Below are 210,736 nucleotides of genomic sequence, written 5' to 3'. Positions count from 1 at the left end.
TCTCCTCTGCACCGTCGCGGCTGCGTTTCGCATGTAGATGACCGCTTACGCGGGCCGCGTGCTTCGGCCCGCGCACGCATCGGACGGCGGAGCACGCGGTCGCCGCCGATACGACCGATCCATTGCATTTTAATATAGGAAGGCCTTAACGACTTTACGTAATGATGCAATTTGTTTCCTCTCTTCCTCGCGAATACCCACCGAGAAGAAGCGTTCTCGCGCAACGGAATTAGAAAGTATACGTATTATACGTGCCGAGATGGCATCCGCGATATCAACCGACCCGCGCAATCTATGTAACACTCTGGACGCGACGCGCGGCTGCATCTTCAAGCGGCGTGCTATTCCCGCGCGGCGATTATATTGCGGCCCGAATGATAAGGCGAATGGACGCCCTTTTATTATTGTTCTCTTACCTATTCTGGCATTTTCATTTTGTCGGGAAAGAACTTTCATATTTTTCACAGTCTAGCCGCGCGAATATCATTTCCATTTAGAAATTCCATTTTATTTAATATTTTAAAGCTTCGAGGAGGGAAGAAAAAAAAAAGAAGAAAAAAAATTATCAGCTCTATTTTAATTCAAATTTTCTTTCCAATTTTCTGCCCAGCTTGGCTCGCGTGTTGGTGTTGCTTATTTTTTACGAATGTCGGGTTTAACCAGACGAATATTAATCGTCGTTTACGCAAGTCTGCGCTAATCGCGAATGCGTATACACGGACTTCCGGTTTCCGACGATGAAAGAACGAACGCGGAGAGAGAAGCAGAAGGGGAAACAAGTAAACGGAATCAAATGTCTCGCTCTTGCGTCGGGACGGAAGTCGAACCGCTTCGACAAGTTCAGGACTGTCCGCTAACTCGATTCTTGTACGATTCTTACGCGGCACGTCCGGTTTCCGGCTCGTTAGACAGTCCACGACCGTTCACCTCGCATTCCGTTCATACTCGACGTCTTCTGTACGTACTCTTAGCTTCTTCTTTTTTTTTTTCTTTTTTTTTCAGTTAAATACAAGAGACGGAATACATTCGAGCGCGCACCTGTGCGATATACTTCCGGAATTCTTTCCCTCTCTCGTGAACGAAACATGACTTGTCAATTTAACTTTTTGCAAGTTGTTAAGTTAAAGAATAATTTACGACTATTAGGGAAGAAGAAAAAAAAAATTGCCCTCCCACTGTTTATTTTACTCCAATTTTAAACCGCACGTGCCATTTAGTTCGTATATTACACTCGATCTAATTTCGCGCGCGTACGACCTGGCGGAACTTGGACTCTATACTGCTAATAATAAAGCGTTATTCTATTCTATTCTATTTCCGCGCGCCGCTTTGACTTTTAGCGCGGCGTGCATAAATCTATGTATAGATTCTACAAAATTGTTGCTCCCTCGGGGATACATCCGCGATAAAATCGTCCTTCTCAATAGCGCTTACGCGTGTAACGACTGCGCCCCGCGAGATTTTACGAGGTAGGGTCGATAAAAAAAAATAAAAAAATAAAAAAAAAAAGAAGAAGAAGAAGAAGCTTTTCTTGTTTCACGATTTTTGCGCCGTAATGATATTCCGAAGGTCCCTTATGTCAGACGTTTATCTTGCCGACCATGTGAATATCAGCGAACTGAAGAAATAAAACGTCGCGTTACCTTCTCGCGGTCTGATATAACGAAGGCTGCTAGTATTATTTATCGGGCTTTGTACTTCATAAAATTCGTAATACTGCGCCGTGCACTGAAAAGTAAAGTTACTTTTCGCGCCGTAACTTGACGGAATGTTGGAAACGCGCTCTGAGAAATTAAATTAAATAAATCGTACTAATAAAGTATAAAAAAAAAAAAATAAAAAAGAAACTGGTCGCATTGTGCGATTGTCTTATACATAACGACGGATATCTATCGGGATTTATGTATTTTTAGAAAATAAGAAAACCTACGCATCCCCAAGATTTCGAGAGCTCGTAACGGCGGCGTATAAATTTTAATAATACAAAATAAGAGAATCAATCAATTATTAAATATGTATGTAAAAATTCTATTATAAAAAGCTTTGATCGCGCGGCTTAAGCAATTTAGGTCAACATGACATTTGAAAGGCTTTCCTCGTAACTTCGACTATTCATTTCCTTCAATAATTTATAGCGGCATATATCTACTTCGCATGTCGATACCTTATATATCACGCAAGATTGGACGAAAATTATTCGTGCGGCACTAACGACACCGCGGTGAGAAAACACACAAAATATGTTTGAAGGCCGGGCAAACGAGAGAGGGAAATCCCGAAGGAAAATAGCTTGTAATTTGGAATATATGATTTTGACTGATAAATCGTACGGATGAAAAGCGATTCGTCGATCACAAAGACATTAAGCAACGTCAGCTGTTCGGGGCAGATAGGAGTAACTATCGCGGCTTACTGATTCATTAGTTAAATAATGCAGTTGCCCGAGAAAACCGCTGTCGGCCAGCTATCGCGAGATAAGGCAAATAAAACGTAATGGGGTCCTTTAGTCAAACCTGACCGGTGTTCGGCTGGAGATTAAACAAAAGTTACGATCTCATTCGGAGATCACGGCCGGTTATTATTCGCTCGCGTAAAGGAGTTTGCCCGTTTCCATCCCGTGAGTTTGAATCACGGCGTTGTTGCACATATACGAAAGTAGGTTGCGCATTGTCAGATTAAAATCCTGTTTCGCGATAACCTACATCGGCCGTTAGACGGGCCTTCCCTCGGCCGTGCTGCATAGCCACGGAAACAATGGACGGCTAAACGAGGACGTAAATACCGGCTTTTCGAAGAGATCAAACGCAGCCCCGGCCAGGCTGCTCCGCGATAAGGGATTTTTCGATCGCGATAAAGTCTCGTGGTGTAACAGCAGTCACTTCTTTCGCGTATCTCTCTTCCATCCGCTGTGTAATCACAACAGCGTGTTACTTCGACGAACGTAAATTCATATATAAAATTATAATATTTTAATTAAAAATTTTAATGTTCTTTTTTTTTTCCTTTTTTTGTTGAATTTTCAGTAGAACGCAAAATAAAGCTCGATGCGATTGCCCTAAATTTATCTCTGCCTGGTTCAACAGCCGAGGGATGACCGGGCGCGTTCGTTAACCAGACTTAAATCGGGTCCCCCGATAATTCGCGTCAGACAGGTCTGGCCGGAGCTGCCGGCGCGCGAGACGAACAATGGGAAAGGGCTGAATGAGCGTATGAACGCCTCGATTCTGATCGGACTCCGACCGAGAGGGACGAGAGGAAGTTTTTGACTGAGCGGCAGACTGAGTCCGGAGGCTGGCCGATCTAAATACCACGGTAGATACGATCGCACGTCCCGTGGAGATCCCCCGCGCGTCCACGTATCTATCTCCGGTTGCATGCACGCGCCACTTCCGACGATAACTCCGGCGATAGCTAACGATACCGCTTAGGATCAACCGATCGGTCGGGGAGATTGCCGCAGAGCCGTGTAATTGATGTAGCGCAATTTTAATATCTTTTATCTCGCCGCAAATTTTTTTCTTTTTTTATTTTTTCTTTCTTTTTTTTTTATTTATTTTAACGGGCACTCGATCGAAGGCCGCGGCGCAGTCCTTCGCGGTTCTATGCCGAGACGGATTAACGGGTCGACCAGTTACCTCTCATCCGGTCAGCCGTCTCTTTTCGCCGTTACCGAAAGGGTTGGGCGCGTCTGAGCGAGTTAACGATGGTTTCGACGCCCGAAGTCCGGGGTCCGACAAAAAACCGCCGAGTCCAAGTCCGATGACTCGGCGCGCAAGAAGCCCGTTTCTCCCGTTAAACGCGCTCCACGGTTTATTACCGCGCCGTTCTATTTACGGCAGTTGCAGTATCACGCGTGGTGCCGCACCGTAGATACATTCGAAAAAGCGGATATAGCCAGGAGCGTAATCGCCGAGTCAAGAATAAAAGCAGGAAGTGCTTCATTCCTATGTAAATCCGTAGACGGCGCCGCGGCACACACCTTCCAGACTTCCTTTCACCGGGTAGACAATGCGGATGGGTAGCTTGGGAGAAGCGGCCGCGGCGTGCGCGCTCGCGATTTAACATTCGAGACCGACTCGGTCCGGCGCTCTCATCCTCTTTTGATTTCCGAGCGAGTCGATGAGTCGGAGAAATAAAAAAAAAAAAAAGCGACACTAAGCGGTTAAAAAGGATCCTCGCACTTGGCAACCTACACGGCGTTTCTCCCCCGAGAATAAATATGATCGACGATGGCTCGTGGGTGACTTTCTCGAAGCTTTCTCGATGCCGGTCGAAATGACGGGCGGCCGTGTCGACGCCGGGGAAAGATTACCGAGGAAAGTACTCGCAGGCTTGTGCTAAGGTCATTTACGCGCGGACGATAAAATACGCGCGTGTACGCGTGCGGCCGCGAAGTCACCTCGCCTTCCCTCGAAAGGTGAACGTGACTTTCACGAGGAGGATCTCGAAAGCTCAAAGGCAACGAACGATTTTTAAGACCATACGAAAATGATAATCGCTTCCTCTCCAGCTACGAAATTTCTATGTCTAATACTTTGTCTCTATTTAAAAAAAGCGATGTATTTATTTTATATTTGTCATTTGGTTGCCCGTTGCAACACTAGCCATTGCTTATTTAATTATTTACGAAGCTCCCTAGTAACGGAATTAATAATTAAGACGTTGCAATCGAGAAGAAATATATCAACGTAATGATATATAGAGAGAAATGTTTTGGCTGTTAAAGACTGTTTAAGAACGCAGAGATTAATCGCCGTATGTGACACTTGAGACTCTCTCGTACAAAACTTCGATAAATCTCACGAGATTTTCGTATGCCACTATCCGAGAGTCCGTGATAAAATTATTCAAACGTTGTTAATGGTCGTACGCCGCTAAAGACGCTGCTTTAACAATTATTATTGGCTAATGCTCGAGTCAAGTTATTTATTGTCTTGAATTTTTTTTATTTTAATAGAAGAAACCATACGCGCGCTATTTTTTTAAGAAACTCCAATTCTAAACAATGAAAAAAAAAAAAACATGCGACTTACCAATCTGCATTCAGCGGAGTTGTAGATTTCTGCAGTTGGCTGTAACATAAAATAAAATATATTATTGTAGACATGTAAATTGGTTCATAAAATTAATTAAAAAAAAAAAGGTAAAAGTTTTTATTTAATATTTTATTTTTAAAAAATGTATATTCACCTAAGAGTTGCTCCGCCGATGCAGGATGCCCGTCCCGGGCCTGCTCCTCCTCTCAGATGGGACGTGTCGAGTCATCCTTCCGCGCACTGGAAACTCGCGAACACCCCGACCGTGATTCTACAATTCGCGAAAATTATTGATCACTTCTAAACGCGCGTTACTGTCCGGTACTCGCGTTTAAAATAAAGCTGTGTCAAAAAATTACGACCGAATACTGTTCGGAATTTCCGTAACGACCGACGAACCGCCGGCGGTTCGTATATTTAATGATATCGGCGGTGACGACACTTTTGTAGACGACGGTGGGTGCAGCTGCGTCGATCTGTAACAAAAAAAGAATTTAATTTAATTGTAGAGATGCTATTTAATCTTTAAAAAAAAATGCACGCGCTTCTGAACGGCATATGTATTAAATAATTAAAAATAAATCTTTCCATTACGATAAGCTATTAGATTTGTATTAAAAAAAAAATGATTCTTACCTCTGGGGTTGCTCCGTCGAAGCACGATGCCTTTCCGAGGCCTCCTCCTCCTCTCAGACATCAGGCCTCCCGTCGGAGTGCTTCCTCTCACAATCAGACCGTCAGACTCCGTCCTCGCACTGGTCCCTGCGAACAAAAAGCACAGATAATTAGTTAAAACATCACGAGCCTACGCAACACGCGTAAGGATATTACGTACTGTAAGGAAAGAAGACGTAATCGCACGTGCTCTCCTCGCACGGAGAGTCACACGTGCTCTCCTCACACGAAGTATCGCACGTACTATTCTCACGCGAAAAAATAGGGAGGAGAAGATAGTTCTCGTATTCGCGAGGTTTTCGTTTAACGCGAAATACGTATTAATTCCGGTACGGACACACGTGGCTGCTGTGCAGAGCGTAGTACGTGTGTGCTTGCGCGACCGCTGGAGAAGGACAAAGCGAGAGTGGGAGTAGTGGGGGAATATACATAGCGCGCGGCACGTAGGCTCGCGCTCGCTCTCGCTCCCTCGCCCCCTCGCCTCCCCGCGCCTTCCCTGCGCCTATCTATTCGTTATTCTTGTTCGATTTAATTGTAATATTTAATTGGTACGTCCAGACAAAGACGGTACTTCCGCCAAGTCGTTCTCGATCTCGAAAATCGCTAAGACCGTCTTTGCCTGGACATATTAATTAAATATTAAAATTAAGTCAAACCACAAAATCGCGTCGGTTTTAAGCGGTAACGATTAACAGCTAATTTACGCGTTAATTACCAATTTTTTTAAGATAGGATGTTATAGCCTGCGACGCGGCTCTTCTCGGCAGTATAAAATGGGAATTTACAACTGCGATTCGCAATTTAAACGCGCGACCATGGCTCTCCGTGTAGATATTAAAGTAGCACCCGGTAAAGAAAAAGAAAAAAAAAAACGGCAAGTCGGCAGACATCTTTTGTGTTTTATCGCGCCTCCTTCCTCACCTCGTTCATCATTCTGCCGTGTTCAGCGATAACGCATGATTTTGTGGCACGTGTTGCATTCCGGCGAGGGTCGTCAAACTCGGCGACACTTTATCGAAAACGATAATCGAAGGAATTCGCGGGGATTTCATACAAGACGTTTTATTATCGTCGAAAGGTCCATACGTACTTTCGCGCGGTCGTTAATCCTATACCTCGAAAGCTATTCGTTTATCTCCAGCGGTTACAGCCGAATGCTAAAGGGTAGCATAAAAGTTAACAATTTTATTTTTTCAAATCACTTTCCGAAGTTAGAAATAAAAGGAAATACGATCCTGCCGCGGCGTTATTATTTTATATTACGTACTCTCAGTTTTATATCTTATCCTATTCGTTCGTTATCTACGTTTATTCATAAGCCGCTTGCATATTTAACGTCAGAGTTCATTCCGGCGTGGCGATACAAAGGTACGCTTAAAAGCAGCGCTCCTTTAAAAGTGCGCCAAACACCCGGGATGTTAATCGCCACCGCGATAGCGGTAGATCTACCTGCGCGGGAGGAAGTCACGTTGGCAGTTCGCGATAAGAGCCGCGCGCCGTAAGAGGCAGCCGCGTTATAATAGAAAGCACACAGTCGGCCACCGTGTAATGGAGCATAAAGCTGGCTTACGTGCACGATTTGTGCGAAACTCGATAGGAGGCGGTTCGCACGATCCACGAAACTGGATCGGATGTGTATCGAGGCGCGAGGAAACAACGCCGGCCGGCCGTTTACTGGTCGCACGGAAAGAGGCAAGAAAGGAGACGATCTTATCGGAGCCGATACGGATCGCGAATCCGTATTGATCGACGGATAATTGGATCGTGCCGCTCGCGGATGACCAATCACCGGTCGGCGAAAGTGGATGAATCGACAAACATCGGCTTCCTTTGAGCGCGGTATTATTTCGCTCGGCCGTTTCGCTATATTATTCTCTTGTAAAAAAAGAAACGAGCCCGGCGCGACTCGCGCGGCTCTCAACGCCAGTCGAAATTACCTGACGGATCTTATCAACGAGAGCGTTACTCGAGACGACGCTATTAAAATCGGTAATTGACACGTGTCACTTCTCGCGCGGCTAGACATCTAATATTATACAAGATTTTCAATTAATTAATTTTTGTATGTAAATAAACTCTTTATTTTTGTAAAATTTTTTTTCTTTTTTTCTTTTTTTTTATTCTTGGAAAGAAGAATAAAAATTTTCTTTTTCTCCTACGTACGTTTAGCTGGTCGAAATTAATCTTAACTTGCGACGTTGAATAATTCCGTAACTATCTGTGCTTCGGTATTGGAACAAGTCTCATTTTTCTTAATTTGCTCTCTTATCGATGGTCCCAGGATACCCAATATGTACTTTAGACCGTGTCTCGTAACCTATCCCGGCTCCCAGCTCGTGGTTCTTAATTACGAGGCACACGGTAAGCGTCGACCGTCTCGTCCCGTATCCGAAAGCTGAGGCAAGCGCGGTCATCCCCGATATCTTAATTCACTTCCGTCGATTGGATCAAGCGCGGTCCTTGGGTTCCCGGGGCGACCATCAAAGAACCGGCAGGCGGCCCGCACGAAATTCCCCGTCTCTCTTTCTCCCTCTACCTCTCCGTGATCCGTTAATCGGTGACGCATGGGTTCTACACAACGAAATCCGGTATGATTCACGGAATCATCCCCCGCGTGTATGATCACGCTACAGTTCGACGACCTCACAGCGGCAATCACCTGTCTAATTACCCCGGAATTGCGAATTTTATTTCTCTAAATCTTCCCTTTTTTTTTTTTTTTTTCTTTCTCTATGATTAGAAAATACGGAAATCTTAGCTACTTATTTGTTATTAATTAAAATTAAAATGCCGAGATGTTATAACATCGCTCGAAATCTCGGATTACCGTGAACGAGATAGTGCGAATGAACGGAATGCAGATGGGACTCTACCGGCGGTCGTTTCAATTTTAATGCCAGGGTCGAAATCCAACGACCGACTATTATTACTAGGTATAGCGTGCTGATGCTCTAGCGACTGGACCCACCGACCGTGTCGTTTGAGAGCACGTATGGTATTAGTATAGTGTCATAACTATAGCGTACGTGAGTTATAGTTTCCTTTTGTTCCGCTCTGTGTCGATCCTTTATTCCGTTAATTCTTTCCATTAATTCTTCCTGCCTTCCGCGACACTTGGCGAATTGTCGAAATTACTTTTTAGATCCGTGGGGGATCCACCGGAAGCTAATTCCGCGGGCAATTTTCGCGCTCGACGATGACGTATTTATTCCGCTCGCGTTAACCGACGCCGTTCGCCGCCATGTGCTTAATTAATTTGCGCTTTCAATTCACGCACGCGAAGGATCGCCCGAGTTCAGTTCATAATTAGCGCGGCACGAGTGTAATTAACGCGTGCGCGAATGTAATTTTGCATACGGTAAGCTGCACTTAACCTTTATCGAGTCCTTATCGCGTTGTCTATGACACGCTAATTGCTCTTAGTTAAATTAAGCTTCGCTGTGTACAAAATTAAGTATAAAATATTGCACCGCGTATTTTCGTGACCCACGTAAACAAGTAACGGCCTATTTTTGCTCGCCGAGATAACGCCGCATTATTATTCTTACTAATTGCTTTACGCATTTATTCAAGATATCTTTCCCCGCGAAGATTATTTATAATATTCTATTTTCGTGCTTCTTATCGGTGCGCGCGCTTCCTATATTTCTTTTCGCTTTATTTATGCGCAAAAATATTTCTGTAATAGTTAGCGATACGATTGAAGCGTCAAGTCGAAGTTAAATTACGAATTAATTACGAGCGAGAGACGCGTGCCTTTCCTTAACGCGACGGCGAGCTAATCGAACACGAGTCCCGGCGACCAGTCCTCGACTCGGTGTCCATGTAAAGCTAGATACCGGGCCGCAGAGGTAGAAGAAGAAGGTGAAGAAAGAAGCCTCTGACCGACCGGTGCACCTTGCATCCGGATACTCGGGCGCAGGTGCATCCTCCTCCGGCATTTACTTATTCGCTCGCGGTCGTATCTCCGTGAAGTGGAGTTCAGGCCGTGGCAAGCCTCGAGGTCAGTTCACACGTGTATATATATATATATATATATATATATATATATATATATATATATATATATATATATATATATATATATATGTTATATATATATGTGTATCGAGTACACGACGACCGGCTGCAGTTCAATGTAGGTACATAGACGATCTGATGCTGCGCGCCGCGAAAAACGGAGAAAGACCGGACGATCGCGGGGAAAAGGAAGAAGAGAGAGAGGCATCGAGAGGGAAACGGAGAGGGAAAGAGCAAGGTGCGACAGAGAACGCGCGTCGTGCAGGATGCTAAAGAAGGTTAGCTCGAGCTAGCGACCTTCTAAGGCCGCGTCGAGCAAATGCTCGCCGCTCTCCTCACCTTTTTCCACTCACTTCTGCTCCTATCTGCGATCTATCTATCTCTCCCTCCCCTTACCCCTCCCGTCGCACCTTTCCCCGACCGTCGTCGCCGTTTCGATCTCCTCGCCTCTCGCAACGCCAGATACTTCTTACCTCGTTGGCGATGAAAGGTATCGTCGCGCTCTTGTGCGAAGCGCTCGGCAAAGGAGGGGACGGATAGGGCGCGAAGGAGGATGGAACTGCATCTTCCGCGATAGTTTTTCGCGAGTGAGCGAGCGAGTTCAAAGAGACACTCCTGATCGTTCTCGAGAGAGATGGATCTTCGCTTAAGGTGCACCATCCGTCAGCAGGCCCGGCACGTTTATGGCCTTTCGCTACTCTTTTTATGAGTGACACCGCGAGATGGTAGAAGGATTCTATATTTAGCCGACGATGATTCGACAAATTCCGCGAGCGAACGTCGTTCTCCCGCGAAACGGAGCGAGCGTAAGGAGACATACTTCGTCGTCCCCGTCCTCGTCCTCGTCGCCGGCGAGCTCGCGCGCGGCTCGGTTTCTCTTCCTGCGACCGACGGAAAGTAAAAGTAAGCGAGCGCGAACCATAGCGTACGCTTAATCGGAATTTATGCGCCTGTTATCAAGGATTGCGCCGCGCGCGCGCGCGCGAGTATAGGAAACGCATTCTAGAAATGATTGTTTAATAATATTCCGCTGTGCATTCCCCGTGGACGTACATACAAGGTGAGCCGGTGTGAAAGGTGATTGCAACGCGGATACATTTTTTTTTCTTTCTTTTTTCTTATTTTTATCTGCTCGCTTCCAGCGCTCTCGAGCGATACGCTCGCGTTCGTTGCTGATAACGCGGGCTAAATTCTTGTCAGATTCTTGTCATGCACAGCTGTCTGCCGCTTTCTATCCGCCGGTTCCCACATGGAGCCAACATAACTCGGAATCTTCGCGGATACTTTAATCGGTTCTTATCGTTCCCGCTGCGGGCAAGATTTATATATTTTTCCACCCGATAGATTTTCAATGAACTCTAGCCGCGAGGCGATCTTTATTCCACGAGAATCATGGATTAACGGTATTTAATTGTCATTTAATATATTTTTTTTTATTAATAATTTATTACTTATGATCACCGAGCGCCATGCCAGCAGTAAAGCAACCTTGTCGTTTTGTATTAAAAGTCGCGAAAAATATTCTCGTCGCCGGGGATTATGCTCCTCATTGCGGTGGAATTGCACGCGATGATCCGACGAAACTTTGGTATTATTGCTCGAGGGTGCGTCAAAGATCGGGGGGCCTTTACTTTGCGCGACCGGGAGGAAATTCCCCGTGTGTCAAACTTTGCGCCACAAAGTTTAATTTCTCGCGCGATCTCTCGCGGAACGTTTGCGCCATCCTCGGAGCGAATCCTCGGACGCGTCAGAACGTGCTATCGACAGCCACGTTATTGTTAAACTCCAGTTTCGCCGATGTCGATTAATTCAAACTTAATTAAATTACGGCCTCGAATTTGTAGTTGGACTGATTGCGAGTGCGGTCGAGGTTTAACCGATCTCGCCGCCTTTTTCACGTCGAAACTTGAGAGAGAAAAAAAAAAAAGAAAGAAAAACGCTCGACTTGATAACGATAATCCCCCGTGATAATCGTTGTCTCGGACTTTAACGCTACTGTTATCCCTCGCTATGTGCCGATAGGTTGACGGGGATCGTCGATACGTAATTTAATATTAGATCGCCCGACGCGCCACTTAACCGTCTTGAACTTGAGGAGGATTCTACGGAGCTTTATCACTATCATTACGGATCAGATCGATCAGCCGATCGGATACCGCATCCTCGCCTCGTTGCCTACTACGCGGGTGAAAGGCTTTGCTTTTCGACGGGGCGCTTAATTTTCTGCGAAATTTACCTGGCGCCTCCATCTTCTGGTCCCGTAGACTCAAAGCCGAGCGACTAACCCGGCAATTTCCTTTACCACCGCTATATATCAATGCGCGAAATTTCGTGGAAACCGTGGAATCTACACTTCGCGAGATTGTGGACGCTCGCTGATCAAAGGGTGCCCCGCGAAAGTACGCAACGATCTCCCGTGCAATCCCGCTCCACAGATCGGTCCCCCATCGCTAGGCGCACGGTTAGGCCAGTCTAGCGGCTTTATTACTATCATCAACTATCAATATATAAATTGCTGGATATTGTGCATCCGTAATAGCCGGCGATACCGACGAGCCAACGGGTCTGGCGAGGGCGTTTTAAACCATTTTGTTCGCCCGATCATAAACTCGGCAGAAAGCGTTTTTAACGGCGTTATTACTATCATCATCGATTAATAGCTCAATTGATGAGCGCCGCGGTGAATCTGGCACGCAGCTTTTTTTTTTATTTCTTTTTTTTTTTTCTCTCCCTCCCCGGAGCTCCCAATCGACGACTTTCACAGGAAAGCCAGTAATAATAAGCTCTCCCAGCCGCTAATTGATAACTCACGACGGAGTCTCGTCAAGTCGATTAGCGTTCTGTTGCCGTGTTTTGCACGCGGCCGCAAAAATCACCGAGTTGCGGCGCGAAGTTTCGCTCGCGAGCGTAAGTGCGCTTAACGACTTCGCCGTCGTTAAAGGTGTCGGGGTCGCGAGGAACGAAGACGACCCACGCTGATCAAAGACCGAAGTCGAACGACTTCGCGGGGACTCTCGAGATATTATAAAAAGGTTTATCACTCCTGAGGTACACCTGGGTCATGCACGGAGACATTTATAAAAGGGCGAGGTAATAAAATCTATTATAAACCGAACAGACGCTCCGCGGATTTCGTGTATTTCCGATTAGCGGTTCGGCTCCCGTTGAATTCTCGCGAGTATCTGCCTGCACACGTGATCGTTTGACGAGATTTGCAACGCGTCATTATCCTTTAAGTAGTTTAACGGTACGGATCAGATACGCGAAACGGCAGAGATAACATTTCGAAACATCAAACGCCAGTCGCGCAATAACCGCGAATGACGTGGCGTTACTATAATGAATGTCGGGATAGGCGAAATTGTTGGCGTATAATAACAACAATTAGATGCGTTACGGGCTCGTTACACGCCGGCAAAGGAGATTAAACTAAATCGCGGGTCCTCTCGACGCTGAAGAGAGAGGAGGCGGGCGAACGCAGCGCGGTTGTTCGCGCGCACAGAGGCATCCACATGCCGGTGCTCGTTACCTAAGCACTAGCAAATGGTTGCTTCCTTCCTTCGGCCCAAGGCTGTTCCAGGTCGGCGCGGCCCGCGTGTTCAACACGGTGCGAAAGAGCAACGCACGTTCTTTCTTCGTTTACACGGGCTTTCGTTCTTCTTCAGGGACAATAGCCATTCAGAGGCATGGAAAGTCACTGGTCACGGCAGGACGAGCCGCAGCGTAAATATTTTTCAACATTCCTTCGCGAACGCTTTCTAAAGCTTTCATGCCGCCGGCGGACCGTGAAAACTTCCCCGAGCTAAACGCTACTACGCGATATCTGGCCAGCGGCGACGTCTCGCACGTTATCGCGCGCCGACGCTCGTCATTTAGTACCCGAAGGGCTTTCACCGCGGACAATAGCAATATAAATTATTTATCGTCGAAAATTATACCGTCCCGATATCGAGATTTAAATAGACTGTAAAATAAGACGAAAAATTCGTGCGGCTGAAGTATATCTATTTCTGTGCGTGAGTAATAAGAAATAAAAGGTTGTTATGCAAAGCAGGATTGACCTTACAAATTTCAGTGGTCTGGTTATGCATATTTAGTAAGGCTATTGAAATCTTTCAGATCTCCAATGCATAACTACAAATAAAATTTTCTTCGCGCGAAAGAAAAGGAAAAGGCTGACTTATTAAAAAAAAGAAAAAAAAAAAAGAAAAAATAAGTCGTAGAAAATACGTGGACCTTGATGTATTATGTATAACCAGCCGTAGAATAGCAATAATAGATCGTCGATGTCGTAGACGCGTGGCATTCAATCCTTCATGACGAAACGAAAAATGATTTCCCTCGCGTGATGTGGAGTTCCTGTCGCCGCACGGGGAGATCAGAGGTCCGCGCAGGTGACACTAAAAAATTAAATCTACTCTCCCCCGAGGCGGATGTAACAAATTAAAAACGATAACGAGAAATGGGAAAATTCGGCCGGGATAAACTTTTGACGGCCGGCACAAAAGAAAAGGAATAAATAAAATCCTTGCTTCGCGTTAACGTTTCGTCGGCGCATGCCGTCGTTAAACTTAGTATTATTTTTTTTTTAATTTTATTTTGAGGGAAAGCGATCTTATTTTATTTTACGAAATTTTATTTTCATCTAACGACCGACCGGTATCTTTCGGATTTTGATTTTAATCCTGATCCGATCTCGTCGGGTTATCTCTTCGGATTTCGCGGGGTATCGGGCGGGCTAAGCGGAGAGTGCTATGTAAATCGAAAGAAAAATATTGCTCGCACACTTTCTTGCGAAATGAGCTACGTCACGAACGGCGCGGACAGCCACCTCTTTTGTGTCTGCAACGGAGTTGGCACTTTCCTCGTTGCGACTTCTCGGAACGCGCGGACGAGGGTCCAGCGGGAACCTGGGTCCGACTGGGCCGGTTGGCCGGCCGGTATCAAGGTACACGTATTCTCTTTCTCTCTATTTCTCTCTCTCGCCCTTTCTCGTTCTTCTCCATCGATGTATTCGTACATACGTATGACCCGCCGCGGGGCCGGGGGTGACGCGGGAAGGATGGGGATCAGTATAGGGTGAGACAAGAGGGGCCTACGGAGGCGAGACAGGCCTTATACGAGCGTGGTGGCCATCGGGGGTCCCCCCCCCCTCTAATGTTTGATAGTTGTGTGTGGGCCGCTGGCCCTGGCCGGTCGCCGCCGCAGCGTGAGAGAGGAATGCGAGGATGCATAGTCGACTCGTGTTGCCGTTCCTCGAGTGCAACGCGCTCGGGCGCGATGTCGTCGCTCACCATTTCGGACAATCGACAGTACTCTACCAGAGCATCGGGAGTCGCGGCACCCGAAGGCGCGTGCTCATGAGACACACGCGTGCACGCGTGAGTCACTTCTCTGTTGTTGACCTCGGGCCGGTCATCGATTTCGTAATCCGGCGCGAATAAAGGATGGCCGTTCCTTCTTCCTTTCTTTCTTTTTTTTTTTTTTCTATTTTTTTTTCTTTTTGCGTATAAAAATCACCCGCACGTGCGCGTAAAATTTTTTTTTATCGCCATTTCTCACAGCTGAGGGAAAGAGAGAAACAGGCCTTGAGCGACGAGACGAATTGATTTTTGATACCATAAAAGAAAGAGCCGTAATAGCGCGCCGTTTATTCCTCAAAGACGTTCGTTTGCGCGTGAACGGTAATATACGATCCGCGGTTTATTCGGCGGAGGGGAAAACAACGCGCGATTTATCTTTCGATCGCACTCGTTAGCACGCCGATGATTTATTCGGACAATAGAGAAGGGAGTCTAACGGAGCGTTCGCGATCGTGAAGAATACATTTGGACCCTCTCTCGGTCGATGACCGATATTTGGAAAGGGTATGATCGATCTCGCACCTTGAAGGCAAACGAAACGGGCTTCACGTTTCTGCTTCCTTACGTTATCGATGCTTGTTTCCTACTGGCCGCATTCAGGTTTTTTTTTTCTTCCTTCGCTTAACGAGCGATAAGATTATAAAGGCCGTTAAAGCCGTTCGATATGGCGTACGCTGTATCAAAGTGGCCTAACTGAACGAGATGCTTGAGAAAGAAAAAAAAAAGCGAAAGAAAAAAAATTGAGGTTACTCATTCAATAACTTAGATGGTGAGTCGAGTAAAATTCATTGCTTGCAGATTTTTCGGTCGACGTAAATTTATACTTTGTGCGCAACGACAAGGGCTATTAATTTGCAAATAAGCTAATTTAGTACATTGGCAAAAAAAATTTCCGGCAAGGACGACATACGTATCCCGATGCTGCATAAATCTGTTTTTCATTAGATAAGCTCGTTTTTTTTTTTCTTTTATTTTTTATCAGAGCTGATTACCATATAAAACACCGTATTCTATAACATATCTTACTTGCAAGTTAATTAATTGTTTTATTTGTTTTGCAAAATATTCACATAGTATCTGGCTCGAACACGTTTACTATCAAGGTCGATGGAAAATCGACTTTGATAGATCGCAAATTTTTTCTTTTTTCTTTTTTTTTCCTTCCCCCTTGAAGCGTCGTACGTAACTCTGATTTATTGAATGGGAAGTCTACGCCGCATGTATGAGACAGTTTAGCGAATGTGTTAATCAAAGTGCATGGAAATCCAATGATAATTAAGTACAATCGACGAGAGGGGGTGGGAAGGAGGGGGAGGGGAAAAAATCCTATTGCGGACGATCGCGGTTTTTACATACCGTCGATTTCACCAAGGTAAATGAGATAAGCGAGCCGTGGATACCGCGACACGGCGACGTTTAACTCCCGGCGGTTATCATTGATCGGAAACGCGAAATTGATATACGGCCGCCCCTTCCGCATTCGTTAATAGCCCGATTAGCATAACCGCGTAACGCAATTGAATTAGTTTGCGGCGACTGTTTACTCCGGAGCTCCCGGTATCCGCATTCCCGATCGAGCCAAACGGGAATACCTGATGTCTCCCGCGGCCGTGCCAAGAGCGTTTTTTCTCTTTCCTTGCACCGGATGTATTATTGCGTCCGAGGGAGCCGGCTCCTTTCCATGGAGAGTAGCAATCTTGAAACGCTAGGAATTATGATACCGCCTCTCTCTTTCTTACGCTCTGTGTCTCTCTTTCTTTCTTTTTTTTTCTCTTTTTTTTGTCTTTTTTCTTTCTCCGCCGCGAGAAGAGTATGATATCTTCCTGTTTCTTGAGCCCCATACGACTCGGACTCTGCCAACTTGGCTTATCGGCACTCGGCTTTTTACTCTCGCGCCACGACACCTTTGTGCACTGGTCCAAGATCCATAATTCTTCCTCATTCGCCAGAGGCGTTCGCGTTTTTTTTTTTCCTTTTAGATTTTACGTAACCGATGCGCGACGTTGCGGCGACGACGGCGGTTTTATTGCCAATTCCATTATCGGTAAATGTGCATATTTTAATTATTGTCCCCGCTTTCGAAGATAAAATTTTGACACTCTCGAGTCTATTACGCTTCTTCGCCGGGCGAGGAACATTCCCGGTTATAGGCGATATTCATCTTAATTCTCTGTTTTGAAAGTCGTGATTAAGAATTTGAAGGCACCTCGCTCCGTCGAGACAGTTACTTGTCACATTTTAGTACAAAGTTATTGCACTCGCGTTAATTAAATCTAGATTATTAATCGGCATTAGATTGGAAGATTAATTACCGAGAAAGCGACGAGGAATACAACCCGAGCGGTTTAATAAGTAAAATCTTCGCCTGGCAAAACCGTTCCTATTAGCTTTTATTTACTCGTTTAATAACGAAATCGGAGAATTCCCGATCGATTAATTGCCCGAACGGCCATCGAGATCGAACAAGTAAATAGACCTCGATCGGTGATTTTGATATCTCCGTGGATAGAAAGCGTGATAGAAAGCTACGCCGCAAGCATAATAGGCGGTGCTAAGCGTCTCTTTATCAGGCTGTCATTATAATTAGTTGAGACTGCGAGATGCAGGTGACTATCGCCGACGCGACCGTACGGAGATGCACGGGATCGCTCGTAGCCCGTGGGGTAACTCGACAGAAAGGATTATCGCGATCGATGTAATTGCCAGCCACTTTTAGCGTAACGCGATATCCGCGCTAATGCGACGGAAATTAATTCGGATCCGTTTGTAAACGTCGAAGTTAACTTTCGCGCGGGCGATAATTATTTACGATGCGCGGGTGGGATCTCGAAACGTAGGACTTTTGCTAGACCGATGATGCCGCTAAATATCCGCAAGGCGGACAGGTCGGAATCACTTTCGGCTCGCTTTGATATCCCTCGTCCCTGGTATTGGGCGAGATCAAGGATACGGAGATCCGCTAACCCGACTTGGTAACATGCTACGCGGCCGCGATGCTTTTGAAGTTGTCCTTGGCGCGCGGCATAATAACACGTGTCTTCGTTCATTAATAAAGTTGACTAAATGCCATCGAATTAACGGCGATACTCATCCGCCTGTACACGGATTCCGCCGGATTTCGACGTATACATAATCATCGTCGTGCAATCGCCGGTAAAATAAATTATTCAAACTGACGCATTTCGGGAATGTCGTACCCGGCTCCCATCGTCGGCGCTGCCGCGTTTCGTCCTTCCTCGTTCGCATTAAGCTCTCGAAAACCCGCGAGCGTAAACTACCTGGAGAACGCGGGCAAACGATCGGTCCGCAGGAATTCGGAACGATCTCAGGCTTCCATCGGCGCGACAACTGGTTCCGTACATAATTATCGTGGGATAAACAGCGCGAGATTAATGCGAGAGAAACTAATTTCGCGACACACAAAATCTTCACGTGCTACAAATGAGTTATTCGCGCCGGTGTGAGATTCCGGCAAAATTCCTAGGAATAGAATACGCGACTTTAATCGCAAAAGAAAAAAAAAAAAAAAAAAAGAAAAAATTACGAAATGTTTTTTTCTTCTATTATTTCACGCGAATCTGCATGATCTACGAATGTTCAAGTTTCCATTTAAAAATAAAGAAATAAAATAAAATTAAAAAAAAAATTTAGATTCGCTAATTATATTTCTCCGTACGTCTTCATTCGCGCATCGCCTGCGAATATCGCGCGTTTCGATACTGATAAATTCGCGGTGGTATCCTAATAATCCGCTTAGCTATTAGCTCCGCTAACGAACCGCTGCTGGAGATCAAGGCTGCCGGCGGTAACCAAGGCTGGATGCCTCCTCATGGCGATGCACTCGCGGTACCTATATGCGCGCTCGAACACGCGCGTGTACGTCGTTCTACGCGCGGCGGGATTCGCGTACGTAGGTGGCACGTGAAATATTTCAAGGCCAAGGTGGTATTTTTAGGCGGTGGCGTTTTTTCTAAGCCATCGGTCGGTCTTCGGCCGAGCCTGCGAGAGATTAGCGGGTAATAACTTAATTTCACTTCGGCCAACGTTGCCGGTATTGTTTATCTCGCGCGGTGCACCGGGCTTCTCCTTTGCGAGACGACTGCCGAGGCCGCCGGCTAATTAGGAAATTCCCTGAACTATTTTTAAGACCCGCGGCGCTAATTCCAAGCAGCCTTGAAGCGACGTTTCTCGTCTCTTCCCTCGCCGGCTTGCGAAAGCTCCCCGTGCATCCGTATCTTAATATATGCGGTTTAAAAACAAATTGAAAAATTTTACAACTTCCTCGTTTCGACCGCGCGGAATTGGCCGGACGAATATAAATGTAAACGGCCGCCTGTTTTAACCACCTGTCGCTCAGGGAAATTTGTTTATTCCGATTTCGCTTACGTAAATAAAAAAAAAAGAAAAAAACAAATGTCTTTATCTACTTCCCCTGATATCGTTCGTGACGCGCGCGCGTAAAACGTACGACTTTGAAAATGCATCGATAAGCGCTTCCTCCGCGGCTCTTGTCCACCGGCGAGCGATATGTGTGCCATTATCGTTATCGCACGTCGATTATGACACGTCGACGTATGTGCCTGCGTATACGCGACCAAGGAAACTATTGACGTAAATGAAGATCGACAAGAATGGAATTCCTATTGGTTATCGCTGCCACGTTTCGACTATTGACTCGTTCATTTACGTCACAATAGACACCACTTTATGCTAAATTTTCGTGTTAAAAATAAGCCGCGCGCTTTTACGCTATAAATTATTAATGCGAGATGATATTCGAAAAGCGTTGGAATTTAATGACATTCGGTTTAAAAATCGGGACTTGGTACGTCACGAACGTACATTATTCGTTCCGTTGTACGTACTAACGTTCGGGACAAGTAAATCTTCCTTTTTCAATAATGCATTAAAATTGTGTAAGAGAAGAAAAAGAAAAAAAAAAAAAAAAGAAAAAGAAAAATTGAATTCTTAGAACTTGGCATTAAAATTAAATAAGCATTGAGGTAATTCAATCTCGAATTAATAGTCATTAATCTTCCGGATTGATAGTTAATTAAGATGTTAATCTAGTAGACTGAACGATTAGCAATCTAGAGTTAATTACCATTTAAACGTTCGGTGGCTAAAGAGGAATTCGCTTTCAACGACTCGTAACTCGTGTATTATTTGCGTACCGCGCCGAGAGGAACATCCGCGCGAAATTACTCTGAGAATCTGTCGGCGAAAATGTTTGAAAGATATACTTGAAAACTGATGCGCCTCGGCGCAAGGAGACAGTTTTACGGGCTTGTCCAAGCGGAGAGGAGCGAATTCACGACGCTTCATTGCTTCATGAAGTCAATGCACTTCTTTCTCCCTTTCTTTTCGTTTTTCTTATTTTATCGCAACTCGACGCTGCTGACGCCGCAGGCACAATCCGCACGTAGAGATAGCTCCGGTGTAGTACGATTCGCGACGCGGTAACAATACTCCGAGGGATAAGGTACGTCCTACCCGTTTGCACGTGCACACGCACGCAGACACATTCGCGTCTACGAAGCAACTCGCGGCACCGCGGCTGCGACACGTGTCGCCGACATGATAAAGTTCCATCGACTTTTCGACGAAGTCGCGGGTGAACATTTCGCGATTGAGAATAACTTTAGATTATGTAAAAAAAAAAAAAGAAGAAGAAGAAGAAGAAGCAAGAAAAAAAAGAAATAACTGGTTAGAATCGACAAAGTTTCAATTAATAGTTAACCAGTAAGAAATTTTCAAGTTAAAGTACTTAGAATGATTACATTTGATTGTAAATTTTTTTTTTTGAAGTATCCTCAAATGCAATTTTATTTTCGTAGACTTGTAAAGGATTGAAATTGTTAAAAATCTTGTGTATAATTTTAGTATTTAATTCTTAATAATTTAATCGCTATGTTAATTAAAAACCGTTGTAATATCTGTATATTACGTCAACGTATTGCGTATATTTAGCTTGCGAATTTTCGAAGGCACGCGAGCAATGCGCGCCGAAAGAATGGCAATGCATAAACGAATTACGGCGGTACTCGTGAAAACTCGCGTCGGACCAATGACCGGGAATGACGTCGCATACCCGAAAGACGACGCGTCTGGATCGTCGAGGTGGTCCCGCGAAGCGAAGCGAAGCCGATGACCGGCGGAGGCAAGCAAGCAAGCAAGCAAGCAAGCAAGCAAGTAAGCAAGCAAGCAAGCAAACAGGCAGGTAGGCAGGCAAGTAGACCGGCGGGTAGGCAGGCAACGTGCGGATGTCGCGAAGAAGAAGCAATAGGGACCCCGTAGACCGTAGTGGATCCTTGGATTAATGGCCAAGGATCGTCTAAACTCTAGGTGAAAGATGCTGCGTATCTTCGCGAAAGGAACGCGAAGAAGAGAGAGAACGGAGAAGAAGGAGAGAGAGAAACGCGAAGCAAAACGGCGAGACGGAGAGAAAAGAAGGCAGACGGAGAGAAAGAGAGAGGGATGAGAAAGAGGAAGATGGTTGGAGTGGGCAAGACAGGAGAGCGAACGGAGGACATCGAACTGAAATGGCCTCTGGGAGCGCATTCCAGTATTCCACTCTCGCTACCTTAGGCCATCCCACCTCCTCCGTCCTCTCCTCTTCTCTCTTCTTGTTCTTCAGCATCCTCGGCGTTTCTCTCCTTCTCGTGCCGGCACCTCATCCTTTCGCGCTCTCTCATCTCTCTTTCTTTCTTTCATTCTTTCCGTCTGTCTACCTTTCTCCTTCTGTCTTTCCGCCTCTCCCGCGTGGCTCTTCTTCTTCCCGTCCTGGTCTTCGTCTTCCTTCTCCAGCGCGATCTCATCCCTCTCGGACTGAAGCTCAGCATCCTCCTTTGGACTTAGAGTCCTTTTATTTCGCTCCTCTGCATTCTTGAGTTTCCGCTCGCTCACCGACTCGAGCGACGAACTTTCCTCCTTACGGCGACACTGCGGACGAATCCATTCCGCGGACTTTATCGAACGTATCTCTCTCTCTCTCTTTCTATCTCTCGTCTTTCTCGCGGATTCTTTCGCGTCCTCTTATGGATCTCTCGATCTTACGCTTACTTTTCGATTAAAACCGGAGGTTAAATCTCCCGAGGAAAATCTTTTATAAATTTCATGTCGCGAGCGATAGAAACCGGACGCTGAGCATCGTAACGAGATCCGCGGCCAGCGGTGTCTTGGAGAATCTCCGTTGAATAACTCGCTTTAAATCAGACTATTGTTTAAATTTTTTTCCTCTTCTTCTTCTTTTTTTTTTTCACAGCTTCTTACACCACCCGTCTTCAAAGAATTCGCTCTTTGTCAGCCGCGATACGTTTTTAATTCGCGGCATTGTGGACTCTCTCCGCGCACGATTGTCTCACTCTGTTTGCGTGGATTACTCTCTTTCGCTACCCGCGGATTCTTCAGGACGCGGCTTAACGCCATTTGATAAGCTCAGAGAAATCTTTTGTCTGTGACTTTGCGTTCTCCGAGCTTCCCTTTGTACGCGCGAATGTTATTTAGCTATCAACGTATTTCGAACTCGCGCAGCTATCAAATAACGCCTGCATAAGTTCTCAAACATACTTTTTCTCTCGCCAAGAGAAACGTAAATTATAATTACAATTAGCATTCAAGAATATTATTTTTCTTTTTCTTCTTCCTTTCTTATTACGATTTGCTTTGTCGCCAAAAAATAAAATTTTCCCTCCCGATATCGCGAGCACTCGAACCTACCTATATATTACTTTTATCAAATAGAGCCTCACGTTGCTCCCACGCTCTCTGTCTCCTACTTGACAATTCTAAATTTTCATTTTCGATTTTATTCCTCGCTCTCTCATTTCATGCAGTTCAGCGGTATTATGTCCCTTTGACGTCGAAATCGCCTTATTTCGTTTCCACGTACTCCAGTGTCCTATCGCGCTGACGCCGACAATTCCCGCTCTTCGCGGTCTCCTTTTCTACGGCGATTTTCCTTGACTGCGTAATCCGCCGCTATCCTTTACGGATTTCAAGTATTTCAACAAGATGCGATCCGCAAAAATTTCTTGCGATACGTTACGAATTTTTTTTTCTTTTCTTTTTTTCTCTCTTTCTCGCTCGCCTCGCGTCGACGTTCGCGCGCGCGCGAGTACTTTGAATAATTCTCTCTTCCCTCGGACTTCGCTTCGGTGATTTATAAGAAATCCGTACTAGTCGGAATAATCTCGTTTTAAAAAGAAGACGCGGATATCTAATTGTCGCTTTTTCCACGAAGGTAATTTGTTTTCTCGGCTGGCTCACTTCGGAGCTCCGCTATCTGCGTGCGTACTGTATACTCGACCTTCGGTTGAGAAATGTTGGACTCGTGACGTTGAAGTAGCACGAATGTGCTCGCGACTTGTTTGTGTGCACTGAAAAGCAGATATGACGTTTTCCGCGGGGACGACGCAACGGATACGTTGTGGCATTTGTCAATTGAATTAATGTGCCAATTAATATGCGGATTTATATAAAAATTATTATATTAAAAAAAACGATAAGCGTTTAAACTAATATAATATATGTACGCAAGTACTTTCATAGTTAATTACTGAAAATTATTAAAAGTAAAACAATTCTTTTATTTAACGTAGAAGAATCGAGAGTAAATGATACGCGCAAAGTAAGCGCTCTGTAATATCTAGTATCTTTCAAAATGCAGGCATTCCTTCAGCTTTGAAAACGAGAACTGACATTTGTTTTAGAACGGCAGTTTCCTACCGCGTATAAGAAAAAAAAAAGAAAAAAAAAGGGGGGGGAATTGATTTTCAATCAGCGGATAAATATTCATACTATTTTCTTGGTGCCGGCATTAATTTATTAATGAGATTTCTGATTACGGATAATTATTCTACGGCACAATGTGTGATCGGTTATTTATCTCAAGGAGCCACATATCTCGTGGTTAATTAAATAGGGAACTTAATAAAAATGTGCGGACGGCTGATAGAATTATTTAACAATCAGAATGGCCAAATCGCTCGCTCTGATATCAAGATATGCGCGTCGCCGATAACGTTCTAGCGACTCGCGGCTGACATAAAATAACTTTTATTACTTCGCCGTAAGTTACCGGCAACCTTGGCACGTGGAAACAACTCCCATGTGGAGCGAGGTACTCCGAATCACGTTTCCGTGCAGCGAAATTGAACTCGACGTTTCCGACCTGGCTAGTTGCGTGTCCACTTCGCTCTCGAAAACGTTCGCGCCGAACCTTAGCGAAACGGCGTCCCCCGCGTTAACCATTCAATACAATCGAATGATTAAGTGGTTATTCCAGCCCGAGATTATTATTCGGAACTTCCGAACTCGCTCAACGATGAATTGAAAGCACATTTCACGGTGAAATCCGTTAGAAATACTGCCCGGCCTCGGATCGAACTTAACGCGCTGCCCGAAGCGATATTTCAAGCATCGTAAATTTGATTTAGGGGAATAACCGAGAACAATGTCGATCGGGATCGTCGATTAACAATAAAATATCATCCCTCTCCACGCGCATCAAAACGAAGATTCCGCGGCGGCGGGTTGTTCCCCGAGCTAATATCTTTACCGAGGGTGTGCGCGCGGAATTTAATGGTCCCGCCAGAAGTTCTCTCTTCGGCGGGATCCTCGAGCGACTTCGCCGGAAGATAAATCGAAGTCGGGACGCTTTTGTCCCCCTCCCCTCGTGCCCCCTCCCCCCTTTGCAACTTTCAACGGCAATGCCGCCTGAGCGTGGCTCTCTGGCTTCGGGTGGCGTTATAAGCCGCGTATTGGCCTGCGTAAAAATCCCTCGGCAAAAATCACCAAGCAGGTAACACCTTCAAAGCCGAACCGGCGGCACACCTAATCGGACGCGATCTCGTTATAATACCGTAAATTAAGTTCGAAAAGAAATCAAAGATCGAGGCTTATTAAAATAAATACTTCGTGCACGGCTGTATTTCGTCTGTATCTCGCTTCGTGGATCGCTTTTATCTCAAATTTTGCCCGGAATATATATCTTCGTCATCTCTTAGATAAATATTGAGCCAACAATGTACAAACAAAACAAGGCTCGAGCGCAATTCGCCGGTTGGTTTTCGTTGGAAAAGCTCCGCCGCGCAACGTGACATCATTCATGCGACTATTGTTGACTCACGCATCACCGCGAGCTCTCCTACGTTCTAATAATTCAATTAATTTTATTTTACTTTCTTATAAGCGACAGGCAGAATTTGTATCGCCCACCCGTAAGTAAAATGAACGTACGCTGGCTTTTGTACAATGTAGCGACTTGAGCCCGAGTTCGACCGCGCGTTTTGACCCGCAGCAGGAATTTCCGAAAGAATACTCGAAGTAACACGCGATTGACGGTCCGACGCACGTCATTTCGTGGGAAGTCGAGGAACGTCACGAACCCTTTTTCCGTCTCTCCCGTGAAAAGGGGCTCGTTTCGTGCGACTTTTGCGATACGTTCGAGAAGGAGCGGCATCTCTGCCGAGCCGGCGGCCGTGCACTTCGAGGAATTCCACCGTTAGTTCAGCCATTACCATTCGCTACATGTCGACGGCGGTCAGTCCGCGAGCGCATTTTAGCGTGTTTACGGCACTTTTCGAGGAAACGGTTAGCCTGTTCTGTCCCTCGCCAGGCCCGATCGGGAACGGCAACGTGCAACATCGTTTCATTATTGCGATTACTTTACGAGAGCGGGAAGACACGGCCGAGGATTGCCGCCGACGCGACACACGGGGACGAAATACCGTTTGATTCGAAGGTGAATAATCTGTTAATCGTCGGAAACGCGATCGATATGCGTTACGTATATATATTTTTTTTTTTTTAATTTTCTTTTTTTAGCAAGCAATATTTAGCAAACATAATTTATATAAGTAATTAAAATAATAATATGCAGATAAGTATTTAGATAATTATAAGACGCTTAATCATTATAAATTCAACGTGTAATAAATTATTAATGGCTTCCAGCCAGAGTACAAAGTGGAAAATAATATTGACTCGATATTAATCCTTTATGTCGAGATCAAGTATCGTTTGAAACATGATTTCTTGCTACGGGTCCGAGACATGTAAGCGATATTTACTTGAATGCACCGTATTGACTTGACAAGAGTGAAAGCGTCAAGTCCGCGAGAACGTTTCATGCTCTCTCTCGTGGAGCTGATATTAACGGGAAGTCGTGAGAATAGAAGCGCCAGACCGTTTTGCTTTTAAGCGAAGCTGTAATTAGCAGCCGGTGACCTAATCGTAATCGATACCTCTAATCGATAATTGCATCTCTCGCCGTTTTGCCGAAAAGAAAATGTACATTTTGTGGCTGGGAACAAACGCTCCGATGGTCTCCGATAAATCAAGTATAATTCTAACCGTAGTTCAACTTACTCTGCGTATTTTCTCCTCGCAATCCGGATGAATCAGATTAAATGCGGTTACTGTCGGCAAAAGTGGTTTCCAACATTCCACGCGTTGCGATAAAAAGAGAAAAAGGGAAAAAAAAGAAAAAAAGAAAAATACGGCGCACAGTTATTGCACCAGTCCAGCCAGCACAGTTTCCCGTAAGATAATACGATGATCGCGCGCGTCAAGTCGCGCCGGCGATATCAAATTTCTCCGACGTGTGTCGTTATCGAAAAATTTCAATTCGAGAAGCTAAAAACACCGGGTTACGTTGCGAAACGGCCAGGAAATTCCGATTGCGAATCGCGACGCGATGCGTCAATGGTCCCCAGCGATCGAGAACCACTCTCGAGGAGCCCTTCCCGTCGAAACACGTGGCCGCGCCGTCGGCCATCGAGAAATTTATAACGAGCTCATTCGTATACATCTCGCGATGTGGAGTAAATAAGGAGACGGGGAACGTCGGGCCGGGTTTCTCGAAAACACTCCGAGAGATCAACATCGACTCGCGGCTCCAATCGAGCGCGGCGCGAAGACGAGATCCCGATAATCCGACGGGGCCGGTGATGATGGGTTCGCATTCCTGATGCCGATCTCCGAGTCAATTTGATAGCGACGGCGATGTTTTCGAGGCGATTCTATTGATGGGTCTCTCGAGGATACCACCGCAAACTTCTGTCGGCGAGACGATACCTTCCCTCCCCCCCCCTCTCGTTTGATAAAATTCAACGCGGTATCGAAAGCGCTGACAAAACGCAACGCGACATGCAAAATATTCAACAGGTTATACAACTCCGGTGAAAAAAATTTGGACTTTCGGAGAGAATCTCTCGATAAAGGGACCCTTTGAGATATATGACGGCCGGCAAATGGATCGCGCGTATGCGATCCACGGCCCCGCGTCAATCCTTTTATGCTAAGTGACGTTGCCAAGTCACTGTGAGGTTAATTATCATAACACGTTCCGTGCGATGTGAAACCGCGATTTTTCAATTCAACCCTTCGAACCCGGTAGTGTACCCGGCTGAGACCGCGCGGAGCATAAAGTGCTAACAGTCACGGTCCTGTCTTGCTTCTAAAAGGTCAATCTCGCGCCTCGAATCGTCTAACGCTGAACTATAAAATCTATGAAAAACTAACGAGAACTAAAAATTCTATTTCGCGTAAAAAAAAAAGAGAAAGAAAGAAAGCGTCGAGCCTCTTCGCGGATCGTTTTCAGAGTCGTAAAATCAAGCTCTTCGACGAATTCGAAAAGAAACGCGAGCGGAATGTCGCGGCGACAGCTGCGACTGGACGAGTGACAATCACGCGGCGGTGACGTTGTGCGAAAGGCCCTTAGCTCGACGATCAAGAGAAGCGAATTGCGCGCAATAAGGCCCCGCGTTTCGTGGCAGACGCCGCGGTTAACGGATGTGCCGTTACGGGGCCGCATTCCACAGAGCCACGCATGCGCGACGCGACACATTCCATTGTCTTTTACGTTCTTCCTGGCCGTTTCTCTTCTTCGTTCGGTATTCCTAACACGCCCGCAGCCGCCAGCCACCCCTAAGAGGCAGAGGCGTAAAGCGGGCAGGTCTCTAGCCCTCCCCTGCCTTCCCTCATTTAGCTTTTATCAGAGCACCGAACTTGAATCGTCCGTTTTTCGCGAGATTCGAAAATTATCCTCCCCTTGTTAATTTTTTTTTCTTTTTTTTTTCTAAATCCCTTGAAAGAGTGAACGGAACGATGTCCGTGACCGCGCGTAGACGAGGACAGTCTAAGACGTGTTCTTCGAGAATTTTAGAAGAATTCCGTTCTGCTACATCGTACGCGATTTGCAACGGCGCGCGAGTCTTTCGCGTTGCATGCCTTCACGGTTATACAATGCATCCGGGATATACGTAAACTTATATATGTGTAATACAATAATATACGTTCGTAATAGTCGCAATAAATGTGTAATACACGCGGTATTATAAAATGGGAAAGGTGCTGAGAAAAATACGGACGGAGCCAGTGCTCACAATATACAATCTTTGCGTAACTCGTCGGCGCTTTGATTGCCCATCGAAATAATCGGCTCGCCGAGAACCAGGATATGCTAATAGTCAACAGCGTGCGTGTGCCCGTAAATATACGTGCGAGCGTCTCTTTCTTTCTCTCTCTCTTTCTCGCATAACCGATACCGGCGGATACGCGCGGCAAAAACCGGAAATGACTGAGATAACTCGTAACGCCGAGCCGCGAAATCAAGAGATCCGCTCCGACGACCTTAACGAAGCGAAGCGCGGGCTGCCCGCAATTTTCATTCCCTTCGCTCCTCCGACGAGAGAAGAACGCGTGTACGCGGGAGGGCCGGGAATTGGTCGAGTCTTTGACCTGCCAAACGAGGCTCTTAGGTTTTTAGTGCCCCGGGAGAATCGGGCAGTTCGCGAAATAACGCGAGCCGTTTCTTCCTTCTCTCCCGGTGATTTCCCGATATTCCGAGCGAGCGGACGGGAGGATGGCTTCCGCGTCGCTAAACGTACGCGGGGGCGGAGAGACGAAGAGGACACGCTATTAACGGCAAATACGCCCTTATATCAGGGACACGGCGCGCGGTAAAGTCCAAGATTATTCCCCGGCTCGCTGCGTCGAATCGACTTCGGTTTATATAACGGCGAGTTCGTTTATGTAACGCAAGTTGGACAGGAAGATACGCGGCTGGGCGAAGTTAATAACAAGAAAAAGTAATCCCGCGCGAAACACCCGGGGACCGACAGCGGCAAGGTGGTTTTCCCACGAAGTGGACCGCTCCTCCCGACGATCTTTATCTCTTTTCGCACTCGCGCGGCGACCTTCGTTGTTCTCACGTTGCGCTGTCCACGTCGACATTTGGCGCCTCGATGGTTGATTTATAAGGGAAGATGTGTCAGAAGCCGAGGGACGAGTTTTGACAACGTTGGCCTTCTACGGCGACGATCGACCTCTTCTCTCCCTTTCCCCCTCCCCCCTCGCGCCTCCCTCGAGATCCCTCGAATCGCGAGACAAGGATTCGGCAATTTCCCCACGCCGGGCATGCGGGTCATCGTATGTGTCCGCCGTTTAAAAGCCCGCTTTATTAGGCAAGCGCATTTAAAAGACAGCCTCTCTCCCGGGGCCCCGCTTCTGATATGTGAGTCAGCGTGATCTCGATTAGCCGAGCGATTGCGGGCGCGCGGCGCGCTTTACTTTACTTCGGGCACGGCGCACCACGTCCGGGGGCACCGTGCGGTGACTCACGTCGGAATCCTGGAGTGGCACAATGGCCTTTGACTACGTAGCACGCGCCCGTACCGTGCCGGGACAGAGCCAGCGCGCACCGAGAGACTACGTCCGAGACACGCCGTCCTGCGCGGGAACGGGGATTTCTCCTCGAAAGTGCGGATAATATATCTCCTTACGTAACGGATTTCGTTAAATATGCCAGTAATTTGCCGCGACGGTGCACGTGGCCGCCTCATACTTTGACCGTCGAGAGTTTCTCAGGCGCATTGTTTCGCGGCGGGCCCTGCACATTGTTGCGAACGCGAATTTTCGCGAAGCGGGGTGATCCGCGTTCACCTAGACGAAATACCGCGATCCCCGCGCCGTGATCCCGTCCATCGAACGCGGCCTGGTACGCGGGCTGCAGGTCCACGGGATCTCCGCTCTCCGGAACGAGAAACTCGGAGCGCGCGAGCGGCGCGGCGGTGAAATGTTTTTGTTTTCTGCGTGCGAGTCGTGTCGCGGCCGCATAAGCGGCGTGCTCCTTTCTAGAGAAACGGCTGGCTGGCCCGAATACCACCGTTGAAACGGCCTTGCGCGACTCGCGGTAAGAGCTCGGCAAGGCTCTCCGGATTTCTGCAAAGGCAGCGCGCCGCCGCCGCTACTATCTCCCCGCGCGAATTTCAGAGCCGAATACCGATCCGCTAGGAATTGCGCCGCGCACAGCCTCGGGACGCGATCGTTTCACTTCGCCGGCGAAGCGTTATTGAAAGTAGAAACAATCCATCTGCAGCTCGAATTAATAGCAGTGGTTTTCTTTTCCTATTTTACGTGCAAATATATTCTTATGTCATTATTTATTTTCGATATGGGATATTAAAGCTCACATAGATCATTTACTTTCTTAAATTAAATATTAATTTAAAATTCGCATGATTAATATGAATTTCTTTTATATAAATTTTTCTTTCTTTCTTTTTCTTTTTTTTTTTCTCTTACGTCTCGTAGTTAATTCACACTTTTCTTTTATATTTTCTCGGTTTGGTTAGCAAAGAAAGTTTCAAATATTAAATATTCATATTTTTTTTAGTAATTATTTCCTCAACCTAACAGTATTATAGGATTATTAATATATGACTATAACATGTACGTTGATCAATAAAGAAAGTGATCGCTGCTTTAAAATAGTTAGCTCTAGTTCTTTTCCAATAATGGAATAAATGGGACGGAAACTTAAACTATTAGCGGTCCGTTCCACTTTTGGCAGATCAAATTTCATAATGCTCCCCGAAGAGTCCATTAAAGTAACTAATTCCCATGCCTATTTGCGGACAATTTGAATTTTACATAACGTATCTACGTCGATCTTAATACTATCTATCAATTCCGCAGTTGCGGCGCAAACGAAAGAACGTGATTCCACCAAAAGTTTCGTCATTGTCGCGTCGATCGTTATCTAATCTCGAGATACGGACCGTAGTCCGTCGTTTCGTAAAATTCCGGGAATTAAAGGCGACATTTTTCGTCCGGCTAAAGGGTCCCCGCTTGAGAAATTTGACGGAAAATTCGCGATCGCGTAGAGGGGCCATTTGGCTGTCGCGCCCCGGCGAGCACGAGAGCTCGCTGGGAATTCAGAAACGTCAGGGGATTACGACGACTAGCGGGGATCCCACGCGATTTTCCTTCTCTCTGCCGTAAGCACAATTATCTTCGGATATTAGATGCCATATCCGTGCAATATGGAGATCTGGGTCACCTCGGGCAAACGTGCGCGACTCGGATCAGTTTTCAGGACGAGCGACCGGCTCGGATTGCGATGTCTTTCATGTTTCGAAGTTGCAAGAAAACTCGCTGGGAGGATTTCCGGGGAAGCCAGGCGGAATATTCGTGTGAATAATCGATAGAGAAAAGACATCTCGATGGCGTGGAGGGCGGCGTTGAAATTTAGGTCAGCCGAAATGCGCGATCTCGTCCCGCGTTGAAATATTTTCGCGAAGCGAGGCTCCCCGAATTTATCGTCGCAAAACAAAGCGGCGGACTCGCCGAATTCCTTCGAGCCGGAGACACGCACACGTCGTGGAACCGATTCGCAAAAACAAACTCGTTTAAATTACAGCGCCGATCGAACGATATAATTTGTTTGCCGCCGCCTTAATTGCTCTTTCGCGCCTACGGCCGCTACGGCCGGAGTCTATCTTTATCTCTGTTGCAGCCAATATTATTATCTTCCGTTTATTAAATTACGAGATTAAGAGCCACCTGTCCCGCATTTCGCGCGCACGGATTTTTTAACTCTTTCCGATCCAATAATCTCAATTGATCTGGAACAACATTTGAGAACGTATCCGCCTACGCGAAAGATCTAAAAAGTCAGCTTCAGTTGTCGTAGGACGTGATCTTAAACCTTTCGTAACAGAATTTCTTTTGTTTCTTTCTCTCGTGCGAGTGTAATGCTGAATTAATTTTTTTTTTTTTAACGAACTAGAACAACGCTTCGCGTGCGCTATTTTTCGACGGGTCCTAATTCGTGCCCGTCATTATAATTAAGTAATTAATGATCGACGACGTATTGCCGGTTCAAGAGACCCAACACCAAATTACGAAAATAAAGTCATGCGACTTACCAATCTGCATGAGCTTCAGCGGAGTTGAAGAATTCTGCCGGTGGCTGTAACATAAAATTAAACACATTAATGTAGACGTGCTGACAATTGTTAATGTTTAAATAAAAAAAAATTACGCGTATGTATTTAATTCTTTAATAAAAATAAATAAAAATAAAAGTTAATAAAATTACGAATTAAAAAAAATAATTTATTCTCACCTAAGAGTTGCTCCGCCGATGCAGGATGCCCGTCCTGAGCCTGCTCCTCCTCTCAGATGGGACGTGACGAGCCATCCTTCCGCGCACGAGTCACTCGCGAGATAATCCATGACTTTCCCGTTAAATCCTCGATCGTAAAAATTAAATCTGAAACATCAATAAAAGACGCAAGAGTTAAGAAAAATATTTCAATAATTTTTTTATTTTTTTATATTTTTTTAATGAATGTATCGCGCTTTTAGTCGAACGTGTCGGCCGGAAGGGAATCGAGATGCAATTATCGTGGAATCGGCGGGTTGCAGTGGCGCATTTAAAATCCGGCGGTGCAATTACGCGCGAGATATTTATCTCGCTTAGAGAAGAAAGTGTACCATATTCCGCGCAACGCGCGGCGGCGAATAGATTTCTGTAGTTTCATAACTTAGCGGCCGACATTCCGCGGAATTGCACCACTAATAATGGCTATGACATCATCGCGCCGGCCCTCTCTCCCCTTCCCCGTAATTGGCTTCATAAATTAGAAATATTAGATTTCCCTGCGAGCATAGATCCCCTTTGTCATCCGCTGATCTAACGGCCCGTCGATTTACGTCGGCCGGTGTGCTTTCTAAATTGCGTAAAAACCCGCCAAACGGTATCATTACGGCCCGCGAATTTATTACGAGCGCAGGAATTCTCGCGAGAGTTTCTGTCGCGCGGAAGATCTATTCGCCGAGATTCACCTCGCAGACACTCCGCCGGTGAGCGCGGTAGGATTTATCCCGTATCCAGCACATAAGATTGCGCAGTGGCTTGAATTTATTTATCTCTAGCCGAAGAAATTGCAGCGGACCCTCGGTACATCGCCGCCGCGGTCCATCGTTCATCAGATATAATATATATAAGCGCATTATTCCGATATGCGTTAACTTTGCTTTTTGTCGCTTTAAAATAATTTATCATATAATCATTCACTTCCCTAACCGGATTCCATCTCTCGTCCCGTCTTGTCTCCGCTAACGTTTTTTATTTTTGTTTTTTTTTTTTTCTTTTTATTAATATCTCTGATATTATAATTGAATTTTATTACAGGCGTTGTGTTACACATATATAACGTGGCATGCTATTATGCGAATAGATTCGGATGGTAATATTAATAGCACGGCTCGCTTCTCCTAGGAGCGATTAATTCACGTATCGCACGGGAAGCGATCACGACGTGATGGACAGGTACCGTTAGAATTTCGAGGGTAATGAGCGCAATAGATACAAATCTAACCGCGATGGACCAATCTGTATTATTAAAGACCGCCTAATGGTCTTTCTTCTTCTAATCCGCGACTCGCCGATTAAAAAAAGAAAGAAAGATAAATATTTAAAAAAAAAGAAGAAGGAAAAAAAACAGAAAAAAGCGGCGCACATCGAAGACGTTTGATCAACGCGACGTGAAACGGTTTCGGTGCCCCCGGGGCTGATTTCTTTCGACAATGCCGCGCAATAAATCGCGTAAACGCACGCACGTGCGTGTACGAGAGGCACAAGGTGAGCTGTCACTCTTTTGAAAGTCGAAACCGAGACGGAATTCACTTTCGCTTCGCCGGTTCGCACGCTCGTCGCCCTCTTTTTGTCAACCGCGTTGTATCTCGCTCTCGAAACTCGTACGAGCCTCAACGCGGCCTCCGGCGTTTTGAATTCTGCTAATACGGCGTGCTGGCTCGGAAAATCGAGAATACTCCGGCCTTACGATCGTCGCGAGGCTTAAATGAAACGTCGCCCGTTAAGAGCAAGCGTGGGATTAAGCTGTGCTCCTCCTGTCTTTAAACTTACGCCCGGGTGTTTACAACGCGTTTCTATATGCGGCGACCCTCACGAACGGTTTTACTCCGCCTGGAAGTCGACCTACTCGTTTCGGGATCGGGACGTGTCCCCTTGACCCGCGGCACTCTCTCGCCGCGAGAACGTGAGTAAATTAGGAAAGCTCGAAATAGAGCCGCGCAGCGTGAATATCTATGTACCCTTCCACACCCCCCGCTGAATATTTAAAATTAACGTCCTCGCTCATGAGTATTATTCAACAATATGCTGTTACTTTGTTCCTTTCCGCATTACAGTAAACGTTAAAACAAGAACGTCGATCATCTGTTTTGCAGTTACGACGGCGTGTTTACCGAAAGCGTTATTATTGGTTCGGAAATTTATTTCGCGGCGCAAAAAGAAACGGAGATATTTCCGTAATTCTTAAAACAATCCGGCAAACAGCGGATTTATCAATTATTTAATAATCGCTTATTGAAGCGATTTCTACGAAACGAATCAGGCAGCGTCAATGGATTTTCGCTGTTGCATTTTTCAAGAAAATTAAAGCTCCGTCGACGATGAAAAGGGGAAATGGAAACTTTATGACTCTCGCGGATCGAAGCTGGCCCTTTAATTTTGACGCAGAGTATATTTGTGCAAACGACAAATATATTACGCGATACCTCAAACTTGTCACGACAGTCTAGACGCGAGACGGTCACTCCCGTGTCTGTTTCCTTAAGAATTAGCGCGTGTCCATAAATAAGTCGGAGTTTCCTGTTATTTGAGTCTTGTTATTCACATATAAGTATGCCGGCGCCAGTGACTCTCAATATTCGACGCGATACTCTCTTGAAATTTTTCTTTTTTTTTTTAATTCTTTTTTTCTTTTCTTTTTGTTTTTCTTTGCCAGCTCTTTAATCGCGAATAATTTTCTACGGTACTCCGGAATAATGCGTTCGTTCCACCGGAATCTTCAGTCAATCCGCGAGACACTTAATCACACGACCGAGAATTCGGACGAGCATCGTCCCGGCAGGTTTCTTTTGCGGCGCGTTTCCGTAAAATAGCGGCGACGCGAATCCGCCGCCACCGTCGGGGATTTCGACGGCGATCGTAAATCTCGATATCATTGCGGGCGCGAACGACACGTGGTCCCGCATGAGAGACGACGAAACATGCACTTTCCCGGGGCGCAAGGTTCGCGTGAGGGCTTGGGCCGATGCGACGGCGCTACCAAGCAGCCTCTTGGCAAGATTAATGATCCAATATGGGTACCGCGGCGGTTACAGGCGGCGCACGGCGCGGCCGTTCGTGGAAGAGATGAGCCTCGGCCTTGCATCTTGCGCGAAGATCTGCCTCCGCTAATTGACTGCGACCTCTTTCACCGCGCCTCTACCCGCCGAATGGGCCGCGGTACCCGTGGCGTGACGTCCGTAATCGCAGGAATTTCGCGCGCACGCGAAGCCCGATCGACGACGGCGGAAGAGCCGATCCTCGGCGACGCGTACGGAAACGTATGTCCGCACCGCGGTATCGAAGCCCCGGAATCGAAAAGTTGCGGAACTTACATACTTCCACCGCCGCTAACCGCAAAACTTTGTCGCACTATCACGAGCCGGCCGATCGTATAATCTGAAAAAGATCGCAATCTGCAATCTGTTCGTGGTCCGGGATCCGAAAAAGGGGAAAGATTAACGATAAGATGGCCTCGGATAAATTTAAGAGATTACTTTTACATTAGTTCATTCTGGTTGAGTAATATTCGCGTGACTGGTGCTATTATTGAACGGTGGGCTCGCAAAAATAACTCAACATTTCGCCGCGACATTATTTTCGGTCGTTCTTTACTTCACGCCAACTGTCTAAAATTACTATTACCCTGTTTTCTTGATTTATTAATAAATTTAATATAGAATATATGTAACACGGAGAGACGCTGCGGCGATTTAACGAAATCGAGATAACCCTTACTCTCAAGAAAATCACGTCGATTAAAAGAAATTCTGTATTTAACAGCTAATAAAAAAACGTACATAACAATGCTGTATTTAATTGTCCCTATTTATAAATCATTTAAATCAAAATCATTAAATCATTAAAGAAAAAGAAATTACGCACGATCGAGGTCCGTCTCTTAATTTTCTGAAACGACGATGATCGACTGCTTTCGCAAAAACAACGAACACGATGGGGAGAAATTAAACTTTCTCAAATTGTCACATTTTCCCGTCCAAGAGCCGGTCATTATTCACGATTTTTCATGTTATTACGGCACGATTAGGAACGGATATTTACGCATTCGTTATAAATGTTTTCTCGTCATCGCGATGCCGACACGCACGTGAGTCATCGTTACTGACACATTGACTGACTAGATTGTTATTCGCTGTTTACCACGTGTTTCCGTGGAACACGAAGAGCATGACGCTCTCGCGGAGATCATTCTCCACAGATACCATCGCGATGAGTCGTCAATTTATTTAAATTGTCGGAGATGACGATACGCTCGCACGGGAAAAGAAAACACGTTCAAAGCGATTAATAACGAATCGACAGGTCCGATTAAGTTTTCCAAGAAGGCGACTGTGTCCGGGGACGATGTGTGGAAAAAGAAGAAAAAAAACTCGCGCGCGGCCGCGCAATTTGTCGCGAGTCGCGTCTCGAGGCGCACCTGCGTCCTAATTAGGATATTTCGGAAGTCGCGGTCGGCTGACGCGTAAAAGGGAGGCCTCGAGGCAGTACCTACCGCAGGATTGCCAGAAGACAAATGGCTCGTTCATTAGTGCGTGCCTGCAATAACGATAAACGGGACGCGTACGGTGAACCTTTGACTCCGGCGTAGCGAGCGAAGTCCGTGGAATGCTTCCCGGACTGACTCTCGTTGGCGAGAACGCGCGTTCGCCAAGTATTTCCAAGTATCCGCAGGTACTGCTGCTTGACCGAGTGCACGCGCGTGCAGAACACCCGTAATATTCCCGTCCCCCTCCCCCCCGTCCCCACGAGAGGAATTACTTTATTCGCATGCCGACTGCGAGCGATTGGTACACGCGGTTATCTCATATTCACGTCGAAGCTCTCATTAAAAACAAAGAGCATTAATTAAAAAAGAAAAAAAAGAAAAGAAAAAAAAACTAACCGCGCAGGGGAAAAATTAAGAGATTAATCTTAGTTCAATTTCAGCGATTAAAAACTCGTAGGCCAGGCTTAAAAAGTCGTCTCTTTCTCGCGGTGTGTAATTAAAGGTAAAAATATGAATCTATTTCTCTGCCGGATCTCACGGGCGTGAGAGGAAGCTCATTAAGGAATTCATTAACATAATTCAGCGGCGGTGCACGCAAAAGCGCGGTTCCTGTGGCCTTACACGTTACGTCGGGAAGAAAAACGCGAGCGTGGCACTCACCGCCCGTTATCGGCGGCGCAGTATCGAACCCCTCGTATCAAAAACTAGAAACACACACACGCTGCCCCGCGATACGGCCCGCCGTCCCGATGAATGAAACGCGGATACGCGGCTCACCCGCACGCCCGCACACGCACAGACCCTTATCATTCGCAACGAATTCGCGCGACGTGACGACGCGGTTATCGCTGCGACGTCGCGCCCTCGACACCGCTCGGGCTCAGTTTTACAGCGTGTCCCCGGCACTCCCCCACAGTTTTGCCCTTATTTCACCCGAAGGGAGCCCCCACGGTCCCGTGCGTGTTCGCGCAAATTAGATTGCTCTCCCGGCGCGCCACGTGCAGAGAGAAGGAGACGCGCGGCGAGATCGAAGGCGGCGGGCCTTATAAATTCTAATAAAATAAAAATAAACAGAAGGGGAGAATGTAATTCTTGCCCCGGGAAGATGGTCGGCGAGGGGGTCAAAAATTTATACGCAATTCCGAAAACGGAAGTCGGACCTCGGCCTCGGTTTCTCGCGCAGAGCGACGGCGCCGACGCTTCGCGTAAGCGTCTTGTTCCCGAGTTCCCGCGGCGTTTGTTACGGCGAAAGGGATTACAAGGGTTACATCGCCGGCGTCGTTACCCGGTCTCGTGTTACACAACGGGCGGGAATGCTGAAAACGGCTTCCCCGGTACGACCGCCGCGCGGAAAGAAGATCTATTAAAAGCGGGCGTGACTGGAGGGCGCGATATATTTTTGGCGGGCAACCCATTGACGGACGCGCGCGTGCCTCAGTCACACGACTTGGTACGCTGCCCGCGGGCGCATACTTGCGCAATAATGTATCACCGAATCGTGAAATGTCAGAGTGCCACTGCTCTGTCTTCTTCCCAACCGGCGTCGTAAAAATCTCGCACCCACGCTTTTGTTCGCGGAATTTCGAAGTCAAGGTCGCGCTGGGACAATCACGCCACGTGGATTCCGATCGTGGGCAGACTTAAATTTCGCCCAGCAGAATTCTCTCTCTCTTTCTCTCTCTTTATCTCTTTCTCACCTATTTTCTATAATTGTTAGCACGAACCTTTCGCAGAGAAGGACGAATAATACGGCGTAGGGATTCAAGCGTCACCGAAATGTGATGTTTAATTGGAAATGAGTTACGTGGAATGAATATACCACGAGATGCCGCGAAACAGAAAGGACTCGAGAATAATGGTACGATCTCCCAGTGGGTGGACTCGGCTAATCTTTCCCGCCGCAAAACGGTCGATATCTCCTGACTTCGTTCCCGGAAGGCTATCGGCGTACGTGCGTAACGTGCGAAACGAGTTTGCACCTTTCGCACGCATCTTCGCGTTTATCGATTCCAGGTATATATCCGTTCGGCCGTGGCCCGTGTAAATCGCGGCGCGGATACGTAGAAGTTGGCGCGTAAAGCGCCTCTTTCGCTCCCTTTTTCTTTTTTTTTTTTCCTTTTCTTTTTTTTTTACCTTCTTTTTTCTTCTCTGTCTCCCTCGCGAAGCGCAACGCTATCGATTCCGCTCCCGTTTCCGGGAAGCGTTTGCACAGCCTCGATCAATATTTACAACGAGACTCCGAGTTCCGATTGCACGCCCTTTCCGATTTGGCCGGAGTCTCTCGCGAGCGCGCCCGTGATTCTTGGCCGACTTCCGGCGATATTCACAAAGCGCGGACATTGAGCGAGCATCCGGATGTGCAGAGTCGCGTTTATGGCCCCAATGTACTTTATGAAGTAGTTGTTAATGCGATCTCGTCCGTTATCCTACCCGTCTGAAGACACCGAGTATTTGCATCTCGACATTTTATACGCGCTACACACGCAACTCCGACGTATGACAATTAAGTAGAAATTTAAGCAAATATATTATTACGTATAAAATAAAATCATGTAATTAAAAAAAAATTGTCTATGTACCTAATTAAATAAATTAGACTATAACTACAATTAATCGCTAGCCGCTTCTATGAACCCGCGATATACGTATCACTCTTTCTCAATATTGTTTAACGGATCAGGACTCTTTTTCTGTGTTTACAGATCGACGGTACGTGGCACGATAAAAACGAGGAGGCGAGCGCCTTCTTCGCCGTCTTTTTCCACCGACTTGTCTTCGCATTCGCCTTTATCCGATGTCTGTTATACTCGGTTGCTACGGCACGTCAATATTGGCGGGAAGTGAGTATCCGTTTTTATCGAGCGCACTCCGGTCTCGCTCGTCGTCGATAAGATGTCAGTTTCCTTTCGCGGGGAATTCCCTGGCACGGAGGCTTGTCTCGCTACGTAAAAAAAGGAAAAAAAAAAAAAACGATGGCCTCGCCACGTGCGTTAATTACTGGCACGTGGTGCGCGCGCGAGCGCGGCTCAACGTAATGGCAAACGGTAATAATAGCAAGCGGCGCCGATAATTAGATGCACGCGCGTATACTGCGCAGGCAAGGTAAGGAGAGGAAAAAAAAAAAAAAGGGCAAGGCCGCAACTACGACGTTATGACATCGCGCGATTAGAGAATTGGGAGAGTCATGCTCCCCTTTTCTTCCGCGGATTCGTTTCGGAAATGCGCCGCACGACGCCGACTGTTAATAGCCTCGACATAAATCAACCGGCCGACGAGGCACTCGTTATTGAATACAGTCATTAAAACGCTATTATACCGACTCCTTTATTTAAATGTCACCTCGACGAAATCTAATTAATCACGCGCGTCCCGGCTCGCGCGAGAGGCAATTGCACGCCGCGATCGCGGTTAGGAACACCGATCGTGGCGCGAGATTAGCGAGATAAAAGGGTAAAGATTCCTCTTCGCGAGGCACTTACTTTCTCCTAAATCGCGCGGGCGTCGATATTCACATCCAGCGCGTAGGCCTGACCCGTGATAATATTAAAGATAATTGCGTTTTAACTTCGGAAATGTCTTAGAAGGTCACGGTGAATGGTCGACGTTGTCGACGACGGAGAATAGAAAACTCGGATAGAAAACGCATCGTGTTTGACATTAATCATTTACGGGGTGACTATATAAAGCGGGGCTGAGTGCGAAATAAAGATACGAACGGAATCTCTTGCCCTCGATAACGTCTGCGTTTAAGCGAAGAGCTACAATTTAGGGATAACAGGAAGAAAGTGTGGGCTAAGATGCGCGCGTAGTGGTAACCGGAGCCCACTAATCAGACTATATAAATTTCTCCTAATTGCACTTAATTAAACAATCTGATTGATGGGGTCCGTTTTACACCGCGCGCATCTGGGATCATCCCCGGGTCGTAAAAAAAAAAAAAATACACGCGCGGAAACGCGATACTCTCGCCGCCGCGGAGGAGAATTGATTGTTACACTTGCATAAAATCTGGCGCACCGCTCGTTAGCTGATGACCTAGACGGTGGCCTCGCGAGCATGGAATGTGAATCAGCTGTGCCCGGTACTCCCACGGGCGTTGTTTACAATGCGCCGCGACGGCTGAAATGCACGTAGACGCGCGTGTGCACGCACTCATTATCGGAGCGCGGTCAGGTGGACGTGCGTGCGTTGTCAGCGGCCACTTGCACGCGGAAAAGTAAATATAGAAAAGTTGTTTACGCCGGACGGATTGGCAATTGACAATGGTAGATAATAAAAAGAGATATTAATAGACGCGCGTCGAACGCACGAGCCCACGTAAGCGCGGCGAATGTACGTCGATTGCCGATGCATTTGCGTTGCATGAACTCGATGAAATTCGAGAAGATAAAGCGGTGAATTAATATCAATTAATACACTAATGCGTTGTACTCGAAAATATCTCACCGTTCAGTAAAGCATATTAAATATTTTTATAACGTAGAACCTCGATACGGCTAACTTCTTAATATTATTTTGTCCCATCTTTGTTTCACAAGACACTGACTCTTTTTAATTAAAATCCCCGCGGACAAATTTTGTAAAATTTCTTTTAATTAAGAGAGAGGATAAGACTGGAAGATTGTAGGAGGCTCGGTATTCTCGAATTAAACGTTGCCACGCGGAAAGATAAAATCCAAGACAACGCGGCATTATGAATATCAAATAAATCGATATATGCAAATGTGACATTTATAGGTGTGCGCGCGAGTGATCTTCAGGCACCGCCGATAATATTAATCGGATGCAAGCGCGATGAGGCATTACATTGTTATTTATGTACGGCCGCCGTTATTCTCGCCGGACCTCCGCAATATCTCACGGTTTTTCAAGCGGAAAAGATTACGTCTCGGGGTCTAGCGCGGTTTACGGTTGACCCAGGCCAAGGCGAGGACGTCTATTGTCGCGACGGAGGTCGCGAGGCGCACCGGAAGTATCTGTCGAGCGCGGGCAGCTCTGCAAATATCGGGGGACCGTGAGAAACGCGCGGAGCACACGAAACGACCAGGTGCGACGTCACCTTACGTCGGTGCGATCTACCCGATTTTTCGCCGAGCCGCGAATCTACCCTTTCTTACGCAATTGCACGACGCGCAAATTTTATTCTTTTTTCTCTTTTTCTTTTTTTTTTTTTTTTTTTTTTTTTCTTTATACAAGGACTTCTCCGAAGCGCGAGAAAACAGGACGCGAGTTTCTTCCCCGTATCGCATGTGTGCTTTCGTGATTATCGGATTCTTCCGTTTCCCTTGCAACGTGAGAACTCGTCACGCGGATAAGCGGGATTCGTTTCGCTGATAGAGCGAACGTTCCGCGAAACGGACGCGAGAAATCAGCAGTTTACTTTGGCACGATCGGTGGGACCGGTCTACCCGCGTGATGCGCAATCGAACAGCTACCAAGTAGGCTCCGGATCGTAGTTACAAAGGCGTGACACGATTCCACCCACAGATTCTGAGAATGTTATTATCGGCGCGTTCGGCGTCTGCACGTAAGTTACGTCGAGTTGTCTAGACCGTTCATGTCGCACACATCATCCGGATAGGTGACTCACTTGTTGTGAAACGTCCGCGCAATTTTAAATGTCTCTACAATTCCTCTATGACCGAACGGAAAATGGCGGTACCGCCCACGTACGCGGAACAGGCGATCCAGGCGGATCCAGATGTTACGTCACTCGAAATAACCGAGTTAATTAGGGATCAAAACCGGGGGTTTAAGCGTGCACCTCTGGGTATACGCGACACGCCGAGATATGCATCGTTGATTACACCGCAGAATGCGATCCGATCGGAGCAATTCCACGTGGCGACGCTTAAGGGCAGTAGGTCAGCCCCCGAAATGGTCAGACCGTCCTATCGATCCCGGGCGAGCGGGTGCCGCGTTCGAGTACTACGAATTACTATTATTTAAATAGCCGGGATCGTTCGCGGCGCGATCGCGGAGGAATGGCGACGGTTAACACGCTCGCCGCTGAGTAAATTATCGCGCGACTTATCGCATAGAATATTTCAGGATTGTATCTGGGCAACGTTAATACGTGCAGCACGCTATTAGGCGAGCCGCTAGTTGATTTATACCGCGACATTTGTCAAAGGGAGGTAAACATATCTCGCGTAATAATAATCCCGGGACGCGTGCAATATTCATGAAAGCAAGGCGACGCGCGCGAGGGAGAGAGAGAGAGAGAGAAAGAAACGTATCTGCGTAAAACAGAGCCGTTAAACATTCGCGTATGCAGCCCGACGTTCGCGTGTTCGCGCGGTCGTATTTAATTGCCGAAACCGCGAGTTAGCGAGACCGCGCTCGTATTTATCTATGACGGCTCGGCGTCACGGTACATGATCGTAAGTAAAATCACACGGTGCACGCGCCGAGAGGGAATTACAGACCGAGGTATCGAGCGCGGCCTGCGGAAAGAAGAGGAAGGAAAGAAAAAAAAAAAAAAAAGGGAAAAAAAAAGAAAAAATTGTTTCAAGACCGCGGCGCGTACTGGCGCCGCTCAATTAACGACGCGCGACCTCGCAATTATCCCCGCGGCGCTTTTCCGCCGCTCGGATGACAGGCGAGCCGCGCGTGCCTCGCGTCAATAATTACTAGTTAGCAATATCGCGCGCAATATTACCCCTAATAACACACCGCTCTAGCCCGATAGCGCACCGATTTTCGTAACGATCGCGCGATATGTACGTTCAGCAGCGCGCGGACACTTTCCATCGCGCGGCTGTTGCTGAAGGTTGACGCTAGCTGATGCGGCTTCATCGGGAATATCTCGTGAGTCGCGGTGACTACGACCGGGGTCTATTTGCGGAGCGCGGCATCGGACCGGACGCGACTCATTCCCTCGTGTCTGGGTCGAGTGCAGACGTTCGACGGCGACCGGGCCGTCCGAAGGCTTGACGAGCCAGCCGCGACGGCGTTCGTCGAGTAGGTCAGTCCGGAAATAGTCGGACAATCGAGTTTTCCTATTAGTCAAGTCGTCCTTCCTCGAGACGTAAAAGAAAAGCGTGACTGGGCTTTTACTAATGATCGCCGTTGCGCCCGATAGCGCCATTATAATTGTGACGCGCGTTTATCAACCGCGAGAGGCCGGCGGGTATTATATTATATCGCGCCGCTATGAGTTCCCGTTAAGCACATTCGTTTACGGTACGACGAGATTCGTTCCGGCCTCTCGGTAAGTCGAGCGCGGTCAGTCGTTTCAAAGCGGTCATCGGTTTGTTCTAACGGATGATAGATTATCGTCAAGTAAAAATAGCGCAGTCTTTTGCATGATACATTTCGACATAATGTACCTTTGATATCTTCATACGATTTTTATATCGCAGTCCCTAGGCATTGCGAAGCGGTAAGCGAAGCGCGCGCTATTCGGCTTTACATCTTTTACGTTAAAAAAAAAAAAAAAAAAAAAAAAAATACTTTACATTTAATAATTTTCAACCGTAAACTACAGATGTATGTTACATGGCATTTTAAACGTAATTTATTTATTCAGACGCGGATTATATAATTTTTATATATTTTTTTTTTTTTAGATTTAATTAGGTAAACTACAAATGACTGGTTTAATCGACGAATATTAAAACATAATTTTTGCCGACCTACATTCATCGCCATTTCCCGTGTATTAAACTCGGAAGAGTCTCTCTAAATAAATTATCGCAGCAGCCACGCGTTTTAAATGTCACCGTGCGATTATCGCGTATATCTCGGGCTCCGGCGGCGAAATACGTTAAGATCAGACGAGAACAAGCGCGGATTTCGTCGGTATTTCGCCGGGCGACCTAGTCCTTAATAGCGAATTAGCGAAACGAACGCGCGACATTTCGGTGCCGAGCCGAGCGAGTCGAGTGCACACGCGCGGCGTTAGATACCGAGGCTGCCGGCGAAGGCGACCTGGTGCCGCATCGCGGCTTAGGGACAGTGGGTCAAGTAGGTCGTTCCCGCAACGCTCAGACGGCCGACAAGCGCGCAAGCGGAGATTACGTAACACTCGGAGGGAGAAAGTCTGCGGCTCCCTCTCCTCTCTTTTACCACCGGCACCGGTGCCGTCGCTATCGCGCGATCTCCCTCTTTCCTTCCTCCTTCGCCGCCACCTTGCACCTTCACCAACGATCGCCTCCTCGCCTCGGCCGCGGATTGTTTACAAACAAATCCTCCCGCCACCCGTAGCGGCTTTGACAGATCGCGTACGCCGCAGCCTGGGCCGCCTTTATCCCCGACGCGACCCGGTTGAACGAAGGGCCGAAGAGCCAACGTAGCCGCAAGGAGCCCACCGGGTGGACTGCATTGCGCAAAATTGTGGGGACCCGGCCAGAAGAAAATTACTCTCGCGTATACCGAACGCGTCCTTAAGAAACTGTTCGACCTCCTCCTGCCCACTTCCGCCACGTTCAAGCGCGAGATCCCGTTCCATTCCGCGTTACGTAGCTCCTTTTCCTCGCTACCTCGCCGCCGTTACTTTTCACCGGCGTTACCTCGTCTCTCTCGCGTCCAGCGTTAGCGCGAACGCTGTCATTTCAGCGTCGAATCAACTGCGAAGCCTCACCGTGAGATAGAACGAAATGGAACGAGAGGCAAGTCGGAGAAGAGATCGGGACGAGCGAACGCGCAATACCGCTTACTTTGCTTTTTACAGTCGCGTTCCAGATTCTCCGGAATCCGGTGCGCGCTCATAACTGTAGTTAATTGTTGTTTAGGTCGCGATGCCTCACCGCGGCAATGAGCGCCGGATGAACACGGAACCGCCGGCCGTTTCCGTATCGACGGTCTCTCGCGATCGACTTTGACGGAGTAATAAAACATATGACTCGAAAAACTTTCAAATAAAATTTCTCTTAAAATTTAATTTTACACTATTTTAAATTTCGATGTTAAAACCTTCCCTCGGCAAATTTCTCGTTTAATTTAAACTTTCACGTGTGTTGAAAGTCGCGACGCGAAGTAACGCGAAACTCACTTTATTCTTCTAATTTCTCGAATCAATCGAGGCAGCTAACAGTCTCTTCCGTTCGGATTAGACGCCCGTCCGTTCTCACAGCGAGAGAGAGAGAAGCCCGCGATCGATCGTTGCATAATTTACTGCGCCGCGAGCGTATAGACGATTGCGTCGCAAGGAAAGCATAGTTAGCTTCGGAAGAAGCGGAGAGGAATGACAAAAAGATGGAAGAGAAAGAGCCGCGATCGATATTCGATTACGAGGGCGGTTCACGAGCGTTGCACATTGGGCTCGGTCAGTCCTCGTTCGCGTCGCAATTATTCGCCGCGTCCGTTCTATTGAGGACCCGCCGACACCTCGGGATCTCGTCCCGCGCGAAAGTCGACTCTGTGCGTTGCTCGGAGGCCGATTGCGCGAGATTTCGCAGGAGCGCGAATTCACGCCGAGCGAATGAACGAACGGTCGGACGGGAATTTCGCACAAAACATAACCCGCATATAGAAACGCAGACACAGTGGCCTAGACAAGTAGGTCGCGGCGCAGTTCTCGGGGCTCGCGTGCGCGGGTTACATCCACGTGTGCGCGCACACGTCTGCTGCGAGGCGCTTACAGAATGCTCGCGTGGAGAGAGAGAGAGAAAAAAAGAGAGAGAGAGAGAAAAAGAGAGAGTGAGAGAGAGCGAGGAAGAAAGACAGCTGTATGAGCGTACGTATCTACATGCACATATACACGTTAGAGCGACATACCTGCTATTACGTAAACTAGGTGCCCACTGCTGCATCATACGTTGCATACGTGGACGCGTACGGGAAGCAGAGCGAGGGGTTGAAGCCAATGTGGGACGACAATGGTGCAATTTTTTTTTCCTTCTTTTTTTTTTTTGAATGACATCCGGTGCGAGTTTTCTTTGAGCGCGCGCTATCGATTCTCCGGTGAAACCTGGAAAAAAAAAAAAGAAACTTTGATTATTACCAAGCATTATTATATCATATTAAAATTAAAATCCAACAGAAATAATCTTATTCTAGATTTATTTATAGCAGTTTTTATCGATTGTTGAAAAGTGTCTTGATTTAAATTAAGTGAAAGGTTACGGAAAGGAATACGGAAATTTCTGAAAAAAGTCGGCTGTATGTATAAATGAAAATTCCAAAAGGTGGATATTTTTACAGCACTTGAAAATTTGTGATTCAGTAATGGCATTACGAAGAGCGAAATAGATTAAAGCCGATTAATCGTTCCATATCTCGATTGATTAAATTCAATCACCTGGATATCATTGTTATACCGTTCGTGTGTATTAATTATTACCAATTGCATGCATTATTTATAGGAAAGCGATACGTTGCATCAATGACAATTAATAACCGCGCAATATCGGCGTTCGGCGAATCTAGCTCCATTCTATCATAACGCAACGAATTACGACAGCATCGCTAAGTTCAGTGTTAGAGATTTTCGCTGTACGAGTAACGGCAATCGGAATTGCCGCAACAGCGAAGTTAATGTTGATGTATACTTCGCCGTGCCGCACGTGTGTGACGTATTAACGTAACTTCACCGTTGCGGCAATTGAAAATTCCCCGTTTGCGCAACAGGGTAGTTCCGGCGTAAAGTCCGTCGCGGTCTCGCACGCGGAGACGGCGATGCCGCGACGTAGTCGAACCCGATTCTTTTCTCCCCAGAGCGCCGAGAGGAGGAGCGCCTCTTACCGGAACGAAAGTTCCGTTCAAGCGTGCTCTCGCGTTCGAGGATGGCGTCGATCCCGTCGCTCGCTCCACACGTATTGCGCATAAGTGCGGCATTGTTGCGTAGAGGATCACGCGCGTATACGGTCGGGCAGAGAAAGAGAAAGATAAAACGAAGAAGATGCGTACGACGCGGTGCCGCGCGCGAGGAAGGCAGCCGATTAGTCGGCCGATCGTTCGGCCGCGCAAATTGTCCATGTGTGTCGAAAGCTTATGGTGAATTATTGCGTCGCAATATCTATGGACGGGGGGGGTCTCCCCTCCCTCCCCTTCCCTTCTAGTTCGCTGACTATCTGGCCTACTTCCATGTTTTTACCCGCGCCGATTCGCGAGCGAGCGCGCGCGTATACTCGCGCGTAAATAGCTCCGCTCGCGCGTACAGGTGCGCTCCTCATTTTACGGCGCCGTTAGGCCAATGAGAGCACGCCGGCCGTATTGAAATGCAGGTGAGGCCTTCGCGGGAGACTCCGCGTGCTTTTCTCGGTCGTAGCGATCCTACAGTCGCGGACCCGACGATGACAGATGACGGTTAATCCTTTAAAATATCGCCGATTTCACCCCGGTCGTAAACCTATTGATGGCGGCCATTAATCAGGCTTTAAACTGGTCTCTAATATTTTAAAATATATATTTCTAGAAAAAAAAAAAAAAGAAAAAGAAAGAAAGAAAGAAAAAAAAAAAAGTTGACGCGAAGTAACCGGGGAACGTTACAATAGGCGCCGTAAGTAGGTTGCTTTATAAATTTCCAATTTAAAAAAGAATTAAGTTCTACGAGTTCTTTTTATTTTTTACGACTCGTAGAGCACGCGCTGTTTACTCTTGCCTCTTCTACGTTAAAGAAAACTTTTACATTTAATAATTTAAGACCAACGAACTATACCTGCGCCTACGTATCTTACACGGTACTTGAAACGTTTCTCCTCTAACGTAATTTATGTAATGCATTCGAACGTTAATTGTATCATTAGGATAATTACGAGAACTACGAACGATTGATCTAATCGACGAATACCGCGACGTGTCCAATTGTTACGAATTTATGATTCATCGAAATGAATACGTGATATAATATTCGTCGTATAAATTCGTTTATCACGCATTGAATTGCGTAGGGGCGCATGAGACGAACGGAGGGGTGCGTCGGGGTGGAAATGAGTGCGTGACGCGCGAGATACGTTAACTCCCACTCCGTGGGGTTTTCTTCCCCAGCGGTCGAGTACGCAACACGTATAGAGAAAATCGAGATAAATTGCTACGAATATTCCAAGTGCGAAGAAGATAAATTCGATTTGATCCAACGCAGCCTTTTTAAGATAGGAAACGGTGCCGCTTAAGGATCAAAGTAATACGCGGCGACAACGTAGCTCAAGTGCGCTTCGTGTTATCATTTAACACTGGCCGATACTAATAATAAAGCGTGGAAAAATTGTATCGGCGTAATGGTTTCTGGAACGGCGGGACGTATATAAAGACGTAAGCGATGACCTTTTCAACGATTCGTTAGAATTTAGAGAATCGACAGGCGAGAAAAAGAGGATAAAAACCTGGCGGGTATAACGTTTTTATAATATCTCTAGATATTGTAAAAGGGTTTATAATTCTCCAGATATGTGTACGATATATTAATTTTTCGCCGGCAATGCGTAATAAAGTATTGAGTCACTCGAACATTTTTTCAGATATATTTGCATCGACTGTAGCGGAAAATTATTTTTTTACGTAACAAGTTAATGGTCGTAATTTTTTTTCTTTTTTTTTATTTAACCGCGTAATATGTAAACAGTATTTTTTTATATTAAAACTTCGAGATTAACTCTCGAGGCAGCTCCGATCGAATCAGTCAAATTACAAATGAGCTACGTCTCGGAGATCTTTAAAAAAAAAAAAAAAATATTTATTCGTTAAAAATCGTCCGTAACTAATGAAACGAGATTCATCTACGCGCGTCCATCGATCGCAGCCGTCTCCGACGTGATTCTCGCACGCTCTTCTCAGCTTTTGACAAATTTCTTCGCTCCGAGATAACCTCGAGGCACCTCAAGGTCCCACGAGGCGACGCTATCTCTGGGAATAAAACGTGACCGTTCACCGATCGTCGAGGGTATCGCGGTCTCAAATCGGGATTTCTTTTCGAATCCCCCTCGACTTATCGACGTCCATCTCCATCCGCTCGCCCGGCCGAACGTCTGGAAACTCGGGATGCATTGTGGTCTATCTCCATTCAATGGAACGCGCAATACAGTCCGCGTTTTCCCCCCGTCCCGCAGCTATCAGACTCGAAATGGAAAACGGTACACAACGGGACGAGAAGTTTCCTTGCGACCGTTCGCGTTGATCGCTTTTAGAATGTCGCCAATCGCCGGATACGAGCGCGCACGCTGCACGCCGCGCGCGTTCAAGTAGCCTTTCGGTAATAGCGAATTTCACAGTTCGCAAATACGGTTATTAAATTGGAATAAAAAAGGTAAATACCCGTTATCGTTAAAATTAAAATATGCAACATCGATTTCTCGCTCATGATAATTCGCTGGAATTTCCTTTTTTTTTCTTTTCTTTTTCCTGTTAGGAGAAAATACTTTAACGCTTTTAAGGGGAGCTTTATACCCACAGCGAACCGTGAAACTCGGTCACGCCGCGTTAACAGATCGGTATGACGACAAGATCATTATCGCCCGGCGTCGTCGGTCCAGTCACGGTCCGCCTCAATTCGGATCGACGTATGCTGTCGTCCATCTTTTCCTAAGCCCAAAAGACCCCTCGTTTATCGAGGAAATAATAGGCCATTCACCGTGATGCAGCCAGCGGACGGCACAGCCATCTCTGAATCAACACTCCGCGATTTTCATCTGAATTGTATCGACGAATACGCGAGCCAACTGCCACCCTCGTTCGCCTTTAGCTCCCGGGGATCACGAAACGTTTTCTTTTTTTTTTTCCCCCCGTTTTCTTTTTGCCTCGTTTCTTATTTTCCCGCCCCAAAGACTTCCGGCTAGAAATACTGCGCTAAGACGCGGCACGACACGGACCCTGGACGTTAATGGAAAGCGGTCGGACCGTGCCGGTAATCCAACGGGAAAGAGCCTATCCGTCTCACAGTGCTGAACCGTGGAAACTCGAATCCTCAAAGTTACCTCGTCCGGCACGCGTTAAACTCCTCCCCGGTCTCATCTTTATCCGACTTCCTCCCGCGGTAGCGAAACTGTCGGAACATGGCGTGGAAATAAGGCACAATGAGAAGCAACGACGCGTATTTTCGTTGAAATTTCCGGGAGGAAGTACACGCACCGTTTTTATCAGATATATGTATCCATACGAATTAGAAAATATATTTTATACATGATACCGCATACTGTTGTAAGACACGCGTAACGTTAAAAGCCATGACTAATATTTCGAGAAATGCTGTTATTATTAATAATTACAAAATTAATTATCGCAACATAATTAATAACCCTTTTTCCTTTTTTTTTTTTTTTTTTTCTTAAAATTAAAAGCACGGTATCTAGAATTTTAATACGGTGATAATTTCTACGCGGTATGTAGAACAGTTTCTCGATACAAAAAATAAATCTTTTTAATACGCGCGCACGTTTGCGTCGTTCAAGTATTTCTCTTTACAAAGCGGCGGAAATCTCTTCGAAATATAATATCAAAATAACGCGCCTGAGTAAAGGACGGGTACATTTCTCGTTTCGTATGTATATATAGTTGTTGCGTTAAAGCACTTGTACAGGTTTGCTAGAGAATTATTCACCGCGCGGAGGCTCCATGTCTTCCTCCGCCAGCCGGAGTGCAATCTCCCTGTAACCCCTGCTTGTACCCGTGGCCCGGCTACACTCCCTCGTCTACATCTCCCTCCGGACGCCACCGTTTGGCTTCTATCGTAACGAGCTTTGATCTCGCAGTTCCCGTATAGGCCACTCGACACCTTTGTGTACCCCGCGACATCGGTAAATGCGCAAACAGCTTCGGCTGAAGTGGAGCGACACAAATCTCGCGGTCGCAGTCAGGAATCCCCCCGTCATGCGATCCCATGTTTGCGCACGGGAAAAAGACTTAAGGGCCGGAAATGGGGCAACGTCATGTGGACACAAGACTCGCGTTATTTCACGCGGAAATGGATAAAGCTATTCAGTGATCCTTCGAGGGGATATTCCGAACCTCGATTAAGCGACGGAAATTATCGGAGCGTCGCATATTTGCAGTAAAAGGGGAGTATGTACTTAACGTTTACCATCTCTTATCGATATATATATATTTTTTTTTTTAATTATTTTTTTTAATTGCCTTAACGTATCAGCGATGAAACATATATCTTTAAAACCTCGCAAAGCGATTGTAAAAGCATATTTTAAAAGTCATATCTCTTGAGCTCTGAAACCTCTTAATTCGTCAAAGCTCTTTAATCCTAACTGGGCGGGCCAACCGTCTAACGCCGACGGTTAAAGGCTTGAGTTTCCTTTAAGGGCCCTGTTCACTGAACGCATTTCGCTCTTTCTCTCTTTCTACTCTTCTCGTACCGTCTCCCTTCTCAAGCTTTCTCTTCCCTCCTCCCTTCTCTCTCTCTCTCTTTCTTTCTTTCTCTGGTGTCCCTAATTGAAACATTGCCCGGGCCCCGTGGGGTCCGGTGCGAACCAGCTTGTTCCAGGAATCGAAAGAGATGAACAAAAACGCCTTTGGGTAGGACCTTCCATCTCGTTCTTTCTTTCTCTCTCTTTCGCTTCCTCGCGCTCTCCCGGCTCTTCTATCTATCCTTTTCTTTGAAAGAAAAGAGATTGGGCCGTCGGTTATGTCCGAATCAACAGAGAAAGGCAAGGAAAGAGAGAGAAAGAGAAGACGACGGGAGAGAATGCGGACAGGAATGCGTCGCACCACACACGGCGTTGCGTCCGAGGCTCGCATAAAGCTCCATTCACAACCAGTTGCCTCCGAACGAACTCTCGCCTGTTAAGTAATTACGGGCGCGCTGCTAACCCGAGGAGCTCGAATGCGACTGTGCGAAAATGTTGCACTTTTATACCCGAGTACTCTCAATGTTAAAATAAAAAAAAAAAATTATTCTCTCTGCAAACGATCCTATCCTGTTTCAGGTACATTTCTGCTTGAAAACATTTGAGACCCACCCGTAGAAATTGCCGATTTTTTACATTCGGCGGTTTGAATTTATAAACGCGACAGAACTCGGTATTTTCAAACATACTTATGAATCACGCAATGTATTTTATTATATGTATAAGGAATTATTTTGTAGGGGTTTTTTTAATCTAGAATGATAAGAAGAATTTAATTTTTCTCATTAAGTTCGGTGACGAATAATTGTAAATTTAAATATGCTCGAATCGCCAGCAAACACCCCGTTTACGTCATTCGTCTGGAAATGGTGCAGCCTGAGTTTCTCGTGCGTGGGCACGGGAAAAGCTAGAAGTAACGATTCGCGATTATGAATTCTAACCGGACCGGTATCGGTTTTTCGCGCTTTAATATCACCCGCACCTACGGGGGATTTAGCAAAGGTGAGCCTCCGACAAACGAGAACCGCCGCCTACGCCGTCTCGCGGTGCTGCATTCCGCACCGTTTTTCTACGACCTGAGACCCCCGGGAGACCGGGATTCACACGTATATCCCGTGCACATACGTGCACATAGGTGTACGTACTTTTCGCGTGCGGCCCGGCGATTGCGTGCGCGCCCTTCCGAAGGATTTCGCAGAAGCTCATTTAGTCGAGCCCGCTCGCTGATGAACTCTTATTTATTTTTGGATCGAGTTCCATCAAAGTTGCGCGGAGGCGCCCGAGGTCCGGCTTTCCTCTCCCGAATCGCTCACCGCCGGAACTCGCCACTTTCGGCGATCGTTTCTCGTATTTCCATCGCGTGCTTTCGAGGGCCCGCCGAGGCCCGCGGCGTTATTACTTCGCTTTAATCCCACATTAGCGAGGACTGAAGCCACCGGGGGTATATACGCGAGAGTCCAGTGCATTCTTTTCGCAATTTCCGTAATTACCCCGCGAACAAAGTATCGTGTCCCACACGAATGCCGACTCGCCACGCCACATTGTTGCGGCCGGGTTACGTAGCCTCCGAGACGCGTAAAAAAAAAAAAGAAACGATTTCTTTTTCGCCGCCTCGCCGTTTAAGAGCCGTCGCGCGGTGGACGGCGACGATTGAGAACCGTCGGCGCGCAATATGACGAAAAGAAGTTCCTCGCATTGTCCGTACTTCCTTATTATGACCTGACCGGTAGTCCAGGCTCGCGCGCGGTCGCCTTTGTGTGTCACTTTAGGTGGCACGCCGGCTCTGAATAGACACCGGCGGCGTACTCCGATACCCGCCCGCGTTGCTCCGCGACCGATACACCTCGAGGACGAAGATCTCGAAGGGGCGCGCGCGACTCTCGAGTTTTCGCTAAATAAAAAAAAAAAGCAAAAGTAGCGCGGTCACCCACACGGAAGTTTTGCTACGCCGTCTCGGTTCGGTGGACGGTTCGGCCGAACGGCAAACGTATCCGGATGCGTCCGTTGCGTCGGCAGCGCGCAACCACGCCAATTTCACCAGCTTACTTGGTCGTTAGGCGCATTACGCCTTCGCCGGCCGGTCGACCGGATCGTGAATCGATCGTTCTTAATCCCACGCGAACGAGTTTCGATCGCCGACGCTGCTGACTCCCGAGTTTGGCCTCTTCCAAGTTTCATCGCGCTCGAATGCCGCACGAATAATCACCCGTAATGATGTCGCAAGGTTAACGAGCCTCGCTACCGGACTATTAATTAATTCCAGAGACCACAGCTGTCCCTTCGTTACTTCTCTACGTTTCTTTTTCAACCCGAGCCCCGTGTAAATTAACATAGTTTCGTCAAACGCAGGTAACCAGCTGTGTTAATTAACACGCCGCGCCTTTACGTGTGCCGTTTCTTTCTTACGCTTTTACGCAATAGCGATTTTCTAATGAGACGGGGACGAGGCACATTCGTCTACGTTTGTTCGATTTTTCTTGCCCGCCCTTTGGTGATTTATAGATTCGTAATGCGTTATAATATTTCCGACGGTACTTATTTCGCCGCCGCGTCTTTGTAACGTATATCTGGCGTCTGTTTCTTTTTTTTTTCTTTTTCTTTTTTTTTTTTTTCCTAAAAAGAAAATTCCCGGAAGGAGGAAGAAAATTTCCAAGCAAATGGAATATTACTTTTCCGAAGTCTCGTTACAGCGCGGAGGATGACGCTAATGTACAATGACATAATCGCGCGGAAATAAAACGCGGCGGAATCTCCGACTTGGAGACGCGACCGAAATCTTCTTTCCTGCCGCCGCGATCGATCGGTCCCATTACCGCGGTCTCCTCTTTTTCCCTTTCTCTCTGTCTCTCCTAAACCCGTTCTCTATCTCTCCCTCGCGTGCTTGAATGGGTGCGACCGGCCGCGAGTGTGTGGCTCCACCTAACTCGTACGACGTGTAGACCAGAGCTCGCCATTCAGGTTTTTAAAGGCCATTACAAAAGTGACAAGCCGGACGGAGTCATTCCTAGCGGGGAAGCGGAAGTCCGCCATTATGCAATGGAAACGTCAATTTCCGGTGGCATTGTCGCGACGATCTGTTTCTCTCTTTCTGCGCGTCTCCCCCTCGACGGCGAAGCGACGCGACGGCGGGAACGGGGCCGGTGGCCGCAATTTTTTTTTTTTCCTCTTTTTTTCTTCTTTTTTTTCTTTTTTTTTACGTTGGAAAACTCCGGAGATTCCGGATACTCCCACGTTTTAATGCTCATCAGTCCCACTCGACGCATTCCGCAGTAATTTGCGTATCGGCGATACGACACCCTCCCGTCGTCGCGCGCTCGATCGACATCCGCAAAACCGACGACGCAGTTGAAGCCGCCGTCCGATGAATGAATACAAATTGCTACGGTAACTTCGCGTCTACCGGCGGACGTCTACGTGTAGGCAACGACGGTCTACACGTAGCCTATCTAAATCATCACTTTATATGCGCAAACCAAGTAGACAAACAATAAGTAGTCGTTGCTTCTCATTGCTTTGTTTACTTAAACTTGCCCGGCAAAGCGATGGCTCAGATATTCCTTGCGTATATTACGGGCGGATACTTGGCGCCGCTAGCTGCAGTCGATCGCAATCTGGTCCATCGCGTTTTTTTTTTTTTTCCTCTTATTTTTTTTTTTTTTTTTATTTTTCTTTGCACGCAAAAATTGGGCAAGACAGTGGGACCGAGTCAGAGCGGAACGAGATCCTCGCGCGTAATCGGAATTCCTGCTAATTATTTCACGCAACTGTGAAGAAAATACGGTCGAATCCGCACGAGATATACAATATACCCCCTCGCGAAGCCGGCGAAACGCGGCCGTCGCTGTAACGAACGGTAAAAAGTAAGATTATTTCTCAAGCTGGCATTCTAGACTAATCAGAAGCAATCCACGGCGCCGTTTCCGCCTTTCTTATTTCCCCGGCGAGTTTTTGCATCCGTGTCATTCCGCGGCTACGGCCAACGCGTGTCGCACGAAGCTGTGAGAGAGCTTCCCGTGGAAAGCCTCTGGCCTACCGGCGGGCGAACATCGACGTCGCAGCCAGGCGTTCACGACAATAATGGCACCCCTCGCCCGCCCCCGCGCGTCCCCGGCGACTCAGCAAGACAGTTTATCATCCTCAGCGCTAGCTGGCCCATCTCCCTCTTTCACCGTGGCGTAGGATCGCGCCGGCGAGACCCCGGGTGTTTGCGTAGGATCCCGCGACGAAATCTTCGAATATACACTCAACCTGGATTAAGGATCAACGCCCTGCCGCCTTCGACGACGCGCAGCTGTCGCGCGTCCTCCTCTCGCCTTTCCTCCGCGCCCCCGTCTTTTCTTTTCTTTCGTTTTTTTTTTTTCTTTTCTTTCCCTCCCCCGTTTTCCTTTCCTTCCTTTTTTTTTCCCCTCTCCGTTCCGCTCCTTTCCGCGTTTTTGACGTTTCTTATCCGGTGATAAATCTTCGTAGTCACAGCCCGTTCGAGATTTGACGCGCGGAGCCGTGTGAACTCGCTGACGACGACGTTCTTGGGGTCCATTAAAGCGATCTTGTTGAATTTTATTAATAGAAATCAGATACCGAAACGTTTTCCCGTGTACCTACCTAACCGAAGTTCATGAGAAGGCACTTTACAGTATCTTCGTATTTTTTAGAAAAATCTATAGAAGTTTATCTATGAGAGTACCTAATTGTTTTTTTTTTTATAATTATTCTACTGTTAAATTATATTTATTGAAATAAATCGCGCGTTTTAATTTGTCATTTCTCTATATAGCAACGCGTTTAACTTACAAAACGCAGTTTCGTCACAATACCGTAACGGTAACGTATTCTTTCCCGATGAATCGTTCGGGAAGCGCGCCCACGATTGAGAACCTCCCGCGGCTGCGTTATCTTGCGGCACGGCACGGTACATCCGACCATATAAAGTATTTTCAGGGGGCCTCCTCGCGGGCTTAGATCCTCACGAATACCGCGGGTGGCTATAAAAAGACTTGGGGTCTCACTGAAGATTACCTTAGGCCACTTGGCCTAGGAACGGCGCCTAGACTTTCTCTCTCTCTCTCTCTCGCTCTCTCGATCGTGTCGCAGGGTCGCGGATCGCGGGCATCGACGGTCCCATTTATCATGTCACGTCATTCCCATGAAATGACAAGCGATGTGCGTGCCGCGCTCGGTTCCCATTAAGGCGCTCTTCGCGTACAAGCGCACGATAGAGGAAGAAGTCGCGGTGCCCCCGCATCGGACAACGCGTTACACGTGTGCCGTAAGGCGAATACCAGGTAGAAAGTACGTTAATGTGGCGACAAATGGCACCGCGTGTCTCCGGATGACCAGGCGCGGATATATCAACCGCTATTAATAGCGCTCTGTCCGTAGGAAATTATCATCGACGTCATTAGAAGGCACAATGCGGCCCGACGCATGTGCAAATACGTAATTCGATTCATGCATTCGTAAGGCGCGTTACCAGGAAAAGGATATGTCCCCCCCCTTCTCGCGTAACATTTAAGGGGGAAATAATTGTAATCTTCGGGATCGCCGACGTGTTATTTGTAAAACGCTCGTGCGGCTTTAATTCACGTACTTGGAGAGAGTCTAAGGTCTGTTTTGACGTCAATAGCTCCGCGATAACCCGTGTCGTTTGCATAAGTAATTCGCCAATAGGCTGGAATAAGCCTAATTGATTCCGTTGCGACAGCTCGCTTTATTATTCTGCCTAGGATGGTAGCGTACACGCAATTTCCATTGCCGGGCCGTTGAACGCGCCGTTGTCATGTATCGTTAATTTATCGCCCGGACATCATCGCGTTCACGACGCTCTGCGTACGACGTGCTCAGGTCGCCGGCACTGCGCGAGTAATCGAGGCCGGCATCAATATTTAAGGAGCCTGTCGATACGCGGAGTGAATTTCCATCGATGCGACGTCGACGCCGATCGCCGGATCGCGGCGCTCATTTTATCCCGAAAATCGTATATCGGACGCCGTGCACGCGGACAATACCCGCCGACTTTATTTATGGCCCTCGTTTACTCTTCTCGTGCGATTTGACCGCCGCCCGCATACACGGCGGAACGCACACCGGCGGGGGAAAACGCGAGAAAGAAGAGAGGAAAGAGAGACGACGCGCAGGTGTGAGTTAGAGTCGGGTTCGCGGTGGCCGCTGTGAGAAACGTCGAAACCATAAATTCCCTCGGGAGTAGCCACTTCTCTCGAATATGCCATACACGCGCTTATATTCGCTGCGGGCTTATAAACCGCGCGGGCGTTTTAATCCCCGTCGCGCATTTGGCCCCGCGCGCGTGAAACGCGCCTCTCTTCCCGCAGCACTTTGCGAGAATAAAATTTGAGAATCGCCGGACGTGCCCCGCCGTTTTCCGACCGCGCGCGAGATCGTGGAAAATATCTTGCGCGAACTCGTCGAGTTTCAATTAACGTCCGCCTTCTCCCTCCCCCTCCAATTGTATGTACTTCACCGCCTTTTATATAAATAATATATTGAAATGCAATTAAGCCGCGTTAAATTTTATGTGCAAAAAAGAAAAAAAAAATAAATCTCCGCTTCTATCGGAGGAGCCGGGTTCAAAGAATACCTGGGCGTTTCGTAATTAAGAGATTGTAATAACTGGAGACGTACAGTAAAATTAATGTAAATTCAGTCGGACGATGTTATCGGAAATCAAATATCGCGCACAATTATCTAAAGCAGGACGGGACGGGACGCGGCGAGGGGGGTGGGAGGGGGGAAGGAGCCAGGCGCCGGAATAATGCATATTAAACGTGCAACCGATGATGAAGTGATATAAGAACCGCGGCACGCCACTACTGCACGAACTTTATTTATTTCGCGTTCGGGAGCACGATCTAGGCGATTTTCGCACGTCCCCGAGAAAGTCTTTCCCAGGGCGACGGGCGCTCTCCCTTCGGGGCCGTGTAACAACGCACGCACGCACGCACGCATGGTCGCGCAACGCCGAGGTCGTAACCCGGCATGGGATCTTCTCTCCATCCTGGCGAATCGCTCGTGAGAGAAAAAAGAAAAAAAAAGAAAAAAGATACCGAAGCGGAGGAGGTTAGATACGAGTAACGCCGGTCTCGGTGTAATTTCGCGCATAAGAATCGGTCGCGTCGCGGTCGTCGCAACGCGTCGCGGCGAGAGCGATCGCGTGAGAGCGCGAGCATGCACGCGGGAGGATCGGGTGGAGGAAGTGACGGGGGAGAAGGGGGAAGGAGAGGAGAAAAGAGGGCCCCGTCGAGTGCGTGTGGGTAGCGCAGCCAGCGTGCGGCCCATTGATAGCCCACGGACCATTCATGGATTCGCGGATCCGTGAGAGGAAGTCGACATCGGTGTGTAGTTTCGTTCTACACGCCGCGCCGACGTATGTAGGAGCCCGTCGTGTGTAGGTATGCACGCTGCCTTATTTGTACCGAGCGCGCGGCCGCTTTTTCGCATTTCCGATCCCGCATTAGGGACTTTACCGGGCGGATTAGATCGCGGCCTTGGGGACCGTGGTAGAACGAAAAAGAGAAGGGAACGCTTTATGCAACGGGGGGAGAAGGAGGGAGAAAAAGGTATTAAAGAAGATAATAGAAAGTAAGATAGGAAAGATGTAATTAGATAGGGGTAATTAGAGCTAAACAAACAAACTCGTAGGTACTGCGACGGGACGTGTACGGAAAAAGTGATCAAAAGAAAATTGACTCCATGCGTGCTAAATAAGAGGAGAAATGAAGAGAGAGAGAGAGAGGAGAGAGTCGCATTGTCTTAGAGAAATGGTCTCGCGAGCGGGTGTCGGGAAGAATTTTCCACGTAGAGTTGCAGATGAGGTCGTGGGAGTAACAGCGGAACGGCATAAAGCTTGCTAACAAGAATGACGTTTATCACGTCTGCTCGCGCGAGTGCCTCGCAGCCAATTCATCGCTTAGCTATCAAGTCCAAGTTTCTATGCGATTGCGAGACAAACTCCGACGTAAGGAACAACTTTCCTCGCGCTGCGGCCTACGCGAAATCTTGCGGCCGCCGCTTACTTGCGCCGACTCGTTGCTTTCTCCGCCGCGAAATTCATAGCTGACGGAAGCACAAAAGCACAAAGAGACGTTCGTGTATGCATGTAATTCGGGGGGGAGAGGGAAATAAAGGACGAATGTACTTACGCGATTGCTCACGCTACAACGTGTACGAAAGCGCGATACGTCAGCCGAGAAACTGGCATTTTCACGGCAAGCAGCACTTGTGCTTTCGTAATTGAAGTTTGCGAATGGTAATGTTCCGCGGGTAACAGTAAAAGTTTTTCGGTATACGAAATAAATGTCTAAGATTTTTTTCTTCTCTTTCGTACAGGAGTATTAAATAAATACTTTAACATATTAATCTAGCATTATAAAAATTTGTGTATAGTAACGTATAAATTAAAAGCAGATTAATTATTATTAAATATCCTTAGAGATGCTGTAATTGATTTGTAGTCTGAAAATATCCCGACGATAAAGCGGCGCGTAGACTAAATAAGTACAGATCTCGCGTACGACGTCGCGATAAATATGTAAAATATTTATCATTTTAACAGAATTAAACGGCGAGAGCAGCGTATCGTAAAGCGTATCCATCAGCATACTGCTTACCTTTACGACATCGAGCGTATACATGGCTGTGCACATACAAAGTGAAGAAAATCGAGATATCGAATCGCGAGGAAGACGTAACACACACATCAGAGGGGTGGGAGGGGAAGGAAAAAAAAAACTCTTCTCGTGATATTTCGTTCCGAGTCGTAACCAGCAGACGCGTTATCCGTAAAGCCGTAAAATCGAATGACTCGTCATTTTCTACTCCCTGCCCCTCGCGCACCACGAAAGGTTTAGGCCTCTCACGAAGGCGTTCCGCCAACCCCCTAAGATCCGGCGACATGTACGGTTTCCCGTAAGGGGTCGCGGCCGATTTTTTATATTAGGTATCTCGGTCTACAGGCGTCGGAAAAATATCTTCAACCACGCGTTTTGAAGGGCTTAAAAACTCGCGTCGAATGCCGCAAACAAAAATAATCTATCTCTTTTAGAACTGGGAATGCAAATTTTCAGGTTCCGATCGAAGCGAAATCGTGGCGTTTTAACAAAGATATGTTTACAAGTTTCCAGATGTTACGTGACTCATGCTCTCTCTATGCAACGACATAATGATGCTTTTGACCTCGTGCACGCGTTCCCGCGTTTATTACGTAAGGAATTACCGCGGGAGAGAGCGCGGGCTGCGAGCGTCGCGTCTTATTCGCCGCGAAAATGAGGCAGGAACTGGCGGAGGACAAAGACGTGAACGGATCGAGTTAGGCCCGGCTTTAATTGCTCTTAATTCGCCCCGTGGATTCTGTGAGATTTATTCTGGTAGCGGCGCTATCTAAAAATAACGCGTGAGGCGACGGGCACGCAATCGTTTCATTAAAAGTGCATTAATTGGCTGGTGGCAGCGCGGCAGCCGACCCTTGATGCAATCCAAGGCGAACTTAGCGGTTACTCAACCGCGCCGAAGATGAGAACTGCATTACGCGACGGTCTCAAGAGTCGCAGTCGCGAACTTCGAGCTAGGTTTTTTTCTATTTTTCTCCCTCCCGAAGTCGTATTTTAAGCGCCTGTCTCGCTCTTGACAGGATTACTAGTATGCAGGTATTTTAATTTTTTATTAATATACGGTCACGGGACTGTTGCGTAACATAGTTGTATTACATGCTCCAGATAACTGTGCTAATTATATTTTTTTAGAGATATAAATATATATATGTATGCATAAGTCATTAATTAATGACTTTAAAAATCCCTATCTGTAGCAAGGCGTTCATAATTTTCGCGCGGTATGTCACTTTAAAAATAATTAGAGAAATTACATAAGAAATTACATTGATACTTCGGAATAATTATACGCACGTTATATATGAATTACTTGAAATTAATGTGCCTTTTAATGGCACAGCAAAATACACATTTGCGCATTGATTCTTTTACACGCGCAAAATATTTTATAACAATCACGTTCGTTTCCCCTTCTCGCAAATTGAAGCAATTTGTTCCTCGTAAAAATGTAAACGGTCCATTTTCGCGGTTTTAGTATTAAGCGCTTTTTTTTTTCTCCTTCCCTCCCCCTTTTTTTTCTTCGCGATTAAATGCCGAGGTAGTATTTTTAAAAGATAGGGTTTTAGCTTCAGCATCCCCAATGTACGGGCGCAAAGAGTGCTTTGTGCAAGTTCTGCTCCACGAAGTGAACGACGCGGACAATTACGCGCTTCTTGTGATGTTTAATAGGGAGGAAGATACGCCGTGCTTCAATGGGAGGCGAATAAAGACACTCGGGCGGCGGTGGTTACCGTTTCTTTAACTCGATACTTCCTCCGGAGGGTCGAATTCTAAAACACGACCGCGAATTCCCGCGTTCGCGCTCATTGTCGGCTGTTTAAGGCCTGCATTCCCAGAGCGTGAGTCTCGCTCTCTTTTTCTCCGTTTGTTGCTGTTATCCCCCACCGGCTCCCCCGTACGGTACGTGCATTATCTTACGTAATCGTGTGACGCCCGCCGCTGTCGCCGCCACCAACTCTCTCGCGCCCAGACATGAATGAATGACTCACTACGCCGCACCTCGATACGTCCACGCACACCACGCACGTGTGTACGCGTGATCGTTTTTCGAGTACCGCTCGGTCGTCGGCGGCGTCAGGAAACGCTCCTGCTCTCTCGACGACGGCACTTCCGCGCGCGCCAGCGCGGCTTGAATATTATTTTCAATTATTCAAACAATCGTAGCGCCGAATAATTACCCGCGGTGGGAGAAAACGGGAGAGAAAGAGAGAGAGAGAGAGAAGAGAGAAAGAGGCAACTTTCTCAGAGACACGCGGGATACAAAGTATACGTATTTCTGGCTGATTATTAATCACAGTCGAGACGACGAGATAACGAAGCGGAAATTGCTCGAGGAAATCGATAACCGGTCAATAATCGGCGTGCGTGCCGCGAGAAGGCTGTACGGAAGAGAAAAATTACACGCGTATCTCCGTCGGTCGACACACACACACACGTACGCAGCGCACACGCAAGAGATACGCGTCGCTCGGTAAATATTTACGATGAAGCATTTCTCTTAATTCCGGAAATATGACGTATGGAATACTGACTCTTACGACTTGGATAGTTTACAGGATTGTAGCGACAGAAAATTTGAAACTCGCCGAAATGATAGCGATGCATCATCAGGCGGTGGTCAACACGTTTGTAATATACCCGCAAAGACATATGGAACTATTTATCGGCGCCGATTAACGAAGAGCTATCTCTCTGTTCTATTTATCGTTTCTGCGCCCAGATTAATGGGCGCAACTAGTTTGCAGCTCGAAGGCTGCGTCTATTTAAACAAACTGAGAATTATAACGCGCACCCCGACACGTGCACGGTTATTAATAATTCGCAGAATCAAAAGCGGAGATTTTCAGAAAGCATTTTTGAAAAAAAAAAAAAAAATTAAATAAAATAATAATAAAATAAAAATACGCCGATAAATTACGAATCGGGAACGTGCGATCGTCCCACGTTTTTTCGTTATTAATGTAATATTTATTTATTTCTCTTTTTTCTTTTTTTTGCACCGCGCTATCTACGCTGATCTTCAAACGCGACGAGTCATTCCGAAGTCCCGTTTCGCGGCCACGCGTGTACGCTGTATTATCGAAAGCATCTGACAATAATTGCTATTCGAGAACATTTTGCGCCGCACGTTAATCGTCGCATTAATCTGAAAACCCGTTTACAAAACGCAACTATGTCGACGATAAAATATAGGATCGACCGGGCGTGTGTCGACTCGCGTCGCGGCGTCAACGGTGAATAAATGATTTTATCAGTTAATGAAGGTACACCCGCGCGGCGCTCGCCCCGTGCGGATTTCTCAAATCCCCGCGAAAATAGAATCGCAAAAATAGAGCGCGATGTAAACAAGCCGTCGGGGCCACGCGGACTTTGGATACCGCCGCGGGAGGATCTCCGCGCGTTGGCGTAAGCCGGATTTAACGAGCACTTAATGTCGCGAATTGAAATAGATATACGTGTGCGCGTAGCGCCGCGAGTAACCGCGCGTCTCGAACGGGTCTATCGGCGATGGGAGAAAAATCGTCGGGCCGGCCCGAGCGGCATAGTCGGGTACGTTCCCATTGCATAGCGGATAGAGTCATTGTGGGCTATTTATGGTCTCGGCACCGATGCATTTAGAAAGTGGCTTATCTGCGACGATGAGGGCATGACTCAACCGTTCGTGTAAACGGTATTAATATCTTCGCGCGGTCCGAACCCGATGACGAAAGCGCGGAGCCTCGGCGCTTCGTTATGGGCATCTTCGGGGTTGCGTCACTTGACCAAAAGAGAACGAGAGCGCGGATGTCGAATAAGGCGTAAAGTAACGCGATTACTAACACCGAACGGTGACGGTCTTCATTTAATACGAATATCATTATTTTATTAGAGATATATTGTGTCTAAATATCTTTGTCTATATGCTCGTAGGAAAGCGATATTCATGTACGGTAACAAAGTTCACCGGGGGAGACATTAGAATTCATATTCCGACGATTATGGTAATAAAAAGTTGTCTCTTTCTCTCATCATTATGTCAGGAAGTTCGAAATCAACATCTGCATAAACGCATAGTGATAGCCAGGATATTCTTCCAGGTCGCGAGCCGCGTTAGCGCGATTTATCGAGCGAGTTGTCAGTGTTCATTAAACAGCGCGATACGTATGTTTATTAGGCGGACTAATCGGATTCCCAGGTATATATGGGTGTTCAGCATAAGAGTGATAACCGCCGCGTTCGCGCGACGTTACAGCGCGCATTTGTGAAAATTATGTATCATGAATTCATTATCGCCAGCACTATGCTAATTTCGGAGCGGGAAGCCACTCGTCTCGGATACGCCGCCGGTGATAGGTGTTAAGCGAAATCGCGAGAGCGTCCGTGACTTCGTTCGGGCTATCAACTCGCACCGTGATAACGTGACTGGTTCGGGTCGTGAAATTGAACGAGACGGATAGGAATACGTTTCTCACGTCTAAACGATGCTAATTCGATTCACGACTAGCGCACTAAAGTATTCGTATATTTCAACCGCACGAGATTCATTTATAGAAATCATAACGGCAGCGATCACATTAAATCTAAATTTTTTATTATTATTATTTTTATTATAATTTTGATTCTTGACCGTATAGCGATTATCTATCATCGCGAATGTGTTATAAAAATTATTTTTATTCGTGTTATTTCATCCGCGCTTTAGTTATCACTTTTTTGATACTGTATTCTGACATATTATGCATATTTTACTACTTTTGACTCGACTCCGAAGGCAGAATTAAATCCAACGGATAGCGACGTGTAGCTAGGAAATGCGCGCGAGGAGAAACGTTTGCCTAATGACACTTTTTGAAAGACAGCGCGAGAGAATTCCAAGAATGCTTCTAAAATATTAGTATAAAGCGCGATAAAAATATTGCCCTCCCGCATATGCCGTACGTCAACGTCGCGCGACAAAAGAGATTACGTATCGGATATTATTTTTTTTTTTTTAAGTACGCTCCTCGCCTCTCGCTTACTTCATCCTTTCTCTTCTTTTTTTTTTATTTTTTTTTCTCTCTCTTCACTTTCTCGCGAGCGTACAAGAAAATTTACTTCGGCAGACGGACCGGGGGCGGATTCTTTTCCCGGCTGTTCGGCGATCATTTTTCAATTTGTCAGTGTCTGTCCGCGCGAGAGCGCGCGGGCGTTATTTTTATGAGAACGTCCACACCGACCGACGTCTGCACATCGTGTGGACATTACATTAATACCTGTCCCGCCGTGAGTTTGTGGGTGGTCCGAGACATAATTTCGGACACTGTCCGCTACGGTCAGCACGGAGTTACCGAGCACCACGGAAAAGCCGGGGAGTAAACGCGATAGAAGAAATTCTAGCGATGCCTTTGGGCGCTCCCGAAATTGCCCGAAATGAACCGAATTTATTCTCATTAGGCGCAATCAAGGGAATTTCGCGCTGGGAAAACTTTTCGAAATAATCCCTCATCCCGGTATAAAGAAACCCGTAACGTTACGGAGATACATATTCTGATCAGTAGTTTATTGTCCGACGGCGCAGAATAAAATACGTACTCGCGTATTCATTAAACATTTCCAAAGTCTTATAGGATAATAATTTAACGAGCATGTACTTACATAAATAAATGTAGAAAATTTGCATAGAGAATGATAAAATTTGACTCGCAAATTGATTTCAATTTTCTGAATTATATGCGTATGTTTCTTTAATGGTAATGTTGCGCGTGGTAATTTCCTTATTACATATATATTAATTAATTAACCAGTAATATGCGTTTGTGCTTGAAATAATTATTTTCGAGTTGAATTTACTGCCGTTTCTTTCGCGATGCAAATTTATTTCTTCCCTTGACACCCTTTTTCGTGTCACGAAAGTAAATGTCAGGTCAAATTTTATCATTTCGTTAATTTGAATTATTTTTTACAATTGTAATAACTACTTTTTTTTTTATAAATAATATATTATTCCCCAAAACATATTGTAAAAAAAATCATGCGACTCACCGATCGATGCGCAGCAGCGGAGTTCACGATGCACCAGATGACTGTAACATAAAAAAAATATCTTCTTAATATTCGGCTTATATTTTCGTTATTTTTAAAAACATTATAATACATTCTAATTCTATCGAATCAAAATTCAACGTATTGATAATCCTCCGAAATGTCTCCTTAAATTAACGCACGTAACATTGCATTCGCGTTATGCCGAGTTAATTAAAATTAACGACCGTCGGAGTTAATGTGCAACATAGTTTAAGCCAGAATTAGCCGCGTGAAATCAGGTTTCACATATGAGTAATCGTTCCGCTACCTAGCTGAATGCAGTCTCGGTTTAATCTCTAATTGAAATGTGACTATTGAACTGTGTCCCAAGATATGACACTCCGTTCTCGGCCTGATATGCCTCTCTCAGAGATGCCAGCCAACGATTGCGAGCGCGGTCTAAGTAATGGATGCAACCTTCGATTCCGACGATGTTTACAACCGAGGTTTCACTGAACTAGTTTCCCGCCGTTGAGCGTGGTGCAAGGATATGGCACACATACCGGGCGCACGGAAAGGTGTATCGCCTCTAAGTCACGGTGTGCATATCTACGTAAATTAAAGGGGTTGCGAAAACAACGGTTTAACATAGATAACTGTCAGCCAATTTGCCTTAAATCGAGGTCGGGGCGAAATTACCGTCGAGAAAAATAACCGCTCTCGTTTTATCTCCTCAATTTGACGATTTCTCGAATTAGTATACAATAGATTTAGCGATGGAAATGTACGCCGCGGAGTACGGCGTAAAAGCCCGGGAATATATTCAGATATACTGTTTAGTCGCCGGTCCCGACACTCGTTTATTCAATGATTTTCCATTTGCCTAGATGTCATTTTCTTCCCCGGCGAATTTAGCCGCTGACATTTAGCCGTTCGGAAAAAGCAATTGACGTACGAATTATAGATTAATTATGCTCAATCCGTTCGGTAAATGAGAAGCACCGCGGATCATATGATATATATCCCTTTCTCTCTCTATCTCTTTATTCTCTTTTTCCTCCGCTGTTGCGCCGTGCGAATCGTGAGCGCACGGTACACCAATAATACACCGGCAACTGCTAAATCAGTGCCACCTGGCCTGAATAATGCTTCTAAAAATAACGTGAACCCGCCTTTAAAAAGAGTCTCGGAAGCCCGACCGGCCGGCCTCGCCGCCGATCCCGAGCGCATGCCGATGATGTCAGAGATTCTGCGTCGCGCTTTTCGTGTCTTATGCGCCGCTTCAATATTTTTAGAAAGACAAGGAGAGAGGAGGGCCCGTCTTCCGTGCAAACCGCAAGATGAAGGAGCCTCGAATCACGTGCGCGCGCCCGAAAAGATCGCGTGAAGCCCGGCGCGTTCCCCGCGTACGTTTTCCTCGCGAAAAGCTGCCGTCCCGTAAGGAATCGTGATTCGTCGCGTGACGACGCGGCCGCTCGGCGACCGGGGAGGAAATAATAAAGCGAGGGAAAACGGCACTGATCCCTCGTGGAAATTGAAAATTGATTATTGTGCCAAGTGGACGTCATTACGGTAATGAGTTTCCCTTACGTGCTGTCCCCTCCGTTGTGGCGTCCTCTCTTTATTCGCTGGGGGAGAGAAAGAAAGAGGGGACGCCCACCGGTGGCCAGCAACGAAATTTCCGTCGGCGGCTACTTCGCCTGTGTGTATACCGTGCGATAATAATAGACCCCCGAGTACCGAAATAATTATACATAGGCCTTTTCTATGTGTGACGGTCTGGTGGACGAGGGTCAGGATTAAGTTCTGCCGCACGGCGTGGCGATCTGAACCGAGAAGGAGGTCGCGCGAATAAAAGCGCCGAACGTTACAAGAAGGGAAAAGTAATTTTCCGAGGTTATAACTGCGGGGAAAATTTTTCTTTGGGATTCTTTCCGCTCTCGCTTCCCTCTTCCGTCTGCCTTCTTTTTTTTTTTTTTTTATTTTTCTTCCCTTTCTTTATCTCCCCGTAAGTTCGACGTGTTTGCCTCGGACGGTGCTTTACGCGGGTCCGGAGTAAAGTGATTTTATTACTCGCGTGTCTCGCGCGATGCATAAAATTAAGCCGGCAGTCTTTGCGCGACTCATTCCCAGAAAATTGTCGAATCAGACGCGAGGGCGTTAGCGTCTCGCGATTAATCAGCGCGATAGCGGCCGATGAAAAATGGGAATTATCCGTGCGTTCTCGTAATTTTGCAGCCATTGATCGGGGGTGTCCATTAGCCACCCTTTTCGCGTTACCGTCGCAATAGTCGGGAAAGCAGCTCGGCCCGATGGTTCCCGGTGGTTGATTAATCGATTAATAAAACGTGCTTTCGCTACCGGCCTTGGGATACCTAACGACGACGCTCCGCTGGCCTACAACAGTCTGCTAATAGACTAATAACCTTCGTCACGAGTGAAGCGTTATCTAAATACGCTTAGCGGTTATTACGCCGTTTGCTCGCGCTGGAAAAGTGGAGCGATCGATCGTCCACTTGATCTAGTTTCTTGCGCGGAATTGCAGGCGATGAGCGCCAGGGCAATCGAATACTTTCAGATAATTGTTGCCATGTTTTATTTGCGAGCCTTGTAATCAATAGTCCGACGTGTAACAAGCCTCTTGACCTGTAATTACATGAGAAGCAACCTGGCTCCGACGCCGATACCGCGAAAGAAAGAAATTCGTAAAGTTTAACGCTGGTGTATTATTTCTGTAAAATTAATTATTACGTTGATAGTTCTTCCGTTAATTTTTTTTTTCTTTTTTTTTTTTTTAATTTATTTTAGCAACGCAAAGCAAATAATTTGTATTATTATATTTTATTAGTTGGGGACTAATTTTATCGTTATCCAAATTAATATCAGATAAGATTTAATACAGTATAAAACGGCGCGCATAATTTATTTACGCTTGTTCGTATGCGCTAGGCTGTTTAATCATTTATACCCGCCGATTTTAATAGAAACTCTCTCGGCTGTGAAATACGTGATATAGGAGTTATTTACGATCAATAATCATTATTATTATCTGTATCGGCGATATCGCCAGTAATTTAAAATGTTTCTATATTATCATAACTAGAAATTATTGCACGATGTTTGGATAGCGCGAAAGTGGCACACCGGCTCTCCACGTGTGTTTTTACTCCGCCTCGGAATAAGGCTAAAACGATTAGGGCGTACGGCGAGCGATCTCCGAGGATCGTCCTGTATACCGCGGACGACAATCGCAGCCAGACACTGGCTGGTAATCGATTCGGTCTGGCCAGATCCATTGTGCGTAGCGCGGTCCTTGGCTGGTTCCCCCTAACGCGCCGGCCGGGCTCGTTCGAGTAAGTTACGAGGGCAAGGATCGGGCCCGGTCGTCGTCTTATTCCACCACCCTGTTCTCCCGGGGTGCGAGAGCACGCGACTACCAGACGGCAGGTGTTCGAGATTGTTGCACCCGGCAGATGTTGCCCCGTCGCCGTCCCAACCTCCTTTCCCGCGCGCGCTCCACACACTTTCTTTTCTTCTTGTACGTTCGCGTCGCGACGTGCCCTTACGCCTCGTTCCCTTTTACCGGTCCCTTCCCGACGCCCGTCCCTTTTCGTGACCGAGCCACCGCAAGTCAGATGAAGAAATAAATTCATCGTGCCTGCGATATGTTGCTCCAGCATCCCGCCGGGTCATCTTTTCGTGAAGCATCTCTCCCATCTGCCTCCCGTTTTTAATCTCCTTTTCATTTTAATCGCATTGATTTTATTTTTCCGAGCATCTCGGTACTTATTAATGTATTTTTTTTATTTTTTTATTTTTTTAAATATTATTTTAATAAATAATTCTTCTTTAAAAAGAGTTGTCGTTGATAATTTACAAATGTGAAATTATTATATGGTACAAAGTTTTTAATAATAAAGTTTTATATTTATATATAAGCTCTTGCGAATCGACATTGTAATTTTATCGAAATAATACTTTTATCATGTACTTTGCGTCGCATTATATCTTTTAATAAAATATGCATCAGAAATATACATTACAGAACAATTTGGCAAATTACATTTCTCTCTTTCGTAGTCGAGTTGCTTCTGGAATCGATCTAGACGCCTGTAACGACTTAATTTAGTTACCTAACGTTTTATCAACGAGATAGACTTTCGTGAAAGTGAAAGGCATTTTCCGCGTGATATTGTTGCTTTTATCCGGATAAAGCGCGTTGATTTTTACTGCGAATTATCGTCTCGGCACTGTGCCGCCATGCCAAAGCTAATGATACGATCGATTGAATCGGGAGCACGAGCCAAGGATGACGACGCGGCCGCCAGCCGCAAGGGAGCCTTGACGTATCTCGAATTCGTGCTCGATGATTCGGGCAGAATCGAGTATAGGATCTCTCTCTCTCTCTCCCCCCTTGCCCCCTCGTTCCGGGAACGATCTATAGCCCCGCGCGGTGGATCCCTCCCCTTTGATAGATACACGAATTCACCTCGTTAGTTTTCTTTCAGCGAAGTGGCCCGAGGATCCCCGGTTCCCCCCGGCTTGGAAGTTTTCTAAACGATTCAACTCCGCGCTATTTGTCCAAGTTCCTATCTTTCTACTCTCTTCTTAACCTGGGAGAAAAGCCGAATGCACCAACGGAGGGAACAAAGGGGAAGAAGGCCTCCACTCGCGGCCGTGACGCGCCGCGGCGGAGAAAGGGAGGAGATAAATGCCGACTGTTATTCGAGAAACCTCATGCACTCGCACCTGCCCGGCACGTGGCCGGCGCTTGTGTGTGCGAGAGCTTCGTAGTCTCTTCTTATTCCCTTTGTCGAAATGGCCGAGGATATTCCGGCTCGCTTCGCTCGTTGGATTTCACGAATCCTCCTGCCGGGCTATGAAGAAGCGTCTCCCCTCGCCCCTTTTCGACCTTCTCGCTTGCTAAAGCCCGGCGCGTTCAGGCCCGAACTGCTTTTTACGGCGCGTCTCCTCGCCGGTGGAGATTTTAATGATTTCTCATTAGGCCTTTCACTTCGGTACAAGATCAAATTAACTAGCGGATTTTTTTTCTTTTCTTAAAAAATTTTTTTCTAATTTTTTTGGGGGTTTTTTTTTTGCGATTGTCGAACTGATTGAACAATCACGGTACGAACCGTCGTCTGAATAATTTATATCGCGGTATCATCGTCGTTTCGTTTCCCTCGGCGGCGAGGCGCTTTTCTATGTGCGTGACCGCCGCGACTCGCATTGTCTCGGACACGACAAGCGGGATGAGGAACTCTCGATCGATCCCTCTTCCTTCGATCACGCTCTATTAATCCAGACGGCCTTTCTCGCGAGCGAGATTGGAAAGTGGTTCCGCGATCTCGAAATATCTCCTAGCCGGCCGAGTGAATCGCGAGCGAACTGCAGAGAGATGGTACCGTACTAACCATAGAATGTACAAGTATTCCACACGTTTTACGGAATCGATTGCCAATTAAACTGATAAAAGCTCCTTTAAATTAAACATTTCTTCTACAGACGAAAGATTCTTAAGATCGTATATTAATATTTAAATTCGGATATATTTTTTCTTTTATTTCCCAAAGATTTCCGTACGTCTATCTAAGTAAATTCTTGTAAATGTTTCTTTCTCGAATTCATGTACATGAGTTATTAATCGACGGATGTATTTTTGTAATTGCAAACCTGACAACCAATGCAATTTAAAGAGGCAGAGAGAGAGAAAGAGAGAGAGAGAGGCGAAAGGACGCAGAAATAACAAATATATATGCCAGAGAGGTGGGCACTTCCGACCGGTGAAAGTCTAAATAATACCTAGGTTTCAGACTAGACGGCGAAGAGACTGCGTCGTATACCCGGTGAATCTCGGCCGAGAAGGGGCAGGGAAGGGGGGGACAGACAAAGAGAGCGGGGGAATGGAAAACGCAGCGGAGGAGGCTGCTGTAAGAGAAAGTGAAAGTATAACGGAGAGGAAAAGATCTCGTTCCTTGTCTCTTCCAGACGTTTCCTACCATCGGCGAAGCGAAATGCGATTCCGAGGTATACGCGCTTTTAAACGCGGCTATCACAGCGAGCATCGTACAGCTCCGTAATTGGTCGTCTAGGAAATTGCACCAATAAACGTTACTAAATCAGATATCAGCTTGACCACGAAATGGGGGACTTTAGATTAGATTAGTTGGCGTCTCGTGAAGATGCTTCCACGTGGGAGACGTAAACATTTGAAAGTATATTACCGATATTTTTTTATTATTTTATTTTTTTATTTTTTTTTGCGAGCTTGAGAGATGGACTTTGTGGAATATTAAAAACTTGATTTCTTTTTTTTTTTCTTATGTTTTTAATTTTAGAATAAACGCGAATCCTAGATTTATTTGTCGAGGGAAAATTTAGCGAGTGAAATTCTTTTAGACAAAATTCGCAATTTGTCGGGCAGTTTATCGTCGCGACGTTCTCGTTTCGGGCGCGGGCAAGAAATGAGGATATACGGCGCGTCGATACGTCTTCGTCAACGTTGTCAATCTCGCCGAGCGGCAGGACGAAGGACAGCTGTCGCACACCGGAAACGGTGGCATCTTGCGAACGACTCGCGGTCGTTCCGGGCGAAAGAAGGAAAGAAAGCCGAACGTAACGTAGTAAGCGCACGTCGCGTGACTCGCGTCATTTTCCAATGTTGTTGTCCTGTCCTCCTCGCGTTTACCGACCCTCTTCCGTCGTCGGGGATTCGTTTGAGCGAGAGGGAATTGCAAAGATCCGCGATACTAATTCGCAAAGAAATAATTTGTTGTTTTCCTGAAAGGGGAGGGGAAAAAAAAAAAAAGAAGAAGAAGCGAGAGAGGAGGGAGAAAGCGGACGCGCTGAAATTCGTTCAATGACACCTCGCGGAACGTAAAGAGGGAGGGTACTGTCGTCGCGAAAAGAAGAGAGAGAGGATCGCCCGTCGCGTGACTCGAGGTCCTTTCCACGCAGGTCTGCAGATGTTGACGACTGCCATTTTTTTCAAGCACGCAATATTTAATTTAGAGCGGCTCGCTCCTCGCGCACAGAAATCCACCTACGGGTCACACTCGGGGGATCTGCGAACCGCCGCGGCGAAGGCGAATGCGGGCGTCACGCGATGGCCCTGGTAAACACAAAGGCTGCCGGCGTCACCGCGTACCCTAGGTTATTTTCTCCTCCGTTTGCCCACTTAAGCTCGACTGTCCTTGCTCCGCGTTTCCTCCGCGCGACCTCCGTATCTTAGCTCCATTGTTTTTCCAATAATTAACCCGACCTCTGACCGTTTCGCGGAAAAATAATTAGATGTTTATTGCACCGAGATACTTGACATCCGCGCCGAGTGACCGAACGGAAAAACGCGGTACGGCCACGAAGAAGACTATCCTCCGGTACGTTCGGTGACAAAGTTGATTCTCGACCCGTGGGTTAATTTGAAATTAAATTCTCGAGTACTTTTTATTAATTCTGCCCCCGATGATGTACGATCTCCGAAATTAGAGGGCCCGAAAGTGCGCTCGCGCCCGAGCGTTTTTCTCGGAACGCTTCTTGTACTCGAAGAAAACACAGCGGTCCAGAGGAGGTCGACAGGCAGGTGGAGAGTACTGGATGCGACGCACATAAGGCGTAGCGGCGGACAAAGGTTCTGGTGCGGAGAATCGGTCCCGACACGTCGGGAGCGGTAAGAAGCGGAGAGGAGCACAGAGAGAGAGAAAAAGAGAAGCTCCAGGTAGAACGAGGGGGGAGGGGGGAAAGGAGAGCGGGCCCCGGTTCGAGGGTAGCAGCGCCAGGGTCTCGGCCGCTAGACTTAACATCTGTCGGCAGGTGGCCCGTTTCGGACATGCTCCGTGGCTTGAGCTCTTTGTGCATCCGCGTGCATCGCCCTAGCCCGACCGGCGCGCACGCAACGCACGTGACCCCCCCCGAATGCAGCCGCCGCTGATTGCTGCAACCATCTTTCTGCCGGCTGGTTCCTTAACCCGAGATCATCCGATAAAGGTACGAGAGCTAAGCCCGCCGCGCTTCTCCCGAAATTATCGTCGCAACTTGTTCGCGCGGCTTGCAAAGGCCTCGCATGAGCGCCCTTCCCCCGGTTCGGCCGATGCATTTTCTCGCGCAATCGCGAGGAGCCCCGCGTGTGAAAGGGCCGCGCGTGTACGTCGCTCGTAAGTCAGCCCGTCGTTAAAATCCCGCGGTATTATCGCTCCCTAACGGAACGCCGTTTCCCTCTTTAATTGCGACGCCGTTAGTCACGTCGCGTACTCTCCCGGGGAAGAAACCGCGGTCTAATCTTCGCGGTTAGGCGACGTACGCTAACTCGCGCGTATGCACCCCGGCTTTTGCCGCGCGGCATGGCATTAACCACTTTGCCTCGTTTATATATTACCGGCTCCGGCGTTGATTATTACGTTATAAACGTGTTACGACGAAGACGCCGCTGAGACCGCAATTGGCACTGCCTCGGCTGCAGTTTATTCCGCCCGGTTCAAAGTATTTTGTCAAGTATTTTGAGAGGGATACAATTTACGCGCGTCATTATATTTAGAGACATTAATTAATGTGACGATTACAATTGATTATGCAATTACAATTCAGTGATCTGCGGCGCGTTGCCAGTTCACTTACCTTGTATCGTCCGGTCCGGTTAGGTTAGGGCAGGTTGTTGTCTGTCCTTCCTTCCTTCCTTCCTTCCTTCCTTCTGTGGCAGGCTCTGGATTATCTCGGCGTGTTGTAGCACTTCACTTTTCTTCATAATCACTAACACTCGCGAGACGAACGACCGAGAGAACGACGGCGGATTTTCGCGGCGATTTTTTTACGATCGAATTAAAAATCGCGACGGACGGACATACGTTGTATTAATTTGCACTTGCAATATTCGCGGCGTTACTTACTTCCACCGGGTCCGTCCTAGAACACGACGCGAGAAGCCGACTGCGACGTAAAGCGAGGTCGCCTTTTGATTCTCGTCGGCGGAATGAGCGCGACCGAAGACTCGGTGCCGAGCAGCGAACGAGACGGGCCGCGACGCGAAATGTCCCCCGTGTTCACTTTATGTTCCTTGAGTTTCTCAACACTCACTTGCGCGAACCTGGTTGAGAGCCTTGGCCGCGACGAAGAAGACGGGCGAGTTCATTTTTTGATCCTCGTCGGGCAGAATGGACTCGTCCGAGAACTTGGTGCCGAGCAGCGAACGAGACGGGCCGCGACGTGGAATGTTCCCCGTGCTCACTTTATGTTCCTTGAGTTCCTCAGCACTCACTTGCGCGAACCTGGGTGAGAGCCTTGGCCGCGACGAAGAAGGCGGGCGAGGTTACCTTTTGATTCTCGTCGACGGAACGAACACGACCGAAAACTTGATGCCGAGCAGCGAACAAGACGGGCCGCGACGCGAAATGTCCCCCGTGTTCACTTTATGTTCTTTGAGTTCCTCAACACTCACTTGCACGAACCTGGGTGAGAGTCTTGGCCGCGACGAAGAAGGCGGGCGAGGTCCGGGTCTCTTGCTCTTAAAATGGCGGTTCCCTGAATCCGCTGAACATCGTCGAAGGAGATGACGATGAGGGCGTCGATGCTGCCGGACGCGCGATGCAATTCACACCGAACGCCTCGTGGCGCTGCGTAACCTTGAGGTTCCGAGCACTGTTTTCATGCACGAAACGGAGCACAGGACGACAAGTGGAGTAACCGAGAAGCACAGAATATGATCGTACGTATCTAAATCGACGACGCAGGCACTTATTCGTTCGCGAGATTGTCCTTCCTGCGGTCGGAAATACGCGATAATTGCGGAGTAATTAACGATTGTCCTCGCGCACGTGTCTCCGCAACTAGATTGATCGTACGAGGTTTTGGCCTTTAGATGGAGAGAGGCAGCCGCGTAAAAGAGTGAGAGAGCTTCGGTGCTTACGTGTCGTCGCCCGACTACAGGTCAGCGTATTAATTACGACGGAGTAATGAACGAATTAATTCACCTTTATTTGCCCGGTTGTACGTAGGTGTATGGACGACGACGGAGTCCTGTGCATGATATTACGGTACAGGAGGCTTCAGAGCAAGGCGGGACGTACGTATATGACGATACATCGTGTGAGAATATACGCAGAAGCCTCGGAAACCGATCCATGTGCACGTGATCAACGTATCTTTGCAAGTGCGCCGTGAGTCACGTACGTACGCCGTGAGCCACGTACGCCGTTCTAGATCAGACGATCGATAGAGCGCTGTGATTGGTCGGCGCGATCGATAGAGCGCTGTGATTGGTCGGCGCCGCTAGGGTATTCTAGTTCCTTTATATCACCGCCGTGCACCGTGGCCGTACGATCGCTGATAATCGCGGATGAGACGTAAATGAGGCAAGATGAGGTGCGGCGGGGTGAGGTAAGGGGGGGCGGGGGAAGGTAAAATTGCGAACACCGTCTGTGCTTGGACACGTTAATTAAATACTACGATTAAATCACACCTCAAAATCGGTTTTAAGTGCGAGCAATAGAATCTTTTGGAGCTGGATCGAACGAAGGAGCTTTAAATGACGACGATCTGAGAACTCGAAGAGTGACGGTGGATCTCTCGGTCGCGAAAATAACGCTGTAATTTTTTCGCTTGGATGAACACGCCTCGACGTCGCCAAGTGCGTCGAAAAAAACGTAAACAAACGGATTATCTCGGCGCCGAGCTCGGCGAGCTCGGCGCTTCCGAGAATTTTGCGCGAGCTCGGCGATTCTCAGAATTCCGCGCGAGGACAGCGTTCAGTTGACGATCGGGCCTATTGCTCTCTCACTCTTTTTACGCGGTTGCCTCCTTCTATCCAAGGGCCGAAATCTCTAGCGGTCAGTCTAGTTGCGGACACACGGGCGCGAGGACGTGTTGATAATCAGTCCGCAATCTCGCGTACTTTCGACTGCAGGAAGGACAGTCTCGCGAACGAAACAGTATTTACGTCGTTGATCTATATACGAATAATCATTTTCTGTGCCTCTCGGTTACTCCATTTGTTGTTCTGTACTTTATTTCGTGCCTTAAAACAGTGCTTCGGAACGACAAGGTTACACGACGAGCGCAGCGCCACGAAGCGTCCGGCGTGAATTGCGTCGCGCGTCCGGCAGCACCGCCGCCTTCGCTCGCCATCTCCTTCGACGATGTTCAGCGGATTCCGGCAACCGCCATTTTAAGAGCAAGAGACTCGGACCTCGCCCGCCTTCTTCGTCGCGGCCCAAGACTCTCACCCACGTTCGTGCAAGTGAGTGTTGAGGAACTCAAAGAATATAAAGTGAACACGGGGGACATTTCGCGTCGCGGCCCGTCTTGTTCGCTGCTCGGCATCAAGTTTTCGGTCGTGTTCGTTCCGCCGACGAGAATCAAAAGGTAACCTCGCCCGCCTTCTTCGTCGCGGCGAAGGCTCTCACCCAGGTTCGCGCAAGTGAGTGCTGAGAAACTCAAGGAACATAAAGTGAGCACGGGGAACATTCCGCGTCGCGGCCCGTGTCGTTCGCTGCTCGGCACCAAGTTCTCGGACGAGTCCATTCTGCCCGACGAGAATCAGAAGGTGACCTCACCCGTCTTCTTCGTCGCGGCCAAGGCTCTCACCCAGGTTCGTTCAAGTGAGTGCTGAGGAACTCAAGGAACATAAAGTGAGCACGGGGAACATTTCGCGTCGCGGCCCGTGTCGTTCGCTGCTCGGTACCAAGTTTTTGGACGAGTCCATTCTGCCCGACGAGGATCAAAAAATGAACTCGCCCGTCTTCTTCGTCGCGGCCAAGACTCTCGACCAGGTTCGCGCAAGTGAGTGTTCAGGAACTCAAGGAACATAAAGTGAACACGGGGGACATTCCGCGTCGCGGCCCGTGTCGTTCGCTGCTCGGCACCGAGCCTTCGGTCGCGCTCATTCCGCCGACGAGAATCAAAAGGTGACCTCGCTTTACGTCGCAGTCGGCTTCTCGCGTCGTGTTCAAGGACGGACCCGGTGGAAGTACGCATCGCCACGAATATCGCGAATGTAAATTAATACAATGAATATTCGTTCGTCGCGATTCTTAATTTCGATCATAAAAAATCGCCGCGATAATCCACCGTCGTTCGGTCGTCCGTCTCACGAACAATAGTGTTAGTGATTATGAAGAAAAGTGAAGTGCTACAACACGCTGAGATAATCCACAGCCTGCCAGAGAAGGAAGGAAGGAAGGAAGGAAGGAAGGAAGGACGGACAGACTACAACCTGCCCTAACCTAACCGGAATATATATAAGGTAAGTGAACCAGCGACACGCCATTAAGCGCATATTACTCAATTGTAGTAATTAAAAAATATAATAATGAAGTTGTCGCGTCAACCAATTTTTTTTTTTTTTTTTTTTTTTTTTCGTTTTTTTGAAAGACTATGAGACTCGTCTCGACGCGGTTAAAACAAGGCTGCGAGAATTACTTTCTTTTTTACCGTACACTGCTCCTCACGTCGTTTCTCTATTAATCTATCACTTTGACCGTAAGTTTCCACGTAACTTTTTCAATTTGGCAGCAAGCCATCTCTTACCAGACGTGGTACAAAATAGTCCGGCAATCTATCCCGGAAGTCGAGCGACTCGCGGATGAAAGGGTTAAACGATCGGCCTGGAATCAGGCATTTATGGGCGGGTGGAAAATTGAAGGGGGGTGTCAAAGCGCCTCGGCGTATCGAATATTAATTAAGCCTCTTTTATCTAATAAATCCCACCGATATCATTAACATTTGCGATGATGCACCTGTGCGAGCGGTAGACTTGTAACTTCCAGTTTTAACGCGCGATATCTCGGCGATCGATAACGTGGGGCCAATACCGATACCTTTGTTAACCAAGTTATTAAACTTCCGCCTGGCTGGCCGACGCCCTCGAGAGTTAACGGATAAACGCACGTAAGATAAGTTTTACGCCCAATTTAGTGCTCGTTATTTACTTTGGCCGCGATTTAACCGAGGGGTTTCACTTTGATCCTCGCAGTAAAAATGAAGGTACATAAGTTATTGTACTTTTATTGGTCCTTACCTACCCACCGGGGGCATCAGCGGCGCGAGAGGGTTGAACGACCACCGTTTCCACCCCGGGGTGGAGACGAGGGGGGAAGGGGGGTAAAGCAGGAAGTGTGGCAGCGGCGACTTTACTGTTGATCGACCTGATAGACTTCCGCGAGCGAAAAAGGGCAACTCTGTCGTTTGATGTGCATCGGCGGAATATTCACGTGTAGCGAAACAAAAATCTTTGTTCGTTTTTCTCCTTTTCCTCCCTCCTCCCTGCCTCCCCCCGATGAATATTCCGCGCCGAAGTCCGCGTACGAGAAGCTTAATTTTTTATGTCGAGCTCGGAGCTCGGGGGGGTACGAATATTCAACGCGTAGATTTATAGACCTCCGTCGTCTTTGTCAACGGGTAGTATGAATATCGCGATCTCCCGCGCGATACCGTTTCCCGGATCGATCCCTCGTGCAACTGAATCCTGTCGCGGGACTCTGCGCCGGTAACGACGACGCGGACGCGCGTTTTGTCCGCACGCGGTGGGCCTGAAAATTGCGCGTAAGTATCGGTTGCGCGGTCATTCGCTAGCGAGGAGCGACGGTCCGGTCTCCGCAGGGCATTCGCGTACGTGCGTACCGGTGGTCGCGAGATAATGAAGGAGGAGAAAAAAGAGGGACGAAAGTAGGAAGGATAAAAAAAGAACACGTAGTTAGACACCGGCCGCCTGCTGCTCTCGCCTGCAGCGGCTCGCACCGGGTTGCTTTCGGCAGGTGGCACTTTGTAACCTTTGTGCATCCGGGCGCGTTGCATTTACCTGCATACTCCGCGGAGCGGAGTGAGCAACCTGCCGGCCGCACCGGGATCGTGCCACGCACAGGTGCGAGAGTTGATTTCGGAGGTCCGCCGCCCGCCGACTCCGCTCGGCACTCCGCATCTGGCGACGCACGATAAAACAACGGACGCTTTCTATAAATTCGTACACGTCGTTAAGCTAACAATTACGCGCGTGCATTCGTAGGACGACGGGAGGGGAAAAAGAAATTTTTTTTCCGGGACTACCTCACTAATTTATTCAACGGGAAAGTTACTTTAAAATAATTTACCGGGAGCGCTGTAACTTTTGACTTTTACATCCATCGCCTATGCAAATCCGCCGATAAACCACGGGCGTAAAAAGTGTCACGGGCACGCGAGTCTTGTGATTTTAGAAGAAATTAGTTTAGGATTAAGGATGTAGTTGTGCGGAGGACACCGGCAGCTGGTGGTCGTCGCACCTGCCGGCTGCGGTCGCTGATCCTTTAAAGAACCGCATTTGACAGCTTTCCAGACATCTGTTCTCCGTCTGAGGCGGAATATTAGAGTGGCGTAGTAGCGAAAAGGGTCGTTGACCAGGCGGGGTATAATAATAATATATTTATTATTATTTTAGACACCTCTCGCGTTTGTGTTCCGAAATTTTATTAAGCCGAGCCGGCGTTTTACGAGAATCTGATGGCCCCCGGAAATAACACGACAATCGTAATCGCAGTATATCAAACTTTACTGTCGCAGCGTAGCAATATTTATTCAAGATCTTTCGAATACGGCGCGCACTCACCGAAAGCTATAACGTTCCGTCTTTAAAAGCTCCCCAAGTCTGACAGCGGAGAGAATTACATTCGATACGACGCGCGTGATGCACCATCTGTTTCGATTCCAGTTAACTGCCTGTTTAATCTGAGCATTTCGGAATAAAAAGGGAACGTTACGAGAAAAATAAAATATTAACGTCGCGTGTATGACTCAACTAATAAAATTTAACTGCAATAAAATATTTGATAGAAAACGAATAATTTTATATAAAAAAAAAAGAAAAAAAAGAAAAAGAGATCAGTATGTTTTTACTTCGACAACAATTTTAAATGCCATGAAACGTAGTTTCTATATTCGTACGCAAATTGCTATCGGTATTAAAATATTTCTTGCAACGGTAAAGAGATTATTAGTACAATCGGATGAAATATATCGTATTGTCGGAGTTTTCGAGTTTGTTGCGCCCTCGCGTCTGGGTAACGTTTCAAATATATTCAATGGACAATGCACAATGTCAAGTCTTTTTGCGCAATCGTGTTTCGGCCCCGGGGGCCTCCTCCTCGCCCGGTACTTCCATCACCGAGCAGGTGCAAACGTTGATTCCGCAGCTGCGGCCGCGTGCATCGGAGAATTTCGTACGCGCGTTCTCTGCCCGTCTTCCCTTTTCTTTATAATCTCGGCGAGCCAATCTGGAAAGTCCTCCGTAGCTGGGACTTTCAATCCCCGTTCCTTACGCTCTTGAACCCCGTTTGCTCCGGCCCCGCCGCCCGAGACTTTTTTTTTTTCCTCCCGACTGGCGCGAAATAATCTGAAATTACTCGGCGCAATTTTTATTCACTCGCGACACTTCTTAACGCGCGCATAAAAGTCTGTTATTGCAAAAAATGAAATCTTTCGCGACCGCGCCGCGCAGCGCGGCTCAGGCCGTCTCCCGGCCCGCTCGAAACTTTCCTCCGCAAAGTGCGAAACTTTTAAACTAACAATATTAAATATAGCTAGCCGTTACCCCTCGCCGAGGGAGATCGTTACATACAAAAGTTAATTTGCGCGCCTGCAACTTCAAACATTGTTATCCTAATTATGAAGCCCGACTAAATTTCACCTGGTACTTTGTACGTAGAGATTTTCACACAATTTCAGAGATGCGGCGGTACCAAACGTGCCGAGTGATATTAGCGTTTCCGAATTATTATACATTTATTTTAATATTAAAATATTAATAAAGGCTGCAGACAGATAGGACGGTATCTCGAATAAATACGGGCCTTTCTTTACCGAAGATATGTTTTAAGGATAACCGTCTAAGCGAACGTTACGCCACTAATTCGAAGATTAAAGCTATCAGCAACGGGAAACGGTACAATGCAAATTTGAACAAGATAGCGTTAGAGATTCGACTGGAATGCTGGGATAACATTTCCCGAAGCATCAAACGCGCAAAGCTTCTTGAGTCACGTGTTCGTTGCACGCTTGATGCCGAATTACCGGTAATTTCTCTTATCGAACCATTCGTGCGTCCCGTCGACGTAGAGGCTTATCGATGACGATAAGAGCGGAAACGAACCCCAGGAGGTGTCCCCTCGGAGAAGCGACTTTAATGAGCCGTCGGTAGATATACTCGAGCGATTCGTACATGTCTCGGCTTAGATTTTTTTTTTCTCTTTTTTTTTTTTTTTTTTTTTTTTGAAAAGAGAAACTGCCTTGTTGATTTAAACCCGTGGCTCGTCCGATTTTATCGCGCCCGATTATCAGACGTGCCTAAATCGTTCGGCGTCCCCAGATTATTCTTTAAAGTTTGCGTGGCCATATGGCGGGGACCCTAAAGAAAACGCGTCCCTTCGTCGGAATAACGACTCCTCCCACGAGCATCAGATAAAACCCGATACATCGATCACCGACGGAAACAGAGGATTCTGTACGGTCGACGTCACTTTCAGTCCGACTCTCGCCCCGTTGCCGCACGTGTTATCGTATTTATACGCGTATCGCGTTACACGAATTATTTTTATCCACTATCGGCTAATTCTAAATATAGCCCGAACCCTTTTCTTCGGCATTACTCGTGCAGAATTAACCGGCTCTTCCCCCGGTATCGGTATATGGAACGTTGTTAAAGAAATTACCGTGTCAATAAATAACAACACTTTATTCCTGCTTAATTTCACACGGGCCACCGCTGTCGTGGAAGTTTAATTTTCGGGCTCTCGATCGCGGAGACGGTTCCCCTAACACCGACGAATAGGGTAATAAATAAAACACGGAAGTTCCTTTTTAATTATTAAAACTTACGTAATGAGAAATAAAACCGCTTCTCTTCCGTTTTCTTTTCTGTTTTATTTAAACTGCTTATACCTCATATGGTTTTATAAAGGATTTAATTAAAAAATTGCTTGGGTATGGCCGCTCCGAGAGAGAGAGAGAAAGAGAGAAAAGAAAAAGAAAAACGTCAGCGTTCTAATTAGTTACTTTCCCGATAAGATGAAAAGAAGAGCGAAAAGTCCGAAGGCGCAGAGAGCGCTGCTTAGACGCCGCCTTGCTCTCCGTCCTTGAAAAAAATCGAACAAGTTGCGTAACCTAAATGTTCCTCCATCCGTTCGATCGGTCCATTATCTTCGGCCCGGCGAGCCGTGCGATAAACAAAGCCTCGTGGAATCGGCGCGGCGCCGCCGACGACACGGTCGCTTGAGGTAACATACACGCGATACCTCGCCGCCGCTGTATCCGCGTAGATACGTGCGGGCATACACGTGGCTGCTAATAAGCCTGTCACATGTATGCCTAGCATTGTGCTGGAAAATTGTGAACGATGTACAAGGGAAGCGAATGCGGGCGCCTCGCCTGCTTTACGTCGCGTGTATCTTCGAGTAATTAACTTTCCCGTTATTAAGCACCTTCCGATTGGCTCGGTATCGTCCCCCGAATCCACGTGCGAAATTACTTACAAGATACTTGAAATTATCGTGAGGTTTATTTATTAATCGTTAATTTAAGAAATTAAATTTTTGATAAGCTCGACTTTGAGTTACAAAAAAAAAAGCGTATAACACGTGGATCGTTCACGTATTTTATCAGTCGTAGGATTTTTGCGAACGTTTGAATGTTTAATTGGAGTGGAGTAGAAAAGTAAAAATAGGCCGCTCGGGAGGAGCGGAGAAACTTCATTAGACATTTACGGCGGTATATTCTTTCCTTCGCGTTGCGTACATTCGTCCATTTCGAGTTCTTCCGGGTTTAACAAGAGATCTTTTCTTACATCGTGCCAGATAGGCGAGTTAAATTTTCATGGGGATTAAATTTATAATAACGCCACCGTGGCGCATCTGCCCCTCTTCTTTCTTTAAAATGCACCGCTTTCTTGCATGCGAGATTAAGAGTGTTCTAGATTCGCTGCATATTTTTCTGAATAATTAATGGATCTTGAAAAATTGCGCCTGGGCAATATAAATAAATAACATCGATTTTAAGAATGTCATAAATAAATAGTACCGTACGGTGTCCCAAACTTTCGATTTTAATTGGAGAAGCGTGTAGGGAAATAGGCGTTATCGGAAACTCAGAAGCTGCGATGAGGTGAGAAAACTTATGAATTTCTCGACGAGAAAAAAATATATAAAAAAAGAAAATAAAGGAAAAAATAGATTCAACCGACTGCCAGGCAATACGTTCGTCGAAAGCAATAGATCTTGAAAATTTTATACATACACGTGCGGGATTTCCCTTGGAAAAATTATGCGAGTGGAACAAGGTTTCGCTGATTCTAATTGCGCCCGACTAACGTAACCGACCCCTTGCCCGTTTTAATTATAATTCCGACAATCCCCGCGAAACTTTACCCCCGAAGTTTCGGGATAACGTTAGGGAATGATCGTGGCCTCTTTCGCCGCAATCATAAAATTTAATGGAAATTAAATTATGGCGCGCCGTAGTGAAATATTTCGCGCCAATCTTCCTCGCGAATGAGAGCGGGGCGGAGAGGAGGGTAGAGTTATGAGGAATAAGGAGGACGGGGAAAAGCAGGAAGGGCGGGGAAGGGGGAGGGAGAGTCAAGGAGAAAACCGGGGGAATAAAAAAAAAGCGCAAGTCGCTATTACGAAACGTCGAGAAACAATTATTATCGCGCTATAACGCGGAGTAGGCACGCCAATTAGGAGGCGCCAGTCGTTGCGATTGCGCCCAGTTTTTACGGCGCTACCACAGCCTTACATAATCTCCCTGCGCTCAAAGAGCTTCCGTAATTCTTGGTCTAATCAAGCCGCGCCACTTCTTCTTTTCTACCTGTTTGCTTCGCGTTTCTTTTTCATTGTTCCTCCACCCTTCTCCCCCCTCCCCCTCTTACCCCTTTTCTCGTTCCTCCAATTTCTCACCTTCTCGACGTTTTCTCCGTTTTTATTCTCCAGAGGAAACGCCATTAACATCCGACGTTGACGAGCGTTCCTTTAAAGATTTCTTATCGCGCGATCTTTTCGACAAATGATAATACCTCCGTTCGAAAGCGCGCAGTTTATGAAAATCGCGAGATAATCGCTCGCCCGGCTCTCCGTTTCATCGGGGGGCTTAATAACGCGTCGCGATCGCGCCGATTAATCTGAAATATTCGGTGACATTAATTGCGACGCAGAACGCGAGGACGGCGGCGGCAATAACGCGCGGTGAAATCGTATAACGTCGCACAACAATCGCGCTTTGAGAATTCTACGGCCGGAGTGGAAAGTTTTCTCGTCGCCAGCCAGGTCGCCCTTCTTTCTCTAGCCGCGCGCAATTCTATGACGTCGCGACAATTCCGTTGCCGTAGATGGTGCAATCGGTAAGCTGCTGCGCAATTTGCACGACGGTACGAGCGCGGGCCGCGTACGTGCACGTAGGCTCGCGGAAACCTGTGTGCGTGCGTGCACGCGTAAATGCGAGTGTGTGTCGCAGCCAGTGGCAAAGATTGATGTCACGGGCCAGCCAACCGATGATCTTGGCCCGGTTCCCACTGCCAATATATCGACGGCTTCGAGTGGTTCCACGTACGAACAAGCGTTCTCCACTAGACGCGCATACTAATCCGAAATGTAAAAAAAACCTTTCGCATGCGGGCGTAATGCACGAGTCGCGTCGCGGCGCAGACCCGGCGAATTAATATGTGACGCAAAAGGCGACGAATGAAAAATTGCCGGTGGCTAAAGCGCGCTTTTACGTTCCACCGCTCGAATTTAGCCTTCTAATGGCCGGGCAATTAATTAGCATTCTAAATTACACCGCGCGCGTATAATATTCTCGTAAGGCACCAAACAGGCACATCGGCGGGTTAATAGTCAAGAGTCGATGCCTCGTGTAAGATCCGCAAGTGTTTCCCAGACTTTACAACGTAATTTCGAAACGACGTGGCTGGGATTCCGTCGAGCGCAACCGGCACGCGGAGGATATTACCGATGAAAAGAGGGGTCTAATCGGCCTTAGGCGCCAATAGAGGAAAGTCGGCAGCTTGCCATTCGCACGGCAACATTACGACGGTGCATCTCCTCGCCTCGTTTCTGCGCGCGTGCGAACGCGCGGAAATTCGCGCCGGCGGATTTTCGCGGCCGGCTACCGGAATCGCGTCGCGCGGATCTCGCGAATGCCCGACGCCGGTTGTCGCCCATCCTCGAGCACGGCGAGGTGCAAGATCCGCGGCGCACAGGTGCGCCCGTTGTTAATTAATGCTAATACGGCTAACGAGCGCCGGTTACTTTGTAATTCGACGATGGTTTAGCGGTGTGAAAACCGTTATCCGGAATTATCCGGGGATCTCTATGTTCTTTCTCCTCGCGCCGCGCTCCCGTCCCCGCGTTTCTCCCTTTCCGTCCCGCGGCATGCCGACGGTATTGCGTAGAGAGGTGCGCCGAAAGACAAACAACCGCTACAAAGAGCGTCTTTAAAGAGTAATCGTTACGTGAGCTGAAAGGCGTTCACTTCATTCCGACTTTCGTTGTTACGGAGCTCTCTAGTCCTCCCTCTTCTGCGCTAGTAAATATAATTAAATTACTTACGGTGAATTGCCGTGACCGCCGTGTAATTTTAATGATTCGAGCCCGATTGAAAATCGATATTCGGCCGCCAGTCAAAGAATCGCGACCCTAATGACGGCTATAAGTACTATCCGACCTTGATATCATATATTAGAAAGAGGATTGAAGTCCAACGTTTGATGGCGTCACTCAACACCGAGCCATTCACAGGTGTCCGTAATTCCAACGCGCGGTCGTCATCTTCATTTGTCGGAATATTGACACAAGAATTTCATAAGCTATAATCGGCTTTGGATTAACAACATTTCGATCGCTTCGTAACCGAAATCCGATTTCACGACAACCGTTGCGTCGGTTTTCCAATCGTTAACGTGGAGGTCGCTTCAAATTCCATCGTGTGCCGATTAAAATTTTTTTTTTTTTTTTTAATAAACCCGAAAGAAACATTTTTAAACTTAAGATACCCGGTGGATGAAATGACAGTTTCTTCAACGAAGAATTAAAGTGACAGAAAGAAAAAGAGAGATAGAGGAGAACAGCTCGAGTAAGATTGTATTATACGAAATAATTAGGAAGATAAAAAACCCTCGGTAGATTAAATCATAAAGTTCATTTAAAATATTCTGAATAAAAAAAAAAAATAAAAGAAATTGACGTTTGTAAGTGAGGCAACCTTATTTGATAATTACTTGGGTTGATTACGTAAAGGAAATAAAATCACGTTAATCAATAATATAAATTTCCTTTTTGCGTCGGTGACGGGTTTCGTTTCATTTTTACAACCTTGAGGTTCAAATAAAATAGCGGTTGGTAAAAGCCATTAACGAAGAAACGTAGTTGTCGGTGACTCGCGCCGATTGACGATCGTAATAAAAACGTCGTTGGATTTGTAATCGATTTGCGGTAAAACCGGAAGCGGGCGGGCTCTTGCGAGCGCGATAGTCCGGAGGGGGCTTTTTAGATTCCTTGCAGTCGCACGTCAGACCTCGCGGTTTCACGCGCGTCTCGTCCCGTCCTGACGCCGCGCTTTTGTTCCTTCTAGTATTTAATCGGATCAAATTGACATTCCGTGCCGCGATGACCGCACCGTCGGAGGCGCAGCGTTCCCTACCGCCATCCCGCGTACTGCTTGACACCCGACTAGGCGTTATCGCGGGAACGCTGAAGCACGCGAAATAAACGTAACGCGGAAGGAGACCACACGGCGATCGCGTATCATAAATACGATCGGCGGTGGCAATTTTATTCGTATTCGTTTGCAGAAAAGCTGGACGACGCCTCGCGCGGCGCTTATCGCGGTTACAATTTAATCCACTCCGTATATCGTCGTAATGCGCAATTCAAAGGGGTTTCACTCAATAAAGTTGTCAAGGGAGAAGGTAAAGTGAGTTTACGCGTCGAGTTGCCAGTTCGAGTGTGCGAGAAGAAAAAAAAGGAAGGAGATGAGAGGGGGAGGGAGAAAAAGAAAAAAAAAAAGAGAAATTGCACCGGCGATGCACGCGGACGCGCGCGTATATGCGGGCTCACAGGTCCGCAATAATAATTTACCACCTCTAATTACATCCACGGTACTTTCCCCCGAAGTGCACTAATAACCCCGGTCGGCGGCAGGGGCAGCTGCGGCGTTTTACAAATCTCGCATTTACATTTACGACTCGTAACTTACGAGGTAGCGGCTCGTAAAGGAGCAGAGCGTTAACGATAATTGCAACCTGGGCTACGCGCTCGGCTACGTATATCGTTTCTGATAAATTCTGTCTTTAATTAATCCGCCGAGTCGTCTTCGCGATTTTTTTTCTTACGTCTCATCCGTCGCGATACTCCGTTTTCACAATACGATTTGCGATGTACCGCCGATAGGAACGAGCCGCGATTACCGTTTCGCGGCGGCGTCGACGATGTCGGAAGCGAAGGCGATCGGAGTTTTATCTGGCTCGAGAGAGCATAGTTTATCAATTACATTTGTACCCTGAAGCGAGATTATAAGACTGCTTTTTTTTTTCTTTTTCTTTTTTTCTTTCCTTTTCTTAATGAGATACCGGTGAATTTTTAAACGGGGTAAGATGCAAAAAGAGATCCGGAAGGAACAGGCCAGGAAGGAAAGATCATGTCGGTTTCTCGTCTGCCCTTGAATCGATATCCTAATGATAAAAAAAGCCGCGGACACCGCGTGTCGCGTGGTGTGGCGTCTAGACGAGATTGTAAAGAAGCTGCGGTCGCCAAGGCTTTAATGCGATTCCATCCTGGCGGCTGCAGATGCACCGTTCGCGCTCCTCGCGAAACGTCTACTTCTCGGATTCTCTCGTTCTCGGCGCTTTGCAGTCTCTCGGATGACACCGCCGTCTGGTTGTCAAGCTTCATCGTCGGGCCATAACTGTTAGGGAAACGGCGTAGTTTTTCTCTCATCTCTCTCTCTCCCTTTCTCGATCTCTACCACGTCCGGCATAATTTAAACCCCGGTCTTTAAAACTGTTTAAAACTGCGGGCACATCTTTCACCTCGCATATAATCACGATCAAACCGCATCTTTGAAAGTAAGCGTATCGAACAACCGACGTCTTTAATATAAAATAAGTTTCGAACGCGCGGGTGGATATTTAAAATTTTCAGTCCTTAAAGCCGTGATGTTATAAATTAATTTTTAATTATAAATAAATAATTATAAATATAAAATAATTATAAATAAATTTTTAGATCAGTTGCATATTAATGTTTTAACGTAATTATTAAAATATATAAACTTAATATATTCTCCTACGTATACTTTGGGTGGGATGTCTTTTGTCGCTTTATCGGCAACGTCTGACACCTTTACGGCAACGTTATTATAGAATCACATAAATCTTTACCTCCACGCACGACGATTAAATCAAAGTAGACGAGCCGAAAAACGGACGCTCGCGCCATAATTCGATAGCTCCGAGGGTGTCGGCGCCTAAATTTCTGAAGGGCGTCCCCGACGCGATGAACCTAGCCGGCCGTGAAGATAGGCTCACACATAAATAACGTCCGCGTAGCGAAATCGCGTTGGAATGCGCGCGGTCCAACGATCACACGAAACGCGTGCCCGTGTATATGTGAAAGAAATAGTAACACATGAATAGAGGAGTACGATTTTCCGCCCTAGGACTCTAGTCACGTATCTGGTACCTGACTTCCGGGAACCGCTGGTCGGAGTCAGTCGGGTTTTTTTTTTTTTTTTTCTTTCTCTCTCTTTTTTCCCTCTCGCGGGGTACACCCGAGTGGTGCGTGTGTCTTAATGGGATTTCGGATGTGCATACGATCTGCGTCAGAAGGCGCGCGACAGGTGGTGGGCTGCGCTCGCTCAAACAACGCACCATCAGGTGGTGCCGGGGCTCGGGGATCCTTAAACGACGCCCGCGAATTCAATCTCGCCGATCGGCAACCGGCCTCGTAAAATTCGATAGCACGGAACGGGGGGAACCGCAACTCCGTGGATGATCGCGGTCCTGAGATATTCATACCGCGAGATACATAGCACGCCGGCCGGGGAAGATCGGCTCCTTTGAGTCGTAACCTTCTCCCGTTCCGGGCCATCGAATCGCGCTTTCGAGATGTAATAACGTACACGTACAACGGCCACTAACGGCCGCCACTCTTCTCAGCTAATGCGTGCGATGTGTACCAATGGCGCTCAGCGGCTTAATGGAATTCCATGTTCCATAAAACCGTGAAATTGATACTAAAAGGCAAATATGTACATACTGTAAACGCTTTCGACTGGAAGACGAGTATCGTATTATGTATATTGCGTGGCGGCGGCTGGCCTCACGCCGGGAATCACCTGGAGCGCATCGTGGACCGCGCGTGTATCCTTAAATATCTTTGTACACCGCGCCCCCCGAGAGATTTTAATGGGACTTTATGCGTCGTAAAACGACGCAATCGACGTTACGCCGGAACGTGCTCTTAAAAATGGGACGAATCGCGTCGCTGCTTCCCAGATTTTGTCCGACGATGAGCTTCGCATTCTGCCAGGCGCAATTTTTTTTTTTTTTTTTTTTTTTGAGGCACTGCAGCTGATATATATATATATATTTTTTTTTTTTTCCTATTTCTTTTTAAGAAAAATTTTACGACGCAAGTACTTGTCGGGACCTTTGATGATTTCGACGCGAAATATTAAATTAATAAAAATATAAGAACACAAATATGCATAATATAAATTATATAAAAAAAAATTCTAAGAAAACGTAAATCTTTTCATTGTTACGTACGCGCAAATGGCATTTTGAAGCTTGTCCAGCATGGTTGGAAGCACCAGGGACGATTATTACTTTTCACCTAGATTATGTATGGACGCGCGTGCCGCTTAATGGAATGTCATGTACCATAAAGCGACAAAGTCGATACTAATAGGTAAATGCGTACACTCCCCGGGGGATCTCGTGAACAAACGTCGGAAGCGCGCTCCCTCAGAGGGACTCCGCTCTCGCAAGCCGTGAATCCTTCGAGTACTTGTATCGTGCAATTACGCGGAATATATCGCTTCGCGGCCCAGCGAAACGAGTGTAATGGTCGCGAGATACGATAAGTGCGACGTATTCGACATCTGTAGGTCAAGTTTCGCTTAAACTCGCGATTTAATGGCATTCTATCACCCGCGGATCGCTTTTAAATACCGCGGAAGCGCCGAATCGGTCGTTACTTTGCCGCGCGGGTCTCGACATAAATCGACGTGACGTTGCGGCATGTCATTTTTATCGGGCGGCGGCGGGAGCGCCTCTTACCGCATAAAACAAAGCGAAATAACGTGCGAGCCAAGGCGCATTATCGAGACGGATGCCAGAGATTCCGCTGTACAATTCGCGAGCCAGAGGGGGCAACATCGATATTCTCAACAGTAAAGCAGAGAGAGAGAGAGAGAAAGAGAAAGAGAAAGCGAACGAGCTGCGCGTAGGTAACCGTAAACACTGTAGACGAGAGATGCATCTTCGGGTGAGAAGAAAGGGGGAGCTAGAGGTGAGGGACGGAGAGAGAGAGAGAGAGAGGAAGAAAGATAGAGTAGGTAGACTGCGTTAAGAGAGGGAAGAGGGAATGGCGCGAGAGGCCCCTGAAATTCCGACGTCGTCGGCCGCTTCTCGGATTCCTTTGTTTGGTCTACGCTTCGCAAGGGAGAGACGGATAAGAAACGACGTGCTGGAAGGCCGGGAGAGTTTCTCGACTCGTTGTCGGTTGGTGGTCCCCGCCGCGGAGACGAGTGGTATGCGAGAACCGGTGGTCTTGGACGGTCCCGAGGAGTGGGACCCGCCGCGGGCTCCGCGTCGGCGAGAAAGGGTAAAACGGGATCCGACGGGGCCCCATCGTCGGGGATATTGTACGTGTAGTGGGGCATCGCGTTAAAACCGTGGGGGTCTTGTGAATGAATCTACCTGACCCCTTTCTCACATCTCTTTCCCTCCCCTCCGATCGCAACGAGACGACGCGGCGCTTTTGGTGAGCACTCCGATTTCAAACTGGAATTCTTTCGCTTCTCCTCTCTCGGCCCCCCCTCTCTCCCTTTCCCTCTTGGTCTAACGTTCTCCTCTTCATCGCGGCTTTCTTTCCGTCCGGCGCTCCTTTTTCTCCCTTTCCTTCATTCCATCGCCTCCTCGGGCGCTTCTCGGTTTTGCGTTCGTAGGATGATCGAAGATGGGTCACGAAGATGAGACAAACCGTCCGCGTGGGAAGACCGTGTGAATCTTCGGCAAACGCTACACGTTTTTATATCCGGCGTAAACGATATTCTCTCGTCTCCCGCGACCGCCCGTTTACGATCGATTGTACGACAAATCGCCGACGAATACTTTACGCACCGCCGCAGCGCTCTGTTTTTTATCCGATTGCGCGACTATCGATCACCGCCGACTAATTTGCGAACTGTTAAAGTTCGAGATACTTACCCCTTTCACCGCGCGCTGCGCTCATTTGCGAATTATACTACTTTGCATCGCGAGAACCAATTCGATGCCGTATTTCTGCGTATTATACCCAACCGCGATTCTCACGCGAGGCATTATTGACTTTTTGCTCGTGCTGTGAAACGGTCCTCTCTTCCTAACTAAAAAGGTGAAGTTGAGTAGGAGTGCCCTCCTCGGGTTTAATGCGGCGATCTTCTGAATGAATATACCTGCCTATGCGCCCTCCATGCGTTTCTCGTCTCCTTCCTTTTTGCCCTGTCGGTCCTCGCGGCGCGGCGGCTCTTTTGGTGCACGCTCCTATTTCAGACGCCGGCATCTCCTTTTCTATTCGCTTTGCTTTTCCTCCTGTCCGGGAGTTTTTTTTTTTTTTTTTTTCTCTCTCTCTAGCAAGTATCGGACTTCTCGGTATTCCGTTGTAGAAGCGATCAAGGGCAAGGGTCCTGGTCGAGAAGTCCGCACAGATAGGGTCAGTATGAACGTGTGAACGCAGCCAGAGGCAGATCACAGAAAGCACCTGTTGGTTGATAAACCGTCTCTCGCCTCGCCTCGTAAATTTCTCGACGATGAACCCTCCCACAATGTATATTGTTGTGCGCGATATGTTGTCCCAATTAATTTCCCTCCCTCGTAATTTTAGCAAAGTATATTTTAAGAGCACGCAACTTCTTTCTCTTTCTCTTTTTCTCCGAGAAACTTTTAGATTACATTAGGAAATTGCTTTTATATTTATATTATCTCGCAGTGCTATTAATTTACGAACGTTTGAACGTTAAATACGTTGACGATAAAATTTTCTTAATTATTTATTTAATTATCCGCTTTTCGTTTTTCTTAACCGTGCCAGACTCGCAAATCAACCGCAGAATAAGATTTAAGGTAGATTTATTATTATTTTTATTTTTTTTTTATTTTTATATATTTTTTTATTTGCGATACGCGTGAGAACAAGTTCTGGATCCATTTGGCAAGCTCCCCCGGCGGCGCTTCTCTTTTCTTTCGGCCGCGCTTGACGGCGCTCGACCTAATCTCCATTTTCCCAGTGTTACCGGCGGTGTCCCTTTCGAAATCGTGAATTATGGACTGGCACGTAAAGCCCGTGTGTACACGCGGGCGAACCTAACTAAATGGTAATCGACGACGATTTATCTTCGGCCTCGGTCGCGCCTACCCGTTCCATTTGGGCATTTCCATGTCAGTGTTCGATCCGTGTAAGAGGCACCTGCCACTTGTTGAACTGTTGGAAAACGGAGGAGCATTTAGCGGGTAATGGGAAAAATCAGTAAGTCGTCTCGGGACGAGCGGGTGTCGCATAATCCCGAAGTCAAGTATTCCATCTCGAAGGTAGGATAAGCGGACTTCTATGAAGCGTGTCATTCGTATCGAAAGATTCAAGATGTCTCTACCTCTGGCTTTCAACTTGAATTTATTTACCCTTTATTCTTGAAATAAATATATATTTAAATATAAAAAAAAAAGGAAACAGCTACGGGATATTTTTACGACAGCTAGCTCTCGCGATTAAACTACAACGCTCGGTCGCTTTATTCGCGCCTTATTTCGCGGCCCCCGTTCAATCTCCGAATTCCAATTTAATCATAGTCGCATCGCCTCTTTTTCGCCGTTCCCTCGATTCCCAATCGATACGCTTTGCCTCCGCGGACACTGCGAGAATGACTGCCGGAACTTTCGTAGCAAAGTATTCTAACGATCTCGCCTCTCGCGAGAAAAGTCCGTCGGGGGACGTCCTATTAAACAAACTTTTGAGTCTTATTAAAATTTCCCGACCGACGCCGCCGCGTCTTGCATCTGCCTGGTGATGGCAACTCGTCGTCCGTCCAAGAACTCCGGACGTTTAATTCTCGATAATTGCTACCACGGTCACGGACTCTGCGGGGCTCGACTTGAAATTACTGCGACTTCGTGCTTGCATCCTTACACCGCCGTCACCGCCCTACTCATCAGATACTTTCTCAAAGGGTTTTCGTGCTGTCCGTACCCACGGCAACGCGTCCCGTTAAGCCTTGTTCGCAACTGCGTTCGCAAAGAAAAGAAAAAGGGGGAAGGGGAAAAAAAGAAACGCGACGGAATAGGTAAAACTGCCTTCTCGAGGCTGGAAAATTTATGGCCGGTTTATGCCCGGGCTTCGGGAAATATTGTTTCTTCCAGTCGAATGTGTTGCCCACGAGAAAAGAAAGAGAGAGAGATAGAGAGAGAGAAAAAAAGGCCCCGCGGTGTAGTCGAGGAGCTTGAAAAATTGCCTACGGACGAGCGAGTTCTTCCGCTATATCGCGGATCGAAGAGGACGAATCGTTATTACTAGATTCGATGGACTCCTCGAAACCGTCGCCCTTTTTTCTCCGTCGACTGCTTCCTAGAGAGCATCGTCTTCCGCGTTACTGTTCCGGGAACGTGCATCCCTTTACGATAAAAAAAAAAATTGACGCGGATGAACGCTCGATTTGTTCACTCGTGAACTCGTTTTCCCGAGTGATTTGTCACGAGATGTAACACGCGCTAAAATTATCGAAACGCTGACGTGCTTGTGCGGAATACGTCTTTATTCCTGAAATAAACGGTAGGCAGATTTACGGAAGGAAACTAAAAGAAGAGGGAGAGTTAAAAAATTTTTTTTATACGCTCTCGTTGTTTGATATTTAATATTAAAAAATTCACAACATTAAAAAAAATGCGGTACGTGGCATATAATTTTTTTATCTTGTATTTATATGTCAAAAATAAAAATGTATCTTTTTATTGCATTGTACGTCGAATTCTTGAAACTTTCCGACGGTTTCGTTGGAAAAAAAAACGGGACGTAACTTTACATCGCTCGTGCGTAACTGGGAATCGCGATTATTTCTATTACAATCCATCGACGGAATCGTCAAATCGCAAGCATTGTTTACAGGACGTGACGTAATGATTGCGCCATTGTTTCCGGTATTATCTGGCTTTTCTTTTTTTGTTTTTTTTTCTTTCCCTCTTCTTTTTCTTTCATTCGAGTGATTCACGACAGGATGCATCGACTTGTCAACGGCTAACGGTACCGACCGACGCATGCCGCCATAAAGGAGAGAAAGAAAGACGCTCGTTCGCTTCCTGCTCGCCTCTTTCCGCAATTTCCGCGTAAGAATCGCGAGTGATTAGCATTCCCGCCGCGGCGCGCGCGCGCCCGACAATGAGAGGAAAATAATTAAGCGATGGACGATAATTAAATGCTGAAACGTGTATGCCGCCCGAAGGCTCGTTTCCTCTATCGACCACGCTCGAACGCGAGGCTGTTTATTCTGGTGCACGAACCCGCTGTTGGTCTTAACTCTTACGTCTGACATGTCGGTCTACGGTGGGCTTGAACGCGCGGTCACATATTTTCTCTTACGAAATTGACAGTCCACAACCGTAAGGTATCTCGACTTTTTTTTTCCCACGACGTCTTACGATTTAATTGTATAAGTAATTTATTATTACCTTTAAATTATCTCTTTTCGAATCTTTTAAGCCATTAATCGTGATAGTTTCAAAAATCAATCGGTAATTCGAGTAATTTTTTTTCCGCCGTTATTTTATCATATTTCTTTTTCTTTTTTTTTTTTTATCGTAAATATCTTTTTATCGAGATCGTTATCGAGACTCAATATTTACTTTTCGAGATTATGGAAACTTACTAGAGGAGGGAATTTTGGAAGGTCTAAGGTCAAAACTTCATAACCTTTCTTTTTTGGCGCGAAGACGAGAGGGACTAAAAAGTTGAACGTCTCCTTGTTATTTTTTACATTCCAATGTCAATCTTCAACGAGCGAGTGTTATCTAATGATATCTCTTCGGGAGGGGGAAAAAAAAAGAAAAAAAAATGAACCGACCGGTCGTACCTAAAACAACAACTCATTTTCGGCCGATAATTTACTGCACGCTGCGGAGGTTCTCGTTCCGAATTTCCGAAATGATCCGGCTTCTCAGAAGTTCGCCGGACATTGCCTGGCCGATCCTTTGTGCCAATAGATTAGGAAGAACCACCGGCCCCGTTTCCCTACGTTTCGGCACCATCGACCACCTACTTATTCTTTCGGGCTTATTTTTTATTTTCTCACAGCGCAGGCTTAGTCCGCCAGTAGTACTCCTTTATTGTTATTTTTATAAATTCCCGTCATTTTTGTGAATCGTTAAAGCACTCTCGTAAAGGAGGCGCCAGAGAATAAAGAATGAAATCTTCGCTTTATGAATTGACACAATCGGAAGGGTCCTAGCGCCTTAAGAAACTCACTGGATGGTACGCCAATTTATGCCTTTATACCCTGAATAGTTTTACTACATTGTAAAATCCCCGAGCGAAAATCGTACGCTCAACGGTTCAAAAAGATGAATGGATTTTGATTAAGCGTGCAGGCGCCGTAAACGAGAAACTAGTTTTGTGTTGAAATTCTATTATCGTCCTCGCGCTTCGTTTTCCGCAGCGTACTCTCATTCCGCTCGGAGCTCTCTCGTTATCGACGTTAATTGTCGCGAGCTTCAAGATATTGACTGTCGTCAGCAGTGGGCGGACAAAGAAAGGAAAAAAAAAAAAAAAAAGAAACAAAAAGGAGAAAAAAAAAAAGCACGATCGAAGACAAATCGTCGCTATTCCGACGTGACAGTTGTTACAAGAAGTTGTTATCGCGTCGCATACCTGTAATAGATATTGTTCCGTTGATTTCTGGTACGCGTCCACGTTGCGTGTTACGTCAATGCACAGACACCGGAAATGAGAACTGTCGTCTACGTCAAGCGACAGTAATTGACGTATTAGCAAGAAGAAAAGATGCATGCCTCTTTTCTTGTCGACGTGTTCATTAACAAAGTCGAAATATTAAAGTGCTTCAAGCTCGCGAAGTAAATTAAATTAAATTTCAACTTTATAATTAATTAATAACATAATTATTTGTCGAGAAGCGACCGAGTTTTTTTTCCTCACTTTGATTGCAGCCCACTGCATTTGTGTATTATTATTATTTGGAGATAGATCGAGTATAATTCGTGCGTTTAAACGTCCCGGGATCTGCAATTGACTTATATCGCCGTTTCCTTCGTTCTTGTTTATGCCGCGATGATACCTCTGTGATTCTTTTAATTTTCATTCGACCTTTGTCCCTGGCCGCGCGGGCGGCTAGCCGCCGTCGGTCGCAATTGCCGCCGGCGGTTTCTGAAAATAATTGCGTTACCCCCGCGACTGCATCAGACGTATCGCGAACTTGAATCGATACGCCGTACTTTGTACGTCCACGTGCCGCTCGATAGTTCGCGATAAAGCACCGTCTCGCATAATTAACCCGACGTCGTTAATTGCCGCAGCGCTCCCGACTTTTAGATATTGGTTGTCACGCGCGAGCATCGCGCGCCGAGCGGGGAGGGATCGATAGGAGGAAAGAATCGAAGAAACGTCGGCACCACGTTTCGCTCTTGCGTGATCTCATGATCGACGCTCAGAAACAATTAGAATGCCAGACGGGGAAGATTAGGCAATCGATCGTGATGTGTTTAACCGACGTACAGCATGCACGCGCGAATAAATTTGGCATTTATCCTCGGAGGCAGGAAAACCTCGCGTAATATGTTAATTCATGATAATGAGGCTACTCCTTTTACGGCCGTTTTTTTTTCTTTTTTTCTTTCTTTTTTCTTTTTTTTTTTTTTCTTTCTTTTTTTTCCGGTAATACGACAACCGCGAGGCGCATCTTATTTAAGATTTGGTCAAGCTTTTTGCGTAATACGACGGTAGCACGAACGCGTGCGGAAAGAGGAAACCTTTCCGCAATTTCAATATTAGTTAATGTCGCGGATAACGTAATTCCGGGAAGTACAGGAAGAGAGTATACACCAGTCGCTTCGCGACAGCGCCGATATCAGTACCACGCAATTCCGCGATTTTTGCAGAAACGCGAGCTCTCGCAGGGCACGGCCGTCGAAGTGAGATCGTCGTTATCTTCCTCCCTTTCTTTTCTCTCCGTACGAATCCTTTCGAGAATGCGAGAGAGCGCACTCGTATTTTTTGGAAAAGTAATAAATATTCCCTCAGATAAGATATCTGCGCGAGGGGGAAAAAAAAAAAAAAAACCGGCTCTCGTCCAACTCCTCGCCGGTTCCTCTCCTAATTTCGATGCGCCGCGTCTCATCGCCTTCGGCGAGAGCGCCTTGGGGAAAAATCTTCCTCCGGGGTTCTATTATGCGCGACGCGATTACGAGACGTCGCGCGCGTCTCGTAAAAATGTCGCCGGACACGTAATGCGCTCACGATAAATATTCCCGGCAGAAACTCGATGCCGTTCGGACAATTCAATTTCGTTCCGCCCATGCCCGTCCCTCTTTCTTCCTCCGGCGTGTTTTATCAGGCGACCTGATCGCGTGCCGCTTGCATCCGTTCGCCGATAAGTATATTTTGCCGTACCTACCTGCCGATTCGCGCGCGAATCCGCGCCCTGATAATTCACGCGTTAATTTACGAGATTAAAAAGAAAAAAAAAAAGAAAAGAAATATATTTTATTATTGTATTGAGAGCTTAATTAGTGGTTTTAGATCTTCCGCCGCGCGTAGAATTATTTTCAAGTGAAGGAACATTGATATGAAATATTAATTAAAATGAAGCGTTACGTTCCGCTGGCTGCGGCCGGAAATTTTGGCCAAACCTGAGGGAGAAAGTGTAATTCGACTACACATAAATTTCTACCAAACGGTTGTATTGCTAAATTAAAAAGAAAAAAAAAAAAACGTCGTGGCTGAAATTTTCAAGCACAAGGCGGAAACGTCGATTCAACACGAGGCCCTAGAAAAAGTAACCTCGACGTTATTTTCCCTCGCCGATAAATATATATTTCGTTCGCAACATATCGCAATAGAGTCAAGAAGGAAGAAAGGGAGGGAAGGTATTCCATAAATATTCTATGTAATTAATTCTACATGTTAAACGAAGCTGACTTTCTCTCCGCTGCTCCTCGGCACGCGCTCGCTGCTTCGTGGGTCTAAAATTTCGGTTCCCCGCACGCAACTTGGTCGTTACCGGGGTTTCGCCGTACGCAAATAACTATCGAGCTTTATCATTTAATATTTCAGACACTTTGGCATTTGTGTGTCGGCGCGGCGCACCGTTATGTAAGGAGCGGGCACTTACCGTACGTCAGGCTGCTTAAGTAAGACCCGTAGATAACGCTAAAAGCCACGTTCCTCATAGCGTTTGTTTACGAGTTTAATAACGGAATACTTTTGCATATGTGCCGCATTAGTGCGTCCGAAAAGCGGCGAGATTAGGAAAGCGGGGACGTAATACTCTTTGGCCCCGCGCGCGCAACGTATCCCCCTTGTTCGTCCATTCATCCATCCATCCTATTTAAAAGTTTGGCCGCGTCGACGGGAAACGGTATACCGTGGCCACGGACGCGCCTCGATACGAAATAAAGATCAACGGCCGAGATATTAAATCCCAGCTTCTCTACTTTAATGGAGAACGCGCGGAAAAGGGATCCTCTCGGATATCGGGCCGTCGGACGTTCGACGCGCCGCGGGAGCGATTGGCGATCGCGGTCGCGATTTCAATATGTGATCTCGGGAGGGGGAGGGATCCTTATGTAGCACGGTTAGCGGGCGCGACACGGCGTTAGCTCGGAGGACTCCGATCGCGCCGCGAAAGAGAGAGAGAGACCTTGAAAGGCACGCGAGGAATCCGACTCGCGTACGTTCTCGGTGGTAAAGCGAACGCGCGGATTTCCTCATCTCGCGAAAACGGAGCGGCGATAAGCGCCGCGGCGCGCCGAGTACGCGCGATTAGCCGGGTATTTCGAATTAACTAACGATCACGCCGGCCGCTCGTTAAAGTCTCGTGCGGGTTTCCCGCGAGAGTCGCGCTCGAAATAGCTCGCGGATTCCTTCACGCTCGCGGTCGCGCGAGCGGCTTACGCAACCGGCGGCGGGGGCCGCGCGAAAGAAAACGAGGAAATCAAAGTTATCGGTGCGTTAAGATACAGGAACGGGCGCATTTTTAGCGGAGAAACCATCGAGGGCCGGTTCAGATAGGCTCAGATAACGACTTATACGTGGAAACGGGCCGCGCGTTTTAATCTACCATCGACGGCAGCGTATTTATTTATTTAATTGCCGGAATCTCAACTAAAATCTAAACATGCCGGGGCTCGTACTATGTTAATATCGTTATTTACACGCCTGTCCGCGTTATAAATTGTATTGTTGTATATTAATATATTTTATTTCGATCGACGTGATAGTTCCGTTTAAATTAAATCTTTCAAAAATTCCATTAGACTTTTTAATACAGCGCAGAAAGTAAGAGGAACAAAACAGAATTAATAAGGTTTTTTTTTTCTTTTTTTTTTTTTGTTTGACGCACGAGTTATACCATTTCATTAAATACCAGCAAGAATTCATACGTGGGTCTTTTTATAGGATTATTTCTTAATTACAAAGCGATAAATCTAACCTTTTTTTTTTTTTTTCTTCTTCACGTGTGCGAACCAGTTCTCGGAAGGGAACTTTTTCCAGGCGTTATTTCCACTTATTTCCGGTCCCGGGCCTTTCAGAAATTTTTGGGCTTTGTGCGCTGCTAAAAACCGAAAGTTTATCCGGACCACACGTACCGGCCGTACGTTTGCGACCACAGGATGTGGCCTTGCAAAACGTTCGACACGGTCATCGGGGAATTTTGAATGAATCTGCGGTTTCTCTTAGCACGATAAGCCTCTCGTTTTTCGTCCTTCTCCTCGTCCGGTGTAAAATTCGCGCGCGCGCGCACCGTGCGGTCTCACGATAAGCGCTCCTGATAGCGGAAAAACGTATTGGCCGGATTTCTAGTCCCGCTGGAATTTCTAGAGATAGATTTTTCCTGACCACCCCGATCTTCCGAACGCATATACGTTAGCCGTTTAATCGACGAAGGAAGAAAAACGCGTTTAGATTCTCTCCCCCTCTTCTCCTCCCTCCGTCAGTTATCGCGAGTTAGCGTGAGAGAGAATTAATTAATTTTTTTTTCGATTAAGAAGTTACTATTACTCAACCGAGTCACTCCACCGAAGGAGAACGATAATCGTTATTTGTACTGGAATTTGCCCTACGGGTACGTTGAAGATAAATAAAAAGATGAAAAGAACAGTATTAGGGAACCGGGCGCGTGTGGCGAAGGTATCGCGTAATAATAGGAGCCCTGTTAGACGGTAGCATTGGCGTGTCATTAGCGTATGATACCCAAAAAGGAGAAACTACGCGAGCGTGTCTTCCGGCCACTTAAAAACGAAACTACGAAAGGGTTGAGTGCCGAAAGCGTGGCCACCGCTTCAAATAAATCTTGGCTATCGTGTCGAAATCTACTTCCGTTTTTGTGCGCCGGTATAACCGTTACGCTGACGAATCAAAATCAAATAATCGGTCTTAACATCAACGCGTCATCTTCGTAAATGTCACGTTCCCGATTGCGAGATACTCTCGAATTGATTTCTATTTCTTTATTGCGATATAAATAATTACTTCCTGCTTAACTATCTAAGATACGTGCGCTCTTCGCTCACGGGAGAAAAGAAGGAGAGGAATAAAAAAAAAAAATGAAAGAAAGAAAAAAAAAAGAAATACTCGAGGTGTAGAACGGTATCGAATGAAACGTCTTTTCGAGCCTGTCAGTCAAGTTAATGCGTCGTATTCGGCCGTATTTCAGCCTCGATGCTTTTAGGATGCTCTCTCGTGTTTTCTCAGAAGCCGACGCCACTGATCTAGATTGCTTAATCTCGCGCAATCTAACGTAAACAGATAAGAACGAGCGTTGTCTTACACGCTCTCGCTTACGCAGCACGTAGGAATGTAACAGCGACGAGATGACAATCTCTCGTAAACACTTGATTGTTTGTCGTTTCGCTAAAAAGAGTCGACGTATCTGGCCGGGTATTTTTATTTTTAACTTTAAAGAACCCTTTTCTTTCGACCGGTCAAAAATTTGTTCTTCTATTTTTTTTATTTATTTATTTTATATTATTATCGCAGTTTAATTCGCCGAGATAGCGCAATTAATCTTATTCAACGGTCAAATTCTCGTTACTTAATAATATTACTGTTTACCTTATTAACAGCTAAATCACTCTTTCTAGTTCTAATCTTATCGCGCTTAATTCATGCTATTATGACTGTCGTTGTTGTTACTATTATCATCATCACGGGTGCGAAACGTGATTGTTGGCCGCTGTTATAGGGTGCTGCTCGCCCATGTATTTTAATAAATACCACTTATCTATTTGTACCTGCCCGTCCGCTTTGTCCACCTTCCGAAAGTTGGACGGCCGCTTTCGAAAGCCAGGTTTCCGGTGTTAGGCCCCGGCCTGCCGCGTGCCGCGTGTGTTTCGTGTTCCTCGAGAGGTCTATGAATCAGCGTCCTACTCATTCCCGCAACATTTAAATTTCAGATCACGGGAACGGCCCGTGCGTCCCCCTCCCCCTCCCCCTCCTCGAGATTTCAGATTACACCGAGCACACGAGGACCCCGTGGTTAAAGTCGCGGGGCATTTGTCCGTGCCGTCGATACACGACTTTAAATCCACCTACACGTAACATTATAATTTAAGAGCGTCGTAACGTCGCGCAGGAATTACTGCGCCGTAAACCAAGGACTGACGAAAACATTTCCAATAAGATTTTTTTTTTTTTCCTCCGAAGTTCCAAATTGCCGAAACTTTAGAAATACGTACTTCTTTGGTCGCCACGTGTTTTATGTTTATTAAACGAACTTAGTCGACGAACAAACGAATGCAATCTATATCTCGCGCGTGATGTATGAGACATTCCGAAGCATCTAAAAAAAAAAAAAAAAATCCAGGTTGCTCCAATATTGACACACCTCGACCCTTTTAAGGGTCCGATTACGCCACTCGCATGCTTATACACGCTCCACACACAAACCATCGTAATAATATTTTTTTAATATTTTTTTTTAAGTGACCGACTAATGTTTTTCTTTTCGTCGAGTTAAAAAATGTTTTAAGAAATACGCGATTGTGAAATTCTTCTTCAATTCAATCCTACGATTTAATTTGTGACATTTAACGATATTTAAAAATCCAAAAGCGTATTGGAGCGCTTGTAAAAATGATCGATCGCGAAGTTTTATCATTCGAAGAATTATGTTCCTTTCGGGCACACAGAAACATTCGAGTTTCACAGCGAGATAAAAAAAAGAAAGAAAGAAAAAAGTCGCATCTGAGCGCGCGTTTACGGCATAAGGATGCAGTAGTGAAGCGAACGGTTCACAAAGTCACCGTCGCGTTTTACGCTCGGCCGTAAGGACTGCGAGACGTTCTCGTCGGATTTTTAGGATACTTCGCCACGGCACGTCTCCCAGGACTTGATCCGGAAGCGCGGTGAAACTTCGGCGCGGACTTTGTAGCGACGTTACGAGGCGATTTTGCACGTGCGACGCGATTGGAAAGTCCCTGATGTATCTGCTTTATACGACGAGGCAGCCAGTTGTTATCGTCGGCGATGAAACGCGGACGTCGAAAAGGCACCGGTTTCGATAACGTGTAAGACGGCGACCCGCGATGATGCGCAATAGTCCTGATAAGCAATCGTATACGCGTGGGATGTTTCCCGATAACGGCGTTATTGCATGTGTGCATACGTACATACGTCGGCGTCGTCCTGACAGAATACGTTCGATTTCCCGAACCGAAGTAGCTTACGTTTTATTCGTCAACGAAATAATGACGTTATCTATTTTAATTACAATTAATTTGCCGCGATAGCTGATTCGTATCCGCGGTAATAATATATTATGTAATTATACGTTAACTACTCAATTCCACTGAAGGCCGCAGAAAAAGACCGAAAAAGTAGTCGACACTACGTATAGAGATGTTTATTGTGATCTTGCTTAAGTGTTTAAAGATTAAAGTTGCCTAAGTCGCGTAAACAGCATTATAATATAGCGCGATAGTGTGCGATAAGGATGAACGCATTCACCACAGTCTCACGACCGGTTTAACACGATTCCCGAGCGCCAGTTCAAACAAATAAGCAATAAACGATCGGGCCGCGATCGCTCTCGAGGATAAGCGCTGTCTGATTTATTTTTAGAGAACGTATATTTACGATATTATATTTAGCGCGATTATAAATTTCTCACGTTATTTCAGGATGTATCGTAGAAGCCGTTGAAATTTTTACGCGACATATTTCTTTATCGTTGACAAATGCTTTCTAGAGAAGCTTATTAAGGAATACGATTCGGAATGTGTATTTTTTTTTCTCTCTCTCTCTCTCTCTTTTTTTTTCTAAAATTGTTGTCGGTCGTTATTATTTTTCGGACACGTACGGAGCTTTGACACCTGCGCGTTACCTGCTCAACCTGCGGCAAAGGAATGCGAGAGTCATGACGTCAATGTTGCACGTACATATACCGCTCGCTCGCCCGCTCGCTACGTAGTTTTATCTACGGAGTTTTACGCGTTATAAAAGAATTTATACGCGGAATATAATATTCCGCGTTACATTTAATATATCGCGAGTCTTGAACTGGTGGACACGCTGCGATACTCATCGATTAAATATGTTATTTGCACTTTACGGAATTCTAAAGAAATTAATATAATTAATGTCCGAATGTATGTGTATGTAAATTACATTTAAAGGTACGAGAACCGTTTAAAGTATCACGTAAGATAAATTATCTGCACACGTAGTTAATTGCTAAAAAAAAAAAAAAGAGACTAAATGCAAAACAATTTTGTTTAACATAATAAAAGCAGAAATAAATAAGGTTCGTAACTAGACGTTGTCACGTTCCCAAGTGGTAGACGATCACGTTTTGATTCTCGGTCTGGCGCCAAATCGCGGAAAACAGAAAACTCGTAATTAGGCTTCGTTATACTTAGCAAAGTCGCTCGGTGATCTTTTCTTTTTTTTTTTTTTTTTATTGCCCCGCACACGTGCGCGGGACAATACTTCGCAGTTGTTTCCCCGGATTGTTTTGCGACGCTCGAAATTTTCCATAGCCTCTCTTCCGTAAAAACCGACCCATTGTTACACGCCGCATTCGTCTCGTTCGCGCGTCGTACGTGCGTCAATTCAATGCGGAGGCACACGAGCCTGTTATATGCGCCATGCATATGCATAAGCCCGATCGAGGAGGATCCCAGCATGTTAATGCCGTTTTCGTGGTCACCGGGAAATCGACCTTAAGTGTCGTCGATTATGCGTATTACAACTCGAGCAGCAGCACCCCGGCGCTTCTATCAGAATCCGGCGATACCGATCGCTGACTGAATGACTTCGTGATGCGCTCGAACCATCTGCCCTTGTCGTTCGTGATCTTATTGAACAATTCGAGCTCGTTGTTGACCAAAATGTCATCGAGATCTCAATTAATTAAAAAAGAAAAATAAAAAAAAATTTAACGTAATTCTAAATACCGCGGGATTACGCTGACGTCGCCTTAACTACCGCAATCGAGTGATAGGGAGCTTGCCATAGCGTGAGATTTAATTCGCCGCGTCGGCGGTATAAAAACTCGAGGCTGAAAATATTATCTCTATCCTTCATCGTTTCGCAGAAATCGGCCGTACGGCGCCTCGACTATCTCGCGTCATAGACATGCTCGGCGTGGGTCAATCACAACCGAGCTGCGTGATCGATAAATCGAAAATATTATTTTCCACTTCATATTGTTTACGCCGATACATCTTCGGCGCGCAGACAAGAATCTCAAAGACAGCAATCTCGGCATGCAGCCGGGAATTGTTTGCGGTATTGTTAAAAATCAATATTAAATTTCTTATATAAGTTTTTTTATTTTTTTTTTATTAATCTACGTAGAGTCAATGAATTATTGAGAACCTCAAATTGAAAGATATAATTAGCGACGTTAATTAAAAGGCGATGTTTGCAATTGTTTTTTTCTTTTTCTTTTTCTTAAGTCTTGTAAATTTTGTTCAGCTGTGGTTGGGATAAATAATGACGCATAAGTTGTTTTTTTAATTTTTTTATTATTATTTCTAAGCCGTTGTTGGCTTTTACAAACGTGCGAAAATGATTATCGCGCGCGGGCGAAATCGTGGCGATCAATGATAGGGGCGCGTACGCGTGAATTGTGGACAGTCAATTGGAGCGAGGAGTGACGAGAGGCGCGAGGATCGCCGTCAGGATCAAGGAAGATTAACGAAGTACACGATGATGTGGTCGGGGCATTACGGTTCGGATTTAAAGCTTCCTTTCGCGATGGCTAGCAAGTAGAGAGTGGCGTACCGGTAGGTATCGGCGCCGTTCAACAGGTGGTTCGCGATTGTCATCACACATGTGCGGATTAACCGCCTCCTTTCTCTCTCTTTCTCTCTTTCTTTCGCTCTTTCTTCTTCCTCTCTTGTTTTCCAGCCCGCGATCGCGTGAGTGTGCCGGCTCGCACACACGCGTAAGCTCGACTCGCGTGTTTTCACAGGCGCGCGTAGGAACGAAAAGGGAGCAGGAACGCGGAGAGCACAGTGCGCTCGCAGGGGGAGAAGGTGAGCATATGTTAGGTTCAGAATGTAAGTGCATTCAAGAAGTCCTTGCCTTTTCGCCGCGTCATTGGACACCAGTTGCGCGAAACGCTGCCGCGGCGTCAACCGCGTTGCTGGAAACGACCGGCGTGACAGTAACGATCTCTGAATACGGCGAGAAAATTTGGTGAGATAGGACGTGGTGTCACGTCGCGTGAAATGTCGCGTCGGCCACGCGAGATTCTCCACCGCGTGAGAGAACGCTTTTATCTTTGAAAAGGATTTGACATCGTACGCCTTTGTGGAGCCATCCTTTAATTAAACACGCGACACTTTGCTTGAGAAAAAAAAAGGAGACAACGCGTTATTATAAACAATCGCCGCGAATCCCTTACGACAGATATTTTACAAACCTTTGCTTACTGTACAAAAAAAAGAAAAAAAAAATACTACGGTGCGTTATCGTCATCGAGAACTTCAGTATCAGGCATCTAAGCTTTCGGGAGAGTACACGTGTGCTTCGACGAGAAAGAAACTTTTCGATTTCGAAGTTATACGCGCGCGATCGTCGCTTATCCGGAGAAATACGAATATCCGAGGAGCGACGAAGCGAGCGAACGCCCTCGGTAATTATGAGACGTTTCCACCCCCTCCGTCCCTCCCCCGTCGATAGGGCCAGAGGTCGCGGAGGACGGAGATCGTCGGTAGTGGAGACGTGTCTTTGCGGAAAAACGGCTCCGGATAATCGATTTCAATTAGCGAAACTGCCGCACCGGAGAACATTCCTCGCAAGTACCTTTTGTACTGAAGGGCCTGGAGGGCCCTACTTCTAGCTGCCCTCCCTCCCGCTCGTCCGGAACTTTTTTATCGCGCGCGCCGTCGTGTCGTCCGTCGATTTTAATTGGTAAAATTCCCCGAATGCCTCCACGATGGTCGCGACTCGCCGTCGCGTATACTCTCCTCCTTGCCCATGACTTCCCAAAATTTCGTTGAAATAGAAACTAATCGGGAACGTCGATGTCGATTCGAGGGTACGTTCTCCCCCTCGGTCGTAAAATAATATTGCCTGCTTCCAGTGTATAGCGGACGGGGTAGTGAACCTCGTGAGAGATGTTGTAAGTGACAGAAGGGCGTTATTACTTATTTCTATTATTTATTTTACGCTTCTCGTTCCCTTGTAATTTATGTACACGTACAGACAGGATATTCATTTATTTAATCGATCAATAACCGCAACGTAACTCTAAAGTCGTCGAATATAGTATTTGACAAATACAGCCAACGCGAATTAACTCTAACTTTCTCGTATTTCATATTATATTTGCTTCACGGTACGTTTATAAAAAAAAAACGCATTTTAAACAATAGAATAATTTTAGTTAAATTAACGTAGAGTTTCGTCGTCGCATTTCGTTCTCGTTCTTTACATATTTATCATCCGAGACATTTTACACATTGCTGTCGAGTGCTGGAAGGTGTTGGCCTCACTCCAGAATGCTAAACAAATATTTCTATCTATTTATCTATCTAACGTAACTTTATTTCACCGATCGCGCAGAGTCATCGTGAAACTGCGATTTATCAGTTTACAAAGTGCAAAAAGAAATTGCGTCTTTTAAAAAAAAAATAAAAAAAAAAAAGAAAGAAAAAAAGTAAAGAAAACAAAAAGCAAAAAAGTGGCCGACGTATTAGCTAAAAAAAAATTCGAGAGCAAACGATGACCGATAATTCACGACCGGGTCAAATAGATTATTTTACACCACTCCGTTTGATGTTTAATAATGAACGCAGTCGCGCCATTGATTAGTTTCCCGACCGCGCCTGAAAGGAAGCGGCTACGACGAACGTAGTTAACCGAGACTGGTAGACAATCGCGCAGAACGCAGTGTGAACTTTCCCCTCGTAAAGTAGATTAAACATTGTTAGTAATGAACTGGGGAATTTTTTATGGCGAGCGAGAATCGTTTACTGCCACTCTCTTCTTTTCCCTCTCTGCCCCTCCTCCTGCAAGATAAAAGTAAAATAAAATTAAATATTAGCGAGTTAATAAACGGGTTTTAATCAACAAATAAGTGCGTTAAAAATTCAGCGGATATTTGGTTCAAAATTTTTTGTTTTTTTTTATTTAATAAACGAGTGCACAAAAATATCAATTAGAACGAATAAAACTTTATGGTCCGCGATAACGTTCTTTTCCGCTTAGAGCTGCTTCTTCCTCTTATCTCGGTCTTCCTCTCTTTCTATCGTTTTCGCGGATAAAGTCCACGAATAACAGAGAAAATCTTCCACGTACTCGGTGCTTTTCCAAGCTTGATAAACCCGCCGTGTAATTGCCACCGTGAAGCTTTCCTCCGAGAACGGTCAGTAATCGATTCGTGAATGGGTGGGAGGGAGGAGGGGAAAGGGTGGGCGAGATCGGGGAGACATCCGAAGAAAGCCATCGGAAAATCCGATCGATGCGAGTTATACGCTGCTAAGACTTCTCAATACACGCGGAAAATCAATGATTTTTATTGCACGGCGAGGACGGCGGAAATAAGCGCACGACCAACTGATTCGAAGGCGAGACAAGACCAAAAGTGGTACGTTTATCGTGCTACGAGAGAATAGCACCGTATACATCGCGATAGATCTTTGTAATTCTGAGCAAGTGCTTCTTTTCTGACTGTAAAATTTATTTCTACAAATTTTCGAAGAATATATATATTTTTTTATTAGCGAAACTAAAACAGTAATATCAAAAGGTATATTAAATTCTTTTTTTAGACTTTATCTTAACTATTTCGGAAACGTCGTGATTGCGTCTTCGAGGAAACTTTATCGGTCGCAAAACTCAAGCGATTTAATGACACGCGCACGCACTAGATATTTTCTGTACAAACACGATGACGTCGTACATTATTGACTTTTTCATAAACAAAGTTTCGCGGGAAAAAGGTGCGAAACGATTTCGCGGAAGGTGCATAGGAGAAGTTACGATTGCGGTTTTATGCGCGCTTCGCTCTAAAAGCGCGTGTTCGCGAGAAATGTTTTCAAGTCTGTGTCTTTCCGACGAAACCGCGGAAAAACAGAGTTCAGGATAAATAAACGTGATGCATATTCGATGCAAGATCGCGCTTGATCGCGCACAAAGCGAGATTTGTTTACTAAGACGTCAGGTAAATCGGTGATCATTAAAATACAAGGAAAATATTTTCGAGTCCCTGGAAAAGTCATAAAATTTTTATTTTAACTTTAATTTCTTTTTTCCTTTTTTTTTTTCTTTTTTGCACATCTCTAGAATATAAGTCAAGAGGTAGATATTATTTTTTTTTTAAGCTCTACAATTGTTTTCGCTGATATTATTAATTCAAGACGTAGTTTATGATTTTTGCAAATTTTTCTTCCACGTATTTGAAGCTGCACAAAATAAGCGTTAACATTTCCTCTCGACTTGTCGTTTTCGCGAGGCGCAGCAGATAATATTTAATTCACCGGGCAAAAGTTACCGTCGATATCAAGAAAGGAACGTAGGTATTTACCGTTACTCCGCGTCCAGGACTTCGCTGCGGCCTGATCCTGACGGGCGACCTTTGCAGGATGTCTATGCGCATATATATGCATGTAAAAGGAGCTCGGGTTCGTTCTTGCTTGCGCAAAACGCGGCCTAACGGAACCACCGGCAAAAGTTTTGTTGGTCGATTGCGCGCATTCTTCGCGGGCTCCGCGAACGTTCAAGGACTCGCTTTTAGCCGTGCATATACTTTACGAAACTCTCTCATTCAATGAATCATGCGCCACGGTGCGCAGCTTTGTGGTATTTCTTTAGAAAACGCGCTGATGTCAGAGCGAAGAAAACCGCTATCGATGCAATAACATTTTTCGCACCGCTAGTTTCTCTCGCCCGCGGCCCGCTATTATCTCGGCAATTAGGAATCCGATAAGTGTTTGCGCTCTTTCGGGAGAAAGCAAAGCTTTCGATCATTATCGATGCTTAGTTCGCGAGCAGCTGGGCCGAAAAGAAAGAAAGAAATAGAAAAGGAAAGAAATGCAATCGCACGTCGTGACGCAATACACGCCACTCGTCTTCACTTATCGTTTCCCAGATAATGTATGCCAATTTAAAAAAAAAAAAAAAAAAAAATATATGTCTGTGTTATTTTTTATATATTTCTGGCGCCCGATTACGTGTACGCAAGATTACGCGGTATCTGTTTAATTATATAATTAGCCTTTATTTTTTTTCTTCTTCTCAAAAGTCAATGGAGACCGATAGGGTTAGTAAGTCAAGCTACAAATTTTGTTTTCGCGGTGGTAATAGAAAAATTAACGGAAAGTCCACCCGCCGATACGTTGCAATTATTTGAGCGTTAACTTCCGTGTATTCGGGAGAATATCGAGCCGCAAGTTCGCAAGAATTGTTGCCGGGGTTTCTGCCGCGATCTCCTGATAGCGATCGTGTTTTCCCACGAATCCGATTTCTTTCTCTTGCGCGGGCAGTTTCTTTCGCAAAGGTCGTGCGCCGGATCGCGGATTCAGATACCCTGAGATCCTGAGAGAAGTAGATCTGTGATCCTTAAGGAATTCTTTCGCACCGGCCGTTCGTGGGGAAATTTTGCACGTAAATCGCGCGAGCGAGCGATAGCATTCCGCGGAATGTTTGTGTTTGCTCCGTGTTGCAAATAGCGGTCATTCGGGGAACATGATTATTTTCAAGCACGCTCAAAAGGAGTGGCTTACTCAATCCGCTATCGATATTATAGTAATAGGAATTTATTTATATATCGGCTACGTGCAAAAGCACATAACGCGTGATAGGCTATCGATGTGTACGTTGAGCAAAATGACAGATCTTCGATAAGATTAGCTAAGTCTAATGCATGATTTTGACCGAGGGAAAGTCCCCGCGGATAATAATAATAGTAATATATACATATATATTTCTCTTTCGCGTGAATTTTATCGATCACGTTTAATCTCGGGACAAATTAAATATGCTGACATGTTGTACTTGCCATTTGATATTCTTCTCTTTACGTATATCTTCCTGATAAATTATTATCGCAAAGCAAAAGTGAAATGAGAATATATTACTTGTTGCTAATAAAAATCGGTCGCGTAAGTGTTAATTTTGCGTTAGGGAATGATCGTTGCATATATTAAGCCGGATTTCCTTAAACGCCGTGTCCGATAAATCTTCTTAGCAGCTAGACGTCCTATCAGACTCCGAGCTCACGGAGCTGATTAAGAGCCGATGCATCTTTTTGTGACGTAAGAAGTGACCCGTTCTCGCGTCACGGCCCGACGATGATAGTACCATGCAAATTAACCGCACTCCGCTCTGATGACGCCCAATTGTATGCAAATACGATCGGATTCTGCCGGCAGATCCGATCGGATTGCGTTTTGTGTGCAGTCCAGACGAAGCCGGATGTCGTCGATACCGCCAAATTCGGAAACCCGATATTTGGCTTATCGTTATCGTCGATTAAATTCCGCCGTCTATTTACAGATCCCCGCGACGCGCCGAGTACGTGGCACCGTAGCCCCTTGGGAAATAATATACCAAGCGAAGTTGTTAGGATACGTTTATACAATTGGCAATTACTAAATTTTTTAAATAACTCATCGGCGTCATTAAGTTCCCTCTTCCCCGTTCTATCTTCTGCCGAGTCATTGATTGACGCGCCGGGAGTGCCCGAACTGGTTTTTGACTCTGATATTCATCGCGGTGAGACAAAAAGCGAGACAAAGAAACGCGCTCGCGTAGGGTCGCGGATCTGGCTCTGATCTCCTGGTGAAAAGAGAACGGGCCGACGCGCGGCGCGGGCACCGGAGTACGTACGTACGCGCGCGAGGCGTATACGAGGAAACCGCAATAGTTACAAACGTCCTTGCGAGTACCAAAGCGTAGTACGCGTCTACACCGCTGGCCCGTACGTTACCCACGTACTCATAACCAGCCTTATTGCCTCGCAATAGCCTTTCAGCCTTCTACGGTCTACGGATTAGCGCGGTTGTTGGTTTTACGCCACGGCGTGTCTCCCCGTTGCGCTCGTGGGCGTGCATATTCCCGCACGAGAGAACCGATGCACGGGGCAACGTTATATCGCAAGTAGGCGCGCAACGAGCACGCAAAGAGGAAACGAGAAGCCGCGCTACGTGGGGTATCCAGCGTATCCCGCGTATTTACATAATTGCGGGCCCTTGCACAATTTTCCTATCAATTTTTTCTGTCTATCTCATTTTTTGTTTTCCTCCCCCGTAACATTTCGTAGGATGGTAATGCAACTGAATTGAAATCGGGATTCAGTGTCGAAAGCACTAGTCCGTTTGTTCAATGAATGCACCGGTGCGTTAGTATTTTTTTTTTTTTTTTACAACGGATACTTTTCGCGGAAATTCGCGAGCTCGACGTATTTATTGCGCGACTTTTCCTCGACGATTTTTTTTTTTTTTAACGCGACTCTGTGCGTCTTCCGAAAAATGCGGATATTTAAAGGGATTTCCGACAAAGGCGATCAATCGCGCCGATCGCACAGGTCGCCGGTCAGACGAACGACGAAAATAGGCGTCGTACATAAATATATGCGGCGTACAGTGAATTTGCTTCCTACGGAATGAGCCCGACGTTCGTTAGCAAAACGCATTTAATGTCACGCCCAGGTTTTCGCGCGGGAAAAACCTGCGAATTGGCGGCCTGTTACGTGATGAAAACGTAACAAAGCATAATCCACCGTTTCCCGTCGACTTTCAATCAGGAAAAAATTTTCCGTATCAAGTATTTTCCAGACTGTTGCATGCCGCTCGTCTGTTACAAGCACTCTCGATGACTAGGAAAAATATCCTTGCGGGTGGAGAAATCGGCGCGATGGGGCGCGGAGGGGGAGGGAGGCGAGATTTATGCTCCCTAGTCGCGCGGCAAGGCGCGATGCAATAGCATCGCGAATAAAACACGATCATTACCGCGCCGATGTAATCCGCCCGGCGTTTACGACGAAATAAACATCGCTCGGTGCAGACGGCGCCTTGGTAATCGTGATGATCGACGTCTCCTAACTGGGAGTCTTCCCGCGCTGCAATAGGAGCGTTTACGCGTCTATTTTTCACGCGGCGTTAATGCAACGTGTAAAGCCGGAGCGGATAGATCTTTTTTTTTGTTTTTTCCCCCGCGAGCTTCGAAGTGGTAAACGGCACTCGTAATCTATTTCCCTCGCGCGCGCCTATCCAGCCTGTCGTAGACTCCACCAAACGTATCGAACGTTTAGGGGTAAAAATAGAGAGAAGTGAGAACAACGATCTTTTAGCAATGCCATTAACTTACCGTCCACTTTTATCATTTACGTATTTCTATCTTCGGAAAAAAATTTAAAAGAAAAAAAAAAAAAATAAAACATGCGCCTGTACGTAGAGTGTGATTAAATAGAGCGTTTGCCGACGTGGCGGAAACTGCGAGCGTATATTTATGGGAGGACGTTTTGCCGTTGGATTCGTCACGTGCTAACGGCTAACTCGGAAATCGTTGTCGCGGACAAGAAAAACAAAGGGTTAGACGATCATCCCTTACAGATGAGGTTTCTTCGCGAGCGACCGCACTCTCCCGAGGGACCAAGTCCAAAGACCGGTCGGTCCGTGGTACCGGTAATTACACGGGGTTGCCCTACTCCTTTTTGAAGTTGGCACGTTCGTAGAATAAGTTTACCGGCTCAAATGTCAGCGCAGCTTTCTTGGTCTTCCTCGCTGATTAAGCCCCCCGAGATTAACTCCCTGATGGAGGCGGAATTATTTCATCTCGAGTTAGTAGCCGGCGCGAAGCCGTTCTCATTATCTCTCGCGCCAAGTGTGTCCGGGGCTAATATCGAAGATGGACTCTCCTCGTCGTCTATTAACCGTGACGAAATCGGGCGCTCTCGGGTATATCGAACGTTATGAAATTCAAAGGATTTCGTAAACTCAGCTTTACTCAACGTATCTACGTAATTCTCTGTTTACTGATACCGTCTTAAAAAAAAAAAAAGAAGAAGAAGAGAAAAAAAAGATATCGGACGTGATAGGAAAGTTTATAGAATGATATTTAGCGCTAAACACGATTCTGTTTATTATTACTGCTGCAACGATAATAGACAAATTTATGCGCTTTTATCGATACATTTGCCATTCCGGCTATTCCACGCGTACTCGATAAGAACCGATTTTCTGGTATTAATCTCGCCGGGACTAGATAAAGGCCGAAGACGTGGCGCGTGTGTGGCAACGTTATCTCGCCCGTCCGATTGTATTACTATAATAATACACGAGGAAAGGACCGATAATATTGATGGAAATAAATCACGTCGAATGTGGAGCAATTCATATTTCTTGCATTTTCGTTATCTTTTTGGAGCGCGCGACGTTATCCCGGTAATTCTCCTACGTTCTATTTTATTCCTCATTTCTGCGAGAATTGTGTGAGTTTTTCGTCTCCCCGGGACCCATCCGGAGAAAACCAATATTGCAGCGCCGAGTGATTTTAATTTTACACTTAGAGGAATCGACGTTATCGAGTTTACTCAAAAGGTACAGGATTTAAGGATTGCCTTCCTCTAGCTCGTTTTAGCAACAAAAAAAAAAAAGGAAAAAAAAAAAAAGAGAAAAAGCTTCTCTCTGCAAATTTTTTCTTTATATAAGAAACGATATCTAATAATAATACAGAAATTCGACAAATTCTTTACGATCTTTTTATTTCTATTCGATCGTTTCTTTTACAAGATTATCGACTCTACATAATTTTGCATACTAATGTAGAATGTAGTAAGAGAACTGTCCTTCATTCATTTTCAATCTTGTTATATTGGGCGGGCGAGTAAAACTAAAAATACTCGGCACAAAAATCTGACTTATATCTCGGTTCTATTCGTAAATTAGAATTTTAAATGTCCCGAGAATACACATCGTGATCGATATCTACGAATTCAGATTGGCTGCGGGAGTTGTGTGCTCGGTGGCGTTATCATTTAGGAATCCCCCCCCGCGCTAATAAATTTTACTAAATAACGCCGGTATGTTAATGAGACGGAATAAATGTTTGCGAAGAAAGCGGGTCCCCCTCCCCGGTCGTGGGATTCCATTGTTTAGCATCGATAACGCGTAAAACAGCGAATCGATGTAGTACGACAAATATTGGTCTGTTTGCATAATTTAAACGCCGTCATAAAATTTCGCGGCGGACATCCTCCCTATTTTCTCCGCAAAGGAAACGCCCGTCACTTCTCGATAGGCTATATACAGTTTTTAGCCGGCGTATTTGACGAATGACGTTCAACGTAAACGAGACAGCGACATTATGAATGGCGATTTTATCATATTCTGTTTTGCACATTGAATACACACCGATCGTCGCGAAATCAAAACGTTAATAACAACTTAATGGAATTGCATACGTTAATAAAGCGAACGTAACAATAAAAAAAAAAGAAAGTAAAAAAAAAAGAAAAAAGAAAGAAAGAAAGCCTCTCTCGCCCGGTGCAATTTATTACATATTTTATCTTGATTTTTATCCACCCGCGTTCATTCCCAGAAAAATATTTACAAGATCAAACGAGAAAGATTAAATTATTATCATTGCGTCATTCCTTCCTTTCATCAATCATTCGCACATGCATTTCAAACGTGGATGGGCAAAATGTTTTCCACGAGATATAAATCACAACGAGAATAATTAATAAATTATTAAGTACGAATAACCATTGACTGCGTTACGTTATTTTTTAAGGGACGATTTAAAAAAAAAAGGAAGATGAGCTTTAAAATGTCAAGAATATTTTCATGTTTTTATAATATATTATATACATGTTTAAAAAGACTGACTGTATAATAGAAATTTTTTTTTTGTTTCAGGTAAGCGATCAGAGTAATATATCCAATTGTGAAATGAAAAACGGGGAGCGATTGTCTTTATCGTCTACCGCAATTTCGTGCCCGCGGCGTCACGTAACGCTATTTGCCCGTGCTCTTTTCGCTTGGTGTTAGTCCCGGGGTGGAAGAAGACGAAGCACAGCCAAAGAAAAGGTAAACTAGACGATTTACACGAGTAAACGCACGCGTGCCGCCTGCATGTCGCAGATAAGTTACGCTCGCGGAGTCATTACTCTTTCGCGCGGCTTTCTCTCTTATTCTTCTACGTGCCTTCCCTCTATCGTGCCCCTTTTTGCCCCCGCACCCATGTACCCCCGGCGCGCAGTGTTACTCAACCTGGATGCGCACACATCGACGAGTCCAGCGTAGAAATTCTTAGAAATATCTCGGCGGGCAGAATTTTCCTCCCGCGTCTACCACTCTTCGGCTTGCGTGATTAAAAGTCAGCTCTCCTAACTCGTAACTTGCCGATGTACGAAAGACAGATTTTCTCTCATTGCCTGGTACAACAATTCACGATTAAAAAATTTAGACGCGTTTGTTTGTACAAGTTGGCAGCATTTAATCGCTTCTTTTAAATACTTAACATAGTTACGTTATTTAACTTTTCAATTACCGCACGTGGCAGGGATGTTAAAAAAAAAAAAGGGGGGGAAAAAAATACATTTGCGCTTCTGATAAATTTAATAATATTACCGCGCGAGCTTCCCCTCCCCCGGTGATTCATTACGTTAAGCTTAAAGTTAAAATTGCAGCGGCATAAATATTTTCCCGTGAAATGGACCGCGGTGTGATAAATCTTGCAAAATCGCAGCGCACCTACAATCGTCGCGACAGTTTATCAGATTAACGTCAGTAAAACAGCCCCCGCGGTTTTATTGGACGGTTCAATAATCTCGCTGAAAATTCCAGAAAAATGGCTCTCCTACGTACACACAATGCGTTCGGAAATTGAAAAGATTCGCCACATGTCGCTAAGCCGGCGGAGCAGCTATTACGTCGTCCCCATTCGAATCCTATTTTCTAGTAACTGGTTTTCCCGCGTAGCCGTACGCCGAGTGGAAGGCACGCGGACGGTAGCGCCAGGGGTTGAAATATGAGAGAGACCTATCGCGCGTCCGCACCCCTCGCGATATCACCGCGCGAATTCTAATTTCTAGCTTTCTGCACTCCGTTGTCCCGAGGGGAATTTCCGGTGACGCCCGCGTCGAGACTTCCCGCCCGTGACATATGCGTTTAAAAGGCGAAAGTACCCCCGTACTCCCACGGCGTGCGAGAGAGTCGCCGAGAGCGGATATCAATACGTCGGAAGGAGAAAGAGAGAAAGAAATAAGATATTCGCGACGAGTTATCAGTGATGTGTTAAGTTCGCTGCTCCGCCGAACACGAGCGCGAAGGCTTAATGCATGTGGAACGGTTCGTGCACTTCCGCGTACTCCTACGCGGCGGCGATAAAAGGCCCGCAAATGGCCCCGGTTGAATGCGGAACGGTCAGGCTAAATCTTAATTCCCAACTTCCGCCCAGCGCGAATGGGCGCATTAAAATATTTAGAACGATACTTATGGCCGGGCGGTAGAATCATGAATAATCAAAGCCGCCAAAGGTGGAAAGTAGAGCGCATTGTCACAATCAACCGCCGGGCGAGAAGCCTCTGTTCTTCGACGATGTAATTTATAGACGGATACGCTTTTTCAATCGCTCTGGGAATCTCACGACGGAATAGTAGCCCGGGGAAGAAATGAGATCTCCTCTAGGACCATTATTCGCCGAATTTGGCGAACGCTCCGCGGCGTTTCGCGGATTAAATCCATTGAGACCGTAACTGAGCGAGCCGTTTCTCTTCTCTCTCTATCTCTCTTTCGCTATGTCGCCGCGACGAAACCTCGTACAACCTAATTCAGAACTATCCTCGCGCGAGAAACTCTCCGTGAGGCCTCTTCCGTTGCGTGAAATCCTATTTTCTAGTTTTCTGCGGCGGACTATTTCAGGCGCGAGTGCTTTCCGCGGGCCGTCGGCGAACGGAAGACGGCTTGAAATATGAGAAACGTATCGCGTCCTGTATTCCGCGTACTTTCACGCTGAACGAGCCGCGACGGAGCCATCGTAACCGCGTCGCCGCGAGCAAAGAGCCTGCGGCGCACAGTGCAACAAGTAACATAATTCAAGGAAAGTTGCGCCGCGTCGATAAGGCAATTATTCGGGCCGCGGCGCGTCTCGTCGGAACAATAGCTTTTGTTGAACGCGGCGGGAGAAGGGTTTACGGCGGATGGTGGTCGGGAAGATAAACGTCTTAGGACTAACGCGAGGACACACGTGTAAAACTCGGATATGCTCGCGAATGCAGCCAACGCCCTTCAAAGTTTCTCGGCTTGATCTTTCGCGCGAAGCGGATGCTGCGACGCGTCGAGTAGAAACCCCGAAGCCGCACAAAGAAGGCCGGATTATTTGTAAAACCGACGTTTGAATCTTACGCGAGTTACGCCGCGTTAAATAGTCAAGTTCAACCGGTCCGCGTTTTCTGAATCAATTTAATTTCCATTCAATTAGATACATTTTAAGGTTTGCAAAAAAACGACTGTCGAAGGCAAGGTTAAATCGTTTAAAAAAAAAAAAAAAGAAATAAATTAAATAATTATTTTCGCTTTCCGCTCCTGTTTTCCTCAGCCTTTTGCATTCCCGCGGCCGGGCTGTGCCGACTGGTCCGAAACTGAACGTGACCTCGTTCGCGAGAACGCGAGAACGGCGCGATGCAGAGGCGTTTCGTCCGCGGACGAGAGATACGGGCCGGAGGAGATGTATTTCGGTGTACGGCGCAACGCGACGCCGCGCGGATAATAAGGCGCAGCGGCGCGCAATAAACGGCTTTACGGCGGTTCGAGGAAGATGAGGATTTTATCTCGGCGCCGGCGGCGACGGTGGCGGCAGCGCGACGGCGCACCCGAATTGATTCGGCCGCTCATATTCGCGAGTGAAATTTCGCGGAACGCCGAGAGCATGCGGCTGGGTGTTTATTAGCCGTGAGGATGCGCCGAAGAGAGCTAAATCACGCCGGGCACGATATAATCTCGAAATGAAATCCGTCGCTTATTACGTCAGAGACTCGCGAACACAGGCACCCGCTCTTTCTCTTTTCTCTTTCCCTCCTTCTCGCCGCGAAACTTTTGACAGGTACACGAAGAAACCGATGACGCGCAAATGAAGGAAACAACTCGACGAGCGACATGTATATAGCGAGCGTAAATCGCCATTCGAGTTCCCTTGCCGGCTGGGACGGCCGCGACGGAGAAATTCCAACGGTCTTTAAGACACGCGTCACTCGAGGGTAGAAAGTTCTTACGTGAGAAACCGTTTCCTAGGAGGAGAGCGCCGCTCGGAGATTTGTTTTTGTCGGATTAATATTCACGCTCGCGCGGGATTAATAGCGCCGCGCGATACGCGTGCAAGGAGCGATAAATTACCGGATACTTAGCCGCTTGCCCGAGCGAGGAGGACCTCCCTTCCGCGGACTTGTTTAATCTCCTTCTCGCCTCGCTAACCGTCGCTCCTTCGGACTTGATCTCTAAGTAATTGTTACGGCGGAAATGAGAGGAGTAGCGGAGTCCTGAGAAATGCCAGGACGGGCGGAGAGCGACTCTCGGTGACGACGAATGGGTCCCCCGCGGCGATATTCGAGGTTCGTCAACGCGGCGCAATGTTAATAACAATGATTGCGGCGAGAGCGCGAGCTCCGGGGCCGTAGATCGCGGCGCGCGGTGATTACGTTTGAACCGGATAAAGTTGTCCGGAATCTCTGGGAGCGAGTCGCGCCGGCGGGAGCGTGATGGATGAAAGGTGTGTGTTCCAGTTATGCGGATTTCGCCGTGAAGGGGATGATGAATGAATCGCGGAGGCGTCCGAGTCTCAACGTCGCGTTCGCAGGTAAAGGACGAAGCGAGGAGCGAACGAGCGAAACTCCCCCTTTCCCTCCCTCGCGTACGCGAGGAGATGAAACCGAGTCGTTCGTATACGGCGGTTAATTGGACGACGAGCCGAATCCGCATGACGGATGACTGTCGCCCGTTAACGAAACCGCACGGACTGAGGCAGGGAATACGCGAGGAGCGGAAGACGTCGGGTTCCTTAGCGCTGTCAAAGATCCCGCGCGGCTTCGCCGACGGGCCCCGTGTACCTCGTTGCGATATTTCGAAGGCTGACTGATGTTACATTTACCGGAGAAATCGCAGCTGTTTCGTCGCGCGTCACACTTCTTCTCGCGACAGTCGTTTGGCAACTATTGCAGTCGTTCGAAGACTTTAAGAGAACAAAAAAAAAAAAAAGAAACAATTGGATAGATAAAACTAAAGGAAAAAAAATGCAACTGTTTGTAATTAATAAATTAGTCCGTTAATATTTAATATACACAGATACAAACGTTATACGCATATTAATAATCGTTTAATTAATAATTGTAAATAAATGCATAATTATTTATGTCGCTAATAATGATTTAATAATGAGTAACGACGGCGGTGGAAAAATGTCAACCGTGTATCGGTCAGCTTTTGGATCAATGCCGCATTGAAATCTCATTAATTCTTAGCGCTCCATTGATCTAGGCGATTCCGACGTTCCGACATTTTAAGTGGAAAACTTTAACATTTAGCACGTCGCGGTGTACCGGAAATTGAGAATCGTCTAAGCCAATGCAGCGCAGCGAATAGGATTTGTTGGCACACTTGACGTGTTCGTTCTATAATGCGTAAGGCCGGCCGCTAAGGTTTCGCTATTATTGGCTGACCGATAGGTTACCGTGTCAATCTGTCTAGACTGGCACGTGTCGCGTGATCGATAACTGACCGCCATATGTCCATCTTTTTGATTACTAGTCTTCCTTAAACACCCCGAAAAATAGAACAGCCGCGAGAGAGATAAGCCCACGGGATTTACAACGAGCGGTTCTACGTCGTTCGACGTAGTATTGTTCTGGTGCGTCACCAAATAGACAATCCGATCTAGTAAGATAACAATTACGGCGTTTAAGATCGCGGCTGATAAATCGTCCCGTTTGACTCACGAGATTAAACATTATACCAAGAGGCAATCCTAAAAACGCTATTTATCTCGATCGCCTACTAAATTATTTTGAAATATTATTTCGACGTTAATACCGGAGCATAAAGTAGAATAATAAATGGAAAACATGTACGGGTATTAATATATATATATAAAAAATCAATAAATTAAAAGGGGATAAAAACATACCCCGTAATAAGCGCTACAAAGTTGCAAAACTGAGAGATGTAAATATTGTCAACGAAGGAAAATAATGTGTCGTGCTACACCACACTACGTCGCTAATAAATAATATCGGTATCTCGAGCTAAAAAAAAAAGAAAAAAAAAAAAAATACAGAACCGCATGAATCGTTGACGCGGCAAATTAATGGGCAAACTGAATTTATATTTGACAGCGTCGCGAAAATTTAAATATTCGATTAAGATCAGAGGAGATATCGGCAGCTACCAGAAAAACACGAAGGTCTCATGTTTATCGTACGTTCTCCAAATCTCTCTTTATTTAAACGCGCGGCCGGTAGGTACGGATACCGAAGATCTCGAAGATCGGTCCCCGCGACCGGTCCCATCTGGAGAAAACGTAATATTGAACATCGTGATTCGTGTTTCCCGAATTCCTCGAGAAGCCAAACAGACCGTAAACTCCCCGCGATGTTGTAACCGACGGTATCGGTATTCGGATAAGGGCACATTGTCGGGGGGCCCGCGTCTCGAGATAATTCATAAATATTCCTCAAGATCGACGGGTGAGAGAGAGAAAGAGAGGCCGGAGACGAGAGCGGAGAGAAAAACGAGCGAGAACCTCAAATTTCTTCCTTCTTCCTCGTGCGCGAGCGGCAGTCCGGGAAGCGCTTAAGAGATTAAACCGGACGGTTCAAAGTTCTTGTCTCCCGTGTAAACACTTTAATGGACCGTAGGAGCGGCTGCACCTGTTGCTCGCGCGCTAAGACCGAAAAATATTTTCGAGATTCCAACAGCCCGGCGACAGGAATTCGCTGTTCCGTACGTTGGACACTGACGGAGAGTATCTTTTAAACAACCTCTCATCCACGCGCGGCTGCGGGGCTAAACGTAGCCCGAACGGCGGATGTGTTAATTACAGTCGATCAGCTCAAAAATCACTCGTGACGGCAATTTTTAAGAGAATTATATTATCATTATTATTAGTACTATTATTATTATTATTACATAAAAATGTTGATAATATAATTGACTAAGAAAATCGTAGGAACTATTGGTTGAATAATTTCAGCTGTTAACCTTGTAGGGAATCTTCGCAGTTACAATGTCGTTAAGCAACGTCGAAACGTACGCATCAGCGCGGAATCTTTTACGAGCGTATGATTCGCTAATTGAATCATGCCAGCTCACGGAATCAATTGTGAGCTTTTTCTTTTCGGGGTTGATTGATGAAGCGCGGAATAAAATGGTACCGGGAACACATCGGTATTCGACAATGCTTTTCAGATTAAAGGCCAGTGACGAGCGATCGGCGCCGAGGTCGCCGTGTGACGATTACGGTTCCCGCTGCTCGTAACTTCCACGTGATAATTGCGTTGTTGTCGCCGAAAGATGTCTTGTCAGCGTCAACAAGGTGAACGAGGTGACGGATCTAACAGTCGTTTTGAAACCGTGAATCATCGTCAGGCAACTGGAACCGGTTCCAGTCGGATGATGACGGCAATTCGTCGCTCTTGATAGCGGCATTTCGCGCTCTCCTCCGCGTTCCATCGCGCGCGAAATCTGCATCGCGCCGCGAGTTCAGCCAGGCGCCGGGCTTTTCGCAACTTACGTTAGCTGGAAACCCGTCGCGTAAAAGTGTCACAGGTTGTTTACGGACCGCCGCGGGACTCGTCGCTAATCTCATAGAGTTTTACAAGCTCCCCGTATCACGTGAATGATAACCAACCTTCTGGCGTGCGGGCACGTGATAACGTATGCGCAACAAAATGGCCGGCACGACAATAACGTACGCAATATCTTGAAAACTTTGTATCGCTGATAATCGCGCCGCTGGATACGTCATTGAATCTGACGCGTCGACGTTAGAAATTCTCGGAAAGCGAGGCACGCCGCGCGAACACCGAACTAGTTTCCCATGAAGCTCGTTAATCTTCGGATTTACTCTCGTGAATCAGGAAATCGTATCGCGCGAGTGTCACATAACTTTATGCCACATTATTTTCGCTTACAATTTTAAATCACCGTAAATGAAGTTCAAACGAAGTCGTACATTACGTCTCGCTTGTAAATTAGTTTCGTCGATCGTTCTAATTTATTTATTTTTTTTTTTTTCCTATTTAAAAATTAAAATAAATTAATAGGGCTTTGCCAAGAAGCTCTCGAGGGGTTAAAAGTTAAGTGAACCGCGGGTAGTCAACCCTATTCTCTTCGGCACTCGTGCGGTTCTTTCTTTCTTTACCGTTACATCGATGACGACGAGCTATTTCAGGATCAAGTTCACGACTCGTTTATATACAAACGATCCACTGACCAACGACAGAGCGGAAGTTCTCGGTTGCGCGATTAGTTCCGCGAATATTCCGGTATCCTAAAGACTCACATGGCTCGCTCTTTCTCTCTTTCTCTCTCTCTCTTTCCTTTTCCGTCGCGCTGGGAGTTCCGCGCGTTTCCCGTTTTCCTCTTGTTTCTTTTTCCCTTGTCCTTTTTTTTTTTGCGGTTTCGCAATTACCGTCGAGGCCGCTCGAAGCGTCAATTGCGCTAGAGAGTAAATTAGTTTCGCGATTATTTGACTACGTAGGTGGCCGCTCTCTCAGGCGAGACGACATCGGCAAAAAAATGCGAATTTAAAAGCATGTATCGGTGGACTTTAAACATTGTTCCCTTTTTTTTTTAAACGTAAAATGACGTGGGAAGCCAGACCACCGGGGAGAAAAAGACAAATCTTCAATCTAAACAAAATACACGACATGAGATACGACCAAAAAAAAAAAGAATAAAAATAAAAGAAAAATAAATAAATAAAAAAAAAAAGAGAACGAAGGCAACGAGCATTTAGATATATCGTGGGGACGATAATATGCGTTTATTATACGTTTGATTAAATTATTTTTCTGATAACTCCAACGAATAATGAATAACGGGTAAAATTTTGTAAAACTTATTCCAGCCTTGTTCTTAATATATTTTTTAATACGGTCACATGTATAGATATAATTTCTAATAAATAATGACCTTCTTAGACCAATAATCTCGGTACCGTTATCATTTGCAGTTCTCTTAAAGTTCTTAGTACGACTAAATTCTTTTTTTTTTTTTCTCTCTTTTTTTCTTTTTGGTTCCAAGACCCTCCTACAGCATTCACGTTGTTAATAAAGCAAACGTGCTTGCGGTGAGAACCGGTTCGCATGACTAGGCAGGAAAGAGAGCTGATTAAGTTCGTGGGTATACGCGCGAGTAGATAAGCACACTCACTAAATTTTGGGAAACGTTGGACTTTATCGGCGACAGGAAGTCAATATTTTGATAGATACCCCGCTAACGCGATCGATCGCTAATCACGTCCGTTCGCGATACGTCAGGTCGCCGAAGCCCGTGAGCTCCAATAAATTTATTCCGTAATTGCCTTTTATCTACGATTCGCGGACGATAAGATAAATATAAAGGAGATACATCGATTTAATTGCTCGATTTTAAGGAATTTGACCTAATCTGCCGCGCGATACCGTCGGATAAAGTGTGCTTCTTGCGACAGAAGTTTTTCAGGCCGCGCGATAGGTCGCCCATACGTAAGCCGTAAACGTCGAAAGTTACGAAACAGAAAACGCGAGCTTAGCTTCACTGGCTTTCGATGCCCACACACCGCGCGCCTCGCGAATGAGGTGGCACGGGGTTAAGCATCCCTCGCGGTATCGTCGTCGATTATGGGATAATCTAGTCGACCGGTGGTCCCGCCGGTGATGCCGTGCAATTCCGGCTGGAAATTGTAGGGAGCGAATTTACCGTACACCACATATATTTATGCACGACGCCTATTTTTATCGTTCGTCCAACCGGCGACCTTCTTTTTTTTCTTTCTTTCTCTCTTTTTTTTTTTTTTTTTTTTTTTTTTTTTTTAATTTTTTTTTTAATTTTTTATCGTTAGGCTGAATTACAACAATTATCGCATTATGTCTTTCCCGATAAAAAAAAACGTGGTCGAGATTGCGACGGAAAGTGTATTGTGTAACTCGGGTGAAGATTTCATACGAGTTACGTTAGAACGAATTTGTTCGTCGTATCAGGAAGAGCTGGACGGCGCAGCTCGGTGAGTTTAAAATATAAAAAAAAAAAAAAAAAGAAAAGAAAAAAAGCCTTGACACGCGATGCGTGTCATTCAGACGGCGGCCACGTACTCGTTTCCATTGAGAGAGCTGTTGCGCAGATAGTTGACCTTATTTCGCCTGCTGTGCGTGCATTATCTTCAGGAAGTAAACTACACGCCGATGCCTGACATATGGGCATCATAAGCTAGCTATTTTCCATTGTACGATTAAACGTATTCTCGTGGCGAAGGTAATTGAATTTTATCGCGTCGTGCTTCATTCGGCGCGGATGAAAGAGAAAGGGCGCAGATGATCGCGAGCGACGGTGTACCTGGGCGATTCGATCGCGCAACCGGCCGCCGTGACGCCTCGCAAGAGTCAGCAGTCGGGTTTTCTGTTATTTTAGCGGGTGGTGTTGACGGAGGACATCACTTAGAATAACTTTTCAAAGGTCGGAAAACAGCGCGGCACGTGGACAACGTGCGCGGCATATCTCGCAAATATTTTCGTTAGCGTCGCGGCCAATACGAAACGTCCGGCTCAAGGACTGCGGATCCCGGAAAACCGATCGAGGGCAAATCTGCGGGCTCGTGGAAAAAGATTTTGAATCAGAAAGCACGAAAACGAGAGACGGTAATTGAACTTTTAATATTTAATTTCACCGGGAAGTGGTTCATCGCCGATCGCGGTTAAAAGGATTGCCTCCGTTAAATCCGCGGACTCGTTGAATTTTCAAACGCGCGCAAACAAGCTTCTCCCGAAGGATGAAAAGTGATCGCGTGTCATACGAACGGCCTGACGTTACGTAATTGCGGGCGTGCGATGTCGCGAGGAGCCGCGACTCAGCCGACCGTCCGCGTCGCGCGTTCACGTCGTTTCATAAATCGAATCGCCGGGGAAGAAGAAGAGATGCGCTCGAACAAAGCGACCGTCGTCCGCTTAATCGTATAAGACGCCGCGAAAGACAAGGAACAAAGAGCGGGAGCGGAATTCAATTCACGATGACGCCCCGGCGCGCGTTATTGTTGCGCGTTGTGCAAATGTCGCCGCGTCGTCGCTATGTTACGCATTGTCGAAACAATCGTCGGAATGCTGGCTTCTCGATGCCGGCATTTAGCAACGTTATCTGGAGGAAAACGCGGAACGCCAACGGGAATTTCTCGCTTAAGGGCGCCCAAAGGGTGCGCCGACGCTTACGCAACCTCGCGCAACAACCGTTCGCGCGCCAGTGGATCGACGCAACGACGCGGACGCGTCGTCGAATCAATAGTCGCGAATAAACAAAACTACTCGTGCGAGAATGAAAATGAGATCGCCTCGCGCCGACGCTATTAATACACATTTTTTATTAATCTGAATTGAGCCTCAATCCGAGCCGCACGATGAAACGCCGCGGCCGTACGTTTCTTCCTGTTTGGCTACTTGAATTACCTGCCGCCCCGCGGTATTTCGAATACTCTACCCGTGATTATTATCACACGATATCCGCTCTCGCTCGGCGATGTTGCGCAACGCCTGGCGGTGTCGTATAAACCGTGAACCGTTATTCGCATAAAATCGCGGCGGGCGCCGGGGAGGGATCGCACAGATTTTCTGCGCCTTGCCGCGCGACGCGCTCGAAGATCTCGCTTAGATTTAATTCGACAAGACCCCTTCGGAGTCGCGTAACGTCGCGCAGATCATCCGCCCGAGCGGGCTCGCACGGTGCGATATGTAAACGGGCACCGTTACAGCTGGCACAATTGTCGCCCGCCATCGATTCCCGATATTGGCAATCGCCGCGATCGGGCGGCCGCTGATTGTACCTAACCGCCGTCGTCGTCGGCGATCATGCTCGGGAACGTCTCTTCTCTGCCCGGAACGACGGTATTACGTAACTTTGCGCATCACCATACGTAGATCTGGGTTGCGCAAAGTTGCGTAATCCGCCGCGGGGTGGAGAGGGTTGGGAGGGAGAGGAGGGACCGATCGAGCACGTATGTAAACGCCGCGTAATTATACACCGAGCCGTGGATACTTATCCGCCGATATCAATCGTCGTATGCAAAGATCCTCGGGAGTCGCGATTACTCCGGGCGAAACTTTCAAATATTTCTTCAGGCGACCGTCTTAGATTCTTTAAATAAGAAATACGCGGTGGGAACGTACGAATAAAATAATCGTAAGTCAACACCGGAGAAATCCAAAGTGAATCTTAAGAAAATAATCTTGACGAGCAGGATGGACTTTTTTACCTAACGCTGGTGCGCCACGTGATATACTTTCTGTTTTTCTAACTTTGACGCGTGCGTCTAAAGGCTCGGTTTTCCACGGGGCACTCCTGTATTTTTAAAACGGCCGCGTTACAAGGAGCACATTACGAAATATCTCGGTCGCGAGGCATCGGGGACGTCGGTGCTTCACCGAACCGCGTTTCTAATACACGTTACCTAATACGATTACGCGACATATTTTCACGTGGAAGACAGAAACAGAGAGAGAGAGAGAAAAAAAAAACATCCGCAGTTATACCGGGGGCGTTTGCAATGTTTCACGGCCGTGCGTAGCGGCACGGTATTAAGGATTAACATGTGAGTTACGCGCACAGAGTCGCTCTGCTGCACCAGAAAAAAAAAAAAAAAAAAATAACACGTGTTTAACACAGTTGTTTCGCGCGTACTTAGCCGTATATTTGTATTACGTTTTCATTACGACCCGCGAAGGACGTAATTCGCGCGCCGCCGCCTGTTGTTCTCGCAATGGAAAAAAAAAAATTCCCCCTCCGTCCCTCCCGAGAAGAAAAGTCCCGTCCCGGAGCATAAATTATGCCGGAAGTGATTATCGCGTTGCGCGACGCAGATTACGCGGATGCGCGATAATAGAGTGACCGTGTTGCATTTCGGATAATAATAGCGCGCCGCTCTTCTGTCTCTCTCTTTCTCGAGGCTCGGTTTTTTTTTTTTCTCTCTCCCATCGCGGTATCCTCGATCGGCGCCGCGGCCGATCGATGCGCGTTGCATCGCACCGTTCTCGGAAGAAAGCCGCTCTCGCATCTCATTACCGACGCCGTTGTAAATAACGGCGATGACGCGCAGGAAATTCCGCGGAGCCCCGGCTATTTATAGACGCCGCGATATCGCACGCATTGCGGATGCGGACGATCGTTAGATATCCGCTCGGGGGATATTCGCGCAGGGGAATTACCTTTCCCTGAAACGTACCGTCGGCACGAATATTTTCCCTGTCACTTGCGAACGTCTTCGAATCAGCGTGCTCTCGTTCGGCGCTCTGCCCTCGCGTGATTATTTTCCTAACGAGTACTCACGGGGATATTAATTGACGATTAATCGTGAGATAAAGCGAGCCTTCTCTGGACATTGCGTATCGATAACAAGTGTGATATAATATTAAATTCACGCCTTTGCACGCCTTGCATTTCCGTTCTTCGCGCGGCAACGTTAGTCCCGCGGTCTTTCTTCGTTCGACGCGGCGGGATATTATTTCGTTCCTCACCGACGTCGAAACCAGGACGCGAGCCCTCGGCGTGGCACACATCACTCACGGCGTAACAATGGAGATATAACCGGCTAATCGTAATTACATAAGTGTGTCACGTAACAGTTTCAGTATGCGGCCTACCACTTTCCGCGGGACACACGTCAATGGCTTTCTTTTTACGCCGCGTGTTTACTTGCGCGAGGTAAACACGCGTGACGCCGCGTGGTTTCGCCACGTCCAAGAAACTCTTTCCATTCGATGCACAATGGCTGTAATTTGTAGAAGAGAAGCCGCGTTTCGTTCCCCGGCGACGTTTATACAATCGTTAGAACAATTACTCTGTCATCGAAAGGGTCTCGGGTTAAAATTACGATTTCCAATTAATCCACCGCGAGGAAAATCCGTCCCCGTGACTTTTCTCAAAAAAGCTGCCCGACCGCGGCGCCGATTAAACCGTGAAATACTTTCCTGCCGTTTGCGAACGGTAACGCGCGATTTCTCGATTTTCACCTACGCATCTCTCAACGCGCATTTAAACGCGTCGCATTTAGCGCGCCTCTGCGATTCGCGGCCTCGAAATCTCGTCGGATCTACGGCGTTTCTCTCTATGACTTCGACCGAGTTATTTTCAACAGTCAACCAAAGCGAAATTTAAAAAAAAAAAGAAAGGGGGAAAAAATAAAAAAAAAATAAAAACGGTTAAAAAAAAAGGAGAAGATAGAGGGCGAATTATTCGACACGAATGCACGCATTCGGCGTTCACTCGAGTTTATAACGATGAATGAAGAGTCGGATCGAGATACACACACGGGTCGCTTTTATACACGTCGACCGTATCCCGTTCGCGTCTCTGCGGATTTGGTTGCGACGCAGCAGCATCCACTGCATTTTCGTCGCGCTATTCGGGAAAATGGTACCCCGACGCGATCGGGCTGACGCTTCGGATTCGGCGAATCGCAACACGTGTGCACGGAACGTTGAAACGAGAAAATGATTTCATCATATGGCGCACTGCCGTGTTTCTATGGCCTACGGCCACGTGGCAGTACACGAGTCCGCGAACGCTTTGCGTTCTATTTTTTTTTTCTTTTTTTTTCTTTTTTTTTCCCTCCACCGCGATCCGGACAAACCTCGACGTTCCTCTCGATTGACGTTTCCATTGTGATTTCCCTGCGCATCGCGAGAGACCTCCGCGTGCGCCAGACACGGGCTAAAACTTTTCAAAGCCTTGAAAATGTAACGCGTTCAAATTTGTTTAACCGGCAATAAAAAGAGAGAGGCGCGTTAATAACGCATGAAATCGTAATTAAACCAGCGGCCATCCCGCGCGGAATTTTATTTTATTATTGTAATAATTATTAATTAGTACCGCAGGTGTTAATTGACGTAATTAGCCACCGCGAAAGTAGCACGTGGCTCGCGTAACATTCGCTTCGATTCCGGTGACGTAACTTTTCAAAGCTCTGCAAGTTTTGAGCGTGTAACCCTTTGGCCGTCCCTCGCGACGAGTATGCACCTTTAACGACTTCATTGCCATCATTATCCTTCAATGTGTAGCAATCGGCGGCAGCCACGCGTCCACCAACTGCCTTCGCCGATAAACAATCATTCGCGACGATGTATTTAGCGACGCGTGACTAACCTCTCGATCGGGCGCGTTTAATGATTCATTATGTCGCGGAAAAATGGATAATTCCGCGATTTTATTACGTTATCGATATCGATTAATGGCTGCATGCTCGGTAACAGTCGCCTTTTTGCCGCCCGAATTTGATTTACGGTCATTATCGCTCAGCCCGCGCTAATATCCCCATTCCCATTTTGACTTATTTCGCTCGACAGCCAGCGGCTCGCTCGTCAATTACTCCCGCACGTGGTATATCGGAATCGCAAATGCAGGATTTCTATTTTAATTGTCTAAAGAACACGTGGAGATCCCATTTATGAATTATGGATTGTCTCATCGCGAAGAGATTCATGCCATCTCTCTGTCTCTTTCCCTCTTCGTCTGTCTCCTCTTACGAAACATATTATTATGAAAATTTTTCACAGAAAATTTTTGACATTTTAAAACTAAATTTGCATATCTTTAAAAAAAGAGGAAAGAAAAAAAATAACATTTTTTATTTCCCAGACCAATTTGCATATGAAATCGTGATCTTAGTATAAAATACATTACCGTAGGTATGCGATTATAAATATTAATATTACAATATCGATGACATAATCTCGCGTATGGCGTCACAGTGTTCACGTAACATTTTCAAAAAAAAAGAAAAAAAAAAGGTCACGTTTAGCGGGCCACGGCTGAGTGATATTTTCCCAGGGGGGGATAAAAATTAAAATAATCGTCACGATTTCGGAGCTGCAATCAGTCGGGTCGCAACTTAATTCGGATCTAGCTCGAAGCTATCAACTCCTCGGGTAAGAGGATCTTCGCGTGTCCTGGCTGGCAAGGGCCGCTCCTACCTAGACAGCATTCCCGGGATACCAGGCGTTTTCTTCGCTTTTGCTCCGAGCAAAACCGTGGCTTTCGCGTGTGGGGGTACATCGATGACGAAAGTGCACGCGAGATATGCGCTCGCGCGCGGCAAGTGCAGCGAACCTCGCGTTCCTGCCTTCCGAGGAGGCAAGCGAAGAGCGCCTCGCCGAGCATCTTGAATACATTTTCGGAACGGGACACGTGTCCTTTTACGCGCGGAACGTTAAAAACTGGGACGTGAATAATAATTTAATAAATCGAAGCCGATGACGGAGTCACTATTTCAACTCTGTCCGAAATTCTTAACAGGCACGTGTATTTGATCGATCTGTTATGGGTGAAAATATGATAAAAAATACGCTAGGCTGATTAATAACTACACGGTGTCCGTCTCTAGCTGGAAATTCCACGAGAGGTTCCATCCGAGCGCTATAATATTTAATATAATATAATATTATTCATTTTTAATAATATTATTATTAAATATATATTAATTAAAACTTTTAATTTCTTATATTTATTTTTAATAATAATGTTATTAAATGAACCTGATATTTCGCAAGTGCGGATCTTCTCGGGGGAGCCTTAAATTAGCGAGTGCGAATAACAACCGCGCTAGCCGTGAAGCGGTTAATGGCGTGGGACATGTGTCACCCGCGCCAACGTTAGAGAGTTAGCTGGCGCTGACCGAGATTCGCGGCGTCGCGAGGCAAAAGAGCATTCGGATATGCGAAACCGCGCGCCAGGCCGGGGTGATGCTAAATGCGCACGTGGCACCGCGACGTTTTCCTCGTGCGATTAAAATGGGGAAACGAGGAAAGATCATTCCACCGAGGGGGAGGCAGGGACGGCGGGAGGGAGATGAGGAATGAAAGAAAGAGCGACGAGCGTGTATTACTCGCGCAGGTCACGTCTCGCGTACGAGCGACGCGATCAAATGGGTCGCTCGGATCCGGGGCCCGGCTTCTTCTCCGAAATACCCGTGGAGAAAACAGCGGAGGGCGACGGCGACTAGAATCGCGACGGCGATTGAATGTCAGCCACGCGCGTGATATCGAGTGACTCTGAATTCTCAGCGAAAACGGCGGCTGCGAAGACGATCGAGCCAAGCAGTCGCTCGCGCGGAACGTGTAAGTAACGCGCCGCGGACGCGTCACGCGGCTTTAATGTTTCAGTAGGAAAAGGAAAAAAAAAGGAAGGCTATTGTTCGCAAGCATATGCGACTTTCAATCTTGCTCTCAAACGTGAGTTTCACTTTAATGGGGATGAATTTTTCTTCCGGCCGAGTTTTTTTTTTACGCGAGGGAAGAAATAAAAATGTAATAGAGAGATGAAAATGCGTCGGGATAGCCCGCGGCTATGACGTCTGAGAATTATGATTGTCGCGGAAACCATTAAGATTAGAAACGCGCGTAATGAACGCGCCTCGTGATATTCCGACCTCATCCACTACCTAAAATGCCGCGGCGCGACGGCGTTCGAGGAGCGACGTATGCGGAAGGCGAAACCGTGCCGCTCGCGGCACAATTGCTTACGTCGCGCAAAACCGTCGTGACGCGAAACGTCCGCGCGGATGTGCCTCGGGAAAATACCGATGCAATCGGAGACGGACGCGCGGAGGAAGCACGTAAACGCCGTAACTGCGTTTAAATATCCGCAGCGCCGAGCGCGGATGCTCGATGTCATTCCACGTTCTAGTCCCGAAGGAGAAGAAATCGACCGGCCAACTCCTTTCGTCGAGGTAGTCGGAAAACGGAGAACGAAGGACGTGGACGCCGGAAGTCACCGACGGGTCGTCCGTACGCGGGAATCGGCCCCGAGAAACCGAGTCCGTCTTCCCGATAAGAACGTCAACGGGCAATTTCATACTAAGAAACACCGATAAATTTTCAATGAAACACATCGCGGCTAAACTAAACGCCGCGTTGCCTCGCTCTCCGTTTCCGCTCCAGATTCCTCTCAACTTGAGCACAAAGGATGCGCGTACGGAATACTTGTTTCTATCGCTCGTGCATACGTCTTTCGCAACGCTCGAAAGTTTCCTGTTTACTTCGCCGCGGCGACACGCGATGCGGGGATAATTGTAATACGCGAAAGGCGCGTGACGTGGTTGAAAACGAGGCGCTTCGCGAGCTTAATCGTCCGAGCGTCTCTCGAGACTTCGCGAAATTTTCCTGTTTACTACGCGGAGGAACAATTTCAACGAGCGTCCCCGGAAACCGTTGTCCTCGGGGGAATAATCCGTGTCACTCGTGTCAATTAGCGCCGCGTTGCAGCGCAGGTGTGCGAAGATCTTGGGGGCCGCAAGTGTGAAAAGGTGTGCGCCGAGGCGCGGGACCGGGGCCTCCGTATTAATTACCGCGATGCAAACGAAGCCACTTTGAGTTCGCTCGGAATTTCACTAACGATCGCCCCTCCTGACGCTTCCGAAGGATCGAGGTCAGGATAAGGCGACCAGTGATTCGCGTTCAGAAAGAAAAGGTAGATTTTATCCTAACATTTTTACATCGCTTCACAAAATTGGACTCGAAACTCGACGCGTTTGAATAGCAAATATATCTCCACATTTGAGCACTTAGAAGTTCGACACGCAAATGTTCTTCCGTGAAAAAATAAAAAAATTAATTAACGCTTTTAAAAATATAATAATACAACCCGCAATTTCACTTGAAATCGATTAAAAGTAGAAGCCGCTCTATGTTCGCGTTCGCGGTCAATTTTTTTTTTTTTTTTTCTGGCCTTCGCTCTTTTAGAAGGTTGATTAAAATTTCGCGAGTTAACGACCAGCCTTTCAAATCGTACCGTCTCGTATCGCGCGTTCCTCGCTCGCGATATAGGCCCGCTTGCGAAAATGCGTTCCCACAACGTCGGCATCGCGTTTGATTACACGTCCGGTGCGATCGTTTTGACGGCAGGACGAGGTGGGGCGGCGAGAGAAGACTCCGGTCCCGAAGGTGGACCCCGCGTGCGGTATCATGAAAGGCGCGATTACCCGGACTGCTGATTGGCGTTTACCCTAGCACCTTGTTATTTGGCGAGCACGGCATCGATACGTGTGCGCATATTAGCCGCGCGTCAGAAAATGCAGAACGCCGCCGCATACCAGCGATAATGGGGCCCGAGGACGCCGGACCCCGTTGCGAACGAGCCACCTTTCGTCGTCGTCTTCCCGCGCGGCGGAAACGCAATGTCGTTCGGCGCTCTCTACAGGGTGCTCTCGTCCCCGCGGCTCCTTCGCAGCCTCTCGAGCGTTGGCCTCGAATAACTGTCCGGGAATGCCGCAAAAGGCCCGCGAGGCATTCCACGCGAGGCGCGCGCTATAAGCGATGCGCGGATGAGCGCCGGCCTCTCTTCACGTTAGCGCTAATTATTTGCCGCGACGACGACACCCGGCGACGAGCGATATCGCTCAGCGCGTCGTCCAAAGTGCGAAGTGCCGTCGCACTGCGCGAGAATCGTATTCGCGTAATATCCGTGACGTTGCGAGTGCATTTTATATTAATAATATTAATGATTCGATTCGGATCTAATTATGTTGCCGTATATCAACGACACGTTAGGGAACTCGTTCACATACGCTAAAAAGCAGATATGGCATTTTCTGCGACGAGCGGCGACGGCGGCTAGCGTACGTGACTTCCCTCACTCTCGGCCGCCGAGTGCAGGGATATGTAGTAGGCCGCGTTCCCCCTTAGTCCTCTGTGACCGGTGCTCCGCAACACATCTACGCGCGCGCTTCGTGTGAGATTCGACGCACACCACGCCAAGATCACGTACGCCAGCCGCCGTCGCATCACCACGAACGCCATTCCTGACGGTGAAGTGTACTTCGTCCAAGTTCACCGAGCGAGGTAAGAGCGTGTCGCGAGGGGAGAAAATTGACTTGCGGGGAGGTTCGCGCAATTTCGCGAGTGCCGTCACGGCCGAGGCGTTTGTACGTGCGCCACGTAATGAGCAATATCGATATAAACCGCCGGCGGTTTCAACGCACCGCTGGGATCGGTCCGCGTCCCGACCGGAAGAAAAAGTAAATAAGCAAATAAAAAATCTAACCGCCTCGTTCGCGTTCGCCGACCGCGAGTAAGATTCCAATAAGAGACGTCGCCTGTAACGAGGTCTGATTTGTCGATGCATTCGGTCATAGTTTCGAGAGACCGCTGATAGCGTCCGCGGCCGCCGCATGCGGGTATTATTTATCTGGAACGCGGCGACGGCGACGGCGGCGGCGGCGGCAGCGGCAGAAATGCACCGTGTACCGGATGTGGCTTACGGGCTCTCGTATAAACGTGCTACATAGCGAATCCTCGTGGCGAAACGGCCATCCGACTGGCACTGTCGCCGACTGTGCGGCGGTATGTAGACTGGTTCCCGTACGCGCGGACATTGTTGGCTGCGCCACACGCTCCCCTGACGCGTGCAGCAGGCCAGATGACGTGACGAGTGGAAAATAGCCCGGCACATGCGGCGAGAGGTGGTAGAAATTGCGAGGTTGACGAACGCGCCCGCACGCGGGAGAAAAAGGGCGCCGGAGGAACTCGGAGGGATAAAGAGGCATTTATCGCGAGCCGCGCTTCTTAAAGTCGTCAGGAGGACCAAGGATCTGATTTTACGCGAATATCCGCCGTCCCTCGCGAGAAAGCGAGCTCGACGTATCTCTAGCTGTTAAATGATCGCGCGCGATGTAGTTTTCTAGTGACGGTGACGCGAAATTGAACGATTTCTTCCCGAGGACGCACTTTGTTATCGAGCTTTCGAGAGACAAGGAACGAACGGTTAATAAAAAAATTATATAATGACATTAAGGCGGAATAAAACGTGCACGGCTAATAAAATTAATTGTCGAGGAAGAAAGAAAAGAAAAAGAGGAGTTTTAATTTTTTTTATCGTGGAACATTTATTAAATAAATTCTAGTAAAATATACAGCGAGCAAAGAATGCGAGAACGCTCGAGTCTGACTGCGTCTTCGATGACGTTACGATACGCTACGAAATTGCTACTTTGCGCACCCGCGTTTGAAACTGCCGGTGACAACGGGACGGAGTTCAATTTAACCGCCACTTGGACCTCGGAATGCCGCTCGAAGACACCGTATATTCGACAGGTTTCAGATCTCGGGATGGACCTCGGTAACTCGAAAACGAGGAAATCGAAAATACGGGAAATTCCCCGGCGAAAGGTTCACCCGTGTCCCTCTTTTCCTTTCCCCCCTTGCTGTTGTCTGTTCTCGAATTTCCTTTCCTTGCGCGGTGCTGGAAAGACGCGCGGCACGAAAGGGTCCGCTCTCGTATAATTTTAACACACACGCGGGCACACACGCCCGCCGTACACGCCGCCGTTTAGATCCCGATGTTCGTGCGACGGCCTCAGCCTCCGGACGCTCTCGTCCCCGGCGGAAGTAAACAAATCGCGGTGAGATATTCTCGTCGACTCTCGGCACGAAAATTATCCCGATACCTGGCAAACGACGGATTAGCATACACTTTCCCGACTTTCGCCCGGTTTCTCAGTTAATTATCGCACGTCTATGTTGTTAATCTCGAACTTGAAATCGCGAACCGCACTAATCGCAACTCACGAAATGCTCTCCAAAGTTCGTCGGAACTTCATCGAGCCTTTCTCTTCATCTCGACGTACGGAGAGAACTCTCGCAATGTCTGCGCTTAATAAGGTATATTCGGATATCAAGCGTAAACTCGCAATTCTTTAACGGTAAATATTCGACGCGATTTTACGGACGCTTTGGGTGTAATTTAATTAAGATAATTAAGGCAATGGGGCAACTTTATATAGACTCTTTCCGATCCACTCGAATCGAACGGGGACGTATTTTGGAGATGAAGGAATCGAGGAGGAAATCCTGAGAGAGGTTTTCACGCCGAAACGAGGAGATCGTGTCTATAATTGTTGGCGCTGCTCCGTTTAAATTTGGTCAGGCACAATTCCCCGTCATTCTCCAAGCTCGACTTCACCTGCTTGTCACGGCGACGAATTACGTCACGAAAGGAGGCTTAGGGCGACGGGTTGTAAACCCCGCGAGAGAAACCTGACGGAAATAGCCGATCTGACTCTCTTAGCACCGCGAGAGGCTAACCCGAGATTTGTACTCCGCGATGCTATCTTTACTCTTTTTCCCCTCACTGGGTCTACGAGTGGGTTTTAAGGTCTCATTCACACGGGAAGCCGGAGTTCCCGATCGCGCGTGCCCTCCCCCTTTGCATCGTCCAAAACCGCTCGCGCATTAACGTACCGGAAATTGGTGAATAGAATCCGCTATTAGCCCGCTAATGCATTGTCGCCGTTTATTTTCAGATCGCCGCTAGAAGCGCGCTTCATATATTACCGCGCCGGCACAATAACACGGATACACACGGGCCGCATTGACCGTAAAATTTAAGAGCCCACTCCAATTCCGCATCACTCGCGGCGATATATACGAGGGGGACATCGGGAGCTTGACTAATGGTTATTAATTCTCGTGTTATGTCTGGCGGACATAACACGAGTGAATTGACGCAACCGTGAGCGATCGCGAGCGCCAGAAATATTCCCGGGCGAGGCGCGCGGAGTCATTCGCCGTCGGGTCGCGTCTTCCCCGGAATCGATCTCTTGGTATTTTCGGCCCCGACGTTTCGCGGATCCATTAATTCGCGCGTAGCTAATCTCAATCTCGCGACTAGCCGGGATTGATCCGCCGCCGATTCCGCCTTTGTGGAGGTCGCCTCTCCGCGTTTTGTCCCGTCTATGTTTATGCCCCGCGTCGTCGTCCTCTGGCATCGAACCGGATTTATCCGGCGGCACTCTCGGCTCGGTGGTGCATCGGCTGCTGTACTCTCGCGCGACACCTTACTCGACTTGGCAAGACGACTTTTTCTACGATAAATATAGCGACCGCGCGACGGTACACTCACGCCGTTCGGCAGCTGATGCCAACAACATACCGCGGCGGCGCGACGGCGTCGTTAATATGCGGGAAAGGGGATAGTAATCGGCGGGGTTGTTTCTTAAAGGATTGACATTTACATATCGGAGGGTGCTCTCATATTTTCCGCGCACGACCGGGGAAAATTCAAAGTCATACATTCCGCGGGCGTCCTTTTACCCGAATTGTTTCCAGATGACGCATCGACTCCGCCACTTTCAAATTTCGATCTCTGAATTTGCGTTTCCTCATTTTCACGGATAATGTTATAAATCTTTTTATTTTTTTAATATACATATTTTTTTTATATCTTGTCTGGTAATTTAAAATTACACTCTACATATATACATAATTATTTTTATGCTACCGAGACATTTTAGCACGAAACGATATGCGATCAGTGATACATAAAATAATTACTTTATCGAATATTTCTTTTCCTCTCAATTTCTCTCTTTCTCTCTCTGTCTCTCTCTCTCTCTCTCTCCTCTCCCTCTTGGTTAGCTTTCATATGAAATGGACCAGGAAATATCGCCGTCTGGCTGGCGTTTCGAGAGCGAGCCGGACTCACTGGGGACCGAGTACACGAAATAGATTTTCCAGTAGGCCTTATCTCTTTATCTGTCGTCTAAGCCGTGCGGCGTTCCTACACGGTGACACATAATTTCCCGCTGAACGGTCGCGCCAGCGGGCTTTTCCGCTCGCCCCCGCCTCCGCCCTTCCTCCTCGCGTGTCTCTGCATTATATACCCGTGCGGTTTTTCATTTTCCCCTCCCCCCCCCTTCCACCCTCCCGTATTCCGGCTGGGAGGCTTTGTTCGCAGTCGATCTGCCCGTGAGAAATTTAATTATGCGCGCAAGAAACCCTGGAAAAGAAAGTCCACCGAACGGACGGGCCGAGATACTTGCGCGAGCACTGCACCCCGCCTTTTTATTCTATTCCCCCGGCAAAATTGCAAACCGGCATGATGCACCGTAACCGGACGGTTTTTTCCCCCCCGCGTCCCCCTTCTCCGCCTCTTTCCTCCCCCTCCGGAGCCCTGGCGAACTTTTTGCCGCGCTTAAGCGGCACCGCGGCAAGATTGTTAATTAATTTTCAATTTTACGCGACTCCGATCGTGCGACTTCACCGGATTCTGCAGCGTAACGCGGCAATTTTCAGCCGCATTCGATATACGTACGTGCGCAAATAATTTAGCGCGTTGATTAAATGTTGCAACATTAAACGTCGCTCCGCAGTATGTCGTAACATTGCCGCACAATTTTATTCTATTATATGTAAGTCCACCTCGCGCACACCTACGTACACGCCAATTAGCATTTTAATCTCGACTTTCACGTTTGATTATGCGACCTGAACTTCAATAGCCGTATCATTCGATTATGTTAGCATACGTATCTAACTTTATATTATTAATGCAATTATTAAAAGCGTCCCAATTTCGTTTCAATTAACTATTTCGTTAACTTGATTATTTCGTAAAAAAAAAAATGACCGTTGTATTACGCTAGAAATTTTAATCTTCTCTTCGAACGGGGAATAATAAAAAAAAAAAAAGAAGTTAAGATTTAATTACGATTTATCGAGAAGCGCAATCGAGTCCTTTAGCGCATCTAATCTATTCTACATCTGCATGCCACCGATACGGATCCGTGAATTCGTCTGCGGGGGATGTCGCAAACAAGAAAACTAATTGGACCGCCTTATAACCGAGCGATCGACTGGCGAAATGTACCAATCGACCGGAATCGAGTGATAACGCACGGAGGATGCAGGGGAGTTTTCCACTGCGGAGATAGCCGCGCGTGATAGGTGCCTGCCCGGAGAGCCGCGGAACGCTGTTTATTTTTCAATTGGCGATTTCCAAGAACGGTCGAGAGAGAAAGAGAGAGAGAAAAAGAGAAAGAGATAGATTCGGTACATCTCTCCACTTTCAGAGGCGAATAACATCCTGTTTTCGCAGGCGATATCGGCTCTTCGCCTCGACAATAATGCCATACGTCCGTCGCGAATCGTATCACAAATTACGGCCGAGCAGAGTCAAGAACCCGAGTTAAGCGGTACTCAGTTACTTCGGTCTGCGCTCGGAGATAAATCTGCGTTTCTTTTTTTTTTTTTTTTTTTTTTTTTTGTTCCTTTTTTTTTCTAATTGTCCCGCGAGATTAGATTAGACAACGCCCGGTCGTCGCGGCTTAATCTGCGGGGGAGCGCAACATTAGGCCACAACAGTGAGTCTTATCGATTTCACGGCGATTGACGTCATAGATGTTTTCTCCGCAGCATTATTCAACGCCGCGAGCAAGTTGACGTTGTTAGCGGCATAATCGGATCCTATCTATCCGCCCACAATTTTACTGCAACAGCTGTTCGTGAAAACGACGTATCTACGTCGCACGATTTCCGCCGCCGGAAATGTTCAGGAAGCTAATGGAATTTTCCGACACCGAGAGTAAAACGCGCTCGGTTTTATTTCGAGGCATGCCAAACACCTTTTTCTCGTTTCCATCGCGATTAGACGGCTCCGGCAGGAGCAGCTCGGGGCCAGAGGAGGGTTAGGAGGGGGGGGGGGAGTCCGCCTTACGAAATAATCAACTTCTTATCTAACAGATATCTCCGTGATATTTTGAAACGCTAATATATCTAATCTCAATTTTTCATAAACAAGTGACGTGGAATTTTTGACGTAATCTCCCAGTTAAATATTAAATATCCAATTTCATATTTATCCGAGTATCATATTTTCGCTTTTTATTATCTCGGCTCATGCATCTGAAGCCGTATAATCTAGTGCTCCACAGCGTTGCTTCCACTCCCTGCCCGAAGCCTCCGGAGCAATAAATCGATCCCTCCCCATCCTTAATTCTCCTTATCGGAGGCTGTGACGCGTTTGCCGCTGCCCTTCTTGTCAGAAGCCATCGGCACCTACATCCACCCACGGGAAAGCAGCCTGCCGCCAATAGAGAGGAGCGATAAGAAACTCTCGCGTTGCACACTCGTAAGAGAAACCGACTCGTGGGAGGAAGCTGATGCCGTCAAAGCTTCTCGCTTACGTGAACGGCGACGCGCGCTTTCGTCACGGCGACTGTATGACGCGAATGTCGTCATCTACAACGGTGCATCGTGTAATCGCGCGCGCGGAATTGCATCGCGATGCATACCAGTAGCGGATTAGTCGACGCAGCGGTCTCTATCGCCGACCTGCGAAATAAAATCATTCTTCCCGCCGGTTAACAGCCCCCTCCCCCGCCCCCGTAAATTTATCATTAAAATTGTTGCGTTATTGTCAAAGCCGAAGACGTCATTAAAATTGTTGCCGCGCCGCGTTATTATTGAAAGATTTTGATTGGATCGTTACGGCGATTCTTGAACGCCATTCCGCCGAACGTTCTAGGGACCATAAACCCGCAGCTGTGTACGTCGCGGCGACTGTGAGACTTTTACGTCCCATTGTGTTGCCCGTGACAATCGGAGGCGATAAAAATGTGACGGAAACGCGTGACGTGCAAGCCCGACGTTCGCGCGATGACGTCGCCGAAAACTTCCTATTCCGACGGCATATTTAATTGCTCGGCTTTTCGCTTTGACTATCAGTGTACGTTGATGGCGGCCGACGCTTAGTTTCACGATAGTGCAGGGAGTATTGAATATATCGCGAACTTGAGAACAATTTCGAGCGCGTCGCGGGCCACAGCTCGAGAGATTGAACCTCGCGCGAATCACGTAGTTTCTCGTAACGTCCTCATTCGTCCCGTTTTGTAAATTGGATCTTGGAACTCGGCCAGGCCGTGTGCCGGAAGCCTGCATACCCTCCCCGTGAATTTCTTAATCTCTCGGATCGACGTCTCGGGGCACCCTCCGGCGCGGGTTGCGTTCCACGCGCGGGATCTCGGTTATCAGCGATCGTGAAAAAAAGCCCCACGACATCTGTCAATCGCGAGTGTGTTCGAGCGGGTATATACGTGCGTGTGCGTGTGTGACGTACGCGATCCACTCGCAAGGAGACCGATGAATGAAACGCAGAATCAGCAAAGCGGTTTCCGGTAAAGAAATTTCGCACGACTCTCCCCCCTCCCCCCCGCATCGATGGCTTGCAAAAAGTGTCATAATGTATCCTCGTACTTCAGGAAAACGTCGCAGCGACTATTCTCGGTAAGTCATAAAAGTCATAACGTTACCGCGCTTCTTTCGGCCCGCTTTCAACGCCTCGATCAGTTACGAACGAAAGCGTATATGACTGGGGCGTACGAAAGTACGAAATCGCTCGTCGTTTCACGTGTGCTCGCATCGGAATACCGCGTGCCCACATTTATTGACGAAATAGCCAACTATATTGCTAATCACAAGCTCGTGATAATTTTAACTCTCTGTTTACACGAACGATTTCCCAAGGACTAAGTCGCCGGGTTCGCGCTCAGTTTTCTGGCGATTAGCTCGGTTACTAATGTACAGTCACGAATATTTAGCGCTCGTGCGACGAGCGCGACACGCGACGTCACGTTGGAAGAGAAACGCACGCTATGCCTAATAACACGATCAACGCACGTGGAATGAAAGTTCATCTATCTCGCCGGGAATCGTGAATAAGAATTAAGTCGGGAGCGCGATAAAAATGAATCGCCAAGGTGAGATAATCGCGCTTAAGATAGCGTCGAGTTTCGACGGTTAAAAATTACATTAAGCGATGTTATTTATCGAACCAACGCACACGACGCAAACGATAACACGGGCGTTATCTCTCGCGTGCATGAAGAAAAGAAAAAAAATAAAAAAACAAAGAAAGAAAAAGAAAAACAAATGTATATCTGACAATGCGGTAGATGTATAATCGCGCGGCGCGGAATACGCAAAAATTATGCAATCCGCAGGTGTTAGGCCTGGCGTGTCGTGATAGGTACGACGCGATGACGTCTTTTCGTCATGTGCCCGAGCGGTAAACACTTCTTTGCTCATTAATAAGAAAAAGTACGCGTGTGTACATACCGCCGAGCGGGCGCGAGATCCAATAATATTTTCGCGAAACCCACGATTCCATTAAGCTTCATTAAATCCATGCGCCGGACGATGACGCGTGTTTTGCACAATCGGAAACTTTTACGAAAATGTCTAGCAGCTCGCGGCCGCAAATAACGAATCGTGTGTTCTCAGGTGAGGGTCGATATTCATTCGGTTTTGTCGCACAAACGTGTGGCCGTGTTACGAGCTGCACTTGACGTTTACGCGATTTATTTACTTATCAGCCGTTCGGAGGTAGCCGATACTGAGCGCAGCGATCGCTGAAGTTATCACGGAATACCGAAATAAAGATAGGTTTAGCGCCAGCTCTTTCTCGGATCCTTTGAAAGCGAGATTATTAAACCGGGGAACGAACTAACGCTGTTAGTCGCGGTGCATAAAAACACAGTAGTCATGTAACGTAAAGTTAATTGAGTATTCGACGATTGCGATTAATCATGAATCGATAAATGTGTTTACATGAGAGATTGACGTAAATGGTACGGCGGGGAGGGAGGGGACGACGAAGGGGGACATTTAAGAGTAAAATTCCTCTGAGAACTTTTTTTGCACAGCGGAAGAATTTTTTGGCACCGTTTTATTTATCGTCAAGTTTCGAATCGCGTCTTTTTAGCGTCTGTTATCGATAGTAATTTATTATAATAAACACGCTGCTAAAATAATTATAAAAATATCCCGGAAATTATCAAATTGCGCGAAACGTAATAGGATATTACAGATCTATATAGAAAATGTGTAGCGATGAATTAATTTACATCATCTAAAAGATGGTGTAGAATTAAAGTTAAGAGAATTTTAATATTCACGATAATACTAAAAAAAAAAAAATAGTGCATTTCTCAACAGTCTAAAGTTTAGCCGCAATAATTAAAAGTACCTTTTAAAAAATATTCACTCTATCTGTCTCTCTCTCTTTAGTTCTCTCTCTAGCTTTCTCTCTAGCTCTCACATTCTGTAACGAAAATTTGATATTTCACGTTGCAGTATGGCTCAATACTGCATTATAATTTGATATTCCGTGTCGCATTAATCGGGCCAGCTTGCATCATTAACAGCGCGATTTTGTAACAAAACCCGACTTTACGCCCCCGGGTCGTGACCAATGGACGCGAATATAATTTAACCATCTTCGACCTCTATGTGGGCTCGTATAAATTTATAAGCCCAGCAGTGCACGCGCGCGGCAGTTACACAATTTGCATGTTTACACGTGGCTGTCGAACGTTTGCCCCGGGTAAACGTCGTCGTGAATGCAGGCTGCCGGTGGTGGAGGAACGGTTCCGCTTTCCCCGCTCTCAGTCGAGAGGCCAATATCGAGTCCCACGTGGTAGTTGCACGTGCACAACGATGCCGATTCACGGTGTAACACGTAGCGCATCGTGCGCGTAAAGTGAGTTCCGTATGTGAACGCATTAAGTATCCGCAGTCGCAAGGTGCGCGTCGCAGACCGCATGCACCTGCACCGAGTGCATCGGCATCGAGTGAGGAACTTTGAATCGCCGCGTATTATTAACGCGTCGAGAACGTAGATTTTTTTTTTTTTTTTATTATCCGATTTGTTAAACTTCTCTTTTTTTTATTTTATTGATTATTAAATTTTTTATTCTAATTTTTATTCAAATGACAAAGTTATTCGATAAACAATTAAAAACTATTATTTAAAAATAAATAAAAAATAGTATTCACCGAAACGTTGCTCCGCCGAAGCATGTTGCCTTTCCCAAGGTTCCTCCTCCTCTCAGAACGGAATGTGTCTTCCTTCCGCGCACTTGTCACTCGCGAACGCGTCCGGATTAATTATTATCGTAAAAACAACTAAGCATCTTCGCGCGTTATCTTCCGACACTCCCATAGAAAAAGGAATCTTAAAAAAAAAAAAAAGCCCGATTGCTAACGCGGCACTCCCGCTAATCGCCTCGCGCGAAGTCACGTACGCCGTACGTCCTTGTTGTATATCTCACCCGCGAAAGGTTAAAATTTCATGTTTCACGAGATATGTACTTGTCGATTACTCAATTAATTATCGCTCTAACCTATCCATCGCGTAATGGTTTCCCGTTACGCGAACACCTCGCGACTCGCAACCTCCGCCGTCCGACAGCGTTCTCGAGTTCCCGAATATTAATACCTGCACTTGAGAGACTCCGAGCCCCGATACGAAGGGACGCATCCTTGTCTGCGACGCGCCGAGGTATCGGTCCGACGATCGACGCGGGGGAGTCGTCAGCCATCTTCCGCGAGAGCGAGCGTCGGTATGAAATTGCCGCGGAAGCGGTCGGTCGACCGCGATGGCCGCCCAGCACTCGCGAGCGCTCGAGCGCACAAAGTTCAGTTCAAAGGGAGTCGCTCCACCGGCAGTTTCTAATCGCACGACGTCACGGAGAGAATCTTGGAGATCGCGGTAAGTCGAGAGCGGCGGAAACAATAGCGATCGGATGCGGAGGCGATAGGAGAACGCAGCCCCGGTACTCGTCCCCGTCTGTGCCAAGTAAGATATGCACGTATAGCCGTAGTATATATTATTAAAAATTATTTAGCGCCAGCGCTAGGTTATGTTCGCGTTGAGACACCCGGTCGGCCTCGCCGCCGCCCTCGGTCTCGTCAAGCGTACATTTAACGAACGAGACACTATTACGTCTCTCGATAAGAACCCCGGGACTTGCATCGGCAAACGGGAGATTTACGATAAAAGCGGGAGGCAGGGCGAAAAGAGAGAGAGAGAGAGAGCGGCCGAACCCGCGAAAATCAACTCCGCGACGCTATCGATACATATTTATACAAGCATCTCCGCGACGCACCCTTGAATCGCGATAGCGCGTTATCGCAAATCCGCGCGACGAACCGTGAGGGGATGAGGGTCGCGCTGAACAATGGCCGCGTGATTAATTGCTTCGAAAGCGCCAGAAAGCTAGAAGTGATGGATGTTGTTTCGCGCGCGCCAGATGCCCCGGCGAAGTATAATCGCGCGAATGCAAGTGGCCGCACGGCTGATCCGAGAAGACTGTCGTACGTGACGGAAAGAAGCGCGAAGTAAAACCGCGTCGGGAAATAAAGCGCGATTCGCGAGCAGCTTACAATAAAAAAAATTAAAAAATAATATTTAAAAAACAAGCCAACGCTTCTTCTTTTTTTTTTTTTTTTTTAACGACGTAAATCGAAAATTCGTCTCTCATGGAAAATCCACTAATGAGTCCCCCGTCCTTCTAGTTTTTATTAACGTTCAATTTATCATTTTTCATAACCATAAATTTATATTGTTATTATTATTTATTGTAACGGTCTCCTTCGTCGGGAAGCATTCCATAAATTTACGCAAAGTTAATGAATAGGCCGCGACTCGTGTAATATATCTTCTTTTTTGAAAAAAAAGAAAAAAAGAAAGAACAAGGCGATACAAGAAAAAAATATAGATAAGGAGAGGAAGTTTCGGGAGGGAAGGGGGAGATAATTACGACCGATACGCTTCTAATTTCATCCGTGAAATGGAAGAAACCCGAGAGATTCCACGGCGGAAGCTACGACGCTCGAACGTTTTTTTTTCTTTTTTTCCGTAATTCTCGGATTACGAAATGGGCCGGTTCAAGTACGCACACGTGTGCGGTCGCGTTGTCATAAATTACTCGGCTTTATCAAGCAGCGGCAGATTTCGTTTCGTACATCGTAGGCCTCCGATCATTAAGCGCGCTATCGCGCATCGTGCGGGCGTTATCGCGATTAGAAAAACATAAATATTTGCATCTGTAACAGAGCTGATCGGCCAGGCTACCGCTGCATTGCGCAAATCGGTATTTACGAAAATTCTAATCGGAGCGAACGCGGTTTTCGCGACGAGCGGCCGAGCAATCTGAGATAACAAGTGGAATTTAAACACATTTATTTAGAACGGCGTTAAAAGAAAAAAAAAAAAAAAAAAAAAATTGTCACGATGTATATCGCTGTCGCGCACGTTAATTAGATTCTTATTGACTCCCGCGTATCGACTTATTTCTGTCCGAATGGTTACGCGTGTTGCGACCATGAATAGAGTGTTATTACAGAGAAAAAAAAAAGACGTCGCTTCGTTGACATATAGTAATATAATTAAGCCTTTTGAGCGCGCAAGAAAAAATAAAGCGAACGTCTCGGTGATCGGCGCTCGAGTGAAACCTCCTCGCGGCTCGAGTGCCAATGCTTCTCCTCGGTATCTTCGGAAAATAACTTAACCGCCACGTTGCTTATTATTGAGGATCAAGCTCGGAGCACCGGCGCTCAGCTGAAACACTCAAAGGGCGTTTCTCGAGAATTACGTGTTTCCACACCAAGTCGTTATATTATTTTGAAGTAAGACAAACGCAGAGAAGATTGATATCGAGTGGCTGCTCCGTCGTATCAACTCGGTTGTATCCCCGCGAGCGATTTCAGCCGGCGCGAACCGCGTGCCGGAAGTGCGCTCCTTTAACCCAATCGTCGCGCATCACACCACCGTAAGACTTACCGAAGTCATTGTTTATGGTGGCTATTAGGCCGGACCTCCTTAGCCGGGCCGTCGGATTGCATGAGCAGCTTTCGTGCGTGCACATAATGCGCCCGGCCGTGCCTTATGGAATAATACAACGGGAGCTGAATTTCACGGCGGTATGCAAAGTGTCTGGTCGCTGCTCGGAGCGCGGTGCCGTATTTTTTATATTCCCAGGCGCATAATTCCGCCGACTGCATACACGGTATTATTAAAGCGCAGGGGTCGAGGAGGGAGGGGGGGAGGGAGGAAGGAAGAGGAGGACGGAACCTCCGAGACGGCCTCGGAGGAGATGCGCCGACGGCATAGCCGGAGTGCATCGGAAGGCAGAAACGAACGGCGGAAGCTGCGCTTTCCCCCTCGCGCATTATCGTTCGGCGCCGAATGACGCGCGACGAATTTAATTAATGAAAACCGCGCCGTTCCGCGCGTTAAACGTCGAAGAATCCCTAATACGTGACCGACCGGTAGAAACGACGGGGGCGATAAGGGCGAGGAGCCGATGCGGACGTGTACCGCCGACACGGTATTGCGATTCTACGCAGCTCTCGATATCCAGCCCGCTTCTTCGCACTTTGATACGCTTCGCCCCACCTTAGATCCGTGCATTATGACGTGCGCGAGCCGCGCGCGTATCTATCGGTGGCTGAAAATTTCAAGGGCCTCTCCTCCGCCCGGGCGCCACGGATACGCCCTTAACAAACGGAAAATATAGATCTCTAAACATCGATTAGCGTTATGAATTTACGCGTTCTCGCAGCCGCGCATTAAAGATGCAACGACGAGGCTGGGCGTAAATACGTAATGGCCAGTCTGCAGCTAATGTAACGGCGATATAAATAAGGTATTAGAATCAGGCCGGGGCATCCCGTACGCGCGTCTCGCTTTTTTAATAATGAAGCTAACGTCTAGTTTCCTTTCCCGAAAGTATGGTCCTCGCGGGGTCCTGAATAATTCCGGGTGGGTTCATAAATAAATCGATTATTGCAGGAGAAGTATGAGTCAGTCCGCGGTGTGCTTTACAAATGTGCGTGACTCAGAAAGATAAGTTATTATTTATTGTGCCCGCGACGGGGTATCGCATACCGAATTTGGAAATAGATAGCGGTTAAGCGTCGAGTCCGCTGTTTGCATTCTTCGCCTGTAATTCTTGTGGTATTAATCTTCTCCGGATCGTACTTCGCGTAGGCACGTACTTCGCGTGGTTTAACGGCGGCGCGGCTACTTTACTTTACTCCGATCTCTACGTACACTCGCGCAGAATTTGTAGAAAAGAAGCTCACGCGTATTGGACGGATTTGCGGTACGATTCGGACGAAAGATCCTTCTCCCGTTCATCCTCCGAGCATTGCCGTGCCTCTTAATGATAAAAAAAAAATGCGAGGACACTTTTATCGCGTTCTCTTCGCGGTGATTCGTTGAATCGGGTTTATTCTAGGACCAGTCGGCGGCACAATTAAATCTTAAACAGTTAACGGTACCGTTATTCGCTTGACAATTTGCGCCCTCGAGCATCTGAGCCCTTCGCGACAATTCCCACCCCCTTCCCTCCCCCCTGCTGCCCTTTGTTTGCGCGCCGACAAGCTTGACTTCGTTACCGGCGAGGTAACCAGACGCACAGACGGCACTTTTTCTCTATTCGTTTCCCAGTGATTTATGGCGTCCATCTGACCGGCATTTGCATTGAAAAAATATTTTTTCCGTACGTCGGAATTCCGTTCGGCGGAGCCGAGTTTTGTACCTGCTCGTGGTAAACAAGGACAATCGGCTTGTGCACCGTGTCGCAAAAGCCGAAAAGGTACAATCCTTGTAGGCATGACGGTTCCTGGTAATTGTTGTTTGAAAGTGGACACATTCATTGTAAGGCGTAGACCGATGGACTCTCTTTGAGAACATTTTTTGAATGTTTCTTTTGTCTATGTTTGTTACTCGTCATTCCCTCTCTCCAGCCTTCGAAACGCATTCTGTTCTATTCATAAGAGACCCATAGAAAGTACAACGATTAGATAAATGGCTTTTCTTTTTTTTTTCTCTTCTGTAGTATTTCTGCTGAACGTAGTTATTGATTCAAATTTTAATTTCATTTTTTAGTATTTTAATTTTAATTTTTTTTTTTTGCCTATTTTTCCCCCAGTTTTTTTATTTCAAGTCCCGCCTAAGTTCATTCGCGAAATACGTCAAAATAGCTATTTATTGAGTGCCCGAATCGACAATGTAGTAATCGACGGTGCTGGCAGAGTCGTCAATAACTGTGTGTTGCACGTGTGGCACGTATCGTATATGCCATATCGATCTTTGTAACGCGTCGCTCATTGCTCAATCATTGTTTGCCACTGGGAGTATCGTTTACCGCTGTTCTTCGATGCGCTCTGTTACTGCTAAGAGACGCGGTGACGCATGACGTTCGAATAAACTGTGAGTCCGATGTCGTGATCTCGATCGAGAAAGAAAACACGTCGCGGATGGGGGAGCGAAAAAAAAAAAATAAATAAAAGAAGAAACGAATAAAAATATTTTCTCGCTCCTTCCAGACCGTCTGGCTGACGCGCCAAATTGCGCGTCGAACGCATCGGTTACTGGCCGACGAGTGATCTACAAACCGACTCAGCCTCGCGATTTCAACATCGTCCCGTCAGACGAACGCCAAACGTTATCGGATTACCTGATAAAAATCGCGCGCGCGAAACGAAGAAACTGCGCCGCAAAGACGCGCCGTCAAAGTTGGTACCGTCAATAATAATAGGAGGAAAAACTGTACATTTTTGTTACACGATAAATCAAGATCAAAGATTAAGATAAGATGAAAGGTAGTTCTAAAAATATGTATCGCGCATCGTGTGCCTCGGAGCTAAAATTATTTGCCTCTTATTTCGCGCCGTGGTATTTGAAATCGAATTAGGCGAGGGACGCCCTGAGACCTTCGGAAGGACAGGGTGCCGAATAATTCACGTTATTTGCACCACTGATAGCTGATCGAATATGCCTTCGCGGGGGAGAGCCGGACGCGGGGTGTCGCTCGGCGTCTTTTATTTTTACGCGCGCGTGTCTGTCCCCGGGATAGTCGAAAGCTCGCGCGGGCGATATTTCCAGCTCGGCGCGGAGAACTTGCAGAAAATTACACGCTCCTTTGTCTATGCAAGACAATTCAGTCGCTTTCGCATTCAAAGCGTGACCAATAGGGAGAGGCGCCGGAACTCCGGAAGATGTGGGTTTTCGTCGGAGTTAGCGAATGCGATGCCTCCGCTGGCGAATACAAATCAGGTCATCCTATATGTGGCCGTCGCGTGTACCTACGTGTACGTACACACGTCCCGGCTTCCTTCCACCCTCCTCGCCTTTCGTCCCGGTGTACCTGTCCGTTTCTGTCCACCCGTTACCGACCGCGACGTACCGGAAGTCGCCGCAACGAATGTGCGGCCCACCCACGATCGATCGAGGATCTTCCTCAGCGCGACGGAATCGTTTGGCTCCGTTTCGCCCCGCCGTGAGACACAAGGCAGCGCCGGTACTCTCCATTTTTTATGAGAAGCGCGAACTTGGCGTCGGAGTCTCAACGGGTTCCATCCCTTCCGCGTATCTTGCGTATGTCTCTCCCATCGCGGGAGGCGATAACGATCGGCAATTGCCGTCGCCAGAGCCTCCTCCGCCTTTCACGTCCGCCAAATTATCGGGCTTAATTGCGAGGAAGATTTGGCCGGATTTCGAAGCCTGATCTCGCGCCCCCGCATCATTAACGCGATTCAACGCCCGTGAATCCGCGGACGTGGAAATTAGGTCGCAACCGCCAATAAGAAGGCGCCAATTTAATATCCCTCCCCCTTTTGCGCGAGCAAACTTTTAACAGCTTACCATTATTAACAGAAATAACGAACATATCCCGTTGCGCGGGCCTTGATCAATAAGCAAGAAGAAATCTTAATGAATCTACGTCTTGTTGAATGTCATCGGGCGTATAAAAGTAATGAAACACGCGCACGAAAAGATCTGCCGTTCGATTGAATCAGCGATGACTGTTATTTCTTTAAGAAAATTAGCGCCCGGGTATGCTTCGTAAAAAAAATCCTTAATTAACGCTCTTTACACGACTGCCGATCGTTGAAACCGCGAGCGGCGTCATTGTCCGAGCTAGTCGCTGCCAAATTTTCGTTGGCGAAACGGCAATAAATAGTCGCCATTGAGAGGGTCGGCGCCGCGGAGTGTCGAATCAAGGATCGAGACGCGGCCGACACAGTGACGGTTTTGTCACCGGCCGTTCCGCTTCTCTTTCGGGGAAATGCCGCGATCCGGTGTTCGTCAAGTCGCGCTCTCGCGTCAAAATGGCATTCGCGCAGAGTGACGAGTCCCGTCCGTCGCTATAAATCTCGGTAGTGATTGATCAGCCGAATCAATTCCGCGGAAGATCCCGGATAATCCTCATCATCTCTCTTTCTTCCTTTCTTTCTCTCCGCCTCTCTCTTTCTCCCTCCGCTCGATACCCACTCGCACAATCGTGTTTATTTTAGACCGGCAAGTTGTTTTTCGCGCGATTACACGCGCGAATAACATATTACGCATATTTTTACATCGACGTAATCTGCAGTTTTCTTTCCTCCTTCGCGCGGCAATTCGCCGTTGTTTACTAATTGATGTTTATTCGCCGAGGAGTTAATCGCCGCGATTTTTTAAACACGCTCGCTCGCGTATACGCTCGTAAATAACATCGACATACCACGCATGCAAGTCGATTATTTCCACGGTGACGTAACGCGCCGACGTTTAATTACGCCGGCTATAAATACGCCGCGCGGCGTATTTTTAATTTGCGCGCGGACCGGCGGCGGGAGAGAGAGATAGAGAGAGAGAGAGAAAGGTCCGAGAGATGAAGACATTTCTCCGTTGCGCGGCGTAATACGCTAGTAAACGCGAGGCGTCTCGGTGGACGTTATTTCGTAGCCGATTCAGCTTTCCCCTCTCTGCCCTCAAGCTCGTTCACGTGCGCCTTATCGGGCCCATCGGCCGGACGAAGTTCGCTCGGGGGATTAATTAAGAAGCGTGATTTCTGCAATTCCGCCGCCGCCGCCAGCTTCGCCGCCCGCCCAACTCCGTCGCCGCCGCCGTCGCCGTCGCCGCAGCCATTGTAATCAGCCGCCGCCGAGTATCAGACTGGTGAATGAGGTCCGAAGATCGCCCGGCTGCCTACGAGAATGATTCACGCTGCCTACGCAATTTACTACGCTGCTGTAAGTGAGAGCTCGCCCGCCCGTCATAAACAATCGATAGGCCGCTGCAAGCTTGTTTGTCACAAACAACCGGCTTTGCCGATTGATTTGCCCTATGCCGCCGTCACTTCTTGGTCACGCCGGTCACACGTGCCGCGGCGATACGGCTCTATTTTTTTTTTAAACGCGCGAGATCATATCGTTTCACGGTGTCGCTTTCCCGAACAGTGTGGTTCTTTTTTTTTTTTCTTTTTCTTTAGAACGTCGATGAACAGTTTTCTGGTGTGAGGTAATAATTAATATCTTTGAAAATAGCTAGAGGAGTACATCGAAATGTGCATGGCGATAGAAATACTAACGTAGATATAGTAATTTCTTTTTTTTTCTTTTTTTTCTTTTTTTTTTTTTTTTGTGTGTGTGTTTAGCTTGAACCGACGCACTCGCACGAATTCCACGCTCTGTCGCAGCGCCCGAAAGTGATAGGGATCTACGGTCACCACGTCGCATTTCTTTCGCGATTACGCGCAAATTGACGCGATAGCGCGGCGTTCGCGGTAATTAGTCGGTTTTCGCGCCTCCTTCGATTTCGGGATCGATAAATCGCCGATCCGAGGGGAATGTTTATCAGGACGCGTCGCAGCGCGCGCGAATCGCTATCGCGGCCGATTTCCCTCGAATTCCCGATTAATTAGTCACGTAAACGCCGGATACCGTTCTCTGCGATCGGCGCTCTGGAATCCGGTGATTGGCTCGGCGGAATTTTACATCGCGGATGTCACTCGGCGTGTAAAATTCTCGCGTCCGGGCTGAAACAACAACGCGGTATCGGAAATGCCTTGCTGTGATCATGAAATCCGTTGTCACGCAACCAAAAAAAAAAAAAAGAAGGAAAAAAAAATAAGCAATTATTACTTTATCTCAACTTTATTCCAATTGTTTCACGCAATGCAAAATGCACTTTATTTACATAAATAAACATTTTTATTCGCACCGCGCACGCAGTTCAGTATATGCGGAGAACGAGAGACCGGCTTATCTGTCGGTTTTAACAAATTCCTCGGCATTTTTCGCGAGAAGCGGAGAGAGGAAAAAAAAAAAAAAAGAGAGGCATCAGCCTTTAATTACCGCGAGTTAAATAGCGGTCGTAAAGCTGGCGGGGAAGAACGGGATCGAGGCGGAAGCGCGGTATTGACGCCTCGGGATCGGAATTGGCGTGCGTCGCAATCGGCGGTAATTTCGATTATTATGACAATTACGCCGCGACTCCGTGTTTGCGAACGCTCCTTTATTTGCGCCGCGTGCCGGCCCCCTTACATTCTCGCGTCTCCTCTCCTCCCCGTTCCTCCCCCTCGCGCGCGCATTCATTAATTAGCCGGGCATTTGTTTAGCGCTATTCGAATGCGGCCGCCGCTCTTTCGGGCCCGGCGATCTAACAAAGGCGAGGTGGTTATTGTTACGATAATTTTATCGCGTATCATAATGAAACGGCGGCACCTCGCCGCGTCTCCCGATCGACCGCCGCGCAGTCCGAGCTGCGGTCAAGAAAGCCGCGGCTATTCCTTTCGCGAGGCGGTAGTCGCCTCTCGTAATAAACAGTCTTGATAAATGAATAACGACACGCTCACGCGCGGCACGGCCGCCCGCACATCCGCGCGGCGGCTTAATGCCGGGGGTCGAAAGAATTATGGGCGCTTCTTCGGCCACTTCGATTCCGGCAGTTTCCCCGGGAATTCGTACGAATCTGAATTAAATTACCGTACAATTATCATCAATAAATCACCGACGCAACTAGAACTCCGCGGAGAGCCGTAGTTACCGCCGCGGATTGCTCGAGGCAATTAAGGGGTTCGAGGGAGAGGGAGGCTATCTTTTTAAGCATGAAACATCTCCGTGTGTGACGTCTGAGGAATGCATATTAACGTCCAATTTCACTTTTCGCGAGTCGAGTGTTTGCCCGTCTTAATTACCGGCCGTAATTGTCCGTTCCACTTCCCGACGAGTATCGGAGTTTTTTTTTTTTTTTTCCTTTTTTTTCCCTCTTTTTAGAGCTTCCTCGAAAAAGATTTACTTCCTTTGGCCGCGCGTCTACGCGGAATTCCTGTCGGAGAAATTACACCAGAAAGGGAGAGAGAAACAGTGCATGCTGAACAAATTACGACGCGTTAACGAGCTCATACGTCGTTCTCGAGTTAGCTGCGACCTGGCGACGATTCGATTCCCACGATTCGAACAATCGCGAACGCACCAGCGTGAATTCCGGCCGGATTAGTCACTCCTGACCGATTTTCCAGGAGATTTTCTGGCACCGACGTCCACGGGCGAGCCGAGCGAGCTTCGAGATGTCCGCTCGCATGTACCAGGTGTACTAAATACGCGCTTCCGCATTACGCCACGCGAATACCGAGGATAGAGTCGCGACCCCGATTCCGCACATCCTTAATTGCGCGTCACATCCAGCGGAGATCCGCGTCTACAGCACCGCTCCTCCCGTCTCTTTTCGCTAGCCGAAAGAAAGTCTACGACTGAAATTTCGTGACCTATTTTTATCTCCGCGAATTTCTCCATAGCGATCTCTCCGGTCCCCCGTGTCGTCGTCGCGGCTGTTTGAAAAAGGTGCGAAACGAGAGAGGATTCAAACGCCTCGGATCTATTTAGACACGAAGCGTTACTCGCGGCGACGTCAGTCATTACACCGCGCCTTGCATCGATCAGGAAAGAAAGCGTTGGTATATGTAACGAAAAAGAATATCGCGCTTGCATCATACTTTTTGCCAGATAATTTAGAGCCGTCGCGTTTCGCTGATCCCGCCTTTTATTGTCGCCGGGCAACAATCTCGAGAGCGGCTTTCCGCGCGTCGCGCCCCATCTGGAAATATTCCGCGATCGAATTTCGGAGTCTGCACTATCATCGTTCCATCGAGGTAGGGATCGGTTGGCGGCGACAATGACGCGATTCGTGCAAACAATGATTCGACTGTTCTCGTTGCGCGGCGCGTATTTGAAAGTCGCGAGCGGCCTTCGTTGAAAGAGCCGAGAGAGATCGGGGAGAAAGAGAAAGAGCGGCGCGGCGGGGATGGGACGCGGCGACGGTCCGCGGTGGACCCATCCGAAGGGGAACAAGGATCTCTGTTCATTGACATGCCGGATTTCGCAAAAGTGTATTTTCGCCCGGCAGATCGCGCGAAGAGGGGGCGGCCAGAAGCCGTCCCGTTCGCGGACCGCTCCGCTGTCGCGGTCCCGCCGGCGGCGTTACGCGACAATAACAGCGTCGTCTACGTTCAATGACTGCACGAAAAATTCCGCGGAAACCTCCCAAGAGAGCTTAGGGTGCGCCGAGCCGTCGACGTCGCGCGTATGGGAACTTCGTCCTCCCGAAAATATTTTGAATCCGACGGCGACGCGGGGGAAAAATATTATTATATCATCAATAATATTTTGCCAAACACGAAATCTTTTTATGATACAGCGGGAGAGGCGGGAAGGAATAAGAGAGACGGCGGTGTTATTTGCGGAGCATATTCCGTCGTATTCTTGTTTTTAAAACATTTTGATATCGCGCTGACGGACCTTGTCAGCATTGATTTCCTACGGCTTGCTCAACTGCAGAATAAAAACATTGGAATTATTTTCGGAAGACTTTTGACCACCCGGTCCGAAACGATGTCCTTACCTTTGCCGACTCTCTTCGAGATTACTTCGGTAAAGAAAGGAAAAAAGGGGAAAAAAAAAAAAAAAAGAGGAAAAAGAAAAAAAAATCAAGGAACTTTCTTTTCTTCTTTTGTGTTTGCGCCGTCATTTCCGGTCTTTCATAAATAGTTTTACGGTAGACTCGGGGCACATGTTTTGCGTTCATTATCACGTGTCAGTGGTCAAAAGGCGAATGCGGGCTCCGAGCCCTTTGAACCTAAGGGAAACGCACATGCGTTGGCGTTCGCACGAATGGCGAGCGAAGGAAATCACTGAATTTGTTTGCCGCGATCGTCGATTGCGTTCCTCGATGACTCTGCCTTTTTTCACGATTATTAATACTCGTTTATTTAATAATAGTATTTATCCCGGCGCGCGGGATTTGCACGTCGATATCTTATTTACGCAACAAACGCGCCTCACGGGCGACAAAGTCCAAGAGAGAATCTGCCGCGTTGTTGTTGATTCTTCCGCGAATCACATATGCATTATCATACCGTTCGTGAATAATTGCCGGCCGTTGTTATGCACGCGCCGCAGCATCCCGAAGATTCTTTTTTTTTTTGTTGATTTTTTTTTGATTTTTTTTTTGTTTTTTTATTTTTTCTCTTTTCCTTCTCACTCCTCTCTCTCTCTTTCTCTCCTTTTCTCGCTGTGGAAACATTCAGCTCGATATATCGCATTGCGTGGACGTTCCCTCTGACAGCGGCCTTCTACGCAGGTCTAAAAACTAGATAAAAAGTGGAAAACAGCTGGTATTCTCGGGCACAGGAAAGCCGATAGATCGGCTGCGCAGTTCAAGAGCTTTGTTTGACATTATCTAAAATCTCCTCGTACTTGTGCATATTTGTTTAGGAGCACGAGGATGTGACATTATGAAAAGAACACGTACGGATCTCGGAATAGGATTTCACCTTCCTTTAAAAGTTCATACAGTTATAAATTTATTTTTATTATTATTTAACATTATTATAATCCCTTAGCAATAATTATTCCGATACTGTTTTTCGCGCTCCACGCGCGTGAAAGCGGTAAAAAAAATTACATAAAAAAAAAAATTAAAAAAAAAATTCTCGTCTGCGAATTCGGCGAGTTTTTTCGCGAGGCGTATTGATGAAGGGCTTAGGTTTCTCGTCGCGGATTCTAATTAACCGTCGGTCCACGGCGTTGTTATCGCGTCATGTGGGCCACGTACTCTCGCACGGGTCACGCGGCATCGCCATTACGCGTCATTACGCAACATCGTCGTACAATATTTGCCGTGCGATGCGAGAGACTGGCGCGCGCGCGGCGCGGATTGTTGCTGACGCAGTGCATTCCTGAGATTACAGGTGGACTACTTTTCAGAAACGCCAGCCGATAAGCGGCGGCGTTCCCCGCTATCGATCTTTGCGCGCGCCTCGGCCCGCGCCCCGCGCGACGGCCGCCGCGACTCGTTGCGAGAGGATTATCTATTGGCGCGTCAGGAAGATTTACGGAAGGGAACGCGTGCGCCGCGACGATGATCGACGATCGCGACCGCTCGCCCGATCGCCTCGACTGTATTAATAAATTATAAGCGGACGCGCTCGTATCCGGAGTAACTGGACCGCGGGGGCATCGGGGCGCGGGGACGCTCGGGATCGCGCGAAGCTGCGGAACGCGGTCGTGAAGCGCGTTGCAGAAGACCGTGAGACTTGTCCCCCTTCTGCTTTCGGACGCAGCCGATATTCCCCAGACGTGGCCGAGAAATCGGGTGGGCCTTTATTTTTTTTTTTTCGCAAAAGTATAATATACCTGCCTGCGGATCGTTATTTTTCACGAGCGGGGTACCGAGGCCTTATCCCGCCAGCGGCGGAAAAGTTGAAAGACGCCGGGGCACAGGTAGCCTGGGAAGGAAGGGCCAGCGTCCGTCCCCGGGCTACGAGTCTCTGAACCGGAGTGCCGCGTACCGCCAACCGGCCGCTTTTCGAAGTCTCCGAGGAATCCGAGAACCGACCGGATGCAACTCCAGAATGGGAATGCAGGCGGACGCGCGCGCGGCGCGCGGCGCGTGTATGAGACTCCGTTACTCGCGTATCGGGTATTTCCTAGAACGCGACTATAAACAAACAAACACATCGGGTTAGTGGGATGAAGAGAGAGCGAGAAACGGACGGAGAGGTGACGATAAAAAAGGGGGACGGTGGGTAGATGGAGAGAGAGAGAAGCGAAGAGAGAGAGAGAAGGCATCGCCGCGCGCGTGTGATCAGTGCACTCCCTTCCAAAGCGAGAGAGTGCACCGACGAGGAGCCAGCCGCCGGACGCGGGAAAGGGAACGCGGGACAGGGCGGGGGGGTGACGAGGGGGGACTTGATCCTGGCGCCGTCGGTTGAGGAATCCCTCCTTTTGCCAATTGCGCGACCGGTGCATGCGCCGTGCGTGGGGTTTCCCTGGTTTCCCCCGCCTGTTCGCCGGGCGCGAAAACCGTCGTCGTATCCCTCCACCGTAGGCGCATACCTCCCCTACGGCGCTTTCGGCCGTTCGAAATCGCAACGTAAAGTCGTCGCGAGCGAAGCGGCGACGGTGACAAACAGTCGGCGCTGTTTACCATCGATAATACGAAGGTATCGGGGCGGACGGTGCGCCGGGCCCTCGCCTCGACGCCCTACGGCGCTTGTTGTCGCCGCGGCACGGAATTCAAGGGTGGGCCGGCGCGGATCCAGCCGCGGCAGCTGCACCGCCGGGGTCATTAATCTCGCGCTAACGCGGATACCACTTGTAAATTCGTACGGTCGCCCCCGAAAGTCCAGGCGCGCATTCCGATCTCGCTGGGGAACGAGGAACGCTCCCGGTGTTTTTCGCTGCAATTTTCGCACTCGGCCGCAAGGCTGAGCGTGCTTTACGGTCCGCGGTAAGATTACCGGCGCGTCGCGTTGCGACGGCGGCGGCGGAGGAGGAAGAGGCGGTGGTGGACGAGGCGGGAAAAGGGGAGGCTGGGGAGCGAGCGTTACCCCTCGCTCGGCCTCCCTCCATCGTTCCCGGATGCGGACCCTCGTCTCGGTGGAGGGACGCCGTCGCCGTCGGTGCTCGGGAGTGGGACGGTGGAGAAGCTTACCGCCAACTCGGGCGATTGTAGTGGGGAGAAAGCGCGGGTTAGCAGCCCGGACACGCCAACCGTCGGATTCAGTAAGCGAACGGCTCTCAACGGCCACGAACGTGTTTTTCGTTCTTCGGTTCCCGCGCATGCATATATATAACGTAACGGCGATATATATGTACTATCCGAGACTGACCCGCGAGAAACAACACTCGTCGTCGGGAGTACGCAGTCGGTGATCGGCGACCGCGACGACGTGACGAACCAGTCAGATCGTACACCAGCAACACCAACAGCTACCGCGACACACAAATCCGCTTTTCGAGAACATATTATCCGTCTGCATCGCATCCACCCCCGCGATTTCCAAAAACACACACACCCAAAAAAAAAAAACAAAAAAAAATTATCCCCCTTAAAACCTAAAAAAAGAACCAAGTTTTACCCCGCTCTGCAAAACACCCGTCATTTCGGTTTCGGTCCTTCATCTTCGTTCCCGCAACTGTGGCTTCAATCAATCAAACTGGATTCCAACAAGCAGTACGTGTCGCGATTACTTCGCGGCTACCGGAGGCTTAAGAAATTATTCAAGGTAAGAGTTACACTCTAGCTCGCGATTCGTCCGTTCCACCCTTTTCTCCCAAGTCTTCCAAGTGAAACAAGAATTAAAAAAAAAAATAAAAAAATAATAAAAAAGAAAGAATTAGATTTCGCGATCGGGTCATGAAACTTAGTCGCCGAGTGATATTCCCGACGGTGTCGAGAGGCGGAAAATCCAGTTTCGAAGATCCGCTGCTCGCGGTCGTTCGTCTCGCGGACGCGCCGAGTTGAGATCGCGCGAAGAGAGCGAGACTTGGGCGTAGATGGTGCGAGAGAAACGCGCGTGATAAGCTTGGCGGGCCGACGAGGACGACGAGATTGTTTACGGCGGCGACGTTTTAGCTAGGCGCGAGGGAGGATCGGTGGCTACGATTACTTCGCGAGATCGTCAAAGCCCGTAAAAGTACGTTTTCTGCGCGAACCGAAGCCTCGCGACGGCCCAGCCTTGGTACCCGAGCTTCGCCTTCAGCGGCGATGCCCGATTCGCCGCGACAATCGGAAACGAGGATACAGCCGATCGATAAATAAATATGTAGACTATCCTTCGTCGGTGTTTACGCGACGGATTACGGGCTCGCCAAAGTGCGAGATGCGAGGAAGAAGCGAGGGCCCCCGAGTCCGCTCGGGACAAAAGGGAACGGGCGGCGAAATAAATAACGGGAGACGCAAAGCGTCGCCGGAGGAGCGAAAGAGAGAGGAGGTTATTATACTGCCTCGCGGCATGAATAATTTACGCTCGCTCGAATTTAAATAAATTCGCCCAGCGTCGCTGGCTTCGAGAAACCGTGAGCCGCGTAATCTCGACTCCGAAGGTTGTTTACGGTCGCGCGCAGTTAATTTTAAACGAATCCGCTGGATATCATCGCCCGGTATCTCGTCTCTGTTCGTTATCGCCCGGTTATTTGTGTTATTCCGTGAAATTACTTAGAAGCCCGTCAATTAGCTCTCCGACGCGACGCTCGTAAACATGCGTGACGTAAGCTGGACATAACGCCCTATTGCGGCAAATAGCGAGGAGCGCGATAGATAATGTTTCGTGGCTGGCAAAACAGTCTCTGTCCGAGAAATCGGGAGGGGAAGAAAAAAATAGATTTATGCGCGATCTTTCTTCTCGACGTCGGTAATCGATCGGGTCTTCTAATTCCGTCAAACTCCAGCGGCGAAGTCCTTGTTTGTCTATGCGTACGACGTTCGCCGATAGCCGGAGTATCGCGGCCGTATCCTCTCACCGAAATTAAAAGTGGGGAAAAAAGGGAAAAAGAGCGAGCGCGTGATTATGGAAAGCAACGGGGTCCGTAAGGTCGCGGCGATCGTGACATGTGAACTGCGGGTGATCGAGCGAGATTCTGTCACGCCCGCATGCGAGAGAAGAATGCACGAGCGCGCCCCGCGGATGATGTATCCCGATCAAAAAAACATGTTTGGTCCGGGTGTTTATGCGATATACGTGCCATGTGAGAGCAAACACTCGAAAGGTTTCCAATGCTCGATCTCTCCGTCTCGAGACTCGCGTTATCTTCGGCGGCGAAGTAAAGAGGAGAGATAGAAAAACAGAGAGGAAGCAGGAAGCGCCGTTAAATAAAAAAAAAAATTTTTTTTTAAGCGAGAGAGAGAGAGATTTCTTTTTTCCTCCCATCGGATATCGAGCGTTGCGAAAGATATTCGGCGCGTTCGCAATTATTTCTGATCGTCGCGTAACTTTTCGTCCGCCCGAAACGCAACTGCATGATTGCATTACGGTGAATAACAGCCTTCGCCAATGTATCGTAATGTAAATAGCAGCGCGAGCTAAATTATGATCCACGCGTGCCCGTGGCACCTTCGAATTGGAGCCGCCCGACCTCCCGTGTAATTCTCGGAAGTTCGCCGTGATGCGAGGAACGCGGGGGAAACCGGCGCTCTAGCCCTTCATCTCGGGACTTGCATGCTAATTGAAAAACAATTCCGAACTGTTTGCGCGGGTAACGGGACCTACCCTCCGACGTCAAAGCGGCCAAGCTTTCGACGTCGCATATTATATTTATTTTCGATCACGCTTCCCTCCCAATTACATGTCCTTTCTGCATTTGTAATCACGGTGGAACGCGTAATTGGCGTATTAATCGCAATTAGATTAATTGTTCCCACGCTCCTGCGCGCCGTTTAAGCTTGACGACGTAGTTTGTTGCTTCCACGTGTGACGTCGCATGCTCGCGAGGCTCCGTTGATACGTGAATGTCCGGCGCATATGTAAAATGCACGCTTAACAGCAATAACGATACACACGTGTACTAGAAACGTTATTGCCGCTCCCTGACTTCCCGTCCTCTCCCGTCGATCGGAATGCGCGCCGCCGACGATGCGTGCACATTCCTCGATTCGACAGAAAGATCTCCCTCGGACTAACTATTGTCTGCTTTCGAGGCGGATCGCAACAAAGTCGAAATGCATTTAAGGTCGACTGTTGCCCTGTCTAGAATCTCGTACCCCGAATTCTAACTTTCACACACGGCTTTTCCACGCAACGAGAGAGAGAAAGAGAGAGAGAGAAGATTCGTAACTCGCTTGCCCTTACCATCCAGTCTCACGCTTCAGACCTATTGTACGGAAACGTGTTTCCTCTTCCATCTCGTAGACCCTTAATTAAAGAAGAACCGATGGAACGAAACGTATACCGAGGAATGATTTCGTTACCTGAGGAGACAAAGCTTAACTACCCTTTACTTCGCGAGTAACGTCGTTTCGCAGGAGGACCAGGCCTTTCTCCGGGATAGATATTAAAAAAGAAGAAGGCCGCGATCGATGCGAATACTTGACACAATGCCCGCGGCGTTATCGCATTTCTTCTGCGAACGTGATATTGTTGATCCGTACTTTGTCCTTATCGCCAATTTTTTACGGCTTAACAGCTTCCCCGCTTATTCCTATCTGCCGTATCATAGCTCGCGCACTTCGTACTTTCATCCGCACGCTCGGAAATGATTTATCTCGCGCAGTACAATAAGTTACATTTTCTCTCGCTCTCTCGCTTACAGTAACATACTTTTAGAGCTTTAATTAACGAAGTCTTTCCCCCTCAAATGCCACCCACCTCGGGACGTTCCATGCTTTTCTCCGCTTACGCGGTTCCGTCGATACCTTTACTTTTAAGTCCCACCTTACGCTTCGTCGAGGCGATTTTTTCGCGGCCGGTGCTAGGGACTAGGGGCATGTCGCGGGCGCAAACTGTATTCTATTCAATTTCATTCGCTCTCGTTCCCTCCGCGTCGAAACGGACGCTTTTATTCGCCTCGGCATCGGCGCGTGATCCAATTTAACCGCCGCTCTCGCCTCGCGACATGTTTCTCAGCGTCTGCGAATGCAAAACATCTCATTCACGGGCAAAAGTGCTGGCCGGCTCGCGCCAATAGGCGTAGTCCCTTACCTGCGGGAGCAAGAGGAGAACGGTAGTAGCGCCGCGCGAGCGATAAGGACGCGAAGAAACGCGGGAGGAGAGAAGGCGGACGGCGGCGGCGGCGAGTATATAGAGAGAGCGTCGCACTCTCCTTCGCCTCCCTTCGTCCTCCGTTTACACGAAGAGAAAGAGAAAAGGAGGGGAGGGAAAAACCCGGGAGAGAACGCGGAACGCCATAAGACAGAGAGAGAGGAGGGAAGAGAGAGGCAGGGAGAATGCGCGCGAGAGAGATAAAAAGAGAGAGAGAGAGAAAAGACGCGCGCGGGGCTAAAATTAGAATGTCCGTTGGAATGCCGCTGGTTTAGTGATGGTGTGTACAGGATGATTCAGCGCGCGGGAGAGAGAGCAGATATGCGCGGATAGTTTATTCCGCTCGTCCTGCGGCGGAGCCCTTAAGGACGCGCCGCCAGAAAGCGGACGAAGGAGGTCCTCCTTTTCAACCCTCGATCACTTTTTCGCGCCCCCTTTTATACCAGCGCCGCCGGAAATAGATTCGCGTATCGACGCGCGCCGAGAATAGCCCTTAACTTTATCGCGGCGGGATCCCCGCGAGAGGGATGATAGTGGAGTAGTAATAGTAATACCGCGTGACTCGGCGGTGCTATTTTCAAAATTCTAGGACATTATTTCCGTCGTGTATCGCTTTCGCACTTACGAACCACGCGATCCTCTCCGGGCTCTGTAAATTTGGAAGTGTATACTATTCTTGGTACTCTTGATATCATTTATCAACCGCGCGACACAGTTCTAGTTTTCACTAACTGTACGAAAAAAAAAAAAAAAAGAAAAGAAAAGAAATAATAATTCAGTAATTAGAGAGTTGAAATTCTTTGATCGTAGAACTCTCAATGGCGTCTTAGAAGGTCAGTGAGTCCCTCGGCAACGACCTCCTCGCGAAATTGTTTTATAAATAGCTGGCTGGCAATTTTCGTGGGGCCGTGGGCCGCGCGGTGGTCACGTCTCCTCGGGGCCTCGCGACCGAAATTCAAATACCGCCAATTGCTTTTCAAATACCCGACGCGTCGAGGGTCCCCCTTCGCCGCACGGATCGCACGCTATCTGCGATCTAAGCAAATTTCTCCCAGGTCATTCCACGGCGGGCCGTCGCTCGCGTATCGATTATTTCTGCAGAATTTCCCCACCTCGGTATCCGGATCGCGTCTCGCGTTCGCTAAGTGTCCGGTATCTGGTGCCGCCGGATCGGCGGACGAGTTGTACCCTCCCGTCCTCGACGCTGTCGCCGCCGTCGTTGATTACGCGAGGGCAAAGGCACGAAGAAATAGATAAGCAAATAAATAAACTAGCGGTCCCGAGCACGTGAGAAAGAGAGAAAAGAGCGGGAGGACCGGTGATTCCTCGGGCGAACGTTCGTCGACGAGGTCGACGGCCTGACACGGATGGTTGACGCCGTGGGGCCCGCCTCGTAACCGGCCTGGGAAGAAGAACGAGAAAAGGTAGATAAAGAGAGAAAAGGAAAGGGCCCACCGCTGCGGAGCGGCGACGCGTTTTCGCCCTCCGCGAAGACGATAGATCGTCGGTGCCCCCCGGGTCGATGATCAGTCTGGGTCAGCTGGCAATCCCCTATCTCGGTATTCTTTCCTTCTGAATCGCAGGCGTAGGATCGGGATGCTGGCGGTATATGTAGATCGCCCTTTGAGAAACGCGTTGCCCCGAAGATTGAAACGAAGGCACTTCGCCGACTATAGAATTTTTCATTAATCTTGACCGGGTTTTTCCGTGACTTTTCGATAACTTTTACTAATTTCGATCTTCGGTTAAATACCTCGCGAGTGTCTCGAGTCGCGCGTAACTCTTTTAGTTAAAGCGTGATCGGCTGGAGACGAGAAGGCCGGCACGAAATTGGGACGTCGCGTATTTATCGTTCCTATCTCGCCGCTATTTACCGTACCTGTGGCTTTTCGTCGCCGGTCCCCGCTTTTTATCGCTCATTTTATTTTCCTTACGCCGGTGTCTTTCCATCTCCTGCCCCGTTAGAACTTGTACGACATGGCTGGATATCTTTTTTTTATTAGACTTCTTTTGCTCGCCGCCGCTAATCCGACATTTCCTTGCAATTTTATCTTCTTCAACGTTTTATTCTCGCTACTCTCTATTATTGATTATCTCTCTTTACCCGCGAGGAAAATAAAATTAAATTAAATTAAATTAAAAATCGAAATACGGAGATACGTCGCGATTGGTCCTCGCTGTCCTTCCTTCTCGTTCTGACAAACGCGACGCGCTTCATTACGGCCCGGGAAATCATAAAAGCCGAGAATGCTCGATGAAGTGATAAAACTTAATTCGCCTCCATGGCATTGTACAAACAACGCTTCGGTCCGTGCTTTTCGCGGGACGCCCGGACCCGGGTTTACGATTTTTGTGGGGATTTTATGGGGGCGGGGGTTTATTTTTATTGACGGCGTTACTCCGCCGGGAGGCCACGGCCGTCCGAAATTACGACGGGCCCGCAAGAAAATCCCGCTATAAAACAAGAGAAACCGTCCCGGTCGAGCCCGCCCGCGTTTATCACCGTCGACTTTATGCAATTCCCGCCGAAATCGTTCGGCCGGTCCCGGACTACGGGGGAAAGGCAATTGCGAAAAAACACGCCTGTCGAAATTAATTCCGCTCGCGAGTGACAGTTAATTACCGATCTCTCCCCCTCGTTATATCACACCGGCTCGCCGTCGTCGGCGATTATCGTAACTGCGTATCGAATCCGTCGTGAACGCGAGAAGATTCCGCCTTGCCGAACATCTGTCGCAAATAATCGTAAAGCTGGATCCGGTGAGCCGCGCATAACGCTGTCGCCAGTCCGCAGCCTCACGTCATCCATCACGCCACGATTTCCAGTAGAGTAGACATAATTATTCAATCGTTATTTGGTCTCGATAAGATATCCACGAAGATTGATGACACGAATACAACCGAGTATACGTGGAGTCTGGATCTTTTACGTTTATTGTGCCGCAGATGTTCGCGAGTAACGATGGAAGCCGGCGATGGAATTTTTCCCTTAATTAATACGTCGTGCAGCCGGTGGCTTTTGAATCGAAAAAACTTCCATTCAGCATAAGAATCTCGCACGATTAGATAACAAAAATTTGTATACTGAAACAAAAAAAAATGCCCTTCGGTGTGCATTCGATATCTTTAACGAAAGCTCTTAAAAGAGAAAAGGACGGGGCGTGAGGACCTCGCCCGTTCGCGGGAGGTAGAAAACCTGTTGCGATCCTTCGGATATACAAAAGCGTCTTCTACGTTTTGTGGCGGAAGTGCAACGATAATGACAGCGGAAAGAGGAGAGCTCGAGCGTCTTTCGAGCCGGAAACGAGGGACGATTAGGGCTGTGCGAAAGAAAGACATTTATCTTTCTTCGCGGGGACTCGCGATCGGGATCATCCTCTCGGAACGGAAATACTCGAGCACGCTCTCTCTTTCTCGCCGGGGCTGGTTTTCGGCTTCACCCTTCGGCCATTGAATTTCATACCTCATTCTAAACGTAGCATTTAATCGTCTTCAACCCCCTGGCAAGATCACCGAGCAGGTACCAGGTGGAACATCTGTTGCTCAACCTGTATCGCGTTATAATGCCTTTTACGCTCCAGTACCGATCCCTTTGCGGATTTTTTTTTTTTTTTCTTTTTTTTTTCCCTCGCCGAGCGAACAAGAGGAACCAGAGCGCCCCGTGAGAGAGCCCACCCAGACATTCGGCGCATTACAAAAACCGTCTCTTCGCAAACGGGTCGCAATTACGCACTACATCTCGTAGAGCGGCGGCCAACAATAATCTCTTCCGTTGTAACGAGGGAAATCCGCCGGGGAAAACGTTCTTGCCCGAGTCGTCGTTCCTGTTCCCTCAATTTTGCATTGCTGCCTTGTTAATGGACGCAAATTCGCCTTTTGATCCCGCTGGTCCTTCGAATTCTCATAATTAGGGCCGTTCTGCATTCGCAAGTTAACCGGCAACTTGTCTAACTGCTGATTACAATATTACATGCATGCGCGCACATGCATAAAAATATATATATATATATATATTTACTTATTTATTTATTTATTTTGCATATCGAAAGAGGATGTGCTTCCGCAAAAGAACATATGTAAATAACGGAACGCGCGTACGACTTATGAAAGCGCGCGTGATTAACCCCGTAAACTTTGGACTTCGGCCGCAACCAGCCTTGATCTTCCAGCCGCGCGTAGGCTTGCCCGTGCCCGCGTGAATACGTTTCTGCTTTTCTGCGTGGCGCGTGAACGGCGTCTCGTCTTTTTTTTTTTTTTTTTATCCCTTCCATCCTCTTTGCCGCTGCCATCCTCTGACCCGCACGACGCGACCACGTGCTGCCGGTCGGTCGCGATGACGTCGCGCTTCCGGTACGTGATTTCCTGGTACCGGACGACCGTTGGCGGATGAGAGGAGTTAAGTGCCGGACACGGGAGGTCCGTACCGCCTCCTCTGCGCGAGCATCTCTCGCGTCTCCGGAGCGGAAAGGATAATGAATGTCCCGCGAACGAATATTTTTTTTTTTTTTTTCGCTGGCGGAAGGGCGGCGGTATTAATTCGCATTTTAATTTTCGTCTTTGTTGGAAACCGATCCGGGGGAATTTTAGACCTACCTCAATTTTAGATTAACATTGCGGTTGAAGGAGAGGCGATTTATTTTAAGCCTCGCGTGACTTATGACACTTTATCGGCGTATTATCAAGCTCATAAAATAAGTTTATAACTTCTGCTATCGGCAGAAAATTGTCAGGCGACAAAACTGTAGATCTATTAAGCAATTCGTTATCGGGCGCGCGGAGAGAGTAATAGAATGGTCAGACGATCACGGACAGGGTGCCTGACGAGTCGTGCAATTTCTCTTGCAGCGTGTGGCGAACCAGGCGCTTACCGTTTCGCCACAGCCGGCAGTAACGGTGGAGGGGCCGGTGTCCAAAATGTCTCCACCGACGAACGACGTGAACAACGGTGTGGTAGCGTCTCCCAGCACCCTGGCGCCTCGGGTTCCACCGACCACGAACCCGTCCCTCACCAACCCACCGACGCACAAGCGTACCCCGAAGGACTTCATCTTCGGCAAGGTGATCGGCGAAGGAAGCTTTTCCACCGTAAGTCTCTCCTCTCGTTATTCTGCAAAATTTAATTCGATCAATTAACTAAAAATAAAACTTAACATTTTTATTTGAAAATAAACGCGATAAACTATAATAATACTTTGTTTCTTCGACTCGACAGGTTTATCTTGCCAAGGATATCCATACCAGCAAGGAGTACGCGATCAAGGTGTGCGATAAGAGTCACATAATCAAGCAGAAAAAGACCGAGTACGTGAAGCGCGAGAAGGAGGTGTTGAACATGCTCGCGGATGCCAAGCATTCGTTCGTGCGCCTGTTCTGCACCTTCCAAGACGCGGAGAGACTATACTTTGTCATGTCGTACGCCAAGAACGGCGAGCTCCTGCCTCACATCAACAAGGTGGGCTCTTTCGACATCGAATGCACCAAGTTCTACTCGGCCGAGATCTTACGCGGTCTCGAGTACTTGCATGGGCTCGGTATCATTCATCGTGACCTCAAGCCGGAGAACATCTTGTTGGACGAGAAGATGCACGTGCTCATCACCGACTTTGGCTGCGCCAAGATTCTCAAGGACGACCCGGAGACGACCGCGGACGCTCAGCAGCAGCCGCGTTTTAGAGAACGCATCGGCTCCTTCGTCGGCACCGCTCAATACGTGTCACCAGAGCTATTAACCAACAACAGAGTGAGCAGAGCGTCCGACCTATGGGCTTTGGGTTGCCTTGTTTATCAAATGGTTGCCGGCCTTCCTCCTTTCCGCTCGAGAAGCGAGTACCTAATGTTCCAGAAGATCTTGAAACTCGAGTACGAATTTCCGGACGGCTTCTGTGAGCTGGCCAAATCGTTTGTTACTCAACTTCTCGTTTTGGAGCCGACGCAACGACTAGGCGCTCTGGATGAGCACGGCGCTGGTTACCCCAGCATCCGGGCGCATCCCTTCTTCAAGGGCGTTGATTTCGAGACCCTTCACGAGCAAACACCGCCGCCAATTTATCCGTATCTACCTGGCACGTCAGAACATGAAGAGCTAAGGTCGCAATACAGGGTACCCGACAATCTTGAGCCCGGCTTGGACCAGAAGCAGCTCACCAGGCTTCTCTGGTTGGGCACGGAAGAGATGGACGACGACAACGATACCACCGCCGCAGAGCAACGCGCTGTTAACGCGTTTTTTAATGAGATTATCGCTGCCACTGACAAGCCATTGAGAAGGACTAACAACAGACTCGACAGCAGTACTAACATTGCCAATTTGACGCCAGAGCAAATCAAAATGAGACTAGAAAAGCAACGCACCACGAACCAGTGGCATTCTTTTGTCGAAGGCAATCTCATATTGAAACAAGGATTTGTTAACAAGAGGAAGGGCCTGTTCGCCAGGCGAAGAATGCTCCTTCTTACCACCGGACCGCACCTATACTACGTCGATCCTTTCAATAATGTGCTCAAGGGTGAGATACCCTGGAGTCCAGAACTGAGGGTCGAGCCAAAGAACTTCAAAATCTTCTTCGTCCACACGGTAAGCGGCTTTAAAACTTAATCTAATCTAATCTAATTATTTAATTAAAATTAATTACGTGCTTAAAACACTTTTACATTTTTTTTAAGCAAAAGAACGCACGAATATAAAAACTATACAATTTTTATTTCTATCCAACGATATTCTCTAACCAAGGATGAAATAAACTTGTAGAGTTTATCTTAACTTGTATATTTTTTATCCTAACAGCCAAACAGGACGTACTACCTCGAAGATCCTGAAGGATTCGCATTGGAGTGGTGCAGAGCAATCGAGGAGACGCGAGTTCATTGCTACGGCGTGGAAATGACCACTGCTTAAATTGGATAAGGAAGAGATCCAGCAGACAGAACTTATAACGAGTGATAAAGTCCGCGAGTGGCGATTAAGCTAAGGCCGATTTGTTTTCGACGAGAAGAGATTGTGAATCGATTGTTCACGTATTAGTCCAGTTGTAAAAAGTAGACTAGTAGATTTATTGCGCGCTTTGAATTGCGCGTTTTGTACAGTTTATAGGCAGAAATTCATTAGGCAAAAATTTCGAAACGCGACCTCCGTCGTCGAGTCACGGTTACGCGGTGTCCATTATCACTTACGTTCGCTATTTATTGACGACTTTGTAGACGGAATCGCATCATCCGCGCGAGAACCGTACGTTGCGTGCGCGAAGAAAAAGATAAGACGGAGGATTAGAGAAATTTTTAGCCAAAGGGCTTCGGCTGTGTTATTCGTGGCACCCGTTACCGTGTGACGTAACTCGCGTGAGATCGAGGCTGCCTCCGTGGAGTAAAGAAAAATAAAGTTCACGCACTCGTAAATTTCGATGTTTACAATTCTCGCGATATGCATAATCCGGCTCCCACGCACGAATACAAATTTTCACACGAATCGGCTTTTGGGGGGAGGGGGAGGAAAGGAAATAATTTAAAAAAAAAAAAAAAGAAAAAGACCAAGAAGAAACCGCTCGTGCTCCAGAAAGGATCCTTTGTCTGAAGGTGTTCTTAGTCGTGAAAAACACGCTTCGCACAGCGTTACCGTAGTACTTTATTCCTAAGTATAGTCCAATTTACACACGCGATAAAAACGCGATGCGTATCTAGGTGAAATTAAAAACCCGCGCAGCCATAGTATATAACGTTGCCGCGCAAGTTTAGACGTCAATTTAGCCACGGTTAGCCACAAAAGAAAAAGGGGAAAAAATGGCAAAAAATGCAGTGGAAGATAACGAAACGTTGCGCAGCTTTAACGGAACAATTTTACGTCGCCTGTAAAGGATGTCTGGAATTTCGCGACATTCCAGGCAATCTTTTCTCTCTTCGCGATGTACAGACAGTATTCGTCACATCGTTTTTTTTTCCCCCACGTTCGTACTTTCGTTCCTCCTCATGAAAATATTCTTTGTAAATATCATAACGCGTTTTCACGAAGAGCAGGCTGCGTAAAAGTACTTTGTAATATAGTAGATATATAAGTAGAGAAAAAGAAAAAAAAAGGGGGAGGAAAGTATTGTTATCTTGTCACGGCGTTTTTTGCTGGCCCTTAATTACGCTTCTCGTCATCCGGCCCTCGCGGACTCTGCGATTAGGTGCGAAATGTCGAAAGAAAGAAAGTGAAATCAGTGCTCGCTCTTCCCTCGCACGTTTATGCGAAGAGGAGGACGGTGGAGAAAAAGGGGCATAGAAAACGAGGAAACCCTCGTTTTCCCTTCCGCAAAAAGACTTCAACACGCCCGAAAAAGGACTCTAGACTAATGTAGACTCGTTTGATAGCTTTAAGAGGCGTTATAGTAAAATTCGCTTAGAGCGTGCCGCCGATTCGTTACGTCGTTACATTAGTGCGATTATTATTTACGATATGATTTATAGCGTTCGAACGACAATTATTACCGTAGTTATCGTCGCGATAGGAGACGCGCACGAGTATTACGAACGTTTATTTTCCCTCGCATATGTATAAATTAAGTATTTAATTAAGCACGGCCTCGCGCTTCTCGTTAATTTATTTCTACTGTTACTTGCCTCGAATTATTTATTTTTTCGTTTTTCTTCTTTTTTTTTTTTTTTTTTTTTTGTCCTTTTTAAACCGCGTGAAAACCGCGACATTCGTATAGAGATTATAGACTAGTTAACAATCTCGCTACACTGCGCCTCGACTATGTATTTACTATATATTAGAAAGTATAGTGCTATTATTACTATTAACTATTACTATCGTCACCACTGCGTTGTTGCTACGTTATTGCGTACATATATATATATTACATATATTCTATATCATACGTCAGAACTATTGTCGTTAGACTTAGCTGTTTTTAGGTATACACGTTTATTGCGAATACGTACTAGCGCGTTGATTAAGGGGGGAAAAAAGAGGAGGAATCGAGACGCAATTCGATCCATGATACCGCGACCGAGCCGTAGTTCGATCATGTATATAAAACTGTACATACTAAACATACGAAATTATTTATATAGATATATTATACGGTATATATATATAAAATATTTATATAATGTGAATAGCGCGTAGTTAAGAGAAGATACTGTATAAATGTTTTCATAGGGTAAAATCGCGTTTAGGTTTAATTCTCGTTGATTCTCGGGCACGGCTCGTTCGCTAATCTGCTGACGAAAAGCTTTATTGTTCTTTCTTTAGCTATCTATTTTTTTTCTCTCTTTTCTCTCTCTCTCTCTCTCTCTCTCTCTCTCTCTCTCTCTCTCTCGTACGGCAAAGACTTACACAGGGTATTTGGAGGATGATCAAGTCAGTCAGTGGTTGGACCGTACTTCATCGTGTAGTGTTGTCCGAAGAAATGATCCATCCGTTTTTTTTACGGATCGGCATTGTTCTCGAGACTCAGCGGCTTTGCTAAAAAGACCGCTTTTGGCGGGCTGCGTACAGTGCGAGCGGACAATAACGATGAACCGGTAAACAACCACCGTCCGCATCTTAGTCAGACTCCGCATTTTTCTTTTTCTAGTGAGAACCGATCGCGAGAGAGAGAGCCCGTTATTTTAGTTTCCGCTTCAGGCGAATTGCGTTTCAATTTCGCAACGTTAATCTGCCCGCCGTGAACGAAGCACGGGCGTCGTGGAGTTTCGGTTGATGCGCGTCGTTTCATTAATCAACAAAGTCATAAAGAGTATATTTTTCGACACAGTAACTAGTACATTTCCATGCATTTGTAAATAAATCACACGTCGACGCGCTGTGCTTCTTTTCCGGCGGGAGTCGAGGGAGTACGAGGTGTTACAAGTCCGATTGCCGATCTCGTATCTCGCACACGTTGAAAATACTTTTCTCTACTTTTCTGTATACGAGATAGGGAGAACGGTTAACGCGCGGGTCGTTTCCATCGCGAGGAAACTTTGCATATCCTATGTTTTTGTGCAGGCTTTGCAAACTTTCAGATGGAAACGTGCGCGCGCGGTGCGTCTTAGGGGTACGCAACGACAAGTAACGATTTTCCAAAAAGGGCAAAGGAGCGCTGCCGGATAATCTTTCGTTCGTCCGGTCATCATCAGTTATTTTTTTTTTCTTTCCGAGATTTCTGCCGCTCTTTGATCCGTACGCTTCGGGTCTCTCATTACATTATATCATAGCGAAAATAATCGACTTGGACGTTGACTTCGCGTGGACGAACGCCAAGACCGCTACGTTCACTAAGAGGAGAGATAACTAATTTAACTAGGCTAGAAGATTTTTCAGAGGAGACGTATACTTAAATCGGAACTCTCACATTGTTACGAAATCTTTTATGATCTGCGAAACACGCAAGTAATAACAGCAGGGCCTTGCGGACGTTCAGACGCCTACTGTTTCGATACAGAAACGTTTCAACTATTGATTGCAGTATTACTAAATGTATTAAATGTAACACACTTTGATGATACACGAGATACACGTGCATACACACAAGTACCGTAAATACACTTGAGCAACCTACGAGAAGACTTTGTAAATAGCTAGGATTTAATTGATATTATAAGCGCCAAGATGTATTAAGGGAATAACATCAAATTTATTCAGAATAAATCTTCCGAAATATCGCATAAATAAATGTTTGCGTTTTGTACACATAATAATATTATAATACGGGTTTCAGATCTAATCTAACCAGTAGACAACGGCAATCTACAATCTATGAAAATTTTAATTATAATGGTTACTACAAAATTTAAATGAAAAGTGCATAAAAGAAGAGTTAAAGAAAAAATACTTTTTTTTATTGGATGTTCTACTGGAATGTCTTCAAGCTCGTCGAAAAAGTTAGACATAGCGATTTATGCTCATCAAATGCTCATCTTCATGAGGTAAGTTTCACTTTACTTATTACGTTTATTAATAAATATACATACGAATGTAGATAAAACATAACAGTAATGCAAACCCCATACACTCTTAGTCACAGTTTTTATTATAGCAGAGAGAGTCTGACAAGAATAATATTTTATCACTTATACACTATAATTACTTTTGAGTAATTTCAACATAACATTAATATTATGTTAACGTACAATATATATGTATAATAGGTCTAAAAAATATGTCACTCATCGTTACAACTGGCCAAAAAATACATAAAAAACTTAAAAATATACTATATATTGTATTTTACATATTAATGTATATTATACATATAATATATAATTCCGTTAATTAACAGAAATATTGCTTTATGAAAATAAGTTTAATTTACGGATGCCATATATTACAATGCCAGTATTTGTATTATACATCCGTATATGAACGGTAGTAAAAATGCATATCGTTATAACGCCACAACATTGCCTTATTTTATCAATTGTAACTTTTGTATATTTTATTGTATAAATGTAACAATTTAAATCAAATAATTATTTAATTTTTATAATTATAATATTGCACGAATTGTTTTTAACAATTATATTTTGTATAGCCAAGGCAATTTAATTGTAAAACATATAAAAACCAATTTAAAAATTATATGAATTTAATCGCAAGATAAAAGATACAATTAGATAAAATAAAAATATACATATTACGAAGTAATGCAAATAATAAATGTAGATTATAAACTTAATATTATTATAGCGCATTTTTGTAGTATAAATTAATACTTAAATATAAAAAAGCAAAGAGAGTTTGTTTAAGTTCTAAAGGATTTAACTAACAGTGATAATAAACACTTCAAATGTATCAGATATAATCAAATTTCTTTGAAGTTTAACTCTCAAATGGAAAACTGAGTTGTGATAACCCAATATGATTTTCGATGTATAAACAGTAAGAAAGAGTAACCAGTTGGGTGTGCTATTTGGGGATTGCCGTAAATTATTTGAAGTTGAAAACTGCTATAAATGTACTTGTAAAATATCTTCAATCATAATGCAATACGAACTTAAGCTGCATACTTGCAGAATTCATTGGTTTGCTGCTATTCAGTCTTTGTATTAAATAATATACTACATGATTATATTCAAACAATGTCATGTTTTATCTGTTAGATTTTATTTAATCGTAATTACTTAAATAATTTTAGAGTATATATTTTTTAATAATTCACTCTGGCAAATACTTATTAATAATATAAAAACGTGATTCTGCTCCAATATTTATTAAACTTAACAAACAGAAAATAAATGAATGAATTATTATTGTAATAATACAGTCTTCGAAATAAAATTTCGAATCTAAAAACTGTAGGTAGAGAATAAAAATTCCCTACCAATTTTTATTCCCTACCCATAGTTTTCAGATTCCAAATTTTATTTCGGACATCTTGTATACAAAACGTTAAAATATCTATGTTACGACTTGAAACATTTAATAGACTCAAAAAGAAATAAAAGCACTTCATACTTTTTCTGTGACATTGAGAGAACTTACGTTTGAAATTGCGTTACAAGTAATTTGGTTGCTTTGGCAATATCGTAAGCGCATGAACGTACTTGTTGCAAACAACGATCCATGTGCTCGGCATCACTGGTGCATCTTTGAAGACCGGAACATTCTGCTTGAAGTCTTCCGGTATTACCGTTTAATTGTCGTAAGGCAGACCTAATATTCTCCTCAATTGGATTCTATAATAGATATAATAGAAATTGCATTTACCAGTAAACGAATAAATTTATTTAAAGAATATAATCTTACCTGAGGAAATATAGCGGTTAATTCAGCAACAGCAACGCGTATCCTCTCAGCGCAAGGCACAAATGCTTCTCGTTGACTTGGATCTTGCATAGCCATCCATAATTCTTGAATTCGCCTAGTAACTTGTTCCGTTCGTCGAGTTACTTCTTCGCTGGGTGGTAGATTAGGCGGGCCACATTCCCACAAGCTCTGCGTGTTACTTCTCGATAATGTCTCGGTGTCGCGTTTCGCCTAAATAAAATAAATATATAAAATATAGATATTTTGTCAATTTAAAAAGAAAGCTGTTAATTACTTGGCAAATAGTTGTTGACCACGATGTTGGTTTCCGCAGGCCTTCTCTAGTCTCGTACATAGATGCCGGTCTTTGATTTCCACGTACAGTAGATGTTTTAATATCGTGCACTGGTTCTAATTCAGGTTCTTGTTCTCCACCAACATGTCCGTTCATGTTACCATCGCCAGAATTTTTAATCTGAATAAAAAATTTGCAGTTTTAACATTTTCTTACGTAATTAAATATTGAAATATTAAAAAGTAAAATATATTAATTAAAATTTTGAGTTACCTGTAGCATATGCTTTAGCTCGTTGTTTTCTCGAGTAATTTGCTCGACAGTAGTTTGCAGAATATGCACTTGCTCGCGAAGATCTCGTACAGTTGATTCAGATAGGGTCAATTGTTTTTTCAATACTTCCACCATCGACGGAAGACCCTTTGCAATCGGAGTAAATGCTTCCTGCAACAATGTAACACAATAATAATATCTGCTTTAAATTAATGTATATTGTGCAACAGATATTGAGAGCATGTTACAATAATCACGCAAACGAATTGTTATAAATTGATATACACATTATTATTATTGCATTGTTATGCACCATGGTGTTTAGTATTGCGAATCATTATATGAATCACTTCAATAGCTAATTAATGTGCCACAATCGTCAAAATTTACACTTTTTGGCAACGATTGCACATGCACAAACAGACCTGTGCACTTGCCTAATAACATCGCCTACAGAAAAGCCATGTGCTCAGCCAATTCCTTATTCCTCTTTTTGTTACTAGTGCAGGTACCTTTAATATTTTACCACAAACACGTAAATACAACTAATACCGAGCTTTGTAAATTTATATATTTTTTGTATCTCACTCTTGATGCGAGTTAAAGAAAAATAAGTCATTTGCAAAACTAATATACTTTCGTACATTCAGTTCACAGCTTTAGATAAAATAAAATATTAAATTTCTATATACAATAATCCGACATTTGTATAGTCACTCCAGGAATTGATATAGTCACGTTTGTTAATTCTTTAGATTCGAGAACTGCAATCTTTAATTACCTCATTAGCTTTTGGCTGATTTGAAACATCAGACGAAGTATTGTCCGTAGATGTTAGAGCAGCATAATCATCATCAGATGCAACACTGTCATACAAAGGTTCGTCGTCGGATACTTGTGATCCATGCTTACCAAGTTGCTCCTTGCGAAGCATAGATATCGCAGGATCTAAAAAATATACGATATAAAGATATAAAAACGGTACAAAGTCATAGAAACTAATAATAATTACGTTATTAATATTATATAGTATTACTTTGAAGTGCATTATTAGCTAGCATATGTCTCCGGCCCGCTTCAACTAATAAATCCACAATAAGAGTGGTAAATTCTTTCGGCGTAAATCTCGCCAATTTTTGCCTTCCTTGGTTTCTAGTAGACGACAATTGTGGATTAACTGGCAGAAATGGAACAGTGCATTTCTCCGGGAGAGATGCGGTTGAAAACCAAACTATAGATAAAACATGAAATTTATTTGTTTGTCCATATTACATATATCTATAATTATTTACAGGTTCTGTTTAATTAATTTTTTTTAAGCAAATAATTCCAAATATTCTTTACTCACCCTTCCAAAAGAATAGCATAACAAAGAAATATCAATATCAATTATAATTTAAATTAATGTATTAATAAGTTTCATACACGCTAAAAATCACGACTAAAATATGTGATATAATTTACAATAAATAAAAATAATACTCACTTGCTTCTGTTTCCCGGCGATCTACTTCGTCATAAACATCCATAGCTAATTCCTCCAGCAAATGATTTGGCAACTAAAAAAATATAAATTGAATCTATTTTGTATTTCTATCTTCAAAAAACCGGGTTAGATCGACGCGAATTCATAATTGCTGTTTTTCCGCGATTCAGATCGATTAAAATTTTGTTACACTACCACAAAGAGATATATACCATTTGTAACCTGCTCCTTCCTTCCAGAGCAACCTCGTTTTTATCCAGAAAGGAAACCAAATCCGAATTAATGAGATGTTCATCACCTCGATGACTTGGTTTACGAGAGCATACGTGATATGTCAGTCTATCTGTTACTTCATACATACATTCAATTATACGTTCAGATAAATCTATGTGTCCTGCCATTCTGAAATAATAGAATATTTATATATACTAGAACAAACCATGCGCGCGCTGTAAGAAAAGAGGAAAAAAAAAAATTAAATAAAATTAAATTCAAATAGACTAAAAAATATAATTTAATTATAAAGGCTAGTACCCGTCTAGTGTGCGGAGGAGCGGTATTATATTTATATTATATTTTTTAATATATTTAAATTTAATTTTTTTCCTTCGATATCGCGTGATAAAGATATTACTGTCATATTACTTACTTTGTAATATCAGCTGCTGTTTGTCCATTTGAATCAACTACACTTGGATTTGCACCATTAGCTATTAAAAGTTCTACTTGAAGAGCTTGCCCAGCCCGAGCTGCCACATGTAAAGGTGTTGTACCTTTTTCCTATATATTATATACAAGTAATTTAGCACAAACGTTTCTGTATAATATTCTAATTATATTATTTACGTTATATCAGTTTATACATAAGTAATTATACAAATATACCTTGTAAAAATAATTAGGGTTGGCTCCTTGTGCCAATAGCCTCAATGAAGTTTCTAAATTACTTGTACGAACGCTACTATGCAACTGTCTACTCAGTTCCTCCTCTGTACAACATTCTTCCTTGCTTGGCCGTAATATAAAGGCCAAGTGTTGGTGCTTGGCTTTAATAAAATCTGCTTTCACTGGGCTATAAATAAATAATGTTAAAAATAATTATATTTTGAGAAAAATTTAAAAGGCATCTGAAGGTAAAAATTATACTCTAGGTTAAAATAAAATTTATTACAACTAGTTACTAACTGTAAGGGATCCTTAGGTTGTGGTTTTCTTCTGCTAATCTTGGAGTTGCTGGGATCTAGCAGGGAATGTTCCCAAATACTGTTTGCTCCATTATCACTCAATGTATGTACCATCTGAAATATTTAATCAATTATCCCCAAGTTACAATGTAATAATTATAAAAAAAAAAAAAAAAATTTTTTTTTACATAACCACTATTTACTAACGTTTAACAGATGTGTGTTCCAAATACTTTTGTGCAATGACTTAATATGAGATACATGACGCCCCAGACTACGATGAATCCCACAGCAATCGTCACACAATAAAATAGCTCTATTTATCGATGCCCATCCTGGTTCTGTAACAGACGAATTTACTGTCACTTTTATAATCGAATAAGCGTCGCTAATCGAAAGTTTGCATTACATAAAGTAGAATATTTATCGTGAACTGTGCTTGCTGACACGAAATGAGTATTTAAGAGACGTAACAATCATTGCACGTCGATTCTATTTTACAAGAACGATTCCACGGGAGTTTAGTCAATGAGAAAAAACAATTCTAGGCTCACCTACGGTTCCGCAGTCGGCGCACACATCCGCACTCGCTCTCTGCTTGGGACGTGCCATGCTTTCGTCTCTCCAATTTATAGATGCACTTACTCTCGCGCGTTGTGTTGCATCGCGATCAAGAATTCAGACGGTGGACGAGTGGAGGGCGAGGGTGAGAAGAATAAGTTGGAGCGGAGTGAAAAAACGAATCGGTTCATTACGCTTTTGCTGCCCAAGTTCCTGGACTTTCCGGAGAGATCGCACGATCGCCTCGATCGTGGCGTCTGTCAGTGGCGAAGTTCATCAATTCATACGACGAAGATCGCTGATAAGATAGTGGCGATTTACCATCGCGTGGTTCAGCGATGCTCGATTAGCGTCGCTCGCGAAATAACAATTTAATAAATGCGAAGTGTAAAGTAGTGCGATAAATTTAAAAAATTATATTTGTTGGATTTAATAATTATCATAAATTTGTTCCCACATAAACGATATCATTAATATAATTATAAATTGAGTAACTTAATTTTTTAGCTGTGTATAAAATCGTATAAGTAAAAATCACGAACTAAATTAAAAAAAAAAAAAATAGTTATATTAATTATATTTATTTTCCATAAATAATATTAAACGAGAATATAAAATTATAACATATTTTTTACGGAAGTAACGCTAATTATTTAAGATACAATGGTAGATAATGACGGAAAAGGATTTTGCTTGGATATTACCAATTTTTTATGCTGATAAGATATGTAACCCTTAATCTTGCCTTCGTATATTAGATTAGCAAGAAGGCACTCCGTCTCGTCCATATCTATATCTTCCATCCCATACATCTGTAATGCGACGAGTAAACTCATCACTGGTATTTGATGTGTATTCAATGTCAGATATACTTTTTTAAACAGATTTCTGTATGCAATCAGTTTGAGCTTCTCTACGATTAGATATATGCCCGCGTCTATGAAGAAACTTTCATGTTTCGCCATCACTCCTTCCAAGGAACGTAAATCTCCTTTCCTTACAGATTCCATCAACTCCCAAAACTCCATTAAATTATACTTCTGTAAAAGACTTTGTTTGGGCATATATCCCAGCAGCATCTTCACAGGTACTAGATAAGTCAGAATTAATCTCTTATTTTTTGAGCACTGTATGTGGCAATGCTCGAATGCATAAGACAGATATTCATCAGCTGAAATATTTAATTTATTTCTTAAATTATTTAATTAAAATTACAATAGTTCGCAAGAAATTAAATAAAAAAGTATATACTTACCCATCTTATAATCACTATCAAACATTGCTTTTCTACCGACGAAAAATTTGTACGTGATCTGTTGCGCCAATGCAAAGTGATCTTTATAAGGAGAAGATTCTATTGCTCTAATTAAAGGTTTGCATAAGTGTAGTTTGTTAATTCTGAAATATACTTTCAGCAGCTGATTAATTAAAGCTAGCATTCCCCATCGTTTTGTATCCTCCTCTGAACTTCTGCTGTCGGCGGCGCAAACTCGAAAACAGGCCATTAAACATTCTGCACACTTCTCCAGAAGCTCACCAGGCTTGACAATTACATTATTTTTAGAATTTTCTGCACCTATTGCCAATAATCTCAGTTCCAGGCACATTACATTCATTACAGGTAACATCCAATTTTCCTCTTTTTGCATTTGTAGAATTTTTGCAAGACATTGTACAGCTGAACTTTGAAAATTATACATACTAAACGGATCGTTTTTATTCATAGCAGATACAGCTCTGAAAGAAATTAAAAAAAAAATTAATTATACTTAAAATAAATTTGTAATATTAATTATAAAAATATAACTTTACTTTAAGTGGAAAACTACTAGGTCATCTAATGGCGCAGATAAATGTTCCGCGGCCTTATTTACGGCAGTTTCTGATCCAATTTGAGACATTAAAACATGATTGTGTCGCAGAGATAAAAGATCCTAAAATGAAAAAAAATATATATGAGGAAATAGTACGATATTCGTACAATTAATGTAAGCTTTAATTAAAATATATTCGTGCAATATTTACCGCTAACGCATCTCCATCCTGGTTCAGCCACACTCGCCGGATCTGCGAGATAAATAAATTGTAAAATATTAAATTTAATATTGTAGAATACTAGGTTATGTCTATCGATTTTGCATTTTACCTGCATTAAATAAGACTCCATTTTGATTGTAACTAAAACGTAAATAAGTTTCACGAATTAATGAGACTTCTTTTTTATTATTTCTTTAATAAATAGTTACCGGTAAAATGTCAGGTTTTATTTTACGAATACACGAATAAGTTGCATCGCCTCTATAGTTTGTGAACCATTTGTAAAGTTTACGCATGAGCGGCAAGCAGCTTGAAAAGCATGTAACTGCAAATAGTTCGATACTTTCGAAAGATAAATATTAACGCAAGTATTTTTCTCCGAGAACTTTTTTACCACGAAAGAAAAATGACTTTGATTTAATTTTAAATTCGTATTATTTGAATTTTTAGAATTAGTAACACACTCTATCCTTGTGCACAAGTGTCTCGAGTCTCGATCTTTAATCGAGGTTATGTTTTGGTGATTATACGATTTATCAATTAATTTATTTTTTTAATCAACTTTGAAAGGAGAAAATAAAAGGTATTATTCTGCAGTCAATTGTTTTAGATGTGGAATAATGAATCACGTGTTCATTAAATAACTAACTGCTTGAGAATATTATGTAGCTGAGAAAATGAGCAACGAAAGTCAGATTACAAATATCTTGAACGATATTTTGGCAAGTATTTAGAAGTATTGTTCTTAAAGATGTATACTTTTTATATTTATAAATTTACTGCAGTAACGTCTTAATTTTAATAATTAAAACACGCCGAAAAGTTTTTCTCTAACTTCCGTTTTTTTTTTTTTTAGAAAGTAGAGGCAATAGAGGAGGCTTTCAGTTGTGTTCTTGTCCATCATCCTCAGAAGGAAAGTGAAAAAGTATCAGCATGGCATCAGGAATTGAAAACGGCTGTTACAGGATTAACAAAGGAACAGCAGGAAGCAGCAGTTCGTCAGTTTTTATCAATGGCAGCAGCAATGACAAATCACAGAAGATTGCAATTATTGCTGTCTCTACTTGAGAACTTGGTTTATTCAAATTATTTACCTGCTAGGTATATTTTTAGATAAATAAATTTTTGATTTTTATTCGAGGATCTTCGATTTTTTTATCGTACTAAATTGTTTCTTGTGTTTTTTTTATAGACTAGTGTGCGAATGTATTCTGAGTTGTGACAAGTTGCAATATCAATTGGAGGATTTTTGGGTTGAATGTTTTGTACTTATTAGACATATTATTGGCGGAGTTGACTACAAGGGAGTTCGAGAAATCATGAAAGTAAGTTTTTTCATTAATAGCTATGATAATTTATTAGTTAACACTGTTAGACGATTATTCCTTGAGGGAATTAAGAGAAATCGAGCGTGTACTGTGGTTTCTTCTGATATGGTAATTTTTACGAGTTAAAAAACGAATTCTTTTCTATCGAATGCGTTTCCTTATATTTCGCGCGAGTGTTTGCGAGTTTTCGCGTACGTTCCCGTCGTGCGAAAGTGCTCGCGAGTGAAATGTTAAATACGCGAGAAACGTAACAGTATTATATTTCTCGTAATTTTATTATGAGGCAAAAGTTTAATAAAATAGTTTGTTGTATTTTTAAGGGATGCAAAGAAAAAGCTCAAACCATACCAGCCCGATTAGATGCATCAGTACAACCACAATTAAAGGCTTTAGAAAATGTTATTGAATATATCTTTGATAGAAATGCATGCTTATTGCCAGGATATTTTATTGTCAACGAGATACAGAAAGCTTATCCCGACAGCAAAAATTGGCCTCATTGGGTATGTATCATTAAAGTATTAAATAAAATTATAAAATAAATTAAATGAAATTAAAGGTAAAACACCGTACGTAATATTTTGCAAAAAAAAAAATATCTTGTCGGTAATTTAATTATTCGATATATTCGTTTCAGAAACTCGCAAAGTTGCTTTCAAATTTTGTTGAAAGTTTTCGCAATACCGCGCAAATGGTATCTATAGTAGGACATTCAAAAATGCTACCAGTTGTCGAACATACAGGATATGCAGATTACTTGATTAATCCTTGGTTGTTGGATCCTACTACATTGAAGTTTTCTTTGAAAGGAAATCTACCTTACGATCCAGATTTACTTAAACCTCAAACGGAATTACTTAGATACGTTTTAGAGCAACCGTACAGTAGAGATATGGTCTGCTCAATGCTCGGTTTGCAGAAACAAGTAAGAGAAAATTAAAACACATAAATAAAATATAGCAAAGCTGTAAAAAAAAAAAAAAAAAAAAAAATACTACAATTACGACATATAAGAATTATTATAATAAAATTAATTTTACATGCTAAGTATATTTTTGGAAAGTTATATACTCTCAAATTAATTAATTAATTATTTTTTAACTAATACTTTTATTTATATTACAGCACAAACAACGATGTATTGTCTTAGAGGAACAACTCGTAGAACTTGTCATACTCGCGATGGAACGATCGGAAAATGAAACTCTACCAGCAGAAGGACTGGATGGAACAATGGCTAATCATTGGGTGTGGTTGCACCTGTCATCGCAACTCATTTATTTTATTTTATTTCAATTTGCCTGTTTTCAAAGTATCGTAATGGCAATACACGATAAATTGGCAGGTAGAGATTTGAGAAAAGGTAGAGACCATCTGATGTGGGTTCTCTTGCAGTTTATTTCTGGCAGCATTCAACGAAATCCGCTGTCGAATTTTTTACCCGTATTGAAACTGTACGATCTTCTCTATCCAGAGAAGGATCCTCTACCTGTTCCGGATTACACCCAAGCGCTATGCACTCATCAAATGGCGATCACGTGTATATGGATACATTTTCTGAAGAAGGCTCAAACTGAGCCTTGCACCAACCTTCACAGACCTATACCACACACGTTAAAAGTCCATCACGAGTTTCTGCAACATTTGGTCATGCCAAATGCCTCGCTTTGTATGGGCTCGGATTATCGCATTGCACTTTTGTGTAATGCATATTCAACTAATCAAGAATATTTTAGTAGACCGATGGCAGCGCTAGTAGATACCATTTTAGGTACGCAGAAAAATCAGCAACAGCAACCTTTGCAAAATTTGCAAAATAACGCGGCGTTAGCGAATGGCCCGACGACGCCGCTTTCAATGTCTATTTTGGATTCTTTAACTGTGCATTCTAAAATGAGTTTGATTCACAGCATCGTCACGCACGTGATTAAATTAGCACAATCTAAGAGCAACATGGCATTAGCACCAGCGCTAGTTGAAACTTACAGCAGATTATTAGTCTACACGGAGATCGAAAGTCTGGGCATCAAAGGTTTTATCAGTCAATTGTTGCCGACTGTATTCAAGTCTCACGCCTGGGGAACACTGTACACGTTACTTGAGATGTTCAGCTACAGAATGCATCATATCCAGCCGCATTATCGAGTACAGCTACTGTCGCATTTGCACAGTCTTGCAGCGGTACCGCAAACTAATCAGACGCAACTACATTTGTGTGTCGAAAGTACAGCTTTACGGCTCATTACCGGCTTAGGTTCTGCAGAAGTACAACCACAACTATCGAGATTTTTATCAGAACCGAAAACTCTTGTATCTGCGGAATCTGAAGAACTTAATCGAGCACTGGTATTAACATTGGCACGATCCATGCATGTTACCGGCACCGGTGCCGACAGTCTCAGCGGTACATGGTGCAAGGAATTATTAAACACCATCATGCAAAATACTCCACATTCTTGGGCTAATCACACTCTCCAGTGTTTTCCACCGGTGTTGAGCGAGTTTTTCCAACAGAATAGCGTGGCGAAAGAAAACAAACAACAGATAAAAAAAGCAGTCGAAGAAGAATACAGAAATTGGGCGTCTATGAATAATGAAAACGACATCATTGCACATTTTTCGGTTCCTGGCACGCCACCGTTGTTTCTGTGTCTTTTGTGGAAAATGATATTCGAGACGGATCGCATTAGTCCGATTGCGTACAAAATTCTTGAGAGAATCGGCGCCCGAGCGCTGTCGGCTCATCTCAGGAAGTTTTGTGATTATCTTGTGTTTGAATTTGCTAATAGCGTCGGCGGTCAGCACGTTAATAAATGCGTGGACACTATTAACGACATGATCTGGAAATATAATATAGTGACTATTGACAGACTTGTTCTTTGCCTAGCGTTAAGAACTCAAGAAGGTAATGAAGCCCAAGTATGTTTCTTTATAATACAATTATTATTATTAAAAGCGGCGGAGTTTAGAAACCGCGTACAAGAATTTGTCAAGGAGAATTCGCCGGAGCATTGGAAACAGTCAAATTGGCACGAGAAGCATCTTGCTTTTCACAGAAAGTTTCCAGAGAAATTTGCGCCAGAAGGTATTATGGAACAAACTAGCGGTGGGCCTAGTCAGTATCAAAATTTGCCCGTGTATTTCGGAAACGTATGTCTCCGTTTTTTACCAGTTTTTGATATAGTGGTACACCGGTATTTGGAGATACCACCTGTTATCAAGAGCTTGGAAATATTGTTGGAACACTTGGGCTGCTTGTACAAATTTCATGGTATGTAATTTTAATATTAAAATTCAATTTTTTATTTTATTTTATAAAAATGCATTAAAGAATTTATTTTAATTTAAATTTCGTTTAATATAAAAGTAATTATAATTTTTAGATCGACCTGTAACGTACCTTTACAATACGTTACATTACTACGAAAAGAAATTGCGAGACCGGCCGTTATTAAAGCGTCGACTGGTATCTGCCGTTTTGGGATCGTTACGGGAAATCAGACCGGCAGGATGGGCACTCTCCGAGGCTTATCAAGTGTATATGTCACGTTTTAATGACGATGCCGTTTCATGGGTACCAGAATTAGAATATTACATTCGACTAGTACAAAGAATCGTAGAAAGTAAGGCAAATCTTTTATATTACGAGAATAATGATTTATATTTTTATTTCGTTATTATAATTTATTAATAATTGAATATATGTGTTAAAGCGATGTCGGGCACAGCTCATTTTCCTGCAACCGATTGGAGATTTAACGAATTCCCAAATCCAGCGGCGCACGCTTTGTATGTGACTTGCGTTGAACTCATGGCTCTTCCAGTTGCTCCAGATGCAGTAGCTAATTTTTTACTGGACGTCGTTGCTAAAGGGTATCTCTTTTGTTATTTTTTAACATAATTAATTTACAATTTTCTTGTTTCATAACGTATTAATGAATGGTGTTCATTGTTTAACAGATACACCGTCGTACCGTCAGACGAGATACATTTGTGGATAAATTGTGTCGGTTTATTATTGGCAGCATTACCAGAATGTTATTGGTCAGCATTGCACAAACGTTTATTAGAGACCATCAGTAGTCCCGGTTTGGTTAATTGGCAGTACAATAATCTGACACCGTTTCAAATGTTTAATTTCAACATTACGCATAACAGCCTGCTAGAAAACAAGTATAGCTATATGCTTGCTCTAGCGCATTCCGTCTGGCATCATGCAGGCGTGGGACAAATCACGACGATGCCTCAGTAAATATAATATAAATATATATTTATAAAATTTTATTTTTAAAATATTTAGAAACAGGCATTTGTATAATTTTTTCTTTTACAAATTAATAATAGATAAACTGTTTTTTTAGATTTATCAAAGAGAAACTACAGCCAGTCGTGACCAGCGAGGAACAATTGATATACGCTTGTCATCTAATCGGTCCCACTCTAGCGAGGTTTAACGCAGAGCGGCCACATTGCGTGGTCGAGCTCGCAGTCTGCATATACGAGATGCTGGAACGAGTTGACCACACTCAACAAACTTTAAACTACATGGATCCAATTTGCGACTTATTGTATCCTTTGTATATAACGTCAAGTTATTTAAAAATAACTTTTGATAACTTTATCATTTTAAATATAGATATTAGTTGAGCAAAGATTGGTAAAAGTAAAGATTAATCTGAAAGAGTCGGTTCTTGATATATATTTATCGAGATTAACGTGATAAGATGCGTACTCTTTGGCATATTCCTTAACAGTTGCGATAGATATCACATCAAATATATGTTTGTCGGCGATATGACGAAAAACGAAGTGGAGTGTATCATACGAAGGCTAAGACCTGCATTGCAAATGAGGCTTCGTTTTATCACCCACATAAACATTGACGAGATTCATACATCTTAAATCGTCCGGGCTACGCTGCGACGTGTGATTCAGTTTCACAGAACAAACGGTCGCGTTAAGCGTCTTCTGGAATTAGTATTATCAATTTAAATATAAGTAGACGTAAGAACTATTTGCTTCCTGTCGTTTTAATTCTTTACGAAATGATATCTCTTGTACTTTGATACTGTGAACGTATAACCCAAACGAAGAAATAAAATTTAATATTCGGCAATTGCATGCTGCTTCTCTCATCGATAGATACGCTTTTCTTTTTCTATTTTATTAAATTTATTATATTACGTATAATTATATATTATAAATAACTCATTAGGTGATAAAGTTCAGTGTTCCCTGCCTTCGATATTATTCATTACGATCTTGATTTGTGTTCTTTAATTATTTCTAAAATGATATAGTAATGGATATTATTTCGTAAAGGACGTAAAGAGATTAAAGGCTGATTCCCGCGGAAAATCAAATGTATCCTCTTCCAGTTTCCGGTATGCGTCCATCTCTGTCACCAATGAGCAATCGGTCGTGCCGGACATGGCCGAGCATGACTCGCGAATTTCCGGCGCTCGCAGCGAGAATTCATGATGGCGCGCGCGTGAAAATCGCGCTAACAATGCATATCGGGCGTATCAGCTCTTTGACGTAAGTGCGTTTATCCGGAGCTGCAGTCCTAAGCGCGGTCTATCTCGATATCGTTGCGGCGCGCGTACCCGTCGTTCCCCGGTGCCGAGCCTCACGTCGCAGTTCGCGCCTCCGTCCGGAGCCCGTCTCCGCAGCCATGCAGGCGCAGCAGCAGCCGCAGCAGCAACAGCAACAGCAGCAGGGCCACCAGCAGATTGCAGGCACCAGCGTGATATTGAAGATGAACGAGATCCAGCAGCTGTCGACCGTCGGTACGTTGGCGTCTTTTCTTTTCTTTTTTTTTTTTTCCTACATCTTACTCCCGCTGACCCCGGACGGGAGCCGTGCACTTTTAACCTGCTCCCGTCCTTCACGTTCACCCGCTTTTTATTCCTCCCCGTAACGACGAAAAGCAGCGTGTGATGCATGGGACGCTGCTCCCAGCAGCGACCCTTTTCCCATCGCGAGTTTCATACATTCATACGTCTCTCTTTATTTTCTTTTTCCCTTTCGTCGAGAACATGGATCTCGTGCGTTTTAGCGTGCACCGAGGCCCGTATGGTGCACGAAGTGCAGCTTATGCTGATTTCCGCAAACGCGAATCGATCCTGGCTTTGTTCGTTCTTATTTTTATTTTTAATTAGTAAAACAAATTAACGGAAAAGGATAAAGTATCGTATTAAAGTAGAATTACGGTGCGTCGATGAAAATAAACCCCCAGAAAAATTAATATACGTGTGAACACGCGACACGAGCGCAACGCGTGCATCGAGCCATGCATGTTTAATGTATACGGCATTAATTTCAGCGAAATTAATTGCCCGGCCAATTAAAAATTGATTTTTTTTTCCCCAGGAAAATGCCGTGACTGCTATTTCCAGCGACTTCATAATTTTCATCGCCAGCGTTTCAATTGCGCATTTAAATTTCTGAAATTCTATTGAATATTAATCATTAAAGAATTTTGATGATTGGTTATCAGCTTCTGCTGCCCATAAATTTTACAAGGAATTTAGTTAGAAAATTAATTATTTTAATTATTTGAAAATTAAAACGTGTTGAAGAGAACTTGATTTTTTTTTATTAATAATTATCTTAAGATAATTCGAGTAAAAACATGATTGATATTTGATCTCAATAATGACACGAATATCTGTGTCTTTGAAGTTTTCAATGTGAAATCTCCTTTGAGTTAGCGTAATTAATTAATGAGGAGTATTATGTAACGTTATGCTATTCTGCGGTCGTAATTTAAACTGCTGCAGCATAATTATGAACCTCTTGGTTTTATGTAATTGATACGCTGCGATTGATTATTTGAAGTGAGCAGAAAGGAAAATTAAAAAAACTTCTGCAAGTCACACGAGTACTTGTAAGATGAAGTTTTCTTTTTTTTCTTTCTTCTTTTTTTTAAGATATGAAATAGCATTCTGAGATAGATTCTCCATATTATTTTTAGCCTGACATTTGACGCTGAATAATGACTATCTCTGTTGAAATTTGAAGGCCCGAGAAAAACGGTATAATTACACATCGATGGACATGAATATTGGCAATTTTCCCACGGAATCTTCCATCGTGAATTTTGTCCCTGCTTCTTAAAATTATTCTGTTCTAATTTCTAATTACTGCAGGGCTACTTTCTCTCTTTCTCTTTTACGAGATAAAAGCGGGGAAGTAAGTTAACCCGTTTTTTTATTTTTTTTTTTTAATTTTATTTTACTTTTATTTATTTAGCTACAGCGCTTTATTTCGTTCGAGCATTTCGACAACGTGCTCGATCGGGACAAAAGTATTTTCCTCTTGGTTTTTTTTTTCATAAATTCACCGGCATCGGCGTTGGCAAAGCTTCGCTATCCCTCCCTCGATAGCGGATACTTCCCCCTTGCTTTTCCTCCCCTTTCCTCGAACGCGACAATGGAATATTCCACTGGGTACCTATTCCATCTGCCTTCTGCATCGAGAGAGGGAAGGGTCTATCTTCTCTCTCCTACCTTTTTCGTTGCGATAGCTTCTGCTTCGGTCTCTCAGAACAGGAACGTACAAAGCCACGACGGCACGAATATTAGTTTACCTCACTTATATTTTTAGCAGGCATCTTCGAGATCCTTTTTCCGAAAAACTCGGCATTGTTGCATCTATTTTATCTTGGTTCTTGCTCTCCTGGAAAACGAATTTTTCTCTACGTTTAAAAAATGGATTATAGGTGAATTCTAATTGCAAATTGTAAATTAAGCATTAACGCTGATTTTATAACTCTCATGTAACTCAGTCGTTCGTAATTGCCAGCGTTTGTCTTCGTACATTTATCGTTTTAATTTTTTTTTTTTTTTTACGAAGACCTCCATGTTTGTTCTCAAACAACGAAGTACAGTCCGTACAGTCCTGAAGTTGCCCCCTTGCCGCTCCGCCGGTCTTTTCGTTCCAATCTGACGCGTCAGTCCGCCGTAGCTCCGACCAATCGGCTCGCCCGCTGCTTTGCCTGCGCTCCTGTGTACAGGGAGGGAGAATAGAGGGTAAATTAGGCAAAGCGTATGTAGCAAAGCTCGAGGCGAAGCGGTTGAGTCGAAGGAATAAGCGTTTGCCGCTCTGGATCACTTTCCGTGACCCTCCGGTGCCGGGTCGAGCGCGTGGTGTACTCGCGAATACCCGCGGCTAGAAGGAAGCCATTCCGTGTTTACACCGTGAACTCGCCGCTTTCGAGGATGAGCGTGCACGTCGCGGAGAAAAAAGGCAGCGCGCTCAAGGGCTCGAGCGGGCTGATCGCGGCCATGGAAAACGAGGACGGCGACTGGCAGAACGGGCAGAATCTTTTGCTCGTTACGCAGGACATCCAGGGCAAGGAACTCGCCGACAATCAGACCATCAACGTGGCCGTGGATACCTATTGTTCGTACATACACTTCCTGGATGTCGCTTCTTTCTTTCGCCAAGAGTATAAAGGGGAGGGGAAAGACGAGTAAGGGGAGGGGAGGAGGTCATTAGTCGATTCCGGATGTATAATAGATGGAAATGAAATTTGAGATCGCACTCGCGTCTAAATATAATTCGCTTGATGTTAATTCGGTTAGGTCCCTTTGTTTTTGTTTCTTTTTGCCATATTTTTTTATAATGATGCTTTAAGATTGCGAGAAAAGAGGTTATCATTTTCTTTGTGAGTTTAATCCTTTTTAACTCGTGTCTACATGGTTTAAATTCTTATTTCAGGGTTACTGGAACTCGCTCACAGGGAATATCAGGCAGGAGATTATGAAAATGCTGAGAGGCACTGTATGCAGTTGTGGCGACAGGAGACGAACAACACTGGTGTTCTTCTTTTACTTTCCTCTATACATTTCCAATGTAGAAGATTAGAAAAGTAAGCAAATTTGTATTATATTCGATCTTGTATTATAAATATTAATGTAAAGATAAATGTATATTTTGTAAGATTATATTTTAATATAAAATCGTAATTGTACATTTTAGATCGGCACATTATAGCAGCTTAGCGATAAAGCAAAACCCATTGTTGGCCGAGGCGTACAGCAATTTGGGAAATGTGTATAAAGAACGCGGGCAGTTACCAGAAGCACTGGAGAATTATCGTCATGCAGTCAGGCTAAAACCGGACTTCATTGACGGCTACATCAACTTGGCTGCCGCACTCGTGGCTGCTGGTGACATGGAACAAGCCGTTCAAGCATATGTCACAGCGCTACAATACAACCCTGTAAGAAAACAATCATATTACAATTTAATTGTTACTTAAATATTGTATAATAGCACGTGAATATTTTTCTTGAACCGCAAAAAATTTAATTCTCGCTTGTAGAATAAAATCGAACTTTATTTTATGCAAAATTTATTAATTTAATAAGTCAGTGTTTTATTATTTTTTTCTTTTTCAATTTTGGACGACTTGCAATTATAGAAATATATTTTTTTCTGTTTCAGGATCTTTACTGCGTGCGGAGTGATCTTGGTAATCTTTTGAAAGCATTAGCAAGACTTGACGAAGCCAAGGTATGTTAAAATTATTTTTATTGCCAATTAATTAATCCAACGTGTAACGCACATGTTCGCGAGCGTCTTTACTTCTGTCAAGCTATAGACGGCGGAACAAGTAAAAAGTAATACGTTGCGCTCCTCGAAGTAATGAGTTGCCATAGACGTTTTAAATTGACTCTTTGGACATCTCTGAATCAAGGAGAGCAAATTAATTAATTTGATTGTACAATATACTGTTTGCTTTAATAATAAATGTTCCGCCATCCTCGAGTCTTTATAGACTTTTCTCGACAGAGTACAAACTCATCGCGCGTATGTGCACGAGCTACAGCGCTTAGTTCTCCGCGAAATAAGCGGACCGAACAATATTTGTTTGCGCCGTTACCACGAGAAGCTTTCAGTCTTTGCCAAGCAATTTGCAAGCGCAATGCATGATCTTCTATCGTAGAGATTTATTAACCGAGCCGTCAGTTTAAAATCTTGCTGTCTTCTATATGAGAATTTCAGAAATGTTTAACGCATAATCGCGAGCTCTATATTAGATTGAAGATCGTGCATATACTCCTTTACCCTATAAAACCGAAAGAACCGCGTTTTATGTCGTCGGCAAAATTCGATTTTTCAAAGCGACATTAAGCGATGGTTTTAACATAAAACCCTAAACAATATAACTTCTGATATATATATTTTAACTCGGCTGCTTTACAAAGATGTATTTTCCTTTGTTGAAAATAATAGCTTTAACGTGTTGGAATCTCGAACGGATATTTAGAGAGAGTTTTAAGTTTTTTTTAATAATTTTTTTTTTCTTTTTAATTTATCGCGACATTTAAAACGGGTTTCTTAGAGGCCAAAAATTAAAGAAATATTTTATAGTGTTTAGGGGATTATTGCCAATGTAACTGAAGAGAACATTCTTTCTAGCGTTGCGCGTTTTGCAGCAACACCAAGTGCATTTTGACTATTTTAAGGATTCGTAGTGTTGCCGCAAATTACAAATTATTTGCCAGTTCCATCTAAGTGGATTTCATTTCCGCTGAATCAATACCGATGGTTCTAGCAGCGCGCGAATGTAGTGTATGAGCTGATTTTATCTCTTGTTTGGGATGTATGACTTATTGTTATAGCAGCGCACATGTATTACCACGTGCGTGAATACATTTTTATGTGATGACGGAAAGAAAGAGAGAGAGAGAATCTATGGTGTGCATTGTAACAACAGCGCGAGATCACTTGACCAGTTTATTTAAATGTATAGAGTTACGATAATTAGTTAATCACAGCGATGATTTTTAATGCAAGAAAAAACAAATCATAGCTTATGCAATGAAAAATAATACTATTATAAAAATATCATTTCTAAATGATATTAATATAATTGAATCGATAAAAAGAAACGCATGAAATTATTAAATTTACTTCGTATCTTGTTTTCCAAATTGATGTAATCTATCATTTGGTCAAGTGGTTTATTTTTGCAGCGCAGCGCGGCGACGACCGATGATGGCGTATCTATAAATATCATATTCGTAATACGTTATGTTTGAAATCTTTCTGATTGTTTCTGGCAAATGGTAATGTTGTGATTAACTACAGTTCATAGATACGTTCTGATTCGATCTTAAAAATTACTGCAATGAGGAAAGCTTCCCGTTACGCTTCCCGCTATTCCTGAGAACTGGCTGGTACGCTCGTTCGTTTCTTGCCGAGCTCTATTAGCCATCTACTTATAGCGATTCTTTTACACAGTTTTGTTTTGCATATAATGTTGGATAGAATCCACAAAGTGTTAATAAAAAAAAAAAGAGAACTTTAATTCATATTCGTCGATTGCAAGAAAAATAGCAGCAGTTGGCTGATGAGTTCGGCAAGACGTGTCTTTCACAGGCACGTGAATTTTCAAATTCTTTGTGTACACAAATATACAGAAAAAGTAAAGAAAAATGAGATGATAAAAGATAAAAGACAAAGATTGAGGCGAAGAATAATCAGTGAAGAGACATTAACGCAGCTGTCTTATTGTTGTGGATGGGATGATCAACTCTAGGAGGGGATGTGCAGGAGCAATGTGAGGTTGGTCGGTTACCGTGCCGGTTCCTTCGTCAAAGGGTGAATCTGAATCTGGTTATTCAGTAACACACTGTCTCTCGGTCTAAGTTTATTATGAGAGCTTGCGAGCCGTACCTACCGAGACAACCTACCGAAGGGTACACTGCAGGTAAAGTAATTCCCACGGCCGGTCTCTAAGAACCAGTCCTTCAATCCTTTTCTGCTCGTTCGGTTAACGAAAAAAAAAAAAAAAAAGAAAAAAATTCGTTATTTTGTTAGATGACGTAACTTTAAATTTATATGGTGGTCTGATACAAAAGTATAATCTTATCTTCGTGCAACATAGTTATTGATTCTTAATTAAATGGTTAATACTAATTAAAATGATTTATTAATAGCATTTTATTACTTTTTTATTAAATAATTATTTCTATACATTTTATCTTTTATTAGAAAATACAGTGATTATGATAATGATTGATTCAACTCATTTGTGTTACGTTACATTCGAATGTAACAAATTCGTATGTTCTGCAGTTCCCTTTCCATTCTTTTCCCTTTAATTCAAGGTACTTCCCGCACCTTCCAGAGACCGGTCAACTGTAAATGCCCTTTTATTGTTTAGGTACGGATTTCTCTGTTTAATATCTATGCAGCCCACCTCTCGGCACGCGCGATGACTATCCACGCTGTACCCTTAGGGTCGTCATCTTGTCGGAAATTCTGGTATTCGTTCCTCTAGAGATTGACATTGTTTTTTTCACTGCTGAGCTCTCATTAATCGCGGACTCCAAGAAGATTGAGTTGACTTGATTTTAGCGTACGATTTTCAGCGTGCGGTCGAGTCCGCCGGACGCATTTCGGGGACTCCACGTGCACCGAAAGTCGCGCGTTTTAAGATGATGACTCTAGTGCGCACCTTGGTACCTTTTGTCCCACACTCGCCCGACTCCCATCCGAGAATGAATCGTTGACCATTCGCGAGGCAACCCTCGTTCATTCTGTTTCCATTCCTTACCTCTTTCTTGCCCGTGACTAACTTAAGGAGGGCGAAAGACGACGCTGTTAAGGGACCAAAGAAGAAATCCATAAATCAAATAAATCTCGAAGGTGGCAATTATAAAAGAGAAACGTGACATGACGTAGCAAGGGAATGTTTGCCGGGCGTTGTACGAATTTGCTTACTTATTTTATATTTTTGATATAAATTTGGTGATTTTGATATGGCATACTTTTGTTTTCAGGAAGATTTATTAGATTGTAGTTACTTCTTGATATCTAACGTGTTAGTGCATAATTTTAATGAATGGTTTCACAGGTTTTGTACCCGTACAGATTTTTTAGTTTTACACTTTATACATTTTTTTTTTGTTTTCATAAATCGTTTTCACAGAGAATTATCTACCTGGATTTTGCTACTTCTGATTTTTTGATTTTGTAACGTACTAAATTTAATTGAATTATTCTCATTTATGTTTTTTTTTTAATCTTTGAACTATTCGCGTTATACAGGATATTGGAAACTGGCTCTGAATTCAAGATGTAATATTCATGAAATGGAAATTAATATGCCTGATAAAAGAGAGATTGATTCATTATTAAAATCAATTTTTATTAAGCATTTTAAACTGGACATCTACACCAATTTTGTTTTTTTTCATATTTTCAAAGTCAATATTATCTTAAAATCCAAAGAAATAGCAATCTGTTTTATAAGCACAAGCATCCGATAACATAAGAGTCTTGAAAGAGACGACCAGGGCTAAATAGGTAACGAATCTGTCTAACGTTGGAGAGCAAGAGGTGAGGTGGAGAGACGTGGTGAGGAAAGGAAACAGAAGTGATGTAGAGTGGTGAAATGTAATATTCTTGTCTTTTTGAGATTAACGACGAGAGGATGAAGGGAGAGTAAAAGAAAGATGGAAAGGAAGGGCGTATGAAAGAGAGAGAGAAGCTGCGGCGCGGCGATGGGAGGTCGGGCATATTGCGCGGCGCGCGTCCCTTTGAGTTCGCGAATAAAACTTGTCTAAACTGTATTCTGTCTCTTTAGGCCTGCTACTTGAAGGCGATCGAGACGCGACCTGACTTCGCCGTCGCCTGGAGCAATCTCGGCTGCGTGTTCAATGCACAGGGAGAGATATGGTTGGCGATACATCATTTCGAAAAAGCAGTCGCCTTGGATCCCAACTTTTTGGATGCATATATCAACCTTGGAAATGTATTAAAAGAAGCTAGGATTTTTGACAGGTGTGTATCTTGTATATTTATAATTTATCAACCCTTTTATTTCTCAATAATAATTGTGTGATAATTTCGTATAATTAAATATGTTGAAAACGTTTTCCGCACATTTTCTTAAATGGTAGCAGAAGTATTTAGAATAAATTCGGTTAATATAATAGCAGATTGACTGCAGAAATTAAATTTGTCAAGCTGTAATTATTAAACTTTATGAAATTGGATTTTTAAATCCAATGTCGACAGTTCTATTAAAATATTATCTTATAAGAAATGCAGTTGGCGTCAATCTGTTATAATATTTTAAAATGTCTTTCATTTTAGGTTCAAACCATACCAGTTAATATTTGTTACGAGAATTTAGACGACATAGATTTGTGAAGAGTGATATAAAGAAACGTCGCATGCACAGTTTTGATCAACCAACGTCTTAAGATTTTTATCGTCGTCGGTTTTAAAGTCTGTGCGAGATTAAAAGTGACTTTAGTTATTCCATTGATACGTCGCGTAAAATCAATGGCTAGTCGAGAGTCATACAGTTTCTTATTACAAGTAATTTAATTATTAATAAGTGTACTGATAATGCAATAGAATGCAAAGATGTTTTACACACATTTTTTTTTTTTTTCGTACATGTTGTAATATGAACAATATTTCCAAGTTGAGAATTTTTTAATTGAGTATATAGACTGTTATACATTTGATAAACATGAATTTTTAACATTCGCGTTTTATGCACTTGGAAAGAGGCGGGTACGGCGCATGAGCTGTTGAGTCAGCTCCGAGGATCGATATTTATGTAACATCCTTTTCAAGTTCATCGTCCTCTGCATTTGAACGAGAATTCGGACAATGCACCGTTTCCCTTAAAATTAAATTTTTAAGTACGAATTATTTTACACGGTCAATATTTTCGTATTTGCGTTAGTTCATGATGGACTTCAATTATTTTATCAATTTTTTTATATTAAAATATTTTAATTGTACAAAATACTTCACTAGATATTTTTATATCTGCGTATTATCTCATAAATTGTCAAATTTAATAATAATATATGTAAAAATAATTTAAATCAAAAGGGGCCATAAGAATAAGTTTGATTGATATTACTGGAGTCGTTAGATGCATTTATCTGGGTCCCGAGACTTTCTCACGCATAAAGTAGGAGGAATTCGAGGACAACTATCGATTCCAAAAGCCGCTCCGCCCCCATTGGAGCCCTTCGCCTCCCGTTGTGGGAGGATACGCGTGCCCGTTCAGTTTTCGTTCGCTCGCCTCGAGTTAAGCGGCTTTTCTCTGGCTGCTACCATTTCCCGGAGCTGATCCACCTCCCAGGATTCGTACGACGTAGAATCCATGTCTGTATTATTCCCCGCTTTAACTCCCGCTGCCTAGACATCTGTAGGTTTTGGGATAAGTGAATCCTAGATCCACGTGGATCCAAGGATCTGCGCAGTTCGTGCCTGTGTAGCTTTTATTTCGATTCTTACGCTCGGGCACCAGTAAATCGAAGATCCGCGTATTCAGAGATCTGCGCTTGATGTACTCTTTGTTTCAACATGCGTATTAAGAGTGTCGGTGGTCCCAAGTGAACGACGTAAAGATATCGAAAGATCAACGGTTGTTCGAAGGGACGACCATCTGTTTCCGCCAAATCTGCTGATTAGACATCTCGTGCTTTATAAACGTCCGACACTTCGTAAATTTTAATGCTCAGAGACGAGACTCTCGTTTTTCACGCATCCTATGTGATCTCGTCGCCTTTTCGTCTAAAAAATTCTTAGGCTTAGGAGATTCTTTTGTACTCTTATCTCTAAGAATTTATTCGTCTAAAGTGCCGCGCCGTCAAAAGTCCTTTCTTTACACTCGGATCCGTGGTCTCTGGGATCCGCGGATCCAAGATAGTCGGGATGGGGAAGGAATGGACTGCCAGTGCGTGGTCGTTTATACGGTGATCTCGCCTTCGACTACTATCGCGCCCGCGCTTCGTGTTCAAATAGAAGATACTCTCTCGCGACCCTCCACTTCTGGATGCGTCTCCTGGATCAGGCGTTACATTAAAAGGTTCATTATACTCGTATATATAGCTGGAGCTATATTAATAATTAGTTTTTCTGCAATCGTGATTAAATCTTTAAAAATAAGCGTATAATCTTTTATTACAGAGAAAAAATTTATTTAATATTACTAATTTCTGATCGTTAATGTTATTCGATTGTTCCAATCAATAATTTATTTCTAATTTGTTAATCGTTATATGTTTCAGAGCTGTAGCTGCATATCTCCGAGCATTAAATCTTAGTCCTAACAATGCAGTCGTACACGGAAATCTGGCGTGCGTGTATTACGAGCAAGGGTGAGTTAATGTCTTACATTTATAACGCGCATGAAAATTTACGATAGATGTAATTTTAATAAGTATTTATGTTCCTCTGAAAAATATAAGTAATGAAAAAAATTGTATAATATAGGCTCATCGATCTGGCCATTGATACGTATCGTCGTGCTATTGAATTGCAACCCAATTTTCCTGATGCATACTGTAATTTGGCGAACGCTCTCAAAGAAAAAGGACAAGTGGTCGAAGCAGAAGAATGTTACAATACCGCCCTCCGGCTTTGTCCCACCCACGCGGACTCTCTTAATAACTTGGTATGAAATTTATTACAGAAGGATCATTAATCACATAAAAATATTTAAGGAATTAAGAAATTATTAAAAGATATATTTGTAATAAATTAACGCCTGTAAAAATTGATGAAAATCGTAGTTGCATACGGAGCTGCAGTCAAATTTATAAATGAAATAATTTCTTTAGGCCAACATAAAACGCGAACAAGGCTACATCGAAGAAGCAACACGCTTGTATCTTAAAGCACTGGAAGTATTTCCTGAGTTTGCAGCCGCTCACAGCAATCTCGCCTCTGTCTTGCAACAACAAGGCAAACTGAACGAGGCATTGATGCATTATAAGGAAGCGATTCGCATACAACCAACTTTTGCCGATGCCTACTCGAACATGGGAAATACGTTAAAAGAGATGCTGGATATACAAGGCGCTCTACAATGTTATACTCGGGCTATTCAAATCAATCCGGCCTTTGCTGACGCTCATTCCAATTTGGCATCGATCCATAAGGATTCCGGCAACATTCCCGAAGCGATTCAATCTTACAGAACAGCGCTAAAATTGAAACCAGATTTTCCAGATGCTTATTGTAACTTAGCACACTGTTTACAAATTGTGTGCGACTGGACTGATTACGAAGCGAGAATGAAAAAATTGGTGTCTATTGTTGCTGAACAGTTAGATAAAAATAGATTGCCTAGTGTCCATCCGCATCATTCCATGCTTTATCCTTTATCTCACGAGTTTCGGAAAGCCATCGCTGCTCGACACGCTAATCTCTGTATAGAGAAAGTAAGTCTATTTAAATAATTTTTTTCTTACTATAATTGTACACTTTATTGAAAATTATTGATTATATTTCTTTCTTTGCTTTATATTTTAATTATTAACAATAATGAATTTGTTGCAGATTCACGTTCTTCACAAACAACCATACAAATATCCCCGTGTAATTGGCACGCGTTTAAAAATTGGATATGTCTCATCAGACTTCGGTAATCATCCGACTAGTCATTTGATGCAATCAATACCTGGTTTACACGAACGTGAAAAAGTCGAGATTTTCTGCTACGCGCTTAGCGCGGATGATGGCACGACCTTCCGCGCAAAAATAGCACGAGAGGCTGAGCATTTTGTTGATCTCTCTCAGATCCCGTGCAACGGAAAAGCTGCAGATCGCATTAATGCTGATGGCATCCATATTTTAGTGAACATGAATGGGTATACAAAAGGTGCTCGTAATGAGATTTTTGCTTTGCGGCCAGCACCAGTACAGGTTATGTGGCTGGGATATCCTGGCACTTCCGGAGCGAGTTTTATGGACTATCTCATTACCGACGAGGTTACCTCACCGCTGGAACTCGCCAGTCAATACAGCGAGAAACTTGCCTACATGCCACATACTTTCTTTATCGGCGATCACAAGTATGAATCTTTTTTTATTTACATATTATATAATTTATTTTTAACATTTAATTTGTATATTATACTAATTTTATTTATTTTTAGGCAAATGTTTCCTCATCTGAAAGAACGTTTAATTCTAACGGACAAGTTGAATCATAAAGGCAAAGTAGCTGACAATGTGGCAGTGATTAATGCCACGGATCTGTCTCCAATGATTGAAAATACTCTAATAAAAGAAATTCGCGAAGTAATTGTGCCGGACGCTAAAAAGCAACCAGTCGAGATCTCGCTTAAAGTCGCCGAATTACCGACTACTACCCCGATTGAAACAATGATAGCTTCTGGACAGTGTCAGATGTCGGTCAACGGCGTTGTTGTGCAAAATGGTATGGCCACCACACAGGTAAATAACAAAACCGCCACAGGTGAGGAAGTACCTCAAAACATTGTTATTACAACCAGACAACAGTACGGCTTGCCCGAAGACGCTGTTGTTTATTGCAACTTTAATCAGTTATACAAAATTGATCCGCTTACTCTTCATATGTGGGCACATGTAAGTAATGACAAAACAATTTCGTAAAATTAAATTTTCATCATATTAAATATTTATTCGATTATTTGATTTCAGATATTGAAACACGTGCCAAATTCCGTGCTGTGGCTGTTACGTTTTCCAGCAGTTGGCGAACCCAATCTTCAAGCAACGGCGCAACAATTAGGTTTAGCGCCTGGTAGAATTTTATTCAGCAATGTTGCCGCTAAGGAGGAACACGTGAGACGAGGACAGTTGGCCGATGTATGTTTAGATACGCCACTTTGCAATGGACATACGACTAGTATGGACGTTTTGTGGACTGGAACTCCAGTAGTTACGTTACCGGGAGAAACTTTAGCATCCCGCGTTGCAGCTAGTCAATTAAACACTCTTGGCTGTCCCGAATTGGTAGCGCGAACACGGCAAGAATATCAAGATATCGCTATTCGATTGGGCACTGATAGAGAATAGTAAGTATTCTGACATTTATTAGCATTTTTTTTAATTATACATATATTTTTTTTTTTTAATTAAATGTATAAAAAATTGATACAATAAATTTAATCTTTTAATTTTTTTAGCTTGAAAGCAACAAGAGTTAAGGTCTGGAAAGCTCGATCGGAAAGTTCCCTCTTTAATTGCAAGCTGTACGCTCAGGGTATGGAGATGTTATACACAAAAATGTGGGAACGATATGCACGCGGAGAAAATCCTGATCATGTTGCAGCAGTTGATAAAAATGACAGTCAAAAATCATCAAGCATGACTTCTTAAAACACTTGGTGACCTGTATTATAATTATTTACTCAGCTTGAACTTTATTAACTATTTCTCTTCTCTAAAATTTTTAGCATTTCTGATTATAGTTAACATTTATCTTTAATGCGATTTTGTATAAATTTCGGATTTTTATTGACTATTTTGTACAATACATTTATGGAGCTTAGACTACATAGAAATAATATTAATATAAAATGTTGGTGACAATTTTTTTTTATCTATTTAAAGTATTTCTGATATCTCATTATTTATATTTTAATTTTCCTGCAAAATTTTATCTCAATAAAATGTAAAATTAGCAATGTACGCTTGAGAGTTAGATATACGGGCAGCATTTGCTGCGGGGAAGGCGGGTAGCGTACGTGACTCCCTTACTCCCACCGAGTACGGAGGAGTAGTGGTGGGAGCAGTAAGTACGTTCCCCCTCAGTCTTCTTCGACCAGCGCTCCGTCGTGTACGTACTGCGGCGTTTCGTGTATGACTTTGACGCACACCACGCTAAGGTCACGTACACTAGCCGCCGTTGCCGAAGCAAATACCCATGTATCTACCTTTTAGTGTATTATCGAAAATCGTTGATAAAAAAATTGAAATTTTAATATTTCAAGCTCCAAAAATGATGAACATGGCAAATGATTAAGTGACATCAAGAATTTTAAATTCAAATTGTTGTGCAAAATTTTTCCTTCAAGTTTATAATTTTATTACAACTTGCATTACTGTTATAAACTGCAATCAAGAATCTACTGTTGTACATTTTGCTTCTTATGTTACTATAGCAATCACTGTGTGAATTTGATAAATATGAACGTGCTATCGTGAAATATCCATCCTCGCTTTCTGCAGGCGACCCTTTAACGCAGAAACACTCTGCGTATGTGATTTGCTGAAGAACGCAAGGATACTTAACAAAGATTAGAATTAATAGTTTCCTACATATTTCTCTTGTACTGTTGCAGAAGATATTAAAGCTGCAAGCTTTGATCTTCAACATTTTGTGATTCTAAAACTTGAAAGTGTGGAGAGGCTCTAAGAGACAAACAGTTAAAAGAAAAGACCGGACAGTAATATCTTGTTATTTCAAATCTCATTAAATCAAGAATCAAAACTTACAAACTTGCAAAGGATCCACTAATTTAAACAGAGACAGAGTGCTTCTTCAAGTTCGAATATCTTTTCGATTTAAATTTTAAGAATATAAAAATGGCAACTAAAAATAAAAGAATCGAAAAGTTTGGAGATACTGCAGAATGAATCTTCAATAAACGAAAAATTTTTAGAAGTTTCGATAACTCAATGAACAGAGACTGAATATCGAAATAATTTTGCTAGTAATTAGTATCACATATACTTTTATTTTCTTAAAATGGTAATGTAAAAAATTTTAAACAGATAAAAATTGGGTATTTGGTGTATAACGTCGATATAATCAAGTTTTTGTAAGAATAAAGATGTATACGATACAATCATTAACAAGTGATTTCGGTATTCATTCTTTGGCGGAATGCGTATGATATCAGGATTTTTCAGACGTTCGAAAAATGTGGTGTCACTTATTGGCTACGGACAGCGTATTATAACTGTATTATATCAAACGATTAGTGATAATGTGCGTGTAAATATTAATAAGGATAATTGTTAATTATTTACGTTAGTCCAATAGCGGATATTGTGCGATTTGTGGTACTGACGAAGTGTGTAGAGATAAAAAGAAAAATATCGGACTGTAGCAAACTGATGTATGTGTAGAAAATAAATGATTCGAAACGAATCTCTTACAGTTTGTGCATCGACATTGTACATTCTGTGACATTGGAAACATTCATATTGATACTTTGCGTCAATAGCGATAGTTTTACGATAGTCGATCTCGAGCCGCACTTTAAAAAGGGCAGCAAATACTAAGGGATTAATTGCGTTTTTTGACATAATATTCGCTCAAGTATAACTGTATTATATTTTCAATATGCTCCAAATTTAAATATAATCCATCGTTGTATTTAATTAAATTAAATAATAAATATGGGTTATGAGAATCGATGTGGGTGCTGAATTTTACCGCGGCTCGGGTTCGCCGAGAAGCAACGTGAAAAAAATGTGCGTATTCTTTTAGCATTTAACGGAAAATCAATTTTTATAAAAAGCATGTAATTTTTGTAGCCAATCTGTTATATTTATTTTCTAAAGCTTTTGACTTTTTGTTGATAAGATTTTGTAGAAATTTTCTTTATAAAATATGTTATTCACAGATTGGCTATTTAACAAATTTTTCTGTCAAAACTCGTTTTACTTATTATTTAGGAGTAGTTTCACCGTTTGTGAGATGAAGAAATAGTTTATTAATTATTTCAAACAAATCTTTGAGAAGAACTTAATGTAGCGAAATTGTTTAATCTATTTTTTTTCATGTAAAGTCTTATTATCGTCACACTATTAATTTGAAATATCCGCGAAAAAAATAGTTGGCGTCGGTATGAAGTTGGCCATTGGCTGCTGGGAGCCAATCCCGGATCTCTTGTTCACTAACGGGACTTGGCCGGCACGGGACGGATCGGCTCCGCGTCGAGCGGCTTGGCGACGCATTTAATACGATAAGTATAATTGTAATCGGGCGTTGTTACATCGACGTTAGTCAATTCCACCGCGTACAGTATTATAAGCGTGCGAGCGGCTTCGAAACGCGCTTCTTGTACGATATATCCGGCTTCGTAAATTCATCGGCGCGCGCGCGATCGCAGAAAACTTCGACGGCTCTCGAACGTTACTCGAAGTGCACTGCGCGGTACTCCTACGATATTAATTCCCGTATCCATTCCTTTGTATTACAGCGATAAGGTATATTTGTCATTCGAAGCGCGATGAGCAGCGGGTAATATATCGCGAAAAAACGTAATCGAAATCTGGAAGCTTCGCCGTGGCGGGTAGCGGCAGAACGATCGCGACGGTTTCGGAGCCATCCGCCATGTTAGGACGGACGGGCCAATCACGTCGTCGCCTGTCAGGCTTTACTAACCGTCCTCGCTTCAGACCGCTTGCCAGTTTCCGCGCATTTACGGTTCGTTATCGCCGGCTTATAAAGAAATTGCAAACTCGGTTTCTATCTCGTCGCAACGCAGAACGCGTTATCGAGAGTACCGCGCAATCGTTTCGGAGTAACTGACCGCGTTCGCGAGTGTGTGCTTTGCGCGAGTGTTGTGCGCGGATATATGGTCTGTCTTGCGTCTGTGAAAAATTGTGAGTGGAGTGAATTCGAATGAGGGATTACGCCGGACGGATAAGGAGACGCCGCGGAAGCTGAGAGGAGGAGGAGGCCATGGGAAAGGCATCCGGCATCGGTGGAGCATTTTTTCGGTAAGATTCACTGCCCATTTCTTTGAAATTAATTCGACGATAATGTATTTTTGTCCCCCCTTTTACTTATTCGACCGCTGCTTTAATTCGAAACTATTTTATGTGTTACAGAATCATCAGGATCATCAGGACGTAGCTGATAATGCTCCACCTCAGCGCATCAACGGGTGAGTAACAAAAAGACTTTTATTCATGAATCTTTCGTAAATAGGAATCTGATACAATCTTATCGGATATATCTTCTCATTTCTACGTAGAACTCGACCAGATAATTAAAGAAAAATATTTTATTGTAACTAATAATAATTGCTCGGTCAAATATTCTTCCGAGCGAGCGAACGTGTTATATCTCGGGTGGGTAATGACGGTATTCTGCGGTATCTTATCTTTCGGGCCGACCTCGCAAGTCTTATCGACGGTTACAGGGAACCGTGTTGGAATCGATTTTACGTGAACGCGGAAAATGTTCAGCAGATGACGCGCCCGCCGGCCGTACAGTCGTAGATCTCATTTCTTTATCGTATTCAATAGCATATCCGCCCACCGTTGGAACTATCAGCGTCGCTCACTCGATAGTCGCTATTTGTTAAACGTCGGTTATATACGCGGTAGATAAAAACACCGGAATACGGGCGTTTAAGTTTCGGTGACGGGAAGCTTATCGCGCATTTGCATGGGCACCGGACTAGTTTCGTTTTGCGTCCCGTTGCGAGATGGTATGCGGCCACGAGAGCACTGTGATATCTCGTAATATCGAACGGACATTTTATTCCCGTCGAAAGGGAAAATCGTAAGGCGCCCGGGGACGCTTTTCGCAATTTTATTTTCGCAATTATGCCGTCGAGACGTTCAGCTTTCGACCAGCCTCGTTCGTAGAAATAGACGAGAGAGGCGTACTGAAAAATTATATTTATCTGGAATTAAACGCACGTGGCTATAATTTACATCGCGTTCCGCGTGACCCAGATTTTCGGCGCGAACGGAACGGCCGGGGCGATTTCCAGTCGTTTGTCAATCCGCGAAATCCGGAAAAGAAATCCCCGTCGGTACGTTTGATCGCAATTCACACCGTCGGGACCTGACGCGTTGATATCAATGCGCGCCGCGGTTTCCGGATAATTCGCACGGGTTTTTCGCTTCGTCACGATGATTCGATGCGGCTCGACGGATACGATGATCCTCGGGTTAAAATGATCCGTGCGCTGAGTTTTTAAAGGAATTAGTCGCACTCTTCCGGGGCCGCTTCACGCGGCATGCGCGAATCCCAATTCTTGCTTTTGGCACGAGCTAGCGGCACTGCGATCGCGTTTCATGCGGCCCTTAGTCGCAGTATCGATTGCCGCCACCTTGCGAGGGTGAAACTGGGTCGCAAGTACCCTTCCCGCAGGGAGCAGTTGCTCGCTTTCCTTCCTCCCCGTGCACGTCATTTTATATCACTCGCTGCGTTCAGCATAAAATAATAAAAAAAAGGGTCGCTCCACAACAGTTTTAAAAATTACGAATCCGATTAGCGTGTGCTCTTGATCTCAACTGAATCTAAAAACGCGGCCTCCGATCAAAATCACAAACTTAGCAGTCGCAAAAAGTAGCAACTTTCTGCCGAACGCGGTCATTCTCTCGCTTCTTCCCGGCTCGACTGTTAAACTGACGCCGTTGTTTTTTTTTCCTTTTTTTAAAGTAATCGAATAGCAACTGTAATAAGACGCATCGTTAATATTTCCGCTCGAAACGTTCCCCACACATTCGTAGCGTCGTTAACTCACTTTGATTTCCTCTCGGTGTCTCTTTATTCTCTTTTTCTTTTAATATATTATAAAACGTCGGATGATTACTTATAAATGTCAAGGGCTTGTTCTAGATCTTAAATAGATTTCAACGTTCCATATATGTATATATGTAAATGTATGAACTACACATGTGGCCCATTTACCCTCTTCGCTCAGACTTATTTATTCCATTAGTACCCTCCTGTCTTTCCCTTCCGTCTTCAACGCGTTACACCGGGCACGACTTTTAAAAATTAACACCGCGTTAAAATTATATCGATCCGAAATACAAATAAGCTGTAGCTGCCTCCGCGGGTCTCGTAGAACAATAAAAAAAAAATAGAAAAAAAATCCATAAACACGTGGGCGCTAGGTAGAGTGAATAAAATACGCTTTTAAGGAGAAAATGACTTCCTTGAGTTACGCTATTATCGGGCTCTATTCTAGGTACCTACTTTTTACTTATTTGCATATTCTACTATCCCGCCTAGTTTATCTATTTCCCCGGAACTTCTTGGTCTTCAGTGTCACGTGGATAGGCCAGTAGGCTGTTAGATAGCGAACGCTTCGCCCCTCCTGCACGAAGGGTAGCAGCTCGCGTTTGCGTTTCGTGCTACGGAGGGTTGCCAGCCGACGGGTGGGGAGGGGGGAGGCAGGGGGCATCTTTGACATAAATAATCAGTAGTGGAGTACCGCGGTGCCGGTCTGGTCGCCATAGCAACGGCATCGATCGAGGCCTACCAAGAGGTCGAAGCCGAGCTACCCTCCTTTTTTTTTTCTTTTTTTTTTTCTTTCTTCCCATCCCGCCTCGTAATCCTTCTCCTTGCCTCAATCCGTCCGTCGATAGGGTCGGCTCTTCCGCTTTGCTTTCTTAACAATTCGCCTCGACCGCTTCCGCTTCCTGCTCGTCTAGCCCGGTCACGGCGAATCCTCGTGAACGCCGCTAGACGCTTCTTGTAGCGCCTGAAGGAATTTAAGCACGTGGTAAACGTGTGCGCGTTAATTTTGACTTTAGTTTTTCATTTACCGTCGCGTTGTCGAAGGCGCGTTTGTAAAGGTACTGTTTTCGTTTGGCAGAAGACTGTAGGATAGATCAATATTTTCCGATAACGTCGAGAGGCTTTTCTTTAGGTAGCGTATGGAAGTAACGAACGCAGAAAAAGAGTAATAATGTTAATAATTAAAGATGATTAAATCGATAGCTTATTGAGCC

At 45.5% G+C, this 210,736-nt stretch overlaps 5 protein-coding genes across 9 annotated transcripts; 3 read left to right on the top strand and 2 right to left on the bottom strand.

Annotated features, from left to right (window-relative positions):
• The first annotated feature begins 78,684 nt into the window (after positions 1-78,684).
• Pdk1 (Phosphoinositide-dependent kinase 1) lies at positions 78,685-176,021 on the top strand. 3 transcript variants are annotated; one of them, XM_070672006.1, is made up of 4 exons: positions 78,685-79,094; positions 170,233-170,472; positions 170,600-171,961; positions 172,172-176,021. In XM_070672006.1, exons 2-4 carry the CDS (start codon positions 170,302-170,304, stop codon positions 172,280-172,282), a joined length of 1,644 nt encoding a protein of 547 aa, XP_070528107.1. In that variant the 5' UTR covers positions 78,685-79,094; positions 170,233-170,301; the 3' UTR covers positions 172,283-176,021. The 3 variants fall into 3 exon arrangements, with proteins under 3 accessions (XP_070528107.1, XP_070528105.1, XP_070528106.1); XM_070672004.1 differs by lacking the exon at positions 78,685-79,094 and adding an exon at positions 154,412-154,600; XM_070672005.1 differs by lacking the exon at positions 78,685-79,094 and adding an exon at positions 161,780-161,916.
• A 339-nt stretch (positions 176,022-176,360) lies between these two features.
• Git (ARF GTPase-activating protein GIT1) lies at positions 176,361-182,142 on the bottom strand. Its single transcript, XM_070672003.1, has 13 exons — positions 181,886-182,142; positions 181,539-181,672; positions 181,333-181,445; positions 181,033-181,219; positions 180,797-180,927; positions 180,360-180,549; positions 180,148-180,220; positions 179,698-179,892; positions 179,443-179,609; positions 178,662-178,832; positions 178,389-178,568; positions 178,094-178,324; positions 176,361-178,023 (listed from the first exon to the last, which is right to left on the bottom strand). Exons 1-13 carry the CDS (start codon positions 181,941-181,943, stop codon positions 177,826-177,828), a joined length of 2,028 nt encoding a protein of 675 aa, XP_070528104.1. The 5' UTR covers positions 181,944-182,142; the 3' UTR covers positions 176,361-177,825.
• A 155-nt stretch (positions 182,143-182,297) lies between these two features.
• On the bottom strand, positions 182,298-184,278 carry Pcid2 (PCI domain-containing protein 2). The gene is made up of 6 exons (XM_070672024.1): positions 184,139-184,278; positions 184,039-184,070; positions 183,918-183,959; positions 183,705-183,826; positions 183,148-183,629; positions 182,298-183,063 (listed from the first exon to the last, which is right to left on the bottom strand). Exons 2-6 carry the CDS (start codon positions 184,057-184,059, stop codon positions 182,546-182,548), a joined length of 1,185 nt encoding a protein of 394 aa, XP_070528125.1. The 5' UTR covers positions 184,060-184,070; positions 184,139-184,278; the 3' UTR covers positions 182,298-182,545.
• Med23 (mediator complex subunit 23) lies at positions 184,159-190,373 on the top strand. Of its 2 annotated transcripts, none has more exons than XM_070671999.1 (13): positions 184,159-184,293; positions 184,380-184,449; positions 184,540-184,651; positions 184,786-185,030; positions 185,122-185,254; positions 185,578-185,760; positions 185,895-186,182; positions 186,383-188,528; positions 188,641-188,880; positions 188,971-189,130; positions 189,218-189,505; positions 189,619-189,825; positions 190,021-190,373. In XM_070671999.1, exons 3-13 carry the CDS (start codon positions 184,607-184,609, stop codon positions 190,157-190,159), a joined length of 4,074 nt encoding a protein of 1,357 aa, XP_070528100.1. In that variant the 5' UTR covers positions 184,159-184,293; positions 184,380-184,449; positions 184,540-184,606; the 3' UTR covers positions 190,160-190,373. The 2 variants fall into 2 exon arrangements, with proteins under 2 accessions (XP_070528100.1, XP_070528099.1); XM_070671998.1 differs by having other exon boundaries at positions 184,527-184,651.
• A 387-nt stretch (positions 190,374-190,760) lies between these two features.
• Positions 190,761-206,442, top strand: Sxc (O-linked N-acetylglucosamine (GlcNAc) transferase sxc). Of its 2 annotated transcripts, none has more exons than XM_070672001.1 (12): positions 190,761-191,046; positions 193,982-194,132; positions 194,243-194,486; positions 194,711-194,779; positions 198,864-199,060; positions 201,319-201,408; positions 201,524-201,704; positions 201,871-202,473; positions 202,592-203,106; positions 203,191-203,644; positions 203,720-204,096; positions 204,208-206,442. In XM_070672001.1, exons 1-12 carry the CDS (start codon positions 190,932-190,934, stop codon positions 204,398-204,400), a joined length of 3,189 nt encoding a protein of 1,062 aa, XP_070528102.1. In that variant the 5' UTR covers positions 190,761-190,931; the 3' UTR covers positions 204,401-206,442. The 2 variants fall into 2 exon arrangements, with proteins under 2 accessions (XP_070528102.1, XP_070528101.1); XM_070672000.1 differs by lacking the exon at positions 190,761-191,046 and adding an exon at positions 193,315-193,663.
• Positions 206,443-210,736: the final 4,294 nt, after the last annotated feature.

Source organism: Cardiocondyla obscurior, linkage group LG24 (genome assembly GCF_019399895.1).
Source record: "Cardiocondyla obscurior isolate alpha-2009 linkage group LG24, Cobs3.1, whole genome shotgun sequence".
Lineage (NCBI taxonomy): Eukaryota > Metazoa > Arthropoda > Insecta > Hymenoptera > Formicidae > Cardiocondyla > Cardiocondyla obscurior.
The sequence above is the reverse complement of the archived record's forward strand: the minus strand, read 5'-3'. Positions and strand labels throughout refer to the sequence as shown.

What these genes read in the sequence shown, in the direction of transcription:
- Pcid2 (XM_070672024.1), bottom strand. Translation starts at nt 184,059, where the DNA reads ATGGAGTCTTATTTAATGCAG. An exon ending in CTAGTAGTTTTCCACTTAAA is followed by an intron (nt 183,630 to 183,704) that starts GTAAAGTTATAT and finishes AATTTCTTTCAG; the next exon opens with AGCTGTATCTGCTATGAATA. An exon ending in TGATAGTGATTATAAGATGG is followed by an intron (nt 183,064 to 183,147) that starts GTAAGTATATAC and finishes TAAATATTTCAG; the next exon opens with CTGATGAATATCTGTCTTAT.
- Med23 (XM_070671999.1), top strand. Translation starts at nt 184,607, where the DNA reads ATGAGCAACGAAAGTCAGATTACAAATATCTTGAACGATATTTTG. An exon ending in TCAAATTATTTACCTGCTAG is followed by an intron (nt 185,031 to 185,121) that starts GTATATTTTTAG and finishes TTTTTTTTATAG; the next exon opens with ACTAGTGTGCGAATGTATTC. An exon ending in GAGTTCGAGAAATCATGAAA is followed by an intron (nt 185,255 to 185,577) that starts GTAAGTTTTTTC and finishes TGTATTTTTAAG; the next exon opens with GGATGCAAAGAAAAAGCTCA.
- Git (XM_070672003.1), bottom strand. Translation starts at nt 181,943, where the DNA reads ATGGCACGTCCCAAGCAGAGAGCGAGTGCGGATGTGTGCGCCGACTGC. An exon ending in CGCCGACTGCGGAACCGTAG is followed by an intron (nt 181,673 to 181,885) that starts GTGAGCCTAGAA and finishes CGTCTGTTACAG; the next exon opens with AACCAGGATGGGCATCGATA. An exon ending in CAACCTAAGGATCCCTTACA is followed by an intron (nt 181,220 to 181,332) that starts GTTAGTAACTAG and finishes ATTTATTTATAG; the next exon opens with CCCAGTGAAAGCAGATTTTA.
- Pdk1 (XM_070672004.1), top strand. Translation starts at nt 154,565, where the DNA reads ATGATTCACGCTGCCTACGCAATTTACTACGCTGCT. An exon ending in ACGCAATTTACTACGCTGCT is followed by an intron (nt 154,601 to 170,232) that starts GTAAGTGAGAGC and finishes TTTCTCTTGCAG; the next exon opens with CGTGTGGCGAACCAGGCGCT. An exon ending in GCGAAGGAAGCTTTTCCACC is followed by an intron (nt 170,473 to 170,599) that starts GTAAGTCTCTCC and finishes TCGACTCGACAG; the next exon opens with GTTTATCTTGCCAAGGATAT.
- Sxc (XM_070672000.1), top strand. Translation starts at nt 193,480, where the DNA reads ATGAGCGTGCACGTCGCGGAGAAAAAAGGCAGCGCGCTCAAGGGCTCG. An exon ending in CAGCGCTACAATACAACCCT is followed by an intron (nt 194,487 to 194,710) that starts GTAAGAAAACAA and finishes TTTCTGTTTCAG; the next exon opens with GATCTTTACTGCGTGCGGAG. An exon ending in GAAGCTAGGATTTTTGACAG is followed by an intron (nt 199,061 to 201,318) that starts GTGTGTATCTTG and finishes TATATGTTTCAG; the next exon opens with AGCTGTAGCTGCATATCTCC.